Here is a 288,358-nt window from a genome sequence, read left to right as displayed (position 1 = left end):
CAGCACTAGGTAGTGTCTTACAGTCAGCAGAGACACCTCCTTATTGATAATAATTGCAATAACGAGCTCTGTTTTCAGATTTGGTGTGTGCCAGATGTGAAGAGTTCATTACTGCTTATGTAGAAGAGGAACCAAAGCAGGCTGGGACTGACAGTAATGTTTATCTGGGGACTTTTATCACTGGGATGCGCTGGGTTGCAGCCAGCCCACAGGTCCATCCTGTCCTCCAGTGGAGCTGCACAGCCAAACGCCTCCTCCACCATACCCAGATGGGCTGACCCCAGCTCCAGGGGTCTGGGGTCTGGCAGAGACCAGCATTTCTTGCATGGAGGATGACCTGGGCCCTTTGAGCAAAATACTTTTATCAAGGGAAATCCTGATGATTCTGGGGCAATCCCGTGCTTCCCAGGGTCTTCACTTCACAGGAGGGGGTAACAAGGTGGATTTGGGGTTCCCCAGCCCCTTAGCCTGGTGTGGGTGCTCAGCTGTGGTGGTTGGTCTCGCAAGCAGCTACTCTAATGATAGTAATAAAATAAATAAAATAAACCAAACCAAAACATCAGTACATTAGTAATATTTTATACCTTAATGCTACAGTATACAGTAACGGAAAAGGAGAGGCAGTACAGAAACAAAATGGATTAAGGAAGAAATGTTTTTCAGGCCAAGCTGTAAGGAGTTTGCCCTTTTTAAGACTGTCAGAAGGATGGCTGATCTGTCCAGGGAATTGATGACCATGTCTAGAGGACCTTCAGGGGCCATACTGCACCCTGAAGGCTCTTAAATCCACTGGCAAAAAGCAAGAAACGGTGCTTGGACTCAGTACATGTGATCTCATTTCCAAGTTTCTAATTCCTAAGTTACTTAAAGAAGGATTTAGGAGCCCACGTGATGAAGGCAGTTTGGACAATGGTGATGTGATCTCATGAAAGAGCAGGCCCCGAGTATTTTACTCTGTTTTGAACTATGCTAACAATCATTTGTGGGTTATTTGTGGGGCTTACTTTAATGTTAAAGGGGGTTTAGATGAGGGTTTCTCTGTCTGAAGCTGTTGTGCTTTGGAGCTGTGCATTTTCCCATGGACCTGACTGTAATACTCCTTAGGCAAATGCAATTACCCAAGTACATCTGCTACAGCCGTGTACAGGGAGATGCGCAGGCACAAAGCACAGGTTACAGTCCTTGCGGGCTTAGAAGCCACACATGCAGAAAAGTAAATGCAGTAACTAAAATACAGAAATAAACCACATCTCCTGCGCAAATCTGGCTTGTTGCAACTCCTTTGCTTTCTGAGATCAACTCCTGAAACTGAAAATAGACCCAAAAAGCTGCAGGTCTTATCAAAAGAAGGTATTTGCCATAATTTTTAAATTTTCTGGCAGGAGCTGGAGCCTAATAACCTTGTTGTACTTCTTCCCCAGACCTTCCTTGTCCCCCATCTCTGCCAGTCCCTCTGCTTTATGCAGGCTCTGGCACCATTGTGGCACCTACAGGTGGTTGCTCTGCAAGCCCAGCTCTTGAAGATCTGCACATCTGTGGCCAGTGTTCCCCAAGGACACCCCAGTGTGTGCCAGTGACAGGCATTTGTGCAAGGAGCTGCTGGGACACCATGTGTTCGCTGTTCTGATGGTGCATCTTTCTCTTTCCAGGAGTAACAACCAGGAAGGGAGGATTCAGAAGAGCTTCCAGCCAGAATTGCATCTGTTCTTGGCAAAGGCTGCACGATCCAGATGAAGACTGCAAGCAGCTTTTCTACAGAAACCCCTTTTTGAGATGATGATTGGCCACGGACCTTTCTTAATCTCTGGAACAGAAAGGAAAAAAAGGAAAAGAAAAGAAAGAAAAAAAAAAAAGGACAGGGATGCTTCTTATTGTTGTTAAGCCAGCCACCTTTTAGTACGTGCAATTTATTTAGCACTTTTCCCTTTGCTTAACTGGGAAATGTTACCCTCTCAGCTCATGTGTACAGTAATTTTTTGTTGTTGTTGTTGTTGCTGTTGTGCCAAAGATTTGATGGAGCTTCTACACTGTGTCTTATTTTTGCCTTAATGTTAAATCTTTGAGCCAAAGAAAAGTCAGAGGTGCCATTCAGATGGTGGTGAGCAGGCCAGCCAGCTGTCAGTGACAAATCCGAATTTCTGAACCCTTCTGTGAGTCGCCTCTTATTTCTCCTGCCCACACTTCTCTGCCTGCAGCCCTGGAGCCAACGTTCAGTATGGGCAAGAGCTGGGACAACACCGAATCGTGCTTCAGCATTCAGGTTTGCTTCTTTCTTTGAGCGACTCTGTATTTCTGCCTTTTGGGCAATTTCCTGATGTTCCTTCCTGTGCGACACATCCACAGGGTAGAAATACTGACACAAAGTGAGAGCTGAAACAGGAGCTATGAATTTTATTTTTTTTAATAAATAATTAAAATTAAATAAGCAAAAGCTAAGTGCCATGTAAAGCAAAAAAAAAAATATTAATAGAAAGTTCAGCTAGGCAGAATGAAATGCAGCAAAAAAATTCAGTGGGGGTTTCAGGTTTGTGAAGTCGGTTTTTTCCCTGGGGTTTTCCAAGTGGTCAGAAACCCATGTAATGCAAAAGCATTTGAATCCTATACTGTACCTTTCACTTCAAATTGAAGTAAAAAAAAAAGAAAAGATTGAGAAACATTTGCTTGGAGTAAGCAGACGTTATAGGTAATGCAGTTCATATGCAAGACATCTGCTAATGATGGGAGGACAGAGCTCTGTTCAAGTAAAAAAAAAATATGGGTTTCCAAACCAAGGAGATTGAACATATTTTGTTTCCCGCTCAAGGGGAAAGGTTATTTGTGAGGCCAGATTTGCATGCTGGGTACTTCAGCATAAATCAGGTTCCCGGGTGTCTGACTTACTTCAGTCTAAATCTGGCTGGGCATTGCCAGGCGCTGGGGAGGGCGAGGGGCTGGGGCGGGCGAGCATCAGCAGGCAGGGGAAGGGAATCATCTCTGTTCTGCTGACATGGATGCAAAACCTGAACTCCTCGGTGCCTGCTTGTTTATTTCCCAAGCTGAGCAACTGGCAGATCAACACCAAGCAGGGGAACCAGTGTGCAGAACCTGAGGTCACCAAAGCAGGGTCTGTGACTGGGGGCACCAGGCTGCACGGTGAGGGTCTGCTCACTGCCAAATCCCCTGGCCCAGGAGAGGATGGGCAAGCTCCCAGCGGGGATGCTCAAGACGTCTTCTACTTGATTTCTGGGACACACAGGGGCTGGCTGTGTCCAAGCTCCCTCCCAGGAGCTCATTCTACTGCTCACCCTCCACCCTCACTGCCGGTCATTATTAGCAGCCCAATAAAATACATTTTTAGATTGTCATTTGTATTTCTTTATTAAAGCACAGTTGTTAACCCTGACTTTCGTTACATACATTAAAGCCAGCTTTTTGGCTTGTAATGGGAGAGGGGCTGAGCTCATGGACTGCAGGAGACACTCCAGGGCTGTTTTCACCCGTGTCAAAGAGTTGGGTTTAAAGTGCATTTGCTTTCAAGAACCAGCAAGCAGTTGGACCTTGCAAATGTGGCCTAGCCACAGAAAACAGTGAGAGAAAGGGAACTGGAAGGCAGGAGAAAACCATCATTACAAGATGACCTTAAAGGGGGAACTGCAATTTTTGTATGGGGCCACACTGTAATTCTCCTGTCTGGGTTTCGAGCAAGAGCGATGGGGACAGCTTGGGGTTGTCCCCACCCTGGCACACACAGACTAGGGAAACACTGTGGGTATTTCTTTCTTTGAGCAGAGTCAAACATTCACCAAGCGTTTTCAATTTGAGAAATCCCATCATATTTTAGTCATGAGTTCTGCGGTGGCTCTCGGTTTGTGAGAGTTAATAATTAGCAGTAAGGCAAGGTCTGCAGAGAGAGTCAGTGATATGATACTGCTGATACACTATTTACCTTTTTTTTTTTTTCCTTTCAGTGCCTGTTACAGATAAGGAGTTTACTGCAAGTACATAAGTCACAAGCTGGGTGGTATCATCAGTTTGCAGCTGGGGCTTCAGGTCACTCAGTATCCTTTGTCCCCCTGATTAGGGAAACATTAACCCTTGAGATCAAGTTGCTCATTTACAAATTCCCAAATTCACTTTCCTTAAACATTCCCTGCTATTCCCAACCTTACCGCTACCTGCCAGTAAATGCAGGCAGAAAGATAGTCTCTAAAAGTTAAAAAAAAAATGAATTGGTTTGCTTGGTTTAAGTGAGCAAGGCTCTGCAAGAGGCTGTATGGATGCTTTTACATCCCAGCAGAAGGTCAGGCCAGGTGAGAGGAGCAGCAATGGCCATCCCTAACGCTGCTCCATGCTTCTCAGCCCAGATCCACCAGCCCACTCTGACAACAAGAAAGCTAAATTTTTACCAAAGGGTAGCAAGCCTGTGAGCTTGAACACGGTCAGGGAGGTGATACTCATGTTTCCTGGCTGGGCACACACCCAGTGTCAGCCGAGGTAGGAGCTGACCTTGCCTCACTCCTCCCCAACAAACACACCAAGTGATCGCTCTCCTCGGCCAATAGCAAGGTAATTATGTTTGTATCATGCTGGAAAAGCAAAACAGCCCTCATGCTGTCACCTCCCCGGGATAAGCAGTGCCAAAGCCTTTGCTCCTGGTTGGCACCGGCCCCCAGTCCACGTTTTGGATGGGAGGGCACCAGGAGCCCCTGTAGCGCAGCCCCCACGCGGGGTGATCTGCAGGAGCTCAGCTGAACATGACCCACCACAGGACAGCAGGGACATGACGTTCATTAGACAAAGGGAATGCTGAGAGGCCAGTAGGATTTATATGTGTTTTTCCCAGATGCCGAATGCCTTATTAAACTAGAAATCACACACCAAACCCATAACATCTCCTGGACATAAGGTGTTGCACCCCATTGCTCATACCGCACCTGCTGCTGGGATGCCAGCTGCAGTGGGTGATGGGCATTAGCATTTCCCTTTATTTCTGATCTAGTAACTGCCAAGGGAATTTAGCAGCCAAGGACATACCAAAGGTGAGGACCAAAGTGAGGATCATCTCATGAACAGGACACCACCACCAGCCTTGTTCAAAGTATTACACAGGATTCACAGCAGCAGTCACCAGCTACCTGCTTATTAAATATATGTCCCCACAGCTGCCAAGCCCTTCTTGCACAAGGAGCCCTGCCCTGCACAGACACCTCTAAATCCAAACATCTTCAAGCCAGGTTTTATACCAGCTTAGGCTGCCATGGGTGGGAAGGCTGCCTATGGAGTCTAAAAATACCGTGTATAATAATCTGCTCCACAAAGCCAGATTCTTCTTTCTTTCAAGGGTTTTTCTGTTGTTTGGATCAGCAGAGAAGCAGGGGAGCAGCAGGATCTTTCCTACCATTTCTACCCTTGCATGCTGAGCTCGAAGGAGCTTTCACACAACCACATCTGCAAAACATCTCACCAGGCTCAGCTGAGCACTTCCATCTCCCTCTGCCCCACACAAACAGAAATACTACCACTTAGACTGACCCATCATTATTTTCACAGCCAGGTAAAATCACTTCAGCAGTCTGGTGCTGGCCCCCATGGTTCCCGTTCATCATCCTCGCTCTAACTGAGATATTTCCATACCAAAACAGGATGGCACAGGCAAAGCAGAGACCTCTGCCCCAACCAAGGTGGCCAAGTACAAACTGTCCTGTTGATAACACCCAACCACGTGCCCCTGAGGATATTTCTCAGGCCAGACCCCAGCCTATGTGTTTTTCTCCTCATATTCTCACTTTGGAGATGTGAAAAAAATTCCCATTAACCTGGGTGAGGGTGGCTGACCCTTGTGCAGTGGAAAAAGGGGGCTCCACATTGCAAATCCAAGTTAGTGTCACCAAAGGTGCTGGTGGGCTGCTGCAGCCAGGGCCCAGAATGCAGGTTAACCTGTCAGCAGAGGAAACAAATTTCAGCCTAAACCACACAGCAGATATAAACAGCAGGTGTTGAAGCAGAAGCCACCACCTGAAATTTTTGATTGAGTAGTATAGGAAAAAAAAGTCCTTGTTGCGTCTACCCTCCACCTAGCTGCCCTCCACGCCAAGGGCTGAGATGATGCACCAGGATGGCAGTGCCTGAATCAACCCATTAACCAATGTGCATCAACCCAAATCACTCATAAACACATCCGCATCAGCCCAAACCATGCATAAAACCACATGCAATGGTCAGGACTGGCCTTACACCCCTTCTGTGTCCTTAATCCACACCCGGCACTGCCTGACGGATGCCAGAACTAACAACTTTTCCCTACAAGCTACCTACATTTGGCAGGGATCAGCAATCACCTTTCAGGGAAAGTTTAAAGTGCCTCTTACTACAAATCTTGGGCTGAGCCCAGCTCCTCCAAACTGGAAGGGGAGATACACCATTTGCACAGCTCACCTGGTGACCTGCTGGCCCAACTCTGCATGCTGCTGCAGTTACAGGATTTATTCCCTCCCTCTACAGCCCCAGAGCCTGGAGAACCATCTCTTCCCCCATAACTCACTAGGAGATCCGTCACCTAAGCAAGGCAATGTAGATCCTTCCTCCTAGATGGCTGATTTGCTGAAAACAATTGTCATATATATGCACATGCATAACACACAGAACTACGGAGAGTGCTTCCTTGGGTTTTGGATGTGGTATTTCACAGACTCAACTGTATTTCAATGGGAGTTTCCTTATTCCTGCCCTGCTATATGTCACAGTGGCACCAGTTACACTGCAGCTGTAAGATGTGTATTGTAATTATTAGTAATTGTATTCACTTACTCCATATAAAAATATCAGCACAGTAACATGAATGATTTGTGTAATGATATATTTGCTGTTATTAGGACCTAATATGTTATGCCTGTAATTACATGCTATGCCCCATATAATAGGCCTGGAATTGCTGTGTAAATTTTGGGTAATTACAGAAAACTATGCTACAAACAGGTCCCCCTAGACCCAGTGGAGTATTCACTACCAGGAAATAACCATTATTAAAGGCTCTACAACAGACAAACCGATAGACTGAAAGCCAAAAGCCATCTGAATATATAGCGGTAATGATGGGGAAAAAGAAAGAGCATGTGGGTATATTAGGGGAGAAATAACCAGTGCGGGGAAGCAAGAGAAGTACCAGTCCAGGTAGCATTATCTGTGGGGAACATTTCTTCTAATTCTCATTTCAGCAGTGCTCCAGCAAAAATCCAAGGAACTTCCAGCAGGCACAATATAAGCTCCAAGTAGCACAAGGTCATTCAGATGCAACTGTTCTGAAGGATTTAGAAGCCATGCTCTTCATTAAAAAATAAAGCTATAATGCTTGCATCTAAATTAAAACTCTGCCAGAGGTCATTACAGATTACAGCTTCATGCATAGTCAGGCTTTTCTAAATCAGCTGGAAATATTGACATTGATTAAAATTTATGCTCTTCTTTGCAGATCCAAGAGCTTTTCCAGATTTCAACACACTTTTTCTTTGGTGAACCTGATCCTTTCCCTCCTCACTGCAGCATCTGCACGACTTCCATCTAAAATCAATAGCAATAGCAGGGTCCCCCATGGTCTTCTTGCAGTTGTGAACATTTCTCCCAAGGATGGGACGTGATAGGAAGAAATGAGATCAGCCATTTTTATGGCTGAGTGAATAGTTACGGGCTTTGAGGGCTTTCTCATGGTCATGAACCTCGGAACAACTTCTGATTGTTTTAATTCCACTGCAGCCTTCCAGCTTCGTCATCTACACTGCCAGCTTCTATTAAGGTTCCATTAAAAGGCAATGAAACACAGGGCTTTTTACAATACCCTTGACAGAACAATTTCCCTTTCTCGATACAGCACAAATTTTCAGCCAAAAATACATCTTTCGGGTTAAAAAAAGGGGGGGAGGGGAGAGAGAGAGACAATTTCAAGCAGATCAAAATATTTTGTGAAATGTTGTCAAATGGTCTCAGCCAGAAAAAACAATCCAGAAAAGGCTAATTTTCAAAGCAAAACATTGATTTTTCCTTTTTGCCTATCATAATTACATTTGTTTCCACTTGCTTATGAAAAGCCTTAGCTATCAGACAGTATTTCATTTTACATAGAGCTAAGTATTTTGCACAGATCAAAACGTTTTCCACAACACTTTGTCACTGATAGATGTTCAGTAATTAAATTTTACTATTACTAGTTGTACCTTTTCCTCTGAGGATCCTAACATCTCGTCAGCAGTGTAACTAAACTTAGCCACAAAGAGAAGGACAAATCCTGTCTTCAGATATAACTGGGTGAATTCAAGCAAATCCTGATTGAAACAAAATGTGTTCTAAAAGGTAAGGGCTGGGGGGGAGTAAAAAATTTAACCCTGAGTTACACATAGAATAAGCTTGCCTAAGATACTGAAAGGTTTAACCTACAACATACCAATAACTTATAAAATCTTTGTCCTTTCTTACCAGTATTGAAATGACAAGTCTGATTTGGGGTTATCCATGCATGTGCTTGATCCTCCTGGAAGTTCATGGGATTTCTCGTAGCATTAAGCACAAGCAACCATTTTGTTGCCTGTGACTCAGTGTCAGGGATGGGTTTTGTGCAGTGAAAGATCACATAGCTTCAGATGTTGATAGATATTAAAATTAAGTTCCTATCCTCATGAGCATGTTCCTCTCATCTGGCACACTGCGCTAAAAGAGATGACTAGGGCTGGCCCCCATCCCACGTATATAAGAGAGCGTAAAACACGGGCTTAAGTATAGGTGTCTTTGCAACAAAGCAGAAGATCTCATTGCTCTATCCCTTTCCATGATATGCATTATAGTAGCATATAACTCATGAATTACACCATAAATCACTCCTGGATTTGCTGTGCAAAGAAAAGCAAGGAAGTTTTTTTGGAAGGAGCCTGAGAGGGCTGAAAGTGAGAGAAGTTGGCAAGATCCACGGACAGGCTTGAGCCCCTGATAGAGGAGCCAGCAGAGGAGAGCTGGACTGTGGGGTGGGTAGGGCCCTGAGCAGCTGAGGCTGTTGTGGGGAGAGCCGTGATGGACTGAGACCCCCACCACATCGGCAGCACACACGCTGGAGCAACCATGGGGCTGACATGAAATATTGAGCGAATGCTCCTTGTAAGAGTGATGACTCTTCTGTGAGCTGAATGGAGAGGATCCTGCACAAAAATACTGTACAGTGATCATGAGACCTTCCTGAGACATAGGCTTGTGAAAGCTAACTGAAGATGGGAGATAAAACCTTCATTCTGGAATCTTCTAAATCCTCCGTGACAGAGTCCATGGTTCCAGTGCAGTGTATAGGCAAACACTGCCTATGCGCTCCAAGACTGACCGGAGTTCTACAGACCACACGTTTGCGTGTCTACTATTCAAACCTAATTGTAATGACTTCACATAAAATAGTAATAATCAACTATCAGTAATACTTAAGGAATTGGGGGAAAAATAAAGAGAAAATGTTCATTCTTAATAAAAACTAGTGCTGACGGTCAGGAAATTGAACCTTCTGCTAGCATTAGTTACAGGAGCCAAAAACATTGCTGCTGAATGTTTCTGGGGAGCATATGCTTTATATACTTGAAAGATACTCTTCTATACCAAGCCTTTGTAATTGCAGAGACGTGGAAAATAAAGGCAGAAATAATAAAGATTTCCTTTTCCTCTGGTAGCTCATCAGCCCAGGCTGTATTTGTGTCCAAGCAGAGAGCTGTCTTCATCCCAGCCTCTCTCCTCCCTGCATCCCCAGGATGCAGTCCTATGTGCAGTTAGCTGACATTTCCCTAATGAATCAAACCATTTGCTCCACAAATACGAGATGCAGGGCCAATATTTGCAAAAGCTGCCTTTAAAACTCTGGCAGCAATTTAGTGTGGTCATGTTTCTGAGTGTGAAGTTCTTCATGTATGAATGCTTGCACTCAGGATTTATTTGCTTGGACTGCACTCACATCCGTGCAGGGAGCGTGACCATGAACCCAAAGTTTTCCATGTGCTATCTGTTAGGTGGGGGAAAATGGGTTTAAAGGATTAGAAACCAGGTAAGGACTGGAAACCTGCTATGGATTTGCAGATCCAGGGTGGTGTTTAGGGCTATAGAGTAGGGAGTGAGTGAGAGGAAAGGAAAATGAAAAGATTTTTACATTTATGTGAAGCAAACCCAGCAGTTCTGCTACATTCACTGGTATCTTTCTTTCCTTGCACTTCACTAAGCAAGGGACAAGTGCCTTTCTGTGCACATCTGGGAGCACAGCAACACAAAGGGTGGTGTACAGATCCCAGAGGTGGCCTCAGACCCGGAAATGGTCTGGCCACATCAGCACCATCTAAAATCAAGGCTAATTAATCCTTGCAGGAGCATATCAGTGCCGGTGCTGCGGTGTTAACACAAGATGAGGCTGCATCCAGGACCTGAATGGGGACCTGCCATTCGGGTGTACTCGCTGACCTGGCTTGGGGAGCCCCGACACACCCCTGCCTCACATCTCACCTGCTATTCACTGTGCTTAGACAGGAGGGGCCACAGCTCAACCTGAGCACCATGTTTGCAAGGGGTATTTCTGAAGGTTTAGTGACATGCACTGTCTCAGCTGCACAAGGCAGGACCGCACCGCATGGCGCACACAGTAGGTGCAAGCCAGGAAGACGCCCCTTGCCCCAGCCACACACAAATCTGCCTCAGTACTGTATCGCCCCCATTTTTAGCTTTTTCTTCTTTGAAAGAAATGCTAAATTCAATACAGAAAGAAAACCACCAAAAGTCTTGCAGCTTTGAGGGAGAAAACTGCTTGCTCAGAAGCGTGAAATTAAATGCTCTCGAGTGTGCATTTGCCCAGCTCCACACCATGTGTACCTCACCAGCTCTGCAACGGGCTGAGAGCTCACTAATTCGCTCTATGGCCTCATCCTGCAAACATGCACCCCTGCAAGCGAGGCTTACTCATGGAAACACTATGCCTGCATTCCCGATAGCGAGCGGCTCGGGAGGAACCTGCTCCCAGCACTGCCCGGGGGACATGGCTGGCACCATCCAAGCCGTCAGCCTGGCACCCTCGGGAGGGCTCCAGCAGTACAGCAAGCCACCAAGCCTGGCCAAGAGCATGGGATCCCACAGCAGCTCTCAACAGACTCCAGGGACGCACCCAGGAGTTTTACTACAAGCAGTTTGCCTGCCTGTCCACACCTGTGTTACCAGAGTTTGCTTTGTGGTGTATTTTCATTAGGAAAATTTGGATGTTGGTGCTCCCTAGCCCCCAGCCCCCTCCAACAGCCTTCAAGTCCTCAGGGCTGGGCATGAGGCACGCAAAACAGGCTCGTGGCAGCTGACCCCCAAATCACGACAGCGCCTGGCACATTTGCAAGGCTGCAGAATGGTCAGTCTCCCGCTCCTCAACTTCACCAGTCAGACACATTGGGGAAAACTGGCCTCTGATCCACAAACCATGTTTTCTAGGGCAAGACAGGACCATACCAGTTCTGGAAGTTACGTCACGTCCCTGGGCTCCCAGCTCAGACAGTCCCCGTGGAGGTTGCAACTGCATTCTGCGACACATGACCCTTGGTCCCTGCCTGTGCACCCTCCCGTCCCCAAGTGAGAGGCTCCATGTAAGTGATCTCACACTTTGGAAGAGAAGAAAGCTGAGGGACCTACCCTTCTTTGAGACATGAGGTAGCAAAAAGTTGCTTGCTTGCTTGCTTTTAAACCCGATGGGTTTGAAAGGGTTGTCCCTCAGGGGGACACCCTCTGGGTGTGAGGTATGTCCCCACCACGGCAGAGGCTGAGGTACTCCCCAGGACCTCAGGAGTCCCCTGAGGACCACATCGTCTTTGCACTGCGGCGGGGAGCGCCTGCTGTGACCCCCTCCCGCATGGCTACAGCTCTGTTGGTAATGGTGCACCAACGTGCACGTAACACGTTCCAGACCCCTTTGGTTTGACTGGTGCATATTTTGACAGCTCAGAGAAAACATTTTGCAAGATGCACAGTCAAAGGCTCTTTCAAGCTGAGATGTTGTGGAAAGCCGCGTGAGCTCTCCAAGGCACTATCTCTCTCTCTCTCTGCCAGCTGCTTTAATGAAAGCTCCCTGTGCAGGCCAGAAGATACAGCAGGGAATAATACATTCCTTTAAATAGCATCCTAGCTGGCTTGAGGAGGCCATGAACATTTTAACTTACTTTATAATTTTCCTGTGGTTCAACCCTCTCCCCTGCAGCAGTCTGCTCTGGGCACCAGGGCCAAGCAAAGACATGGGAAGCCTTTAAAATGGCATTAGCTAACCCATGACTGTTCAGGGAGCGCTTGTGTTCATGTCCTTTCCCAAGCAACTCTGCATGCCGCACAATACCTACCCTGTAGTGTGCTGCTCAGACGTTAATTACCCGGAGGTAATTGGCATATGAAGACAGCGCTGAGGTCAGCAGAGGAGGCTTTGTTCCGCCAGGGACTGATCTCAAAGAGATGATCGGTTCAGTAACATGTGGTGCTGGCCAGAAAATGCTCCCCTAACATCCTCCACGTGACATTTTTCTAGAGGCAAAGCCAGCTAAAGAGGTCCCTGAATGTCCTCTTCCTTCAGACCCATGCAGGACAGTGAATGAAAACACTTGGGGCCGAGAGGGGAAATAAATTAATTGAAATTTTAAAAAGTGCACAGACCCTATTTGCAGCACGACCAACAGGTAATTGTTTTGACAAAGCAGCGGGACAGCAAACTGCCAAGCAACAGCAGGAAAATGTTTGAGGCTAAGGAGCATTGGGATTCCCTTAAAGCAGCTTTGCTCAAGATGAAGCGTGCATAGGGGACTGTCTCCTGGATGACTAGGAGTAGCATGAGGACAACACTGAGAGGTTTAAAATTTCTGTATAGAAAGTTATTTAGAATCCCACCCCATTGGAAATTTTGGATAAAAACTTAATATTCAGCGGCAACAGTAGTCTCCAGCCTAAATAAAAAATAAAAAGAGGAAAAATTGTTTTGGGGAAAAATATCAAAAGGGTCATTTTTCTCTGCTGAAAGCTGAAATTCTTCCACAAAAAACTAATTTTGCCACTCCCCAGAAAAAATATCAGTGTTTTTCCATGGGTGATTTTTAACGGTTGCCTCATTGTCTTCAGCTTCAGTGTTCCTTCCACAGAGCCTCCCAGCCCTGCCCTTGCCTCACTGTGCTTATCAGCTGGCACACAACATCTCCAGGATGGGACAGGTTTTTCTGTCATGCAGCTCACAGCACACCCGGTGTTGGAGTTTTAATCAGATGATGTTACTGATGGCAGTGCTCTGATACAGCCATAGCTTTGCAATGCTGAATGTGTGTGCTACCAGAGCATGTCAAAGCTGCTGGGCTTTCTCTCTGGTTTAATTTCTCTGCAGCACCCTGTGCTTCTTGTCTTGCTCTGCCACTGTCCCAAAATACAACTACTTCTTATCCTGAAGGTTCAATATTATGGGAATAATGGGTGGCACTGTAATACTTTGCGACACTGTGAGGCAAATGGTGTCAGAACAGCCCTAAAACAAGTGTCCCATGTTTTACAAGGGCATTTTAGGGACTATCCCTAAATTTTGTCAGGTGTTTTTCTTTGTTATGCAGCTCTACAAAGGATATTTTAAACCACTCATCTTGTCATGGCTTTGTTTGCTGATCTAAATGATTTGTGCTGCAAAGGTCTACCAGTTATCCATTCAAGTTTACCACAGAATATTAGAAAAAAAAGTTGCATCCTCATGGAAGTGTCAGCAGAACCAGATCTCATAGCTGGGAAGATCTGGTTTCGCTATGAGCCTTTGCCCTGAGAAAAGTTATTTATATTTTCTTTACAATGAGGAATTTGGCCTCTTGGGGGTCAAAATCACCTTTTCTCACTTATTTCCAGTGTTTGGGAATGAGTTAATTTGCACTGAGCCAAACCACAGTCAGAGTTCCTCACACCCAAAGCAAAACTGCCTTTGCTAAAAATTCATCTCCACGCAGCATTTCCAGCACAAGGAGAGGGCATCAAAGGAGCTTTTCATGGGAGCTGAACCACTTTCACACCTCCAGCTGCAGCTGTGTGAGAAAGGACTCTCCATTTTAACCACACTGAACCATCGTGGCTCTACTGATGCCAGTGAGTACAGGTGGCTTTTCCCTGCTTCCCAAACAGCAATTGCATCAGCCTTCACTTTTCACTTTGTAAAGAAGCCAGCCCTTTGGTAAGTGCAATGAGGGTGTGCACCGTGCCCTGTCACCAGCCCTGCACAATGGGGACCGGGGCACGCTGGTAGCGTGGTGCCAGCCTCTGGGAGAGGACCAATGTCCTGCACATGCTGCCACCAAAACAATCAGCATCAGGCATGGACCTGCCGCTGCAGGGCTTGCCCTTACTTGCAGGTGTTTGCAGTGAGAGCAGCAGGGACACCTGCCTTTGCCTTTCTGCTCTGGATGTGGCCGCGTCAAAATCCAGATGCAGAGTAACTCTGTTTGAGGATTAGGAATGCTGAGGGTCTGAAGTAGGTGCTGGGGGAGATGCAGACCAGACACCAAATCTGTTCTCTTGTGAGCTTTCCCATCTCAGGTGTCTCTCACAAATGCTGACCAGAGATGGTCACCTGTCTTACTGTTCCCCGCGCGATTCCCTCAAATCACACATAGTTCCCAACACCACAGCTCCTCAACTCCACGTCTTACACAGAAAACCTCTGCTCACCCCAAATCTTGCAGTTCTTTCCTTACCTTCCACATAACTTTCACCCATTTTTTCTCCCCCACATCCTATCATCACCCATGGGGCAGTTCAGTCTCTTCTTTGTCTCCTGCCCAAGGAAGGGCATGTCTAGAGCTGATGTATTCAAGAAAAGGAGCCCATTATCCCAGCAAAGTCTGAAGCAAAGACATATCCCTGCTCTGGGCTGGGTTCATACCATGCTAGCCCATGGACAAATCTGTTGCATTCAAGCATCTCCCTATGGCACTGCATTCAGACCTGTATCAGCTGCACCCAAGCCACAGACAGCTGCAGAAACTGGGTGACAGCACCATTTTAAATGCATGAATAAGCCAAAGCCCTGCAGAAACACATGCTGACACACATTCCTTGTGTGTCAGCTTAGCACACAAGGAGGCAGCTAATTTCTGGACATGTCCTCCATGGAAAGCACATTGTAGAGTACCTAGTCTGAGCTCAGAGCTGTGGTGTGCTCTGCATCACTGTCACCATCACTGATTCTCTGCCTGAAACCCCCGCAAATTATAAATCTACTGAACACAAACACCCAGCCCCTATACACTAGCCTTCCCACCCACCCGCTGCCCTTTCCCCCAGTCCTGGCAGTGCCTCAACGAGCTTGTCCAATGTGGAGATGCCACTTTCCCTGGGACAGTGGGAGGGAGAGGAGGAGCAGTCATCCAGGACCCCAACCCTTGGATGAAGGCTGGTACCTGTGGAGGTCCCAGCCAGGGACCCTGCTGGGTTCTGCCATCCCACCAGCCAGGAAGAAACAGCCCACTAGCACGTCCATGGCTCAGCTGTGGGAGCCTGCAGCCCAGAGAATTAAGTATTCAGCAACCACTAAACTCACAAATAGACAGTAGGCGCCAGAATCCTCAGCTGTGGCTCCTTGGACTACACTGGATTTACGCTGATTTAAGCCAGCTGAGGATCCACGCCACCAGGCCAAGTCCCACTGGCCTACCTCAAGCTGATGGCTAACTGACGTGACTGATGACTAAGATTTCCATTTAGCCTAACTGGAAGCATGAGCAGTGCCTGTGTAGTGCTACCATTGTTGACTTCAGCCTTTTGTCTTGGGCTGTAACCGATAGGCCTAATAACCGAAATCATACTGCATGCATTCATTCACCCTCTTCGCAAACAGCATGTTATTGAGCTCGGTGGTGAAAAGGCATGCACAAACACAATGGGGCTGGGATTAAGCCCAGCTGCATTACCAAAGTAAATACTTTTGCTGCTGACAGTTTGTCTGTAGGGATTTGGAGAAAAGTTTTGTGCATCTACTTAAGCAACATATGGTTTTATTTTCCCTGTTAACAAAAACAGTAGTGGTCAAAAGTCAACACCCTCTGATGACTGTTCAGTGGCCAATGTGGGAAGGGTTCGGTGGTCTACGTCCAGTTCTTTACATGTCCACGTAAAAATCATCCTCTTCCTGCATTCCTCTCTCACTTGGCACTGTGGTTTACAGTCCCCACAAGGAAGCCGAGGGGGTTTCGAGGTTAATCTCATCTGTCCTCCTCCTTGACTGAAAGCAATGGGTGATGTGGTTCGGGTTAAGATACTTTGCTAGCTTCTTTAATTCCCCGTGTGATGAAAACCCCTCCACAATCTGTTTTCTTGAAGCCTGAAGAGAGTCAGAATTAATCGGCATTAGCTGGCGGACGGGGCATGTCAGCTACTCAGACTTCTAAAGCAAACACAGAGCCGATGAGGACGAGCATCATGCCAAGAACACAAATGGTCTGAATTTAGCCCTTCATCTCCACGACGAATGCATACTGTTCTCCAAAGATCTCTGCAACACTCAATCAACAGCTGGTCACCTTCACATCTGAAACCGAGAAGAAAATCCACAAGAGCCTGGCTTTATATTTGGCGATGACTTCAGTGGGGTGGTAAAGGGCAAAAAGTTGGCCGAGCTTCCACGGGTGCCCATCTCACATAGCTGCGATGAAGCAATTGGCAGATACTGGCACTCAGCATCGTTGGGAAGAAATAAACCAACTACCACCATCATCAAACCCTCCATAGCTGATCCCCCTAAAAGATTTTCAAGCTTTCAAGATGCAAACAGGTCTTGTCTGCACTGAGGTAATGAGAATTACAGCAACTAGAGCACAACTGCTAACACTTAGCATCTGCAGGGTCAGAGGCAGCTCGAGAGCTGCAAAGGGGTGTTAACTAGACCTGCCACATGAAGTAATTGTTTTTAAGGGAGTGTATCCAAGCTGGAACATAGCAATGCAGAACATGCACACTAAGACAGGTGTAATCCCAGGCACAGTGGGTGGGAAGCAAGGCTGGAAAATCATGATTAAGAAGCCAAGATGTGTTGCATAATCCAGACTTCCCTGCCAAGATGAAAGTAGTTTTATTGAGGGACAGATGCTGCATGATGCCCAGGTATTCCCACAACGTGCTTGCCGTCATCAGATGCTACTGACATCTCTGGAAGCTGAAGGTCCAAAGGATTTTGCAGAGGATGCTCAAACCTGCCCACAGCCAGCCAGTGATGGGCAGGCAGCCAGGGCTGGGGGAGTTAAGCCAGGAAGAGAAAACGCTGCAGCTCAGGCTGACGTGCAAAGGGAGCTCACAGATGGGCCATCACAGTCCCATGGTCGCATACACATCCATCCACAGGAGAAAAAGGTAAAGGCAGAAATTGTTTCTGTTCCTATGGAAGACAAACGGTAAAAAACAAAAGCTTATCTTAACATTTTTCTGCAGAAGTCCAGGGTTTTTCATTCAAAAAGCAAAAACTGAAAAATGTTTGGTTTCTGGCAATCAAAAACTGGAAACTTTTTGGCCAGAAACCAAAACAATTTGGGGTTTCTGGGTTTTGGTTTTGTTTTGGGTTTTCTCCAAACTACTTAGCTTTCTTTTGCCAAAAAACTGCACATTTTTCAAGCTTTTTCTTTCTCAATGAAAACCCTAAAATTGTTGTTGAAATTGGACATTTCCCACATAATTTTTTGACTTTTTTTTTTTTTTTAAAAGGCATTTTCGGCAAAAAGAATGTTTTGAATGAACAATTTCATCCAGCTCTGTAAGCAGATCCTTTGGAGGTTCTATCATACCCTCGCTTTTATCTCCTCTTCCCAGCTCGCTTTTCATGCCCATGGGACTCAGGGCTGTGGCCATGGTTTGGTTTTGACCGCCACATGGCCAAGCTTTACCACTGTGGAGCAGCCGTGCTGACCCTCCTGGGGACAAACAGCTCTGAGGTGGGAATGGCTTGAACTTTGTCTATGAAATACCGACTATCTCCGTGGAAATCAAGAAATGTAGCAAATAAGTATCTGGAGTCTAGATTCAGCAGTTCTTTTACTTGGACCACATTTGGGCCCGTGGTTCCAGAAGATGAAGGTGCTGGTACCCGTCCTCCAAAGTGCCCAAATGTCATTTACCCACAGGTTTGCTAGAGCTGCTGACCCTGGTGCCACCATAAACTCCACAAAGTACGTGGGTATACAGTCTGCATTAATATTCAAGGTTTGGTGCAGGAAAAGTGGACAGGAAGTATGGACAGGAGAAATCAGACCTTATGAACTTCTGACACAAACACAATACTAGTGACTACAAAGAAAACAAAAATTTTTAATACTTTTTTTATCCCAAGCATGGAACTCGGAGACAGAGCTGTAGAGCAAACTCAACACAGAACTTAGAAGGTTTTTGCACCCTGTCTCCAGGGAGAACTTTCATCTGACTCAACGCTGAAACCAGAAACTTTGGAGAAGTAAGGGAAATTTGGGCTGGAGTCTGAGTGCCAGAGTTTAAGACTGTACTTTTATGAGGCAGATCCAAACTACAATAACAAATCTTAGCTTCCTGAAGTTCTGTGAATGTGAATTCGGACTGGGTTTTGAATTTCACTTTTCCAACCAATCTCCCATTAAATGGCCATTGAAAGAGCCATTCTTTGCCCAGTTAAAATTAAGAGATCTTGGAGTCTTTATAATAAAGTAGAGCTATCTTATGGCTGCTTTTGTTCCCTGGAAATATCCTCTTTTCTTGCTTTCAAGGTCTGTTGGGATGTTTTCTTTGACTGGGACACTGAACTAGTCCCTGAACTAGGTATTTCATGACCCTGCTAGAGCTAGGACTTCTGTAAGGAAGACCAGGAGAAGGAAGGCCAACATGAGGAGAGCAACCACGCATGTCAGTGGGAAGTGGAAGAGTATGCCAGGAGGGAGGGGGGAGGTGAAGAATCTCAAACTCTGGCAAAAATGTGATTGCCATCCAGAAAAAATGCCTACTTGGAGGACTTTGGGCAGGATGTTTGGAGGGATCAGCCAAGACAAGAACTATGACAGGAACAGGTGAATTTGGTGTGTGTTGGGGAAGGGAAGGAATAAGGAATGGGTGAGTGAGGACGAGGCAGGTGAGGGGCTGGTTATGAGGACGAAGGGAGTTGGGGACAGGTCAGGGATAAGGGGGAGGGGACTGAGGGGCTGGTAGGTTCTCATGGTGCAGGTAAAGAGAAGGGGCTAATGAAGGATTAAGAGGACTGGGTGGTTGGTGAGGAAGAGGAGCAAATGAGGTTTTGCTTTGCTCCCCCCCCCGCCACTCCCCCCTTGCATGTGGATAATAATGGCCCTTGCACTACTTTTAATCTGATTTTCAGCAAAGTTTGTTTAAGCCTTGACATAGTGCAACAACGCTTGCCAGCTGAGCTGTGGTTAACAGTGCTGTCCCCTAAGCCCCAGGCAAGCAAGGCAAAAGGAATAAAGTAGTTTAAATCTCTGCAAAACATTTCCCAGTTGCAACAGGGTGAAAGCATAGGCACAGTAAATTACTGTGATTCGGCTCGCTGTTAAGACATGCATCTGAATCTTCCACATACAGGAAAGACATTCTGTCATTAACACAAACCTAGAAACAAACTGAAATACCAGCACAGGCTGGTTTGAGAGGCCCTTGACTGGAGCGGTTAGCCTGGGAGGTGAGCTGGGGCTGCTCATGATGAAAGCCTCACAAATGGAGAGGTGGGTGAAATGCCAGACAGCCCCGGGAGAGAAGGAAATATTTATATTGATTTATTCTGACATTTGAACTGTAATGTCGTTATAATAAACCGTGCCCAAGGAGTGGTGTTATTTGGATTGTCTCAACACCTGATAGTGAGAAACCCAAGAAGGGGAAACTGAGGCAGGGCCAAGATTTGACATCCAGCTGCATAAGCTCCCTTTGCCGTCCTTTACCAGGACTGTATTCACCCATCGTGGACTTACATAGTTAAGAGGATCTAGGAAGCTCTGATTCCTTTGCTTTCCAGAGCTGTTACTCAGGAAAAGACTAATTAAGTAGCAGTGTTATTACAGCAGGTCCTCAAGTCTCCGAACACAACCAGAGGCGATTAGGCAGGCGTCAGCTACTGGGCGGGATTTCCCACTGCCCAGCTGTGTAATTATCACAGCAGCTAAGCCAAAATAATTTGATAAAGAAAACCAGCTGCAGGCTGCAGGTCTGGGAGATAGCACATGTCCAGCAGAAAGAGAAACAATCACCTCTTCTCCTCTGTATTTTTTCAAAAGAAAGATCAATGAAGACAAGCACACAACATTCCTGCAGAGGAGCAGATAGGAATATTGATTTCTGGGAAGCACCTGGAATAAGAATTAGGGGTACAATATGGCTTGCTGCAGTTTTCTTGGAGAACTGAATATTTGCTGCTGCCTCCCTCGCCTAGGGACACAGAGGAGGCAGGTGAGAGCTACTGAGGAGGGAGGATCTGTTGTATTGCTTTGAAATATGGATGCCATGCTGCAGCATCATTCCTGCAGAGAGGGGCTGAGGGCTGTCTTTAATACCCCTAATAAAGCACTGAAGTGGACTTTGAGTGATGGAAAAGCTTTGGGTTTGTTTCCATAAAATCTTCTGATTTCTGTTGTCTGTCACCTTGAGTAACCTCCTGCCTCAGTTTCCCCATCTCTAAAAGGATGGCATCTGTGTTAGGTACCTCACCGGTTGTCTCAGCCACATCACATAATGCCTTCAAACTGGGCATAACTCAGCCCACAGCTCAGGAGCTTTCCTGCCTGTCTGTGCCACCAGATGCACCTTCAAGAGATGTCTTCCCTGTCTATGGTCAAGGCTTTTGATTGCATGTGAAATGGCCATTAGCATCTCCAAATCTGTTCTTGCCTCCCAGCAATGAGCTGCCTGCCAGCAGGGAAGGCTGGTGCACAGGAGCGAGCAGACAGCCAAACACAGGAGAAAGACATGGGCTGCCAGCATGTATGGGAGGGGAACTGGAGCTATTTGGAAGAGCATATGCAGCTCCTTGCCATGGATCAGCAATGCATTTAGTGGTGTAGCAGGACAAAAGCAGGCTAAGAAAATGAGGAGAGGTTGCAACTGGGGAATATACCACCACCACCAGCAGCACAGAGTTGTCTCCACCCCACAAACTAAGCGTGGGGCCCAGCTGATCTGTGTAGGTAGAGAGTCTTCCCCTGGTTGTTTCTGGTATGTAGGTGTCCCAGCACATTGCAGCATGGTGTAGTCTGGCTGTGAGGAGCTCAGCATGAGTCACACATCAAACATGTGGTGATGGCCAGGACTGGACAGACAGCCCACCTCAACCTCCTGGCACGAAGGATGGTGTGAGAGGCAAGGGCCTTGGAAAAGAAGGTCAAGGACAAAAGCCAACGTTTTCCAGAGTAGCAGCACAAAGACATCCATTTCCATTTATATGTAGTATTTTGCTACTACTATTGTAGTAGTTTGCTACCCAATTCCAATTTCATATCACCACCCAAATCTATCTCTTCACTCCTATCTGAATTTATTTGGAGGTCTTTCCCTTCCTTCAAACAGCCAGGCAGGACCTATTCAACAGGTCCTCCTTGAACACTGTTTGCTTGGTGGAATCTGTAGGCAGGGACAGATCTCCCTTGATCTGTTGCATGAAGAACTCATTGCTTTCATGAAAGTCCCATCCTCACTCAGCCTCTAGCTTCATTCTAAGTGCCTGTGCAAATCTGCCAACCATTAGCAAATGCCCTCTCAGAGGGCTTTTCAACCTGCAAATCCATTTGCACTTAAATTGCCTGACACACAGCACTTGGCCTGGATGAGTAACGAAGTGTGTGACCTTCCAGCGATCAACCATTGCTAATATCTCGGCTATTTCAAATGTTTAAGAACTTAATTTAATGCAGTGAGAACAATTTGATTGAATGCGCAATATCTGTAGCAGCTAATTAACCACAGTAGCCCAGAGAGGTCTTGGACTTCATACAACCTTTCAATATAATTACAAATTTTTAACAGCAAAATGAATTTAAATCCAGCCTGACACAGCAATCCATCTTCATCTCCAGATAAAAGGTAGCACACACGGTATTAACATTTAAACAAAAGCCATGGGCAGTGGAGAGAGACAAGGAGCATTAGCAGATGAATTGCTAACAGCGCTGTGGGAGGGGAGGGGTGGATGAGTGCATTGCATTGCACAGGTCAGACTTACAACACAGCCACTCACTTTGGTAACTTTGCCTGAAATCCATGAGTTTTGACTTCATGGCAAAGGCAGGGCCCTTTAGGTATACATGTGCCTCCTCTGGAGGACCAACCAGGTGTGTTGCTACTGACTCATCCTCCTCCTGAATGTGCAGTATGGCACATACCAGCAAGCGTGAATGATCACAGCCCTGCTTTTTTTTAGAGCTGTTTCCCAGCAAAGTGGATCTGAACACAACCACCCCCCACTCCTCTGTGCCTGGGTAGGCAAGAAATGTCCCAGTTGCCTTCTTGCTCCCATCCTGCAGTGTCTAATGTGAACGCTCTACCCTCCTGTGAGCCACACCTGGAGCTTCCTCTGGATATTTCCTGCTCTCCCATCTTCCCGGGCATGGCTTATATGCTGTGGCTTGCAGGGACATAAGGATTAGGATACAGAAGTTGCAAGGTCAAATTTTGACCACACTTGCTATAGCCATGATGGGGATTAAAGTGGACTTTAGGACATTAGGTGGGACTCATGGCCCCCTAATCAAAGAATCAGAATCATAGAATGGTTTGAGTTGGAAGGGACATGATCCTTAGATCATCTATTTCCAACCCCCTTGCCATGGGCAGGGACACCTTCCACTAGATCTGGTTGCTCAAAGCCCCATCCAGCCTGGCCTTGAACACTTGAGGTATGGGAGATCTCTGGGCAACCTGTGCCAGTGTCTCACCACCCTCACAGTAAAAAATTTCTTCCTAATATCTAACCTAAATCTACCCTCTTTCAGTTTAAAGCCATTCCCCCTTCTCCTATCACCACATGCACCTGTAAAAAGTCCCTCTCCCTCTTTCTTATAAGCCCCCTTCAGGCACTGGGAGGCTGCTATAAGGTCTCCCCAGAGCCTTCTCTTCTCCAGGCTGAACAACCCCAACTCTCTCAGCCTGCCTTCATAGGGGAGGTGCTCCAGCCCTCTGATTGTCTTTGCGGCCCTTTGGACTCTCTCCAACAGGTCCATGTCCTTCTTATGTTGAGGGTCCCAGAGCTGGACACAGTACTGCAGGGAGGGTCTCACCAGAGTGGAGCAGAGGGGCAGAATCACCTCCCTTGCCCTGCCGGCCACACTTCTTGTGATGCAGCCCAGGATATGGTTGGCTTTCTTAGCTGCGAGTATACATTGCAGGGTCTGGTTGAGCTTCTCGTCACCAATGACACCCCCAAGTCCTTCTCCTCAGGGCTGCTCTTAATCCCTTCTCCACCCAGCCTGTGTTTGTGCTTGGGATTGTCCTGACCCATATGCAGGACCTTGCACTTGGCCTTGTTGAACTTCATGAGGTTCACACAGACCCCACTCTCAAGCCTGTCAGGGTCTAATGCAGCATTTCAAGCAGTTCAGGGGAGTCGGAGATGTCTGCTCCTCTCCACTGGCTGTAAAACACATCAGACGTGATTCAGGAAAGCAGTAAGTTTGGGTTCTTCTAACATACAGAGCATCTCTGCGCACAAAACTTTTGTTGATATAAATGGATGCAAGAAGCATGGCGTGGGGTCACTCCCTTGCAAAGCCCTGACATTCAGCAGTATCTGACCTGAAAACTCAACAACCACGAGACACCTTCCCAGCCACCTCCCAGGCAATAATCACAAAAGGGGACGAATACATCTGGAGTTTAAATTTGCTTTCTTGGGTTGAGCATTCTGCATTTAGAGAGTTTCTTCTAAAAGCCATGAAAGCGAGAAGCACATTTTAAGTGGAAGGTGAGATTTCTCCTTCAGCAAGCAACCACCTGCCCTCAGTTGCTTGGATGAGGCATTTTAAGATTTTCTGGAGCCTGTACTACAGTAAAGCCAGTGCAGTTAATTTCCATGGAAGTGCTCCCAATTTACACTGGTGTAAATAAGAGCAGGACTAGACTGACAGTAAAACAGACAAAAAAACAATGAGAATAAACCACAGATGTCCTCTGATCATGATAGTGGGTAGCATTAGTGGATATTAGTAGCTCAGAATAAATAGATAGGACATAAAGGAACTATTTGTTCTTGCTGTTAAGAACCTTTCAGATTCCTACTTCGCTTGTATCTGTCAGAGACATTTTTTCCCCCAAGAGTTTGTGAAACATTACCATAAATCTGTCTGATGTGAGTTCTAATTGCCAAGTTCAAAACTAGGCTGACTCTGCCAAATGTGATAGCATCAGCTGGTGGCGTCATTTGTCATTGTTACAGGCAAATAAACCAGCGAGTTAATCAAAGGGGATGAAAAATGAAGTGGTTTCATTTTTTGGAGTCCTGAATCCGATTCCTTCTCCTTTCTTCTCACCAGTCTGCATCAAAATGCCAACACCACCAGCTGGCCAAAAGGCACTCATTCAAAAGTCCATTGTAGACAACACATAGGCATATTTTCTCAGCTGATAAAATCAAGGACAAACAAGAGGAGGTAATAGTAAGTAGGAGAGAGGAAAAAAATATTCTCTGGACAGTGCAGCTGAAGGAGATGAGCAGATAGGCAATCCCTGCTGCTCAGACGGCACTTGGGTCCAAGGCCCCTCCACATCAAACTGACATGAAGTCTCTCTGGAAGCACAGAGCAGTGAAACATATTCTTCCAAGGGCCCCTTGGACTACTGCATAAAACAGAAAAAACCCGCCAGAAATCAAAATCTGAATGAGTCCAAGCATTTGGGAATCCCATTTGTCAGCAATATGTTGCCTGGAAGCTCAGACCTGGGCTTCTGCTGTTTCTATGTGGATCCCAGCTGTGAGGTGGTGTTTGACCACATGATCACTGTCCTTCTCTTGCAGACAGAAACAGCTGCTTTTGCAAATCTTTGCTCTTAATATGCCAGTGCTGGCCTTTAGCAGATCCAAACTAGATGAGAAGATAACATTTTTTGGTCAGCAGGAACCCTGCTTATCTCCTTCTTAGATACCTTTGATGGAAAGACAAGAATTATTTACCAGATGGAGACCTAATGTATTTCGTATGGTACCTCAAACTGATAAAGCAGGCTCCCTAACGCTCAAGGGATTCAGTCAAAGCGTTCTCTTATCATCCTTCTAGCTTCCCTGAAGCACTATGAAGAAATTATGTGGCCAGCACCACACTGGAAGTCTATGGAGATGTACAGGCACTCACAAATGAACGGAGTGATGGGTTTAGCATTTGAGTGACAGCTGAGTGTATGTGCTTCTAGCCTGTTACAACTGCAAAGTAAATGTATGAGCTGAAAACTTTCATAGTGCCTAATGGTCAACCCCAGGACAGAACCAAGGTCTTCCAAGTCTACAGCCAAGACCAGCAAGAGCATCTCTCCTCATTCTGAATATCTTGAAGGTGGTTTCTCATACTTTCTTTTCCCCCTTAGTCCATCCCCCACTACCTCTCCTAGCAAACTCTACTATGAATCTGATGCAAATAATCCTGAGCTTACATGTATTTGTAAAGAAGTAGAAGACTAAGAGCAAAACAGGGTCTTCTGCACAGCTCTGTCCTCATCCTCCATCTAACTGCCCTTACCCCAGCCACAAAAGCCCCAGACTCTTGCACGTATAATAGTTATTCCTCCTGCCTTTATCTTTTTCTTGATTTTCCCTCTCTTTTACAAGAAAATCATGCTTTAGTTTCACCATTCCTTGATGTGAAGTTTGCTCAGGCAGAATCAGAGCAAATAAAAGGTGAGGACCAGATACTTCTCCACAACCAGCTGTGACTCCTTTAAACTCCATCTTCTTCACATCTTAACATCCAGAGATGAGCAGGTCTAGCCCTGCCAAGGTGCACTCCTGACTGGGGTGTCAGATGCAGCAAGGCTTGCACTTTGAGATGCCAGAAGAAAAAAGCTGTTTTCTTCATCATTATATGTGGAATAGCTTCCTCAATATATGTGGACGAAGTGGAGGGAACAGTGACATTCCCTTTGCCCAAAGTTCCCATAGCTTTTAGGACTTTTAAACTTTCTCCAGAAAGGTAAGTGGAGACTTAGCCCAGAACCCAACAACATCTGTGAAAAAAACCCAAATTAGTAATTTAAAGAAAAACAAAATCGCCTCTCAGGGGGCTTGATCTTATGTTCTCTGAATTTGACCTCCTGTGCACTAATGTGCATGAAAATACTCTCCACAATGAAACATTTCTTCATAGGTAATTATCTTAATTTTTATTACACAGGAATTCCTTTTCCTGTCAGACAGGGTTTGGGTGAGCTGAGCACTGCTCATAACACCTCTAGTTCCTCCCAACAGATATCACAGTGGATGAGCTCACAGAACGTGCATTTCCCCTCTACAAAATTTCAAAATGGGACCACATCCCTACAGATTTCCTATAGCCTACAAGCAGGGTGCATCCGATTTGTCCCTCCAACTCAACAACAGCAGTGGCTGGACATGCTGCAAGGGTTCAGGAAGCAAAGGCTGAGACAGAAAAGAGAAATGCCATTGTAATAAACAAGTGAAAAGCACATATAAGCTAGAAAGAAGAAATGAACAGCAAGAAAGAAGCAGCATGAAGAAAATTTGGAATAATAACTGATACAGTAGCAAGTTTCTGCAGGTAAGACGTGTGACCAAGGTGTCTTCTGTCTGCCTAAAATGCAGCGATCAGCACACTGGCTTAGTGCATACAATAGCAGTGGGCCTCAGAGGTCAAATCATCCTGCAAGACTCAAGATCATCTCCTTTACTATGAATGAGAGATCCTACTGCTGAGTATCTCCAGCTGAGGTCTGCTGAGGATAGTCTTGTATCCCCCACATCTGGCATCACAGAGCATTGGTCATGGTCTGAGACCCCAGTGTCCTGTGCCAATGGCTCACTACATCGGCATGTTCCCATTCTGAAAGCCGAAACCAAACCAAAAACACATGTCATCTTGCCAAAACTCACAACTCCACCCCAAATCTCATGACCTTTGAAATCTCAGATTCTAGAAGTGAGTCTTTTACCTCCACCTGGAAAGAATTCCTTGGTGGAAAGCATCCTGTCCCATACACCCATACAAAAAGAAAAATAGTGCATGTTTTCATACCAATGAGCTCTCAGCCCCACTGAAGAGAGCCATTGTGGAGCAACTGCATTATAAAAGATATTAAGATCTCTTCCAGACCATAAAATATGCAACAAAACAGAGTGCCAAATACCAGTCCTTTCCATGGCCCAAGACAAAGAGCCGCCCTGCAAAGCATTAATCCCTGCAGCTGCCTTGAACTATTCATGTCTCTCAGCTTTACGTAAGGAGCCATTCCATTCTAGCTACCACTCTCCCCAAAACAGAGATTTGCAGTCTTTAACACAATTAAAGGTCATTCTGTGAACAGAGAACCCAAAGATTTCAATGGGAGGCTGTGACTTCTTAGGAGAGAAGGCCATACTATTTCTTTTTGGTGGAGAGTAAATTCATCCAAAAATGCATTTATGGTTGTTTCTCCCTTACACACATCAACACCCCTTTCTTTTATCTAATGGCTTCATGGTTAGTATATTCACTTATTCTGTGAGGGACCCTGCTTCAATTTCCTCCTGTGCCTGGGGCCATCTGAGCATCTCTGATCTTCCTGCCCCAAACCACCAGAGCACAGGGCAGAGCTACACAACTGAGCATTACGGAAGCCCAGTGGGTTGGCTTATTGAGGTCAGCTCTGCAGGAGCAGCCAGTTGTCCCATGTGTCAGCCGGGGACCACATACCACCTCCTACTGCTGGGGATGGCAGCACCCAGCTTCGGCTGCCCCCCAGAAGGTGACCTGCAGGAGACACAAAACCACTTGCAGAATTGTGGGAAGCATCATGGTTTGCTGAGCTTTGGGCAAAATATATTCCCAGTTTAGACACAGACTGCAGCGTGCCACCTGAGCCACCCCATTATAGACCTCTGGTGGGATTTTCCGTTTTCTTTTACTGACACTATTAAACTTTTCATACATAGAGATTTGGGGTCGGTCTCTTCTCCCAGATAACAAGCCACAGGACAAGAGGAAACAGCCTCAAGTTACACCAGGAGAGGTTTAGATTGGATATTAGGAAAAATTTCTTCACCGAATGGTCAAGCATTGGCACAGGCTGCCTAGGGAGGTGATGGAGTCACCATCCCTGGAATTGTTCAAAAACATGTAGATGTGGTGCTTAAGGACATGGTTTAGTGGTGGATTTGGCAGTGCTGGGTTAATGGTTGGACTTGGTGATCTTGAAGGTCTTTTCCAACCTAAATGTTTCTATGATTCTATTCTATGATTTTATAAATATTGGGAAACCTAATCTACAGACTAGAGAGAGAAAGCCATAGTCTCTTCTGTGGCAGAAAGGATTTTTAGGGTTTAATCATACAAAGCTCTAAAAAGTAGATTTGAAGAACATCCTCTGCTAAATATCCTATAGCTTTGTGGTGGGCCTGATCGCCTCAGAGGCTGAGTTTTGAAGCTGGGCAGAGGGTCCAGTGGGGACCAGTAGGGAAGGAAATTGCATTTACGTTTCCTTCCCTGTGGGTAAACACCCAAAGAGATGGGCCTTTGGACATAAGGCAGCTACCACTTCCACATGGTTATTTGGTTCTTTGCTTTTTCTACAAAGGCCTGAAAATAAAATGTTTTGCTTCAAATCAAAAGAACATTTGGCTTAACACAAGAATGTTTTTTAATTTCTTGGGTTATTGAAAGAAAGCTAAAAATTTTAAGCTTGGCGGGAGCAAAACCTAAATTTTTTACAAATGCTTGGTTCTGTAACTAAGGCACACAAACAAACAAAAATCTGTTTCTCACAGCTCAGCTTCTCATCCCAATGAAAGGTCTTTCTCCAAACCACTAGTTTTCAGCGGGTATGAGATGCCACATTTGGTGCTTTGCTTATTTGGAGGCTAGGAGACCTCTGCTTAGCAGCAACTAGAAGAAATTCCCTCTAGTGACAAGAAGCCCATGTTTCTGGCACAAAAAGCTGTTTTGCACCTTCAGGTGGCAGTTTTTGACAAGATTTGTAATAGTGAAACTTGTTGCACCAGCAGCCAGACTGTATCTCACTTATTTTAACTGAAAAGGAGGCAAAATGAGAGGCAGTGATGCAGCACTTCAGCTGACATAGGTCGCTTGAAGGGGTCTAATAGGCAAAAGAGTCTAGAAGATAACTCCACAGCTGCCACCCAGCACAGTGCCTCTGAGGAACAAGTGACTTGACCAAACCGCTGGCCAGGATGCCCAGCTTGCATCTTTGGACAAGCACTGAAGTCTCCTGGGACCAAAAAAAAACCACCAAAACCACTAAGAGCTGGTAAGATTAAGCTAATTTGTCCTTCCCTGTGAGCCATCAAAGTATTTTTAAATGGACCTTGAGTAACAGAGCCATCCTCACTTGTACAGCCCATGCAGTAGATGAGAGGAGCTTCTGGCCCCAGGCAATATCTTCTGGGCATCATTCTCAATAGGAAACAAAAATGAAGTTGTTTCATTAGCAAAGGGACTTGTTCTCCCCAACACTCTGGTTTCTGGCTGTCCCAAAGCCCCTAATGGCTCTGGTGCCTGTACTTGCAAGTGCCCTGATGAAGTACTACTAAATCCTGTCTCCCAAGCCCATCCCACACCAGTTTTATGAGACAACAAGCACTCAGTTTAGAGGCTCCCAGAAATGTAATGTGCAGTGACTGAAATAACCTGTCTGGTGACTCAAAATGGCTCAGACAATTACATATCCATTGGGATTCTCAGAGCTGTGGGGTGCATCAAAACCAGTCTATATTGAGCTATGAAAGCGTTTTCACTCTCAAATATGTGAATGAACTGGGCAAAAAAAAACCAGATCAGTGTTTTTCCAATGATTATGGCATCTGCTATCTAAACTTTTGGGTAAGGGCAGGGACACATTTCCCTAATACTTCACTGCACCAAAATTCTAGTCTGCTCCACCTGAACTCACAGGGATGCAGGCTTGAACTATGTATGCATAGCTACAAGCCCAAACCCAAACTCTGTTAGTAAAGGCAATGGAAATCAGGACGAGGTAGCTCAGACTTCAGTTAGGCAACTTCAAGCAGAGGTGCAAACCTCCCATGGTGTCTGGAGATGCTAATTTTTTACACCTCGTGCACTCCCTTCCTCTGGCTAATTCTCAGAAATGCGTCAGCCAAAGGCATTTTTTAAGCCTCTGTGGCAAAGGGTGAAACTTCAATCTCCACAGCCCAGCTCCTCTAGCTTTTGGGGTGTGCCAGGCAGCTGAATATCTGTAAGCAAGAAACCATGCTACCAAGGGGAAAGCAGGACTTGAGCTATCCCTTGAAATACCCTCAAAATACAAATGCTGCTGCCAAGGGGAGAGCTAGTGAGGGTATAATCCCCATGGATTCTCCACCCGATCATGAAAGCAATTCCAAAGCAAAGTTCAACCCCCAAAGCTCAGAGTGGGAAATGTTTCAGCCTCTCAGGTCTCTTGGGCTCCTGGGCTGCGTTTGCCTTTCCTTGGCTTTACCTTCTTGCTGCCGCCCTTGTTCTTGCTATCTCTCCTTGTTCTCCCCCTCCCCAGTCCAATCTCTCCTCCCCAGCTGTCACATTTATCTCTTCAGTGGGTCCTTTCCATGGCCCTTCTTTGCCTGGGAGAGAAACAAAAGGCTTTACACCCAGTCTCCGGGCTCATTCCTGCACAGTGAACAGCAGCTGCTCCCACAGAACGAGCTGCTTTCCTCTCCAAAATAACAACTCAACCTCCTTCATGGATCTGTCCCGAACCACAGCTTTCAGCCCAGATGCACGCTGCAGGGTCGATGCGAGCATTGCTGGGAAAATCCCAACCCAATGCCACTCCATTAGTAAAATGTGCTTCACACTCAGCCAGCAAAGCCCTGGGTTCTGACTTAGGTGCAACCATCGCTGCTGCTGCTGCTGCTGAGCATTTTGCAAATATCTGATGATGTGGCCCCTCTCCTGAAGGCACCACGATATAATTAGGCAAAAGCATGGTGGAAGGAAAAATAAAAAGAAAACATGGGTAGATTTGGCACACAGCCTGCTGCTCTCTTCCTTTGTTTATAATACGTATGAGGGAGAAAAAGCAGAGAATGAAGGATTTTGTCTATTTGCAGTGCATGCAGGTCTTGCAGCATTATTAAAGGCTAATTTGATGATCTGCAGTTTTACATTCTGTTCTTCCCAAGATTTGTGAAAAAGTACATGGGACAGGCAAAAAAACACAGTGCGAGGGGACTCTCAATCTCTCTCCAAAGACAATTAACTGTTATGATTATTCACTAATAATGAGTTCATGTTTGCAAACTAGACTGACCACAGAATATGCTAAACACGTTATCATCGGCTCCGAGCGCAGTGAAACCTGATAGGGCTTCAAAACACGCCGGGTTCCTTGCTGCGAGGAGCATTGCTTGCTTTTTCATCTTCTGCCTCCAAATTTCAGTATTATTTTAAAACTGTAATTGAATTTCAGTCCTCTGTGTGTGTGTGTGTGAAGAAAGGAAACACTTCTCCCAAGATTTACTGCATGTCTGTTACTGTGTGGGCTGTTTTGACTCTGCAGCGTAGCAGAGACCATGCAAACCGCGCGCTATTGGAATCGGTTCAAACTTTTACAGTCCTTCAAATTGGGGCTGGAGCCGGAGAGGAAATACTAAAATCCTGTATATACAACTTCTGTCTGTGAGGGGGAGAGAAATTCCATGAAAATTAAGAACTCAATGATGTATAAATTTATATTCTGTTTAAAGAGTAGGTTGGGGTTTTTTCTTTTTTCTTTTCTTTTTGGGGTCTTTCTTTTTTTCTGTTGAAAAAACAATTGAACTCTTATATAAGGAAACCTAGGTTCTTTAAATAACACTGGGTCCTGAGAGCTGGTGGTAGAATAGGGGCTCAACCTTTTTATGCCAAGCCATCTAATTAGCATGTGAGCCAAGTTTTATGAAGGTGAGTCAGTTCAGACGTGTTGCTCCTGAAAAAGCCAAGCCAATTTCTTTTAATGGCATGTGCTGTGAGTAATTAAACCGGATTCTGCAATCAGCTTATTGTCCTTCCTGGCTGCAAACAGCCGCCAGTAGGCTACAGTCAACAGGCACATCCACAGCAGCTCCTGCCCAGCAGGGACCGGCAAGCCCCATGGCCAGGGTGGAAGGCGGAGAGGATTCAGGATGCTTTTAGCACCCTCTGATGGCTGTGCAGCTTTGCCCCAAAGACCCTTTCAGTGAAAAAAAAAAAAAAATAAATCAAATATAATAACCTCATCTTGGGGCTTCCTATCCCACCAGTGTGATGCCCAGTGCCTGGCCTCACTCTGCCAGTATGGTGCTAGCACAGCACTGGTTTTGGAAACATGGATGCCCTGACCCACCCTTGGTGGCTTTCCAAAGGGATCTCACAGCCTCCCCAGCTTCTGCACGTGGCTCTTATCCAGAAGGAAGCTGATCTAACCAGGACTATTCCCATATTGTTTCCATTATATTTTTATGACTGTCATGTGGACAGGGGAAAAGGGGAGGTGGGGGGAGACAAACAAGAGAAAAAGAAAAGCAGGACCTCAAGTTCTGCCTTTGAGGAGGGAGCTGACAAAAATGTGATGGTCAACTCCCTCCAGCACACGGAGACACTGAAAATCTGAGCAAGCACAGGCAGCCCTGCAAGGGGAAGGACGGAGCACTTCCCTCAGATGAAGTTTTACAGCCCCTCTTGTAAGCAAGAAGGCTGTAACCGCGGTCCCCCTTCCTTTTTGGGGTGGTTTTTTGGCCTGGGCAAATTGCCCCTGATCACACAGGTCAAAAGAAAGCAAGTACAACAATCTGACAAATTGCTTTCTGCCTGGAAATGCTTGTGCTGCTCCAGCAGGACACGTCGCTCAGCGCTTCCCCAGCTGATGCCACGTGTTTTTGTCCCGGCGGTGGCACTGCATGACCCGTGTGTCACAGTACCTCAGTGGGCACATTGCAGCGGACCCTGGCGCTGTGGCTGCTGGTAGCTCACATCCCCAGGGTCAAGCACACCAGTGCATGTCCCCAGACTCTTGCAGGCCAAACCGTTTTGTCCCCCCATCCCTGTGACAAACATCTGACCCTGCTGAGCCCCACCTGGAAAACGGGATAATTTTATTTCAGACTGGGCCCCTCAACTGGCTCCTGCTGGTGCTAACAAGCTGAAGTGGTGCAGCTTGTCCCTACACTGATGCCACCACGCTGGAGAAGGAGAGTTTGTCTCTCTTACCCCACATGAGTGTCCATGCCACCAGGCTTTGGCTCTCCATCGATCCCTGCCCTTCCCTCAACATGTAAAATGTTTCTGGAGTTTGTCCTGCTGCCAAAGTGAAGAAAACCAGGAATCTCACAGAATTTGTCAGTGGGAAAGAAGTTTGCTAACCTGGTCAAGGCATGGAAGGCAGAACTGAGGGCTTTTTAATTTGGCGGATAATCAGGTGCTGATATCAGGACTGGCTAGCAAAGGAAGAGAAAAGAGAGACAGATGAAAAGGAGAAATCATCTTCTCCAAATATGTATGCTTAGTAAAAGCCCTGCACTGGATGCAAGATCTTTCTATAGCTGGTCTTCACTGTGATATTTCTTAGAGTTGTGTGTGAGCGCCTCGCCTTAACTCTCCAATATCTCCTGAAGTAAAGCGTGCACAGTTACTGCCTTTGTGTTAAGGTACAGCCAAGGCTCAAAGCAGCCCATCACATGCAAAGTGGCTGTATCCAATACTCTTACAACAGGACAGCAAGAGCTGGGTGCACATAACTAGGCTGGATTATCTTCTCCATGTATGGCCACATATCCGTCAATACTGTTGTAACCTTTCCCTAGAAAATGTCATTTTTAGCATGGAAGTTTTTGACCACACAAAAGCCATCAGACCTAAAATGTGCATCACAGTGCTTTATGGGAGCTGTGGTTTTCTCCTGGGGTTTCCACTTTCTGCAGGGTCAGGAAGCTCAGCCACACTGCACCATGAGAACAGCTTGCAACCAAAGAGGAGACATCAGGATGGGCGACAAGGTGGCAGAAACAAACCGGGTCAGGGAAAGCAAATTACCCCTGCCACTTTCAGCTGCAACATTTTCAGTTCTGACAGACCCAAAAAGACTTTTGTTTTCATCAAGTTTCTGCAAAAGAAAAATCGCTTTCAGGCAAGGACTCATTGTTTCCTTCCTTTCCTCTGAGTGATGACAGATGTTGCAGAAGCCCTAAGCATAGGTGAAGTAGGAGAACCACATAAATATAAGCTAAAATGCAGCTAGACTTCCCGTGGAATACCATCAACCCTTGTAAATATTGCAACGTGAACAGGTGTCTCAGGGGCAGAGGGGAACACTAAACAACGCAGGGAAGATTGCCAGCATTGCTGGAGAAGCTCCTGGAAACCCCAAGGCCAGGGTCCCCTGCCGTGCCGTGGGCTGTATGCTGAGTTCATGTGGTCCCCAGGAGCGTTACAGGCCAAAGAGATGACAAGAAAGCGAAGAGAGGTGGAATAGCTGCTGCAGGGTCACCTCATGCATCTGTGGCAAAGCCACACTCTCCATCCCTTCATACCCTGTCCAGAGACCTGTGTGTAGACACCAGAATAAGTCAAAGATGGGCAGCAAACTCTTACTCCCACAGTTGGTGCCTTTTTCCATCTGCGTGCTCCATGGCGGCTGGACAGAGTGGGACAGGCTAGGTTGTTGGGGTTTTTTTAAAGCCATCCAGAGGTAGAGAGTGCACCACCTCTCCAGCTGAGCCATGTATGGTAGGAAGAGGCATCTCTGAATGAAAATGTCAGTTTGGTCTCATGCTTGCACCACTTCTTAAACTTCTGAGGGAAAAAGTAAAACGATTGACTCCCAGGTCTCTCACCAGTGGGTTGTGTGTGGTTCCTGAAGCATCGGCACAGCTCCCTCCTCAGTTGTTAGCAATTTCACAGCATCCTTTTGGATGTAGCGCAAAGGCAGTATGACTTCACCAGTCAATGTCATAAGGACTTGATCTCTTGGGCATCACTACACTCGTGTGCTGCCACCTAGGATGTACCAGCAGGGACATCAGCTGCCCACGTTGCCCTACGGCTCTTCGATGGGATGGCACAGCCCACTATGCCCCGACATCCCGGGGCTGTTACAGGCGCCACCACTGTCAGGCCAGCTGAGATGTGTCTACACATCTCTGCTCCCTAGGTAGTTATCTGCTAAAAAAGCTCATTTAGGCCACAGAATGAAAGCTGAGAGGAGACACGGTTGCTGTCTATAAATACATCAGGGGCAAGCACCAGGGAGGCAGTGGAGCTATTGAAGCTAAAAGACAATGATGGCACAGGAACAAACGGGTATGAAGAGGCCAGGAATAAATTAGGCGAGAAATTAGAGAGAAGACAACCCTCTGAGAAGCTCTTGCCTGTAACAGCCCTCCAATAAGGACTACGAGACACAAAGCGCTTTTCAGTCAGATGGATCTGACTAAATTAGTGAAGATGTGGGGTGGATGTGGGGTGGCTGTATGTCACTGCTGCCCGAAACACAAAGGGGCATAGATTACACCCAGGTGATCCTTCCTAGTCCCACATCCCACATTCTTATGAATGTGTAGGTACCATGCTAGACACATAGGCACATACAGAGAAATAACTATAAATGCTAATTTGACCTAAGATGCCCCAATGTCCCATCAAAGTGTCCATGTTTGGAAATGTAGCTAAGAGAAAAAAGCCCACTATAACTTTTTCTATGAGTTCGGCCATTTTTGTTACCTATTTTTTTGTGCTGGTGCCCACCAGCCTACCAGCAAGATGTGCTGGCAAGGAGCCATGGTCCCTGCTCCACAGGGCTAGCCCAGGTCTTCTCCAAAGTGCAGGTAAAATTGAAATTCAGTCCCTTGACAAGGAAGGGGCAGGACTAGACTGCTTATCCAATGGAAATAGGTAAGGAAATGGCCTGACCCCCCCAGGCAACCACATAGGGAAAACCAGTATGACTTATCCTAGTGGCTCTTGACAACAGGAAAGGTAACACATCCTGCCATCAGTGGTAACCACCACCACATCATTCCCCCAGCCCTCCATAGTCAAAGGTGCAAGTGAAACAAAGCCCTGACGTGGAACAGAGAGCTCCTTCTCCTTGCATCGGGAGTGGAAGCAAAGCCACAGCACAGCCCCAGCACAAAGCAGCACCAGGCACAACCATGGTGCTGGCAGCCCGTGCAGCCTTGCAGGCTGCTGCCCCAGTGCACCCCCAGCACAGATATTGCTAGCCAAAGGGATGCAGCCCCCCAAAACATCACTGCCCCACCCCGGGGTCTGATATTGCCTCTTGGCAGAAGCACACTAGCATCCACAGGGCTTTAAACAGGTTTATGATGTCCGTCCTGCACAGCTGGAGTCCCCCTCGATGCTGTGCCTGCTGCAGCACTCCCCAAGGAGCTTTTCCAGCCCACGTGCTGCAAAGCCAAGTGTGGGTGAGGAGGTGGGCAGGGACAGCTGCAGTTCGCTGCCTTGTTCCTGCATACAAACCGGGGATTTATGGCAGCTGAAAGGGGAGAGCCCAGCTTTTCCAAGGGGTTCTGAACACTTCCCACCAGTCCACAAAACCTACATAAGACTAAGATTTACTGGAGGAAAATTGTAGGCACTCCAAAAACATATTCTTTTTTTTTTTTTTCTCTTCTTCATGCCGTTAAGAAAGCTCTGGTTTAACAGCTGGCTATTTGCCAAAACCCAGCCCCCATTATAAGATCACACTTTCGAGAAGATTGCAGAAATAGGTTTGTGCTTAAAAGTGTATGATGCATAAACATATGATATACAGGTTCCCTGACATCCCTGAGATACCTAAACTATACCCAGGTTAAGTCGGGTACTGTAACTTGGATTTGTTCTGTAAACACTTCTAGGCTACGTTATTTTTTGTGTCTATTTTGCTCAAGCTGTATTATCCTACTCATCCCAAATGAGAGCAAATAAACCTTTACTACCACACCCCATATGATATGTTCCCTACATACTTCATATTTAACAGGCAAAGATCACTAGGAATGTTTTAATCCGATTGTTTAAAAAAAGAGAAAGCAGAGTCGGGGCAGATGGGTAGGTGAAAGGTCTGATTTCTAAACTTGTAATTCATATATAGCTCTCAATTCCTCTGTACATTTAGGTTCAAGCCTGGGAATGTTATTACCAAGCATAGCATTTATTACATATATTTTTTCAATAAAAAAATCAATGGCTGTTCTCACAGACACAGCATCATCTTACATAAAACCCCACAAGCCCTTCTTCTGGCCCACTGTCTTCAAGTATTTTTAAGATCTTTCTGACCATTGGAGACTCTAAAAATGTGAGCAATTATGTCAGGTTTAAGAGATGCTGGAAGGGGACCCTCAGGAGAGAAGCTGTTTCGTGTAACTCTCCTGATTCCCCGAGAACCACAAAAAGCTCCATCACATCTACCAATGCATCTAGAGGAAAAGATGCATTTTAATCCACTTTAAAAACAGAGAAATGCACTCTTGCGGCTGTGCAATGATCAACCATCCAATAGCCCATGTATTACAAGCTTAATATTTACTCCAAAAACACTTTGACCTCACGTGCACTTGGTTTGCAGACTTCAGGAACGTGCCCCCACTCCTCCCAAGCAAGGTGAAGGCAGGGGACACTGGAAAGTCCTCTCCATCTTATGTTGCCCAAAGACATTCTCCCCCTCGCTGCACACCCTGAAGGAGCAGAGCACGAGCCGAGGAGCTAACCCCACACTTGTGAATTGAGACCATCTTCCCATTCCAGCGCACAGCTCTTGCATATTTTTGTTTCGAAATGAAACAGTGTTAAGGAGGCCTTTGGGAAATGAAACAAAAATGGCGTTTTATTTCTTTTTTTTTTTCCTATCCATCACTTCTCCTCAAGACCTCAAGTCCCAGGACATCCTGCTTGACACAATCCAGAGCTGGGCCCTTCAGGCTCTAAATGAAGTCACAGCTTCAGGATTTCCAGGCAGAAAGTTCACTGGAAGGGCCATGGGAGGGGTTTTGTCCTTCCTAAGGAGGATGACAAGTTGCAAGAGAAACCTGGATGCTGGTTGCAAAGGTAGGAACTCAACTGTTTGAGGAGCAGGACAAACCCATGAATAGTTTTTTTTTCTTGTGCCCGTACAGATGGTGTTTTAACAAGGTATAACTTCATTTGAGAGTGTTCACAGAAGCTTATAATAGTGACAAGAATAAATGAGCTATGCCAATTCACTCCATGGACAGTAGGTGGGGAATCTGTGAAACCTATGAATTCCCTGCAGCCCCCTCCTTTCTCTGTACTCATCTGAAACACTCATTTTTCAGTTCCCTGTTATAACACAGGAACAGCCTCCCCTTACTCACCAGGGAGTCACAAGGACATGGGATGCTTAAGTATTCTTGCATGGGAACATCTCCTATGTACCCAAAAAACATCCCCCCACCTCCACACCCTCCCATAAAACAAAATGAGCCCCAGTTCTGCCTAAGTAGCAGCCTCATGAAGGAGGAAGGGAGGTGATCCCTTCATGCTTTTTGTACCCCATAAATAAAGGAGCATAGGAGGGGCACACACTGCATCTAACTGTGCTTCTATTTCTGGAGATACTTCTCTTTATGATTACATGTCACTTCACTGTCACTGTGCAGGGACCTCAGTAGATGTATCGGCTGTGCCTTCAAGCATAACTCTTTGGGAGCTACATGAAGGCTCACAGATCCCTCAATTTCAACCTCAATTTCCATGCTTTGCTTATGTTTCAGATGCAGTAAGAAAAAGTGATCCACCTCGAAATCCAGTGACAGCAGGTTAGCCCACTCTCCCCTAACACTCCAAGCAGTCAGGAACATTCAATCTGGAAATCATCATCGCCTTATGAAAGTGGCCACTTATTTTGAGGACCCAATAAAGTCAGTTTGCTTCATACATGATGCTTGGCACAGCTTTCCTCCCAGCTTTCCCATATGAAATTTTAGGCTTAACACCTTTTTTTCTGCAAAATTTTCTTTTGAGTGTTCAACTGTTTCCTGTTAAAGTTTGTCCCATGGTGAGATATGAAAAGCACAGATTTTGGCTAAAAATTAGTTACCCAAGACAGAAAGTTTCTACAGATCTCATAAACTTCATAGCCCAAAGTGATTTTTAAGGCTACAACCCTAGGGCTTCTTTTGGGCCAGCCTTTGACTGAACCTGGAATTTGGTTGAGCATCATTCAGTTCCCAGTGGAGACCATCACTTTGGGAGATATTTTACAGTTTGAGATTGATTTCAAGACGGTGGCTCTGGCAGAAGCACCTATTGTATTGCATGGACTGTTGAGACAAAGGTTGTTGCAGCAACGCAGCACTGACTGCCACCCACACAATGAACCAGTGTAAGAGGGGAGAAGGGATCCCTCTGTGGGCTCCTCAGTCTCTGGTCCTCAGCATCACAGGCTACTGGCTTCCCATGCTGTGCTCATATTGCTCCATTCCAGAGCACCGCAAGCTCATTTTTACAAACCTTTCACCATTTCCCTCTAAAACCCCCTCCTCTGCCCACTGAAAGGTGGCTTCCCCACCTCCCATGCTGGGATGCAGAGGGGTACCCACCCCAGCACAGCCACCTGGGGGCTGGCAGCCACTCAGGATGCCAGGGCTGTGGTTTCCAGCGCAACAAAAATAACATTAAGACTATCAACCTATTTCAGGACCGTTCCCTCATGCAGGGCTACCCAGCCAAACTATTCCAGGCTGCTACTGTACTTGCTGATGGATGCTGCCTGCGTGTGCCCAGCATACTGTACATTCCCTTGTAAGGGCTTGCCCCATTCCCTGCTATGCTCCGAGTTGTTATCTGGCCATTTGCCCTACACCTGCTGATGGAAAGGTCCCCACAACACCCACTCTTGAAAACCCACTCCCACAGCTCTCCTGGAAGCTCCCTGGCAGGCTACAATGGCTTCAGATTGAAGGAGGCGCTCCCAGAGCAGAGCTGAGATGGTGCATCATGGTCCTGTGGGACAAGGTCACAGTGCTCTGGTCATGCAGCAACCCACGCAGAAGACATGTGCTTCTCATTAGGAAACTGTTTAAAAAAGCATTAAACCATTCCTGTTTCCTGGACCCTCTGCAGTCAGCTACGCGTCTTGGACTGGGGTGCTGGAGAAAGAAGCCAGGGGTAAGAGCTGGGTCCCACATGGGATCTCCAGCTCAGGTCTACATTGGAGATCCTAGAGTTGGAGCTTCACTCGGGGTTTATCATCACTGACATTAACAATTTATAACAGCAAACCCAAACAAGGTCCACAGAGGCGCTCCAAAGATCACTGAGGGACAGGATGGCAGCAGGCTGTGTTGGTGTAATGCCTCCTGAAATGGGATTCTGGGCCACTCCAAGGGCTGCCGGGATGAGTAATATTAATGAAGCAATCTTGGAAGAGAAATAGTTGAAAGCCAGTGGATATGGGGGTTTCTCAGAGTCGAAACATTTCAGATCTCAACCCAGAGTGCTAAGGACTGAGGGCTGGGTTCACCCTATCCAGCTGTATTTTGAATAAGATGTCTCACTGCTCTGTGATTTCTCTGCAGCCTGTGAAGACAATTCAAACTCCATGTCTAAAGCAACTCATCTCTCTCTATTGACTCCAGAGGGAACTTAGACCAGATGCCATTTCAAAATTACCTTTGTCCAATGGTCCTTCAAAGGACCTGAGTTAGTGGGGCAACCTAACCTGAAACCTTCAGTTTACCACCAAAGCAAACAGAGGTCCTACACAAATGTCCCCATAAGACATTGAGCCTGATGTCTGCTTGCCCTGGCCTGTGGGAAACCCCTTGAGAGCAGGTAGGAGCACATGGCATCCATGGCCAACCAGCTGTTGGCCTTTTGGCTGGAATGGGTGGTCATACCTAAAACCACTGCCACGGAGGGGGTGACTTCTTGATTTTGAGAGCTCTCCACCAGCAGCTGAATTGAAAATATACAGAAAAGAGCAATTCCTTGATGGAGGTCAGCTTGCAAGTCATGAGATTGGCTCTGAACTTTCTTTGGGGAGTAGAGCAGCCCTCTCTGAAGTCACTCACTTAACCGCCATAATACAAATGTGGTTTTGTTTTCCCACCTACCTTTTTGCCCCACTGAAAACATAGTGCTCAAATAGTATTTCATCTGTCCTCCACTTCCTCACCATGTTCCCTTCAAAACCTGCCCTGAATACAAGCTAGTCTCTCCCTCTTGAGCTTTTCAAGGGAACATCTCCAGTGGTATGCATCCACCAAAGATACTGGGCACCTAAGAGACACACAGCAAGAACTTTCAGTGCTTAATTCAGAATTCACATCCCTAAAATTCACACAGCTGCCCTTTACTCCTGGAAAAACCTGATATTTGTAGGGACTGTGGTTCCCACTAGCAAGGTGCTTACCTGCCTGTTAGTGGGCACTCCCTCTCTCTGTACCATTAGTTTTTTACTCCTGTTCTAAGGCTTTTCCTTACAAGAAAATGCTTAAATATGCAATTTAAAAATGAGCATGATTCTTACCATGCAAGGGATGTCAAGCTGAAGAGCAGCATGAGCAGAGAGAGGGGCACACCAGAAATGTCTAGTTTGCCTACCTACAGTCACAGTCCTTGCAAAAGACTCAAGACACGGTTTGGCATTGCTCATTTCTCACACCATGCACAATGACAGTCACGGTGCTGTCAGATGCTTGGGTTTTGCTCTGGAAATGGATGCCTCATCAGTGCAGAGCACAGTGGCCATGACAGCTCATATCACGGGAAGCACTGAACACCTGCCAAGAGCAACAGGAGCAGATGGGGCCATGCACAGAGGCGATTACAGCAGGAGATGCTCCCTGCTGCTCAAGGAACCCACAGCCATCTTGCACTCGCATCTGAGGAGCTGACAACAGGACTGACCAGCACGAGATTTTGCATCTAAGGAGCATTATTTGCTGCAGAACCTCCTTCCCATTTGTGAGCCAAGGGGGTAAGGCCATCAGGATCATTGAGCTCTCAGAACCACCAGAAGCTCTGCAGCTTTTTGGCAGTAACATGTCCCTGCTGTCCTTGCAATACGGCTTTCAGACACACACAACCTTCAGCCGAAAGCACCGCTTGATGCTGGGCACTTTCAAAAGTTCACCCAGCAATCCCGAGCCAGCTCACTGTCCCACTGCCCCACATTTAGATGAACCACTTTGCAAAATCTGGAAGCCATTCCCTTGACCCATCAGATAAGGCAGCCACAGGAGCCAATTTCTCAGCAACACTCCTGGCCTGCAGCTGAAGCAATTCTTGCAGTAGCCCAGCCTGATAAAACTGCTGCTAGATTCCTCCCTTTTTGGCTGAAGATTTAATTTGAGATCTAGTATCCCACTGTGCACTCCCCCAGACTTCCAAAACGTTCTTCTCTAAACAGCCTTCCCGTCTCGTGCTGCCAGGCTTCGCACATCTGGAGTCCAGACCTCACTGTCACTGACCCAGGACTCACCATAGCCCTCCTCCAGCTCAAAATTAAACACATACAGTCATCCTGATCTGAGCGCAACCTTCTGCCAGGTGGTGTCAGCATCCCACAGCGCCAGGTCCAACAGCTCACGTTCACTTTTAAAACAAAACAGCCCCAGCTGGAAGCACCCATACTGAATTTCTAGGAACCCCAGAAAACCTCCACCGTGTCCTTAGTAATCACTATGGCCTCCCCACCCACATCAGTCTGAGGATGAAATCAGGGAAAATCTATTACCAGGCTTCTTATTTCCCTCTCAAGCTGGAAAAAAACCCCTGAAATATCCTGTGGAAAGGAACTCTAATGTCACCCCCGCAGAAGCATTGACAGTCACTGATTAAGTCCCCAGTGGTGGGAATCCTTGGCAGGCACTGGTGGGTATAAATTCTGTCCCCCACTATGTAAGCTCACACACCATTTGGAGTCATGGAGCAGTTAGGATCAGGCCACAGAGGCCAGGCTGTCCCCAGCTCTGAAGGAACTGCAAGAACCACCCTCTCCTCTGCTTTATTTTTTATAACGTTACCCACCTCCATACCTGCCTTGTGCGGGGTGTCTTCTGCCTGCACGTCACCCTGCCCAGAGCCATCACATAGACCTCTTGCAGCTGTACACCCTTATGATGGCACAGGACCCCAGGAAGGTAGGGGAAAAAAAGAAAAAAAAAAGAAAAAAAAAAAAAAAAGATCCACATTACATAGCTGCTTTGCTCTGACATAAAAACCTTCCCCTGCTCCATATTCTACTGTGTGACCAGTCTTGAATTTGTCTGCAGTTTCTGGTGACTTTCTGGATGTCACTGGAAATATTCAGGAGAGTAAACTCCTGGCAAATAAAACCTCCTTTTGGCTCATAAAGATGAACCTCTCTGATTATGGAGCTTGTCCTCATCCAGACATCCAGCTTAGCCAAGCAAAGATACTCTCCAGGTGCAGTTTCCCCTGCTCCTGATTGAGAACATCCTCATCTTCTCCACCTTCTGCTCTGAATCATCAGGTATAAATTAGCAGTAATGTCACCACAAGGGAGAGTGTGGAGGAAACATAGACTGGACAGATGTTCTGCTTTCAGAACACAGCAAGCAATATATATGAAAGAGCAGCAGGCACTGCGAGAAAAGTGAGACTGCAATTCAGCAACCCTTGGAAGAAAGGGTCAGGTCCAGCTGCTGTCAGCTTGATGCTATCAAGCAAAAGGGAGAAGCACAGGGAGATCCGAATATCTCCTTCAAAAACTCCTTCCTCTATCATCATCTAACCTGACCCTTGCTGTATTAAAACATAATCATTTTTCCTCAATACTTGAATGCTAAGGTCCCATCCATCACTTGACACTGTGACGGGTGGCAGGACCATGTTCTGTGCATGTGTCTCTCCCCTTTGGCAAGCACCTAGAGTACCTCGGTGCCTCTGATGTTGACAAGATGGGCTTTAACTTTGGAGAGCTCTTGGATACCAGAATGACAGCGCTGAAGAATGAGATCTGCTGCTGCTGGAATGGGCGCTTGTTCGACACTGACTCAGAAGAGGAAAATGCCACTTACCGAACCTCCAATACTTGTTTCTCAACAACCCGAAGCTCTTGGAGGTCTCCCATCTAAATACTAGCCAGGCGAGTTGCTGTGTGGCTTCTGGGACGTCACAAGGATAGGCACAGTATGAGAAGGACACTGCGCTATTTGGGGCAAACCAGGAGACAGTTGATTTACAGAAAGACCCTCCTGGATTTTTAACGGGCTAATATTGAATGTTTTATTTCAGCTGTCCTGCTTCAAGTTTCACCAGTTGGTGAGTCGGTGCATAAAACACACAGGTTTTGTTTGTGTGCATTGGTGTACGGGTGTGATGCTCTGAGCCAGGGTGTCTGTGACCAGCAGGGAAGTGGAGGAGGAGGTGGCTAGTCAAAGAAAAAAGATATTATTAGCTTTATGCAGATTTTAGGGTGGGAGTTTTCTCCTGGCATCACCTCCCACGGTCTCCATCTGCAATAAGCTCTCGTTGTACTTGTTCAGGCAAAAAATCTATGGTCAGAATATGGGCTTTCATCTGAGTTCCCCCCCCCCCAGCCCACCTTGAAACACTCCCTCAAAATAAATTACGCCAAAGAGAAATCCTCCCTAAGAACTGTGCAAGAACTAGCGTACTGCAGGGACCTCTTTAACCCACCCCCATCCTACCAAAGACCTGCACTGAGCTCAGGTTTTATGGGCCAGAGCTGCAGGCACTGTCATCAGCTGGGGAAACAGGACACGGAGCCTTGATCCTGCCAGCTTCTGAGCAGCCTGGCCTCATCCAGCAGAGCAGCTAAGTATGCGGCTTATGCGGCAGCTTTACTGGCTCGAGATCCCTGCCTGAAGGGCCCTGGAGAAGAGCAAAACACCACTTGGCCTACGTTGTGCGTCCGTCCGTCCGTCCGTCTGTCTGTCACTGCCCTCTGCCGGGGAGCGCGCGGCTCCGGGACCTGGCGTGGCCGCGCAGGGCCGCGGCGGGGTGCGCGTCAGGCAGGGCCGGGCATGGCGGGGGGGCTGCGGCCCTGCGCCCGCCTGCCCGCGCGCTCCCTCCCACACCGCGCAGCGGCGAAACCCAAACCGGAGCAACTGAGTGATGCTGCCGTGCTGATGCGGCCAAGCGTGAGAGCCCGCCTAGCCATCGCAGGCACCTATGACATCCGCCAATTATAAACACACTGACCGGTGTAAATTTAATATTAACTTGCCTTGAACCACAGTATAAGCTTACTAAAATAGTGCAGCTAGCAAGAGCGTGCAAGTGCTTTCTGACACCGATGGCACGGTCAGACACAATTTTGCGTAGGTATGTCAGCACTGTGATCACCAAAAAGGCAGACAGAGGTGGTGCAGGCACACTTAGGAGGCATCCCGGTAGCAAAAGTTGCCGGAGGGAGGCCAGGATAAACAAAAGGGGCTGCAAAAAAGCAGAGCATCCCCCCAGTACACAAGGAGGATGGCTGGCAAGACAAAGAAAGCAAGGTAAGCAGGATCTGCAATGGAGGAACACACCGCTACCACCACCCCTCCCCTTTTGGGGATTGGGCAATAGCACAACATCAGGCATAAATGAGGGGAGACGGAGGGGGAAAAAAAACCAACAAGCAGTTTGGTTCTGACTTGCTTTCTCGAGTCTGGTCACCTTGACCTGGGTGGCCAGGAGCCACCAAGACTGCAGCCACCAGCGCTCACTGCACAGCATTCATCAGTCGTGTGTTTTTACAGCTAATATATACAGGATTGCTAGAGGCTGAGTCTTGTATATGCGGTGATGCTGCTTAACACTGTGGCAGAACTGACAATCAGCAAGCAGCCCGTTGCAAATTTAGTAAGATTTAGTTCTACAGTTCAAAACTGGCCTGATGTGCCAATCTTCTAAATACCCCCATCGCAGCCATCTCTAATTCTGCCACGGCTGGTTGGATGGATGTGTGGACAGATGGACAGACTGATTTGTACGCAACGCAGGGCTCTGCTAGAGAAGGACAGCAGGCTCAGTAGTGTCTCACTCCATGCCTGCTTGTTTATTACCAGACACCACCTCCCTTCTCCCCAGGGCAAAGCAACCACCCCAGGACCCAGGCAGAAGATGGCAGCTGGGAGCTGTACTCTCATCCATTGCTTGCATTGCCTGCAGACCCCTCCTGTCCCCTTCGGTGGCTTTATTTGTACCAGAAGCCGTGAGGAGCACAGCTAGTGTCAGGGGGCCAAAACTACAGGGTGGCCATCAGCAGTAGCTGTCACTTACCTGCCTTGAGAGACAGGGAACCACAAGCCCTGCACAAGTGCCTTATTCTGCTCCTTGTTCACGAGGGGTTAGGACCCTCATCCCCCTCTTTCTTAGCCCTGTAATACAGGTTAGGGAGATGACAGCAAGAATTGCCTTCCAAATGATGTGAGAAGATACTCCACATGGTCCCAACATCCAGCCTGTGCCGGCTTCTCCTTTACTCTGAGTTGGGACAAGCATGACATTTGTCAGGAGCATCTTGCTTATGGTCCTGCAGCTGGTCTACACACACTGCAAATGAGTATCCTCAGCACAGGAGGTATGGAGCAGAGCTATGCTTCCTCCAGCACACAGTGATGGGAAGGTACCAAAAGGAGTCAAGGAGGCAGGTATTTGGGCATCTCTCAAATGTGAGGGTCTCCTCCTAAGCTCTAAGCACTAGAGAACAGCTAAGGCCTGAAAGCACTGTTCGGATCTGCTCCAAAACTTGTTAGCATAATCCCTTACAGGTCTGGACTCGTGCTGTGATCTATACAAATATCCGACCTCCTGAATTGTGCTAAGTACCGGGATTCAGCAATACGCCACAGCAACGCATTCCAGAAAAGACTGCACTTTCCGTGAGAAAACCACATTCAGATACCCCTTGAATGAGGTGTGTGACATAAAAAAAAGTACAATACAATCACATAAAACAGTGGGAGATCCTTACTTTGGAGACTGCAGCAACAGTTAGCTCATCTCAGAGAGGAAATCCTTGCTTCTGAGGCCAGGTCCTCAGCCTGGATTTTTCCTGAGCTCTGCACTTCTCTAACCACATAGCCTCGGAAGCACTGTAATTGATAAAGAAGTGAAGCCCACCACATTTAGCTCCTCATCCCTCCTTTTCATCTGGAAGGAAGCTATTTCAGCACTGCGCTCCAGGATCTAAAGGCCACAGAGTTGGGCAGTGATCAATGGAAAGTCTATCCCAGGGTGTGAAGGAAAAGAAACGCATTCACACAGGGAAATCTGGCATCAGTAGAAGCAGCAAATGAGACAGAGAAAAAGGTTTCCTCTCTCTCGTGGAGGGGGAGGGGGGAAGCACAAGAGCTATCCCAGCAACTTTTATGGACTACAGTCTTGCAGCCAAACCTGGAATCTCCTGGCTGCTGTGAAGGGCTTTATGAGATTCCCCCAACATGCACACTGAAGTAGCCTGTTTCATACGCTCCACTTGTCCCTTTTGATTTATATCCCTCAAGCTGCCCCTGCTGGAAGAAAAACAGAGCCAATGGCAAGCAAGGTACTTCAAGAAGAGTGGGACTGCAGCAGGACTGCCTTTTTGGAAGGGCTTTGGAGGAGCAACAGCACAAGCTCTATAATCACAGCAGTGAGAGCACAAGAGAGCAGGCGATCGGTTTGGCTATGGAGCAAATGCAATGTGCAAGAGAACAGGAGAGCACGGTCCTTCCATTCCCTTCCAGCCCAACCTCGTGACGAGGCTGGTTGTGTTTCCTGACCCCAACGCAATTCCCTGCTCGCTGCTAGCAAGGAAGCCATCAAATCCATCCATTCCTTCTAGTGAGGATGAAAGTCCTGCCTGCAAAGTCTCCCTCTTGTAATTTCAAGCATAATGAAAAGCACCATGGATCATGCTTCTGCATCCCGAAAGTCAGTCCTAAAATTGTACCTGCAAAAGCCGAAGTTAGAAGGTCTGTGAGCAGCAGGATTAAGCAAGCTTGGAGTCCCACCAAGTATCGCAGCCAGAGCTGGCTGGCTGAAACAGGGTGGGAAATGACCTACCTTTTCCCTCCCCTACCCAGGCACAGATTTTTACATTGTTTATGAACTTGTAATATCTTTAACAACTCTCTCCATATGTGAAGTTTGTTTAAAATTGGCCATGAGCTACTTGGGGGACCAACAGGCAGAGGTCACACTGCATAATCTTTATTTCTTCAGTAAACCTAAAGGAAAAAGAAAGTCAGTCTTGTCATCCAACATGCCCATACCAATGACTTGTTCAAGAACAAGTGAAAGCCAGATGCAGGCTACAGCAGAGACAACATGCTGAGTGGCGGCCATGTCCCCTTTTACCTGCCCTCCCTGCCTGAAGACACATCAGCAAAAAGCAAACTGCCCTCACACTGAAATTGGGACCCAACCTGAAGGGCTCACAGAGGTCACGCAAAAGCCAGATCTCTGTTAGTTTAAAACTTCTCCTAGTGCTCTCCAAAAGCAGTTGGCGGTATTCCGTGGTTGTCCTATGGGAATCCACTGCTGGACCTGCAGAACCTCCTGGAGCGACGTCCGTACGCATATGCTGGATGAGGAGCTTCAACACCCAGTTGCCTTCTTGTTTCTGTACAAAGAAGACACCTGCACGCCCTCTCTCTTTCCAGGGAGCTGGGAACACAAGGGATGGCTGCAGGCTTTGGGTGATACCCCGGGCTTAGGGTTTCAGCAAGGGTTAACCGCATGACACGGACAGCACATTATACCTCCTCTGATGTTCCCGTTCCTCTCTTTCATGCAGCCCTGTGATGAGATGATGAATTGAGCATCATGCAGTTCCTGCCTAACAGCTAGTGCAGATGAGAAGTCAGAGCCAAAATAAAACCGCTCCAGGTGTTACTTGCTTCGTTCCTGCATTTTGCAGCAGCATTTCTAGGACCACTGGTTAAGAAATAATATGTTTTTGGCTTAAGCTTTGCATGGCAGCTTTACACCGGGAAACATCTCTGTCAAAGGATTGAAAGCTGCACAGGAATGTATTTTATTTGGAGCTCTGTGTGTTGATGATTGCCAGCTGCTGGGTCAAACATCAGGATCTCTTCACAGGTACATCAGGAAGCTGTTGTACTACCAGGTGTGATCATTTTATGGCAACTCTGTCTTTTGTGGACTGCAGAGAGAAATGACAGCAAAGCTCCGATCTGGGAAGCGCTGCTGGGAAGGAAAGCAGCGGTGTCCTCTGTCTGGCCCACATACGCTCAGGAATCAGGTTAGGGTGAAAAAGGGTGAGAAGTCCAAGCAATGTCAGCTGGAGCAAGGGCCCAAACGATGGCATTGCATTGCCATAACCCGCCACAGCTATCAGCAGCAAGCAAACCAGTCCAGAATGGGGGAGGAGACCTAGCTGTCACATGTGCCAGATCAGGGACAGGCTATATCCCATAATAAGAGTCACAAAAAGCTCACAAGACTAGCTAAGGGCAAGTGTGTACGCCAAGAACAAATAATACGGGGTCACGCTTGCAAGTGTATCCCAAAACAAGAACAGGAGTGGCATGCATACAATCCCTTTATAGTCAAGGATTGGGCTGAGGGTCAGAGATAAGCAGAGCCTGGGAAAAACGCTGGAGTTTTCCAGGCCAGTGGTTTAACCAGTTTGTTTTTCTTCTATTCTCTTTCTCTTTTCACTGATACAGTGATCAGAAAACTTGGAAACAGGAAAAGCAGAGGTCCTTCAAACAGAAGGAAGAGATTCTCCAGGGGCATCAGCCGCGTCAGAAGTGGCTGCAGTCAGTCTGGGTGGGTGAGCTCGCACCCTGCTGTGGCAGCTCCCAGCCCAGCAAGTCCGTGCCCACAAAAACCCACCCCTCCCCTTGCTTTGGTGGCTCCATGTGCAATGATTTATATGTTGCATACGGTCCAAAACACATCTCCCCCACGTCACCCCACCTCATCTGTGCTGCACGTGGTAGCTCCTGCAGTTGCCAGCACTGTTGCAGGTGTGAGGAGCAGCTGAAGCAAAATGCCAGCTGAGAGTGCAATGAGCCACAGAGCAAAACCTCCCTAGACAGGCTGCAGGCGGGATTTAGCATGGAAGTGTTTTACAATGTCAGGGTCCATTGCATCCCTTGGCTCCAGCTGGCTTCCCCAGGTTTCACACGTTATTTTCACAGGAGGAGAGAGAAACTAAAGAGAAGAACAGAGTGCAAGTTGGTTTCCCGCAGTTTTTGAGCCGCCCCTTTATTTCTGCACAATGTGGAACCTCTGTTGTCCCCAGATCTCCTCTCCTAAGCTGACATTCACAATCACCACTCAAGAAGAGAGGTAAGTTCAAGCCCCGCTGCTCAAGCATAGCTGAAGACACATTTAAATTAACTACCTCTGCAAGCTGATAAGGTGCTTTTTCCAGGATTGTAAATTTTAAATCAGTCCAAGAGATGCTCTAATTTTGGCCATGGTGGTGTTCAACACGCAGCTCCTTCTGAATCAAGGACTTGCAATTCTGCCCCCAGCATCAACTTTAGCTACAGGGGAAAGTCTGTCCCCAGTTTTATGGCTGGGCTTTGCTTTTTCATGACAAGTCCTATAAGGGGAACTAAAAATGCTTCAGGAGGAAGGGTGAGTAACCACAACCCCAGCATCAGTGTCTAATATCATGCACCAAGCCGAAAGGGCAGAAAGAGAAAGGCTGGAAAGAACACTCCCGTCCTCCCTCTGGGGCAGCTAAATCCATCCCCTGCCCACGGTGGGATCAGCTGCAGCTGAAACAGTCCTGGCTGGAGCTCATCCAATGCAGTCTTCAAACTTTCCAGCACTGGAAGACCTCCCAGCACAATCCATGCCAATGCTTCTCTAATCTCATGTTAGAAAAATCTTTGTGCTGAACCTAAACCTCCCAGGATGCTATTTGTGTCCGTTACATCTTGTCCTTTCCCCGGGATGATGCAGAGGGAAGAAGGGAATCACTCTGTCTGTCACTGACCCGTTGTATCATCTTCTCTGGACTAGTTGGGCTCTGTTTGCTCATGTATCCTGGCCAGCCATGTTTCTGAAGGTCTCGGGATTTTTGTTGCTCTCCAAGGCTCTCCAGTGGCATAGAGGACTAAGCCAGCCTGGACAGACCCCCATGCAGTAGTCCAACTCCCTGGGAAACGGAGCAACCCACAATGCATGTAGCAACGCTCCCTCTAGAGCTGGAGACTGTTCCCTTCCAAAAAACTCTATACAGCAAGATGTATAGGGTATATGCACATGTCATTCAGGCTAGCAGAAGTCCTGCTTTTCCTCCAATGTACAGTTTTCCTCAAATTTGTGCTCCACACTTCTGAAAGCAAAGAGCTGGGACTGAAAAGACCATCTTGGAGTCTCCTACGTTACCAAATACAGAAAGGTTTGATTGAACTCAGCGGGCGCAAACTCCCAATACTTTCATGCTGGCAGTAACGAATCCCTAACAAGCCAGAAGGTGTACCCACTAAAGTCATGTAACCGCTTGTTTTCTGCACAGCACCTTCACTCCTACGGTGCTACACCTGTGTGGAGCTAGCACACATTGGAGTATTTTACTGCTCTGTAAAAGCTGGCTCCTCACAGACTTGGTGCAAAACCTGTGGAAGTCAATGAGCCTCTGCAGTTTAGCAGGCTTTGGATGAGGTCCTAAATGACCTCTGTGGCAATTTCACAGCAGAGAACAGATTTCAAGTCTTCTCTTGAATGGCACTCACTGAGTACTCAACACAGAGGAGGCATCTGCAACAAATCAAGACTGACTCATCGCTACAAACTCATGGGCTCAGACTGTGCCCAGGGCTCAGTCCTTATCTCCTGTAGCATCAGCAGTCTGCTGAAATCATCTTACACAGAGATGCATTAGCAGTGAGATGAGCTGCAACATCAGCCACCATCAGGCAAGCTCTGGCTCGTCAATTACATCCTCCAAAGCAAGGAACAAACCTGAGCATGATTCCTGATGTCCCGGGTTAAAGCCAGGGCTGCCAAAGATTTTACATGCATCGCTGTTGTCCTGTTCTTTACGGCTACCCAGACTTTTCCGTGCAGATAAATCTCAGCTTTTCTCAAATCCAGAAGACTCCTGCTGCCTACAAACCTCTAGAAATCATGAGCAACAGCCTGTACGCTCGTGGAGGCTGGAGCAGGAGGCACCAGTAATCCTGCACATGCGGTCTCATATCCATAGATGTGAAGATTCATCGTAAAACCTCTGTCTTAAGTACCTTCTTCCACTTTCTCGTGCTGGAATGGAATAAAATACAGGAGAAATTCCTTCAAATGCTGCCAAACCCCAGTGCAATTTTGAATCCTAGAGGACAGATTTTCTGAGCAGCCCATGGTTCTGTAGCCAGGGCTTCAGCTGGCAGTCAAAGGGATGAGATCCCTATTGAGGTCATTTTTGCAGGGCTCATGGGTGCAACCACTGAGCCAAGAGCCAGCTACGCTGCATACAGAGAAGAGCTCATTCCTGAGCCCACAGAAGGGGAAGGGCCCCATGCTGGGCTGCACCTGGGGCATCTGGCTCCCAGAAAGGCCCTGCAGGGTGGTACAGAGGCAGCTCAGTGCCACAGCATCTCTGCTGCTCTGTGACCATGCCTCATGCCACAGCTCCCAGAGTAGGCGAGAGGCACAAGCTTATGGGAGGAAGCAAGGAGACTCCTCCACATGCAGAGAAGATCCACCAGATCTGCCTGCTCAAGACCACAAGATGGTTCTTCAGAAGCTGCACAAAACAGGCTCAGGGCAGGAGGCAGCAGACACCTTGAATGTTGTCTCTAAAGTGCTGTGTTGGGTCCTCAGAGATTCAGCGTTTACAGTAAAGGCATTAGGGTTTCTTTGAACTGTTCTGAAGAAGTCTGATGAGCTTCTGCCTTGGCAGGCAAGCTCTACACTTCCGTCTTCAACCTCAAACACAAAGCAAGTTCTTCCTTCTGTACAGCTGGTGTGCAGAGCAGCAGTGTCACAGCTGAGAAGTGACCTTCCCTGTTCGTGCAACCTGCAAACACATCCCAGCCTGCCCCTTCCAGGCCCCAGGAACCTGGACTGGGCTGAGGAAGTGGGAGAAATTCCCTTTGCTCAAATGCTCTTAAACACTGGGGTGGAGTGGGGTGGTGGTGTAAAAAATAACAAACAACCTAAATCACCCGAGGAAGAAAAACAAAGAAAGAAGGGACAAACCTAAACACCTCTATGCAGAGTGTGAGGATTCACAATTATTTTTCTCCAGGTGCGGGCAGTAGATCCAAGACCAGTGCTATATTCTAGTGACCCAAGTGCCACCAGCACTGAAGGTGAGCACGTTCCTCTGCTCAAAGGGCACACACTTGTGCCTGTGAGGGTACAGAGTAGGGGCACAGTGAGTAGAACGGGGACATCAGCTCTCCTCCCTCCAGCCCATGTAGCACGTTCCACTTCTTCAGATGGCTTTGCTACAGCCATGCCCTCGGTCTGCACCTCACTTGCTCTGAGAACATGCTCCACACCGACAGCTGCCACCCACAGAAACATTTCTGCAGAGAAACAGGCTTGTTGTCGGATGAGCTGCCAAACATGACACACAAACCCACTACAAGACAGGGAGAAAGCCCTGTTATCCCATCCCTTGGCTGTCACTTTATGTCTCTCCTAAGAGCTCTACAACACATCTTGCACCTGCCCTGCATTCCTGGCTCTTCTCTGGATGCCTGATTTAGGCTGATTTGTCCCAGGCAAGGGACACACAGGTGCAGAGCCAGACACCCAGGTCCTTTAGCAGCTCTGTGATACCCCCACCTTGGTCCAGCTCTCAGACCATTGATGGAGATTTTTGACTTTGAGGAAAGGGAATTTAGGAATATTATTAAATACAGGGTTTGCTATGTTCACACCTACATAGATGAAAGAGACTGAATTTACAATCCAGGAAAACATTATCTGATTAAAAGAAACACTTGGTTCCTCCTGGAGAGTGCCAGGCCTGGGTGTAGGTTGGTATTTGCCACCTTGGGTTGCATCCTTTGCTGCACTGTGGTTGTGCCGACAGCTGACTGTATTTAATACACAGCCACGGGATAAAAGACCTTATCTTGAGCTCCACTTGTGCGTTCAGCAGTCCATTCCCATGGCCTTCAGCGCAGGCTTACCTTCCAGCACTCGGCTCGCATAATGTCACATTAGTGGTCAAAGATTTTTTTCCTGGTTTGGTCCTTCGACACCGTGCACTGCAGCTGCAGAACCTCAGCCACAGCCTGTGCACACCCCTGCTAAGCAGCACGATTCGTGCCAAAGCACTAGATGGGGCTACGCGCCCGCTTCTCGTTTCCAGTCCTACGGCTGCGAAACGCCTCCCCGAGGCTCCGCGGCAAGAAAACCCCCGCTGCACTCACCGACCCCAGCGAGCCCCCCTTGCCGCTGTTTCCGTGGACTGCTTCACCACGTTTGTTTTTCTACCACAGCGTAAATTTCAGTATCTCTTACCCGTGAACCTCCAGGTCAGCGGTTTGGCACGGGGACATCTCTTTTGGTACCCAGGTATTTAAAATCATTGTGATTTCTAAGGCAGCCTGAGCAGAAACTGTTCCAAGCGATAGCTGGGGCTGTCCCTTTGCAGTAGGAGGTTCCAGCCCAAGACAGCCCCAGGTCTCCCCAAGCTGCAGAGCTACAAACAGAGCTGCAAACATTGATCCATCCACTTCTGAGCAGTCGTCAGACCCGGGGACAAGTCGGCATGAAGTGCTGGCTGGTGACATGAGGAACAGCCCATTTAGGGGGGAAGTAGGCTTAAAAATCAAGCCCGATAAAAACAGAAGTAGTAACAGGCTTCAGACCCTCGTGACCATGCAGAAGAAAACCCCTTGGGATTTTTAGCTAAGCCATGATCTGTCCCGATCAACTGCCTCTATAAATAAGAAAGGACTTGCTTAAAAATAACCCCAGATCTCTCCACCCAGCCCTAAAACTGAAAATGCTCACAGTAATCTTGATAGTCAACTGCTAGAACAAACCAACTCTTTTTTTTTTTTTTTTTTTTTTTTTGAAGATTTTGCATTAAAAAAGCATATGAACAACTATGGTAACCTTCAAACTTCTTTCCTGGACAGAACAGCACAGAGGGGTCATAAAACTGCCCTGGACCCACATCCTGATCTTTTCCTGCAGGTACAGCAATGCCAAGCCCTGAAAAAATCACACCAGATGGTTCTCATGAGCATCCGCTCTCCTCAGCGGAGAAGTTGGGCAAAAGGGTGTGGCCATTGACCTTACACACAGTGCTACAGAGGGGGGTCCTGGAAGCTGCTGTGCTGCTACAGAGGCATTCCTAAAGGCTGCACTTGGACATGCAAATGAGATGCATATATATTCCTGCCTTCTCCAGCCCATCACCAAGGTCCTGGTTTCATTCCCCTCTAGGACTGCTTGTCCCAAACCACCTCCCCACCATATCCCTTGTTTCCCCAAGTCCTTTTTTCAGGTTTCTCAGCTGCAGCCTCTTAACCAACGCCACAGCAAATGCCGTGGCATCCCTTGGGCATAAACCATTCCCTCGAGTAGAGGCCAGAGAGAGACCACAGCCCAGTACAGCACACAGAGGTGCTCAAGGTGGCAGAGAAAAAGAGTAAAACAGCGTTAAAAAAAAAAACCACCAAAACATATCAACAGCCCAAAATAAAGGGGGCAGAACCAAAAGGGATGCAAGGAAAAAAAAAAAAAAAAAGAGCAACAATACAGCTCTCTCAGAGGAAAAAAAGTCCCTTGCACCTTCTCTATCAGCTTCACCAGGTCCTCACAGCCTCTCATCCTTAACTCAGCCTGAGATGGTAGGGAAGTAACTCTAGCTTGTGCAAAATGTGCTTTTTTCTCTTTTTTTTTTTTTTTTGTCCCCCCTTCCCCGCTGAGATTAGGTAGAAACAGGCTGGAGAAAGGGAGAAATTTGCAAGGAACCGTGTTTCTGTTTCCCTCTCAGGACTGGCGTACATACTAAAGGCCCAAGCTGGGACTCAAGACTTCTTTAAGCTACAGTATAATTATTCTAGCTACAGCAGGAAAGCAAAGATCGCTGAGAAGGAAGCATGCAATGCTTAGCATGGCAGCGCCTGCTTGTATTTCTAGTTTTCCTTTGTCAGAAAGATGGGGGGGTAAAGTTTGGTTTCCTGTGACTTGCCTATTGTGTTCCTGTTGACCCTTGGCAGCCCCTTCCAACGAGCAGCTCCAGCACCTGACTACCGCCAAAGCCGCTGGGTGTAGTTGGAAGCACCCCCTTCCAAAGGCCAGGGCTCCTCGCTGCCCACGAGGAGGGAGTAGGAGTAGCTGCACCAAACAAGGCGGCTTTGTCCTCCTCAAAGGCATATGTAGGAGCTCAGAAACAAGTCAGTTTTGGCCCAAGCACAGAAGAGACAGGCTGTGAAAACAAATGACCAGGCAGATGACTCCAAAGGGAGGTAAACCACTGATGACATTCAGCCCTGCTCAACCCTCCAAGCATGAACAGCTTTAATTCCAGTTCACAGGTTGAAAATAGCAAGTATTAACAGGTATGAGAATGTCAATCAAGATTTAATCACAGGGAATCTTTTGTTAAACCACAAAGAGGTGATGCACAAGTGCTTGGGCAAGAAGAAAAGGGTCAATCAGCTGGAACAGGCAGGTAGCTGAAAAGATTAACAAAATCTACAGGCCCTACCTCTACAGTCCCCCAGCTGAAAACCCAGCCCTGGTAATTCCTGGCCTTGTGTATCAGTATAAACTACAGAAATTCTCATAGTACAGTCGATTTAATGTCTGCCTCCTACCTCGATCATCAGAGCTGCCACTGATGGTGTCACGACCTTGTGAGAGTCAGTCACAAGCGATAAAGTTAGAACTCCAGCTTGTGATCCAGGTCCCCCCCAACAGATCCCTCGTCATGCCTCAAGGAAGGCAACCTGGAATACTTTTAATTAAAAGCATCTTGTTGCTTTCAGCATACAAGTGTAATAAGCTTTATACAGAGAGGAACAAGGAATAAAGGCAGAACCTTGAGCAGAGATTCCCTCACAGCAACATACAGGTCCGTCGCTAGCGATACACGGACCAGCACAGAGCTGAGCCACTGCAGCTCCTTCCCAGCAACGGTGGGGAGGATTACCTCTGTATAAAGGATGGGATGTTTTGGTCAAAGAGAGCGCTCACCTTGCAACGCACACCCCCTTTGGCTGGGGGCCTGCTGAAATGCAGACACTCGGGTTTGTGATTCACACCACCAGTGGTGTTGGCACACGAGTGGGTGCTTCAGCTCCTGCTCACAGGGTCACTTTAAGGGAAGATAAACCAGCCACAGAGACAGAAGATGCAGGAGACTGCTTGTAGTAAGAAAAGCATTTTTTTGTGTGCCTCAAAGGCAGTTAGACACTGAGAGTTTTAGGTGTGGCGTGACCAAGCCCCTCAATGACTCAATGAGTGGGTCACCTACCTTCCAACACCTCGTGAGACACAGGGCAAGGCTGATGCAGAACCGCTCAAACCTGTTGCAGCCAGGATGTACCTACATTTGTCTACAAACGTAACTCCTAGAGCTTCGGGAACTTTCAGGTCAAGACCTGCGGTACTGCAAGAGGGTAAAAGTTTCCAGTTAGGTGACTGCAGAACAAAGGGGGTTCATTTCATAGTAGGGCTCAGCTGTCCCTCTCACACCCCTTCATCTTTGGATCTGGTCATATGTCACTTCAGGCAATGGTTTCTTCAACAGTGCCTAGCTTTTCATCAGTGGCATTTTTAAATATCATTATATATTCCAGTTTTGCTAGAGTTGCTAATTATCTCAACCCCAACAGGCAGGATTTTGCTGGCCTTTTTGTTTTTAAAGCACAGGCAAGGTTGTTCTTTCCTGGGAAACAAAGAGCCTTCATTTTAGATGACAGCAACAAATGTCCACTTGTCAGCATGTATATCCTGGCTTTATTTAATAATAAAAGAGTTATGTGAAATACCATCACCTTAGCACGTTTGAAATTAGAAAAGACAAGAGCCCCCCCAGGCAACAGAAAATTCAGAGGGAAAGATCCAGGTGCAGGTAAAACCGAGTACTTGTACAAAGCCTAGCTGCTGGCAGGCTGGAGGAAGGCAGTCACAACATCGCACACGTGCTAGCCTTGACAGAGGTGCACAGCCTGGAGAAAAGGAGGCCGAGAGGGGACCTTATCACTCTGTACAACTACCTGAAAGGAGGTTGTAGCAAGGTGGGGTCAGTCTCTTCTCCCAGGTAACAAACAATAGCACAAGAGGAAACAGCCTCAAGTTGCACCAGAAAAGGTTATTAGATAATAGGAAAAAAATCTCTTTACCGAAAGGGTTGTCAAGCACCGGGACAGGCTGCCCGGGGAGGTGGTGGAGTCACCATCCCTGCGGGTATTTAAAAGCCGTGTAGACGTAGTGCTTAGGAACATGGCGTAGTGGTGGGCTTGGCAGTGCTAGGTTTAACAGTTGGACTCTATGACCTTGAAGGTCTTTTCCAGCCTAAATAATTCTGATTCTACGAGCTCTTCCTTCACATGCCCTTGGCAACAGGCAAAGTGATCACACTCACCCGATACAGCTGCCTCCTCTGATCCCCTCCTGTCTCCTGCTGGAGTTCCAACTGCAGCACAAGAGCTGGAGCTATCAGCACACAGCCATCTGCTGAAGAGGCTGTACTGCCCCTCAGTTCCTCATCAATCAGCATCTCAACTGACAACGCTGCAAGCTCAATATCTAGTTTCGATGTCAACTGGTCACAGACTGCCACCACCCTTTTCAGCAATTCCTCACTCTGCAGTCAAGCAGCTCTGTATCTCCTTGTGCAACTCTGGCACATGTCCGTGGTGGTGTAACAAACCGTAATCTTACCCAGGGTGCTTTTCCAAGGTGACATCAGTTTGTCTCCAGCTGAAGATAAATCGGCTGGTTGCAGAACTCTTATGAACACTTGAGAAACAGCACCACAAATTCCCACTTGGCAACTCAAAAGTTCCCATTTATTTGAACAAATCAGATGTAGCCAAAATAAGTATGCTGTTATCTTTTTTGCTATTCCCTTAGTGGCCATACAAAACTGAACATATCGTAAGAAGAAAAAAGCTTCACAAATTATCTAAAATTTCAAAACACTTTCAGAATTGTTTAGTCCTGACAGAGAATTTCTACTTATCTCACCCAAAAGACTAAAGCATAAGAGATAACACAAATACTTGACAACCACTCTAAATTCAGGGGAGGACAAAGCTGAAGCTGTGTTCCCTGCACAGAAACCATGAAAAAATTCAGCATCAGAAGAGGCCAGACACAAACCTATGATAGCTGCTACACAGAAAGGATAGTTACAAAGAGAAATTCTGATGTGGAACACAATGGCTTTATCACAGGTCCCAAATTCTTTGTCAACTTTTTAAACAAACACCATTAAGGTGTATCTACAAGGGATGATGCAGATTCTTTGCAATGCGTAAAATCCAGGACACAGCAACACAGACACACGCAGCTTCTGTTCTCATCTTGTCTCCAGCAAGACCACAGAGACCAGCACAGACCAGAAGCTCCAGTATGCCTCCATCACTGAAGGAGACACACCCTTGGTTTAAGGCCAGTGCTATAACCCAGTCTGAAATATTCTCATCTGCGTTAACTTCAAAATCCTGGAAGCCTATGATACAGTCTGTGTTGAGACGATTCTCCCTTCCAGGCATGAGAGAGATACAACTCCACTGACGGGTATTAAAAGGCCATAAATGAAAGGAGAAAGAATCATCAGCCATTAACTCCCCTCTTCTGGAGTGCCTGGGATTGCATCAAGACTTTCAATTGGACCAGTAACACATGTAAAATCCATAATAAAGGAGGCAGAACAAATTGCAGACAGAGAAATACATAAGTAGAAAGTTGTTTCATCAGTTTATTGCTTCTTGCAACATGAATACTGCTGCCATTTCATGGATGCTCGAGTCTTTGCAGGCATATTCAATGCAGTATACACTACCACAGAGAACAGTGTTTTATCACAAGCCATAAAACTGGTGGAAAAACAATCTAATCCTACGTCAACATAATTTGAGAACTTGACAGTAAATAGAGCATATCCAAAAAGCTATTGGCATTTACATTAATCAACTGATTGTTTTTATGTTACTGAATAAAGCAAACTGGTCAGGGACCGAGTACTCCGAAACACATATTGTCAGTGTATTCAGTGCACACGTTCTCAAATCTTAGAGAATTTCACTCATACCGAATGAAATTAAGGTTCTTTGCTTCCAGTTTAAATACCAGGAGAAAATAATTAGCACATTTTAATATATTAACTAAAAGACTATCTGTACAAAACTCTTCAGGTGTTTTTAAATTAAACAATATAATTATTATACTTACAAGAAAAAACGTAGACCACAAATTTATTGCTAGTACAAAAAAATCTTGTGTTTCACAGAGGAGAAGCTAGATTAGTATTATTGCTATAAAGAGTGCCAGAGACAAGAATCCGATTTTCAAATTTGCCTGTCATCCACAACTGGCTTTCCAGGACACGTAGGTACGTGGGATTTAGGAAAGATGAGGTCCACAACTTTCTTCAGAGTTATGCTTTATGATCTGATGTCATTTTATTGCCTTTTACTATTAAAGGCCAAGATCAGTCTGCTGCTCCTGCATTCTAACATCATCATTCATTAGATCTGCTTTCCATGGGGAAAAAAAGAAAAACCAACCACAAAATCAAAACCCAACAGCCCTAATCTTCCTTTCCCACATGAGTATTTTGAATATTCAAAACTACAACTACATTCATGTCCTCACCCATAACAAAAATAAGCGGGAATGTTTGCCATGTGGAGAGTCCCTGACTATGAACAATGTTTCTACACCAACTTCCATCAATTTGCTAAAAAGCTTTCAATCCCAAAGAAAGCACTTTGGTTTTTTTACATACTGTACATTAAGTAACAACACAACACAGTGCACATAGTCATACCTACTCCTCTGCTAGTAAGAAAATGAGCACAAAAACCTGCTTACAGATCTGCACAGTCCAGTTTCTTTCCAATGCACTGATTTCCAGTCACAAGAACATATACACATAGCTTTTTTAAAAAAAGTATGCCATTTTCAGCAGTTATCTAGCTGGCTACTAGTATCCTACTGCTTTCTCAAAGTGATTTTCTTCTGAACTTACACACACTAACCCAACTTCTGACTTCAAAGCTGATTCAGGAAAATTAACATCTCTACCTCTCCCTGCAATTAAATAGTCAACACTAGAGTTCATAAAGGTTATCATCATTGTAAACTATTACAGTTACGATATCTGTAATTAGTCACTTAAGGATCATAAAGTAAACCAACAGAAATTTTCACCCAGTCATAGATTCTACTCTTGCTAAACAGAAGATTCATACAAACCACCATTTTATAGAACCAGCAATTTTCAAGTCACTCAAAAAAAAAAAGTGGTGGGGGCAGATATTGTATTAATGACACTTCTTTAATTGGGGTAGCTGAACTCTGCTGCAAATCAACTTGTTAGAAACACTTATCTGGGTCTTAAGGAAACGACATACTATATGATCCAGGTGAAAGCCTCCTACTGGCTAAATCCTCTTGTAATGTACCCTGGGCCCAAATATGCCTCATGATAAAGCAGGATTCTAACCCAATACATTAATGCATCAATGATTTTAGTACCAATCATGAACACCAAAGTACTTACTACTCAGTTGTTGCCACAACAGTTTCTTTTCCCTCAGCTCCACTCCCACATTCCTCCTCCACCCCTCAAAAAAACAGTATCAGCACAAAACCAAAATATAAATATCTGAGGGAAACACAACACTCGAGTTGCAAGAAATTAAAGACTTGAGAAGCATACGCCTTTCTTTTCATGGCATGCATGAAAAGGAGTCATACACCAAGAACTCGATCAAAGACAGCAGTTCAGTGGAAAAAAAATCTTGTATGCTGTTAGACAACTCAGGCTAGCATTGTGCATACCATAGACATCTGAAAACAAAAACTCTGCTTTTCTTCAGACAACTTAAAACATTAAATATTTTAAATGGATATATTTCAACTCCAAGTTATATTCACATAGTTATTCACAAAGATGTGCAAAGTAAAATCTAACATCAAAATAAATTTAAAAGTCCAACAAACTGAACTTGACATTATAAAAAGGCAGCAGATACTCAATGTCCATTTTATATACATGTTAAAGAATTACTTTGAGACAGTGAAAAGGTTGTTCCAGCTGAACCTCTGGAAATACAACAAATCCAAACCATGCAGCACTTCAATCACTAGCTGTCTTTGTTGCAGAATTCACAATGTATCCCACCAGTGAGGTCTTTGACAACTTTTTCTTTGATCAGTTTGTGCAGGAATTTTGTTTCACTTGTCACATTGTGCATAGTTTGTCCATTCATGGCAGCCATGCAGAGGTTGTTGTAATAGTGCAAAGGTGTGCTGGGCTGATCAAGGTCATATCCAAATCCTGCTAAGCTCACTTCATCACATAAATGCGTGGCCAGAACAACTGCTGTGACCCCAATTGTAGGTACATTCTAAAAAGGGGGGAAAACGAAGCCTGCTGAATTCAAACATTCTCCTTTGTCAGTTTTTATGAACGCTTTACAAAATTTAATGTCTTTGTCTATTCCCTCTCCTCATTTAAAGCTGAAATAAATTAAACCATTAATTAAAACAAAAATCAATAACAACTAAAACTAAAAATCAAGTAAATGATCAAGTAAAATGAAAAACTTCAGGGCCAAATACTAATACAACTTGAGTATTTGTCCTCAACAAGACTTTTGGCTGTCAACATGAAGGTTTTTTTTCTGTGAAGGCATCACGCCCTATTACTGTGTAGTTAAACTACAAGTGAGCCCTTGCTCCAAACACTCAAACAACGCCTGACATGCAGTTAATGCTTGACATTTCTTGATGCAGGCTTACTTCAGTCTTGAGCAACAGGCTCTCTAACAGTAGTCTCCAGAACATGACTTTTCACTGAACCACCTGTGAAGAAGGCAAGTATACTACTATACAACTAAAAGATACGCAGCTTGGTACGTTATATTTTTTTGACAAATAAATGTGAGAAGATCCTTCAAACACCTGTGCAATAACGCTACCATTAAATGCTTTCATACAAAAAGTGAAAAGACAATGATCACTCAGTATTTTTTATAGTTCAAGAGAACTAGTGATACCCCATGGCTCAAACAAGTAACAAAACGCAGTACATAATTAAACTGGGCAATTCATCACTCCATACTACTGCTGAAGAGAAGGTCACAGAGGGAGGATACACCCATCAGTTGCTATGGAGCACAGTGGTATACATAGCAATTCCAACAGTTGGAAGGTTGCTTTACACTGGCCTGGTTTCCATACTTTCTCTGCCTTCTCTGCAGCTGGAGACACATCTGTCTATAGCTGATTGCTGGTTTGACTTAACGAGGCTGCTCTTAACACATTTAACATACATCAAATGCGTGTTCTGAATACTTAGCACCAGTCACACTGATGTTGTGAGTTAACACACTGCACTGCAATAAATTTATGTCTCACTGCATCAGAATGCTTTGTAAAACAAGCCATTTCAGGTCAGCATGCACAGGCATAATACCTCATCTAAAAAGGTGAGCTGAAATCCTAATTTGATTTTACACAACAAAATACAAGAGGCTTTTGGAAGCACATTAATTTCCCTATTACTTGAGACCAGCTTGAAACTGCACAGAGAAACTATATTGAAAGAAGAACCCGAAATTTTTTTCAATTTTTTTTTTTTTTACTTTGTATTTTAGAGTCTCCTTCTCCTAAAAGGTATCTCTTACCTTATCCCAACCCCAGAATTTTGACCGAGGTTCAGGGAACTGTAAAATGTCCAAAGCTGTCTCTTTGATGATGACTGGATTCAGAATCCGAAACTGCTTTGATGTAAAAGGAATTTTCTCAGCAACCTCCTTCCAAAAGAAGAGTCGCACCCACAGGGGCTAAGAGAAAGAAAAAACAAACAGTTCAGCAAAGGGAGACTCTGAGGCTGCAAAGTGCACGGCAGACACACTACACAAGTTACAGATTACACAAGTTACTGATTCTGAGAAATTCAGGAAACAGTTTATAGCTAAGGTGGTTCAGGAATACCAGTGTACAGCTCAAGTGACTGACCAAAAGAAGAAAAACCTTCAAAGTATTCAGAATTGCAGAGAGGACAGGGGAGGGAAAAGTTGCTTATTCTGAATATTTGACTGCACTTTGTGTTTAATCAGTCACCGTATCCATCAGCACCTCCAGGTTCTTTGGCCCTTCCCCAGCACAACTGAGCAGGCAGCAGTATATAAAGAAATGGGAAAGGGAACCACAGCTTTTCATGAACATTAACCAGGCATTCTGAAGCAAGCACTGGATTTAAACCAATTGTGCTCAGGCTTTGAAGTGAGCCGCTGCTGTTTGACAGCATCCACCTAGTGACAAATGTAGCAATTCAGAAGAGGACTTGACATAAGACTCAGAAGGCTAGATTCTGATCACATGCTGCTTGCAGTCAATTAGATGCATGCTAATGGGAAAACCAATACTACATCAGGCTCATTTTACAAGCCCTTCCGTATAATGGGTAACACTAAGGAAATGATAAAACTGACACAGCTGCGACAGACCGGTATTTTTTAAACAGGCTTTAAGTTACAACTCTACAGCAGCTTAAACTGATCAAATATAGGTTGGTATGGTCCCATCTTCCTGCTTGTGCTCTGAATCAGTTTACTGAAGTACTAATGCCTGCATAGAGAGGTGATCCAACCGAAAGCTTAGTATTTGAAAGGAGAAGTATGTTTTCAGTTCACAGAATCACAGAGCAGTTGAGGATGGAAAGGACCTCCGGAGGTCCACTGGTCCAACAACCCTGCCTAAGCAGGGTCACCTACAGCTGGTTGGACAGATCCATGTCCAGATGGCTTTTGAGTAGCTCCAAGGATGGAGACTCCACAACCTCCCTGGGGCAACCTGTGTCAGTGCTCAGTCACGTCACAGTAAAAAACCAAGTGCTTCCTGATGTGCAGAAGAACCCTGCTGTGTTTTGGTTTGTGCCCATTGCCTCTGGTCCCATCACTGGGTGCCAATGAAAAGAGCCTTGCTCCACCCTCTTTGGACCCTCCCCTCAGGTATTCATTAGTAAGATTCCCCCAAGCCTTCTCTTCTCTCTTGGCCTTTCCTCACAAGAGAGATGCTCCAGCCCCTCCAGCATCTCCATGGCCCCTCAGTGGACACCCTCCAGTATGCCCATTCCCAAATCAGTTCCCAAAACAGGCTCTCTACACCAGCAAAAACACCAGAATGAGGAAGAAAGGTGGGAATGAGCAGAACAGCTCTTAAGCCATGCAAAACAAGAAAAGGTACTATTTTCATAAAGCACATACTTCAGTCTTGTAATTCACTAACAGAGGACGCTGCATATGCCCAAAAGCAATCACTTACAATCCTCCCCCGCAACAGATTTTAATACAGAAAGCAATCCTTGTACTACCCATTCTTCAAAACCAAACTTTAAAACATAAAATAGCCAGAAAGTTGTTTTACAAATTAGGGATTCAACTCAAGTTAGAAAGCTGCTGGTCATCAAAATTACCACACTGCTGCAGGGAAGGTCATAGACCAACAGTGTTTCATCCCTGGTTAAAAAAAAAAATAATCAGGGAGCAGAAGTTCTAAAATTTGCTCAAATTCATGCATTCAATCTCCTCTCTATAAAACACACTCAAATTATTCAAAACAAGGCAATATTCTTGTACGCATTCTCTGAACTAAAGTAGTAGTAGCCAGTCACAATATAAAACACACCTTCCATATGCTTTCACCTTGTAAAAATCACAGAATTTGGAAGGGAACTTGGGAGTGCCTAAACTAGTAAGTATCAAACTCTTAAAAAACTTGACAGTCTTTCTTCTAAATCTCTCTCAATAATTTAGAGTACTTTTTTTTCAATCTGTGGTCAGAGAAACCTAGCTACTGATTTTCAACTTGCAGAAGTTATCTGCCTGCAAATTGAAAGAGGTGAAAACCACCAATTTAAAGAGAGTTTGGAAACATGGAATCCTTCTATCAGGCTCCTTAGGAATCTCTGCACTTTTTAAAATATTCAGTGAGAAATAAACAACCTCTTAATTTTGGAACCACAGGCAAATACGAACTAACAACTGCGACGCTTCAATTACACATTAACTGCATGTATGCCTATTGTAGCAGTATGGACTTCAGCTGTTAAAAAAAAATGGCCTGGCATCCAGAAATCTCATTTCTATTTCAGGCTCTGCAGACTTGAACAAGTCACTTAAACATAACATGAAATTAATTCCACTTTAGTAAACACTCGGTATGTCATGTAGCCTGGTGCAAACTATCAATATCTGTAGAAAAAAGGAATGCATTACTGTCAGCATGGGGCTTCAACATGCATGTTGGTGCCAACTGTAACTAGGAGACAGTTACAGTTAAAAACCCCACAAAGTTACATAAAAGATCCTCAGTATAATTAAACAAGAACTAACAGCTCAGTCAGTTTCTTAAGCATTAGAAAAGAAAAACCAAAAATCACAGGTACATAACACTGCCATATACATACCAAGGTTTCATTTTTTAGCATTGCTTGAAGCCAATTGAAATCAACACTTTTAAACAAAACAGCCACGAACAAGCTAGCAGGAGGATACTCATGTTCTGAAAGGGGGGCTCCTTCTGGGTAAGTCATCCGTATAGTCGTTTTGTTACCAACGTGATCTGTGTATCCTTGAACTGGTGCATCATTTAACCTAAAAAACCCAAAAAAGAAACAAAACCAAACCACAATGGAGAGAAACTGCATTTAATAAGCATAGGTTACAATCTCATTAAAACATCAGACACTAAACAGAACTTGTATTTAGTGCACAAACTTTTAACAGAGCCGAGTACAGCATTTTCTCAGTTTCTCCCTGTTCCTTACCTCACATGTTCATCTATCCCTTATCTTTGAGAGGAAGCCAATTCTATTTCTAGATTAACTGGCACAAGTGCAAAACTTCAAAAAGAAAAGCTTGAATAGAAAAGTAACTTAAAACAGTACTGCAGAATTTCATATTCATTGTCTTGTGCTAACTCAGAAGGCTTAAAAGAGGAAGGGAAAGAAACCACACAGGAAGTTGCCTGCATTATTTTTATATATATACACACACGCAAGTGCTGCACACTGAAAGGCATCCAAATTATCCCTTCAATGCAATGTAAGAAGTCCTGTGAGTTTACACCATTCCAGCTCACCGAAAATTTCAGATGTTAGCACACTGCTGACAAGAACAGCATCATCCAACTCCATCAGTTCTGCAGAGCAGCTCAGGTCCCAGAAACGTTTTATCAACAGAACAGTCACCTGCACACTGCCAGCCCTGATTTCAGAGAACCAGTTAATGCAAGTTCTCTGCCACTCCACGTGCTAACAGGTTTGTTTACCTTTGTATAAGCACTATCGACCCACTGTATCGACTTCCCTTTTTAAGAGGAGCAAGTCTTAGTTTATATTTTCCCCAAGTTGCTTTGAATTAAATTTGTAACTTGACACTATTCAAAATACACAGAAGGAACATTCAAACTGATGTTCAGAAAGCATGAATACAGAGCATGTATTCGTTTAATTCGGGCATTAGAAAACATGGGTAATCATGCACTGATCTTGCAAAGATAAGGAAAGATAAGCATGCTATACAGTGTGTAAGCAAACTGTATACTGAAACACCAATTAAATTTTGTTGTGTTTGAAATAGCAGCTATAAAAAAAAAAATCCTTCAAATAAGCATCCCAACTAGCCAAGGGGAAAAAGGCAGTGGTAAGTCCTAAAGCCTACCTCTGAAAGCTTAAAAATATGAATGGATAAAACCAGCATTGTTTACTTGTCTGTGATATCACTGGTTTCTATCTCATTTCTGCCCATGTTTTTTTGTATCTGAAGTTCACAGATTACACTGAATACCTGTCTTAGGAGCAAAATAAATTGTCATTTTCACAAGACTTCAAATTCCATCAAGTCATAAGTAAATTTCTCAAAAGCACTTTCAGACATAGCCTTATAAGTTGCATAAATGTTGGAGATACTTTCCCCTTAAAAAACAAAGTTGCCTCATAAAACTGAAGTAGTTGGAATCTTTAAATGGAGAATACATACCTTATAACAATATCAAACTGATTCAGTAAGTGACCCAGCTCTGATCCATGAAGAATTCCACCACTGCCAACAACAACACAACGCTTACAGTGTTTTGACTTCAGATCTTCTGGTAAATCATGCTCAGGTAAAAGTTCAAGGAGATTTTTAAGCTTATCAAAGAACTTGTGAAATCCAAAAGGAGGTTCATATTTAAATAAAGCTTCATCTTCATTTATATTTTTTCTTACAAAGGGAGATATGTCCATGCTATATTTCTCTGCAAATAACTTCCCCATTTCTTTCTTCACGTAAGAAGGTCGGCACTGTTCCTGCAATGCAGCACTGGCATACTGTTGTGCTCTCTAAAACAAAACATACATGCTTTCTATCAGGAAACCCAGTTTCAGGAACATACAAAGACCTCTTAATGCAAGCTACCAGCTGGCCACCAGCAGATTTAACACACACGGGGGTTTATAAAGAAAGCTTAAACATGGAAATACACGACATTTTAAAGCATTCACTCCAAAAGCAGGTACTAAATAGTGCAGGGTAAAAACCTGCAAAGGAATGCCTCTCCACCCAATCACTTAAATCCGGACAGGAGGTTTTCTGAAGAATAAGTTAGGCTAGTGAAAGTCATAAGTGAAAATGAGCCATCTGAGAACATCTGTATTATTTTAAAAAACAGATAAAAAAATGTAGATGTACCTCTACCCACCTAATTCAGCAGCCAGCAGAATTCTACTCTGCTGCTCAACTGTGTGACCTCAGTTCTGCCTGTGGTAGGTTTTTACCAGGGACACATCCACTGGGTAAAAGTTCTGTGAAATGGCAGGTTAGATTTGCTTACTAATCAAAATGAAGCAACAATTCTTCCATAATTATTGCTAAAATGGTATTGCCAATGACTAAAACACAACTTTGAAAGGAATGCAAGGTGTGGGTGTTTCAGGTCTTCTTTCAAAGACTAGTCACTAAAATAAAAGGCTAAAATAAAAAAATAAAAAGATCCATATTGCATAAAAAGATTAAGCTGTCTGATAAAAGTATACATTGAGCCATCTCATTTAAAAAACCCAAAACTATTCATGCACATTTTTTAGAAATCTGTAGTGGCATGCCAGTATGTGATGTAAAGAGGAGAAATAGCAAAGGCATTATTTTTATCAGTTAAAATCTTTTTGCATATTCTTTTCCACAATACAACTCTGCTGATGTCTCCTCCCCTGTCATTAAAAAAAAAAAACACATAAGCAAACACAGGGGTCAGACAGTCAAGATTCAAAACTAGTGCTAACTCAGTTCTCCTTCTGTAGCGTTAAGGGAAGTGTGTATCTGTCCACACAAGGAAGGAAGTTATGCTTTTTTTTGGATGTTTTTAAACAAGATTGTTCTACAGAACTGCCTCTGCCACCCTTACAAAGGTCTCTGTAAATTTGGGCATAAACACCACACCTCTCCCTGCACAAAGCATTACTGAGCAACTTCATGCTGTACTTTGCCAGACAAGAGTAAGTGCATATTTGGAAGAGCCTGACAGTTGTGTATCCTACTAGCAAAAATGAATGCCTACCACTTGACAACTGCCCCAAACAGTTTGTAATCAGCTATTACCTAACTAGATAAAAAACAATGCTATTCCCTCATCCTGCAGCTAACAGAAAATGGATCATGAGACTGCAATAAACACCGTCCATGCAGTCTAGGTTTGCTTAGCTTAAGGTATTTGTTGCTTTGAAGCAAGAATACGTTATTGAGAAAAGTAGCAAGTCAAATTAGAAAAACGGGGAGGCAGAGGCTCAGAAGGGGAAAAGCATGCACTGAAGAAGGTGGGGGGTTGGGGAGGATGCACATGCAGTGATGCTAAGATGAAGCTGTCTTAAATCAGGGCTCCTGCTATAAGGTGTGTGGTAGTGTTGAAACATTCAAAGAAAGAAAAGTAACAATCTAAATGAAAATAAGCACTGTTATAAAGAGAAATCAGGTTAAGTAGCAGAGAACTGTCATCAAGAGTTAAGTGAAACCTGGTACACCAGCTTAAAAGCTTCAAACACGCAAAACTAGTTGAAATAGCTGGTACAGTAAAGAAAGAAATGAACGAAGAGATGCACCCTCCTGCAGGTTTGCCCTGTGATTCTGAAAACATCTGAGCAACTAAAGGCAAAGGAGACTGGGGAACTTGCATAGGTAAAAATAAACCTTTGGTTTGTGTGTTGGGTTTGGGGCTTTTTTTTTTTTTCTATATGTTACTATTCATTTGCATCAATTTTCTGATCACCAGTGTTACCTGCACCGACACAACAGTAGGATGCCATGTGTATTTCAAATGTTATGTTACTTTTAACAGTCACAATTTATCTCATTTTATCTCTAAAATTCCAGTTTCTCTATGCACTTCTGTTGCCACTTAACAAGGACAAACCCCAGAAGTTCTATGGCATGAAATGAAACAAAATATATTTTCCCTCACAGATAATTTCAGCGTTCTAGTTCTGTTGCAGATACTTATTGACTCTTATACTGTCAATCAAAAACTTTTTTTCCGGCCAAGTTAAAAAAAAAAGCCAAAAAATACCAACCCTTACACGATCGAGGTCCACATACGGCATTTTTGTTCTGTCACATTCTTCAGGGCCAAAATGTAATTTGAGGATATAAAGAAAGCAGCCTCCAACCACAAACAGTGCAAGAAGTCTAGAAACAAACAGGAAGGTGTAAGAGTAGGAGACAGGAAAAAAGATAACATTTTCCAGCAATCCGTGAACTGCTAAATGAGTATTTTAAAACAAATTTAAGACAACTGAAGAACTTCAGGTCAATACTTGTACTTGATTCAAACCAAGAAAAATTATTGCTTTGTTCACTGCAAGTCTTTCACAACTCTTCAGAGCTATCAGCAGGAAAGTACAAACATAAATAGATGCTTTGATAAGGAAAACATTGCAGTTCTGTGCCTGCATCATATACTCTAAACACATCTCTGATGGGTGAACGGCTCTCTTCACATGAAGAAACCAAAAGTGTCTTCTGTTTTCCTACTTTAAAGGGCAACTATTTTGAAACATGTATTTTCATGCAAGTCAAAAAGCAGATGGGATTTCAAATTGCAAGATTTCGGGCCAATGGCCACCACTCACAAACAAAACTTCCAACTCTGTGGCAGACCACAATGCAGAATTTAATGCTCAGGTTTATATTGAGAAGCTTAATTTATTTACATCCCCAAAACATACAGAAACACACACACACCCCCAACACTAAAAGTGAGTAATACAGACTATCCATATTTTTGATCTATTCATTTTTCATTCCTAAGGAATCTCACTGTTGATCTCCAGATATTCACTTGGCTCATGTCTAAACCGATCTGCAAAAATTGCATCGTTATTTGGTTAGAGTTTTGGTTGTTGCTCAAGTATGTAGTTTGAGCTTTATTATTGACTTTCATTTCCTATGGTTTCCTAGAGACTGGACATTTCTTTAAATGTCTTTAAAAAAAATACTCAACCTACCAAAAGTTTAGCACTTCTTGAATCCTTTCTAACGAAGTTAACACAGGTTTCCAAGATAGGGGTTTTTTTGTCTGTTGGACTAGTAGACCCAATCCTGGCACTGAATTTGCAGTATATGCTGCAAACAAGGTAACCACTCGAAAAGCAGCACTGTTCTAGCATTTGATTTAACCAAATTAAATTTTGCACTGATAAGGGTCTAAAACCCTCATTAGCATGTTAGGCTGCAAGCCCTGGCAATCAGCTGACTGTCAGAAAACGGGAATCACAGCAAATGAATGAGGCTGGTTTTCCTCCACAGGGGTTTATCACGTATCTCTAGATTCAGCTGGGACTACGCCATTCAAGTGGTCAAAACACCAGTGGGTATAACAGTTTTGCTTTGCATTTTTTAAGACCTGAAAATTCATGAGGCAGAGAGGCACCACAGTAGTGAACTTTTTTGGTTTAAAATAAGATTCTTGATGTACACTAGCATACGCTTACTATGACGTTAAACTATTAAAAATGGAGTAAGATTTTGTGATGTAGTATTCCAGAAGTTTTCATAAACAAACTAACTATGAGGGGACACCTCCCCAAAATATCCACTAAACACCCACTGCATTTCAATTTCTTCAATTGCCAGACTGTACAAAAGCCTCAACGTTTTTACTTAACTGGATACAAAAAAAGATTGGAAATACTTGTGAGCAAAGTTCTGGGATCTAACATTAGCTTGGGAAAACAGATACTATTATGAGAGTGCCTAGGTTCCTCGAAGTGTTTTATATGTCCAAGGAAAGCTGTGTGCCTAACCCTCCATTCAGTTCCTGTGGTGATCTCATCCTTTGATTTTTGCATTCTTTTTGTAACTGCCCAGGCTAGAGTGACAATGACAGTTGCAGTGACAATGACACTTACTTGCGAGTACCTTTTAAAAACCAGCTTGGTCTTCTCATCTTCACAGGCAGCCACCTTATACCATTGCACAGGAGGCGAAAAATCACTTTTCAGTTTCACAAGGTTACTGTCACTCAGCATTGCTGTAAAAAAAAAAAAAAAAAATTATGTTAACTTCTGCTGAACTGAAGAAAAGATAGGACATCCAATGACTGTTAACTTACTCTGTTTCCCAGAGAAGACTTGTAATTCTTAGTTATCGTGTCAGGAATACTGAACTGCTCCTGACCTCCTTGTGATCAAGAACAACATTTCAGATGCACTGCCAGGACATGATTCTAAAAATATCTGCAGGTTGTCAGGTATAGGTCTTTGCATTCTTCGTAAGTCTGAAGTCTAATAATTGCAATTACATACTCTTATCGTTTGATCTTGGTCAAATACCATTTTGTTTGAACAATTATTAGACTCCAGACAAGAAAAAAAAACCCTACACAGTATGCCTAGAGTATTTAGGATCCCTGAATCAAAATACCCAAGCACTACGCTACCCTGCGGGCTTCAAGCATGCTCCCAGCACGCAGAACCTGTACAAACCATCCCCATTCTCATCCTCATAACAGGAGCCCATATTTCAAATCAGCTCCCTGATTTCTCTGAAGTCAAACAAAACTGTCTCATCATCGGTCTGAATCTACTGCTGACCCCTTCAGAAACCCCAACAAGGTGGTTAAGCAACTTCAACAGCAAGCACCAAAGAGGTGAATTTTTCCCTGGCACACAGCAGGGCTAGGAGGCTGCCAGCACAAGGGCAGTTTCTGTGCATAGCAGCACCTTCCCTCCAACAAACACTGTGAACCCAGCGGGAGTGCACAGTACTCCCTCACAGATCATCAGCTAACAAGAAGCAATCTTGCTGCTTACTATTTCTGAGCTCCCATGAGTTTCTACCTGCATGCTTCAATTCTGATTTTGGGAAGAAAAAAATCCAGTCTGGCACATCAGCTTCTCACAGGCTGCTGCCATTAACCAAAAGATGTGAGCAAACAAGGAAACGCCATGCAAATCCAAGCCTGCTGGTTTTGCTCTGGAAGGAGAAGAGATCCAGGCCAGGGTTTTTCCTGCCTTACTGACCTCCCAAAGCAGCACTCCCTTTGATCAGCCAACCATGGAAGGGTGCAGCCAGATTCTCCACAGTGGAGGATTTCAGCCCTACTCGAACCCTTTGATCTCAGCGCTTAACCCTCACTGCTCTCCACTGCAAAGATGTTCACACTCTTCTGTTCTCTTGCCAAAAGCTCCATCACAAGTACTTTTAAAAAAGCAGGGCTAAGGGAAGGCTTTTATCTAGGAATGATCTTCCACATTCTCTTTTCTGCTCCACCCCCCTTGATTTTATATGGCAATATGACCCATTTGAACTAGTCTGTATTGCTATTTCAAAACTGTTCCAACAAACAGCTGATACTCTTGAACACCAGGATGAAGGAGCTGACAAGACAGAAGCATCCCCTCCGGATCTCAAATCCAGCCCACTGAAATTTCAGGGATATTTAATTCAGAAGATGACTCACAGTCAGTCTCTGCAGAGTCACACATCATTCCTCAGTAACACATTTGACATACATGGTATAAACCCACAAGCCCGGGACAAGGACAGATAAAGATCAACACCAACATTTCAAGCCCTGTGAAGAGCAGGTAACAGTTAAGGGATGCTTTCTAGAGTCACCTGCAAGTGATCAAAACCCACAGAACAGAGCAAGGAAAAAAAATAAAAAAAAGCCAAATGTTTTTTGTCAGCAGAAAACTTCACCACTTACCTCAAACATGGCTAACTTGGTTATTATGATACTACTAAGATCCTCAAATTACCCACCTAGCTGTATTTATTAATTGCACAAACTCTCTGAGCTGTCACACCCACTTGTAGGTCTTTGTCACAAAGCAGCAATACCTTAAACACCACCTTTTAGCAGATCTGAAAGCACTGTTCAAACTGAGGTCACTACCACTACACTTGTCTCGGAACAGGGTAATCTGAAACCCAAGTGACACCCCAAGGTCCCCCAGAATGCTAGCAGTTAAGCTGGAAATCAAATCCAGCTCCTGACTCCCACACAACCTGTCAGGACACAAGAGAGCAGCCCACAGGGAACCTATCAAGTCTTACAAGCTCATCATATTCTCAGCGCAACACCTGGTCTTTACTGGCTGGATCTACGCTGCTGAATAAAAACAGCACTGAGGACCAGAACTGGGTGTTGACACCCCACTAATCAGCATTACAAGTTCATTTTGCTTTCAGTTAAGATTTGCAGCAAATCAAGTCCACATTGGGTAAAGGTCTAGTACGCATCAGCAAAATTTGTTACAAGGACCATACTGTACTGTCAGTTATGGATCACCAAGGTGAGCTGCTCTACCTTGAGATGTCCAGTGCCAATCAAGCAGAAACTGCACAATCACCTCATTCCACGTATGATACGCACCGTTCCTGCCACACTACACAAACAAGACAACTAAGCACCCTCATCATTACCTGGGACCTAGTACCTTCATACCCACACATCTTGGAGACTACACGTATTCAGAGAGATCATGTTGCCAGCACGCACAGGGAGCAGCCCCAGTTCACTGAGCCTGCCTACACAGTCACAGGTAGCACACAAAGTAAGCACAGATTAGAGGAGACTGCAGAGCTCCAGAGGAGAGCCAAACAAGGCCTGCAGACCATGGGGAAGCTCCAGGATTGCTCCACCTACTAGAGAGAGCACACACAGCCAGATCACCTCAGGGGGGACTGGCTCAGACCAGCACAAACAAGGGGCACCCAGTACTGTTTGGCAAAAGTGAAGGGGATCACTCGCTGACATGGATGGCTTACTGAATGGATGTGATTGCCAAATGCTGCATATGCCTACGATACAATGTACAACAAAAATAATTACATCTGTCAGTTCCACAGATTTCTGCATACAGAGCTGGGGAGAAATACAAATTGAACTTTTCTTTTTAAAAAAAGAAAAACACTGAATAAAAAGCAGGAAACAAGCTTCAGCCATTTTCACTAGAGAACAGTGCAGGTAATAATCCTCTCTTGGGTAAACAACATAAAGAGGTAACTTGATCACAGTCTACAGGAACCTAGATCAGAACAGATTCTGCACAGAAGAATCTGTCACACTAGATATCAGAGGATCCTGCTACCAAGAAATCATTGCAACAACATACCGAATGACATAGTGAGGTCTGGCCACGGTACTGGTAGCACAAGAGAACACACTCCAGATTAAGCACATATTTTCCAGCAGTTTTAATCAAATCCATAAAGTTTTACAGCTTGAATTACAAGGGTAAGGTCACAGCTTTTGCCTTGTTCAAAGAAGGTTTTTATTTCTTCGCAAATTAGTCTTTCCTATTCTAGGACCCAGGTTCTGTTGCAATGTGACAGAAAAACTTGCTTGTGAAAGACTGCTCAATGTATATAAAACTTTTTATTGCTTAATGGCACTAACATACTCCTGGAATCATCCTGCAGCACAAAACACCACAGTCAACCTCCTCTGCTGTATAAACTGTTGAAGAGTGCTCTGCAAACAGCACACTTTTAATCATTTCCAAGGGTGAGAATTGTACGAAGACATCTCACAAGATGCACTTTTTATTAAACCTTTCAAAACAAAGAAAAGGGATGGCTGCAAAAGATCTGAAAGATGGAGAAGGAACTGAGGAGGTGGAAAGTGATGAAGACAGAAGGGGATTAATGAGGAATACAAGACTGCAATAAACAAATGCTATAAGAAAGCCTTCCCTGCCTCTAAAAAATAAATTATGGTCATCCCTAAACAGTTCCTTCACCCCTCCTGGATGTGCAAAGGGGTACAAGAAAACAGAGCAAATTTAATTAATCAGTTCAGCACATCCTTTCCAAGTCCAGTTCTCAGTACTTAGCACGCTCAGTTGTTTTGTTTAATTTGTTTATATAACTGAAATAACGTTGGTTTTCATTTCATTTGCAACAGTTTACTCCAGGTTGACTTCTGTCAGTTCTGTTTACTTCAGATGATTCCTTCTTTGATAAAGGCAGATAGATAGATAGCTATACCAAGTCAAAAATATATCTGTCCAGCACAGCATTTTTTTATAATTACTCAGGGTTTGATCCTGCACTCTTATCTAAGTCAATAAGCACCTCCCACTGGCTGGAATGGTGTAAGAATGCTCAAAAGAGCAAGGTCAGCAGTAACAAGCACCTGAGAGCACACCTTTCGCACAGTCTTTCTGAGCTTCAAAAAGAAAAAAACCCCAAACCCATGAATCTACACAGAGAACCACCGCAGTTAAGAAACCAAGCACCAAAGACAAGCTGTGCCTATAGCATCCAGATTTTGTCGTTTGCATAAAAACACCACTGCCAAACACCACTAGACCCTTTCAGAAAGGGCAGTGCTATAGTTGTTTTGGGACCCGTAAATGCAAACGTCTCAATTTGCGCACAAAAGATGTCTCAGCAGTAACACTGTACTACAATCACATTTTGCATTGACATTTCCATAGCTACTCATTGTGGTGCAATTAGTGAGGACTCAAGGGACTTAAATTTGCTTTTCATCTACTGAATTTAAGTGATCTGTGTAAAGCTGCTGCAAAAGCTAAAATGTCTACCAGTAGGAACACACTCCAAAGCTTTTTGTGGTGGTGTTCTTTTCACCATAATTTACTTCTGTCACATTGTTATTCTTAAGTAGACAAAATTTCCACACTTGGAATATTTCCAAAGCAATTAATTAAAGTCTTCAGAATGTCTTTTTATATGACAATGCTAAAAGCTAAAAAGCAGCATGTGTCAAGTTGTACACCACCACTGCCACACCCTGAAAAATTGCATTTGGTCATGTACGGCACCTGGATTTACCCAAAGACAAAGCCTCTCAGCACCCATTGTTTGAGTGCCAGCAGTGTTACCAGGCATGGGGACAGGACCACACCAGCCTACCTACAAGTGCAAAATGAGGCATTATACCTATGCTCCTCACAATCCCCTCATTAAGCCTCCAGAACCGTATCCCCGTGCAGGGGATGTTTCTACTTTCCTCCTTGGCCCTACCAATTCAAGCACGTCCCCATCTCCCCATACACGGAGGGTCCAGTTAACAGCCTCCACGGCTGAGCTCAGCATTTTATGTGGGCAGGTACTATTCCAAAGTAACTGTCTATGCAGGCAGGAACCAGAACCACAGAGGAAGCACCAGCATGGATAGTTACTGTCAGTCAGTAACTCTGCAAGCAGAAGCTTATCTCCCAGATCTACACAAGTACCTGCATATGGGCTGTTATTTGCCACTTGCTCTTACTGAGCCAGTGGGGAAGCTACCCTGGGCAAACCACTGCTTGAAGCCCAGCAGGACGAGGCATCTTTTGTCCTGCTGAAGCTCCTAGAAGTTGAAAATACAAGTTAACTTTCCCTCTCACAGTACCATCAGTAGTAGAAACAGCCAGCTTTTTGAGTCATCATCTGCAAGATAGTCCATCTCAAGCTCTTGCTGTACAATGCAGCCTTCGAAGTTCACATAACAAGGTCAAGAAGCTTGCAATGTAAAGCCAGCAGCAACTAAAACCTGAAAGTCACACCTGTATAAAGGAATTATTAATCAAGAACAATTGGGTTCAAGCAGGCAGTGAAACAGAAGGTAAAACTAATGCAAAAGCACCTGCTCTTTTCATGCTCCGTTCTCTAAATCAGATATGCATGTTACTCCAAAAACAGTGACAAAATGAAAACTAGTTGGTTTTGAGCAACATTTATGTTCCAACAAAGAAAGGCAAAGTTAAAAGGCAGAAAAGGCGTTTTCACATGGAATAAGCTTGAGCAAGACACTCTTTACTGAGATGCTGTGCACGTTATCAGCAATTAATTCTGCATTAACTTCCTGTTCTGAGGCTTTTTGAAACAACAACAGAAACCCACAGACATACTGCAAACCTTTACGCAAGAAGTTAGAAGAGACTATTTAAGAAAACTTAAACCACTTACAGACTGTTTCCTGGGACACATTTGGGGAAAACAGATGACAAAAATTGTGACAACTACAACACTAATGTCTGTGTTTACTTGCAAGAGTTGTGCCCATGAAAGGATTACACATCTTTATCCTCATTATGGACCAAATAGATGAGATACTAATTTTCATTAAAGCTTTCAAAACTGGTACAATATTTGAATAAAATGTTATTAAATTATGTAACAATATGAAAAAGTCTGGTAAAATGTAGTTGTAATTAATTTTGTTTGCTTCTCCAGTACTGAAACCCACAGAGATTAAATGTAAGGGCTGACGTAAAAAAAAATAAAAGAATCGTTAAGTAGGTGGTAGGTTTTGTGCTTTTTTTAAGTAGATGTAAAAAATACTTGAGTCATCTGTTAAGCAGAGTCTCTCAGATGAAGAAACCTAACAATATGAAAAATTTAACTTTTTCTGATCTTTTGTTAAGAAAGTAATTTAAAAAATCATTTAGAAATTGGAATAAAACTCTCCCAGTTCCCTCCCACATCTTCAAAACCTGTCCACCTCTCTTTAATGGGCAAAACAGTCTCTATTCAGGAAATTTTGAAGTAATATAATTTATTTCCAATTAACAGAACTTCTAATCACCAATTCTAATATTCAGAAAAAGTAAACATGAGTAAAACGCCTTTCCTTCCTTTAGCCTTAAGGCTAAACTTAAGCCAAACAATTCTCTTCCTCACCTCCCTGTCTCTCTTTCCCTTATTTTTGCCTCAGGTTACACAGAGCCCGCCCCAACTCCTTTGGGGGGGCAACAGGCAGCGCAGGAGCTTGGGGTCATGTGTATAATGGCTTCTGCCTGCAGCTCCTCTGTGCTTCTTACCATCATACTTGTTCTGGCACAGGTGGCCCACAAGTCCCCAGGGGTGTCCCTCATCTGTGACTCTCCCTCCCACGTCTCCTGATCAACCCACGATACCTTCACACCTCCTTCCTATGCTTTCAAGTTTCATCATCTCTTCAGTGGAAACAATAAACCATAATGAAATAAATTCTGCAAATAACCTCTGTCCATTTAAAAAATATAATGGTTAACAAATTTTTTAAACCAACAGTGGATCAAGCAGCATCCCAATAATAATCAGGGAGAAAAAATTATAATACAAAGAATAAAAACCCAGAAACTAAGAACAGTTAATTGTGCAACTCATACACAGATGACTCTGCAGTTGCAAGTGTTGTGCAGTCAAACTGCTATTTTACAAATGCAATAGAGTTATTTTTAACCATCCAAAACACACAGTATTTCTTAAATACCAAAACAATTTTGAAGCATATTGTTTCACGAATTAAAGAATTTGTTATTAAAAAAACCCAATCGACCTGGAACAACATACAAACATCCTTTAGCAAGAGGCACTCCAGAAGCTGCAGAGTGAAAGACCGCCTCACTTTCAATGACTTCTGCAGAAGCAACTCCAAATTTTTAAGCCAAATTTTAAACACAGGTTTAACAGACCTAGAAAGCTAATGGAAAACCTGCCCAGATATTGAAATTGGATTTAAAACCTGTACAAGAACAGTAAAAAGCATTTTACTGGAATGAACCCATTTGCTCATAGTGACAAAATACTCAGGAAAAAGTGTAGAAAGAAAAGGAACAGACAAGGTATCCCAAAGGAACAGTTTCTGATTGGGAAATCTCTTTCTATAATACAATGAACACTGAAATACCTTCTTTAAGACTCTTCTTTAATGGTACATGACAGAAATCCCTCAAAACCAACAAGGACGAGGAAAACTTCCAGAGCCACTAAAGATCTGAGGCTGACTTCATAGGGACACACTGGGGCATGACAGACTCTTGAGTTATAAGCTGTAGCAACGTATTAACTGTTGGATATTTATCTTCAAATAATCCTCTGATCACCATTCTACCCATTCCTAGCAGAAACAGTCACAAAACATAAAGAGACAGCAGCCAAGGAGCTGTTGCAGGTTAGGGACTGACAGCTTCTTGCCAGACAAAAAACTGGGACTAAAGTTACAAACTGGAGGCTTCTGTCAATTATTTCTTTGGCTGCAACTACATAAACCCCACAGTAAAGTTGGTACTTCAACATATGTAGATATTTGATACATTTTCTTTGGATATTATCTGCTTAGCACCTATTACTATTGAATGAAAAAAGCATTTGACAGACATGTTTGTCCTGATAAACAGTAGAGTCCATTGTTTTGGTTAATGTAATAAAGTCAATAGAAGGAATACAGCCTTGATGGCAGAACAAAGTTTAGCCTATAATACAGTTATAAGCACCTACAACAGGACATTGATTACATTAGTGCATAATGCATCTTACAAAATGAACTTTTTGACTGTTAAAGCTTTTTAATCAGACAATAAAAAGTGAAAACCAATGTCATCTGCACAATCTGCAATTCACTTGGTTAAGATCTGTCTCCTCAGAAAATGTGAATATAATATTGCATCTTATAAACATGGACACAATTGGCAAAAAGTGAAACAAGGAGTAAATTAAAATTTCAGACCAGTTGACAGACATTCTCAAAGGCACCAACAGGATCATAGGTGACAATTTTTCTGCCTGGAGCCACAAATACCAGCAAAAAGCAATAGTATCTTTTAGAAGCATTACCATTTTTCTCTCCTTGCCTTATGATGCCCTACTTGTGTTTTCTTCTAATTGTGTAATGGCTTATTCCCACATCCTCTTTGCAATATCAACCACCAACTCATAAAACCATTAATAAACTTACATTATTGTGCCTATTTGCCCAGTCTTTTCCTTTAGGAAGGATACCTACAGCTAGGCTACAACTTGCTCTTAATTTTGGGTCATCTAGATTGAACACAGAAAAATTGGTTCCAGCTCAAATCCAGTCCAATTATCAGCTTAATTACAGACACTCAGAGTACAACACCATCACTTCTTTTCAGCAGCATTCACAGGAAGCTTTTTTGGATATTAATAGTGCCTGCTAAAATAACTTTATAGGCAAAGAATTCTGTTCAGAGATCACCCTCTTGATTTCACATCCACAAACCGCTGCACAGCAGCAGGCAGCTGCTACTTGGAAACCTCCCCTATGCTCCGCTCCTTTCCATAGCACATCCTCCTTCCCCCTAGACCCACAGACCCTGTACCTGGGGAAGTACTTTGACAAAGACCCAAGCCAGCCAGGAGGGGAGGAAGAGAGCACAGTGTATCCGCACTTCACCCACCACCTGCCAGGCAAGTTCATCCGGCACAAGTGGAAGATATTTCTCTGCCCCTGCAAGGAAGTGGGAACAACTCACGTCTTTCCCCATATATGGGAAGATTGAGGAATACATCTTCCCTAAAAGAAATGGTCGGAAAAGACAGGGCATAGCATTAATCTTTACTGGGCTAAGGAAATGTGCCAGCAGACTTACACAGCCAAGATGTTTCATATTACATCTGAATTATGCAGCAGAATAGCATCGAACAACTGGTAATTATGGAACAATGTTAATAGTACAGCAGCATTTTTACCACAATATCATCTAACACTCCAAGAGATCATGATTAAAATCACACTTGAGCCTACAGAAGCAAAGGAGGAGATGCCAAAAGCCTTCCATGAAGGAAAGGCTGAAAAAGAAATTACAATATAGCAAAGAACATTGCTGGAACCAATTTTAATGTTTAACATCTGAATTCAAGATTTCAAGACCTAAAGGATTGAAGAGCACGTTGGTGAGATGGAGGAGTGAAGGAAGAGCTGCTCCCAAGGAGAACAGAGAGCTTGGTTTGTCAAGCTTCACAAAACAGGTTCAGTTTGTCCTTGGACACACCAAACACGTAAACACAAAAGCCAAAAACAAACAATTCAAAAGGGACAATGTTAGTACACAAGAAAGTGATTATAAATAAACATGAACTACGAGCATAAGATTCCTGAGCAGGAAAGGAATAGCCTTGCCATAGGAGTAATGGAAAACAACAGCCTACACAAGTTTTAAGAAAGCCCTTAATTTATGAATGACCTTATGAGAGAGAGTTGCTTGCAACAAGGGAGACTTCCCCATGATCCAAAAGTCCTATGTCCAAATTAGCATCACACAGTTCTGAAGTGTTGGATAAGCCTGCAGATGCTTTAATCTGTTGTGTTTGAGCACATTTCATTGACTCACTTGTAATTTGAAAATTACTCCATGACAAGTGTGAAGCATTGGCTGGGTCTTGTTCACTAATTTAGCTACTTAAGTTTTCCAGGCTGTCTTATCTAAACAAAATAATCTGCCCTCCAAATGCTGCAGCTCTGCGGCAATCCTGGCACATTCTGCGTCCATCACCTAAACTGGCATACGTACAACAAACAAAATTAAATATTTTTTGCCAATTTCCTCAGTAAAAGAAAGTTTCTGATACTGCACTTTCTCTTCCTACATCCTGTCCCTAACCGCCTGTCAGTCATCTGACCAATTTAATCAAACTGCAGAAAGGAGGATGCTAAATCCCAAGAAGTTCCAGGAAACCGGAAGGAGAAGGAGCCCATTTCTCATCAAACCCAAGGAAGCGGCCAACACACCCAAAGTGCTTGCGCACACTAACCCTCCAGCTGCATTTTGACCTTTCAGTGAAGTTCCCTGCGTTTGCTGCCTCTTATCTGGCTAGCAGAGGGCTTGGGAGACAGCTCAAGGTTTCCTGCTGCAGGATCTAGAAGGAAGACAGTAACCTTGCTGCAGTGAAGCAGATGGAATTACACAGGAATTACGCAGGAAAACTGCACACCACTTCTAAACAGCATCTGTACAGTCCCATTGTAAGCTGCATTTAAAAATATGTATCCACTTTAAAAACACAAAGAGCATTTCTCTCAATAAGCTTTCTTTAGAAAAGAAATACACATCTTTATTTACCTTTCTTCTCAGAATGAGAAAAAAAATTAGCCATTTACCACAGGAAAGCCATTTAGCTCCAGTAATTTTATGAACATTTCCTATTCGTTTCCGTAACTAAAGAGAACTGCAAAATAAGCATGTCTCCTCTACCAGCCTTTTATTTTGCTCTTATCTACTGCGATGGGGGGGAGGGACGGGATGATGGGACACACCGTAACAGCTCAGCACAAAAAACTGCTTTCTCCCCCTCACCCCAAGTACTGCTGAAGAAAATAAAAAGGCTTTGGCAGCAATGGCAGAACTCATTTCTGTTTTGCATTCACATGGCTCCCAAGCAGGTAAAGACAAAATCTCCCACCAAAAGGCTACTGCAACCTGCAGAGAAGCAGAAACCTATAGACTCTATTTTAGAAGAACAACTGAAGGCAGCCCCAGATACACTACTCTCCCTCCCAGAAGGGGCCCGAGGCAGACCTGACTTCCATCACCCCATCTGCTCAGGAACTCACAGCCACCAACTCATCGCCCTCAGAGCTCTCGAAGCACAGGCCCTTACTGGGGCACATCCTGACCACCTCTGCCCCACATGGCAGCGGGGTGGACGGACACGGCGGCCTGGCCCGGCTGATCCCGGAGGCCTCCAGGCCCCCCCGGCCCGGGGAGGGAGCAGCGGCCCCATATGGCTTGAAATATCCCCGGGACCCATCACCCCCCTCAAATAACACCCCCAAACGTTGGTGCCTTCACGCCTCAGACGCACCTCGGACCCTTTCCAGCAGTGACAGAGGCCTCCCGGGGCGCTTCTGAGGACAAAGCCCCCTCAGCACCCCGGCTCCCCGCACCCGCAGGCCCCGCGCCGCCGCACCGGCCTGCCTCCCCCCCCACCCTCGCGGAATAAGCCACCCTTCCCGCCCCCCCTCCAAATTACCCCACAGCGGCACCTCACACCCGCGGACAGAGGGTGTCCGCCGCCATCCCCTACCTGCGCCGGGCTCGGTCCGAGCGCCTCGCCTCCGCATCGGGGCGGGGGCGGGCGGTGCGGCCCCGCCGCAGGTAACGGCCCCGCTGAGAGCCGGCGGAGGGAGGGAGGGAGGGAGGGAGGGAGCGAGGGGGGCGGTGGGGGAATGGGGCGGGGTCGCCGCAGCACGTGGCGGAGCGCAACCAATGGGAGCCGAGCGCGGCTTCTCAGCGGGGCGGGCGGGAGCGGGGCCTGCGCTGCCCGGGGCTGAGGGGAGGCAGCGCTGGGCTGGGGGCACGGGGGGCGCAACCCAGTGGGGTAGTCGGCAGCCGGCAGAAGTGCCACAACCCCTCCACTCCCTAGCTTTTTGTGGTGTTATTTTCCCAAATGAATATTTCCCAGACCTTTCTTTCCTCAAGAAATTGTGAGTTTGGGGTTTTTTTCTGCCCCTACAGGCCGTGCGGGGGGACCCGCGGCCCCTGTCCCCTAGCCGGGCCGCGCGGCTGCACCACCTCGTTTCCTCATTTCCTCGCTGCCTGTGCCGTCCCTTCACCGCCCAGCTGTCGACAAACGACATCAGTCCCAACATCACTATACATTCTAGCAGCTTTTATTGTGCCTTATACTCCCGAGAGCTTGGGTGCATGAAGGTTTTCAGGCCTTTCCGCATCTGTCTTGGAAAACTGTTGTTTTCCTGATAACACTCACCCAACGCTACTGAATAAGTGCATTAAAAAAAAAAAAAAGCCTGATATAGTGGTGGACTGGTGTAAACGGCTGCCTGACTTGCAAGAGAGGAGAAGCAACCTTGTAAATGCACCTGATCATGGGCGTAGAAGTCAACTGAACCACTGAAAAAAAAAGAGCTGAAAAACCACTGGAGCAGAGCTAGAAAGCCTGGGCGCTGGCTGCAGGAGAAAGCTGATTAAGCAAGAACACAGATTAAGCCATTACAGATTGTGCTAGCTAGGAAATTTTATTATTTTTTTAAATGCCTGGCTTATTGCTATGGTATCTAAACATTGCTCCCTAACCTAGATGATTGCTGCAAAACAGAAACAGCGCTTCCAGACATTGGCAGCTGCTAATACATGAGTGCTGGTATTACAGTGCATAACACACTGCAGCGGCCATGTCGGGAGAGCCGGGTGAGGATACGTTTACTCTTAGACGAGGTGGGATCGAACTGGCCCTGTGGTGTCATCTACAGTTCAAACTGTACTAGGGCTGGTGTACTAGAGGTCCACATCACTTTCCTGAGAACTGCTACACAGGCAGATCTGAAAGCAACCACAATTTTATGACAGGTGTATATGTTCCCTTAATGTAAGGGATGGATGAGCACATGTCCTGAAGCAGGATGTTTAGATGCTTTTAAATTTTATACAAGGTAAATGTAGGTGTGCTTTTTATCCAGATATTGCTGTTTTCTTCACAGTTCTTGCTAAACTATGCCTCTTGGTCCCTGCAAGAGATGATACATTGCTTTTGTGTTCTGTTGGTGGTTTGATTTGTAGTCAGGGCAGATTCTTGATGGCTTTTTGTATAATTCAAGAGAAAATACATATATATCAGGAATAAAATATTTCCTTCTCCATTCTTTCAACTGTTGGCATAACCAAGGACAGAAGATGTATTTGGGATTAGCTCTTAATGCCAGTCTCCATAACTGCAGCAATCATTCATCAGTTTGGACTTTCAGATGAAGCCAGAAGATGGAAATACAGACCCTGACTGTACAGCCAGGCATGCACAATGGTGTCACAGGGCCTGTCACATTGGGCTTCGGCTGGGAAACAACCAGGCTTTGCAAGCAGCCTTGAAGAAGAGCAGCTGCAACAAAGATGCATTGTATTCATCTCTGTCAAAAAAATCCAGGAGTGATCTCAGTCGGTCAGAAATAAAAACTCAATAATCTGGGAAAAAACATTACTGTAAGAGAAAAAATGACATCAGGGAGGAGGGGGCAATAGCAGAAAGGATTTCAGAACATATTCACTTCCACCGGAGTGTAAAAGTGCTAGAAATAGCAGTTGAAAACTGACTGGAATCTATATTTGCTGCTGAAAGTATGTCAGTATGGCAGCTTTGACAATGACAGTGTAATGAGCATGGCAGTAAATATGTTTGGATTTGGAATCTGGCAGAGATATGGACCATGCTGCTGCTGGCTCCTGCTCCTGCCCCTGCTGCATGGCATGGGCTCTGAAACACTGCCTGCTCTTCCATGAGGGGAGGCGGCGGATCGAAGGTCTGGAATTCAGATGCAAGAGGTACACACAGCAGTGTGCACATGGCTCACACCACTGGGCAATGCTGGAAGGGTAGATGGGCAGAGAGGCAGCACCTCATCAAACATTATACAAGAATAGTTCCCATGATCTCTCAGACTTGTGATTATGGACTTAGTGATACTCGGAGGCATTTAGATGTTTACATTTTAGGAATGGAAAGGGTTTTTTAAGTGCATCTGGGCTCTTCACTGAATCAGTGGGAGTTAGCCACCAGAACACTTCTGAAAGCCTTGTGACGTTTATCCTCAACACCTTTATTTAAGCAAGCCTGAGAACACCATCCCCTTGGCATATGCACCAGCTGCTAAAAGAAAATTACGTATTTGGGTCTGGGTTTAGATATGTGCACATCTGGGTTTTTTCCATGATGTTTCTTTAGAATTGCCTTCTTACCTGTATTATTATTTTAACTGTGAGCTTGTGTCTAGCCATTTCCACAAACTTTGCTTTTCTGTAGGGGAACTGGGACCCTGGATGCCTTCCAGTTTTTATCAGTGAATAGAAGCAAGCCACTGCTGAATCAGAGACCTCAGAGATCTCAGCTCTGAGTATTATTGGGTCCACACAAGAAAAATGTTTTCAGGTTCAATCATCAATTTTGTCTTCTAGGAAAGAGTCTGAATAATGGACTCTGCTGCTTCTCGTGTTCCAGCTGTCCTGCTTTGATGGGTGGGGTAAGGTAAGTCATCACTTTAAAAGGATGTTCCATTTAAGTAAGTGGTGCTCTTTTATTACCAGTCTTTGTAATTATTTCTGTGGCACAGCTCTAATGGTTTTATTAAGCTGTGTTATGCTTTAATGTTTATTCTGATTGATGAATGAATTACAGAATAGTGACACTGCTGTTGTACTAGAGAAGAAATTCTTAGTCCCACTGTAGTTCATAGGAGAAGCATTTTCTCAACAGAGTGCTTTTGTAACTAGGTGTTTGTTGCTAAAAATACAGGCAGTTTTCCACAGTAATTTAAAGAAGTGAAGTTTCTTCTGTAGTTAGATAAAAATTGTATACCTAGAACAGTGTATATAATGATATTAGTCATCAAATAGGTGGGACCTGCCCAATTTGCATGAAGGACAAAGACAAAACCACATGGATATTTATTGTCTTCATGTCCAATCCCACTCTCCTACCTGGAAGACAACTTCTGTTACTGGCAGTGAAAGATGCTTAGTGCCAGCACAAAGAAATTGAAATACATTCTAGAAACAGTTCAGGAGGAAGTAATGGAGATAGGACCCCACTGTAGAAATTGCTACACCCCAGCTATGCTAACAGAGGACCAGTTACTGGAATAATTATGCAGTATGCATATACCCGCTTGCTATGAACAGCATGTGAAACCATGGCCTGACTGTCTTCTTTCAAACTGAGACAGGAGCCACAACATTATTCATCTCAGTGGAAGACAGCCTCAGGTTTTGAAAGCTAATAGGAAAAGTGAACAACCAAATTTATTGTGTATTGTATTGTTGAGGTGTAAAATACAAAGGCAGGATGAGGCATGCCAGTGGATGAGTGATGCTATATCTTAAAAAACGCTTAAGAGGATCTTCCAATTACCAGTTAACTGTCTCAGTAAATAAGATAGAGGGTCAGTGAATTGAAGTCCCAGAAATAAATAGGAAAAATGCAGTACTAGAACTGCATCACCAGTCTAGCTAACAAGGTGGGGAGACCAGAGAGACTGCAGGGCAGGAAACACTCTCATAAGTGACTTCAATAACTCAAATGTAGGTTGGGTAAATGTCACAGGAGGGGGGATGCTGTATCTGCCTTTAGAAACTGTCCATGACTGCTAGTTGGGAAGCCAGAAGAGGAAAAACAATCCCTGGTTTGGTCCTAAACAGTGTCATAGTATTATTGACGAAGAACCACACTGTAGCAGTAACTGTAGCATCCTTGGATCCAACACTCTTGTAGCACCAAGAAAATCAGTAGTATTCTGCTTTCTTTTCAAAAAAGAGGAGAAATATAAAACAAGACACACCTTCCTTAAAAGGGGCTTCAAAGGAACATCTAAAAGAGTTAACTCTTCACAGGTTTCACGGAGACTGTTGGAAGCTGCTGTTCTGGAGGCAGAACAAATGCACCAGAAAAAGAGAATTTCTAAAAGGAAGACTGAGTAAAAAGCAAGTTAAGGAAGACTACTAGATGAAGAAGGCTTTCTTCAACAAGCAGAAATTGTATCCAAATTGGGAAAAGAAGGGACTATAACCACTGATGGGTTAAATACAAAACTGTGATAAGCAGCCAGAAAGAGTTTTCAGGTTCAATTTGCAATAGATACAAAAAATAATAGCGAGTCTTTCGTGGAACAAATCAGGGAGTCTGCCAGAGTTTGACTGTTCTGCAAGGCAAATAGATTGTTTAAGATGCAGAAGAAACATCTGGAGAAGATACAGCCAAAAAAGCAAAGCTAAATGGGTTTATACATTTATGAATGGGGTGGATGAGCTTGGGCAAACTCCAATACTGGGACATTTCTTTAAGGGGAGTAATTGGGAAAACATGTCTCAGATTAAAGTGTGAGTATAAAAGATGAAGGAAGACATTAACAAAATGAGCAGTAGCGAACTGCTGAGACCAGATGGTGTTCAACCAGGAGTTTTCAAGGACCTCAGAGATTAAGTATTTAAGGTACTAACTGCTGTCCCTAACCTCTCACCTAAAACTACCTCAGCATCAGGCGTGTCTGGAAGGTTGCTCACATGACACCAGATTTTTGAAAGGATTTCAGAGAAGATTTTGGAAGCTATAGACCCAGAAGCCTGACATCTTTACTGAACAAGTAAGTAGAAATTATACTAAAGAACAGAAAAGACTTAGTGGGCACATGGAGAAAGTAACACATTAGGGGAAGTCATTATGGCTTTCAGAAAGCAAATTAATGTCTTGCAAATCTATCAGCCGTCTTTAAAGAATCAACAAGCTCATGGACCACAGAAGATTCAATTAACTGTCTATGATGATTTCCAAAAACACTCAGTAAGATTCTTCCCAAAAGGAAGTAAAAAAAAAAAAGGCTGCTAATGGGTATGAAACATGGACAAATAACTGATAGAAATGGAGGTGAATAGTGATTTACAAAATATGCTGATGATAGTAAGTTATTCAGGGTGGGGCTAACTAAGAAAAACTGTGAATTTCTTTATGTCACTAATAGATTCAGTGACAAAATGGCAGGTGAAATTAAAATCAGATAAATATGAAAAGATAACATGAGAAAAAAAGTTCTAACTTTACATATATGCTGAGGAACTTTGAGTTGACTTTTACCACTGAGGAAAAAGGCCTTGAGGTTATGAGGGGTGGTTCTGTGAAAACATCAACTCAAGGCTCAGGAGTGATCAAAATGGAAATTGAAAACTTTTAGGATTATTGTTAATTTTTTTTAGGAGAGAAATAGAGACCAAAAGAGAAAGAATAATTATGCCTTGTATAAATCCCTGTTGCACCTTCATCTCGAATCCTCTGTGCAGTTCTAGTGTCCCCATCTCATATATAATTTGGCAGAACTGGAAAAGATATTAAAAAAAATAAATGATAGAATTATCAGAAATAGGAGGGGGACTTCCAGATGGGGCATGGCTAACTCAGTTGGGTCTCTTCAGCATGCAATGGAGGGGAGATAATATCACAGTCTACATAAAATCTTCAGTGGTCCCAATAAGGAACAGGAATCAAGATTGTTCACTAACTTATCAGACTTGAGAACTGAGGTACATTAAGTGAAAGTAGAACTTGGAAAGCTCAGAACAAAAAAAAGGAGATAATGCTCAATACAGAGCTAGAAGAAGTCTTTGCTTCAAGATATTGTGGATACCAAAACTTTGCATGGGCTTAAAAAGCTACTGAAGAGTCATCAAACACATTTCATCTAGCTCAGCAAGTTCCTGACTTGTAAGTTGCTGGAACTGGGAAGGCATCATGGAGAAATACAGAATGTGTTTGCCCTGTTCTTGCTCTCTTCCTACTCATATCCTATCAACCACTGTCAGAAACTGCTGGGCTAGATGGAGGTTTCATCTGGCCCAGTATCAGTTTTTATGTACTTATGATTATTTTAATGTAGTGAGCTTGATAATATTACCTCCCAACCTCAGATCATCCAACTGTTATAATTTCCCCAAACTATTTCAGATAATTAAGTAATTGTGTAGGGTTTCTGCACCTCCTTTTTGTCTTTGCCTTAATTCCTTTGCCATTTCATGTACCTTAGTATTATGTTTAAGCCTTCATGCATTTTTGGCACTTCCCACTAATTTGAAATAAATTTCTCATTAGAAGTCTTAACATGTTCTTCCCAGAAGCATTAAAAACAGATTAATGCTGGTCGGTGTACTGCCTTTCTCACTTCCAGGGGAATGCAGTTGTCAGTGCAATCTTAAATACAACCTAGATGGAAAGAGTAATCTGTAGTACGTGCTGCTGTAATGTAACGTAGTATGCTGCTCTACAGGAAAATAATACATTCTGTGGTGAAGTCACTGGTCAAAATGTTTATATTTCCCATTTTAACTGGTGCAGACAGGCTTAGGACTATTGGAGTAAAGAAGTGTCAATACAAATATGTAATTTATAACGATGATAGACCAGATATGATTTGTGTCCGTTTGAGTTTCTTTTTCCTAGAAGAAAATATTTTCATGCAGTTCATATTATTTTAAACCTATTAATAATTGTGCAAAGCCTTAACAGCAGAGAGTGTAATGTATATATTAATAATGCATTTGCAGAGAAAAATATATTAATGCTTTCCTAAATGCTCAATTAAGCAATTACCTAATGCCACAAAGCATTAGTAATGGAGAGCAAGTATAACCTTAAACCATTTCATAAGATTGTAAATGTCTAAGAGTTTTTTAAGAAATCTGAGAGAAGAGCATGTGAAGTGAAGCAGTCTTGAGAGGAGAAAAGCATCAGCCCACTCTGGCAATGCCTTGGGAGGTTGTCACAAGCTCTTTTTCCCTGGCTCAGCTGGCCAGGAGGCATACCTTGGCTACAAGACTGTGGGCTACCACTGCTGGGGATATTCGATATTGTCACCACAGCCCAAGCCAAAAGGAAGACTTTTATGACTTCCTTTTTCCCCTTCTTTCTCTTGCTCCAGCCCTTCCTGGAAATGTCTGTGTTAAAATGAGAACTGAATAATGTAAAACATAAAGCAGAAGGAGCAAGTCTGTAGATTTGTTTAGCAAGCTTTCTCTTGAACTTAGGTAAATGTTGCCTTTTTTATTCTAGAACATTACTATTTCCTGTGCAGCTGCTGTAGCAGTTATGTCTAAAATCTAATGACAATCACTGATACAATTTGTCATTTTTTTCCTGAAATTTGTTTAGGCAGTGTCGTGACCCGACAGACTAGCCGCCCACTAGTCAGAGCAGGGAATCTGCTTCACCAGTTAGGGGCCCAGGAACTAACACTGGGACTCACAGTGTGATTAATATAGTTACTTTAATAAACACCATAAATCAATGCCCACAAGCAAACCACTATACCTATTAACAGAATGGAGGCAGCGATCATATGTTGATCACCCTTGATAGTATTACAAAAAACAGTGCACAGAAAGGTAAAGAAATAGACTACAGAGTTGATCAAAACATTATAGTAAGCTACAAGCGAAAGAAAGCAAACAGACATATGACCCACCCAGAGGGAAAGTGCAGCATGACGATGGTAGGGAGTCTCAGGCCGGCTGAGAGGGAGCTCCACTGAGTGCTTTCTGAGTCAACATTTTATACCCTTGCAGTCATGTAAGGTTTTCATATGGAGAACTTCTATAAGCAAGCCTTTTTTATCGGTTTAGACACAACATGAAGGTGTGATGTGTGCTGCCCCTTAGCCGATAGATAGTTTTATCTTCTGGGCTTTGTTCCCTTTGAGATGGAGAGTGTGAGTGAGGCGTTGTTATCATATATGCACAGTAGGGATCAGGGACCTCAGAAAGGAGAAACTACCTGGCCTACACCCAGCCTTGCTCCTCTCTTATGGCTTCAATGGCAGTTTCCCTTCTTCAGCACACTTCTTTGTTGTTTTTTCCATACAGCCTGGACCTCACAGGCAAACTAAGTAGATTTCTTCAGAGTAAAATATAAGCACTTATCACCTCCTGGTTTAAATTCTGACACTGTGGTTTTGATCAGCCTGTTTACTTAGCATATCTGCTGTAACCTTTGGCATGTCTCTGAAGCAGGGACCTTAAAAAAAGAGTTGTTTAATGTGAAGTATGTACACACCACAGACCACACACTTTTTGTGGTGTTCTTTATCAGTTAAGCAAACTTTCAAGTCACCTTGTCTACCATTTTTAGATAAGCTATTTGCAGATAAACTTAAATTACATACATTAGGATCATACGGCAATTCAGGTTAGAATGAACCTCAGGGGGTGTCTCTTCTCCAATCTCCTCCTCAAAGCAGGGTCAGCTCTGAGATCAGACCAGGTTGCTCAAGATGTTATCCAGTTGGGACTTGAAAATCTCCAAGGATGAAGTTTGCACAATCTCCCTGGGCAACCTGTTCCACTGTTTGGATGTTGTCACAGTGTAAAAGATTTTCCTTATATCTAGTCAGAACCTCCAGTGTTTCAGCTGATGCCTGTTGTCTTTTCATTCTCCCACCATAGACCCCGGTTAGGAGCCTGGCTCCATCTTCTCAGTGACCTCCTCCACAGGTACTGGAGGGCTGCAATCAGATCTATGAACCTCTTCTCCAGGCTGGATGAGTTTCCAGTTTCCTCAGTCTCTCCTCACGGGGCATGTGCTCTAGCCCTCAACCATTTTGGTGGACCCCTGCAGATGTCTTATTTAAAGTGCTAGGTAGAGGGGTATTGCCTGTGATGCTGTTAATACAGCCCAGGATGCTTTTTGACCATCTTCGCTTCCAGGGAACACAGCTGGTTCATGTGCAGCTTGCTGTCTACCAAGACCCCAGGTTCTTCTCAACAGAGCTGCTCCCCACCCAGTTATTCTCCAACCTGTGTCATTCCCAGGGGTTCTTCCTTCCCTGGGCTGGGGCTTTCCATGTGTCCTCGTTGAATTTCAAAAGATGAATTTCTGTCATCCCATTCCTCCAGCCTTTGTAGGTCCTTCTGAGTGGCAGCCCTGCCCTTAAGCATGTGGACTGGTCCTCCCAACCTGGTGCCACCTGCAGGCTTGATGATGAGAGTGTACTCTATCACCTCTTCCAGACCATGGATGAAGATGTTAAACAGGACAGGTCCCAGGATAGACCCTTGCAGTACTGCACTTGTTAGCAGCCTCCAGGAAGAGTACACCCCATTAGCCACTCTCTGAGCTTGATCGTCCAGCCAGGTTTTTACCCATCTCATTGCCCACCCCTCCAGACCATAAGGTCCTAACATGGATACAAGAATATTGTTGGCAACACTGTTGAAAGCTTGCGAAAGTCAAAGTGACATCAGCTGCTCTTTTCTCACCCACAAATCTAGTCATTTTTTCAGAAAGGGAACCAGGTTATCAGGCACGATTTATCCTTGTTAAATCCAGAGCTCTTCCCTGTCACCTTCTCCTTCACATGCCCAAAAATTGCTCTGGGAGGACATGCTTCATAATTTTCCCAAGGTCCAAAGTGAGACTGTCCCACCTGTTTTCCAGAGGTTGAACTTTTGGACCTTCTGGAAAATGTGTTTGGCATTTGCCGTTTTCCAGTTGTTGGGGTCTTCTACCAATCTCCATGACCTTTCAGAGATGACAGAGGGTGGCCTCGCAAGGACATCGGCCAGTTCTCAGCACCATGGATGCAGCCTGTCAGGTTCCACAGACTTGTATGTGTCAAGTTACCTCAAGCAACCCCTTGACTTGACCTTCAGCCATTGCTGTGTAAGTTACCCCATGTGTAGCCACCACTGTAATCTTCACAGCAGCTTCGCTTGAGATAAACCACATACACAGTGATTGAAACAGTGAAAAGGAGGAGGCTAGCGAGGCTGGGATTGAGAGAAACCTCCTGTCCCTCTCTGCAGCCTCCCAGAGCACCTCTGGTACCTTGGCTATATTCAAGATGAGCCAGAGAGCCACTGCAAAAAATACTTAGTGTGAGCAACAGAACAGAAGCTTGCTATGAGTAAGGCTAAACTGCCACACATAGAAAATGGATAAAATAAAGAATTGCGCCAAGGCTACAGCTGCCAGGCACAAACTCTGTCAGGCTGATGTAGAAGGTGTAAAGCTGCTGTAGAAGGGAAAGGTGCATACTAGCTCTGCTCCAGGGCTGAGAGGGCTTCTTTTTAGGTGGTGCTAAGATCTGGGAAACTGAGCAGACATGCAAACCATCGATTGCTTTAGTGTATGCTTTCCCCAAAATGCTTTTACCTAATATAAAATCCCAAGGCAACTCTGTCTGGGCATAACATATATAACTCATAATTGGGCAGCAATGCTACAACTCTTGAGCTGCAGTCACATCTGCAGGGCAGGTCCCAGGGAGCTGCCCTGAAATCAAAGTCTGTGGTTTGCTTTGGGAGGAGGGGGATTCTTGCTTAGGGGAGACATTGAAAAGTGACTGTTGACCTCCAGCCAACCAAACACACTCAAATAGTTCTGTTTCTATTGCCATGTGTTGTATTTTCTCTGCTTTCTGTGAGCCCAAAGGAATAATGAGGAGGAGGAAAGAGCTGATCTGGTGTTGCCTGACAGATGCAAGAGCAATTACCAGAACCCATCAAGGCTTTTCTCAGCTGCAGAAAGCGTGAAGAGCATATTTTGACAATGTGCCACAGGCAGACTGGGTCCTGCTTTGTGTTACACTGTGAATAAATAGTGCCTGGCTGTGTCAGGGGTTTACGCAGGGTTTTCAGGATCTGCTGAAGATCTGTTGTTGGTAAGTTTCTTTTACTTCTCTGAACTGCATAACAAATTAAATAAAGCATGCTCTCTGCAACACACGGTTTTACTGTGCCATAATAGGAGTCAGAGCAGGGCAAAACAATTTAAAAGCTTTAAAAAGAACAGGCAAGATGGAGGCCATGAGAGACAGATCAAAACAGTCCTGTTTTCGTACTGTAGAGATGTGAGGCTGCTTGCTGGTGCCCAAAGGGGAAAGTTGCTAGCTCTGAGAGGATGGGGTTATCAACACTGCACTGGGTACTGTTGACACATCTTACAGAACAAGCATAGAAATCCCACAGCTGATCCCTCCTCTCCAGAAACAAGGCTGTTTTCTCAAAGATTTACCCTAGCAAACATCCCCATTCTGCTGCCCGTGCCAAGTCCAGCAGGGCAGCATGGTCTGGGGTCCACCACACGTGATGTCTGTGTGCTTCTGTCTGCCATCATGTGGTCAGACATGTAGCCCATGCATGACCAGAGCATCTTCTGAGTAGATACAAACCATCTTCTTCCTCTTTCTTTTCCTTCATTATCAGAATCATGTTTTCTTTTGAGGAATACTCCTTGAAAGCAGACCACTCCAAGAGGTTCTTAAATCAGATTGTTTTGGTTCAACAACTCAGGGAAAGAGCTTCCTTCCACTTTTCTCTGTATATGTGGGTAGTTATTACAACAAGGTTACGTGTTACAGCATGTCTTTCCTTAATAATAAAGAGGCAGGAGGAAGTGGCATGCATTTAGTGCTGGGGGCTCAGCAATGCTTCTAGGATCCCGCTTCAGAGGGTGGAGTTACCTGCCAGCCTTGTCACTGCAGTAAGACCACCAACACTTCCTGCATGTGGAAGATACCTTGACAGCAAAAATACGGCTGCTTTTCCTAGAAATGTACAAATGTTAAATTACGCTCACTCTCTAATATCGCTGAAGTTCTGCCAGAGAACAAAAAAGATGCCTGGGCCAAGATAAATCAACACTGAAAACAGAGAAGAGCATTATTTGCCAGGTAGCCTGGTGAACCAGTTCAAAACCAAGTGCCCTGAGCCAATACTTGCCATTTTTACCCTTTCCACTGCTGCCAAATGACTTGCTTAAGATGTGGTGTTTCAGGTTGAGAAGCAGAAATAATGTGGTTTTGACATTGTAATAGATTTATAGAGAATTCTTCCTGCAAAAGCATGTAACCTGAAAGCCCATTTGCAGGATTTCTTGGAGGCGTCTTTGGACTTTCTCCATGCTTTGAGTGCTCAGTGTGTTGTGATATGTCTTTACTTTTACTTAAATTTGCATTGTCTTTTCTTTTTATTTTTGTTTCCATTTTGATTTTATTTTTGTTGGGAATAATAATAATAAAAAAAGGCAGCTTTGGAATACATGTTGGTTTCTGAACATTCTCTTTCTGCTGAGATGTTTGTTCCTGACAGACAATGGCTAAAGCCTGCGAGCTTCTCGTTGTTCAGATGCTCTCTCAGTGAACCAGAAGTATAAATACAGCTCTGTAGCCAGACTAAGAGGAAATACTGCTGGTCTAGCCTTTGCTTTCAAGAGTTTTGAATGAGAAACCACCAAAATAATTTGTGGGAAGGATGCTGTGTTTTCAAACACAAGCAGAAACATATTTTGTTACTTTTGCAATGTTTGTTATCAAAAAAGCTATCATTCACCCTGCTTGAATATTATTCTTATTTTTAAGCCTTGCATAGTAGCGTGTGTGATCTCCATGAGCTGACACCTACAGGACACTAGTTCTACAGGAACATGGTCGATACTGAGGATGGACTGATGTACTCTGGCAGCAGTTGACATTGCCTTGCTTTTCTGAGAGCTTTCTGCCTTGTGGGAGAGAAGAGGATGTCACTGAGTCTCTTGTAATGTACCACAATGGCTGCCCATTCCTGCCTTGCATCGCAGCACCAAGCCTGAGAGAGGGACCAGGGATTTTCCTGGCTTTTCCTTTCCCCCCAGCAGTGCTGCAGTATCATCCCCTTCACCAGGATTACTGTTTCCCTGCTAGATCCCTTTTTTATCCATTATCCCTTCTATCCAAACAGCAATTTCCAATCCCTCTGGCCATGTCCACAGTGCTCCCTTCCCTGACAATCAGAGCTGAGCCAAGACATTTCCTTCTCAGGGATGCAACCCGAAGTTAACCCAAGCCTTTTTTATTTTCAGCTGAGACTAACTGGCCTGGAATCTGTGTGCTGAGAATGATAGCAGAAAGAGAGGTCTTTCCGAAATATGGGAAATATTAAGGTGGAAGAGATACTTGCTTGAAGGTGCCTTTACAGACTTTTTTGATTAGAGACCAGAAAGCCCTTTCTTAGCCCTAAAGTTAGTTTTCATAAACACTTCCTTTTTTAGGTCTAGGGCAGCATTCAAAAATTCAAGTGGAGCAGCCAACACCACAGAGCTAAAGCATGGGAGCATCACTGTGGTGGTGGTGCCAGTACCACAGCACGGCAGGCACTGGAGCAGCTGAATGACCCTGTGGTTCTTCCTCTGAAAGTGGTTCCAATTCACTTGTCAGGAGATTTTCTGGCACCACTGAAAGCAAGGCAACAGGCAGCAAGCTTTGTCAGTAGGACTTTGGGGTGTCAGTCTGGCCTTTGGTGTTGTAATCCCTTATAAAGATTATAACTTCTTTAATTAGGGGTATGAACTTTTCTGTTTGCTTGGGTTTTTTGTTCCACGGAGGCATCCTACCAGGAAAAGCCACAAATATTTTAGTATAAACATGCTCACATCATTATAGCTTATTTCCCTCCCCAAATGGAAATGCACTTATATCACTATTAAATACTTACTGCTTTGAAGTTTACTAGTTTAAAAGCATTAGAGAGAAAGCAATGCATTAAGCATGAGTATGAAGTGGCTTTAGAGGAAATACAGCATTTGCCTATTACCCTCTAGCACTAAGGACATTTACCACCTCTGTGGCCATAGGGGCCAGGCTCAGCCTTTAAGCTTGGGTAGTGAAAAGATGTTTTCTGTGATTTTTTTATTTTGGCTGAAATACTGTGGGAAAACTCTCCCACAGTGTTTGCTGGAGTATCCGCTCCCTGTGGTAACTGCACTTGCTATGGTTACATTGACAAATGTTTCTACCACAGCCTGTAATGAAAAGACCTTATAAAATTAATTGCAAATGTCCCCCCTGATACTAAGAGATGTTTGATGGAGTCATGGATGATTGTGGGGCTCCTACTTATAGCATGGGTTCTCTCACCCTGCTGCAGGCCTTGCTATGTGAAGAAGAGTGAATCCTACCTTAAATACATACACCTGTTCCTTGTGGCCGCTGCAGAAGGAAGCCCACAGTGTCTGGCTCAGATATCCACATCGCTGTGAGAGGCCTGGAGAAGGGGCAGGTGAACCTCAGGGGAAACCAGCATCAAATTTCAGATAAACAACATCAGGCAGGCAGATACACAGACCTTGCCTTAAGCAAGGTTAAACTGTATTAAAAGATGAGACTGGAAATGAAAACGGGGTGGGGGAGCTCATTTAACTAGGCATTACAGCCTCTGATGGATCTGAGGAGCTGGAAATAAAAAAATGCAATGTTTCAAATGGCTCACACATGAGTATGACTATGAGTCACCTATTTGCAGCTTTTCTCCAGCACCAACAGCAAGCAGAGGCATAAAAATTTATTTCAGTTCTTAGGGAGTAGCCTGTTTGCAAGCCACATGGAAAAGCCATAGAATACGTCTATTTAAATCAAATTAGAGTTATAAATTTTGCTGATAATGTAATTGTATTCTCTAGTAGTTATATTCGTATCTATATTCTTCTGATCACTTACCCTGTGTTGGGGAGTGTAAGTGTTTTATTGCTTCTGATGAATGATATAAAGAGTAAGGTGGATAATTATCTTGGAAAATGGGGTCTGTGGCTTTCGTTTACATCAATATTGCTATGATTTAATTAGTGGTGAGAAGGCAGAGCTCAGTTTACTTGCCTCCTCTACCTTTACTTATCACTAGCAAATAAGTGGGCTTTTAATACAGCAGAAAAGCTTCTAAAAGGTCTGCTGAAGATGTAATCTAACCCATCGTAGGTACCCTTAGTGCTTCCTGTGTTTGGAAATGACACAATTTGACATTCCTTGTGTGTGGAGATGAAGGTGGAATGAAGAGATTTTTGCCTGGAAGTCAAAGGCCTAAGAGCCATGGGTGCTTCTCAGCATCAGCTTCATAAACCTGCTGTGTGCCCACGTACAGGCAGGAGAAAAGCAGGCTGTTGTTGGTACATGTCTTGTTTTAGCACCTGAGAACAACAACTGCATTTTCTTTTTAAACCCAAATGACTACAGTTTGTTTTGCAGTAAATCTGCCATAGCGTTTCATTATAAAAAGGTCATCTAAAAAAAACCCAGACAAAACTGTATCCATTTTAAGCCCCTGTATTGTTGGTAATGCACTAAAAATGGTGTTTGCACATGTCCTTTTAAGTGACGCTTCTCCAGCCATCCTGTAGCAAGTTGTGATAGAACCAGTGTCTTGCTCCTCTAGCTGTCTGCTTGAAATAACATTGCCAAAAATATTTGAAACCACAAGACTTAGCTGTGAGGCCAGTTTGACATCTAATACCAATGATCATTTCATTGCTTTACACTTGCTTTTTACCTGATGCTCCATGTACAGCTGGCAAGATCCTTCTCTATTCCCCATTTTGAGGGCATGTGAGATTGCATCCTGAGGGACAGTGGGGCTCCTTGTGAAATACAGTTGGCTCGTTCTGACCCCCCAACAGTTATTGTGGGTTCTGTGAAAATAAAATACTAAAAATTAAAGAATCAGCCTTATCTTTGTCATTAAGGAAAGAGTTCGCTTTGTTCAGACCTGCTGGGCAGGGCAACATGCGTTTCTCTCATGTTTAATTTTTGGCTTACCTACAGCTGCCTCTTAAGACTCTGACAGCAATGGAATAATAGGTGTAGAGATTTCAGTATACAACTGAGACAAAAAAAATCTCACCTTCCTGATGCTGCTTACTTCCTCACCACAGCTTGGCAGCACCGCTCTGGTTTTACTGCCATGTTTGTGTCTCCTGCATTAATCACGCTGCTTCCCAGCCTGCACAGTGTGACTGGCTCTGCTCTGCACAGACCACCATGCAAGCCTGGTCCTGGTTCCAGTAGCTTTCTGTATGTGCCTTCTGTTGGCCTTCAGCCTGCTTTACTTGTCCTGCCATACAATGGATGCAAAACATAGGTCAAGCAGAAAGTGTTTACTTTCTCCTTTCATGCTTTGGCTGTAGATGAGGTGCATTGAGCAACTCATCTTGCAACAGCAACCTTGCTCCTTAAAACCCCATTCCCCAGGCTGCGTTTCTGGGACTATTGCAGCAGCAGAGTGACTCACTGCTGTCTCCTCATCCCCAGTTCACTTTGTTCACAGACAAGAACAACACTCCGCCAGAATCCATTTTCTCTGTACCAGTACCTTGTTCAGCTGATTGGATAGCAACCTAGCACTGCTTCTGATAGCAGAGTAAGCTGATGCTTATCCTCATCTCCCCAGTGGTGCTTTGGTCTGTAAAAGGCACTGCTTACTCTTAACCTCCATTAACACTGTCTCCCAGATCACCTCTTCCCACCTGGTTTCTATCCCGTTCACAGGGATGAGGTTTCCCTTCTGCACCTGGCAATGCTCCACCTGGCATACCACTGATTCATCACCATGGGCATGGTCTGCAGGCTTGTGCTGGCCACGGTTATCTGCCTAGGTGCTTTCCTACCAAGACCAGCAGCACAGACATGTCTGTTTGGTGTCTGTTTTGAGTGCTCCAGGGCCTGCTCCCATCTCCTCCTCACTCATCATCTGCTTCTGTTTCACCTGGAGCTTTATTTCCACATACTTGGCCTCCTAGGAAATCCTTGCTGGCTTTACCACTTCTCCTTCTCACTGGGTTTATGTTACTCTTCCTGTTTGATGGACAAGAGAGATAATACTTGGCTAGACAATGGACTGGACTGGAGGTGGTGCCTTCATGGACCAGTTGGAGGAAAATTCAGTCCATCAAAGGAGGCAATGAGTGATGGAGTTGCCATTTTCAGAGGGGTAGAGTGACACAGCAAGAATTTCCCCATCCCTTCAACTTCATCTTCCAAAACTCAGATCCATCCCTCAGAAAATGTACTCATTCCCTAATTCATGAAGTCTGAGCAGTTTGGAGAGCACTCACTTATCCAGCCCACTCATTGCCGTATACAGATAATTTTGTCTATTGATTATCTTTAACAGCAATTACTAGTCAGGGATGGCAACGTTGCTTATAATGGTAAAAGAAGCTGACATACCTTCACAGGGATAAAAAAAAAAAAAGTTAAACCTTCATTAAAGTGCTAAAAAGCACTTGGATGATAAAGAAAAGGCAGTGGAAGAGCTGGTAAGTGTGAGCTGAAGCCAGACTAATTCAGATGGGAAGCTCAGATGATATTTGCAGCTGTAGCTGTAAGTAGTTTGTACCAGTGTTCCCTGTTCCTTTGAGGTCTTCAGACTGAGATAGATACTCTCTGACAGGAGAGTTTTCATAAATTATCTAACCTGTGGCATTCTGCTGCCCTCTTCCTCTGGGGTCCAGTGGCTTCTCCTGCATCATGTGCCTTGTCATACATCTATCATGTCCTCACAGAGGGGCATTCATGTTAGATCACTCAACTGGAGGCCATGTGTGTTGTCCACATGGGATGGGAGCACATCAAATCACAAGTCATTGGCACTTCTGGCCTTAATAGCTGGAGTACATGAACTGATTAAATGTGTACTATTGGATGGCATTGGCTATATCTTGCAACATTACAACATGCACTAGATAGAGTTTAATTAGTCTAAAGTAATGCACACCTGCATTACAAGGGTACTTAACCTGTCTCAACTCTCTTAAATTGGTTTAGCTTCTGCCTGCAAATTACTGAATTCTAGTGTAATTGATTTAAGGAAGGGTTAAACTGGGTTAAGTACATCTCCATTATGTGCTTTTATTGCTTTAATTAGGTCAATTTAAAATCAATTTAGCAAACTTGCACTGACTGGTTTAGCTAATGAAGATCAGAATCTAGATATGGTGAAAGAGCAAAATAATCCATTGAGTCATCAATTCATCATTTTTTATGGCCAGATGTCAGATGCTCCCTTTGACCTAAATTTATGCTTGTGGTAAGCCCAGTTCTCCTGGAGCATACATGTATGCTGGGGATGAAATTAGCTGAATTTGAAAATAGCTTTTCCCACCCACACTACTACTTGTTTCATGCTAGCAGTGTTGCTAGTTACAATGGAGAGCAGCCTTAGTGTTGAGCTGTAACCCTCTGCACAGCTTACACCCAGCTGGTCTGCTCCAGGCCTGAGCTTTGCTCCATGGGGACACTTGTTGAAAGAAAAACCACACTGCACTGTATGCATTTTTATCGCCAGCAACCTGGCACAGTTCATGAAGGTCAGACCTGAAGCTGAAAGCACCCTTATGGCCCTAAAACGTGATGTAGAGGAAAACACTTCCAGAATCCCCTGCTTCTGCAGCTCCTCTCCTTCACTGCACTGGGACACCGCTGGATCCAGAGGCAGGGAGGACCGTCAGATAGCACTCATTCTAAAGTGAGCTCTCCACTGTCAGGGATAACCCAGTGCATGGACCGTGAGGACCTTATTGAGGAAGAATCATAGAAGATCAGGCTGAAGAACTGAGAGAGATCATCCGTTCCACCTCCTGCCTGAAGCCAGGGATGACTACAGCAGTGGCATTTCTGAAGCTAGGGTGGCTGGCTAGGCTAGACCTAAACATTCCAGGAAGGAGATGAAGCAAGGAAGGGCAAGGAGAAGGAAGACCACTGGACAGAAAATCTGGGGCTTTTGTCCCCCAGCCCAGTGGTTTGGACAAGGAAATCATGAAAATAACAGGCTGCACTGGAGTCCAGGGCAAGGTGAACCCATGATTGGCATCAAGGGGAAGGCTCAGAAAACCAGGAGAACCTCACTGCTAGCTACAAGGGTCTGTAACATGGTCGCATGACCCAGAGTCAGAGGGGAGACCAAGGCAGTGGCATCACAGCATGGAGATTTCTTTCTGAAAACTCACCTTCCTCCAGAGCTGTAGCGATCTGGGAAGGAAAACCACTGAGCAAAGACATGGTTCCTTGCATTTCAACATTGCTCATGATGTCAGCCAAAGTACTACTAAAAAAAAAATAAAAATAGTGAAACAAACCCTGGACTTAGGTTTGGATTTTTGTGGTGGGGCAAGAGGCAGGGCCTACTTTTGGTTTGGACAGGATACAGCAGGAGCAGTACAGGCACCACTGTAGTGCAGATGAGCAGTGTTGTAAACTAGAAATCCTTATTGGTTAATAAGGATAAACTAGAAATCCTGAACTGGTTAACCATGCCAGTATGAAGCAATTGTAAAACAGCACCATAAAATCAGCCTGATATCACATAACCATGGGTTCAAATAGCAACATGCAGCAGGCTGAGGCACAGGGGTTTGATCTGACAATCCTGTGAAAGCAGCTAGTCAAAAATCTCCATAGCACAATATAGCTCTCCAAAGGTGTCATTAAAAAAATGGCTTGTAGAGGGTGATCCTTTCTCTGTTATTATTTCTGAGATCCTGCCAATAAGCAACATAAGGATTTCCTGATGTTGTAAAAAAGGCCAGCATGCCCCTGAGCTGCCGAGGACCCTGTCCTCTGTGAACTGGCCTAATCTTTTCTTAAACCCCTTTAGACTTTTCATTACTAATATTATCTTGTGGCAAGGAGTCCGATGGTTTAATGACTGCTAGGTATGAAATCACGTCCTTTTATGCGGTTAAAGCTGTTTCCTGCCAACATCCTCCAAAGACGAAGTATGGACTGCCTCAGCCAGAGCTGCAGCACTGCCGCCGGGGTCGAGGGTGCTCAAAGGGCAAGGAGCGAGTCTCATACGCTCAGCAGCTATTTAAAAAAAAATTGGGGCAGAAAAGGAATGGGAATTTGGGATTTCATTCATCTGGTGCCTGGGCCAGAGGGTGAATGAGCAGGAGGGTGAGAGGCTGCAGGGGAAGGGAGAGGCTGCTGCCATGATGCACCCATCCCTCTCTGGCTGGACATTTCACACCAAAGCTGGATTGACAGGGGGAAACCAGAACTTCCCAGGCCATAGGTTGCATGATTTGTCAGGTGTGTGTTTCTCCACTGAAAACAGATACACTGGAAAAGGAGTCTTTCCTAATAGATAGTCAATAATTAATTTGTTTAACCCAGAACTGTGGTGGTTTTGAATTCTCAGCCAAATAAGTGTTTAGGAAAAATACTTCTGTGTGCTTTTTATCTCTCTTCTCTCAGTGGTTGGATCAGCTTGTTCTCCACCCTCAGCCAAACTTCCCAGCTGCAACATTTAAATGTCTTCATAAATCACACTTCCCATAGCTTTCCATCATTGGGATGTGTCTTTTCCAACTCAAGGCTCTGGTTTTCCATCCTTAGAAGAGCCAGAAAAGCTGCATCATTAGTTTCTCCACAGAAATCCCTGCTCTGCCTGTTTGTCAAGCTGGATGTAAAGACAACCACATGTGCAGTGCTGTGGGGATGTCAATCTTAACTGCTTCACAGCTGCTCATTCACAGCCTTGCAAAGGCACCACAAATATAACTGTCTCATTGCACTCAGTGTCAAAGCAATTGCATTTGCAGGCATTCAGGCAAATTTCAAGGAGATTATTTGCATGAATAGTTATTCTTGCTCTGCATAGAAATCACTGCAATTAACTTCCTCTTTACTGGGTGGACTCATTTCTATTTGTTTTTATTTAGATGTGTAATTGTATGCACACTCAGAGTTGCACAGTTTGTCTAAGGCTGGATGAATGGGTCAAACACTTCTATTCCGATTTGCTCATCAGGAATATTATTTGCAGCTCAATCTTTCATGAAAAGTTGAAGTGAAGCATCAATATATATATAAATTGCCATATACATATATCTCATTACATATATATACATAGGTATATTCAAGAGAGCGGTTTGGAGATAGTCTGTTAGGCTTTTGCTAACAAAAAGTTACCACATAGTGAATTTAAAATTAATTAATATTTTAAAAGGGAAGGATCCATAGGAAAGCAGTGTGTGTCTCTTCTCTAATAGCCATAAGGATAAAAGGATTTGTGCCTCGGCTTAGAGGCAGGGATTTTAAAAATAGCATGGTGCAATCCAAATACCACATAATTATCCTCACTGTATTTCTAAGCCTGAGAGCTGAGAGTCTCAGCTATGTGCAAACTGCCTGACGTTTCAGGACTGGCACCTGGCAGAAGCTGACCATGAACTGTCACCAGAGACATCCCCACCTGCTCCCTATCACTCCTACCTGCAACGCTGAGAAAAGCGTGAGAGCACAGCATGATGGAGAGCAAGTGAACAGATTGGAATAGGAAGGGAAAGCAAAGTCCTAGCTCTATGCAATTAGGGATCGCTTCTGAAAAGTGAGAAGAGCTCCAAATTCTGCCTGCTCATTTGTAATTTGTTGTCAGCTTTACATACAATATGTAATTGTATGTCAACTAGTTGTAGCATCCCCATTTCATAAGCCATGCTGGGAAGGGGTAGATTTTATTTAAAACTGTAAAGCCCCTCTCCAAGACATCCTGCCATGCATGGGAATGTCCCACGGCCACCGCAAGGGCAGAAGCAGCACTGGGGCACTGCTGTCCTACACACACACACGTACTCACGGAGGGGAAGAGAAAAAGCGACTTTCGTTGTGCCCTCCTACCCTTTGCTCCGCTCTGTCAGGTGCCTGCTGCCTGCAAAGCCAGGTGATGGCTCTGGGCTGGCTCTGATCACCCCCCTGCTCATCACAGCTGGGTTTAGCAGAGTGAAATGCCCAAAGCATACCTAAAAGAGTATCATTGAATAATATACATATATAATATTTATATATATATATATAAAAACCCCTATTATATATATTTTATGCATAAAAAAGTTAATGCAGCTGCTTGTGCCAGGATGCAGCCCAGCAGCAGAACAGTGGGAGCAGACAGCAGGCACCTTCTTCCTCCCTACTGAGCACCATCCATGCCATGCACTAACTTAGCACCGATGTTTAAGCCCTGCATTAAGCCAGTATCAAATCCTCATCACTACTTCGTGGTTTGTTTTTAAAGCCTGGTTCATCTTCAAAAATAGCCTATGCAAGCCCTGGCCTGGCCCCCAGCCCTGGAGTGGTTTAAGTCTAGATGATTTCAGCCAGCTCTGACAAAGGGGTGGAAAGACTTGGGTTTGCGGAGTTTTAATTCATCAAAAGCAGCTAGGGCCAAATCGGCAGTGGGTGAATCAGCTGCACTGTGAATCTGCAGCATCCTCAGCATGCGTTGACTCGCAGCCCCTAAACAAAGGAGACAGGCACCATCGGGTGTCGTGGATAAAGTGCCAAGAAGTGGTGGGAAGAATAGGGATGCATCCAGAAATATTTCAAGGTGGAGACTAAAGGAGGCACAGAGGTACCAGAGCTGAGGGACACTGGGAATTCAGGACATCTCAGCCAGGGTCCTCCAGCCTTTGTTTTCCCTTCTCTGGCTAGTGCTATGCAGAACAATGACAGAGCTTGTTGACCACCAGCCCTCTCTGATATTTCCCAAATAAATCCCATGTATCGATTTTTCCTGGACAATAAACTCTCACCTCAGCGTCTAGCATTTTGCTTCAGCAATTAATTATTAACCCTCTCACCTCGCACTGGGGTCCAAAGACCAGACCACCTCTGAGAGCTGGTTGGACCCAGTGCCCATCCAGCAAGTGCAGGGGAGGGTGGAGAGGGTGGACATTGACCCTCCCCAGATGGTGTACCTCAGAGCTCAAGTCTCAGAGCCCTGCCAGCATTTGCCATTCAAATCTACATCAGCAGATTTTCCAAGCAGAAAAACAAAAAACCCAAAACATACCTTGGAAAGGCAACTTCCTGGCAGCTCCCACCAAGCCAGAAGCCAGAAGGGTGGTGGACAGGGTGGGGTGGCTTGGGGGGGCAATGTGTAGCAAAACCTCTTGGTCAAAAATCTCAGCAGGAGGTTGGTGGGCACAAAAGATGGCCGGGACATAAAAGTGCGCCAGGACATGGTCTAGCTCTGATATACCCATGGCTATAACTCAGCTTGATGGTTTGATTTTTTTAATTTATTTTTTTAAGGCCTGTGGTACCTCAGGAATAGATTTCCTTTTTTCCATTGAAAAGAAAAGCACTGATTTGCTTATCAGAAACACACATCATTTATTCTTTCCTTCTATTCAATCACCTGTGTCTTTTTTCATCTTCCAAGCTCTTTACTACTAATTAAATGAGTTGTTTCCTTATTTTTAGTGTTAGTCATCCCAGATATTCATAATCTGAGGCTACCCAATACTGTATGATTTCTTAAAGGTAACACATTTGGAGTTTACTTTGTTTTCTGCCTTTAATGATCTGGGTTCATGTGTTGAAGTTCTTAACAGTAACCACCACAGTAAGAAACTTCCTCTTTCAAAAAGAAAACCAAGTATTTTCAAGGTATTAAACCTCCAAGAGAATCCACCTATCACCACATGACATAAACCCGTGACAGTTACCACCACTGCAGCTTTTTAAAAGCAAGCAACTGTCACAGCTGGAAAATCAAATGCAGACTGCACAGATGTAGAAAATTTCAGTTCCTTTGCCACCCCGATATTTGGGGCTAGCTGTGATTTCACAGGGCTGCCTCAGCAGCACAGATCCCCTCGGTGAAGGAAAGAGACTGTTTGGAGCTTGTGGGCCTGGGAAATTTCTCTGTTGGTGGCTAAAACCACACAGCTCACATCTGTATCCAAATTCTCCCTAGGGTAATCAAAAAGGTGCTGGAAATACACACTGGTTCACACTTGAGCATAGAATATTCCCAATAGCAAACATCAAAACCCCCACAGTCTTGTTTCTGGATGATCTCTAGCATTCAATCTTCACATCTGCAGTGTGTAAACATCCCCAAGCCCCTCATATGGAGGATGCAAAGTGGTACTGGGGCTGTCCACAACCACCCATCTCCTTAGACACAGGTGGTGAGCATAGCCTGGCAGGGCACAGGACCTGGCCATGACTTGGCAGAGGGCTGGGGACCCATGCTGTGCAGCACAAGAGCTTTTGGGGGCCTTCCAACCACAGGACAGCCAAAACCAGCATCCAGGTTGCTCCTCAAACAGCACTAGGAGAAACCACACACCTCCACGGCTTGTCCACATCTGCCCTGAAGGAACTTCTTAACATGTGCCACCATCTCAGCAAATTACCTGCTGAACCCCACTTCCCAAAATACCTCAGCAGAGAAGGAAAAATAAGGTGAATGGGGAGCTTTTAGCACTTGCTGAATGTCAAACAGCTGGCCAGCCAGCAAACACACTTTGATCCCCTTTGCATTTCAAATGCAACTTGACACTTGCATGCCCTTGCTGGAGGCACCACCACTGTGCTCAGTGCATGTCTGGCTGAAAAACCTTGAAAACCCTTTTACTAAACCACGTGCAAAAGCCTCAAGGTGGTTTGGGCCTATGGTAGCGCTTGGACCTGTTCACCAGGACATGCTTGGGCTCAGATACTGCTGCTTCTCTTAATAGTGAGAAGCTTCTGAGCTGGTGTGGGAGCAGGAACAAAATCTCCCCAAAAAGGGGAGAAAAAAAAAGCACCCTGGGTTAAAGAAGGCAGTGCCCTATGGATCAATGGCGAGTGGGATGAATTTGCTCACAGTGATCTAGCAGAGCATATGTGGTCTATCTCAGGGATCTCCCAGGCTGATGCTGGGAAACCTTCTTCCTGGGGAACAAGTTTACTATGTCCATGTGTTCACAGTCTGCGTCAGAGCCCACCCAGGAAAGCAACAGCTGTACGCAGCAGCCTGGCTCCTAATCATCATACAAGTCGTATAAACAACCCCAAAATAAGTGCCAGTTTGGTTTCTGGAGGTAGGTGCTTTCTGCCATGGGGCTTTCCACACCAAACAGGAGTCATCAGGTAAAGCTGAGAAAAAATGGAGAAGTCAGCATCTTGCAAGGCAACGCTAAGTCAAGCTTTCAGTGATGCAGTGATGGGTATAGATAGGGTTGGTGGGTCTGCTAGAAATCCAAGCTAGTGACTGAAGATACCTAGATATATTCCCCATGTCCTCTCCCTCAGGGGCTCGGTTGCTTCCTGGGTATTTTGCCTTTTGAAAGGTTTAGTGTAAGTAGTAATTGCCTGTAAAATACTAATGTAATCGATGACTGGGAATTGAGTTAAACCTCTTCAGTACATCATCACACCTCTCTCTCCCGGAAGGGGATTATCTGGCAGATGAAAACTGCATTTGGATGGACTGCTTCCTTCCCAAACACAGTTTTTCTCATCAGAGCAGAGCAGAAGATGATTGCAGTCTGCAGGATACTAATGTATGTAGTGCCAAAAAAATGCCCAGGTCCTCTACCACGCTCTCAAGGTTTGCAGAAATAACATCACACATGCTGGTGGCTTTCCGAGCTGACTGAAAATTGAATGGCAAATGCAAGCAGCAAAGAGGCAGGAGGACCCCAAGCTCTGGGTCCTCCTTGCATCCATCATTTTGGGGTCTGGATGTTTTTTGATGATTCCCTGTGGACAGAAGGTAGGAAAGTAGATTGAGAACCCTTATACTAAAAGTACAGGCTGTGCTTACAGCTGGCTGAAGAGCCTCTGAGCTAGGGAATGTTTTATGTTTCTTGAATCAGCACAGCAGAGGACTCATGCATGACAAAAACTGAAATGCTTGTGGTCTCTTCTGTCTTTAATAGGACAATATAAGTTTAGACAGGCTGCTCCCTAACCATAATTCTTTTCTTGCTGTGCTGAGAAAAAAAAAAAAGAGGATAACTGTAGTTTGAAGGGTGCTAAACAAGGACTGACTCAACCACCAGCATGCTCTCCATAGGGCTTTCTAAGTTAACAAAAATAGCATCAGCCATCTTTGAGGTGATCAGATATGAAGCAGAAATGGACAGCAAATGCAGTCAGGAAATGGCTTTATAAGCCTTTATTTAGGACCAGTGGCTTCTGCTGGTAAATCTCACAGGGTGCTGCAAGCTGCCTGTATTAAAGGAGTATCCACTGTGTTGCCAACGAGCCCCTCCCCACACATGGAGGAGTTATGTGATCTGTCTGAGATCATGAGACATCTGTATCTGAGCTGGGAACAGAGCCCAGACCTCGTGAGCGTTAAAAATATCTGCTTTAACTACGCAGCTTTTCCCTTTCACTTAGTGAAAGCTTTGAGCTGCCCCAGCTTCGTTGCATTAAATCAACTTATAACAAGACCAGAGTGGCACAGGTTGCCCAGAGAGGTGGTAAATGTCCCACCACTGGAAACATTCAACATCAGGTTGACGTTCGACAGGGCTCTGAGCAACCTGATCTGGATGAAGATGTTGCACTAAATGACCTTTAAAGGTCCCTTCCAACCCAAACTATTCTAATGAAGCGAAGGCTGAGATGGTCTGACTTGACCTGATGCTGTGGTGCTGATGGGGTGATGCCAGGTCTTAGCTAACCAGAAGCAGCGACTAAATAACGTAGCAAGAAACATTGTGATAGTTCTGCTACTGAGCCAGAAAAAAAGACAATGCAAAGGGCTTAAAGCTCCCTACTGCATTGCCCACTGTGCAGTGCAGCACAGCTGGACACTGCAAACTATTGCATTTTCAGATCACGCACCAAGGTAATTAATTACTAGTTGGCTGGCAGGTAGCTGTATCACTGCAAAGTTGCATAATTACAAAGTCATTTTCTTCCCTGCTGCACATAAGGGTCAACTGCCAATATATTTTTTCTGACATAGTGGAAAAAGCATAGTGGTAACACAGTAACCTTTATCTGACCTTAAAGATTTTAAAACCAGCAGGCTTGGCTTTAATGGGAATGACAGGACTTTACTGTTCCTTTCCCCTTCTCTCTCTCTCTCTCTCCCCTTGGTACTGCTTAACTCAATGTGTTTATCCAGGATTTCTCAGCCTGTTATCCCAAACAGCCACTGTAAATACACTCTTTAACAGATACTTATCTGAATTCACCCAACAACTTTTTTGAATTACTTGAGGTTTTGCTAGGAAACCAGAGACATACTGTAAAGCTGGTGCTTTGTGTTTGTCAGGTACATGTAAGATACAGTAGTTCTCAGATGATGCTTCCAAGTCTGGGAAGGAAAAGATGCACCAAGAGCACTTTCCACATCTCCATGTTCCGCAAACCCTTGCTCATCCATGATGGTCCCTGAATAAATACAGAGGTGATGGTTCAAATGAGGCACTAGCAAGAGGCAGGTGCCTTGGGTGAGTGCTTAGTTCTAGCATGAGATTTCTGACTGGTCTTGACAAAAATGTTTTGTGTTAATTTGCCAGGAGGGACTCAGTTCCAAGAAAAGGCAAGTTGTATTTTTCAGTGACTTCAGCCCTAGGAGCTTACACCCATCACAAGTTTTCCTTATTTAACTGTAGATGGATGTTTTTCAAATGTTTTATCAGGCAGTGAATAAATCCATTCTTATCCACAAAACTCCCTCACTAATTTAAGGAGGATTTACAAAGTAATTTTAGGACAAAAAAAAAAAAACCCAAACAAACAGAAAGAACTGCAGATGTTGAAAACTGGCTGGTTTATTTTATTCTGGCAAAAACCTTTTCACATCTAAAATCACTTCAAGAATTGTGGATATCTTAAGTAGCTCCCCTAAGCAGACACTCAGATGCAATCTTTCGCTTGACTGCAAGCAAAATGTCATAACAGGAGAACTCCTCTCTCTTGAACTACCATGCTCCTCTGTTTCTTTGGGGGTTTTATGGTGATCCAGTGAGGTGACAAGCCAAAGTCAAACCAACTTTTCAGGATGCATGTGTTCCCTGTGTTGACATTTCCACTTTCTCATCCATAAAACCATCAGTTTTTCTTGCATAGACGATGCAGTACCCAGAAGTCCAAGTCCTATTGCATACTCCTTTCACTGTGGCAAAGAAAGCTTTGCTTCCCTGGACTAACTCTGCATCTCCAGGAAGAAAATTCAATCTTATTTTAAACATTTCCTTTAAAAAATAACCACAAATCCCAGGAGAAAATGTTTGCCTCACATGGCTTTGTAGGACTGCGTGGAACGAAGCCCTAGCTGATGACTTAAATTCACGGTCAGAGAGGCCCTGAGAAACACGGATCCCTGCAGCATAGCCCCTGGGCTGTAATGTCGGGATTTAGCTGCAAAGGATGAACCCCAGCCTGGCTTTACACTCCCCCTCCCTGTAGCAACAGCCCCACCAGCAACTTGGGAAAGACAACATTAAACATGGGGAGGACAAGTGGCAACCCCATCATGGTCTTTTGGAAAGGATGACCAGCACGGAGCAAGGGGGAGGCTCTCACAAAACTGGCATGCCAGGGATGGGGACACAGCAGGGGAATGCAGTTACACTGGACACAGCTAGGTCTGGCTTTGCTACAGCTTCCACTGCAAGAGCTGTTTGTCCAAGCCAAAGTAACACCTACAAAACCTCTGTAAGCGAAGTCTAAAGCTGAGAGCCTGAAAAAGCACTGTCTGGGAAGGACTTGGCTTCAAGGGGCCAACAGAGAGACCTGCAGCCACTCAGTGGCAAACATTTGGGTCATGGGTTAAGGTAAAAGGGCTAGATCCTGTCCATGCTCCCACTACGTGCTTTGTGACACCCAGTTGCTGCTGGCCTGTCAAGTTGGGCACATGCATAGGCATTAGCTCCATCTCCAATGAAGGAAGATGAGCTCGTAGTGACCTGGCTGTACCAGAGATAACTGAGCAGCTCTGCAGCCTGGTGGGTGGAGGACCAGCTGCATCAGCACCCTAAAAGAGCTATTTCAACAACACTCTCCTGCTCAGAGCCCTGGCCCAGCCCCAAAACATGAGACAAAGCATGAGAGCTGCTGTCTGAGCTTCAGTTACTGTAAAATTACATAATGTTGTCCCCAAAGCTGTTTGTGCAAAGAGGGGATGAAACTGGCACTCCCTGCAGCTGCCCCTCATTTAGCACCTGTCTAGGTCCGGCCTCAAACTTCTGGCCAGCCTGGGCTTGGCAAGAGCAGGAATTCACACTCTGCTGCCTTTCCACTCTCATAAAAATTCACTTCTGTAGCTTTATCCAAAATTAAAGAAGATCCATTAAGTCACAACTGATTCCTGTGGGAGGCTGAGGGCACTGCCCTGATTTGTAGCATTATTTACATTCACGAGGCTATTGGGTCTAACACACATCTCAAATTCTGCATCTGCCAGAAATAATCCAGGCTCCCAGGCAGAGGAAATACAGTATAATGGAAAGCAGAAGAATCCTGCATTGAAGTGTTTTACAGAGCATCGATTTTTTCCCAAGGTACTGCCCTGGGATTTTTCTGCAGAGCTGTTGTACAGTCTGCATGCAATTTGCTCTACTTGCCCTTTCAGTTTTAATGTTCCATTAATAATGCATCTCTGTATTTATTGCAGTTTGCATTAATGTTCCACTTACTTCTTGATCACTCATTATTCTCTGTAGTGCTAGGCAAGGCTCCAAAACCCAAACAAGGGCAGCAGTGTTACTACAGACCAAGATGCAGCCCCATCAGATTCAAGGCAGCCCTGCCAAGGGGGATCATTTATCTTCCGGAAGCTGGCAGAGCATGATGCACCCAGGAAAACGGGAACGGCTCTACATCCTCTCCAGCTCTGTGATCAGACCTAAACGTTTCCAGGGCAATTTGAACAGTCAGCTCTTTCAAGGGATCTAAGCCAGAAAACTGTAAAACATCATTAATGAGCAGCTTGCTTAATCCTGGCTCTACAGCACCCGCTGAAACAGGAGCAGGAACAGGCTGTCAGGCTGGCTTTGGCAGACAGCTCACTCAGCTCAGTGGCAGAGGCCCCTGTGGAGGACGCACTGATGATGACTCCCTAGATCAACCTTGCCTTCCTGAAAACCGCTGCTTTGCTGCCCCTTGACCCTGCAGCCAGCAGAACTCTATACGTACCTTGGTTTCTCACCCCGCAGCACTCTGAGCATCCCATTATACCCCTGTACACCTCCAGCCAAGCACCCAGGCTTGAGCGTTGCACCGCCACTGTGCGCCTCCTGCCAGGAGCATCCTCCCTCACCAAACCTATACCACACTGCAGGGCAAATCAGAAACTATAAAAGAGATGCTGAAGGAGCTGGGTGGTTGCCTCACCTGGGCGTCACAGTGCTCACGCATAGCACAGGGCTTCATAACCCTCTTTTGCCTAAGGGACTTACAACCCCTATCTTTCACATCACAGGAAAATACCTTAAATCCTGAAGAAGACACAGTTGCAAAAGGATAAAAAAAAGTCCTGTTTTGAGGCAGGATTTCTCTTCACCCTCCTGGATGAAGCTGCACAAACACCAGGAAAGGTTTCTCTGGTCTTCCAAGAAAGCCCTAGTTTCTCCTCCCTTCCTCAGGAATGAAGCTGACCTCTTCCTTCCTTTATCCCTATGAACAGCACATCACTTCCAGCAGCAGCAAGGAGTTTCAGAATAGGAAAACTGAAGCTTCCCTGTCTTGAGCTGGTGGTTAGGGCACTCAGAAAGTTGGTGTGATGCTCCTCGGGGCACTGCAGAGAGCCCAAAGCAGGTCTCCTATGTCCTCAGTGCCTGCCCTCAACATTGGGCTTATGGGCACAACCAAACATGGTTCACCTTGTCTACAGTTGTATTATTATTACACACTTATCTACAAAAGAAAACTTGGGGGTCTTCAGGTGAAGCATCTTCTGTGCTGCTTAGCACGCTACATAGACAGGAAGGAAAAGCAGGGACTGAAGCACATTTCCACTGTTCCCTTCTGGCTTCGGTAGCTTTCAAGCCCACAAACTGTGCAAGGTAGATCCCATTCTCACCCACTGCACAGCAGCCATCTTCACACCCACAGACCCCGGCCTTCACATGCACCCCAAATATCAAGACTGCCACGTTCAGCACCAAAACTTTCCAAACACTTTTTGGATCTCAACCTTTACAGGCAACGTTCACAAGTTCTCCTGTCTGACCTAATCCCAGAGAAAGGTTTTTGCTTTGGCTTGATCTGCCTGCTGCCAGCCATATGTGGGAGCATAGCGTGGTCACCAAAATCTGACTTTGTGTGAAGTGTCCTTGAGGTGTCACATGCCCTCGTACCTGCCACACTCCTCAGCAGTTGAGGTAGCTTCCAGATTTCAGTACTTACTGGCAAGCTTCAAGTGGTTTGTCCAGAAAAGCTCTGAATGATTAAAGGTCTCTTCAGGCTGTGTTGCTGCCGCTGCTTGGGTACTGACCTACACCAGCGTAACAACATGGGAACCAACCATCTGGCAAAACAAATTTTTCTGCTCCCTGCCTCTAATATTTAGCTTGCTTTTGAGACTAAACCAGCACGAATTCCTCTTTGTATCCATTCTCATTGCCCAAGTAAGTTGGGGTTAACATCTACTGACAAGAGCATGCCTTCTATTACGATTTACTAAGCTTGAACATAGCTCACTTTCCAGCTGCTGTGAAAACACAAGATGATTCACTGTTACCAACACACTGAAAAGATTTGTTATCCCCATCTTACAAGTAACAAATCTAGATCAGCAAGTGGGTGCTTCATGCTGTATGAGCAGGATAAAACCCACAATATAGGCCCTGCTTGCCGAAGCACATGGGACCAGAAGACAAGGATCACTGCTTCCCTTCCTGGCTGAGTAACTCTTAAATATTCTATTACAGCTTTAAAAAAGCCTCTTCCCCCAGCTTTCATATTGGCATATACTAACCAGCCCGTTCCTGAAGTGCACACTTAGTCAAGGTTTAGCTTTCCAGACAGATCATTTGCAATCATTAACGGAGATAACACATAGAAAGCAAGCCACCTTTTCTTCTCATTCCCCTCCCATCTTGGCACCCTACAGTGCAGCAGATAGTTAAGAGAAGGAATGGTTTCCAGGGAAGAAGCATTAAAAGCGCAGCCAGTGCCAGCATCTGACTTCTAAATCACCTATAAATGAAAATGCAGCATACATACGCAGACTAGAGGAAATCACCACAAGATTTGACTGTTCAGTATTAGTTTTGCATTACATCTGATAATTGTGAAAGTAACGTCAAAAATATTTGAAGAAAGACTTGTAAATACCGTGTATTCAAAGTGATCCTGCAGAAAACAGTCAAAAATAGCATGAAGCGTTCTTGGTGCCACCTGACGTATTTCTTCACCACTTCTTATTAGCCGAGCTTGGTCTGCCACCAGAGAGAATCAGGAGGTTTCCTCAGTGGCAAAACATCACACTGACTTCCGATCCAGAGCAGTAATAGTTACTTGGAGAAAAAAAGAAAAAGGAAGTCCCAGCTCCATTCTCACACTCCAAAGGGGTTTTCTAGCCCATTCTTCTGGCCTTTTGATCACATTTCTTCCTCTCCATGAAATCACATCTTTGGGGTCCTTTAGGTCAAAGCTGACTCCATTTGTCTGGTTTACATAATTACAAAGCAGCAAGAGCCCCACCGTTACTGCAGCCTTCTCCCAGACTGTTTGGCGGTAGGTAGCTCATACTTCCTCAAAAAGTACTGTACAGCGACAGCCATCGGTGCACTGAGCAAGAAACAAACTTTAAAACATAAAAGATCTGGCTGCACAGACCTACATGTTGCATGAAGAGAAACAGGTTTCTGACCACAGGAAGCGGGACATTTCTTCCACCTTCATTTTCTGCACACATGTGAATTTTAAGCAAACTGAAACTCCTCCCATCTCAGCCGGCTCATGCTATGGATTAAGAGTAACTGCTACCACAGCTGCCTCTCTTTCAGAATATAAACTAAGCCCATTTATATGCCAAAAGAGTACTGGTCTCCAGCCTTGGAGGCACAGACTCATCTAAGGTCCTGCCACACTCCCTCCCCTACCGCTTTTGTCCATGAACAGCCACCTACTTTGTTTTCCTAAGCAGATGTTAGGCAAGTTCTAAACTGTAATGTTATGGGCTTTCCTACACCTGCAGTTCTTTCAGTACAGATCAGAACAGTTTTTCAGATCCTGGCCTGTGCCTAAATTTGACAGGCAACTCAAAACTGAAAGGGGAGGTTGGCTCATCCTGCCACAGCCAGAGCACATTTTTCAGCAGCTCTGTTTAAAGGTCATCAGTATTAGATAACCTGGGAGCGCAACTGACTAACCTACTACTGAATTCAGCATCATTTCCTGCACAACCAATTCTGCAGGGAGCAGGAAACAGCAACTGGACACACAACATGTTGTAAAGCAAAGGACAGACACCTCAGTACATCTTTTCAAAACAAAACTATGTGCTATTTATAGCTGCTTTGCTGCCCTGCCCATTTAGCATCTGCACCACTTGCTCCCTAAAGCATGTTGGCTGACTGCTGCCCCACCACCACACAGGACTACTTCTCACCACCGAAGAGATGATCTTAAAGGCCTTTTCCAACCTAAATGATTCTATGTAAGCCTACCAGAGGGACTGCCACAGCAACACTGGCCTCAGGAGCTTCAGACGGCAACAGAAAAAGCAAGGTACTGACTAGAAAAGGATATCAAGTTGCATCAGGTTCTCAGGAGACACGACCTCTTCTCAGTTGTCGCCCAGCATAATTTCACATACACACATTTCAAATACACAGAATATGTGTGTGGATGTATTATGCCAAAATACAAGACTAGTAAATTTTCTTGTATGTCATGGCTCCGTAACTCCAAGGATAATTCATTACCATGACACAATCACAGTGACCTCTTCAGCTTCATAAGAGAAGTGATACGAACACTGGGATAAATGAGTTATTTAGGTCAAACTCTTTAAAGAACTAAAGGATGCCGCATCTCCAGATAGAAAATACAGCATAAATGCTCTTCACTGCAGGACTGTGAATACCTCTTGGAGATCTTTCTTAGCAAATGGTCTGTAACACTATAGACTGCAGTCTGAAATCAAAAGTCTTTTTGCTACTACATTTGTTCTTTCCCATCCAACCATTTGCAAAATGTATCCAACTAATTCTGTCCCAGCTGTTTGCAGAATGACATGTTTTTGAGAAATGCGTAACAGGTGCTAAGATTGGAGAAAGACACAAGGAAATCTTTTCTGAAGATCTGCAAAGTGAAACTGGAGGCCTACCGAGCTAATGCATTTGTTAAGCTTCAGTGCAATCTGCAGTACATTTGACACAGTTTTAAGGGGCTGAGGCAGAATGGAGTCCATCAAGACATTCCACAGAGGCTCTTTCACAATCCCAAGTTGACATCTCCCACTATCTGATCTGATCACCTTTAGCACAGCTCCACTGGAAGCAGGAGCTCCTCTGCTGCCTAAGTGAACTCTGGTACTTTTCCACTAGCTCAGAGATTTCAACCCCATTCACTCTCAGTGGTACCTGTTAGAAAACTTGCCTAGATGGTAGTGAGCAAACTCCAAAGAATTTAAACTACTTGTGTGCATTGCATTCTGATTAAAATCACATATATAAACAAGAAAATCTGACTTCTGGAGAGTGGCTAACAGCTGTCAGCTACACAATTTTTAACAGCCATTGGAGTCAAAGTGATGGCTGTTGGCTACGTGACAAAATTCCGTCAGTGATGCAGCTACATCACAGGGCATTCAGAGTATTTCTTTACAACATCCTTTATTAAACATCCTCTTATGTTACAGAATATTTAAGCAAAAATAGTTTTAAAACTTTCAGTAATTCTTACAGGAGTCTTCTGCATAGTTGTTACAGCAGCTCATGTTGCCATTTAAGGAGTAAATCTTTATCAACTGGCATGTTTCTCACTGTGTGGAGATCTGTTCCATACAAAGAAGTTGTAACAGTAGGCATTGGAAAATGCCTGTAGAAACCACGAAACCTCTGAATTCCCATCTTTAGCTAATAAATTTAACAATTACGTCATAGACTTTAATTCTTAAAAAATGAAGTAGCAGAATAGGAAAATGCATCCTCTAAAGCTTAAAAAAGTCATGGCAGAGCCTGCAAGTACGGCAAAAGTAGAGGATACGCCTCAAGCACAGACACTTCAATATGATGGTAAAGCTTCAGTAGAGCGCTGCCCAGCTACACCTGTGACTTCTGAATGCTATTTGAAGTACCGGAAATTTGTCATGTAACAACCGTGTGGCAACTGGCACCACCCACCGAGATAGGATTCTGCCCTACAAAAAGTAGACAGCATAAACAGATTCTGCTTTGACTCCTGTGTCACAGGTGTTACACAGCCTGTTTGAGACCCAGTCTCCTTCATTTTATTCTTTTCTATGTAAACCAATAATCTCATTTTTTACGTTAATGAAAGCAAATAAATGTTTCTTTGGATCAAAGGATAACTCCTATAGTTGCAGGTATTCTCATTAAATAGATCAAGCTCATCAGGTATCCAGATTAATGAACCTATTGACACAGGGAATATGAGTGGGGACACAGTATGTGCCCTTCTTACATAGCTGTAGAGAGCATACATATCTCTTGTGATGAACATTTCAGTCAGAATCCTTAAGTTATAACCGAAACACTATGTAAGGGGCTGCTTGAGGTCAAACAACCCAGTCCCTCCTTTAACAACTTTTCCAACCACTAGGCATGCAGAAGGGGATCGCAGTTCATCACGGGCACCTGTAACAAATTCAAATGAAATTATATTAGGATGTTTCCAAAGGTTTCTCAAAGGTCAGTGCTGAAAAGAAAGCATTGTGGTTTACGCGCAACAAGTCACCTGGTTCAGCACGCACCCCCACACCCCCAGTTTCAGAAGGGCACTGCCACCTACTGTTCAGATTGAATTGGTATTTCTGAGAGCAGGAGTCCAAAACTCTTCGGGCAACTATTATCTCATCCCTATCTTTTTGTCCAAGCAAAGAATTAGGGCACACATTCCTAAACTCTCCCTATTCAGAATGAAAAGACAACACATTCGAATTCTAAGAGAACACTGACTGAACCTTCCAGGCGAACACATTTTGCTGATTAAATCGCTAAAAAATACATGTGAGGCAAAACCAGAAAGATTCCCTTTTCATCGCTGCCTTTTTTCTTTGTTAAGAGTGAATCCTTTTGATGTGAATTTTAAATCCTTCTGGCTAGATATGAAGAGAACTTTTCACTGGAGAGACATTCCATGAATTCCTTTGATTTTGTGGTTACTCACTGTAGCGAAATAGTGTCACAGAAATTTGGAAGCTCTCCAGATGACATGTCTGGCTAGAACTGTTTTGCTTTCACTGTTTTTATAAGCATTGAGGCTGGTTTTCATTCATCCTAACTACAGCAAGCTGGAATTCTGTCATTAGAGCAGTTGGAAGATTGGAAATAAAATTGTTAAACTTTTGACAAGTTTAGGTCACCTTTACTGAGCAAAATGCACGGAGCTCTCTCTCATACAAAGGGTGGGGGGAGGAGTTACACCATAGCACAGTGTACGGCATGTGCTTCCTGCTCTGTAAGCTACCACTAAATAATTAAAAAGCTGCTCCTAAATGTGTGTCAGCTGAAGAGCACAACAATCACAAGTCATCTTTTTTCCTTCTTATCGATCAGGGCCATAAGCAGGCAGCCCTGCAGTATCTCTTCAACTGAACAGTAAAGTTACCAGTTACATTAAAGCAAGTTAGATCCAGACTGCTGCAATCCATATTATAACTTTGATTTCCATTGTGGTGAAATCAGGAACTCCCTCCACTCGTGTAATCAGCGTAGCTTTCCTGCCAATTCTCCATGTTCTGCCAGTATAGACTTCATGTCTTTATTCATAATATTATCCACAAATATATTTACATTTCACTTGGAAAAAACTTTATCTTACTTCTAAGTCAGCATGTGTTATAACATAAATACAGAGAGATAGCGCAACTGTGCAAGAAACACTCTTCTATTCAATTTCATCCCGTATTTACCTTTTTCTTTCAAAGTTTCAGATTAATCTAAGTCAACTGTAACTAATACTGTTTATTAAAAACCAAATTACCTTCCCAGAAAAGGTGTAAGACAGCATTAACAAATAGGAATTCAGTGATAAAAGTATCTCTGACATCTGTGAAGACCATTTAAGACCCTAGCTGAAGAGACTGTGTTGAGAGCTTTTCCCATTTGTAGTAGGTAGCAAAGCAGCAGCACAGTAGCATCCAAGAAAGAGAGCATCTAACTGGCAAGTGACAGAAACCAAGACTGTTTGCAAAAGGGCAATGTAATTAGTATCCAAAGCATGAGATCATGCAAACTGTCTAATGACAGACTTAAAGCCTAAGGTTTTTTTCATAGAACTGATAATTGTTTTGATAAGAGATGTAAATGGCTAGTGCCATTTCAAATGTCCTAAATGATCCATGCAGCCATGTGATCTCTACACTTTCTAAAGCAGCAGTGAGGGGGCAGAGAAGATACTCTTGGGCCTCTCAACCCACCATTAGATAAATTAGTCTGGCCTTTTGTCTGTGTTTGAGGAAAAAAAAGTAAAGTGCTACAAAGCAGCAGAAAAACAGAATCAAAGTAACAGCCAGGAGGACTCTTCTCACAATAAAATGCTGAATAGCAACGTTAAGAGATGAAAACATGGAAGTTGTAACAAAGCCAGGAAAACAAAGCAGAGATGACAATTTTAACAGCAGAGACAGAAAAAGGCAAATTTTAGTAGTCTGTTATAAAGCTTTGCTATAAAAATCTCAACAATCTTAAGGTTTGTTATAAAAGTGCCTATCTAATCCTTTAAGAAAGGAGTCACAGACCCCACAAATTACATGCTGGCACTGACTTCATTTAAGCTGACAGAATTTTATTAAAAACACCTGGAAAATTTTCCTAGACAAGGGCTTAATTAAAATTTTTGCCTCTGGCATTTTTTCTAATGCAATTATGCATTACTCAAAATAGTGGAAAGTTACGATGAAAACAAAGCATATGTGAAATGCTGCAGCAATATATTTTGAACTAAACCATTTACCCATCATTGTTGCTTCCTTCAAGAACTTGTAGCTGGTTTCAAATGTCATCTGTTGCAGAGGGGAGGAGTTGGACTGAATTCCAAAACGATTTAGTGGTTTATAAAATCCTTCAAAACACATGTAATCTGCCACAAGTGAAAGGTGCCGAGGGTCTACCACAATTCCTAAGAATACAAGAAAGAGAAATAATCAGAGCATTCAAGGGCTAAGGGTTTTTGGGTTTGTTTTAATAAATCAGGTCTAAATTAAACTCCTTGAATCTAATCAACATGGAGAACATCTCTATTAATATTCATCTGGCAGCTGTACCTCTTTGTGCATAGCTGCCTTAACTGCTAAGCCTCGAATATCCAAGAGGCAGACCTCACTATAACATAAAACAGTATCTTTCCAGGGAAACTAAATTGTCAGGAATGCTGTAAGGCAGCAGTTTTTCTACATAAAATCAGTTAAGGTATGCGTCATCTTTGTTTATGCAGAAGCAGATTACACATCCATCCATTTGTGGTGGGACAGAGCTCTAGCCCCTCTCCTGGTGGCCTGCCCTAACTAGGCACTGGAGTCAGAAAGGTTCTGATATCTTGCAGAGAAAATACTAGGCATCCACAGAAAACCCCGTTTAGGCTAGAAAGAAACAGCACATATTTTTAAACAATGCTTGTGAAGTCAGTGTAATGGGGGATCACTGACAGCTCTGTCCACATTTACCTAGCAGTTCTTGAACAACTGGAAGGGCAGACCATTCTGGGCTGCCAACTGGCAAATCTATTTCACATAACTGGTTGCTAAAATTCCCACTGTGTTAATCTTCCCTCTTCTCAATAGTTTAATTCATAGCAAGACTTAGCTCACTTAAGGCAAATTCAACATGCCTAACTTTAGCAGCCTGTGAAGTCAGGCATCTTCCTTAAGTTAGTTGTCTGGACTCTGAATAACCTACATGGGGAGAACATTCAGACAATGCAGCCAGCATAGCTATTTTAGGAAAGATATAAAATACAACTACAAAGGGAGCCTAGACTCCCATCATTAAAAAGCCAGAGTAAGGCAAGATCAATCCTATTCTCAGGGCCACTATACAAGTCTAACGGTTACCTTCCTCTGACATCAGTAGTTAATTTGTCTGAACCTTCCAGCTTGCAAAAAATAAATATACCAGAATAGAAGAGCTCTGTGAAGGGGGGATAAATTCAACCTTGTCTAGTGAATTTTCTACTGATTAAATGGAAACTAACAACTAACTAATGAAGTCTTCATAGAAAGCACTGTAATGATTAAAACGATGAAAAGCTGCAACTGAAAAATATACACATAAATTAAAAGATCATGCAAAACCATGACTTTGTAAGCACTGTGGCTGGGTTTTCCCATCTTAATGTTAACAAAGACTATCTTTAAACATGTGAAGAAATCTTACCATATACAGCAAATACATCTTTTATTTCCTTTATTATCACCCTCAGGGCAGTCTCAATTCCATAATTCTTAGCCATGGCATGAATATCATTGGAATAAAGTCTGTTCAGGTCCAAAATCTGAAAGCAAAGAAACCAAGTTAGGACAGTAGTTACTCTAGAGGTATTTCCAAGTAAATCAAGCTAAGTTAAGATATCTTTTTTCTCTGTTTTTCATTAGCTTAAGCAGCACCAACAGTTACAGAACAACTAGGCAGCAGCTCAGTCAAGTACAGACAAAAACGATTCTGGGGATTTATGTTTAAGCTACTGATCACAGCATTATATACGTGAGTAACAGTACTGGAATCAAAACTCACCGGAGGAGAAAATGATCTAGAATTAGAAGCAGCAAACTAACAAACCACCCCATGCAGCAGAGGAACATGTTAAAGTCTTCCAAACAACACAATGCAATGTCCAGTCTGTCTCAGCTAGCCAGAACTTTCAGTAAAAGCATTAGAGAAGATGTAGCTTAAAACAATCCTGTGCTTGTGGAGTTATGGGCTAGATGGCATAACAGAACTATTAATCTCCAAGTACTGTAATTCATTTAGATGGAAGAACTCCCACAAGTAACATTTAGAGAGACAGTCAGAAGCATGGTGTGAAATTATCTGTCATTAAGACACTGGGCTGCTGCACAAAAACTGATTTGCAAGCTGCCCTTGAGAAAAGACTCTGCTAAGCTCTGAACACATCTGGGGGTAAAAAATAGGAGGAAGAGAGTTTATGAGCTGAAAAGGCTACACATCACCCCTGTTAAATTTAAATAGCATCCACCATCCACCATCTCTCCCTATAGCACAAAAGATCATTCAAGTTCAGTATTATAAATAGATTACATACATCAGAATATCTGAACATCTCCACAAGGTTTATCCCTTCAGTATGCAGAACAAATTCCTTCTCTCCTTGCTTATTGGTACTTTCATTCAGCAAGCATCGTGTGATCCCCTTCACTTCATGGATAACTGTGCTTCGTGTGAGAGACACAAGCAAAGAGGAGAGATCAAAGTACACCTTCATCAACGGAAGTGCCAATGAAACCTGAGGAAAAAAACACAATGCAGTGTTGTTCTGTAAGGAAGCTTGAACATTAGGCTCAATCCTACTTCTTTTTAGGCAAAATACACACAACTGGAATTGTCTGGATGCACAACACCCTAGTTGTGTGTCTAGAACAGAAATGTCTGACTAAAATTACACCTGAATGATGCTAATATGAACACTCCACCCCAGGATCATTTGCCTGACTAAAATTACACCTGAATGATGCTAATACGAACACTCCACCCCAGGATCATTCATTAACATTGTTTTCAAGATCCCCGAACTTGGGATTTTTTGGGGGTAGCATATGTGTGTGTATTTACTGGAGTTTTTGTTTTGTTTTTTCACCAGTCCAGCCATCACTTTTATTCATGAAGAGCTACACAGTGGTGTATCATGTATTTAAAGATTAAAACACAATAAACCTGTCAAGTACCTACTTTTAAAAGGAAGTTTCATCAGGCATTCTGAAAGTTAGACGTTACTAAAAATTTTGTCAAGAAGTACATTTGTACTGCCACTCTTCTGTATTAATACAGGATTCCTGAGACAAAACAGCAGCACTGCACTGAAAAGATCCATTTTTTATGTGCAGTGCTGCACTACAAAGATCCACTGTGCAGCCGTGTGCAGATATTTCCAGGCACCATCATCTTACCTCACACCAAAGTTCATTATTGGTGTCGAATGTATAATCCTTTATTGATGGGTGGCTGTCCAGAACAGCGTTTACTCGCAACTCTGCTGACTGACGTAATTGCTTTTTCTCTTTTTTAGTCTGAGACGTAAAGGAAAGATGCTGAGATTCATCACCATCTGCTCCATTCTGATCTTCATCAGCATGAGGAGACTGTTCTTTTTCCGATTCAGTGTCTTCATCTTCTAGATGCTCATCATTTTCTTCCCCATTCTCTTCTTCACTCTCATAATCAACCTGCAAATAAATAATGTTACATTTACCTGAGCCAGAACATGTACGGAAACAAAGCACACCATGAATACTTTTAATTATTAATGTTCTTGACAGCTGAGTTCCAAATATCTCGCCCATGACACAACAAAAATGCAATTCTGTTGTAAAGAAAATAATGCAACAGATTCAGTTCAGTCTCCGTTTCTTTACAATCTTGCCATTATTCCTCAATACAGACCGGGATGCTACAGGTTATTGGGTATGTAGCAGAATTTGTTTTTCTCCCCCTGAAAAAGGCTCTTCCCATAATCCAACTCTGATGATGGGATTCCCTCAGGATTTTCAATTACTCTACCCTCTTGCTGAAATGACAGCAATCCTTCTTTTAAGCAGCGATTAGAAAGTATTGAACATAGAGAATGTTTATTAAGAACCACACTAAAGGTTTAAAAACAACTAATGGCATGAAATTAGCAAGAGGTAAAGTTAAGGTGAACTGCAGCAGGGACAGTCTGACTGCCAGACACATCTACTCAATGCCTGAACAACAAGGCTTTGGAAAAATGCAGCTCTCTTCCATCTCTAACTTGCATGGCTCTGTATTACTTTTAAAAGGACAGCAGTGACCCCGCTCACCTATGATGACCAAGGTGATCACAAGTCTCAGCCAACATCTTCTGATATGGTTTTCCCCCCATCCAAATCAAAACTGATCAGTACAAAGCAGAGACCCTCCTATCTCCTTTCAAGTGGGTTTTGCCTTGTTTCAGCATCTTGTTTCAATGCAAGCTTTCCTTCCCAACTCAAACCAAGGCACAGGAAATTGGGAATTAGAAGTGCAGTGCTGAGCACCTATAAAATCATTACCTCTTCTTCCTGGTTCTTCTTCCGTTTTGCTTCTGTAGCATCGCCATCCCCTTCATCAGCTTCTGCGTCAACAATGTTCTCTTCTTCCTCTTCTGGAGCTTCCTGATTATTCTGTGTCTAGAAATCCATAACAGACCAGATAATCTAGCTGACTGCTAGGAAGCATCAACTGCATCAAAAAGCTTTAGCCAAGCATTTGGAATTCAACAATTCCTTGTCCAATGTTCTAACTTTCAGGACCAATTAATTTCTATAAGCCCACTACTATGAAGAAATAACTTTAACATTAAACAAGATGAACATCTACAAGAAAGATAAGCTATCAGCCTGCTTATATGACAGTTCTTGATGAAAGAGGAGTGACAGCAGGAACATGCAAAAGCTTTTCAATGAAAAAAGCATCCTCCCTGAAGTTTGGACAACCACTGCTACAACAGGACATTGATCTGGGAGTAAACAGAGAGTAATATGCTTTTATCTCCCTGAAACTGAAATAAACAAGTGTTTTCAGAGTACAATCTTAAGTAAATTAATTTCCTTGTTAATTTTATGAGACTACGAAGACAGTTTATGCATAAAGAAAAAATTTAACAAGTAATTTAGTATTCACACATTTCATGTTCACATGGAAACATGCTATTGCTTTTTCCATACTGTGGTTCTCAAAACCAGTTAAAGCGAGCGAGGCATTTTTCAGGTAATGTTTTTCTGTACCTTGTCTTGGTCAGCATCTATATCTTTCCGAGTTGTCCTCCGGGTGCTGACTTCAGTAAAAGATGCCATCTTTGCACTCTTCCTTTTAATTGCTTCCAGAAAAATTTTGAAGAACCTGAAAGAAACAGCAACCCACAATGTCAAAGCTCAGCAGTACCGCAGTCAGTTTCAAGTTGTCAGAAAACTAATTTGTTTAAGAAGCCATCCAACTCATGACAAGAATATTCACTGGTGGATACAAAAGTACTTCCAGGATAAGACAAATAATTCTTCTTCTTGTCCCTTTCCCATCCCTTTAGAAATCAAAAGGTTGGTATCAGCTCTCTTACAATCACAGATGTAGCCATACATCCAAAGCTTAAAATGATAAACTCATCTGGACTTAAAATCTACACATCAAATTGACCTTGAGAAGAGATGGCGTACTACTGGACTTTTTTTTCTTTTTTAAATCAACAAGCACACATGTAATTATTAAATAAAATAACCCAGCTTGAACTCACGTGGCCTGAAGGAGGAAGAAATCAATGAAGGCTTTTTGCAAAACAAAAATAGCTTCCAACAGACATTTATCATTAAATGTTCTACTTTTAAATACGCAAATTTGGCCAGACATGGCGAAGGAAGCAGGGGAAAAAAAGAAAGGGGGAAAAAAAAGCCAGCCTTTTCTGATTTATTTATTTTTAAAAAAGAATAAAAAAATTAAGGTTTAGTTCTGTTCAATGAGAACACAAAGTGCTAACTCCAGTATTCCAACATTTTTGCTGGTAATAAATGTTTAAGCATCCAAATATAAGGTATGATGTGTTGCTTATACGGCTCTTCTCAGAGTGTATCAGAAACATGTGAAAGATCTGCCTTGCTACAATTCTGCATTGTCACCACACCACAGATCCACAGTTTTATTTGACATAACAGGTAACTGTGCAGATGCTTCTGCAAGCACATCTGCAGGAAGCTGTTGCTCTGGAAGACATAGCAGCAGTAATAAACAACATACAGTGACCCCTGGAGCCCATGGAAAGGCAAAATAAGAGCAAATATTAAAAGTATCTGAAAGCAAACTCACCTTGTTTCCATGAAGTGCAAGATGTCCCTGGGCTTCACACACTTCTCTTCTCGGTAATATTCATGGGGCAAGAAATGGAATTTGATTTTGTAGAGGTGATGCTTATTCTGCTCGCATGTCACATGCAGGGATTCCTCTACCTCAACTTTCTGCAAGACCTACAAAAGCCCCAGGTAGTAACATTCCTTCTTTAATGAAGACATTTCATTATTTCCTGCAATTCCAATGCTTTCCACAGGAGACCAGAATTATATAAGGCTAACTAGCAAACTTTTCTGGAGGCTCTGTGGCAGCTCCTGGGCAAAAGGACTCTACCCTGTTGCACTCCTTTTGGCTTAAACTCCTCCCAACAATTAACTTAAGAGAATACCGGGAGAACAGCCTTACCTCCCACATGACTCCTTCACAAGAGACTAACACTTCTTAGTGGGCCAACAGCTTCATTCTACTGACCCGTGCTCATTGTGCATGACCATATTTCAGCACAATGCCGAGTCTTAACTCTATCCTTGCTGCTTTCAACTTGAAAGATTAAGACAGAAGAGGCTAGGGCATGCAGGAGAGCACAAGAAAGACTGCACTCTTAGGAAGAGAGAGAGCACAGAATACATCAGCCTTCGGTACATCAAGTCTCCACAGAGCCACACACTCTGCTTCTGTTGAGCACAGCCACTTGTAGGAGACTAGGAAGGAGTGGGGGACAAACAGAAAGGTCTCCAGTATGCAAGTCACACCAGATTAGCCTGTCTCAAAGACAAAAACTCCTCCAATTCTAGAGACTGACAAAAATGAACTTGAGAAAAACCCAACCAAGGCTATGGCAGCAAACATAAACCCTTCCAGCCATTATACTGCTGCTGTGTCTGAATTATTACCCTTCTTTTACGTTCTGTAGTTTGCAGCCTAACAATGCTCTACAGGTTAAACTGGATTTAAGTTCCATACAGCCCAGTAACTGCAATCCCTTTCAATGCTCCACTTCCCAGCAAGTATTAGAGGTTCAGTATGAGAGGGTCCTTTCTTTTCACCTCTGAATCTTGCAACCACAGATGAGCCTTCAGAAATGGAAACTGCTACAAAACCAGACCAACTGATAAGCTCAAACAGGGAATTTTGTTTTGCTGACTCCCAAAGGATACACTGAACAGGAGGCTCACCTCAGCTAAGCACACTCTTGTGAGCTGTTTCTTAAGTTGTTTCACCTTCTTGAGAGCTTTCTTGGTATTGAACACAGGAACACTCATTGTTGGTGTTTTAATATTTGCACTGGCCACCATCAAAATTTCCCGCAACCTTTAAACAAAGAACGATCTTTCAAATTAAATGATAAAAGCACTATGCAATGAAATAAATACCTAGTTCATTTATTTAGGCAGCATGCAACTGCTATTTCTACCCAAGCCACATGTATCAAGACATGTGGTTACCCACTGCCTGCTCCTCTTCACTGTTCTGGTTCCTCATCAGGCACAGCACAACAGTATTCTACTACTTCAATTAGATTATCATCCCAATTACAGGAAGAGAATAGAGATGATAATAAATTGTTCCAAGAACAGAAGAACTAATAAAGCCTGTTTCCTACAGATGCATAATGTGTGCTTCCTCATACCTTCTCACCCTTCCCTGCTTCTCTGAAGTAACACAACCATCTCCCACCCACAGCATCACACACCTACACACAAGGCCAGGGTCAGCACCTGTGTTATTCAGAACAAGCTAAGGACAGGCTGGTAAACAGGTGTGTGGTGATAAAGTCACAGTCACCAAACAGAAGATACAGGGGAAACCTGCTATAAAACAGGTCTCTTTCTACATAGGTGATAATACTACTAAACATACCAGATTTTATAATTGCAGTGAAATTTTGTGTATGAAATAACAGGTTTAAAAGTTAGTAGGGGGAAGAAGAGGTCAGCAGAGGGCAAAACCACAAAGCACCATTTCTTTAGGCTTATACTGTACTGACTATAATACAAAACCAAATAAGCCATTTAGTAAGGTAAGGTAAGAGTAAGGGGCCTTCACAGATATTTTTTTAGCAGGAAAATGAACCAAAACAACTGTAAAATTGTAAAATGTTACAACAGCTCTGAACAGGCACAATTTGCAATTAAACTGAAGGACTATTTGCTCTCAAGATGACACATATACCTGCGAGTGAAATTAAGCACTATTACCTAAGTGCCAAAAATGGCAAAGGACCCACTGAGAACACAGTTTTCTCACCTTGGAATACCCAGTGTGACATTCATTTCACCTCTACCAGCAAAGTGGAAGGTGTTCAGAGTCATCTGTGTGGAAGGCTCCCCAATACTCTGAGCTGCAAGAAGACCCACAGCTTCTCCTGGGTCACAAAGAGATCGCTGCCACTTTAAATACAACAAATCCTTCAATCTGAAAAGAGGAAATAAGAGGTTTAGCTCAACCAAAAAGAACTCTGAAAAGACTGAAACATTGCTCAGTTCAATGAAAGTTACCTCTTGCAGCCAGTTTCTCCTAGTAGCTTATGATATAAATACACTCAGAAACTGTAAAATTGTTTATCCCAATCTGATCTGGCAAATAGAGCCCATTAACACACAACTGGGTCCTTGGCAAACTATAGTTTAGTTCTGCTGCTAATTCCCAGAATGTCAGCAGAGAGACCATTTACTCTCACTCGCTAATCTTAACTGCCTTGCTAGCTCCAAGGTGTGTCAAGAACATATTTTGTTATTATTATATATTAACACAGTTACTGTGAAGTACTATATGTAGGGGGACAGCACTATGTTGCTGTTATTCCATAAAGCCTTTGCCAAAGCCCTTAGCAGCATGGAAAATTCAAGTTTGGAAGAAACAGATAGGCAGGGCCTCTCCACTGCACACTAAGCACACTTGGCTTTCAGGAACCATTCTGAAACCCACTACTTTGTTTCACAAAGGTCACAACAAAAACAAGAGTTGATAAAGACTTTTCATCTTTAGCAAACTCTGTCCAAAAATAGGTATTTTGGGTTTTGGCTCAATGCTTAGTGAAGACACAGAAGTTATTACCTATCAGAAGAAAGTGCAGGGTGCATATAACTTTGTCTGTTCTCATATTCCCATCTGTTGATATAATCTTCCACGCCCTTTTCAAAACTTTCTGAAACAGATGCAAAATAAGTATCTGGACGCCAAACACCAAGGCTTGGGTCAGGACATTTACTTGTCTTCTTCAGATACTTTCTTCGTTTCTTCTCATCTAGTTCATACCACATCTTCAGTAACTGAAAATAGGAGGAAATTTATAAGCAGACTGGTTTATCCACAGTAAGACCAAAACCAAATAACACTGCTTCCACCAGCAATCTAACAATAGTGAAGGTGGAAAAGATTACCTGTGTAAAACTTAAGGGTGTACATAACACAGCAAACAACTCGGCTACAAATACAGTATTCTCCATGTTCTGATACTTAACACTTTTGATCCCAAATGATTTCAAGATTCTTTACAAGCTTGAAATAGTCAGACTTATCTACCTGTAGTGATTATTCCAGAAATCAGTGAAATACAACCCTCTAAGAATGATTTTAACTTAAGAGTGAGCCCCCTTAACAATCATTTACAATCTTTACTCCTAGTTGACTACCACCTCGCCTGTCTAGAGCTGGCATGACAAAGGAGCTTCACTGATTTTCAGTTGTTAACTTTTAAGGCCAGCAGTCCAGCAGACACCTTAAACATAGCTTGCATCTTACACACGATGACTGTTCTATTGTTCAGTTTATTAGTCTTTCAGGTAACATTTCAAATGTTGCATTTAATAAAGGAAAAAGTTAATACCAACATTAAAAAAAAAATCAATACAGAAAATGAGCTAAACATGCCTCGCTGTTTTATGAAGGAGGAACTGGCTTGTGACATAGAAGTTTGTCCACTGAGCTCTATAATATACCGAGACAGAGATAAACATGTATCTATATCTACCCATCTACTGGAAGAAAAAAATGAACAAACAGTAAAAGAAATCCCAGGCCAAACTGCTTTGAATGTTACCAAAAGTGTCAACAGCAATACAAATTCAGCATAGCTGAATAAATGAACCAGTGATTAGGCATAACATTTGCAGACAAGCTGACATGAGTTACATTTCTCAACACCTTCAACTTGGGAGTTTCAATCTAACTGTCCGCATTCTACCAGGGTAAATTCCTTGTGAAAGCAAGGCTGTGAAGCAGCACCTGTTTGCATTTTGTGTTTATATAGAAATTTTGTATGTTTTTTTATATGTTGTGTTTGTATGTTCATTAGAAGCCACAAAATATAGATTAGTGCCCTCGTGTACAAGAGGCTTAAGCAAGAGTACTTTTTTGAAACACTAGGCAGGGCTGGCTCAGCCCTCTGATCTTCATATTTAAACAGGCTCTCATCCAGCTAGCAGGTATCTGTCCATCCAAAGACAGATCTACTTTGTGTACATAGGGAAAAAAAAATAAAAATCAAAACCACTAAAACCCAGAGAAACCCCAACAACCCATCACCAAACAAACAAAAACAATTCCCCCAAAACACCCACAAACATGGGCTGTTTTCTAAAACCCATTTTACCTCAGAGTTTCTGCCCTCTGCCCTAGCACTAGGGCCCGCAGACTTTAATAAATGAATCTCAGCTTCATCACCCACACAGCTGACATATGATTCCATCAAAAGGTAACATATATAGTAGACTGTGAAACACTTTGGGACATAAAAATCCACTTAAAAAACCAAAACACTGAATTCTACAACTTTTAAAGGGCTTGATGGATTAAACTGCTTCTGTGTCACCTGTAAAGTAGCAGGATCTCTTCCATTTTTGATTTCACCTCCTGGCATCTGTGCTTTTACACTTGCCATTTTCTTTTGGGAAAACATCAGAAAACCTCCTTCTCTTTGCACAGAGTTCTGGTGCCTGGCTCTCCACTTTTTGATGGCTTTGAACTGCTGGTTAGCTTGGTGAGACTCCATCCTTGCTAAAGCTTCATCCAGATGGTTTGTCTTCTGGATAACCTATAAGAAAGTTATCTGTATGATTTTTCTTCTCTCTATGCTTACTGTAGAAGAAAAGGCAAAGCAAACCGAAAAGGTCATCCACCACCACTCAAAATGTTCAGCTGCTGTAAGACAATTTTCAACCCAACTGAGACAAAACTCCTTATATCCTTATGGGACTATTGCCATTCTTTAATAAGCAGTGATGATACTGGTAAAAGGAAATTAATCAAACTTGACAGACTGAAGAGTAAAGTCATCTGTCTTGAATCCAAGTAAGAGTTAGAAAAGAAGAGAATAGGGAGAACAGTTGGTGCTCTGCTGAAATTGAGACAGCTTAAATCATGTCACAGACTTCAGGTTCACTTCCATATTTTGTACAACAGCAAATAAAAACGTAGGTTAGTCTGAGAGTGACTGAGAGAAATAAATAAGTTACTGGATCTCTAGCAGATATGCCAGACGTTAACCATGCATTTCAGTCTCCCCCTTTTCCCCATATAAATACTTAAAGTTTAGGTGTTCTACCTCATAGTTTTCTGCAATGAAAGGAAACTGCTCAGGTTGTAAGAACTGAGTTTTAGGAATATCAAGTCCGTCTTCTCCATATAGAAACTGCACCACACTGCCATCACTATCCCGTACAGTCAGGTCATACTGAACTACCAGTCCTTCCAAATGTTTTATGACGCACCTGTTCCACAGGAAAAAAAAACCAAAAAACAAAAAACGAACACTGCTATTAAGAGGCTACACAGCAATATGCAAGACAATACTCCAACACAAAAAATACTGTTTTCATTGGTATCTTAAGTGCACTTAAGGACTGATAAGGAATTCTGGTAGCCAAAAATTATACAGACATAAAAAAAGGTGAAAAGCGTAATGATATTGCAAATCTTTCTGCATGTTGCTCCCCCCAGCTTCCTTGGATTGGAGTGACTTAAAATTAAATAACTAATTACTCTCTACTTCTGCTGTCATTCTTAATTGCCTGAAAGAAGGGGGCATCCCTTCTTTCAAACCCCTCACTATCCTCTGAAAGAATTAAAAAGTTCAATCTTCTATATATTGGAGGTGTTGCCTGAATAAAGACAAGGGCCACACAATGTGGTCACGAAAAAACAGCGTTGCCTGGAATTTGTGCATCTTTACTTGTACCAGGAGAAATATTTTTCCAAAAGGAAACATTGATGATACTACGTGTCTGAGATAACTTAAGAGATGATGAAGTTAAGTTGCACTTGGTCTAGTCCTTTAGAAAGTTGGCCTTAGAACAAGCATTTAATACTCAGTAAACATTTTCCTAAAAAGCAAGTACACTGAAGTTAATATAATACAGGCACTCCTTCCAGCCTACAGTATTCTACAAAGTAACCAAAACCAACCCAAAACCCAGAAACCAAGAAAACAAAAGGGCCTTTTAAAGGCTCAAATTCTAAACCAAGCCTCTTACCTTTGTAGGTACCCAGAACGGCTGGTTTTGACAGCTGTATCCACAAGACCTTCCCTGCCAGCCATGCAGTGAAAGAAGAATTCCTAAACAGAAGCACAATGCCATCAGCATTCTGCTGAGAAGTATACCAAGACTGGCAATTTATGCCCTTTCTCCAAAGCTACATATGAAAGTAGAGTGAATAAAGTCAATTTATCTATAATCACAGACACTACATTAAAATACCAAGATTTAAATAAACTTCAGTATAAGCACAAGCAGTATTAAACTTACAGAAGGTTTGATCCCAGTGAGAAATCTGCCAGTCACAAATCCCCCTGAGCTAGGGGAAAAATCATAAGGCTGGAAACATGGCAGCGATTTGCCAGATGCCATTAGTGGGGGTCTTCGACCTTCCAACTCAATTTGTCCCAGCAAACAAGAAATCTAAATGCAGACAGGGGAAAAAAAGAAGCATCACTTTTCTACCCAACTATTTGCTACGTAAGTTCAACAATTTTTCTTGAAAAACACAGTAAAAAAATGAAAACATTCATTAAAAGTTCTCTAACTAAGTGTCAACATGTTCATTAAATGTTCTTGCTACTGATGGGCATAAAAGGCATGTAGGTCTCCTCTGGTCTTTTAAAGTTGTATTCAACTGCCCTGACTCATTTCCATTCTCATCCTGTATGCTCATTTTAATACAAAGAGATGTGAAACTAAAAAAATTGTAAATATATTATTGGTCCCTACATTACCCTCACCACCTCTCAGCAGTGTACTAAAATCAGCACACAAAAAACCCCAAAACAAAACCCTCTCTCTCTTGAGCTTTGGTCATTCTCTCTCATCAGAGACAGAATTTTAGATGGCCTTTTTATATAGTATTTCTTCTTGGTGTCTGTGTTTCAAAAGGCAAAATGAAAAAGCATCCTTGCCATTTCTACCAAAATCAAAGTAAGATTTAGTTGTTCCTATTCAGTAGTGGAAGATGAAAAAAGAGTCAGTCTCCAACACAGACCTGGAAAAGTTCTTTCTCCTACAGTAGGACTGTTCGTACAATCTGCAGCATTCCTTCTAAAAAGAAGGTCTGATGTTTCTATAAATCCTAATGTACTGAAAACTGATTAAAAAAAAGAGAAGGTTACAATAAATATTGACTGTCCTCCATCACCCACTGAGGTCTTTATTACATTCCTCTAAATTTTTTCCATGCCAAAGGCCTCTATTCTCCAAAAATAAAGATGTTTTTGTATTAAATATACTTCTCAATAGCTTACATTCTAGGACAAATCACATGTAGCTGCTAAATATTCTAGCAGCCATTACCTGCATTGTATTTACAGTCGATCCTTTGGCTCCTGACTGTACCATCAACTGCAAATTGTTCTCAGGAAAGCTCCTGTGCAGACCAAGGGGCATACACACCTAAAGAGTTGTGGTGGGGTGAAGGGAACAAAACCAAACCATTATTAATAAAATAATCAACCAAAGCAATTCCTGTTGAAGGCTTTAAGAAAGTGAAACAAAGAGCAATCACAATCATTCCTATTCATAATTTTTAAAGTGTCTTGGATATTAAGCCATCTTCTCATTCAGGGAGGACAAGGCTGACGTGGCCAGGCAGTATGTGAAGACTCATACTGGAGGAAGATGGAAAGCTTCAGCCTCTGAACAGTCAGGCACCCCTCATCGACATTAACTTAGTAAGAAAGTCTCCAAACAAGATTAGTATACACGGATGCCTTGATGTCAACCTTGTTAACTTCATTGTTGTAATTGTTTACTTCCTCCTTGAATTTCAGATCAACCATGTTAAAATCCCTCTGGTCTTTGCAGAGATGGGCATCCTGCCATTTCTCTTGGACCTCCTCACATGATGCTGTTTCTGGCAAATTAAGAGCAGCTCTAACAGCCTGAAATTAAAATATAGGGGGGTTAGGTGCGAAGCAGGCATGATTAAACAGGGCAGGATTTAAAAAAAAAAAAATTATGGGGGGAAAAAAAATTCTGCAAGACAGACTTACTTCAATACCATGCTGCCTTGACTTTGCAATGATTTTTTTTCTTTTGTGGTCTGCTTGAGGTTTAACCAAAATATCTTCAATCCCTGTTAAAGAAAAATAGAGCACATAACAATCTGAACCCAGAAAGAATTGTGGAAGGAACCACATTTGGCATCAGAGATTTTGAGAGCAGAGAGCTAGAAAAGAAAGTCACAATTAAATATATAGCAACTCTTAACCTGAGACTAACTCCAATTTAACAAGAAAAAAAAATTCTGAGTGGCTTTTTGAGGGAGAAGCCATTTTCTTTTTCTGATCTCTTTTTCTGATGTTTTAACTACCTTGTGATCCCAGGCTCATAATCTTTTCCTAAGTTTTTTACACCCTGGCTCTCAAGACATATTTTCCATGTCTTGGTCAATTATTTACCTTCCTCGCTTCAAAGATCTCCATTCTTTTACCTCAGCCCACCGCAGTCTGTTGGTTCCTCACTACTGCTGTCTGCCAGTTGACTGTGTCTACGTAACTTTAAGTGAACATACTATCCCTTCAGATAAGAGCCAATGTAAACCCTTCTGCTGCTATATACTGTATTTCATTAGTATAAAAACATCTTGTAAAGCTCTATATGGTAATTTGAAATATTTCAACTACTGCAAGAAGAGAGTAATATAAGGGTCAAATTTTTATTGCGTGCCAAGTGCATTTCTGTATGAGTTTGCAAAGCCATAATGGAAGTCAAACATTTACCAAAAGATTTACAGTAGAACGAAATATGCAAGACTTGATGAATAACCCCTCAAAGATCTTCCACCTCGCTTTGTCAGCTGTTCTGGTTTCTATGCAACAATTCTTTTTCAAAGAAGTAAAAATAACAGACTCCTAGGAGCTTTTGATCTAAACAAAACTTCAACACAAGACATCTAGACTGTGTATGCTTTGACTAGGCAGGGTAGAAGAGAGAACTTGATGGTCATACTCAGGATTACACTTTCTCTTTATGCTTAGAAGGCCAGCTATGCACCAACCAGAATAAAACAAGACAAAAAAATAAAATAAAAAAAAAAAAAAAGGCTGGCAAACAGCAATCCCACTCAAGGACAGTCTGGCAAAATTATATTTACAGCACACTTAGCACGTATTATGCCCAGTGTCTGTTTTATATCTTAGAAGGTGCTGCACTACAGCACTGGTGAATTACTCCTTGTGATACTCACCCATTGTAAATCCCCTGTACAGCTGCAAATAAGCAGTAAAGAGGCGTCCTAGACACGTTAACACTTTCCCACTGGTTTCACCCCCATAGATTTCATAGCAACAGTGGACCAGGCCATAGGCAGAGCTGCCAAAGTGAGCCTTGTCCAAGACTCCACACAGTAATTCCCCATTTCTAATAATAACCTGAAAAATAAAACCACAGGTATTCAGGAAAACAGAAATTTTGATCTTACTACAAACTCTACAGGTTTTTCTGTGTAACCTATATGAAAATACGTTTAAGTTTTAAAAGAGTCAAATACGGTCAGATTATCTATACTTCCAGAATTTATAGTAGAAATAAAACTTCTAACAGCATCTGTATTTTTCCACCTATGAAGTCAAACAATGAAGACACACACATGGTCTAACAAAAACAGATGGAATCTCCATCAGTCAGGATGAGAACAGAGTTTTTCCTGATCCCCAGGCCTATCCTCTCATCACCACCCTCTGGCAATAACTGTTGCACAATATCTGCTTTTAATTTTGTCACCTGCCTGCTTCCCATTCCTCTACTTTACACACAATTTTCTTAACACTACAGCCCAGCCCAATTTCCAGAGCTGCTGCCCCAGCATACCTGAGATTCACACATTGAATCAAGATTTAGACATCTGTTTGCAGGTCCCTTTACCCAGGCTCTTGGACCAATCTTAGCTTTGCCAGTCAAATTCAGTGGGACGTGGTTTTCTGGAATGATGTTTATTAACAATGTAGAAACAACCTATAGAGAAGCAGGAAGAGTGGCAGAAACTATTTCCTGTATTTCCTTCTTAACATAAAGAATCTGGCACAGAGGAGAAAAGCAACATCCCATACGTATTTTTTTCCACTGACAGCAAAGCTTTGAAAGCCTGGAAATCTGACATTTACAAAACAGGAATATCCTCTTGCTACTCTAGTCTTTGAAAGATCAATGAGCTAAGACACATAATTATTCAGAAACATATGGCACCAAAGATTTTTCCAATAATTAGACAGATATATTAATTAAGAAAAAAAAAAAAGTTGTCTAAAAACTGGCAGAGAATTTCCTTTGCTATGAGGAGACATAATACTTGGCTTGAAAGTTAAACTCTCTTAAATAGTGGAAAATGGAGCATTCGCTTGGGCTTCCTAGGTATTACATCCATCTAACAATGACCTCAACCAAAAAGTCAAACACCAAAACATTTATTTACTACAGCCTTTTAAATTCAGAGATTTAAAAGCTCTGACTGGCATAGCTTAGTTTACTATAATCAACAACAAATTCCTTCTCTGCTCCCATGCCTGTAAACTGCAGCTTTATACTTCTGTCTGCAACGCTGTTCAGCGTGCTATTCTTGTATTGTCATTTTAAATGAAAGAGGACTCTCATAGCTCAGTAACACACACCAACATCTACCTGGTGTTGATTTAGATGATGGAATCTGGCTTTTCAGCAACCCTCAGCAGCACTGGTTTTAACATTAGCATTCTGCTCACTTTGGAACCACCAGCATTCCTCAAGCTAATTAAGTTATAAACTACCTGCTTTCCTGTCCACAGTCGCTGTGGTTTCATAATGGCAGGAGGAAAGATTTTAATTCTTCCTTTTTTGTCTGTTAGTCCTCGGTAAACAAGCTCCATATATTGCTCTCTGGTGAAAAAGCAGCCCCGGATTGTCATGCTGACTCCAGAAATCATGTGATCCTGGATCAAGCCAGGAAGCGGCTTCCCATCCTAAAGAGATAACAAGAAAAAGGGTTGGGGGGCATAATGTCACATGCTAGCAGCTCCCCAAAGTATTCCAGCTGGATAAAAGCACTAAAGTAACTTGTAAAGAACTCAACATCACAGCATAACTATCTATTAAATCTCTTATGGACATACACATTAAAAGGACCACATTTTTTGGATGTACTGGGCCTTCTTTAGACAAAGAGAACTGCAAGTGGAGACAGAACAGAAACCAGGAATAAATTTAAAAAAATAAAGGGAGGGAGGGGGAATCAATCTATCTCATTTATCATTAGACAAACCAACCAAACAAGTCAAACAAACTGATTTCACATAGGAATAAATTTATCTGACAGTTTTATTCACCTTTGGGACCAGATACTGTTCATCAGTGAAGGCTAAGGTATAGGCTTCTGCTCTGCCCAGCTCGCTCTGTGGAAAATGGGCATTCATTTCATCACCATCAAAATCAGCATTGTAAGCCTTGCAGTTGGCATAGTGAAGCCTCAGCACTTTTTCTCCAGGCAGGATTCGGGCTCGGTGAGCTTGGATGGAAGGTCTATGAAGAGTGGGCTGGCGGTTCAGTAAAAGGACATCTCCATTTTTAATATGTCGACATACCTGCAAGAGAATTTTGGTTGCTGCTTATAAGGCACTTCCACGCATGCTTCTGAAAAGACTCCATCTTAAAATACGCACACATCCAAAACATTTCCTTTCCAGTACTTATGTTCTGTGCAAAACTCTGTAAGAGAGAATCAAAACTACTTGGCCCTGAACAGCCCCTGCTCTCCACCAAACCACACTCTTAAGGCTGCGTATCCTCCATTAACTCACACAGACCACAGTGATCAAACCAAGTTAACAGCATGGAAGCCACACACTACGAATCTCTCCTCTCCCTTGGCAATACAGCGATCAAAGACTGAAAAAGAAAGACAACTATGCCATTTGTAAATGAGAAAATAAATTATTAATCCAAAACCCACTGGGCTGAATTGAGAATACCTGTCACCGTACACCCAGCACAGGACACCCTACAATCAGGTAATAATATGACCCAGTAGCTGAAGCAAAGATCTCCGAGTTGTAACTTCAGGTTTGAGTAAAAGACAATATGTTCTTATCTAGAACAGTCTCTCAAAACAGTGTCATTTTAATTTCTAACACCCATATAGCTATTTAAGTGATTATCAACATGAATATGATAAGCTGTACAGTCTAAATACTGTTGTTTACCTCTGTGACAGGTTGAGAGAACTGGCATCACAGAAATAGTCTTAAATATTAAATCTCTACCATGTCTCTAACAGAGACAAGGATATACATAACAGACATCAAAAAGACTATTCATCACCAAAACTTTTGCCCTACCAGCTAAATAGTAAGTTCTCACTCTTGCAAGGGATGGAGATAGTTAAGAAGTTTCAAAGGCTGGTTAAGCTGTAGCACAGAGAACTCAAACCCTCCAGCAGCTACGAAGAAACAACTGGTGTAAGCACTAAGCATTTCTCAAGTGTTAATGCCTGTACAAACAGGTGGATATCAGTGTGGTTGTCTCTTGGTTTGTCATCTGTAAAACACGATGGTGATGGGAAGATGGACTCCGGGTTATAGCAGTCAGCACTACAACACAGCCTTCCCGGTCAGTGCCACTGCCAGCATGGCTGACACGGAATGGAGGACTCTACTTTGTACATCCTCATGGACATCCCGCTCTGGAAGACGTCACATCAACTGCTTGTGTTGTACCTACTCTACAAGTATACTGAATTTCAGCCTCCAGGACTACCACCAAAAATACAGAACCTATTTCATATTTCATAAGGAGACGAAAAAAAGATAGATTTTTCTGAGAAGGACAGGGAGGCAGGGGGATATAGAAGCATAAGATGAAAGCAGTATTTTATCTTCCATACTGCTAACATTTCCCAGGAATAGTCAGCTGTAAAATACAGACTCTGCATCTTGGCCAGATGAATGCCACACACTGCATATTAAGGAAGAGTAAAATTCAGGATGGAAAAACAGTTTATAGAATTTGAAAAAGTATCAAGCTTTGCTTCCCAAACACCCCCCAACTTTTCCTCAGCCATCTACTAAAAGACAAGATAACCCTGCCCTGGGAGTCTTTGTGAGCAGGTCTGTTGGAATCACTAGCAAGGACAGTAGTAGTAGTAGCAGTTTAAGAAAAACACTACAGATGTAGAACAGCTCCAACAATCCCTCGGTCACACTCACAATCTTCAGTCCTGATTGGGGTGCACCTGAAGAAGGAGTGAGGAGCTGCTTAGCTATGGCTTCCCTCTGGGTCAGGCTGCTCGCACTCAACACTGTGCGAGATCCATCTTCATTAATGACCATGGAGGCTCCAGGGTGAACCTTTGGGCCATTTATGACAGCCTGCCTCAGCTCTTTGACATTCCAGGGAGTGACTGGCTGTGGGTAAGTCAGTTTGGTAGCAAATACCTAGACAGGAGGGAAAGAGGAGAGATATAAAAAGCTGTTCAAATTTGGCTTAGAACAGTACTAAGTCACTGAGAAAACTGTCAAATGATAACTCATACAATATAAAGATAAATTACTTCAAGCTCTTGGATGCATCTCCCCTTCAATCCACTGTCATGCCAAATAAATACATTTCTTTTTTAAAATCCTCTACCATAAGAATAGAAACAATGTCCTTTTTACACTGTTCTACTGCAGTAGAAAAGAAAACCCCAGTTAGCAATTAAATAAAAAGGCAAGCACGATTTTAAATTCTGCAAACCAATCAACAAATACAGAGAAAAAGTGCATTATCACCAGGTCCACTATTTGCAGATAGGCAAGCAGAAAAAATGATATAATGAAAAGCTCGAATTCAGGCTTGGTGTCCTATCTGTGTAGTTAAAAATCATCAAGGATGAATGAAGTTGGTGACATTATTATGACGTTTTATTAAAGGCTTCCATAGCTGTTATAAGATACACTGTACAAAGACCACAGGAGAAACAGGTTCCACTTATAAAATTTGCATCAATTCATAACCCAGGAAGCAAGCACATATTTTTTTTTTAATCCGCTTTCCCAAAATGTGATGTTCACTATAATGGTGAATTCCTGCTCTTCAATGCTTCTTCTTTATTAACACATAGTAGTAACGCACAGCAATGACACACTGGGGAGGAAGGAGGACAGATGAGTTGGAAAATCTCTACATTTTAAACTGCTTGCTATGTAGCTGCAAGTGCTACAGTGTAGTTCAGTCCCCAGCTGCACCAAAAAGAAACACTCATTTATTCTTACCATAGGAATGCCAATCTCATTGGTACCAATGTACATATCGGGGCAAATGACTGATCGAGCAGCAAAATCCACACGCTTTCCCATCATGTGCTTGCGGAACAGTCCTTCCTTTTTCTCTAATAGCTTTGAAAACAGAAGTTAATGATTAAAACGTGAAAGCATGCAACATCAGACAGATGTCCAGACATTGTGATGAGTATCATGAAAACGCCTACATACTAACCACAAATACTTCACTTTTTCTTATTGCAACAACTTCTCTTAAATGTCTGGACACACAAAGTCCAGAGTCTCTAAGACTGCTACCCACCTGACGGATACCAGGGTATTTTTCTGTCATTAGTTTGTCCATGTCACTATCAAATACAATGTTGACATGGCTCTGAAGACGAATCCAGGCGTTGTACAGCTTATCTGCAATGGTTTGTCCTGGAATCATCGTCAGGACAGAATGGTCCAGAGGGTCATCATTGTCTCCTGTCTCCTACAGAAACAGAAATTAGCAACTTGGACTTCATAAAAAATACCTTCTATTTACTAGGCTGAAATTATAGTATTAAATAGCTGTCCCGGTTTCAGCTTTGATAGAGTTAATTTTCCTCTTAGTAGTTCACTTCTGTGTTTTGGCTGTGATGTGAGAACAATGTTGATAGGACACCGATATTCTTAGTTGTTGCTGGTGATGTTTATACTAAATCAAGGACTTTTCAGTTCCTTAGGCCCTGCCAGCCAGAGGGCTTGAGGGGCACAGGAAACTGGGAGGGGACACAGCCAGGACAGGTAACCCAAGCTGGCCGAAGAGGTATTCCATACCATATGATGTCATGCTGAGTACATAAACTGGAGGAAGAAGAAGGAAAGTGGGGACACCTGGCATTATGGCATTTGTCTTCCTGAGTAACCGTTACACGTGATGGAGCCCAGCTTCCCTGGGGATGGCTGAACACCTGCCTGCCCATGGGAAGTGGTGAATGAATTCCTTGTTTTCCTTGCTTGCATGCGAGGCTTTTGCTTTACCTATTAAATCGTTCTTAAGGCCCTTGAGTTTTACGTTCCTTTCCGATCCTCCTTCCCATCCCTCTGGGTGGGGGGGAGCGAGCAAGCCGCTTTGTGGTGCTTGGTTGCCGGCCAGGGGTTAAACCACGACAATAGCAAATGGAACATTGGCCACTATTTCACAACATGTTAAAGACACTAATTAAAAACAAACAAACAAACCATTTACATTAACAATGTAAAGTAACTTTCAAATTATTACAACCAAGTGCCTCAGACAGGTCTGGATGGGAGATCTCCAAATACCACAGCTACATATACCAGTGGGATTTTAAAGATGATTGCTAATCAATCATCTCCTCGTGACAGTCCTCTTCCCAAATTAGATGTTACTGGTTAGTCAGTCCATGCTACAAATCAGTGTGCCTCTAGGAAGTCCTATCCTTACATAAAAATGATGTAAATCCAAGAGCTTTTGTCACCCACATTACTTTGATTTCACAGTCTAAAGGTCAGTAAACCTCTTGCATCCGAAACGCATAAACCTTCTGACCCGTCAAACATTTTAAGATCATATCTCCACCTAGTGGCTCAATTCTGAGTAACTACAGATGTTTTCAAAATGTTTTACACTTAAGATGTATATCAAATTCAGCTGAAACTAACTCCAGTATCAAAGAACTCTCAATAATACAACTCATGGACAAATATGAAAAGAAGCATGGTGACATACATTATTATTTACTACTATTTGACCATGTGAACTGGTCGGTAGCAAACAGGCATTGTTACTAATTAAGGTTACTTGTGAATATTTTGATTTCATTTAGACATCAATGGCCAAAAATAACCAAGATCACAGTTGGCTCTACTAGGCTTAGAAGATAAAGTGGCTTTTATCCCCCACATCATTTTTCATTCAATGAGATGTGGGGAAAGTTTTACTGTGAACTGTTTGTGCAGTACATCTTTCACTCTCCAGTAACTGGAGTCCACCATGTCTCACATACAGTGATCTAATACAAAAACCATGACTAAAGGAGTTTGAGGAAAATGTTTTTCCCCTTTGTACCAGGCAGGTGACTGGAAAGAGGCAAATGGGGGAGGAGACAATTAACCTATGGAGAACATGTCCAACAGCGCACACACCAACAGCCCAGGCTAAAACTGTTACTGGAACAGTTTAAACAGCAGCCTACCTGAACCCAGCCCATATATCCAAAAAACAAAGAATAAGATAACCACCAACTCTTACTGTTTGGATTTCTTCTTCTGCAATTTTCATTGGCTGACATTGTTGTTTTGCCATGAAAACCAACAGCTTCCGTATCATTTTGGCATCTTTCATGACAGCCTGCAAGTTCACAGTCTGACCATTTGTAAACAGTCGGTCTCCAACACGATTTATGGGACGATACCTACAGCAGATCAAAGTAACTTTAGAAGATAAAATTCACCAAAAAGTAGCATGATAAATCTCAAACATTCTAAGCTAAGCCTTCAGCGCATGAAAAATAATCCCTATAAACTAACAGCGAGCATTTAAAAATTACTGTATCATACTCAGACAGTCATAAAAGAGGACTGATTCCTCAACAAGAAAATCTACCAGCACTATACAATTAAAATATTCTGCAGTGATTTAAAATACTAACTTTTTTTTTTTCATAATTAGTATTTCAGTCCTTTAACAAACTCATCTGGAGTTATAATAAAGCTTACCATCAGTTACTGCTGTGATATTATTTTTTTTTAAACACTCCACTGATACTTCAGCAGATCACTGTCTGTACTATAGATGCTTGCATCTCTGACTCCTGCAAAAAGTTTGTGCTAAACCCCGTGATTCCTACAAAAGTTTTTTGACGGAAATTTTACCTTGAAGGTGGAACCACAAGTAGGTCTAAAAAAAACATCTCTGGACTGAATTCCAAGCTCTCATGGGGATCCATCCCAGGGAAGAGATAACGCAAAAAGAAACCTAAAAAGATACAATAGAAAATGTAAATTCATTATCACTGCTATTGTTTGGGAATTCAAACCCCCAGATGCAGTTGGTCAATGAAGTCAAAAAAACCTGCTAAGTTAAATACCAGCAAGCTTGCTTGAAATAAAAACATTTAGACATACTTTAGAAAGAACTGCCATTGTTATTTTTGGTCACATACATGTTATTTTAGAAACAACTCTAAATAGAATTAGAGTATAGGAAAAGAAAAAAGCAAAACAGCAGGAAGAAACAGTTTCCAGCTACTAGCTGTGACTGGTCATGAAACTGCTTTGGTTTTTCCTGGCAAATGCAGTCAGATTCAGAGTACAGGGAACTTAGAAAAGATCGCTAAATACATCCTCAGTGTTTAACCAATGTAGCTGTGGGGAATATTAGGTGTAGCACCATATGAGCATCAAATTCTCTGTAAACAACAATCGTGATTTGTGGGGAACCACAGTTTAAGAAGAGCCGATCAAACTATCTACTGAACTCAACTCACTGCATTCACTAGCTACCAGTTCTCCTGTCATAAAATCTATCTTGCTGCCAGGAGCCCTCAAGGCAAAAGGCAAAGATCTGACAAGGAGTTCATACAGGAATATTTGCAGACCCTGTCCACTAAAGGATAACAGAAAGCAAAGTAATGTTGCTTTTAACAGTCATTACCTTCATTCCTCCACAAAGCCAGTATGTATTCCTTGGCAGTCATCGGCGTCAGGTATCCTCTCTTCCCTAATTGGCTTTCATCAATACCTGGCGAAAAAAAAAGTTAAAAAAAATAATCACAAGAGGTTACTTTGAAAGTTTTTTTGCTTACAATGATAAGGGATTCCAGCTCAGAGAAGAAATGGAAATACATGCAAAATACACTGGCTGACATCTACATTAAAATTATTAAAATGCCTGCTTTGGCAATACGAAATTAAAAAGAGCAAGCCTTCCCAGGATTGGAAAAACCAGCCATTTCTGTGATTAATGGATATCAATGTAACCAACTGAAACACAACTCAACTTTAACATCTAAAGCATACGCTTTGTTTGATTAATGGTGAGCTGGACTCCTTTTTCAAATGATCTCGGCCACTGACCAAAACACTAATTACAAGTCAACCTACAGCTGGGAAACACAGAAGTGGGATTCAAACATTACCAGTGAGATCAAGGTTCCCATGAAATACCCAAACGGATGAGACAACAGTGACAGTCAGCAACCCATCTATATTGTAACTTAAGAGTCTAGGTTAGCCATATTTTGGCAGGGAAAGAAAACCTATGGGTTTGCTATTTAAAAAGCCAGAGATTTTGGGTCTCAATTCCCATTTCTCTTGTAGGCCAGCTCCTTGTGTCCCAGGGAAGCCAAAGTACATGACTTGATGAAAGGCAATTATCTCATGATCTCAGAACTCTTCTTTTGACTTAAGGCCAGAAATACAGATTTTTCCACACTGAAACATCAATTCAATTCTTCACTAGCATAATAAAACATGTCCCAGAGTGTGGACACACCTAAAGGGGCTCAAATAAAAAGCTCAAAGCAGTATCATACAATTTAATGCAGTGAAATCATAGCTGTCACTCAAAAGTAGTAACACTGGGATACGCAGACTTTTCTGCCTTTGTTGAATGTATCATGAATAGGAACCTAAATGTTATGAACAGGATGTTAAAGCAGAGATCTGACCTTTCTGCTTTAAAACCCATCATCCACGTTGTGCTTCTTCAGCCACAACTCCAGAGATTTAATCTAGTACTCAAATCACAGATGAGCAAATGGAATAAGCTTGCTATATGAATTTTCTCTAAAGGATTAAATAACACACACACAAATCTACTTTAATTCTACCTGCGTGTGTAAAGGATCAAGGATACAAGAGGAAAAAAGTTTAAAGTGATTCAAACACCAGGTCAATTAAGCCTGGGAAAAGTCATCTGCTTTCTTTTCTGTCTTTTCCCCTTTACAAAAAAATTCTTCCATAAGACTCAGGATTACCTGATTTTCTTTCTGAAGTAAGGCTGGTCACCTTCTTTCTAGTTAATTTTTTATCTAGTCTATTTTACAAATCTAGCAGAAAATCATCTACCTGCCAAAAATGAAATGTCCTTCAACCACATCAGTTGACATAGATTATGCTTTTGTACTTCTTTTCCTGACATACACAGACCTCGAAGCTGCAAAAGCACAGAAGGCTTGCAAACACAGAAATTTAATGGAGTTGGGTACTCCCCTAATGCTGAACTTACTGTTTTATTTTATTTTCTTATAAATGAGTCACAAGTGCATAGTCACTGCTAGGAATCTGGTGCACCTTAAATACAGGAAAGTAAGTGCAAACATACTGAGTAGAAGACAAATATTTTACCTGCTGGCTCACTTAGAATGCTTCCCTCTCCTGACTTATGGTATACTGTAGAAGTATAGGTTACTGTCAGCTTGCTGTTATGCTCTTTTCGCACCAGTGATCTCCTAGATCTTAAAGGAAAAAGAAGGAAACCAGGAAAGGCAGTTAAAAAGTTAATACAAACGCTCACTGTATTTAACTTTATACCAGCTATTTACTTTCTTATGTAGTTAAACTTACTTGCAGTTTGGGCATTTCTTGGAAGTCGTATGTGCTTTCCAGAACTGTGCTATCAGTTTATTTCTACACTCGCATACATTTTTGACCTGACAAAGAAAAAAAAGACAAGAAAAAAAAAAAAAGACTTAAAAATAATGAAAATAAAAATAAACCAGAACATTTGATAAGGATTATTGATTAAACACTACACAATTAGTGTTAACTATCAACATGAACATTATTACTATCAATGCACACACATCCTTGTATTGATTTAATTCATGCCTTGATCTATAGTGTTCTTCCATCATCTTCCCATGTTTGCTGGAAAAATAACCCCCTCAATGCTCACCATCTTCCTTTTTAAATGTATTACATAAATAGTCTTTATTTTTCATGTCAGTACTGAATTTTAAAGCTTTTCTCTAATGACGATTTAAGAAGGTAGATCACAAAAAGTCCTTAAGGTTAGTTTTGAAACAAGGAATTAAAGAATTAAACTTGGCTTATAAACAAACCTGCTTTAAGATGCTAGACCTTTAAATATTTTCTTTACTAACATTCTCCTTTAACTAACTAAGTACATTAAAATGCATTTAAATGGAAATGAGAATTCAATTACATAACTAAAAATTTCACTGTGAAGAAATTCTGCAAATTTGCTGGATGCCTGAGTTCTCAAGAAATGTTCTGCAGCTCAAAAGAGCTAAAGCATCACACAAAGAAGCATCAACATCTGTCGGTAATGTACTGAAAGCAGTGTCAAATTATTTTTATGTATTTACACCATCAAAACATTTCCCTACACAGTGTATTTTCCAGAAACCCAGTAGCTGTACTAAGAGAAAATAAAATCTTTTTAAGCTTAATTTCAGACATTTCACCCACAAAGACCTCTAAACATAATACAGTTCAGAACTCCAGGAGAAAATCTAGAGTCTACATGGTCCAAGACAGACTTTCTTTTGCACATTACTATTTTAAGAGGACAAAACCCAAGAACTCAGGAGAAGCACTGATTATACTTACATTTGAACACTGATCTCTTATTTGATAACTCTGTAGTATTTCCTGAACATGGTGATTTAACTCTTCTTCAATTTCTGAACCTGTGGCATCTGCACATTGCTCTAAAAACTAAACGAAACAGAATAAAATAAATTGAGATAGCTCCATAGTTACAGCACTATCAACTCAAAAAGGAATGGAGAGATACATAGTACTTGCCCTGTTCAAAATGACTTCAAGATCATGGACGGCATGAAGCAACCCTTTCTCCAGAACCTTGAGCTGACTTAGCAATAAGTGAACCACAGCTCGAGTACATGTCAGCATGTGACAATTTAAACAAGAACCTCGAATTAGAAGGTATAATTTCTGGAAAGAAAAGAGGGGGAGAAGTTAGCTTAGTAGACTTACTGGCTTGCAAGTAGATAGATTTATCTGAACTTAAAGAAAGTGCTACTATAAATGAGAAATTAGACTAATCGTTAAATTTAGTCATAAAGAATTGGACTGAAAAAAAAAATTTCTTTCAGTTACAAACTCAAATGGAAAGCATGATCTGTAGACAAACTATCTGCAGGCCAATTACATTAACAGATACAGGAAAATCCTGTTGTATCTACAGCAACTCTGGTACCAAGGCTGCTCTCACATAGCACTGTGATTACAGTTCCTAACAGTTTGTCCTGTAAAGGACGATGTAGTACCCAAAACTCCAACCTAGTAAAATGAAATGTTCTGGCACAAATACATTACCAGTGTCCCTCAAGATTCTTCATGCAACCACATTCTCCTCAAGCTTCAGGAAAGTATCAGTGGTTGGTTTTTTTATTATTTTTCATCATAAAAAGGTATTCTGATATTTTATTATTCAGCATAGCTCTGCACACAACCCACACTAGCTACACACAGCACCAGGGGCCTGAAGACTAGGAGTTACTACTGCATGATTTTATTCCTCGTTCAAACACAAGCACTTTACTTGAAAGCCGAGACACTACTAGAAGTGGGATGGACCTCATCTAACTTCAGTCATCTGAAAGTGACATTTTTGTTCTCAATTAATAGGCTATGCAGGAGTCAGCTACTGTAAATAGGCTGATCAGCACCTCAGGAGGACAATTCATGCCAGCTCAGGTTCCTGCTACGGCTAGATGAATCTTCACCTGCTAATAGCCCCACTCCTCAGAGTCCAGAAAGAGCTACAAAGTACAATCAGATTACGCACCTAACTTTCAGAAGACCAAAATAAGGCAAATCCTACTCTCACAGCCAGGATTCATTTTATATTTAAAAGATGACCCTTTGAAAAAAACATCTGCATGAAACACTTAGGAGAAATGTGCAGTTTGACCACCACCACCAGTAGCTTTCGAAACAAGCTTATAACAGCTGTCCCAAAAGATGCACGCCAAATAAAATCTCTGCCCCAACTTAGGTATCCCACATACCATGTACATGCAACAGCTGTAAAGCTATGAGAAGCACGTGTGCCAGACTTCCAGATGTAGGAAATCTTGTTGACAGCCACCTTTTTTTTTTTAATTACAGAGACAGATGGATTTCTATATAGCTTAGCATTTTTCAACTGTCTGCTGCCACCAAACTTACAACGCTATATTCTTTCACTTACTTGGCACACACATGCCACTCAGCATACTACTGGATAGGTTGTTGGGTTCTATCCACACTGATCCAGTTTTCCAGAATAAATTATTCTGGAATAGGAGGACCTGCTGGCCAGAATGTACAACACAGCTATACCGAGAAAAAATAAGCACTGAATGTCCAGAAAGCACCTTGAGAACCTAGGATAAAAGTAGCTAGCTGTTCATGTAAGCCTGTGGTAGTTGTTTAAAGGCAACAATGATTTTTACTGTGTCATCCATTTAACTAAGGCATAAGACCCTACAGTAGGTCACATAGTTTAGCGATCAGCTAAGTCCTTCTCTCTTGTTAGTCAATACTGAGTAAAATAACTGTTACCACAAAGTGTATATTCTGCAAAAATCTAAGGAGTCTATTTGTATTGAACTACCATGACACAAGAAACTTTTTTTACTACATTTGCTGTTATTACACTTAAACTGACAGCAAAAGCAGACCTCGGCACCTTTAAACTGTACGACAGCTTGAGTGCCATCACCCATTTCACCAGCAAGACAATAATTAAGCATACATACATCAAAAAACAGAGGGTTGTAGACAGTCAAAGGCAGTTCTATATGGCCAAAATGACCAGGGCAGTTGCTGAAGTTCTGCATGCAAGTTGCACAAACTTCTCTGGAGTCTGGAGGTCCCAAAGCCAGATCGTACAGTCCATTAATGGCTGGATTCCCCACATTATCCAAATACTGAGGATTTGTTATGGCTTTTACACTCAGTTTCCTGAAGTTGAAAGAAAAGAACAAAAACCAGTGGCAGCAAACAACCACATGACAGGCACTTGAACAGTACAAACAGCATTGACATTTCGTATAAATACAATTTTTTTTATTGATGAGGGCACTTTGTGCATGCAGTGGGAATTTCTGTATTGTCAATGTCATTGTCCGAGTACAATCACACCACAGCAAGTACTTCTTTTACATCTTAAGTCATTTCATTCAGAAGTCAAGTAATTTTGCCTGTGTGTCCTCTCAAGCAGTGGGAGAGATTTTAAAACCAATAAAAATACCCAGACGATGACAGCTGCATCTACTTGACTATACAGTGCTAACATCACACCAACAGCTCTCTGGAACTCCAGGAGACACAACCTGCTGGAAAAAGCTGCAAAACAACCTCTGCAACAAAGGCCTCAACCCCGAGATACTTATGCTGGTGCTAAAATATCTGAGCATTTTCCCCTCGCTGAAACCAGCAAGGTCTCTTCCGTGCCAGGCACTCAGGATCAGATCCCAGGCCAGGTTTCCAGTGTGCCCACCGAGGACCAAGCCCTGCCTCACCAGCGCAGGGCTCCTGCAGGCTGGCACTGCGGGGGGGGGGAAGCCAACACACCCCCGCAGGGGAGGTCCCCCAGGAGAGGCACAGCCTTTACCCTCACAGAGTGAGTTCGTGCTGCACCCCACAGGCCCTGCCGCCGGCAGCACACGGCCACGGCCACGCTGTCCCCGTCTCCACTGCCAGCGCGGGGCTCTCCGGAGGGGCCCGGGGCCGCCGCCCCGCCTCCTCACAGACCCTCTCCCCGAGCCCGCCCCAGTCCCACACAAGGAATCCCCCCCTTCCCCGCTCCTCCAAGACCCGCAGCGGCCCCAGGCCACGCAAGGGGCCCGAGAACCCCCACAGAGGGTCCAGCAGCCCCCCAGACAGCCGGGGGATGCCGAGCCGCCGCCGTGCCAGCGGCTGCCGAGGGCCGAGGCGCAGCCGCACTACGTGTCCCAGCAGGCCGCGCGCCCACAGCCCGCCGGGGCCGGCCGGCGCCGTGCCGCAGGGCACGCCGGGAGCTGTAGTCCTCCATGGCACTCACGAGGCGGGGAAGCGGCCAGCCCGCCGCTGCGGCGGAGCCTTACCTGACCTCCTCGGCCGTGTACATCCCGAAGGAGACCCCAACCAGCCGCCGCCACGGCACCACCTTGGGTGGCTTCATGGTGAACCAGCGAGCCTCCCCCAGCCGTCCCTCCGTCCCCTTCTGCTGACAGAGACGCTGCGCCACGGGCGGCACCACGCGGTCCCGGCGGCGGGGGCGGGCGGGGCCGGGCGGTACCACGGCCGCGGAGGGGCGGCCTCACCCCCTGCGGCGGCAGTGGTGCCGCCTTGCTTCCCAGAGGGCAGTGCGCCGGTACCGGCATGGCGGGGCGGCGGCTGGGGGGCGGCTGCTGGCAGCAAGTGGTCTTGCTGAGCCGGCGGTGCTGCTTGCAGGGCGGGAGGCGGCAGCGCTACCGGTAAGGCTCCGCCGTTCCCTCAGTGGCGGAAAAGAAGGGCCCGGCGGCGGCGCAGGGGAGGAATAAGCGGGCGCGGGGGCCTGGGGAGGTGAGGCGGGGAGGGCCGTGCAGGCGCGGTAGGGGACTGCGCATGCGTGCTGGGGCTCGGGCCGCTGGCGGGCGCCTGAGGCGAGCCGGGCTGGGCCGGGCCCGAGGCGGGGGAGCGCGGTTTCCCTACTTTTGCTGAGTTCTGCAGTTCGGAGCCGTCCTGGGAGTGAGTTTGAGCTGTTAAGTGATTCCTAGAGGTAAATCTCCCAAAAAGCAGGTGAAGGGAGGGAGGTTGCTTTCAGGGTATGCCTCAAGTGAAAAGGACCCGCTCCATTGGGTGCTTTGTATAGGCAAAATATAGCTCACGTCTGGGATGGTGAAATCGTACCTAATAGGTTTATGTAACATATATGGACGGCTGGAATTATGCATTATGACTGTAAAGCACAAATGTTTGAGTGCATGTTAACAAATGCCAGAGTTACAGTAAGGCTTTAGTGTTAGATTGCTTCATGAGCAAAAAAACCTAAAAGTATTTTAATACAAACTTTTAATTTGCATTAAAAGCAATAAAGTGTGAACAATTCTAAGAAAGATTTGGAGTAGTGTCATGTGACTGCACTGAGCCCAAAGCAGCTACTTTGTGATATTCAGCAGAAGCAGGTTTATGTGGATGTGCCTTCTGCAGCTGTGGTTATATGAATGTGCTGCCTGCAGCTCTGTAGGACTGGGCATCTGGAAATAAACAGGTCTGATTCCTCTGCATCCCAATTCAGGGTCTTCTGCCTGTGTACACAGTACTCAGGTCTAGAATATTTTTCAAAATGGTACTGCTTTCAGCTGGATCTTGCCTCTAAAACACAAAATGTCTTTTCTAGACACTTTTTTTTTTGTTGTTTATGTCCAGGATTTTCTTTCTAAGGTGCAGTAATCATGCAAACTACTTTAAATCCATGATGTCCCCAAAAAATAATTACAAATTTTATGTAACATGATTTTCTGTGTATAACTTATTGTGTCTTGAAATTAGGGCTTTAAGAGAAGCATCAGATGTGAGTTTAATCATAACAATTTGGAGTTAGTGCTACATTTCCCCTCTAATGTGTTAATTAATTCTGATCTGTAATACACAATTTCATTAAGCTAATTTTGCCACGTTATTGTGACTACCATTGCAAAACTCTGATTGGTTTATAGGTGCTCTTCCAGTAGTACAGTTCTTGGGAAGACTGTGGACAATTCAGAAGGTATGATACCTTGATTACTAGTTTCTTGTTATGTTTTTTTTAATCTCTAAACAACATAGTGTGTCAGGAGATAAAGACATAAATACCCTCTCCCCCCTTCTTAGATTTTCTTTTCCCCCGTCTTCGTTGTGCAGAGATTTTCTGGCTTAACTTGATTACCCTCACCACCAACCAGCTCTGCTCTGAGACCACGAATGGAGTTTTCCAGTTCCATGAGCTGTCCAGTTGCTCTTTGAAATGTAATAAACTATAAAATAAGAATAAGGAGCTTTCCACCTTGAGCCTGACAGTTTCCCTCACGTTCTCTGTACTCCTTACCATGTTTCTATGAGGAGTTTTGGGAGAAAAGTTAGTTGGAATGCTTGGAGCTGTGCTGCATGTGGGAACAAGTTTCTGCCAGTCAGTAACAGCTCATGGAAGCATCAGCACAGAGGCAGTGGGAGAAGTGCATCTGCAGACCCTGGCTCTGGGGGTTGTAATCAGGAGATCCCACATGCTCCTCTCTGTGTCAATTTGTTAAGATGCTTTACTAACAACCTCTAGCTTCTGATTTTGGTATTGTCGTTTTTCTTTTTTCCTCTTTTGGAGAACGGGGGAAATTGATCCTTGGGGTGGAAGGAACTGAGCAGTTGGTGTCAGGCTGTCAGAGCAGAGACCTGAGAGGGCGCTTTGCTGCAGCATTCAGGCAGGCTGAACTAGAGAAGCCAGATGGGAAGAGATGGCAGACTTTAAACTGGGAGACTACAAGTAGGGAAGCAAGGGTCTGGGAAGGGTTTTGACTCAAATGAGAAGATTTAGGATAAAGATGATTGAAGAAGTTTGAATAGCTAAAAGGGTACAATCTCTTTAACATTTGTTTACCATAGGGCCCTGATCCAGTCTTCACATAAGATACTTAAGCTCCCCACCAGCTTTTTCTGTTGTCATTGCAATAAATTGTGGCCTGCGTTAGACTGTAATTTTAAAATCCTTGCTTTAGTACTTTCAACTGGATCAGCTTAAATCATCAGTTTTCACAAGGTCGCGATTTTCTTTAGGCATCTGTTTCCAATAAGAATTTCAATACTGTTTCTCATAGTTACTCGAGAAGAAATTGTGCTCCCCCGAAAGAAAACCTGGTGAGTATTTACTCCTGGAATATTTCTTGACTTGGAAGAAAATCATTGTTAGACAGCTAAATGTAGTCCTGTCTACCAAAGCTGAAAAATAGAATTCGGGCTGCTGTATTCCTAGATTTAATGTATCACTAGTGGCTTTCCTGCTGACTGGGAGCTCTGGGAATATTCTTGACTCTTACTCTCTGTGCAAAACACGTGTACTCTGTTCCCGACCTTTCTTTCAAAAACAGTTATAAGGACTGCATTTTTAGACATAGTTCTGTTCCTTTGTAAAAGATCACATTTGGTAGAAATCTGTAAAATCAAGTTAATTTGGCTGTCTGCATGTGGGTGTGATTCTTTCAGCAAAATAAACTTGACCATTGATAGCTGGCTGAATAAATCCTATTTAGAAATTGCACAGCTGAACGAAAGCTATTTTGTTGAGAACACTTAAGATGAAGTTGTATGAGTGTACAGCAAAAACTTAAGTTTATAGCCAGTTGATGTCTGCATGTAAACCTAAAATAAGGCCACCTTCACCGAAACACTTGCACTGGCCTTTTCTTGTTTGCTTCAAGCACAGCCAGAGTCTTAAGGAGCCACAGGCACAGGAGCCCTGAGAAATCTGGTTTTGTTCTGGGGCTTTATTTCTCCCAAGACTTGTCTTGGAAGGGGACTCATGTATCTGTCCCTCAGCAATGGGGGGCCCCCGAGAGAAGCATTCCAAGGAATTCTTTCTGTGTCCCTTCCCTACGTTCTTTCTTTGATAATGTATAATAAGGGCTGGAGTGGTAGCAGGAAACACGCATGCTTTTCTGGTTTTCCTCAAAGTCTTTTTCCTGTGGTTATTGCAAAACTGAGACCATTTTTGCTGTTGAGTTTTCCCTGCCTTTGCAAAAAGTGCTGTTTTCTAAGTTGAGCAAAAATGTTGTTTCCTAGAATTGAAAAGGCTTATAGGCCAGGATAATCCTGTGCTTGTTCTGCATACGATGTTATCCATAATATTCAAAGTCTGCAACCAAATATTAATCAAAAGTGCTTTATGTTTAGGGACAAGCTAGCTGTTCTTCAAACGTTGGCTTCTACCGTGAACAGGGTAAGTAGTTCTGTTGTTAGGGAAATAAGTCACGTTTTCCCTCTCACACAATAGCCTCACACCCTAGAAGCTTATAGTCCTACTTTTGCCATTCTACATCTGTTTTTTTATGGGGTTTCACTTTTGCTCAACACATTTTGCTGTGGTTTTGAAGCCTCCATTCTACTGCTAAGACAGAGCTGCAGCTACCAGTGAAAGCTGTAATACTTTGATAAGGCTTTTGCAAATATCAGGAGCCAGTTCCTTTACCAGTTTGGCTTCCCAATCCAGACTGCCTCTTCCCGATCACAGTCCAGAAAGTAAGCCTTGCAGAGAGCAATGAGTGTGTCTGCTCTTGCTAGGCAACAATTGTAAATGCTGTGATGCCATTGTTTAGTCCTGTCTGTCTTGAATTCTGGAAACTGAGTCTTACCCTGCAAGTCCCCTCAGTTCCGCCGAGAGTTACTGTTGTGGTCCTACTTGCTTTGCAGGGTGTTTACTGCTTGTCATGTTATAGTAAAGACCCTTTTGTTGTCACTGTGTTAGCCTGCGTGTGTGCGTATAGTGGAAATGCTTTTTAAGCTATTTTCAAACAGGCTAAACCCTTTTGAACAAGAGGAGCTTTTGTAAAATGGGCATCAAGTGGTCGTTAGGATGGAAGTATTCATTGTGCCTTAAAGTCTGTGAGGCAGTATGGTATGCCTGCAGCATGCCAGTGTACATAACTATAAACATTTCAATCCTGGGTTCTACTTTCTACAGGATCCTACTGCTGCTCATTATGTGTTCCAGGATGACCCTTTCCTTATGCCAAGAAATGCAGCCAATTCTGTAAGTATTGCCTTTCAAGTTCTTAATAACTTCCCCCCCCTCCTCCATCTAGGCTGTAAAAACTGTCTAATCGGAGCCTAGTTTCAATTATAAAAGAAAATGAAGTATCAGATTTTTTTCAGAATTTTCTCCTCTGTATTTCTGAATGCATAATGACTAGGATTTCTCTGGACAAATACACCCTGCACACGCAAAGTTATCTCTTCTTCCTGCCCCCATAGGGACCTTCCAGCTGTCACAGCTCTGTTAACATTCCTGCTAGTCGGTGGGTTACCTGCTGAGTTGTTCTGTCTCTCCATGTTCTTAGTCCGTTAAATAATTCCCAACAGTAATTCTTTAGGTGAGGCATTCAGCCTGTTAAAACAGTGTTTACATACTTTAGATGTAGACTGTGAATATGTGGTGTTCCAAGTGTTGAGATTTTTTGCTTACAGTTTAGTTAAATCTGAATTAAATGTGTGACTTATACACACAAGTATGTTGTGCATTTTGTTACTACCTAGACTTTGTGTTACTGGTTTACTGTCCTGGCCAAGCCCCAGGAATTTTAGTTTTACCACAGAGCAGCTATTTGGTAACTTAGGCTTATGGAAATAGTAGTATTGAGATGATAGTAGAAAGGAGTTTTCCCCTGATGTTATCTTTGCATATGATTAAAGAGCATGAAGCCAAGGCAGGAAAAAGCAGAACTGCCAATGAGAGCAAGGAGGAGCTGCTCTGTGCAATGTTAATCAGAGCGCAGTGAGAGAAGCCTGGGAGCTGAGATAGGTCGTCACAAGGCTACAAGAGAACTTCAGTTCCTGTGCATACCATGGGTGAAGCCATGTAGAAGACTGAAGGCAGCTGTTGAATGTGAAGAGTTTTAAAAGAAATGGCAGAGGAGGATCTGACTTTAGAACTCCAGGAAAAGAGGTGAACGGGAATGAGGTGATGCTCTTGGAAATGACAGAGAGAGAAGCGTCCAAGTATTGTAACTAAAAAGAGAGATACTTTTGAATTTGAGATAGTAGTGCAGCCTTTCAGGTGTCTGGTACAGAACTTTGTTGCTCGACTAAGTAACAAGGATGTAAATTATAGTCTCATTTAAAGAACAGACATTCTTATATTAGCATAAATACCAGAATGTTTATCTGGAGTGTTATCTCGTGCCTGTGTATTTAGCAAGAGTTGAAAAGAAAGGATGAGTTTAATTTGATCCCATAAGAATGCTCAGTGTTAATGGAAAATGTTTTTCCTCACTCTCAGTCTTCTAATTGTATGTTTCTTCATCTTGTTCTCTCTCATTCCTATGCAGCGTCTGTTTTTATTGTCGAAGGAGTCTGGGAGAAATGCTGCAAAATACATTATTAAGCAATTTCCTCAGTATTTTGACAAGACCTTTGCGGATCCCAACGTACTAGTAAGCTTTTTGTTTTTCATTTTCATTGTATTTGTGCTTTGTCAGGTAGTGAAATCAACTGTGAGACTGGTCCAAGACTAACATAAAAGGATAGTTTTGTTAACTCTTGCAGACAGTTATGAAAGCAATACTGTATTTCCATTATGTTTCTGAAGTGAACATTTTTCCTTTGGAAATCAATACCAGGTTTTTAAGATAAAAGTAAGAAAAGAAATGTTTAGATGTTGATTTAACTAGCATGAAAGTGAGAGATCAGGATGTGTGGTCCTTCAGTCACCAAAAGGACTGCTGCTGTTAGGCTGGGAGAGTCGGGAGATTATCAAAGCAGAGTACTGGGCGAAGAGTATTTGGTTAGTGGTTTAGTGATGGTTTAGAGAAGGTTTGAGCTTGTGTCTCACTTGTACTCTTTGCTTTTAGTGCTTGATGCCTGAGACTCTTACACCTCAGATTGAAGGAGTGAGTGAGGAAGCTCTAAAAGAGCGTATCCACCTCAGAATGGTGAAAGATTCTGTGAACATGTTCGATCAGCTCATACAAGCAGGTATGTGGGCACCTGCCAGATTCCGTGGTGGAGCTCTACTTAAATTGTGCCAGAAATACTTCAGTAGCTGGCACAGGCTGTGGATGCAGTTTCATGACTATGTTGCTGCCTTTCAGAGCTGACTCTGGTCTGGTAAAGTGGTTCTCCAGAATTACTGGGCTCTCCTTAGCCACTGCTTGTCTGACATGTCACTTTGGTGATAAGGAGAACAAATGATTTCTTGGCCAAGAAGCAGATGATACAGTGTTGAGTCTTTTCTCTTCCAAAGTGGAAGAATTGTGATGCAGTAGAGCAGGGCCTGTTACAGGTGGATGCCATGTGACTGGGTGATACCATTCTGCCTGCAAAGGCCCTTGTGCAGTAGCATCCTGGTTGGTATATGCTACATCTGTGCTGAGCACTGTGCTGCTCTGTTGGACCGGTATAGCATACCAGCCGAGTGCCCCTCCTGTGGACCTGCCCTCAATAAGTGAGTTTTTCTCAGTTCTTCCTTAATTTGGACCTTATCTCTGTTATGTGTGAATGAGGAGGAGACAGAAGAAAACTAACTGATATGAGGCTCTGAAGGAGGAGGAGTTACTGGGAAGGTGAGACCTTCTTATACCCGCTGCAAGATGGAAAGGAGACGGTTCCATCAAATAGCTCTTTTCTTTTGTTGGTTTTAAATCTGTTTCATAGAAAGCGAAACACACAAGTGGTCTTCATAGGAGGTGTATCCTAGGAGTGGTTATGAAAAGCACTAGAAATTTTGAACATTGCGTCGGGCTTGTGCTGCTTCACAGTTCTGACTGCCAGCTGCCACTTCCCCCTCTCACTTGGTCAGGAAAACTTTACCCTTTCAGCGGTTTCGATAGAAAAACAGAATCTGTAGTGCAATGTTAAAATTGTCTCCTGCTGTGAATGGGTTCATGGAAGTATTAGTGTTACACTCGGGTTTTACAGTCTTACTAGAGAACGCCTTTATGTTGAAAGAACAAAGTGGTGTAACTGGGTGTTTGAAAGTTTTCTGATACAGCTGTGGAATGATGTGTTCTTTATTCTCTTTGTGACTGTTGTACATCCTCATTTTCTATAGGCACCCCTGTATCTCTGGAGACCACAAACAGCCTTTTAGATTTGTTATGCTTCTATGGAGATGGAGAATCTACTCGAGGAAAAGAGGAGGAAGGCAAAGAGGATTTGGAAGAACCAGGGGTATGACAAAACTGTTGATCTCTATTTATTTATAGTGGGAGTGTGTCAAGATGATGTCAAGATTTTGGTACTGTGACTGCCTGCCTGAGAGATGGTGTGAAGCAGATCAGATGCAGTCAACACTCCCAAGAGATACAGCAGTCCTGTGTCTGACCTAGGCGCAAAAGTAGTTTCCATAAATCTGAACTTAGTGGCTGGAATCCCATCTTGGCTTAGTTCTGCTGAACTGTGTGTAAAGAACTGTTTCTTGCTGACAGCCTTGTTTTTAGGTGCCTGCAAAGGCAACCTCTGGTACCTCTAGTATAGATTAGGTAGTTAATTTTCTTCCACCTGAAGCACATTAACTAGATTTCAGTGAACTTGAGGGTTCCTTCTGTGAACTCATGGTATCAGGTCCCAGGGTACACTAGCAGATAGGTTGCATAGGATCTGTCCCTGGGAAGACTGTTGAGAGGGAAAAAGTTTTACAGAGTATTTGTTACAGTCTCACAGTTCCCACCAATTCCACAAATACATATAATTTGCCTTGTTAGTATGTTTAATAACATAACCAGTATCCTTAGTCTAGTTACTGCTTCCTGAACATTCTAATAGAAGTTATTTTAATATAACCCATTAAAAACACTTTTGGTAGTATATAAATTGCTGCTGAACATCTGTATTGTTACCAAATTGTGTCATTTGATGTTTAATAGTAACATCAAACTCTGAGAAACTTTATTTCTACGAAAATCTTTCTAGGTGAGCACTTCAGAGCAGAAGGCTCCAAAGAGACAATTCCAAAGAAGTTCACAGTCATCTGGCTCTAGGTGGAGGTATACAAAATGTTGCTAATAATTCCGTATTCAGTGGGTTGTGCACATGCATTGCTATAAAACAGACTTCAAGACTTTTTAGCGGCCTGTACTCGCAGGTGTTACTTGTTAAATACATCTCTGTGTACTACTCTTTAAAAGTGTCGATGGAACTCTAGTAAGTGATCGTAGAATAGCTCATAGTATCACAAGTAATATGTTTGAGTGTCAGCCCTTAGGAGTACTGCCAATTATTTTGTTCTGCACGTTGCATTCTTTTCCTGAAGGTGTCTTTTATTGAGTTCTTTAAAATTCATCTTGTTCATTGATTCTAGGGAAAACAACAATGCTGAAAGGATATTTAAAATAATGCCAGAGAGGAATGCACACTCCTATTGCACGATGATCCGTGGGATGGTGAAGGTAAAGTTATCCTTCAGTGTTGGAACGACTTTTTTCAGCTTGTGAAATCTCACAAAATAGTTGTAGAGATTGTTTTATTTTTGTTGGATTTTTGGTTTTTTGCAGCATGGGGCTTCTGCTAAAGCTTATGACATGTACATAGACTTGCTGAATGAAAGACACAAAGGTAAGTGTCTCCTGGTTTTCCTTTGCAGTCTTCCAAATAACAGAAGCCCGTTGTTAGGTACATAAATACCTGTTCCATGGCAATGATGATTGGCGCAGGGGTACGGACCTCAGCTAGATCATGGGAGCTGAGTGCAAACCGGTTATTCAGTGCAGCTGGCATGTGGCCGGCTCACTGGAAACAGGTTTGCATGAGACTTCGCCAAAAACTGAGCCATGTTACAGTAAACTGTTTTCTGTAGAATGTAATTATTAGTTAAAACAAATTATCTTTTATTTTCTAGCTGATGTGCACACCTTCAATGCACTGATTACAGCAGTCCCATATCTAAAGGAGAGGTTCATAGAAAGATGGGAATTAGCCAAGGTAAGAAGGTAGAGCAAAAGAGATGGGGAAGGGGTAAGAGTGTAGGAGCTGAGTCTGCTTTCTCAGTAGAATTTTGCAGCTGTTAAAAAAACTAAAAACAAGTGCTTTGTACGAAGATACTAATATCTGCTGCAAAGGAAGTACAGTAGTTTAAACATAACAAACTGAACTGTTGAGGAGTGGAAAAGGTACAAAATCCAACCTTGCCTTTGTGGAATGATTTGCCTTGTGAGAACATAACCTGATCCAAAAACTGGTGGGACGGGAAGCAATCGGGAAGTGCTGGGAGATAAAACCAAACAATTTTAGATAAAAACTCCTTTGAATTGTAATTCACGGTGGTGTGATGGAAATGGAATTTTGAGGGGTGACATTACAGGCTCCAATTTTAATGATGTAACATCAGTAACGAAAAAAGTATGTAAATTTAAAAATTTCCTTGATGTTCTAGACACAATTCTCCAAGATATAATCTGATGTAGTTTTGTAGTTGTGGGTTTTGTTCAGGTTAAAAATTAGGTGGTACTTCCTTAACAAATTATCAGTTGACGTAGAGTCATTCGCTTGAAGGGGGTGAGAAGGATTAGGTTGAGGAAATGCATGTATATCTACCTGAAACCTGAACTGTGTTCCATAGCATGTGAAGCACTAAGGATTTGGGGATTTTGTTTAAGGTCTTCCTGAATCACATGGCTCAGCAGGAAGTACAACCAAATCTGCTAACTTTTAATGCTTTACTGAAGACTCTGAGAAGATGTGGTGGTGTAGGCAGAAGTATGTCTTTATTGGTAATAAAGGAAATGGAAGCACTTGATATAGGTAAGAGAACCAGAATGGTTATTATATTCCAGTGCCACCTCCAGAATAGTTAACTTAAGAGTTCAGCAGCAAACAGCACAGTGATTCCTAGCTGCAGGGAGGAAGTCCAGGAGTTGTGGAAAAAAGCATTTCTCACTGTGTTCTCAACTTTATTGTTCACTTCCTTTTGCAAGAGAACTGAGAAATAAAAATGTGTAAGTACTAAATTGTGGCTACTCAGCAAGCCAGTGCCAGTGGATTTCAAATTGAATCATTTTCAGTCTTTGATCAGTGTTGATTACTAATTACAATATAGTAGGTGCACTTAACCCCTTAGGTCAAATAATGAAGCATTTTGATGCTGTAGTCTTTTAGGTTAGGAGCATGTTTATCATTATGTTTTCACCTGTAGTTGCCTCTAGCTGCTCAAGGGCAGGTGAGTGTATGCAGTGGGGGAATGTGTCCTGGCCCATAGGCTCTTTCTTAACTGGGTCCTTATTGTAGTACTGCTGTAGAAGTAGTGAATAATATGAATATATCTTTGCAGCAGTCAACTGAGTCTGTTAGCTTCTCATAGATCAAGGAGATTCACTTCACAAGCCATCAAAGCCAGTTCAGGTCTATATATATCTATATCTCACAGAAAAAAGCTTTTGATTTGGTTATGTTTTTTGATGTCAAACACTGCAAAAACAGGGAATATCTGCATAACTGATGTCATGTCTTGTGGAGTGTTCTTTGCCCCAGTAACATGCTTGTTGATATGCTAAAGATACGTTAATGAGCAAAAGGGAAACTTAACTGTGAAGTATTTTTGCTTTTAATTTAGAGCAGGGAAGCTTGGCTGCTTGCCCCATAGCAATACAACGCTTCAGCTGGTGGTCCACCCTCAGGTATATCTCTCCCAGTTGTAATGTGTATATAGGAGGTCTAGTTCAGCATTAGCATGAACAGGGAAAGAAATCTGAGTAAATGTATGCATGTCACCTGACTGGAAGGGCCAGAGACTGAATTAGAACTCGGGCATAATGTTCAGTCAAGAATGCCAAAGTAACTTCAATGTTTTTGCTTTTCAGAGCCTAGCCTTGCAACGTATGATCATCTCCTCTTTACATTTTATAGAGGCGGTATGTGCAATACCAACTTGTTCATGAATGTGTCCTGTTTAACAGCTGCTTTAAATGATATCCAGACGTGATGGGTGAAGGCAGTTGATCATAGATTAAAAGGCAACTTCTTATGTGTGCAATCCCAGTGTTCCCTGTGCAGTCTGATTGTGCTTGGGTGGAGAAAAGACCACAGAGGATCATAACCTCTTACAAAGAGGGAAGAGTCCTTGTGTTTTGAGAAAGGGCGGAACTGGAAACAAAGGGAGTTTCCTTTCCATTTGTGGCCACAAGCTGATAAATCTGAAGAGCAAATGCTACTCGGTCTCTGTGGAGTCTGGATCTGACTACAACGTGTGTGATTTCGTAGACTGTACCACTCACATGAAAGAAAGTGCACAAGGATTCTGTTTTTCTGCAACAGTTCTGTGTGTTGGAGACATCATGAAATAATAGCTGTTAGAGGGCAGGAGCCTTTAGCCAAAAATCTGTGGGCATGGGAAGAGGATAGGCACAGTAGTCATAATTGCAGCCCTTCTGTTTAACAGATGTGAAGGAACTGCTCTGAGGTCTCTGGGTTTGGGTGGGGGTTTTTTCTTGGTTATTTTTCCCTTTTAAAAATGTTTATTTGTTTATGAAATGCTCTGCTTTTCCCAGTGCAGTCTTCTAACAGACAAACTTCCAGGCCCATTGGATTCCTTGCTAGAAGGTAGTTTAATCTTTCTGAATGTGCCCTGTTGCACTGTGGAAATCTGGCAACAGTAGGACAGATTTTAGAGCAAATAAAATAGTGGCTGGTTTGGAGCACCATGAGAATCATGACACTTGTTTGAAATCATGTTGCTTGTTTCCACTTCCACATTATATCTGTAGGCTGACACTCTTTGCTAGTGAAGTGCTTAGCACAGCTGAGATGTGGTGTGGCTTGTCTCTTTATCCCACAGTTGATCTTTCCCCGTCTGGCATCATGTCTGAGGTGCTGGATGACGTTGAGAAGAGGAGTTTCACTCCCCAGGACCCTGATGATGGTAAGGGACTCCAATATCTGACAATTTGCATTGATTAAGTTTGGGTGAAAAGGTACCTATGAATTACAGGTAGTTTTACCCAGCTACAAAAAATGAATGCAGCTTGCTTATATCAGTCCCTTTGACACTTTTATGGAGACAAAGAAGGACAAATTCCAGTGCCATTAAGCTGTGCTGTGCATTGGTGCGCTGGCTTTTGTGTGGAAATAGTGTATCCCATGTGAATGAGTGTTTGAGCCCCATAACAACAAAAACCAGGAAGCTATTTACAAGACTACTTTAAGGAGGAACATCTGCTAGTAGCTTCACTAAATGATACACATCTAGTGAACAGCAGGTTTTTGTTACAGTGTGGTGTGAGTGCCTATTCTAGTTCTTCCTAATGTTTTTCAGCTCTGTGCTGCTTTGAAATGTCAGTTGCAAAAGCAAGAGTTAAAGCCTTGCCAAATGGGAAGGAGACATTTTCAGAGAGTAGTTGTATGTTCTTGGGCAGCTCTGGGGTGTGCTACTGAGGCGGGTAACCTGCCTGAACACCTGTCTGTGGCCTGTGCTCTCTTCCAGTGGAGTAAATGGAGAAGGTGAGCGATGGGGCTGCCTTTTTTTGTAGCCTGCCTGTTACACAAATAATGCAGTCTTGCATCAAACGAGAACATAGCTTTTGTAAAATTGCCTAAAGTCAAACAGATCATCTGCTTAAATCTGTTTCCAAAAGCATGGCAGCCTAGCTGCCTCCAGAGCACTGGCTAGAAAAACTCATGCCACACCAGAGTCTCTACATACAAAGTGAAGATCCCTGCTACGCTGTCAAACTGAGCTACAGATTCAGCTTTCTAATTTATCATGTCGCGTCTGTTCTCTGGGAGGCCAGTTAATGAGCTGCTGTATGTCTCCTTGAAAGTTTGAAGCTAATAAAATTCATTTTCTCCCTTTCAGCCAACTTCTTTGCTACTGCTATGCAAGTGGTAAGTGCCTCTTTTCTGCAATCAGAATTCCTTTGAGCCCTCCAGCTGTTTAAGAATTGCCTGTGAGTTTTCCAACCTGTCATACAAGGTTTATCTCCCTTTTTCACGTGTTCATAATCTCCTGTAACTTTATAATTCTGCATTTGATACCTTCTAAATTGGTAATTTGCATGCCTGTGATACATGCATCTCTTGCTAGAGATGGCTGCATGAGTCCCTGTCTGCTGTGCCTTACCTCCTGCTTTTAGTGACGCTGCAGTGGTCGGACTGTCTCCGCACCAGAAGGTGTCACTTTTGGTTAGCAAGCTCTCACTCACTGCGAGAGGCGTGCGTTTGTCTTAACCAAACAAAATGCCTAGGCAGTCACTGCACTGATTTGTGTCCTGTTAAAAATGTTTTGTCAGCTCATTGCTCTTCATACCTTTGTGAAAGTGAGTCTGAGAAGGATGTATTAAGTGTTAGATTTTGTAGTTTTAAAATTTGACTGGTTTATTGCAGTGCTGTGATCTTAAGGATATTAAGCTTGCCTATCGCTTAAATAAGGCAATGGAGAAGGGAGACAACTGGAAATTCTTGGACATGGATCGGTTAAATGTGTACTGGTGAGTGAAGTGCAGCTTACATTAAGCATCTTGGTGTATTGTTCGTTTGAATACGAGCTGGGATTCAGACGTTGCACAGAAGGATGCTTGGTTAACGCCAGCTGCTTATTGTATGTGCAGTTTGGGAATTAGGTCCCTCTTAAGAACAGTGATAGCTTAGGATGTATGCCCAGACTGAAATGGAGTGTCTTGAAGTATCAATTTAGCTTAATGCCCATTCAACAACTGTACCAACCAGCTGTATTTTCTACAGTCCTGTTGTCCACTTAGGATGGCAGCTTAGGAGGTAACACCAAAACAGTGTACAGGTCAGCAGAGCACCTAGCTCTCTGCGTGGTGTTGTAGAGAGAGGTTGCAGTGCAGCTGGTGTATTTAGGCACAAAACTCCAATGGGTTCAACCATTTGACACTGCACTCAAGGCATCTGAAACATTTTTACAGATGTCATCAAGTGCTGCAGTCACTGAATGTCATCAAGTACTTGGAGGATACTGATTTGAAGAAAAGCCTGTTTAGGCGTTGGAAGTAGAGATGCTCCAGTGAATTAATGAAAAATAATTCTCATCACAATAAGATGCTGTTTCAGGGTTGGCATGACACACACACTTTTACCTTATTCAGCCTATAAATAAATCAAAGAAAGTGAATGGAAATTAATTTCTTGGTGTAGGGACATTTTTCTTAGTGCACTGGACCAAGGTCCCAGGCTTGTATTGCCAACTTGCAGAAGTAACAGAGTTAATTTAGTTCACTTCTTTAAGTGGCTCTTAACCAGAGGTTGCATTTGAGACAGATGCAGATACCTCAAACCTGGTGTCAGGCAGGGAGATTGCATATTTTCAGTATTTTAAAATGTAGTGGTCTAACTTCTGATTAATTCTGCCAATTACCTAGTGTCAGGATAAAAATGTCTCACAAAAGACGCTGCTGCTTTTTTAATTGTATGGAGTATTGCAGTCATACAGCGAAATTTCCCTCATCTGCATTACCAGTCTGACTAGAACACCATCATTTCCTGGTGCTTCTGTATGGTTTGGTTGATGTACTCATTACTGAATTAGAACACTTTTCCCTTCCTCTAGGTCAAAATTCTTCTCATTGTTGTGTATGATGGAACAAATCGAAATTGTGTTGAAATGGTACAAAGAAATGTCCCCTTCAGTAAGTGTGCATTAGGGTAAGCAAGCTTCAAGTGTGGAGAAATGGAACAGTTACAGTTTACTGAAATGATTCTCTTCCTTCATCAGCTCTTCTATCCAACTCCTAAAAATATATTGGACCTCCTTCAAGCACTCGATGCAGCCAACCACTTGGAAGCAATCCCTTCGGTCTGGGAAGGTTAGTGATAGCCACATGGCTACATAGGCAGTTTGCTTGATGAAAGTCAGGAGCAGTGCAAAGTGGGAGGTAGTTGGTAAACTTCCCAGTACTCAGATAGCCATGATAAGGTGCTTTGGCATGAGGGATGTTACTCTGTAGTGCAGCGGTGGGACTGTTGTGTTAGAGAAAGGCAGAACCGATAGCGCAGGCTGTCGGAGCAGTCGTGTCTGTGTCATAGTTAAATGTCAATGTCTTGGAAAACTGAATGCTTACCAGAGAGTACTACCTGAACCAACAGCTCAGACTTAAATCATTTAAATTATTTGCCTGTTCATTGCTCCTTAAGAAGAGGAGACAAGCATGTAGATACAGGCTTTAGCACACAGAAAACATGCTACTGTGGCCCGACACTGAGGGGACAGACAGGTTCTTTTAGGAGTCCTTGGTAGAATGATGACCACTAATTCCTAGTTACAATTAAAGCTTTATTTTCTTAACAGTATTTTATGATTAGCGTAGCTTAGGATTTATAATCAGAATAGCACAGGATTTCTGTAAGCAGAATCAGTGTGGTTCAGTTTTATAAGTAGCGTAGTGCAGAATTTTATAGCACCACTTAGCTTATGGTTTCTAATCACCTGGACCTTGTGTAGATTCGGTCAAATCTTAATATTTGGTTTGCTGTATCAACATAAAAACCACAAGCTAGCCTTAAAAAACATACAAAAGAACATGAGTCACCACTCAGTCCTCAGGGGAAGCAGATGATGGTGGAGGTGTCTCTGGGCACCAGGGAGTCATGGGTCTCATAGTCCACCAGCAGTTCAGGTCCAGGTTCCCACTGAGGACCTGTAACTGCTTAGTTTTATAGGCAGCGCTGTTACCTGCCCTTGTCTGTGACGGCGGCGTCACTGCCGCTGGGTTGGCCGGGTGCCTGGGACCTTGAAGGCCGTTAACAAAGGGAGTAGTCAGCCTGGCGCCCAGGAATCTTGAGGCCAGCAGGGAGAGGAAGAAAAAATCAGTTTGGTTCATGTACTTGGTGTGCAGGACCTTCAGGGCCTGATAATGAGGGGAAAGGGAACTCACACATGACCTGCTTGGTCACAAAAAATGGCTGTTTGCCCTACAAAATGGTGTTAGCTATGCTGACTAGATTACCAGGAGTTGCGAGGAGGGGATACGGGTCACACTGACGAACTACTGCCTTTCTCTAAACAGATATGAAACAGCTCGGGTTTAGCAGGAAACGTGACCTGTTGGAAGAGCTCCTGGCTTTGATGAGCAGGGAGCAGCACCCTGATGAGGTAGGGAAGCTGCCGTGGTTTAACCCCGGTAAACGGTGAAGCAGTGCACAGCCGCTCGCTCGCTCCTCCCCGGTGGGATGGTGGAGCAAATCAGAATGGTAAAAGTGTAGAAACTCATGGACTAAGCTAAGGACAGTTTAATGGGCAAAGCAAAAGCTGTGTGCACAAGCAAGCAAAATCCCATCAGCAGGAGGGAGGTGTTCAGCCACCTCCAGGAAAGCAGGGCTCCATCACATTGTAACGGTCACTTGGAAGGGCAAACACCATCACTCCGAACATCCCCTCCTTCCTTCTTCCTCAGGCTGTTATTGCTGAGCATGGTGCCATATGGTATGGAACACGGAATGTCGCTGTGGTCGGTGGAGGTCTGCTGTTCCAGCTGTGTCCCTTCCCAACTTGTGCACCCCCAGCCTGCTCGCGGGTGGGTTGGGGTGAGAGGCAGAAAAGGCCTTGACAATGTATAAGCACTGCTCAGCTAAACTAAAACATCCCTGTGTTATCAACACACTTTTCATAACAAATCCAAAACATAGCACCATACAAGCTACTATGAAGAAATTTAATTCTGTCCTAGCCAAAACCAATATAGAAGCTCAGTGAAAAGAGTAGAAATGTCTCCCCGTTTCTGTGTGCAGCGCACGGACTCTGTGTAAGTGCTGCATTATTGTCCCTGGTTAGTCCTAGAGGTCCAGTTCCAGTGCATATACATGATGAATTTCCAGATCTGTGTAAGCTTATTCAGGCCTGCTGAGCCCTTCAGATTGTCTTCAGTCTATAGAGAAACCTCAGACTAACACAGGAGAGGATCACTTCCTTACTGGGGTTCGGAAGAGTAATCCAGCCCAGCTGGCCACATCTCTGGGGAAGTACATGGCAGAATTCAGGAATTTTTGCCGAAGATGTTATTGCAGTACCCGGCTTCTCAGGCTGAGGAGGATTAAAGGCTTATGCGTGCTGCAGAGGTCTCTTAGCTGCAGCTGTCCCTGCAAAGCCATCTTGGTGCTTTCCTAGGGGGGAGACTGGCCCTGACAGAAGTGAGAGCTTTTTCTGCCAGGACTAACCGCTGTTAATTCACAAATCTAAATCACATACGGGGCAGACCGGTAGGATCTGTAGGAAGAACTGTGCTGAAAAGGATATGTTGATTCTAGAGGTTTGGGGATTAATAGCACAATCTTTTCACAGATTCAGCTGGTGTTTGCCAAGTGTGCTGAAGACATCAAAGCTGTCCATGAGCAAACTGGGAGGGAGGCCCCACTGGAATGGACAGGCAGTGCCCTGTGCCATGTTGCTCTGTTGTTTTCCAGGGCTGGGAGAACCCAGGATGCTTGGTACGTGTGTGGCCTTCATGAGCTGTTGGCTTGCTGACACTAACTCAAGGCTTAATCACAAAAATCAAAAGTTAACAACTGATTGCCTTGGAATGCTGGTGCGGCAAAGGGAGGGGATAAATCCTTCTGGGAATGTGAGGGATTTTTTTCTTAATTTTATTATTCATTCTTGGCACCAGGTTACAGTTGTGAAGCTTAAAAAACGATTTGAAGTTAACGTAGCAATTGGCTTAGAGCATTGTACAGCTGCTTATGGCAAAGCGGGGTTTAATTATCACTTCAGTAAGCACTGCTGATTTCCTACAGCTTCCTATTTTCTACTTTTCAGAACTCTTTGAAATTCAAACTTCTAAAGAGATTAATTAGCGTTTTTTAATTAAACATTTAATTAGAATTAACCCTAATTAAAACTCTAAAGAGAAATTTTTTTAGAACTCTCCAGTAGTAGAATTTGCTGTCCTCAACTTGAAATACTCAACTTGAAATACTGGTTAAAATATTTCCTCTCCAATTTAAAGGTTCTGAGCTCTTTTTTGTTAAATACAGATGTTCTTTTTGCAGTGATTCATTTGAAACAAAGAAGTGGCAAGTACCCTTCTAAAAATATGTAGTATTTTAAGGTAAACTTGCCACCAGCTACAATTTTTATTTTTTCTGCATGACTTAAGACACTTCTTGTTAAACAGCTGGTAGATATTGCATCTGCAAGATGTCATAGGATCCGTTTCAGATCTTTGGAGAAGATTGTTTCATGACATGGAGCTTGCCTGTGTTTCAACAGGGGCTTATCCAAGAGATTTAGTATCTGCCTGTTACTGTTTTACTGTTTGGTGTTTGGGTTTTTTTTAATTATTGCTTTGTTTTCTTTTGAACAGGAACATGATGGAGCATTTCCAGAAAATCAATAGGATTCCCACGTAAGTACTTTTAGGTTCTGACTTCAGGTACTGCATCTCCCCTTTGGCTGACATCTTGCATTTCTGTTACGGAATTGTAGAACAGCTTGGGTTGGAAGGGACCTTCAAAGGTCATCTAGCCCAACTCCCAATTATAACTGATAATAGTGGTCAGTATCTAAGTGTGACTTCCAAAGCGTGAGTGTGTGTGTCTGTCTGTGAGCACGAGTGTTTGTTTATCCAGTGATATGTTCCAAGACCTTTCTGTCTTGAAAAATATTGAAAATGCAAAGGAAGGGTTCAAGCAGTTGGTCCTTGAGATGTCGCTGAATGAAGCTCTGGGACATGGAGAACGTGGGCTACAACAGTTAGCTTTTTCTCAGGATTTTGGGGGCAAAATTCTGTTTGAATTAGCAAAGAACTTCTAAGGAATAGCAATATGTTTTACTTGGTTTTTTTTAAAATAGAATTAAATGCTTGGAGCTCGTCTAACTGAACACTGTGAGGGTGTGTGGTACCAAAGGCCGCTGTCAGGGGCACTCCATGCTTGCCTGTTTCTGCAGACTGCCACTAGCGTGTCCCAAGGAAGGCTTGACATTGCCAAGCTGCATCAGAGAGCCTGTCCTAATTTCAGGAATAGAGAAAGGAGAATTCTTCTGAAGTTGTGGTGTACTTGACAGTTTGTGGCTGCCACAGGTCGTGAATGTAAAGAGAAAGGAAGTCTTTCCCCTGCTATTACTAAATGGATCAGAGACTTCTGTGGCTGAACTGACCCCTGCCTTCCCTTCTCTGCCAAGCAACCTGTGGCACCAGCTGCGAACACTTTTTTCCTTGCCTGCAGACAAGAGAGGTGTCTGCAGCAGCTGTCACAGGTGACAAAGGAGCAGAGCCAGCACTTCAACTTAAAATGGAGCTGGCAGGGCTGAGCCAGCAGCTCCCAGTGCCCACAGACGTCGGCGGGGCAGCCTCTGGCGGGTAGATGCCTGCCTTTGATTTAGAACGCTATTAACTGTTCGTTTGCCTCTGCCAGCCACGTGAAAGAGGGTTAGGGCCTGGTGTGGGGGCTGTAAAGAGGGCAAGGTTATTTAGGCTGCTGCTAAGGTGGCGCCCTTACCCTAAGCAGTGAGCTGCCGCCCTCTGGTTTTGTGCAAGGAGCATCATTGCTTCCTGCTAGCATAGGAGTTCCCAAGTGCACCACATCAGTGCAGGATGAAAGGTGTGGGGAAATGCTGACAGGAGCAGAACTGGGCTGGTTGAGTGATCTGAAAATCTGTTGCCTCCTCGCGCTCTCTATAGCACCTGCTGTAAGTTAATGCCCACCTCACTCTTTGCCTTTGCTTTTGCAGTGACCGGGTGATGGATGAGTTCTTGAACTGTGCTAAAAAAACCAGCTGCCCAGATGAGGCAGTTAAGTTGGTGAAGCTGGCGGCATCCCTCGGTCTTCCTTCAACTGAGAGGCTTAAAAGCAGAACGGAGAAGGAATTTGAACTCTCTGAAAAGCAGAAGTAAGTTGGGAGTACTTCGTGTTGCTGCTGAAGGGGTATAGTAGACAGGGTGTCGCGGGGGTAATTCCTGCAGAAAGGCTTCTCCTCCAGGGTGGCAGGGAACTGGTTTCAGAACGGTGTGCCTTTGTGTTGATGCGGGTCGATTCTCGCCCCTAAAATGGCCCCTCAGGTTTTGATTCCATGCTGCATCCATCCCACCTAGGAGGGAAGGTGATTTCCCGTGATGAGGTTAGCCTTACCCACTGCTCGGATCTGCTGTTGCCTTTCTTTTCCTAGCTGGGCCTGGCCACCTCAGGGACACCGGCCGCAGGCTAGCGAAAGCAGGGAAGTGGTACAGGGTGGCCCTGCATGTGGTTTGCAGGTTCTGAGGCTTACGGCAAATCTCCCTTGTGTCTTGCCAGCCGCTGTTGCTTGCTGCTGAGCTGCTGCAGCCAAGGGCAGATGCTGGGCTTAGCCTTGAGGGACCACGGTTTGGAGGCAGTGGTGTGTCTGGAGGCAGTGGGGTGGTCCGAGTGAATGAGTAACTAGAAGTCCAGCTCCCTTGGCAGCTGGCCCACAACTTCCTGGGGGACTGAACTCATCTGCTTTTCCAGAAGGAGGTGGGTCTGCTTCCACCAAATGCTGGGTGGGCCTGTCCTTTGAGGATAATAGGCATCAGACAGCCCATAATGTTCTCTTTGGAGGGGGTCTACCCTGTGTTTTGGATCTTTCTGTTCAAGTAAAAGTCACAACAGGTGACTGATTACTGGACTGTTTTATATACGCAGGAAGGCATTGGAGAGTATCAAGTCAGACAGCGACAGCAGCGATAGTGACAGCGACAGTGACCACGACTAGCTGTCCCTGTTGCCGCCGCCTTGGGAAACCTGGGAGCAGCCGCTGCCTTGCCGAAGCTGCTGTGAGAAGTGGAATTACCAGCGGGCTGGCTTCTGGGCGGTGCTGCGGGACAGCTAAGTGTGCCCGAGCGTTCTGATGGACATGGTCCTCGGAGCAAGCTACAAGCTGTCCTGTTCCATTGTCTCGGTAACTTCCAATGTGGCGTGGGCTACGCCAGCACCTGCAGGGCCTGACTCCTGCCGGGCAGCAGCGCCTGCTCCAGCAGCTTGGCCTGAGGCTCTGGAGGGCTGCAGTGAGAGCAGAGCTGCTCCCTGGAGGCTGCTCGGCCGGTACAAGACTTGGACAGCTTGAGCAAGACTTCTCTTGGACCTCCTGTGACTTAAGCCTGTGCCGGATGTAATTCCTTTCCAGCTAATTTTAGTGAACTACTTACATGCCAAGACGACTCTGAAGTAAACACTGCGAGTAATGCCATACTCATTACCTGTGCTGTTACTTCTCGTCCTTTCTGGTGTTTTGGGACGGGCTTTTTGACTGTGGATGTTAAAAAGCTACAGTTTGTCCAGCTGGTGGAGACTGCATCTAATAAATGGCTGACATTAAAGTGAGCTGTATTCTAGTAATCGCTAAGCAGGAACTGTTGATTACAAAGTGGTGCAGCTGCTCCGTGAGGCCAGAACCACAGCACTAAAATGAGGTGACGCCGCTGTCCTGCTCTGCCTTGCAGGTAACTGGCCTTCACGGCATTGTGCTGCTGTTCTCACCCTGTCTAGGAAGCTTGAAGGGGTTTTTTTTGAGGTATTTCTCTTGAACAAGCAAAAGTGGCCTTGTTCCTGAGAGAGTTAAACAAGGTGCTAGCAAAAAATCATTAACGGTTGATTCCCTTTGTGAAAAATAAAACGGTGGTATGAGTGGTGCTGCAGGGCAAGTAAGACCACTTCAGTAGCATGTTCCCTCAAGACAAGTCAGTAGCGAGTTCAGGAAACGACAGCTGCTGGAGATAGAGCAAACTACAGCTGAAAGGCTAGAAGTCAACTGTTCCTCGCATTACAGGAGTGGGCAGAGAAGCTGTTCGGAGGCAAGGTTTGCTCCAGAAAGCAAACGTGCTTCTCCCAGGACAGCCTGGTGCAGGGGGAGATCAAAGGGCTTCTGGGGGCAGTGACAGCGCTCCTTGCTGTATCGTCCTGACAGTTTCAAACTGGATCAGCAAGGAGAAAAAGCCAGTTACTCATTTCAGCAAGTGAGTGCTAAGTATGATCAATCTCTACTGGTAAGTCTTAAAGGAAAGGTAAGAGAAGGAAGGAAGGAGCTGGGTCTTTACATGAGCTCCTGTGGTTGAACCGGTCTGACTTCTAGACAGAAATACCTGCTCTTCTAAAAGTGGTCTGACAAGAACCATAGAGGGGTACAAGTCCACCAGAGTATGTGCTCTGATACCAGCTTAAGTACTCATACAGGGGTGTGGGGGTTTTCTTACAGATTACAAGAAATGTTAATTTCTTACTAATTAATGAATAGATGTATTAGATCAATGAATTCTCCCTCTGTGAAAGGAGTAACAGAGATAAGTTTTAACTTCTTCAGGTCGGTCACGGAGAAAGGCTGATTTTACGCTGCCCAGCTGTATGTGATGCTTAAATAGGAGACTGAACAGCAGGAGAAAGTGGTTGAAGTCTTGTTTTATTCAGCTGACAAAATGGCAAATCATTAATGGCAGGTTACAAACATTATTTTGGTTGGATCACAAGCCCGCTTGGTAAGATGGGGAAACAAAATTCTTACACAAATTGTAGAGAAGCTTCCTGAAATCAGTTGTCATGGTAACTCAAAACCAATAAAAATACAACAGGAAGTGAAGTTAAATACAACGCAAGGAAACAAGACGGTACCCGTGCTTTGATTTAATGTTTCCAGCCCCTGCCAACAGTGTGGTTTACAACCCTTAGAAGATCATGGGATTTCTTTCCGGCACAAAGAACTGCTGAACTGCCCCCAGACCTACCATCCTAGCTCTGCACTTGAGTTGTTCCTAACCCCACAGCACTGGCATAGGCTGTCAAGATATCCACAATTTGTTTTGTTTCTAGGGTCATTCGAGCTTCGGTCAGCCAGTCGTGTGCCACTCTCCTAGACTCTCCTCTTAACTGGTTGACAAATTTAGCCGCCAGCTCCAGATCTCCGTGTTCGATGCAATACGAAGCATAAGACAGTAATTTAAACGTATCCAGGTCGTCAGGGCTGAGCTCGGCAGGTGGCTTCAGCTGTTGAGGGTGAAACACAAGCAGCGACTGCAGGTAAGACAGGAAGTACTGATACAAGCTGTTTCTTGTTTCATCGATCATAGCCACACGTTTGGCCAGTTTTTGGACTGTGTAGAAACGTGCTCGGAGGGCCTCTTCGCTGTACACTCCCCGCGTCAGAGACTCCTGAGGGAGAGCTGCTGTTAAGGCTTCTGTAAACGCGTTATCAGAGCAGCTGGCTTTGATGGCCTTCACCGCGCTCTCCAGTGGTTCTGTGGGACTGTCCCCGGAGGCTGTTTTCATGCAGTATTTGAGCGCTTCAACGGAAAGCCACAGCTGGTGGGCCTTTCTGGCTTCCTCTTCTGCTACTGCGTGACCTGCAGAATAAACCAAGAGGACTCTCAGCTGGGGCACACGTACAGGAAGAGCGTTTTGAATACAAGCAGCAAAAGCCATCCCTCTAAACACTGCTTTCAAAAGCAGCCACCCCCTCAGCACTTGAGCTTAAAGCAAGTCTGTTCCGCAATTCAGGGCTGGAACAAGACAACGGCTTTTGGGAGAACCAGCTTTAGAGGCGCGCAGCTGGGATTTGCTGGGTGCCCTGTGGCAAACCCAGGCTGAGCCCGGGTTCAGGCACCCAGGGTTGGGTAACAGGCCTTTGGGGATCACAGCTTCAGTCGTTCAAGGAATGCGACTTCAGTGCTCACTCTCAACTGCTTGCTCAATTCCTTTCAGCCTGGCGTAGGCAGTGTTTATATCCAACGTGAAGTTGTCGAGCTGCTCCTGAGTAAGGCGTCTGAATTGCATTTCTTGTTCACTGAGTTTCTCCGATAAGTTCTGAAACAGAGCGAGATACACCTATCAGACCAGAAACAGCTGTTTAAATACATTTACCTGATTTTTAAGATGTTTCTATAAGTCTGTTGTTCTTGCTTGGGACAATGCATATAGTAAATACAATATACCAGTAAGAAACCTTATTAGGGTGAATTTAACAGTTACTACACTGTCAAAAATTTCTCACCTATAGCAAAAGCTTAAGGCGAGTCTGAATAAAACCTGTGTGTTCAGGCACTTTATGTCATCTCTTCAAAGAGCAGGCCTCCCTCCCCAGCCCACATTTCAGTCTCCCAGAAGACAGTTCAGGACTCCTGCCTTGTGAAGCGTGCACTTTGCAAGGGTTCAAATAATATCCCCTTATTTCCTTGGGGAGTCTTCTCCCTCACCTGCTCAAACTCCACCTTTAGTTCCTGCTCCTGGATCTTAAGAACATCTCTCAGATGGTCTGTGTGGGCAGCAGCCTGCCGCCGGAGCTGAGTCCTCATTTCGCTCTCCATCACCTCTCGGACTTCTTCAACCTGTACACACATGAGCCGTTGTTATTACACTGCTATTTTTCAACAGCTTGTCACACGCTATGATTATATCATACATCAGTACATGGTACATCTTACAGATTTTGTAGAAGTGGCATTGGCAGAGCCCATATTTCAACTTAAAAAGCTGCTGAGGTGCATTTTTATAGCTGAGCCTTTGTTAAAGAGGAGCTTCATGATCCATAATGGCAGTAACTGGTGGCTACCCACTAGTGCAGTTATCACAGTAGTATATATATAAAAAATACAGTAACGTGTCAAACTAAACACACAAGTGTTTATAACCCAGCTTCCAAACCAGACTTCACCTGTTCCCTACGCTCTGTAATGCTGTCCGAGACAGTCTAACAAAATGGTAAAAATGGTCATACCCCTTTTACCTGATCTGGTATACAACAGCGAGTTTAGCAGAAGGAGCATGGTGCAGGTTCATTTAGGAGCAGTTGAACAGTTTTCTGGTTTCCTGTTTCTTTTTTTTTTTTAGAAAGGATTGTGTCACTTCCAAACTTCCATTAAATGCAAAGATGACAGTTCAAGCAACTTTCAAAAAGAGCTCTAAATTAATGCCTCTTACTGCGATGCTCTGAACTAACAGGCTATAGGTGACATTCTTAGTTGCCCTCATTTGTGCAAATATTTCAGCTAGCAGCCGGTGTTGAATCCCATTTTCATAAACAGCAGGAGCATGTGGCACATGTGTCTGCTGCAATCCGGTATCTCAAAAGATAAAACCTCCAATGCCCAAATTCCTACATTTGTGCGTTGCATTTGGTTCGCATCGGAAGTGGCATTAAAATTCATGAGTTTTCATAGTCCTTTTGAAAGAAATCAAATCCCAAACCACTGGCAAAGAGAACAGGATGGAGATGCCTCCTGGAGGCAGGACAGAAGGACAACACAGCCCTAAGGTGGCCACGCTGGGTCAGGTCAAGTATCTATTTTGACCCAGTAGTCCTATCTCCAACAGCAGACAGGAAACATGGAAAAGTCATTCCCTGTTTCGCCACATGGTGTTTCCATTAGAATTCTGGAGGAGTTCCCTTGCTCAACATCTCCTTTCCATGCTCAGCCTGGGGGTCACCCTACCGGCAGTCTCCCAACACTCAGAACATCCCGGCTGCTCTTCTGTGCCCTCCCATTTAGCTCTTCTACATCCTTTATAAGCCAGAGATTCACCCGGGTGTGTGACGCCACTTTACCTTTTTCTCCTGTTCTATTTCAATCTCACTTTTGTGATGCTCCAGTGCTTTAGCCACAGCTGCCTCAAACGCCTTTTTATCTTCAAGTTTCTGCTTCTCCAGGGCTGACTCGATGTGCTGCTGTTCCCTCACTCGCTGCTCTGCCAGCTCCTTGTTTAGCTGGTCAATGCGACGATGGGCGTGTGCAATAAGAGAATTCAAGTCGTCCGTCGATAACTGGCCAGCTAAAGGAAACACGGAGCGTTAGGAAGGTCTGCAGGGAAACTGCCACCAGGTGCTTGTCCGCCTCCCACTCCAGCACTCCGAGGCTGCACACGGCTGAGCAGCGAGCAGGTTTTATGACAAGTTTTTCTGAGCACCTCAAGCCCTGGAGTTGTGCTAATGCCCACCCAATACCACCTTCTGAACCCCACCTACAAGCAAGTAGTTTCTATCCAGGAAAGAAATTATCTTTGTTTCTCTGAAATTACTCACAGCCATTATTTACACTCCCATATCCAGATCACGCTCAATTAGAGGAGACTGTTGACCACTCTGTCCGTTTCTTGGTCTTTACACCACCGTGTATCTTCCCCTGTGACAGCACTCAGGGCAGCAGGATATCTAAACCCCCCTGAGCATCAGCTGGGTACAAGCTTACGGAAATTTGATCCTGAGAACACCGAACTCACTGTGAGAGACAGCCAGAATTACACTCTCTCTTCAACCATCCTCCAGACCAACTGCTCCCCATCAGATTTCTTGCCCCAGTTTGTACCTTTCAGGTTTGTCTACTCGGAGTGCAGCAGGGGTCACAACCACACTATATTGGCTAAGAAGTTTGCCATTTCTCTGCTGAGAGAGGAGGTCGACACAAGTTACACCTGCAGCATTTGGTGAGCTGAGATTTGATGGCCTGAGAATGGCATAGGCTCTGTAAAGTGCCGCAGCTCGTTTGGCACTGGCTACCAGCTACATTGCCTGTATGGAAAACTAGGCACTACTCGGGAAAACGTTCCTGCAGGATCTGAAGGAAGTGAAATTCCACAGTCCTTCAGCCATCCTGCTGTGGAGTGCTGGGGAAAGGAATGGCACAGGAGGGCTCAGCGCAATGGTGCTCGCGTGTCCAGTGGGGAAGCTGATCAGCAGCACTAAGCTCAGCTGTTGAACTTTGCTACAGACAGAACGAGGTTTTACTGCACTCCGGTTTTAAATTACATTTCTTTAATCAAAAGGGGGGAAAACAGAATCAACGAGTTAACCAACACATCTAAAAATCGGTCGTGAAGATTAGATTTGGAGAATCAAGCCAACTTCAGGTTAAATGCACCTGGTTTTGGTGACGCAGCTCAGAGCGGCCCTGCGTGGCTTTTCAGGCATACAAAGTACCCAGACATTTCAGTGGCCTCAGCAGAAGCTGGTGCCTCCAGCACCTCTCTCAGGCCAGGACTGCTGCCAGGTGGGCCTCCTTGAGGACAAACGCCACCACACAGCCTAACCAGCATTAGCCAGCACTTCTGTTCCTCATTGGAATCTCAGCAGCACGCATCGACTGGCTTAAATTCACAAAGAGAAGTTAAACCTGGCTTTCACGAACCAGCAATCACACCGACCTGCAAAGTGCTGCCAAAGTCTGTGGTTTAAGCTAGACATGCAAAATTAGTGGAAAGGATCCCAAAGCATACCTCAGCCTGCAATGTTTCAGGAATGCCACATTTCACCCCTTTGTTGATACTGGCTGTAATTTAAAGCCACATACCACACAAACACGAAAAAGGACAAAGAGAAGGGAGGACATTCACAAGACCAGAACAAGTTACCGTAACTCACCTAAGTCAGTTATCTCTGCAACAGAAAGAGGAGAGGTTGGAAGAGTTAATGCACATTCACTACAGCAAGTCAGTCACCCAAAAGTAAAATAGAAAATGAAAAGCCTCTTATCTACAGTGACAAACATGAGTCCAAGTTTTTAGGAATTCAGGAAGAACAGTACGTCGAGTATGAAAGTTTGTATTACAGGCAAGATGTAGCCCAAAACATCCCAACCACTAAAATCACTTGTGGAAACCCACAGATTGACGCTGAAGTTTAGCCAAAGCAAGGAATACAAGTCTGAAGTAGAGAAGTGCAACAGGACACTGGAAATTTTAGTCCGACATTTCTAGGTTCTTATAAATCAGAAGCGGTTGGTTAAGAAACAAATTCCCAAGCACCAGTGAGTCACAGACCCAAACAGGTCAGTCCCATATACTTCAGTAGGTCTCATCGGTATGAAACTGAGTGCATGGAAGCTATCAGACTCCCCTTCCTCCCTCAAAAGGGCAGTGATCACAAAAGTCAAGAGATTGTCCCTTCATCCTGTGCATGGAAAAGCAGCTGCATCTCCAGGGTGCCCAAGTAAATTTTTTTCTTCAAAACTAATTCCCCAAAAGCAAACTCTGCAAATGACTTGTTAATTTAAAATGTTTTCACCACATGTAGTGGGTGGGTGGTTGGTTGTTGTTTTTTAAACAAAAACTGATCATTCCAGAGATCTGTATTCATTTAGCTAGGAAAATTACTTTGTGGACTAAGGTCCACCTTTCTAAAGCATAAAGCAGCATTAAGAAAGAGCACGTTGTAATTCTTCATAGTATACTTCAAGAAAACTACAAAGGCAGTATTAACACCACTTCCAAACAGTAGTTATCACATCTTGTGACTCAGAAATAAAGTCATGACAGCTCCCTCTGAAAGCTGAGGCTACAAAAGTCTGGAGATCACAATTTATGTAAAAACCCTGACTGGAAGTATCTGGGAAATGTTTTTTAGGGAATTAATTTTTTTTAACTACAACAGGCGATAACCACTCCATGGACCTACGACACTTGAGTTCTTGCAGTAGCTTACCCACAGTAATGGCATATGCGCACGGCTCCTTCTGCACCTTTGCTTATCTTTAAAACAGAAATACAGGGAAGTAACGGTACCTGTGGGCACGGAACGTGCCAAGGGGATTACTGTGGGTGAGCTAGTTGTTAAACCATAACAATTTCATCGTAAGACCAACTCCTTTTCTGCAGCGCTACGGTGTATGAACATTTCCAGCAGCTGAAGGTAATACATTTATTCCTCTAGTAAGAGAGAAACGAGAAACTGTCTAACTATGCTTTTGAATCACATTTCACCCTTTTTTCTGTTATAAGGAAAGCAGAAGACAGCTCAAGTTGGAAAACCCAAGCACCTCAAATAAATACAAGCTCATAAGATCATCTCAGGCAAAGCACTGTAGTAGCAGTAATAGCATCAAAACCCCTGATGCCTATTCCCTCCCTGCTTTTGTGCAGCACTGGCTATTGTTCAAGCTAAGTTACCATGTCAGTAGAAGTAATAGTAGTTACTTTAGAAGTAATATATACTGGGGTAGGTAGGGTATGAACAACGTCCTCTCTCTTTCAGTATATCTCTCATTTCAGTGATGATCTAGAGAAATTCAAGGAGTTCTTTTATCACCCTGTAATAGTGGTGTGTTGTAACCTATAATCCCAGGGAGAGGTGATGGAGCAACACTGATTTGATCCAGATCTGGAGTGACCTGGCTCTCTTCCTGGAATACCAGGAGGGAAGAGATGTTGAAACAACTACATGATATTTATCATACAAGAGCTACATTTTGTGAAACTTTCAGTACAGCACAGGTTGTTTCGAGAATTAATTAAAATAAGCTCAAGCAGGTGTTATGAAGAGCCTTGTGGACTGATTTTCACTTCAAACCAACCAAACAACATGGAAATCAGGACGCTGGACATTCAATTCAGTGGCTGTAGTTCCATAAACAACAGAAACCAAAGAGACTGGCATGTTACGAGCCTGAAGTAACCCTGCCATCAGAGACTTACTTAGCCCCTTCCAGCCAGGCTGCACGTCAGGGGTGATACTGTCAAGCTCTCGCTGAAACTCTTCCCTAGCTGTAGCCACAAGCTCATGATATTGAGCTACTATCTTGGCCTCAGACTGTGCTGCCTGAACCTGTAACAAACAAAAACGAGATTATTTTTCAAGGCAAGTATTGAAATCGGAGGCATACATAATTTAAAGCCAGGCCCTGGGTTTGTGGCAGATTTCATTACCCTCCAGCCCAACCAAAGCAAACTCACTTGGAAGAGAAAAAACCCCACCCTGCGATATCAAATTTCTCACGTACAGTAATTATAGCACACTGGAACTAGACGGCCAGTCTGCAGCCCAGACAGGACCAAGAGTACCTTAAATTCAGTTTATATATTTAAAGATCTCTAGCTCTTTATCTCTGCGTACAGCTGTCGTATAGGCCTAGTAAGCTAATCCTGTGACAGCTGCCCTCATCAGCAAGTTCTGGTGCTTCCACTATTAGGTTAAATTCACTCAAAACCACACCTGATAAATTATCAGCTGTCCTGCAAAGGGAGATAAATTTCACATTTCTTCCCTGGTCTTCTGAGCTTTCAAGTGATTTATCCACCGAGTCATTAGCGCACATTGCTCCTGCTCCTCCCTAACCTCGTACTCTCAGTTCCTCTCAGAATCAAATGAAGAGAGTTACGGGTTGCCCACAGAAAGGGCTGACACCATTCAAGCTGGCTGGAGACTTTTTCAGGACAGAGTTCCAGGTTCTCACAAAGATCTTGTCATGCCTGACTAATGGTAGTACAATCAGCTCAAAGACCGAGTGTAGCTAAAACGCAATGGAATTTACACTTTTGAAATATTTAACCTGCTATAGAGAATTTGGGAACGGGAGGTCTGTGCAAGCTGCCAATTAGCCTTTACTCTAATGGCAATTACAGACAGTCTGTGGAAGCATTACCTTTTTCACTACATTGTCCAAATCAACTATCATATGATGAAGATTTTCTTCTGCAGCAATAATATGAGATTTGGCTCCTGCAATCTGAGACTTCTTGGCATTCTCGATGACGCCTTTCATCTTCTCTAACTCTTCTCTGGAAAGAGAAGAAGGTGCTAATTATAATGCATGCAGGTGTCATGCCATAACCCCAAAGAAATGTTTACTTTATGCTGTCTGTATTTACAGGAAAAACTACTGGATAACTCTACTGGTGTTTCCCCATCTACCAGCTCTATGGCTAAGAGGCTGTGATTAAAGATTATTTTTTTCCCCACAGCCTGAAACCTAAAGATGTCAATGTGTCTATTCCACATAAAATGAGAAATACTTCTACTGCAATTAGTACTGAAGACTCAGCTGGAGGGGGAAGATGAAAGAAAGTTAACTGAAAGGAGTTAACGTTAGTAAAACTAAGTTAGTATTAGAAGGCAGACATTTCCATCACATAACAGACTATCAAGGAAACATTTTTAATATAGACTGCTTACTCTTGCAGAAGTGTTTTGGACATGGTGACTGGTGGAGATAAATGAGGATGGGAGAAAATTTATAGAGCTCTGTAAAGATAGATTATTTTTTTGTAATTAAGAAAGAACCACTTTCTTCTAGCATAACTGGAAATAAAGGAAGAAGTGAAAAAGCGTTCCTTTTCCAAATCCATTCAAACCAAGGGAGGTTTCTAACGACCTCACTGGAACAAGGAACAAGTTTTAAAATAAATTAATAAGTAAACAAAAGCAAAGGCATCCAGTAGAGCAATAGAGAATGAAAGCTGGCACATCTGGGGTTTGCACTGACCTCCTAATGGGTTTTAGTCAGCACAGCAACTTCAAAGATAAGTTTATAACTTTAATAGCAACTGCACAGCTTCAATGATGATGCTGCCCTATTAGCCTCAGATGCATCAAAGGGTTTCCACATTTATTTCTATCCTCATTACAAGGGCAACTTGGAGAGATCTGTCATCTCATTTTTGCTGCTATGATCTCTACGCAATGAGTCCATGCACCAAACTGAACGCACATCAATGTGGTTCACACAGAACCTCAGCTTACCAGCAGCGCTCCACTGCAGAATTCAAGTTTTTCTTAGCCACGGGCTTAGTAAAAATCTAACCTCCAAAGCAACTCTGCTGACAGATGGAACTGCCAAATGACGCTGTAAGGTTTCATTTTTCTTTACAACTAAAATCAGCTAGTCATGTTACTGACTCAATACCCAAAGAGTGCAGTCATGGAGTTCTTACAATAGATTTTATATATGACAAAATTATCCAAAAATAATACTAGAAGGATTATGGATTTTTTTGAATTTTACTTGATTTACCAACCAACACTATAGGTAAGTAATAAGGAGATAAAGTTTTTAAAAAGAATAAAAGGACTGTACCAGACTCTTTGGTACACTGAGGACTATGTGCGCAGGCACCCAAGATGTACGTGTTGCAAATTAAAATATTCATTAGTGCATTAAACCCTTTTTTTTTTTTTGGCACAACTGTCAGTTTAATATGAACACAGGTGACTGCATACTTGTCTGCCAGCCCTTGCACGGGCAACGCACACTTACCACTCAATAAGGCTTAAAACCCAAGGAACTTACTTGGCTTTCAGAAGAGCATCAGCAGCTTCATCCACTGCTCTCCTCCGATCCTTCAGCGCTTCTTCCAGAGTGCGCCACTGAGATGATTTCTTCTCCCCAGCAGCCTAAGCACAGATTCCCAATCAGGGTCATTACAATCATTAAATAAAGAGAGTTATCAGAAAGGAAAGCCTGTAGAGATTCATATGTCACCACACATTTCACTGAGATTGAGCAACACTCTTCTGTTTTACCAACAGAACAGCACAGCAGTCGGTAAAAGCGTTTACAAATTATTTTTCTCTTCCAACATTTTGTTTTGGTTTTGTTTGATTCTTAATAGTTTTTTTCCCACCTGAGCAACAGCCATTTGTCCACACAGAAGAGTCTGCGTGAGGATCACTATGGTGCCACAATGGTTTCAGGGGAAACCTCTATGTGTACTGAAGTACTGCAATACATTTAAACTGCTTTTAAGCTTAATACTTAAGAGTTGCTTAATTTTAAAGCTTAATACTTAAGCTTAAAAGCAAACGCTTACACTTTTTTTACTAACTACTAGATTAAATCTCAACTGCTTGTTTAGTTGCCCACATACCCCAGCTCAATTAACTGAATTATATCCTGTACTCCAGAACTGAATAGGCAGTACCAATTCCACACAAACCCTGTCATTAGCACACCAGAACCATGAGTGGGATCACTCATACATCCCCTACTCATTTCCAGACGAGAAACAAACAGTCCAGCAAGAAGATTTTGGCAAAGGGAATAGTTCAATGGAATTATCAGAGTGGACAGCATGATAACCCAACTATACCTAGGTAAAAAAGGGGCTTGGGAATTAAAATACAATGAATTAAAATGTAACGTGAAGACTATGAATGCATTAACTTGAACTTTTCTTTTTGCAAAAGAGAAAGAAAGGAACTTGGGGAAAAAAACAACTAAAATTCAAAAGCAAAACCACTGTATTATTCAACCACACCACATTTCACAAGTGGAAAGATTAGTTAAAACTGTGATAAAAGGCACTGCAAGAAAAGCTTCCAAATTCATTTTTAATTGTGAGATTAAAAGTTTTTCTGAACACAATAAAAAAAAAAAAAAAAATTGCCCCGGTTTGTGCAGTCTACCTCAGAATCGTCCATAGCCTCCTTCAGTATTTGTGAATGGGCATTCACTGCTTGCACAGCAGACTCCTGGGCAGTAATGGCCTGAAGGGTTACACGAGCAGTTGTGTTTAGGGCTCCTTCTAGAGTTGCTGCAAGGGCTGGGAAAAAAAAAAAAAAGTCAATAAAACTATAAGGAAAAGAGCTTTATATTTAGTAAAATAATGCTACATCCTCTGCATCTCCTTACATTTTCTATGATCTGAAAGAGTTGGTCAGTTTGGGAACTACATCGCAGCCTACAGAAGAAGAAAGGTCACCAAAACTCGCCCCTTACTTAGAAAAGGGGCATTGAGGCGCACGTCTGGACTTACAGCAATAAAACTACTCAACAGAAAACCTTTGCCATGTTTCTGCAGCAGGGTGCATTTAGTCCAGTAGGTAGATCTCATCTTCACTTGTTATAATGGTCATTAAGAGAAAACAAGTTAATTTTCCTATCTTCCACAAGGAAAATATATTCCAAATAGAGTTAACCTTCCTAGCCAAGAAGGCGGTGGCCCCTGCTACCTGTTCCTATTGGTACAGAAGCACAAATGGGCTATTAATTATTCAAGCTGCAACCAAACCAGAATGGTTGATTGGAGTGAGCAATGTCTGCCTTCCTGGAACCAGACACATTTCTAAGTAGTGGGGTAAGTAAATCCACCTTTCCAGTAAATAATCCTCCAGATTTTTTCAGTGTAACGTCTCAACTTCTTCACTTGCAGAAGCAAGTCCTTGTACGAAGCAGACAGCTAATGACAAGCCTCTTGTTTCTGTTCAAGCTGCTCTTCTACACCACACAAAGCTCTGAACATGAGCAAGCAGCAGCAGACCACAACAAGTCTACTCCAAGGCCATTTAAGTCCAGGCTTGTGGATCCTCCTCATCCCTCCTGTGCAACAGCTAGAGGCTCAGACTCTGGCTGAGGACCAAAGCACTCTGAGGGAAGGCTGAGTGTGGTCGACACATCTGCCAACACCCCGTCTATGTGCACAGTGGTCAGACAGGTCAGGTCAGACACAGCACACTGCGCCAGCACCTCTGCCACCATCAGCCCTTTCCAAGCAGGAAGAGTTACAGAATGAAACAGGCCGTAGCTCCCACAGCAAGCTGAAGCAGGTCCAGTAAGTGGCCTCAGTACTGTTAAACTCCCTTTCAAGCCTATTTTCGTTGGCTACACCTATGTTAACAGTAAACTTTCACTTACTTTAAATGCAGCTTCTGTTCAGCATCCTTGTAGTCAATGCCTCTAGCCCAACCACCCCAAAGACTCCTTCCCTCACCGCAGAAGGTCTGCAGAACCACTGCAGTCAGCAGTCCCTGCACTGCCAAGTCAGAAGTCATCCTTCAATACCCATCCATTTCTCCAAGAGGACAGTCTCCCTCGTCCTCATCATCACCAGCTGAAGGAGGACACGGAAGCTTTCTCACACTGCAAGCAATCCACAGCTTGAGCTGGGTTTGCTTTCAGAAGGAAAGTATCAAGGTAGCTGGCTACAGATTGCCCAGGCATGCTAGACAGCAAAACACCATCTACCAAAAAAATGTCTCTATTTTTCTGGCTTCCCCTCAGACAAACCAGGCAAGGACCCAAAAATCTTGATTAAACAATCATGCTGCAGCCAAACCAAGACCAAACAGCCCAGAAGTATTTAAAATCTAACAAACCAAGTGGGGAGCGAGGGGGGGGATGCAAAACTCATTGTTTTGAGCAAGACACACAAGGAGAACGTTGAGTTTTGGGACACAGGAAAAGCCAGACCACCTCTCAGTAATACAGCTGGATTAATAGGTCTGAGTCAGGACCCAGGCAAGGAACTGTCATAGTTCCCAACCCAGAACCTACAGGCAACTCTTCCCAGAGCCTTGAAACACCGTCCCTGAACCACTACCGAACAGGTCTGCAGCAGCTCAGTAGACAAGGACCTGAGGACCCCAGAACATGGGTCTACAGCGTGCTCTGCAGCAATGAGTCCTGTGAACAGGGCTGCATCAAACAAACACACACCCTACAGATCAAGCAAAGGACTGATTTTCCTCTAATTGGCACTTACAAGACCACAACTGGGCTACAGTGTCGCATTTGTGAGCCTTAGTATAAGAAAGACGCAAACAAACTGGGGAAGAACAGCGGAGAGGCACTGTGGTGGTTAGGGGATGGGAGCACATGACAGATGACAGGCTGAGGGATTTAGGCTGCTTCTGGCCTAAAGAACAGAAGCTGAAGGGGTATCTTAAGTGATGCCTTCCACACCTAAAGGGGTGTTACAGAAGACATTGAACCAGATTTCTCAGAGGTGCCCAGAGAAAGGGCAAGAGGCAACAGATCCGAGTGCAGCAAGAAAAATTAATTGGATGTTACCAAGTTCTGCATTGTAAGAAGTGCTGGCAAACCTGCTCAGAGAAGTGGAAAAATCTCTATCCTTGCAGAGCTTCACACATCCAGAGGAGAAGCCTTGAGCAACCTTCCTCCAGAAGGATCATTATACTTTTAGAGGGTGGTTGAACACTGGAGCAGGCTTCCTAAAGAGGCAGTCGATGCCCCAGGCCTGTCCCTTAACACCATGCTTTAACTTGGGCAGCCCTGAACTGGCAGTTGGACTGGATGATCATTATAGGTCCCTTCCAACCAAAACAGTCCACCCTACTGTAACCTGCCCCAACTCTCCAAGCAGGGGGATAAAACTACAGACCTTGGAGGTCCATTCCAATCCAAAATTTTCCGTAATTGTTTACCTCTTAGTTACCTGTTAGTGAGTGGAAGAAGCTTCAACACCACTCATTCTGCCAACACAACACAGGGACAACAACAAAGAGGTGCATGACTAACTTCGAACTCTAAACTTAATACAGTCCAACAAATCTACTGTCACATACAACGCCTACAGGAAAACTAACAGTATGGACTTACCTGCTATCTTCTCTTGCTCTTCTTTGTCTTGCTGGGCAAGCCGGGCTGCAACTTCTTCTGGTGACCGTTCTTTTATAGCATGGGAACCTTCATGTTCTTTACCTATTCAGAAGTTAAAAAAAAAGTTAAACTGTTTAAGTGGAGAGTCCAAATTAGAATGTGGATTACTTGTAGGGAAGTAATTTTCTTTTGAAAACTAATTTTTATAGTCTGTATCACTTTATAAATCTTCTGCATGAAGCCATGATGAAACTACTTCAAGCGGTTTTTATACCCATAATTACAAAGGCCGGTCTCACATCTTAAAGGTAGTAATATGGATACCTCGCATGCATCTGTAGATTTTATGTTGTCGAATTACAAAAATACACAAGATTCAGAAGTGAAAGGCAAAGCAAGAAGCAAAATACACTTATGGAGCCAAGTCTAAGTTTTAAGTGAACATCTGTTCTGATTTTTTTTTCAGTTCTCCTCTGGCATGCTTAGAGTCCAGACAAAATAAAGATTAGTGAATCACAATTATACTCTATTGCCTAGCCTAAGGCTACTCAAAATGCCTGTAAGAGTGAGCACTAACCTAAGTTTACATTTGCACTGAGGAGAGACTCCAGACCTCTCAGCCTCAAGCTGCAACAAAACCTATCAGGTTACCCTTTAATAACGCTGATGCTAACTCTGAGGAACATCTTCACTTACTGCTGGCATACATTTTTAGGAGATGTGTTCATACATAAAGAAATCAATATAATCTCATCCGGAAGACACTACTGTATAGAAAGAGACTATCACATAGAAGCTAGTGTTTCTTGCTGAGCTAAACAATAAATGCAGTGCCTTTGCTTGGCTCTGGGCAGACACACTTTTCTGAACAGCAATCAGAAAGCCACAAAGAGCAGAGGCAAACTGGACCGCACAAGTTCCAGTTCAGCATGAAGGCAGGCTTTCCTCTTGCATTCACACCTATACCTGTCCCAGCATCAATCTCAGCTTCTTAGCGTGTTTAAAAAAAAAAAAAAATCTATTAATAGATGATGGAAGTTTTCTTCTGTGAAAGACACAAAGAATCACACCTTTAAAACTGACAAATACCAACACACAAGTAAGAATTTATGCACTTGAAGCTACAGGATTTTGCTTTTCTTCATCGTGTTCATATGATCTTTTTCACCTTCTTGGGTCTGTATCCCCGGAGCTGGCATCGACACGGCTACACCTGTTGCAGAGATGATCTGTGCTGCAGCCTTGCCTGCTGTTCGATACAGTTACAGAAGAAAACCAGTCAGTATACACGCGCTACAATGTAAGAACAGAGATGTAAGACTTTTCCCCCCCCTGTAGAAACATATGGTTTGGAGACTGATATTATTATTCCCAGAAAAAGAGAATTTCCTGGACAAACTGCAACCAGATATTACACATACACACACACGTGGCCAGGAGAGATAAACGTAAAAAGATGACATAAGTGCTCCTCTCTAAACGAGTTCCATTTGATCTGCCTTTAGAGTAGCTCAGTAATTGTGTAAAATTAAGCTTCTTGCGCTTGCAAGAAGAGGTAAATGGCCTCAGAGTCCAACACCCACAGTGCTCTTCCTTCTGAGTCTCAAATCTAAAATATGCAGGATAGTAATTGTTTACCTTCGATACCAAATATTCTATGAAGTAAGTAAATTTCATAAAAAATAGCCAAAAAAAGCCAATGGCATTTTAGGAGAAAAAAAAACAACAACAACAACAAAAAACCAAACCCAAACACCAACTTATGACTGGAAAGAAAATAACATTAATTCTAAGAAATAACAATTTACTCATCTTCAATAATTCCAAAGGACTACTTTAACCTACCCTAGCCAGTATGAAATAGGAGATCGTTGGGTCCTTTGCTTCTCACTACATGACATTCTATACATTTACCTTCTTTTTCTTCTGAAGGAGCAACAGCTTCTGTTTTGCTTATCTGGGATTTGGTAGCAGGTTGTTTAGACTCTTTCATTACTTCTGCTACAGATGAGATCTTCAGTGGACCTTGCTGTATCTTGAAAAGTCAAGAACAAGAAACATCATCAGTTTTCCAAACAGCTTGTGTCTCATCGATCCCATTATAACAGAAAAGAACATCTCACGTCCAGACAACTGTATTAGAAATTTAAACTTCAAGGTACACGTGAAAACAGTAGCAAGGCCATTATCATTTATTGCTTTGATTTTTAGTTTAGAAGGAATCTACAGTTTTCACCTCTCCAAAACGGAAGGTGTAGTAGTGCAGTTTTCATGACAAACAAATACTAAGGTACGCATAAAAAACAAGTAATTCCATGTCCCAAATACTCCAAACACTTCTGAGTGCGCTGGACACTACAGATAATGCAGAAACTGTAACAATCACATGCACATGAAGGTCTGAAACAGCTCCAGAAAGCATATTTTGATTATTTCCCCTTGGACATTATTTAGTCTATACAGGTATATCTTAAATCAGTTCAGTTGATTATGGGAATCACCCCTCCCAGCCTGTCCAGTTTCTAGGCAGTTTCTTTTGAAGTTGAGTGGAAAAAAATACATAATTTTTTTAAAGATATGTGACTACATAATTAGAGATATGTTTTTAAAAAAGAACAAACATGATGATTTTGCCTGGATATCACTGAACAGAAGATGCTACAGGCATGGTGTGGGGTTGACAGGCATGCATGACTTCACTGATTTCCCTTTGAAAGGATCCAGATGCTAGTGTTCGGGGCAGACAAACACTTACTCAAATATTTTGCGAGGTTTTATGATATTAATCCTTTAATATTCACCATGCAAAGCCACCAGGCAAAAATGAAAGCATGTGAGTCAGGACCATGACTGGGCAGGTGGTAACTTTGTCAACTGACAAGTCCATTTTACAAAATTTACTAGTGCCTGGGAGACATTAAGAGCTTGGATGATCGCATGTCAAGTGAGCTAAAACCAGAATAGATACAGTCTTGGTTAATTGATATTCTCCCATTCATTAAGAACAGCTTTCTTAAACTCCAGTTTAAAATACTTCAGGTTTCTTGAAGGTCAAATGGCTCCTGAAAGCTCAGGACAATTACAACCAGAGCAGCTTTCTGGCATTCTTGGATAATTAGAAAGTGTTTGTTTTCAGACGCAGGAACACAGAAACTTCCAAATTCAATTTCCAGAGCTGTGCTGAAGGCAGTATCAGGTCGGCCTTTCTGCAGGGTCATGTCACCAAGATTTCAAAGTATGATGCTTATGCATGGCTCTATACCATTCAAAAATGTTCTCAGTCCTCTTTAAAATAAATTTCAGCTTACAGTAAGTTTTCTAATCCTGCTACATCACAAGTAAAAATAAGTTTCACAACCCAAAGACCACAATCGCAAGATGATGATGGCAAATGTACAAGCATCACTGTTACGCAGCATGAAATAGTGCCTCAGTTCATAATTCTTAAAACTTCTTAATTTAAGATTTCTTAAAAATTCTTAAATTCTTATCACACAGCAAAATGAATCAGAATTTGAGAACTAAGAGCAGGTGCTCTCTTCAAAAAATAAGGAAACTGAAAGGGTGGGGGTGAATGGGAAACACTTACCGGTTTCTTTGGCATCGGTGCACTATAAGATGCAGGACCAAGTGCCATCTCAAAGAGTTTATCAGAGTAGGGAACAGCCTTCTCTACGCTCTCCCGGAACTGCGTGTCATAGCTGGCATACAGGACGGTTCCACCTACTCCTCCACCCACAAACAGGACACCTGCACCAATGACTTTGCCTACAGAGACACTGAGGGGGAAAGAAGAGTGAAAGTTAGGATAAACATCAAACTGTGAGTCTTAAGCTTACGGCTGGGGACAACCACTCCGTTCCAGAAGTTTGCCAACAAACCCAGCGCCTACTGGGTTTTGAAGTGGTTTTTTAAAACCACTTTCAGCATCAGCAAAACCCTGGTACCGTACTGGTTCATGACTAATGAAAAGATAAGACAGCAACCCACAACCTTCCTAGTAAATACTGATCATGTTGATTAGCTTCCTTCAAACCCAACTGAATCAAACAAGGAACACACAACACCATGAGAATAAGAGTTACTCAACACAAAAAAAAACCATCCCACTGCTACCAATACGCTCTCGTTTGACACTAAGGAGCAGATTCCCTCTTGCTCAACACAACAGAAGAACCAATTCCACCCTTCAAAACCTTCTACGTACCCAGACTCTCCCGAGGGGGTAGCATATCCACGGTACAGTTGTAATGGACGGAGTGACGCTCTCCCACACCGGCTATTCTGCAAGGGGTAAAGGAGGCAAGAGTTAAGCAGTGAGCACATTTAAACATCCCTTCACCTCAACAGCAGTATCGGATCGTTTGCTCCATCACCCCATCTTGCACACCCTCTGAAGGAAAGCAGCAGCTGGCACTAGGGCAGTGATGCTGGGGTTTGTTTTCCCTGAACAAAGATGATGAGCTTTATCACATGCAGCTCATAGGTTAAGATTTAAGTAGTAATCAGGCATTTTGAAAAACAAGCCAAAAAAAACCCCCCACAACTAAACCAAACCTAAAACCTACCCCAGCTTATGCATTTATTTTGCCTATTTATGTTCCCCACCTCCCGTCTGGGCAGGACAACTGCATTAGTTCAGATGTTCAGATTCTCTTCAACAATCACGTGCTAGAACAGCTTGGCTGCGAGCAGTGCAGAAGACAACAGCAGTTACTGAAATACTTAAAACTATGAAAACCTATATTTAATACTTAAAACTATTTCTATTTCTGAAGACATATAAGCGGTTCTCTTTAAGCTTGCAAACCAAGACTTCCTCTTTAAAAGAATTAACAACGCATACACTTTCCAGATAGACTTCGGATTATAATATAAATTAAATCACTATATGAAGAGTGATATTTCATTATATTCTACTTAACAGAAATAAGATTACCCAAGATTTTTATCTTCTTTATATTTTAGCTGAGAATTAAGATTTACCAGAAAGACCGGTTAAGCTGCTGTAGCCTACAGAAGGAAAAATGCTGTCCTTCTCAGGTCTTTTTTTCGCCCCCCACAAGAATCGCTAAAAGAGAAATACAGGACTCACAGAAAATCAGTGTACACGGCACAAAAAGAAATTTTCCCATACTGGAGATATTTTTGCTAGGAAATTTTTCTTTAAAAACAAAAAGAAAACTTGGAGATGCTTCAATATAACAGAACCCTAGAAGATAAGTTTCTCTATTTCCTTCTGCATACGGCAATATGTAAAAATTACAGTTCTTGTGGTTTAGGTTCCATCCTTGTCCAACAGCATAGAGAGGATAGGCAGGAACACTGAATTCTTATTCTTTCCAGAAAGGCAGCCAAACCATTTTTAATTAGTAACAGAAGCATGTGTACAGCAACAGGAAACGTGCTCTTCTTACCCTTGAGACCTTCACAAGCCCTAGCTGTGCTCTGTGGTTGATTTTCTCATTACAATGGATAGAACAGGCAACCAAATAATAAATTCTGTAATATTTTCAATTATTAGACTTGATCGCCGCAGAAGCACACACTGAGGCTTCACTGCTTCTTTCAAGGGGAACTTCACTAATAAAAGCCTCTTAAATCATTTTGTAATTGCCTGCTCAGTGTGCTCCTGACTCTCAACAGGTCCCTATTACACCATGAAGCACAGAATGAGCAAATTATTTCAGCACTACGCATACAGTTCAATCCAATAAAATAATAAGAAAAAAAGTTATCTTCTGTGGATCAGGTCAGACTGAACTTTCAGTCCCTTCCAACACTTTGGCTGTATGTTATTTTGCCTAAAGCTCAACTGGATATAAGCTGTCACTCCCAAGCCCCTCACCAGGCTTTCTGGAGGTTATCTCACCCTGTCCCCACCAGCCGCAGCAAGAGGGTGCTTACAGCAACTCACTCCCACATCTTGCTTGGGCTGGACTTGCCTTCTAGGCGATCCTGGAGGCTGCCACAGCTGTAACCTTGATGCCTGGGCCAGTTCACCCATTTTCACATTGGCTAAAACCCCTACTCACACCTAGTGATGGCAAACACCACCATACCCATTTAGTTCTCCCACCTTCAGTAAACACATCTGTTCCCACAATTAGGAACAGGCTACGCTTAGGGAGCTAGCAGGACAGGGGAGAAAACCTGTTTCTCCTAGTTCAGCACTTAAACTTTGTACACCAGGAGGGCCTTTTTTGGGTGGAATTACTGGTTTTTAGTTCAGATATTCTTTGGACCAGATGATCTTTTGAGGTCCCTTCCAAAAGCAGGGCTGTTTTACAACTAGTCAAATCTTCATTTTTATTTATCATTCATCAAGATAAGAGGAACGAAAATGCAGGTGCTAAATCTACGATGTTGGTTTCTCCCACTAGTGTACACGTATGGGGGGTGATAACTAAACCCCAGTGAAGTCCCCACCAGCTCTTTCTTTCAAGATACTGCAACAAACAGAAATTACTGGAGCTGATCAGGGAACAGCAACCTGAAACCTTTAGGTATCAATGTTTTATGAACAGAAGCCCAAGTCTAATTTTCCTCCCTCACATCCAAATATACAACTACTACCTCCAAAAATCACTGATTTTTATTAAAAATAAGGTTTTTAAAAGCAGCATTTTTTGCTCTCTTTTGGCCATCATAATGATATTGCTTATATTTGCTTTATCACCGTAGTTTGGAAACTTACAGATAGTTTCTAACCTACCCTTTGCATAATTCCCATGCATTTGTCATATTTTAGACCCCTGTTATTTATTTGTAATAATGCCTCAAAGGATTTGGAAGAAATACATTGCATATGCTTTTCTATGCCCTGTAAAAGTAGAAATAAACCGCTTGCTGTCCTGCAGAAGAGAAGATAGAGAAAACCTTTTGGATAAGGCAACACACAGACAGCACAGATCCCTCTAGCAAGGGCACTACAAAACAACAACAGCTGTTGCCATTTTGTTCTCCTCTTCAAGCAGTTCTACATGCTGTTCCACCTACTTCTTAAATGCTTATTATTTTACATTAATTACCTGCTAATTTATCACCATGAGAATCACTTTGCAGGGTACATCATACCTTCACCCTGGTTAATATCAAGAGCCCCAATGAGTCTAGCATTTCAGGTTATCCACACCAAGCTCACCCTGGCAAAGCACTCAGGACAGGCACAGCAGAACATCGTTAAATACCATACTCTGCCTTGCAGGCTTGTACTTCACATGTCACTTCAAATAACCAGATACAGACACACCATCCTCTGCATTCATCCAGTCGCAGCTAAACATCTCCTCGTCAGCAGGCTCAAGCATCTTGCCTCAGAATTTGCAAAGAATAAGCCCGCAAGACACATACAGTTTTCTGCTACATGGGGTTTGTGTACTTACAACAGAAAAAGCAAACCAGAAACTTCAGAGGAAATTCATCTTCGTAATGACAGAGGTTAGGTGTAACAGGGACATCTGACCACAGAACTCCTTAATTTTTTATTTCCCATCATTCAAGACTTCTGCCAAATAGCATTCCTTTTTACAAAAAGCTGTTTGGTTTTTTTTTTTTTTTCAAAGAAAACTACAGAAATACTCCAAGTAAGGGAAGAAGAGTCTCTCTGCAGCACTGTACATGCAGCTGAAAACATTTATGAAATCACTGTGATGAAGACCTGCTTCTCACAAAGCCACAACTTCAATTCACCTGTTAACAAGCTTACCAATCCTCCACGCACACAGCTCACAGAGAAGAGGATAGCATTTTTCCCAGTCTCACTACAAGACCTCTACTGAGATTTTTCCATACTTAAACCTTCACACTGCTCTGGCTTTGGGAACCAAGCAGCTGCTTTGCTGTCCCCATCCAGCCACACTCTGTTTCTCAGCTCTCTGTCTGCTCATGCAACCGAGCATCATCAAGGACCTGTTACCCCACAGTACTGACCATGTCCAGCTCTCCTTAGACAACTGGAGTCTCTTAATATCACAAAACAGAAGCAGACTTGCCTCACTGTCAGCTTCCATATAACAGATATGTAAAAAGGGTTTATTTCCATTTGTAAAACATTGTTACTCCCAATGTTAAAAAAAAAAACCAAACCAAAAAAAAACACAAAAAACAACCACAACAAAAAACCACACATTTCTTTGTGGGCTGTATCAAAGCAAAACAATTAAGTTTTACTAGCTGAATAGTAAGGTACCAGTAAGGTACCAGTCACTCACAACAATGCCACCGTCAGGTCTGCAGGCAGATGACAAGGCTCTGGCCTGAGCTTTAGCTAACAAGAGAAACTCCTGACCATGACATGAGACACAGCAAGTCTCATATCAAAAAAAAAAGAGCGACAAGAGTGCTGAAGGGGTAGGAAAGCCAAGAAAATGGAAGATGGATAATAAAATACAAAAACTGTGTAATTGCGGCTGCCTGGGGATCACCAGAGCTGGAATGGTGAATAAACCAATGCTGCTGCTACAGCAAGAATGCGTCTGTTGAATGCGGTCTCTCAGGCAGGAGGATGCAGGCAGCAAGGATGCCTTCCCTTATTAGCCAGGCAACAGGCAGCACAGCCAGATGGAGCATCCTGCTGTCACCACGCTAGTGCCCCTTTCAAGACTGACATCAGCATCTGCCCAAAACACTCTCAGCAGCCAGAGGGTCTTACTTCCATGACGGGAGTTTTCACTACTTGTGGAAAAGCTACCTAGTATCATCTCAGATCAGGTTAGCGCTTCTTGATTGGAGTCCACAGTTGTGCACCTCTTGCAAAACAAGTACTACAAAACATTAGTGTCTTATTTCCAGTTTCTGGCTCTTTCGTTAGCCAAAAAGAAACAAGTTTTAGCTGCAGAAAGTCCATGGGCTCAGCCACAGCCTTCAGGTGTATACACCACAGTGTGCCACAAAACTTCCTCTCAATATCAATAAAAATGAAGGAAAACATATAAGAAATTATTGTGGCTGAAACCTGGACACATTGCATGCCCACTTTTGCTGTTCAAACTAAATCTTTGTGTATTCAGTCTCATCAGAAAACATGAATAGGGATAAAGGAAAAAAAATAAGTTCTTTCTGGAAGTAAGGAAACAGCAAGGATACTGACACCAAACTTCACAGTGTGCTGTGGCATCTGTTTGCACAGTTATTCCATCAATGTTTACAGACCGAAGACACGCTTCCAAGCTGCAAAGTGCATCAGTGGCTTTTCCAGTGCTGTACAGTCATTCCAGACACATTCTTTTGAAGGCTAAATATATGCAAATAGTCCTAAATAATAAACATCCACGAAAGGCTGTTTTCTGGCTTCTCAACTCCCAGCTAAAACCTTCCACAGGCTTGTAAACCCAGAGCCTTATTTTAGCGGGCATCAGATGATCTGGCCCAGAGAACTCTCCCGACTTAAAAAGCAGCAGAGGAAACGCCAGCTGATGTGGTGAAAAAGGTTGCTAGCTTTAAAGTGGTTTCCCCTCAACTACAAAGTCACTGGGGGATGAACACACAGCTTTTCCTTTGCTGAACTGTGTGAACAGAGTAACGAACAATGGAATTTAGAGCAGAGGATAAAAGCGATCTAATCAGATTATTTTTTGTTACTGTTAAGCAGACACCTGAAACACAAGTTGGGGCCTTAGCGGAGGAGTCACCCTCACCTATAAGCCCTTGTAGCTCCTTAAAGTTGGCCAACCACTTTAAAAATGCTCTGTAGCATATCATCACCCTCATCTCTGCTGAGGTCTGCAAAGGTCCCCAAAATAGGTCCAACGGGCACTAGTCATAGCATTGCATATTCTCTCCTTTTACTGTGAGGACTAAAGGACTCCCATAAGGGCCACTCAGTACTGCAAGCCCCCTCGCACCCGCAAGCTGACGTTACCCCGAGCACCGGGACCCCCCACGTTAACGACAGGGCCGGCCGGGCACACCCGCTGGGGTCAAAGCGGGGCAGGGCTGTGAGGTACCGGGTGCCGCAGGCCGGGGAGGCGCAAGGGAGGCCGCAGCAGGGAAGGCAAGGTCACGTCCTTCTCCACCAGCGAGCGGGCCCGGCCGCCCCACCACCGAGAAGCCGGCCGGCCGTGTGCCCCCGCCGAGCCCTGCAGCTCCTCCGGGCAGCGGCCGCTGCTGCCCAGCACTGCCCCGGGGGCAGCACCGGCGGGAGAGGCGGTGGCGGGCCCGGCCCGGCTGAGGAGACTACGGCCTCCAGCATGCACCGCGGCACGCCCCGCCCCTCAGGGGACGCCGGCCCGTTGGACGCCCGCAGCGGACTACAAGGACCGGCGTGCCTTGCGGGCGGCGCGCCCCTCCGAGCGCACCGGGCTGCCGCGCCGCACGCCGGGACTCGTAGTACAACCCGCCTTACCAGCGCCCAGCCCCCGCCCGCCCCGGCGCCCTGTTGGCACTCGCGGCCGCCCCTCAAACGCCGAGCAGCCAATCGCGGCCCGCGCGTGCCGAGTCATTCAGAGAAGACCGAGCCGCGATTAGAAGGCGCGCGGCGCCTCATGCCCCGCCTCATGGCTCCGCGCTGTCCCCACTCGCCCCCGCCAGCGGGCTCGGCACAGCCCGGGCCAGCCCGGGCCCTGAGAAGGCGGGCGGCCAGGCCTCGCCGGCCGGAGGGCGAACAACAGCGCAGGTGGCTCCCTCAGGGCTGCGCGCCGCCCGCCGCCCCGCTCACCTGCGCGGCCACAGCGACCCCCGCTCGGTGACACGCCCGCAGCATGGCCTCGGAGCCGGCGGCGGCCGGGGGCAGGCTGCGGGAAGGCGCCGTGCGCGGTAACTGCCAGCGCCGCCTGCCTCCGCCCCCCCCACCGCCCGTAACGGCGCGGCGCGCGTGCGCGGCGCCCGCCCGCCCTTCCGTTCCGCCAGGGGTGCGGCCGCTCGCCGCTGAGAGTGACGCGCGGCGTGTCCAATCAGAGGGGAAGGAGGCGGCGGTATGCAAATGTCCCGGCCCGCCGCCAGCGGCCGGCTGTCCCTGACGCGGGGCGCGCCGCGGTGGGAGGCGGTTACCCCGGCCCTGCGGGGCGGGGGCACGAGGCAGGCCTGGGCCGCAGCGCCTCTGGCAGCGAGGGCAGGGCGGTCAGCAGCCGCGCGGGAGCGCTCCGCCCCCGGCGCAGCGTGACCCTCGCGGGCTGCCGTACGGGGCATGGCGGCGGCGCGCGGGGCCGTGGCGGGTGGGTGGCTGCGCGGGGCTGAGGGGAGGCGGGCGGCCATCTCGGGGTGGGGGTGGGGGAGCGCCGTGAAATGGCGGCGTGGCGCGGCCTCGCCTAAGGGGTCTGGCTCTCCGCAGGGATCCTGGGCCGCTGGGCCGGCCGCTGGGCCGCCGTGGGCCGCGCTCTCCCCGGCCTCTCGGCCTGGCGCTTCGCGCAGGTGTGGGCACCGACGGCGGCCCCGCTGTGGAGACCGCGGCTGCCCGGGAGGGCCCTGTCCGCGGGAGGCACCCCCTCGCTCCTCGGCAGGTACGGTCGGCTTCTCCTTTGCAGAAAAAAAAAAAAAAAAAGTTGAAAAGGAGGTTTATGGAGCCTCTGCTTCATGCGGTAGCCAGCCGGTCTGTGAGCCCCGCTGGCAGTGCTCGAAGCAGGGCACAGCATGGAGCGCGCCGTGCAGGCGTGGGCCCCCCCCCCCCCCCGTAACCGTGTCATAATCGGTGCCGTCCTTCGCTGATGATTAATATCCTAAAAGCAATTTGTGAATGCACATAACAGCCGAGTGCTTGCTCTTGAGCTTGAGCCGCTTTTTGTTGGTGGAAAAGAGCCATTCTGTGTGGAATATAACTTGGAAATGTATTTTGACTAGTGTGTGGCGCCGCGGTTAGCATTGGTACCTACACACTCGTTCAGTGGTGTGCTGTAATGTTACATGAGCTCTCGTTAACCTCCAAACAAGTCTCAGCCACTTGTGATTTCTCTTTATGTGAGAAAAATAGTGATAACTTGAGGAAAATGTTTCATTACTGTTCTGTGTTTTTCCATGCTTTGGGGGTGTTTTTTAGTGTCACATCTCTGCTTCCGAGTATCCTTCAACAGCCAGCGAGGACTCTCACTTACTGTAGCTTACGGAATGGAAAGAGGAAAAGCGTGAAATCTGTCGTCAAGAGGTTTCTCCGGCTGCACAATGGCCTTTGGGTTAGGAGAAAGGTAAGACACTTTAGCGATAGCTTTACAGTCAGTGAGCTAATTGTTTTACTTCCATTAGAGGGCAGTAGCTGGTGTGGAAGTTTAAAAAAAAAAGCTCTGTAGGGACAGTCATGCCTTCCTGAAAGTAGGGAGCTTGTCCTGGTTTGCTTATCAGTGAACATTACAATGAAGGGACAGAGTGTACCGTCAGCAAGTTGGCTGGTGACACAGAGCCGGGAGGAGCGGCCGATGCCCCGGAGGCTGCGCTGCCGCTCAGCGAGGCCTGGGCAGGCTGGAGAGTTGGCGGAGAGGAACCTCATGGAGTTCAGCCAAGGCCAGTGCCAGGCCCTGCCCTGGGGAGGGACAGCCCCACGCACCAGCACGGGCTGGGGCTGCCCTGAGGGGATCCTGCCCCTGCCCTGCCCCAGTTCCAGAGACAGGGAACTGCTGGGCAGGGGCCAGCACAGGGCTACAAAGATGATGGGGGCACCTCCCTTGTGAGGAAAGGCTGTGAGAGCTGGGCTTGTTTGGCCTGGAGAAGACTGAGAAGGGATCTTATCCATGTCTATAAATATCTTATGGGTGAATGTCAGAAGGATGGGGCCAGGCTCTTTTCAGCGGAGCCCAGTGACAGGACAAGGGGTAAGGGGCACAAAGTGAAACACAGGAAGTTTCTTCTGACTATGAGGAAAAACATCTTTACTTTGAGGGTGACCAGAGCTCTGGCAGAGGCTGCCCAGAGAGGCTGTGGAGTCTCCTCGGGGGACATTCCAAACCTGCCTGGACACAATTCTGTGCAACCTGCTTTAGCAGGCACTTGGACTAGGTGATCTCCAGAGGTCCCTTCCCACCCTGACCATTCTATGATTGCTGTATATATATATTTACAGCAACCCACTTAAAAGTCTTTTGTGTATTTTCTGACAGTCTGGTTATAAGAAGAAACTGTGGAAGAAGTCAGCATCTCAGAGGAAGCGTTTGAGAGAGCTGATGTTGTGCACTAGAACACAATGTAAGCTCCTTGATAAAATGACCACTTCTTTCTGGAAAAGAAGAAATTGGTATGTTGATGATCCCTACCAGAAGTATCACGATCGCACAAATCTTCGTATGTAGAAATCTTGGTTTCATTTTTGCATCTCTCTAGGAAAGAGGTGGTGGTCGTGGTGTGTGGGGCATGGTCTTAATTCTACAACATAAATCTGTAATGCCTGTTAGTTTTCTAAATAAACATATGCATATCATCTTATCAGAATTACGGGTATCAATGCCCAAAATAAAGGAATATTCAAGATTATCTTCAGCTGCAATTTGTATTTCACTTGGCGGAGGTCAAGCCGGTCACCTACATGTTCTGATGTCTGTTGGTTTCCTGTGATTGTGTGTAACTTGGATGAATACAGTCTAAACATCACTAAAAGTGAATAATTCAACATATTTAATCTTAAATTTTTTAAAAGGAACATGTTCAGATAATCCCGGGATATATTTTCCTGTGTCCATACTTACTGGTAGCTCCCTCCTTGGGGAAGGGGAAAAAAAGAGAGCAGGGTCAGCTTCAGTATTGTTGCCTGTCACAGTACCAGATAAACTGTTGCCATGTCTCCATGCCAGAGACCATAGAAAAAACCCCCACCACCCAGTGTTTCATGGCTACATGCAGTTTTTATAAGTGATGTAAAAATGTATTAGCCACCAAATCACCGAATTTCACTACAGGACTCACATTTTATATCCTGTGTTGATTTTTTTAGAAGTAGAATATATTCTTTGGGTCTTACAGTACATCCTTAAGCAGTCAATTCTGAGTATTTTCTTGTTTATTCTTTAAGCCTAACTATACCTCACACTGCTTATCTCTGATCACACATACATATGGAACACCAAGTATTTATTTCAGGGTCCTTTTGGAGTGTACAGGCCAACTGGTCTCTGGTTTCACTAAGGGCTAGATCGGAGGTTTGCTCTAGAAGCTGGTAACTTCACAAGTGTGTGACAAGCAGTTGCTTCCAGCAGTAACTTCAAAACATTCACTAATAATTAATCCATTATTAAGCAGATAGTCCCTGGTTATCGGCTCCAGAGCCACATGTATAGTGAGAGATGGTTTGCTGTCCAAGGCCGTAGCATTCCAATGAATTCACCAGTTACTCAGAGTGTTCAGTAGCTGTATTTTTTTTCCAGTTCATAATACAGAAAGAAGTTATGAAGGACATGCAGCACTTGGTGAATACATCTATGTACAGTCAGCCAGAATTGAGATAAAAATAATACAGTGATCAAAGTAATTATTCTGGCCTGCCAGATACATTGAACAGACTAAAGATGTTTTCTTCTTTTTTTTTTTTCCTTTTTTTTTTTTTTTTTTAAAGAAAAGATTAAGACTTTATTCAAGCAGTATAACAAAACCAGCAAAACATCAACCTTTGGAATACTGTTGTAATGGCCATCCTTGTGAGTCATTAAGTGTACCATTCCAGCACAGATCTTTTCTACCGAGCACAGGAAAGAAATCACACAAAGTGCACAATTATGATCCTTAAATAGTTTGTCTAAACGCAAATCCCAATGTAGTGTTCTCTGCTATTTCAAATATGGTGCTAGATGCAAAATGGGTACCCGAAACGAACAGCAAAAAGGAAACTGTGATTAACGAGCATTCAGTCACAAGTACAAGGGTTTCATCACGACATGAGAACACTTCAGAGAGCAGTCAAAGGCAGCAGGTTGTTTACATGAGGCCAAGGAGCGTTGCATCTCTCCAAGCAGCTTTCTCCCTCTTTAATAGGAATAAATAACCCAATTCTTCTTTCCTTCCGTGCTGGGTTTGCACTTACACAATTTAGATCAGTGTGGGATTAATTCCGAGGTGACAGTGATACACATGAAGTCTGTCTTGCCTGTATTTGATGTGATCCTGATTCAGCAATTGGCGACTGCTGTAACTGCGCTGACGCTGGCCCCTGCAACAAGAAACGAGGCACGGAGGGCTGCACTGCGCTGCTTTAAGCTTATTCTTTTCATAATTTAGGTGAATTTACGGTAAATTGGTGAGGTAATCGCAGGCCTGTTTACCATGGAGCATCTTCAGCTGCATTTTCCTTCCCCTCAGCCTCAATTTTACTTGCTCAAAGTAACACAAGTCTCATTTGAGCCTCGTGCTGGGTAGAGGCTGTATTTTCTACAGCTGGCCTGTTTCTTTCAGCACCGCTCTCCAGCCCACCTCTGCGGAGTCAGGAGGTGCCTGCCTGCCCTACAAGATTGATCATCGAGACCAGCAGCCCACAAGGCACCAAAACTGGGCTTTTCTTACTTAGGCCATATCTGTTGCTATTTTAAACCATCAGCTGAAAGATTTCTTGCTTTTCAGAGGAGTATCTGCAAGCGGTTAGCGAGCTTGCCCCCTCGGCCGGAGCCGGGAGGAAGCTGAGCATCGCTCCCCATCAACGCATTCCCAAGAATCCACCATCCACCCGTGCGCCCTCCCCTTGCTCCGGTCCTGCGAACCCCCGTTTGCCAGGAGGGGTCAGCAGCAGCGCAGGATGGCGAGTCGCTGAGTCGGGCTTGTTCCTTGCCGGAGGCTCAAGGGAGAAACAAACAAAAGCCTTCCTGCCTGGGGGTTATTCTGAACGAACCCAAGTGCCAAAGAGTGAAGTGACGGACTTGGGGCAACACCTGTAAACAACCTGTGTGTGGAAGATGAGGAATCAAAAGCAAATGACCGGTCTCTTTGTATACAGAACACTACAGCACTAAGTGTACGTGGTTAGGCATTCACATTTCTTGTCTATCTATACACAAATATACAGCTCAGTTGATAAATTAATACATTTTTGCCAGATATGAAAAGGTTTATTTTTCTCATTTATACAGTGAATGTTTTGAGAGATATAAGGCAACTCCCTTGTCAACAATTTCACGTCAGCACTTAAGAAATGCTAAACAGTCAAGTTTACAGTAAAACAGCAGATTAGACGCACATTTAATAATTTTAGTGAGAATCAATGTTAATACAGCATGTCTGAGAATTTGTCAGATGTTATGTAGCTCTATGTTGGGGTTTTTGGCATTATTGAGTGCAAACTTGTCAGCTTCTTTTTTATCTTATGGCAGCCCATTGCATAGCAGGGAAACAGAGCTTGCTTGCAACAGGATTTTATTTTCTGCTAACACTGCAGGCAGTTTTTCTATTTCTTTTTAACGTTTGCCAAAAGAAATCAAATAAACTCTAAAGCTGCTTAAAAGTAAAACACACAAGCTTAGCTCCTCAAAGCTTTTGCTGAGTATCTTCCAAGGACTGACTCTTCTTTAACTGCTATTTAGACAGGTTTGGTGGTTGGGGTTGGTTTTTTTAATTTATTTTCTGAAGACTTTTTCCTTCTTACCCATTGCAAAATATGATTGAATTAGCACATGTGAAGGAAATAAAATTCTCAGGTAATGAGGCCAAATACTGTGGCAGACACAGGAAATACCTGCTTGCTTTTTCCACTTCCTAGCCAGGTCAGATAAACATTTGTGCGTGCGCATCATTTGTTTCTCTCTTCCCCACATATGTAAGAAGCTCTGGGGGAAAACCTCAGGGATCCAATCAGACAGGGACGGCTGGGATATCGATGCATACCCGGCAGAGAAAAGGTTTCAAAGGCCACTTCAGATTTATCTCTGAGCCTGATACACTCCAGCCAGCTGTTGGCATCCTGGACTGCTGCACCTGGATTAGCAGTACCCTTCACCATCAAGCCCATGTACTGATCCGTTAGTGACGGCATGTTCTACGTAATGCTAAACGTTTTTCTAGTCTATGTGACAGGTCTAAGAGCAAACACAAAGGGCCACGTAATTAACTTATGTGTGAATCTCACATGCTCAACACTTACAAGGGACACCAACTTGAAGCACAAATACACAAACCCTACCACATCTTCCTCTTCTTTTATGTTTCTCGTTTATATATGGATACGAATACACCACTCCATCTGGTTCTTGTGGCTCTAACCAAACTCCATGCTACAGGTGAAACTTCAGGCTTCAAATAGCGGCTGAGACCCAGCACCCTGTTCTGCTCGTGCAAGTAGAACAGCAGCACCTCGCCAGGAAAGCAGGGCACTGGGACTGACACTTGCAGGCAGGGGAGAAAGGTGCGTTTTCCCCTGGAAATGCATCACTAAAGCAGTTCTAATTTCTGTTGCTGCAGCTAGTACAAGCCTGGCTTGCTCACACTTTAAAACTGGCAGTAGAACATTTGCCACAAGTGCTACGATTTAGTTCTAGCCACCATAATTTTCCACACAATACTCTTCTGGCTCAGGCTGATCAAAATTAAGACTCCCCCTTCATTACATCATTGAAACCATTTATTTTCTCTCGCACGTCTCTTCCTCGTCCTCTGTAAGTGGCTCTGTCTCTATGGTTTTTGGCATAATGATTCTCTCAGAACACGTGACTTACTTGCAGAAAGAGCAATGGAGTTGCAGCTCAGCTTTCACTATTGAATCTTGGACATTTTGTACAGTCAAAGTACTTTGACATTTGTTACATCATTCACAGTCTTGAAGAGGAAGGGAAGAAAGAGAAATCCATGGGTTCTGCAAATCCACTTCATTAATGATAAAGCCATAAATAAATACACTGTCAATGTATCATCATGAGTAACTGATTATTTTTGTTTCTGCTGTGCATTCACAGAGCTAGAGCTATGCAGACACAAATGAGAATTGGCAATGTACAGCCTTACAGGATTGGCGTTGAGTGGGTGTACCCTCTGCAAACAAAACAAGGACTCTTCACCTGCAGGTGTCTGCCAGACTGTCCTACCCATGTCACGGACAAACGCGAGAAGCATGTAACAGAAGGATACAGAGAGAGGAGAGAGAAAGGCCATGTCTACAATGCTGTACATCAAAGCACATCCATCCCACTGCTGTTTCCTACATTATTAACGAGTAGCTCTTTAAGGCAGAAGAGAGACATTCTGTGGATCTTGGTGCTATTGGCTCATTGCACTCACATTGTTTCAGTGGCAGAGGACGAGGTACTTTTCTTCCTGAAGCGAGGTCTAAGGGTCCTAGGCGGTGCCTGCAGAAAAGCAAGAGAAAACTTCAGTGGCATAATAGGAAACATTTTTTCTTTCCTTAAAACTCACCCACCTTTGTGGCACCAATCCCATTTCAGGCACGAAGTTAGGGAGAAGCAGATCTTAGCCCTGAAGATCGTTAATCAATGGCCAGGTGAGGAATAAAGCCTTTAAGAAACCTGTTGTAGTCCTTTAGTCAGGTTACACCAACACCTTTGCCTCTGGTGCTTGGTTAGAAGTGTGGCTAAAAATTGCTAATAACTAATGGTCAAAGGAGCCAGGGCCAATTGGTGCCATTTACAGCAGCTCATGGATCAAGAGAGCAAACCAGTGGCTGAAAGCCAGCTCAGGTGTCTCCCAGCCCATCCTGCACTGTCCAACCCAGACGCAGCCCCTCTGAGGGTACAGCTCATTGGGGCATTGCAAATCTGAGGGGGTCCCCGAGGTGAAACACACTGGGCCTGTAATTCTTACAAAGCAGAACTCTTAAAAGATCAGCTTCTTGCTTGGGAGACAGGCCAGACACAATCCATTGAAATTATTTTAGAAGCCAACTATCGCAATTCTTTGCAGTCAGCTGATGCAGAGAGCTTTAAAAAGAAGCCCTGAATGCCCAGGAAGGGCCAGACCAACTCCATGAAACTGGTTTACTGTGATTAACACCGTTCTCCAGATTGAGACAGACTAGCAAACAAACAAACAAACAAACAAACAAAGCCCCCTAATCTGCAGCATATACTTCTCTCAGAAAACCTTTGGCATGGCATTGTGCCTTTCGAGCTTCACAAAAAGAAATGGTTAGCAGATGTTGCGGAGGAGCACAAATTCTCAGTGTGGAGGCCTGTCATAGCATCATGTAACACTGCAGGGCCTGGTAAGCTGTTCTGCTCCATTTAAATAAATATCCAAAGCCTTGTTTTCTCTAACAGCATCAACCTATTCACCTGTAAGACCCTGACAGGATCTTACCATTTATAAGTGAGGACTTTGTAATTTCTATTTTATAGGACATTCAAACCCAAGGTCATGCTGTGTTTCCACATTCCTGTGATGCAGCAAGGTATAAATATTCACACAAATAAGGGACTACAGCATGGCGAGGTTTTGTTTAGATTCCATCCAAATCTCCACCTCTTTTAGCTTGCCCATGGACCAAAGTAGTTTCTCGCAAAGATGGGATTCATCCGACATCTCACTCCATCTTCCAAGCCTGAAATTTTGCCCCAAGTGTCCACTGTGAATTCCCAAAAGCACAACACAGCCGGATGGGACTTTTGCACCCAGAAACGCACAGCTGGAGGAGAAGAGCTGAGGAAGAAAGCTGCTATGCATGGCAGTCAGGGATCCTGCACCACGCCAGACTCCATAGCTGCTGGCTCAGAATCACTATCTGTAAACCAGGAGCCCTGGGATGCAGCTGGACAACCAGAGCAGTACCTCCTGCAGCTTGGGAGAAGGCTGCTCTTTGAGAAGCCAGGTGGCTTTTAAACCAAAGCAGCCATTAACTGCACAGCAAAGACTCTTAAATTAGGAATGAATAACTCAGCCTCCTTTGGGAGGCCACTAGATAGCTCTGAGAGTAGCTAGAGAGGCTGCACCTTTGTAAGTTAAGAACAGAGCAGCCCAGCTTCTGGTGAGAGCCCCCAGTTGTAGGACAACCCACCAGAAGGACATAAAACTGCTAAGCAAACCACACCGCTCCTGCTCCCTCACACTGAGCCACGGGGAGGGTAGGAGATCACCCAGCTCAGATCTGAGAGCTCCTGGCTGTGGCTCCATCCCCCCAGCCCAGATCTGGAAGGAGTCTTTGCCTACAGCATCTCCCATGGAGGTTTTATTTCCTCCACAACAAAATGTTGCTAAAATATCTTTTTGGTAAACCACAGTGTGAGATCTGTGTCTCCTTTAGTTCTTTTCTTTCCATGAAGCAGCTTAAAGCATACTTGTTCATACAGTGCCTGATTCAAAAACCTATCGAAGTCATGAAGAACTGCCACTGGTCTCGGTGGGGTTTGTGTAGGTGTGAACTCAAGCGAAAGGAACTGGGCTCTGAACTGTGGCTGCTGGCTGCTCTCACCTTAACTACCCTGCCTTGGGGGTGAGAATGTATTTTCCTCTACAGACATGAAAAATCATGCTATCAAAAGCAGTTGATAGCCAAATCTTGTCACGCAAATACCTCCAAATTAGCACATGATTTAGAGCTCGATCCAAGTTTTGCAATTCAGATCCAACTCTGAAGCCCTGTGTAACTATTATCTCCACAGGCACTAATTCAGACTTCTTTCAGGAAATGCACGCATGCAGGAAAGTGAGCAAACCCATATCAAGACCCACTCTTGAAAGACCAGAAATGTATTGTTTGGACTCGGTGTTTTTAGACCAAAGAGAGATGTTCATTCAGTTGAAGAGTCAAGTAATATCGGAAGGAGGAGCCTTGACAGTATGGAAGTACCTCAAGGGGTTGATCCTTCTTTTTGGGCCTTTTGTTCATGAATGCACAATCCATTGAATCGTTCTCTTCATCATCTGAGAATACAGAGCCTTTTGTTTCACAGTTTGCCTCAGGTGTTTTTTCATACTTACTGTCCACACCTATTTAACACGGCCATTTACAGTCTAAACGTGAAGACAAAGGATGAGGAAATCAGTGATGGTTTGATTCACACTCTGCCAAATGCCACCTCACTGCAAAGCCATGCATCTTCCAGGGATTAATAGTCAGAAGGTTCACACATCACACTCCAGTAATAGTAGCTGTGGGGTTAGAAATCAAAAAGCTCTTGTTTATGAAGCCATTATAAGCTCTACTTAGACTATTTTACATGGAATTGTGACTAAATTCACAGCCTCTGACATTCTGGAGGTTGACTCTGAAAAGGTGGGGGGTTTTTTGTTTGGCTCAGCAATAAATAAAATAGCTGATTTCTTGAATTGCTGATTCTGTCTATACTTCCTGCATCTACTGCTTCCAGGAGTGTCTTTGAGAAGTCACCAAATCAATGTTGAAGCCCTCTGGTCAGTATAGAGAGCTGCCTAGGATGCAGAAATATGAAGCACAGCAGCACTAATAAACTTGAAGCTGAGAGAGCTCAAGCCAAGCACAGCCTGAGATCCACTGAAGTTAACCAAAAGCCTCACGAACCATTGAATGGACCCTGAGCAAGGTGTGTTGCTTGAAGACCAGAGCAGGGAAAAAGTCTCTTTTCTGTCATCTGGAGTAAATCTTACGGAGCATTAACTCCACTGATGGATCTGAAGGCAGATTATGGCCCCATGACTACAGACCACTAACGCCTGCTTGGTGGTTCTTACCCTTGTAACTGACAGCATCATCTTTGTGGGGCTGGTCATGTTGCACAACACAACCCATTTGCTGCCTTCAATCCAGACAGTGAAGCAAGATGGTATTTTTAATGGACAGTCCAAAGCAAGAGGTACAGAAGAAGACACCCAGCTTGACCAAGCTTCCTGCATCTCCACAGACAGTTTCTTACCAGCAGGGCTGGAGCTTTCTCTGTTTCACTGATAGTTAGGCTCTTTTCATTCTGAAACATGTCAGGAGTGGAAGTGCTTGCTGTTTAGATAGCATTAATCACAATTATTTGGCTCTATATTTAGACTGTTGTATGAACATACATAGAAATAATGCTCCATGCCTCTTGTCTCAGTCTGACTGTAAGACTGCTGGACCAAAGACTAAAACCCAAAGTCTAAAGCCAAAGAGGATTCTTAAACATCTAATACTTATTAATCCATTTAGATTCTTAAAGCACAAAAGAACTGAATTCTCCAACAGCTCTTTCAGATGGGTAAGAGAGACAAAGGGGAAGTGCTTTGGCCACAGCAACACCACGAGTCATGAGCAGGTCACCGGGGCTCTCTCCAGTGCCAAATTAAAGTCAGCAGCTGAACGCTCTCAGCCCACAGGATATGGCTGCTGCTCAAGAGAGCGGTGAGCACCATCCCCGGGCCACTGACCCCCTGTTTCTACCCCTTTATCATCATTTGCGTGGGCAGGCTGGAAGACACCATCGCAGGTTTCCAGGAAGAGCTGGAAGTTGACTTTTTTCCCAGCTGTATGGAAAATGCTGACAGTTACGTTGCAGAAAGGCCCAGGATAATGCTGAATTGGGTTTTTTCTATGTATGACCACAGCATTAAGACTACACTGTGGGGAGAACTGAATGTTCTCTAGACCACATGGCAAAACACTACAGGAACATTTTATTTTAATTACTATCTTAACCTTCCACTTGGGAAGTGAGCTACCCAGGAGGAGCCTAGCTTAGGTCATCTTGGATGTGGAAGCCGGCCCTTGGTGCCACTCTAAGCCAAGAAATAATGGAGTCAAGTTTGTTTTAAATGCTGTTTGTTCAGCAAAGCCTGAACCAAGCACGCCCAAATCTGCAGCCTGGAGGCCAAGTACTGCCCCCAACACCAATTCAAATGACTGCTCCCAGCTGTCCTCTTCTCCAGAGGTCCCTCAGATGTGGACTGCAGGTTGGACTTCAGGGAGTTTGTTTCCAGACAGTAAAAATAGGTCAGGTCTACTTTCAACTGCCTCACTGAGGTTTGCATAGCAGCCCAACACACCTCCAGCCATGTGCTGCTGCAAGGAGACAAGGGCTTTCCCCAGGGAAAAGAGGACCTTGAATGGGACAGGATGGAGGGGTGTTGGAGAACCAGAATTAGAGTACTCAGTGACCAGAGTGCAGAGACACTGCTGAAGCCGAGAGCATACAGGATCAGGTAAATGTGCCCTGCTCCCGTTCATCTACAGCCAGCAGCTATTCTGCTGCAAAAGGAGACAGAAGGAACTCTCAGCCCTGATAACAGAGTACATTGCTTTTTGCATTCTTCTTCTCTCTCTGAAACTGGGTACTGGGAGAAAGACAGGCAGCTCTGCCACCCGTGTCGTCTGTCTCCGTGGCAGGCACAGCAGAGGCACAGCCTCCTGCAGCCTCTTTCATTCTTTCCACCAGCCTGAGCGCCACATCCATGTCCTGGAGCTGCTTCCATGAAGATAAAGAGAGCTCAGCCTCCAAGCTAACGCATACTGCTTTGAAACCCACGGCAGAAAGATCTAAACTCCACCGGAAGTTGGGCTGACACCCTCTTCTCCCCTGCCTCATCTCATTGTGAACGAAGCACTGAAAACCAGCCAAATGGGAACCACTTTTGCTTCAGCCTCACTGAACTGGAAAAGGGGAAGAAGTGGATTTATCCCAGGCCTCTCCACTACATTTCTGACCATTGATGACAGCAGATCTTGAATACACAGGGCCCTTTCTTTAAGAGCAGGAGCAAGAAGGGAGGACTCCCTGCCCATCCTGCCTCAGGGAGGACATCTGTATTGTGGGCAATCCCAACCTTGTGCTGATCTAGAGTGCCAGACTTTGTCCCATGTTTGTGGAAGCATCACACTGTTGTGGGACTGGAGGCAACTCATCTCCAAGGGCTGGCTGCTGCGTGAGCACCAACTCTGAAGTTTGTTGGTTTTTTCTGAATAGGGTGATGACAGGATAAAAACCTACTTTTCCTCCACCAAGGGAGTGATTCCTCTGCAGGAGAAAATGTAAAACAAGGGACTAACCAGAATAATAAGCACACATGTGAGGAATTAGTGAGAATGGATGGGTTCTGGGACACCAAGGTTTGTTTCTGGTGAAGGTAAAGACTGAGGAGCAAAACATGTCACAACTGGCACATGCTTCTTGAGGACAGCACTTGGCCTCAGGTGACCTCCTGTGTGTTTCTAACAGCCATCTTTAGGGTATGAGGCTGTGGGGCCCTCAGGCCACTATCAGATGTCCCCAGAGTGGCAGAGCCAGCAGTGTGTGCTGCTCCAGGGAAGCAGCTGACAGCCCCAGAGACTGTCACAGCCAGGAGGTAGCACGGACCACATACCAGACAACTCTCCTGGCTCTCTCATCTTTGGGAGACTCTCACTCCTCATCTCAGAGCAAGCTGTGTTTCGAAGGTCTCCACCTGTTATGGTTATGGTTCCACACTTCTGCATGGAGGGGCAGAATCGCTGCAGAAGCGGGAAATCCACTGGTGTGCCAGGATGAAAGCTGCAGCTGCCTCCTGCAAACGTCTTTTCAGCATCCAGACCAGATTACACTCCTCTCTTCACTAAGGCAAGACAGAATCTGACTGTAAACAGTCTAAGGAAATGGACCCCTTAACTCCAGTTCCTATAATTCTATTCTAATTCATTCAAAGGGAAACAATATAACACATTGCGTGGGAAGCCCTGAAGCTGGGCTTATTTCAAGTTAAAGTAGACATCCAAGTGTTCTGCAGAGTTGGGATCTAAGCTATTAAATACACAACAGGAAAAAAACCAGGATAGACAAGGGAATATAGGGCCAGACTGTCATCGTCTTTAATCTCTATGATTCAACAAGGGCTAAGAAATCTCACTTGCAAAACTCTTTCTACAGCAACAAATGGGATTCAGTAGCATGCTGGGTTTTTTTAGCAATTGCTTTGATTCAGACTCTGGTCTATGCTGCTGTGTAAATCTGGAGTAATTCCTACGGATTTTCATGAGTACAACAGGGTCAGGACCTGGCCCACTCTAAATACAGATGAGCAAATGACTTTGATCTAGATTCTCTGAAAAATGTGGGCACTTAGGTACAGTTACAGTGAGAATCAGGCACCCCAATACCTTTGAGAGAAGCTGGGCTCCCCTTATTTTGCTGGGCACAATACTTCTTCCTCCCACCACTGTAATTCCTTGGGAGCAATGGGGAAAACCACAGTCACAGACTGCACAAGCCAGGAACAAAGTATTGTATTATTGTAAAGGAAGATAAAGTCACTCCAAAGCTAAGCCTTTCCAGGGGATAATTCACATAAAGAGGTTTGCACACAACTTAATAGGAGAACGAGAAAATATATTTATTATACGATGGTGATCAGCTTCTTGTCCCTGCAACAAAGATAAATTTGCCATCATTTCCAAAAGACATTGACCAAAGTCATGTACTTCCCCAACAGTTTTCATTGCCAAACCAAGAAGTTAGGAGCAGCCAACTCCACCAGCACACACTGCCTGGAGCCACAAAACAGAGGCAGACAGCCTTTCCAAAGCTGGAGTCAAGTGCAACCAAAGCAAACAAGTCTAATCATATCAACAAAGTCATCCGTTAATGAAAACACATCCCACAAATGATTAAGTTGTTAAGTGCCAGTCTATTCCAAACACCTCAGAACAAAACTCATGCAATCTGTAACACTTACATCAGCATCCCATAATATTTACATAGAGAAAAGGAAAGAATAAACTGTTAGGGGAAAACATTTGGGTGTAGAGGGGGAAGGAACATTGTTTCAGAACACAGAAATCTTCATCTTTGCTTTCATAATATCTGTGGTTCAACTGGAATTTATTAAACAACAATTAATGTTTTAACTTTCTGTTGTTAAAATGCAAATATACTTAAAGAACCTACTGATCTTCTATGAAAATATTTCCTTCCCTGAAATAACGAAAATAAGTATGAAAGTATTTTTAAATACCCAGACAAACTCCCAAACTGCCACTGAGAGGTACCACTGCAAAGTGATGCAAATCATCCCTGTAAAAATTTGATTCAACATTTAGTAAAGGGAAGTTTTAAGGAACAAAATGCCTAGAGCAACAGAAAGTTGTCATTTGTTCTTTAAGTTCAATGAAAAAAATGTAAAAAAAAAATCCCCAGAACAAGAGCTGGAAGTGAAACTGGCTAAGAACAAAAATGAAACAACCTACACCACTTAACTGAATTAGTTTCAGAGATATGTGAACAGCCTCCTTGATGCAAAGTCAATTAGTTTTTTAGGAGAACTTTCCACTGTAATAATCTCATGTGCAATTAGTAACATACCACAAAGAAGGAGCTGAATACATCTAATATATCAATAAGGTGATTTGTTTAAAACACAATTAGGTGAATGTCCCATTAAGGTCCTTGCTGAGCCATACTGCTGATTGTGTGTGACCTGTCACCTTCTGTTCAGGGTGCCAATCACATGTAGCAAGAGATCTAACGTTTTTTTATTGGGAAAACTCCAGGGGCTGGCTTTATGCTGCAACACCTTGCGGACGGCTGACTGAACATGTCAGCTAGGTTGACCATCAGCCACTGCCGACCTGCAGTTTTTAAGGCACAGGTTACTCTACCAGTCACCACTATGGAGTGCACACTCAAAAACCAGTCCCATTCGTCGCTATTTTCCTTGCACATTTCTTATATTGCCTAAGGCTCCCGATCAGTATTTTAGTATTAAATTCTCCCTCAAGTACATGCAGCCACAATAGTTCTCCTGATATACAAATGATTCTTCAGTGTCTGCTAGATATATTTATTCTATGCAAGGATTAAAATTGTTTACACCTCTCAACCCTGCCACAGGTCTTTGCAACAGCACCTAAGAGACGTTAGTTGAGAGAATACCACCAAACATAATATTTGTTACTTCTTAAAAGCCAGTTCCAAGCAAGATTGTTTAATATTGCCCAGAGTTTAAGCATCTACCAGACAGTGCCAAAAGACAAACAGAGATCTCTGGAGATTTTCACTCTGTCCTTCCTGAAGGGAAAAAAGAGCTCTTACGTAATTGTATCATTGTTCCTTAATGCTGCAGCTTGACTTTCAACAGGACGTGAACATAGAAGAGATAAATCAGAAACTTGTATAAAGACTTGGAAGGAGCTTTGCCAGTGAAGGCCTGCCACTGAACAAGAGTAAGAAGAGCTGGCACAGAAAAGATGACATGCTAGAGTATATATAGTGGGACACACTTGTAGTTAGTGAAGCTGCCCAGAGCCAAGGAGGAGGAATGTCCTGAATTGTGTCAATGCTTTGTCATGTGCAGACTGTAAGGCTGGCTGGAGTGAGCCAACTGGGCAAGAAAGAGCTCTTCTGTGAAACAAACAGCTTCAGCAGCAGAGGAGCCCACCACCGCTGACAGTGACAGATCCGCTGCAGTGCAGGGGGAGCTCATGCTGCACCCAGCCTGGCCTTCAGTCTCTGCCTAAATGCACACTCCACGGCACCAGCAGGCCACATCCTTGTGAAACCTTCTCTCAGGGTATCATCTAGGGAGCAAGATGGGCAGACTTCCGCTCCCACCAGCCTGTGCTCTCCTAAGAGCTGTGGGGCTTTCTGTGAGTCAGCCTGTGAAAGAAACAATTTTCACCTGCAAGAGCATTAAGCCAACTGCTCCTGCCAAAAAGGCTGCACCGTGGCTCTAAACCAGCCTTTAATACTCCTGCTGGAGGTAAGGCTTGACTATCTGCCCATCGAGATTATTACTCTTTGGAAATGGGTACTGTTAATAATTGTACTCTGAAACTGGCTATGCAAAAGTCTGCAGCAAGGGAAGATGAGTGCCAATAGTTGAGGACAACTCAGTCCTAGCTAAACAAACTTAGCTTCTTTCTTGCCCCTGCTTTTTTTGGCATTGGAAAAAAAAAAAAGTGTTCACATTACGTAGTCAGCTCTCTAAGCTACCAAATCTGGACTTACAAAGGAGCATTTTAAACGGGAGGCCATTGTCTGAGAGTGCATTAATGCATCTATTGCCTTGGAGACAGAGAAAGGGCAGCCTGTGGAGACAGAATGAACCGTCTATGAGATAAAGCCTCAGCATAACCCTATTGACATGGTCTAAGGGACTGGATTATGTCAGGGAAAAAAGTAAGACAAGCCAACCTGAAAGACAGGGAACGCAATTTAAACCAGATCAACATGACTTTGGGCCCAATTTGTAAACATATTGGATTGATTACTGCTTTAGCATCATTAAATGACTTTCCAAAGATTAACTCATGACTATTAAGCTCTCAAGGATTTAGTGATTCTTTTTATAAATAACACTTTGAAGTCAAATCCATAAAATTGATTAGGCTAAAATTAGAAGGGTGCTAATAAAATGCACTGAGAATGCACGTGTTTCATGACTGCTTAAACAGATAGCACCTTAAACAGGCTTCATTCTCCTGCACAGCAGCACACTCATCCCAAATGTGCCAGTGCAAAGAACCAGAAAAGGACAACAGGAAGAGTGACAAACCCAATATGGGGCTTGGTTTGCCACCTACGCAGTGTGCAAGGAGCCTGTGTGAGGCTGGGATCATCAGCCTCCAAGCACTAATGCTGCTCAGGGCTGCATGGCACATCAGGTGCAAGGCAGCAGGATGGCACGGATCATTGCAGCATGGTGGCAGCACTGTGATCTTTCATCCCTTTGCTGCTGTCCCCAGGTTGATTACAGTGGGCAAAACAAACAAGAAGCACATGAGATGAGAAGGAATTCTGAAGGTCTTTTGCATCCACTAACATGAGATGCTGCCAGTCTGGATTTATTCTTTCTCCCCAGACAAGCTGCTTGGCAGCCTCATCCTCTGGCATGCCCAAATCAGAGGTCTCCCCCTCCTCTCGTCTGCCACTGGGACAAAATGCAGTACAGCTCAGATCTTAGCAACCAAGCTAACTGGTGCAGCACTGAAAAGACCACTGGCAGCTAAACTGTTGACTACACTCCTAAGTTTGTAAACACAGTAAATGCTGGGAACAGCGGGGACATATTTCAAAAACAGCTCTAGCGCAGACTGCAGCAGGCAAGAGTCTGTTCAAACCTATTTTGTCATACCAGGGTCTGCTACCAGGCTTTGCTATACGCTCTGCTCATCCCAAACACAAATGCCTCTCCACTAACAGAGAAACATGTGCCAGTCCTTAGGGAACAGAACAAAACCGGGCTGGGACTGAGGAAGGCTTGCTCTTGCTGTGTTCCCAGTGGTTTTACACTAGCACTGGGGGATATGGGGTAGAGGAGTTAGACTGGTGCAGCAAGGACCGTGGCACATCCTCTAGAACACAAAGGACTTAGGTTTTTCTCCAGAGAAACGCTCCCCAGCCTTGGGTAACATATGTCAGTAAGGTGAGAAGCACCACAACACTTGCCATCAGCACACACACAGCTCACAAACTCACTCACAGCCTGGCTTTCCCCTGTTTTGTTCCCCTGGTGTTAGGAAACCCAGTGAGCAAGAAGAGCAGCAGGAGCAAGCCAGGCTGGGGAACACAGCCATGCCTGAAAGGGATGCGTGGGTATCAGGGCACAGGAAATCCAACACTCACCTCTGAGGAGTCGGCATACTGAGCAACACGTGCACACTGAAAGAGGAGCTGAGCATTAGGAACTCATCAGGCTAAGCTATTAACTCTCAAAAAAAACCACTTGGCATCAATTTGAGGTGGACTTCAAGGCCCTCGTGTGCACAGAGAGATGATTGTCTCTATTCACCAGCACAGAGTAGACTCCAGAACGTGCCTCACCCCAGGCTATGTGCCTAATGAGTGTTAAGGCTGGGATTACGTACAGCTCCCTGACTCTGTTCTCAGATCACTAAACAGAAATAACTCCTGACCAGAGGGACCCGAGAGTGTGGATAAGCAACACAGTGCAAAAGGCTGTATGATAATAAACACGGGGTGCAATACTGGGGCTTGTATTGCTACATGCCTGGGGTTTTTTCAGTAGATTTTGACTTCTACAACCACTGGCGCAGCCATTCACACAGCTTCTGAAGGAAAACTATCCACAGATTCCTGATCTTCCTAAATCAGGAATGTGCTTAGAAGTCCCACAGGAATGTGCTTAGAAATCCCACAGGAATTATATTTTGGTGGAATTACTGTAAGAACGAAAGCAACCAAGGGAACTGCTTTGCATCCTCCAATGCAAATGCAGGTGATACACAGCTGTTCATAAAAGTGTGACCTTTACAGCTTCATCTTGTGGATAACTTGTGTTCCAGGAAAGAGCCTTCCAATAATTTCCAGTTTAAGCCTTCTAATTTAACCCCTCAAGTGGCATCAATGGCTCCAGATAAAAAAAGCTTTTGAACAAAAAAAAGATTTGAGGTTTGTGTGATATCTTTAGTCATAATTAATCTGCAGTGTAGACACTGAAAGTTCTTCCATAGTTTCACAGTCATTTTAAAAAAGCATAAACTAGTTCTGCTGCTGAAAGCTGATGTCCCATTGCCCCTCACACTCTGGCCTCCACCTTCCTTGTCCCACCGCTGATCTCTGTGCTGCTGCTCTCTACTGGCTTGAGGGTCTGACCCAGGTCAAGAGCAACCTGGAAGCAAGGAACCACATTTAACTTGAACCTGTTCCCTGACTGGGATCAGCATATGTAAGTAAGATTTAAACATGTCCAAGGGAAAGAACGGTATGGGGCAGAAGCAAGCAGTTGGGTCATACCCTTTCAAGAGGAGTGCTGGTTCACATCAGCTGGATGCTGCCATGAAACTATGGCCTTCGTATAAAAGAGATGAGTCTCAACCAGTGTCAAGAGGACTGCTGTAGGCTGAGCCTCTGATTTTACACAGATGGTAGCTGATCACAGATTTATGACAGTTTATTTTCTGAGAGCTCATACAACATATCCATACATGTTGTTCTCACGCATCTTTCTGGAGTTTTTCTGCTTGGTGGGGACTGAACTACGCAGATATATTCCGAATGCTGATATTCCCCTACCTTTGTTCTGTCCTACAAAGCCTTCAGCACTTGAGCGCGAAACCAAGAAACGGCCTTGACTCGCTCCTGCATATAACAGTGGAGAATATCAGAAAGCACACTGGGCATTTCTGCTTTGAAATCATTCCATCTGAGAATGTTCTCTGCCTGGGATAAGCTTAAGCAGAAAGGGCACTGGGTCTGGGCATTACGGAGGGTGGTTCTGTAATATGTGATTCTCTATCCCAGACAGCGTCAGCTCTGGACATTGACCATTCTGTGATGCAACACAAATCTCCTGCTGCTGAAATATGTCCCACTGACTTACACAAAAGCAAGGCTGCCCTCCAGTACCCAGCCCACGCTGGAGGCTTCTACTGACATCAACAACTGTGAGACATGTTTGCATCAGCTATGGGATTGAGCTATGTGACACAGTGGTCAATATCGCACTCCTCAAGTCACATGTGTCACTCACCAGCCATCACAAAGTGAACAAGTTTTATCTGCACAGTCCAGGATGTTTTTAAGGCAATACTGTAAGGTTAAGAAGTGCAAAAGCCACACACACCCCCACACACTCCATTGATAGTCACATCTGTATGTAGATTGTTACTGGACATTTGCCAGAACAACAGGATTGCCTTGAAAAATATTTGGAAATGTTGCTCTGGAGCCTCCAGTTTTCCATAACTATGAGTAGCACATGACATTTACAGTTCCCAAAGGAAAGAGACAGTTCTGCCTATGGAAGAAGCACAGGTTGGAACAGGCATTGAAGCTAAAATATCACAGGCTATCATCAGGGTGCCAGGACACTAAAATGAGAAATGCTGAACTAAGACCAAAGCAAGAGATCAGATAAAGAAGACAGGTGGTGGGCCTGCTACATGGAGGAAGGCTGATCATCATGTTTCCTCAGTGTGTGTCAAAGGAAGGTGTGCACATGCTTCACTGGAGCGGTGGCAATGCCTCATGTAATGGAGAGAGGGGTGGTGGTGTTAGCAGCCACACACAAATCATGGCAAAAGCAGCCTTTGCCCCTTCGTGTTGTCTGCATGTAGCTTTTGACTGGGTGTGAGGAAGAGGAGAAGGGTCTTTCTGTGGTATGGGCATGAATATAACTGGAGCCCCATTACACACTCAGCAGTCCGGCTCCTGTGGAAGGCCATCCACATAAGCGAGACTGCTCAATGTGTAGTAGACACCACTGAAAGGCAGCAAAGACAGCAAAAGGTAGAGGTAAAAAAATAAGCAGCAAAAGGTCAAGGAAAAGAAGGAATAATTCCCTTGTCTCAAAGGCAGCTCTTGCATATTCTATTTCTTGGCCTCATAAGACACTCTTCAGCAGGCAAAAATAAACCTTTGCTGTGTCTGCATGCAGTCGTTACTAAGTAAATGCCAAGCACTTCACACGGTGCTTTGTGTCAAGAGGAGATTCAGAGAGTCACAAATCCATCTACCCAGCATCAGTCACATAAAAATAACAACAATGGAAACGAAACAAGCTGAGCAGTCATTCAATGTAGCCTGAGTACAGCGTGGTCCTGCAGCTAGCTTTTGGCCACAGCCAAAGCCCACCAGTGTCAGGAGAGTCTTTTCATGGGTTTCAGTGGGCTTGGAAACATACCTGAGAGATGTGAAACCAGAAGCTGAACCACTCCTGGTGCTCACAGAAGGAGTGGGGGGGTTTCAGCAGTGTCATCTGTGCAGGGAAGACAACAAACCTCTCTCCATCCCCCTGTCTTTCCAAATCACTTTCTTTCAGATGTCATATCTGCTCACAGTCACACAACAGGACTGGAACTAACAACACCAAGTTCCACGCCAGAACTGGTTGTGTTTTCATTGTTCAGGGAATGGGACCCACCTAAACTCCTGTAACCTTAACCTAAAGAGCCATCTCTTGTCTTTGCCTCACTGTTGTAAGCTAGGGTGTGCTTTCATGTACCATTTGTTCAGTAGCAAAGCTGGCTTGAAGAGCTTCCCATTCCTGGCCTCTTGATCTCATAACATATCTCCACAAAGGTCTTCCAAAACAGTTATTTTGGAGGCTTCCAGGAACGCAGATCAACAAATTGGTCTGAGTTAAAAATAATCCCTCAAAAACAGTACAGGAAATATTTTTAATCTGGATCAAACTCAGATTTCTTCCCGAGTACACAGCTCATTACTAGTAGACAGCCTGAGTGACCATAGCTAGGTTGTTTCATCACCTGAGGGTAGCATTTGACATCGTGTTATCACAAGGCTGCTATTCTCTCTTCCATGTGGCTATCTCTCCTGTTGAGAAAATGAAGAGCCTGTGCTAGACACAAAACTAATTCTTCGGCCTTTGTACATCCCCGACAGCCATACCAGAGAAATAAAGGAAGCTATAAAAGCACTCCCTTTGGCAATCTGTGTATGTACTCTTCCATCAAAGACTGTGACCCCCATATGACTGAGCGATGCTCACACACGCTCCCAGGCACAGGGATGCCAGTCCCAAAGTGAAAAGGGTTACAGTTGCTACAGCAGCACTTGGCTTTTCCGCTTGTAAGGCTGGCTGTGGCCTAGCGATGCCCCCTTCCTCAGGAAAACCCCACTTGCAGCAGCACTCCTCAACACATCCAGTCAGTAACGCTTCAGGTTCTTGTCCCTGCCACAGTCACTGATCAGTTGTAAATTCAGGCAGTGACTCCGAGAGCTGCACTTGCAGAGAACTGTAATAGACTGGTATGGATCGAGGATGCAGGGAAATGGGTGGGGGTGGAAGCACCTGAATGAACAAATGGCAGAAGGGCTGTAAGACTGGTACCCAGATCAGCAAGTCATCAAGATCCCAGCACTCCCACATGCAACTTCTCAGATGCCAGGGTTGGGAAACAAAGGACTGAGTAAAAGAAAGGAAAATGTAAAAAAGGACATTTCATTGTCCAGAAAGTTCTCAGAGGTAGTGGCAAGATAGAGCACTGTTACTACACGCAGAGAAGCCTTCTTGCAAAACTGGGATCAATCCATAGACATGACTTTTCCACAGATATTTTGCATATTATAATCACTGAAGTAAGGTGTACAGGAAAGCCACAGAAGAAATCTTCTAAGGTATTGACCTTAAAGTACACATGCATCTTCTACCACATATGGCTTTCACAACCTGGGCATGGGAGGTACAATTTGTTCAGTTTTACAGACACACTGAGGACCAAAGGTATGCTCCAGGTCATAACAGTATTTTGCAATAAAGTAGGGTATGAATTCATGTGTCCTAACTCATAGCCTTGCCTCCTAACCACCACACTGCTTGTTCTGCAGACACAGGACCTGTTCCTTCAAGCTCTCCCTAAAAGTCTCTGTAAACGTTTGCAGCCCCAGCCAGGCTCTCTACTAATATTCTGAAGTTGTTTCATGTATCCCAGCTACTGCTGTCGGGCTTTCTAACAGCTGGTTAGGAAGACCTTTACAAGAAAGGTGAGGTCTTTGGCCGAGTCATCCTCATGTCAAACAGTCTGGGGTATTTTTGCTGACTCCATCTGGTGTCAGACCAACTATGTCCCGTTATCTCTAAAGCAGGAATATAAAGAGAAGTTTGATGTTTCTGTGAGGCAGTGGGGACTGCTGACATGGACATTTGTGTTATCTGAGGGCTTTGGGACAGGAAAAAAAGCTGTGTGTCAGCTGTTCTGTAGTGATCGCTCATGCACATACTCATATATGTATGTATTACGTGTATATACAGCATAAGAATAGACAGCAAATTCTGTCTGCCCCTTGCTTATGTGCAACACTGCAACTAAACAAATACAGAAGGTGGAGTGATGGCACCATGTCTGGGCTTGGTGTGCCTAGAGCAGTGTTGCCTCACCCCGAATACGGCCCTCAAGATGTGATACATCCTGGCTGATAGATCACACTCTTCCATACATACACACACAAACACATGATACTTACGACTTTGATCAATTTGCCCTTCTAGAGATTCTGATGACATATATAATTGTGCCCGCACAAAAAAAGCACAAGGACTGGAAAGACCAGGACCATATCTTTCACCTAATCTGATTAAAGTGAGAGCAAAACTGTGGCCATAGTTTTCCTCACAACATGATGCCACCACCTGTGAGTGAAATCACCCTCTGGAGGTGCCTCTCCATACTGTCTTCAGGGGAAGAAGGGGCTAGATTAGGGACCTTAGTGATTAGAAAATCACTAAGTGAGATAGGACAGATAAAGATCTTGGAAGCTTTTGCAAATTTGTGTTATTCTCATTAAAAGAAGAACTAAAAACAAGATCTCAAATTACTCAGATCCAAAATTTTGTGATAAACTCTAGGCTCAGTTTGAAAAGTTTATGAACAAATCAATTTTCCAGAGATTCATTCTGAGAGATCCTTATACAGTATTGATACAAAACCAGATCTAAATCAAAAACTTCTGTGTGCTAAGATAGGGGTTTGTGGCCAGGTAAGCTGAGTTCACTGCCTTAAGTAAAAAACTACAAAGGCTGCTCTACATAACATAGAATTAAGATAACTGAATTAAACTTTATTTGTGCCACTGGTTATTTTGGTCTAAAAATTTAATTATTTTTTTTTTAGTAAGAGTGTTATATTTTGTGTTTGAACACTTAACTTTCAGATTAATTACTTCAAGAGAAGTGTATACAAGACCTTACATAAACATCAGAATAAAACCACTGTGCACCAACATTAGCTATTTCAGTTTACCTGTAAAGAAAATTTATTCAACAGATGATATTAAAAAAACCCAAACAACAGAGAAGTCTGTGAGCTATAATTCTCAGAATTTGTAAAGGGCTTGAAGGATACTCCTTAGAAAGGACAACACGTTTCCAGTACATTCCAAAGGTACAGCAAACTAGAAGGAGTAGCAATCTACATGGGCTTGAAACATAGTGAATGTTTGCACAGACCTCAACACAAACCACCTGAAACTGCTAAATTTCAATCTTGCCAGCATATGTTTCACAAGCTACCAAGTGCAACGTGCCTGGAACTCTCTGTGGCTTCTCGTCACAGCAGTAGAATTGCATGATCTTTGGTAGTGTTCAGGAATCCTGGAAGCCATCTGGAACCCCCTGCTTGGGATATCCTTCCATGTCTCAATTTTTGAGATCTAATCTGCAAAGCTACCTCAAATTAAATGTTTTAGATCTGGGCTCACTAAGATTTTTTTAACGAAGGTAGAAATAAATTTTTGTAACTAAATCCTCAGAAATGGATCTTATTCCCACCATGGTGTTTCTTCCCTTTGTTCTTTCAGAATTTGAAAACAAACCATTGCCCTTCAGAGAGACTTGTTTTCTGTAACACTGCTTATGCAGACATCCCTCATATCATAAACAGCTGTCAGATCTGGGTCTTTGCTTCCAGGACTGCTTTATATGGGTTTTATTTCTCAGTAGGCTTCATCAGTGATAAAGTTCTGGAACTAAAACTGTCAAATGTTGTAACAGCTACTGTACAGTTTATAAGAAACACAAGTGGACTTAATTCAAACCAGATACCCATTAGAACTCACATTTATGTTTAGTTGGCATAAGAGAGAGAGACTGTATCACCATACCAGGGCTTTGATCATAATAATGAGCCTTGCCCACTATTGTGCATTCTTATCCCCTCTTTTCACACTTCCATTAGCTCCTCTCATTGAAAACCCACCATGGCTTGCAGCTCTCATGCCAGAACCTAACTTTTCAGCTCAAGTTGCAAGGATTGATGCTGGCTCCCTCATACACTCAAGTCCCGTTCTTAGTACCAGCCAGGAATAGTAACCATCAAACGATGATACGTTTTCTCTCTTAAGTGCCAAGAGACTCAACAGCATGTCTGTGTCCTGTGAATTCTGGTATGTGCTGCCTGCAGTGTCTGTTTCTATATATTCCTGCCGACTGCATGACTTCATTCAACTGTGTGATATTCCAGACAACACAACACTGCAAATAATGCTGGCACTTACCTGAGCTGCCAGTGCCTTCCGATGCACTTCTGGATGTTTTTGGCTGGCTCTGTTTGCTACTTGTTCGTACAGTGACTGAAGGAGGAACAGTGCTGCTGCTGTCTCCACGAATCGTCGAGAGATCCTGCATGCTAAAGCTCCTCAATCTTTCAGACAGGGCCCCCTGTCCCTAGTTAAACAAGCAAGCAAATAACACACATAAAAGTTAGATTCAACAGTGTATTTTATGACTTTTGTCTCCCTTGCTCATTGAAATCCATCAGGACAACAGGAAGAGACAAAATTGCCTGGTCCAGTAACCTAGAGAGGACAAAAAATGAGTTGTTAAAAGCATCATTTCCCTCTCTTTACTCTTTCTTTTGGAGTGGTTCTATATACAAAGTCATTCAAACTTTTGACAACAAGCATCTCTGATTCTTCAATGCAGTCATTTGGGCTTAGGGCAGCCTTGGCCACATCTAAAGTCGCAGGATGTTGTATCTTTCTGGTAGGTACTTTTCTTCACTAGGATCTGAGTCAAATAGGTGCTTGGTTTCAGAAACACAATTAAATGGTCTGCATCAAAATAACTCCCTTTTAAAGTTAATTATCTATGATGATATTTACCTTGCTGTTCTCAGTCATACACAGAATTTCCAGAGCACAGAAAATTTGAAAATTTAAATAAAAAGTTATTACTAAATGCAAAGAAATATTCCAGTGCTTTTTTTTTCTTGCAGCTTAAGGAAGAAATAAAGTAACACAACATTTTTCTTTCTTTTTAGACTAGTTCTCAATCAGGCAACAAACGTATTCCTTGGTGAAAAGAATGTTGCTGTTCTTTGTAAAGGATGGGTTGGTTAAAAGACATCTTTCGTCAAAACTATATCCCACCAAAAAGTTGACTATAATTATACCTCTTTCTGAATTCTGTAACCTCATACTACACCACCATTGCCATGACGTAAGAATGCCAGAAAATACAGTCAATACAGAACCTAGCTATCCTTCTCTGTTGGTTACGTTAAGTGACATTCAGAATATAAATAGCATAGCTGATAAAAAGTGCATTTAGGTTTTAATATTTTGTTGGGGGGAGGGTCTGAAAGACACTTCATAGCATTCACAGTCTTGAAAAAAATACTGAAATAAATACATAGAGCCTGATTATAAAATTATTTCTGCTAGTATAAATTGGGAAAAATTCAATGGAAGTTTCGACTGAGGTAAAATCAGAAAGATGGCACACAACAATAAATATTGCCCTGTTTAACAAAACAGAGAAGGCACATCCTAGTAATTCACACACCAGTTTCATTTAGATGTGTAAAGTACATAAGTGGAAGCATAGCCTGAATGCTGCCAGAGTGCTCTAGGCTGGGGCTGGACCAGCATACGTCGTGCTCCCTTCCGGGCTGCAGATTTGAGTATCCTGCGCACAAAACCAGGGTGCAGGTGAGGGGCCAGTGGAGAGTGCTCTGGTGCTGGCCTGGCACAGAGAAAGGACTCATCCTGACCATCTATGATCAAAGGCAAGACTGCACCACTCCTTGCTAAAGCAATTTGGCAACACTACCTGTCCCCCTAGTGCATTGGCATTGATACATTGTGAAGACAATGCATTAATTTACCCGCAAGTATTGATTTACCAACACCACTTCAGAAATTTTGCATGCAGAGTCATGGAAAATCACTGCTTCTACCCCATCTAAATGCCTTATCACTTTACTTTTAGGGACTGTAAGTAGACAAGGCAGCAGGTGCTTATAACTACAGCCACTGTGACGGTCTGCACTTTCTACATTGAAGAGAACTGCTAGATCAGTAATCTCGCAACTTTTCATCCTGAAGCTTTTTATACGTATATAACGAGTTCAGATTTCCTTCTCAGCTCCAGAGCATATCAGTTTAACCATGGGCAAGCTATCCATCCTGGACTACAGCACTTTTTTGCATCAGCAAGAAGCAAACAGCACACGACGATAAAGTCTTCAATGCTGCGTCCCTGAGCATCATCAGTAGAAGTATGCATCATCTGAGAAAAATAAAATTGAACTGTCCTTGGTAGGACAGAGTCATCTGGTAGAGCTAGCCAGGAAGATGCACTGGAATTTTTTTATTAATTTTACTGAACATGTGGTTTCTTAAGATCTTTCTACGTCTGCTGTGTTTGACAGCATTTTGCTTTTCTGCAGACTGCTACACAGAAGTGTCCACACACCCACCATGTTCTTCTTACAGACTTACTTTGCTCTTTTCCATTACCCTGTTCCACCTTCTGAAGTATTTTAAATGGATGGGGCTTTTTTTCTTGTATACCAAGACATTTTATTTTGCTGATTTTATATATTTGGCAGTGGAGTCCTAGGAGTTCTGTAAAAATCTCACCTATGCTATTGCATTCTCCAACCTGCCACAAGAGTTGATGTCTGAATTTTGGGTACTCCTGTGGCTGAGCCACTCCTGGGAGACGTTCTCACTTCAAGTGGCATCTCAAGTTGTTCCTCTTTGGCCAGTCTAATGTACATTTATTCTGCAGTTCATGGCTCCAGCTGTTACTGGGCTGGTATACTGAAATCTCCTTGCATGGCTGGTTAGCTGGGGGTGATCTCAGCTGCCCAGAGCTCAGAGCAGCAGAGTTCTGGATGGGTTTTGTAGCTTGCACTGAATTCCTGCACCACTATCCTATTCTCAGCAGCTGATTTAAAGCTAACACAGGACACCCTACCCTGCAGCCTGACTACAACAGACAGACCCCTAGCGAGAGCAATCAGACTAAACAGTATTTTGCTGTTGCAGAATGCCTGGACCAGCAAAGCTGGAGGGTTAGCAATCGACAAGCTGCTGTAACCTGAGTCCTGTATTGCTCCCACACCACCAGCTCAAGTGTCAGCAGTGCTCAAGCTTTTAACCTCCTCCCAGCAGCTCTGCTCAGCAGCTACCCAAATACCATTTCATTCCACCAAGCGATTTATGTATGCGAACATGAGTCAGATTAGAGACAAGATTCATGTGTCAGACCAACTTGGCAGGGATGATGACACTAATGCGCCCTTTTGCATTGAAAATGAAGAAGATATGTTAATATTCTTGCATTGCAACTTGTGATATAGTGGCATATAATGATCAAAGGCCTCAGAGAAAGCTATAAAACAACAAGGGCCTGGTATGTGCTTGTCATCTTGTGGGTCTGTAACATCAGCATATAGTACACAACCACAGCCTTAAACAGCCACAGCAGCTGTGCTAAAACAACTTTGATTTTCTCCAGGAAAGAAATTTTAAAATTGCCTTTTCTTGATTTTTGCTTTAATTTAACCTGAATTTATAACATCAAAGATAAAGGCTGCTTATCACATAGATAACAGCAAAATATTACTGTTCCTACCATTCCAGCAGTTTGTCCAAACCTCAGAAATGGCAGGAATAGCAAAGGTTTAGGCCAAGTGAGGAAACTGAACACGCAGGAAAGCCTGCGGACTTCCCTCCCATTTACTTTCCTTCAAAGTTTTGCACCTTCAGTCTGTGTAGAGATAGACTTGATGAAATTGCTCGTAGGATACAACATAACACAATTCTTTCCCAGTTGCCACATTTCTACCTGACCCCAGATAGAAACATGACAGAAAGTGTGATAATCAAAGATGATTACAACAGAATCAGGATGGTTTCAGAGTAAAACGGCAAATGTTGCTACCAACCTTAATTTCCCTGTCAGATAAGCAGCTGCTGTATATGAAATTACAAACATTTGCAAAGCCAGCACTGTGAGGGTCTGCACTGCTGTAGCTATCTGTTTTAGCAATAAAGATTTTATCCAGCTGTAATGCTTATTATTCCACAATAAGACTTATCACATATTAACAAAAGAAAAAACAAGTTAATAGCTTTATTTCACAACAGAATATATTTAGCACAGCACACATCTTGGGCAGTGTTTGGTTGAAACAGTTATATGGAAGATGAAGAGCAGCTGTTTCGGGGATAGTTGTTTACTGTCTTGGCCGTGAGCACACAGATGCTCTTCCAACTGCTACAGACATGGGAGATGTCCCAGGAATTTCAGCACAGAGTGTGTCTGCACAGAGAGAAGATCCAGGTCCCGAAGCTATCTATGTCCACGCTGCAGGCCAGAGGCACGTTTGCAGCATGTCCACACAGATCTGGGCTAGTTTTATCCTAGAGAATGCGACAGCAGTAATATCACGACAGTAGCTGGGGTGATATTTGACTGTGTCAACAGCAAAACAGCATTATGTTATTATACAAGCTTTTGAAAATGGGGACTGGGAGGGCTGTGGGACTATGGATGACATCACCTCTCCCTCTCCCATCACTGAACACCAAGTGACCTGTCAGGATGATTGTGCTGGCAGCGTGGGACCTGTATTTTGGGGACTTCATCCCCTGGTAGAGGACACAAGCATTAAGTGGTGCTGGAAGACTGCACCTTACTCTCCCTAGGCACAAGACTACCTGCCCAGACTTGACTTCTACCTCATCCAGCTTCTCCTAGGACACAGACTGTCCCCATAAGCATAGCACTTCTGATCCCATAGACAGTGGTTTCACTAGATGGTGAGGTTTCGGTGGCAACAACTAGGAGCAGGTGTCTCTCTGTTCCCTGCTCCCTGTAAGTGTACCTGCTCCCAAATTCATCTGATCTTCTTGCCTGTAGGAAAGTTCACCACATAGGTGAAGGTATGGCACAAGCTGAAAGCAGACTTCTTCAGGTACCTTCCTCTAAACGTTGCAGACATCGTCATCTCCAGAAATGAACATAACTGTGGGCCCAGAGCACAAACACTGATGCAACCAGTATTTGCTTGGAAGGATCAAATCTTTCCAAAAACTGAAGTCAGTATTGTGACAGGCACTGTCAAAGGCATTCCTTCAGAAATAGCTGGAATATCTGGAATTGTCTTACTTTACCTCTCTATAATTAATCTCTGCATTCACATTTGAAGTAAAACTTTCTAGAGGGAGATGATTCAGGAGTCTGGAAAAACTGGGTCTACATCCAATTGAATTATTCATTAAAAATACTCCACATATGTAGGTAGCTTTACATAGGGTCTGGGTAAAAAAAAAAACAACAACCTAGGAACATAATGTAAAAATCTGCAATTTATATAACAGTTCCACTAAATAGGATCAGAATATAAACAAATAACAGTGTCTAGATTTTCTCATACCTTCAGTCTGACAATCCAAAATAATTCTGTAGACATTATTCAGGCTTCAAAACATGTCTAATATGTACAAACCCCATTTTACAGCTGTGGAAACTATAACACAGCATGGTGAAGTGACATAAATCAGGAACCAATAAACGTCAAGTCATAAAAGAGAAGCTTTTAATATGATCAGTGTTAATACAGGATGGCATCTTCTGGCCTTATGCATCCTAAGATCAGTAGTTAAAGGCCAGGCAAGAGAACATTAAGTCACGCTCACCACACTTCCAGCACAATACTAAACCTGTTAATGTTCTCCTATCTTTTTGCTGTAACTTTAGTTAGCAGCTCCCCTCCACGCTAGCAGACATGTCTGCATGCATGTTACAGCCTCCATCCTTCAGATACTCACTACAAGGTGTAGTGCATGTTCCTAGGATGTCAGTTATCACTATGGTGTCCACAGGACTTCCCCAACCACACCTATCAGAAAGTGCTTGCAGAAGTGCATCTTCACTTCTGAGCCAAGGCCCGGCCTCACTAGCTCAACTGCAACCCCAACCACCCTAATGGGATTACAGCGGTGGGAGAGAGGCTCCCTTTACCCGTTAGCGAGAAAACAACAGCAAACACAGCAGCTTGGCTAATGCAGTAGCAACAACCTGAGTTAAGTGGGTTTTCCACATACAAAGCTCCCTGCCTGGTTGCTGGAGTCTCTCTGATTGCCAGAGGAGGACTTGGAAGGCATTCTGCTGATGAGATCAAAGACAGGCTTTTAAAGCTCAGCACGCAGGATCTACCCACTGGAAATAGAGCAGACAGCGTCTGGCCTCAGCCCAATCTCAGCTGAAAACAGTTCAAACTAGTCTAATGTAGAGGCAGATGTTAGTTAGGCATTAGTATAAGCACTCAGCAGATTACCTGCCCTTTTTCCTGGTCCAAATACAAGTGTAAATGAAGTAGCTGAGAGACCTAGCAAGGGAAAAAAGAGAGCCATTGTGGCAACGCACATAAAAGCTTTGCAAATAAGATCTATGTGAAGCATAAGTAATCGAGGCGAGACACTAGCACCATGTGCAGGGACTCACACACACATAAAAAGCAGGGACACCCACCTGTGGGCTACACCTTTGAATGTAGGTTGTCCCTTCCTCAGCTTTCCCAGAGAGGTGGGGAAACCACTCCAAAACCCCAGCTGACAGGGTGTTACCTAGCAAGTGTGTTTAAAGAGTACAGCAAATTATAAACACAACAGGCTGCCATTCCACTCCTTGCACTTGACCGATGCTCCCCACTGGAGAAACCCCCAGTGTCTGGCCACCTCGGTAATCCACTTAAGATCATTAAGAACAGAGTGCATTTATGACTAATTTAGGCACAGGATTAGGTGGGGGACACGTGGCAGTCATTTAGGACTGACCTCCTGGTGACTGACAGGTCTTCTGAGAAGTAGAGTAACACTGGGGAATTACTCATGGCAACAAGCGGGTGTTTGCACGCAGGTGCAGTATCACGCCTGGCTGCAGGCAGGCCCTGCTAAGAGCAAAAACATTTGCTTTGTGCTTTGAGCACAGGCCTCAGTGAAGGAGGAAATTGCTTCTGCCACCACATGAACACAAATATCCTAAAAGCAATATCCTTACAGCCAGGGCCTGCGTGCCATGCCTAGCCTGAAACAGCCACCCAGTTTGGAGGTGTCAGACAGTATTAAAGACTCAAAGGGAAACCAGCTGACGTTAATGTTGATGGTGGAAACTTAATTTCATCCACCCTTTTTGTTTGTGCAGTTCATTTCCTCTCCTGGGAACTGTTTGTTATTGTCTCTCCCAGCCTAGTCTCTCTGTATAAATTTATTGTTTGGTTCTGCTGCCTTGGGTGTTCACTGGCTATTGTCTGCTTCTTGGAGACACCAATGAAAGAGCCAACAAGAGAGATAAACTAGAAACAGCTATCTGGATGGTAGCTCAAACAGCACTGGGTTTTTCATGATTTGGGAAAAACAGATTCTCAAAGACTTAAGAATGAAAGATACATCACACCATGACAGAACAGTTCACAAAATACTGTGATCAGTGGCACTCTATCATATGGTTTAAGAAAGCCATTTGTTGTTCCTTTTTATTGATGTAACATAGCTCAGCCGTGAGATCTTTGATTTTGGATCCCAAATGGAAATCCTTTAAAGGAAGCTACTTTCAAAAGTAGCATGCTCAGTCAGCCCTTCTGAGACAACGCTAATGGGTCCCCAAAGGTTTCTCAAACTGTGTACTCTAAATCACTTCTGACTTCTGCAGCTCTTGATCATGTTACAGACCAGGACACACAATGTGGCCATTACAGATATGGTAGCTAGCAGATTGGTCAGAACTGCCCTCCGATACATTTCGTACATGAAGAAACACTCTCCTGTCAAGCAGTGGGATCTAATAATTACAAAGAGGCTTTATCCAGCATCTTAAAGGAAAGGATGCTCCCCACCCTCTGCTTCCCTCTTTCCCAATTAAGTAAAAGTGCAGTTCTCCACTGTCATGTCACAAAAGGTAATATCTCTCCCATAAAAGTTTTTGCTCCAAACTCCCACAGAAACTAGGTCTCAATTCTCATGGAAAATCAGGGATCTAAATATTGACTTTCAGGCAGTTGCACCGGCTATACCAGCCAGATACTAGAAATAAATGAAAAGATGCTGTTTGATTACAGAGGATAAAATCTAAATCATCACTAGCACTTCCCTTCAAGTGCCTGGCTTTAAAAATGAGCAAATGCACTGGGAAACTTCCCAATACATTTATTGCGCTAAGGGACCCTCAAGTAGGGGAGCTGCAACCCCCTAGGGGATGGGTGAGACCAAAGGTGAAAATGGAAGTGACAATGCCAGACCAGACTGGTGGTGGCAAGCTAAAGCAGTTTGGAAACTGCTGACACTGCACTCCTGAGAGTTAGAGGTGGATGCACATACTGAAACCCTCCTGACTTTGTCTGCATGCCTGGTCCTTTTAACCGATAACCAGAGTGATTGCTAGCTCTGGCAGCACCGCAAGCCATGTTTCTCCATGCATGAAAGGCTCCTGGACTGTTTCTCAGACTTATTAGGCACAAACAGGCTTTTCATCAACACCAATCATGCATGCCTGCTCCCTCCACCTCATTTATCATCTCCTGCCAAGACACTGCACCCACTGCCAGCAACACGCTGTGCCCCACTCCCCTTCTTAAAGGCAGGCTGTACCAAGGGGCACGCAATGGGCCATAGCACCAGCTGCTGTGCAAATAGTCCGTGCCCTACAGACGGGAGCGTAGAAGGACAGAGGAAGGTACGTTATCAGAAACCTCTGGGTTATGATGATCTGTTGGCTGTGAGATGTTTTCTGCAGCTCTCCTTTGAAGAACAAAGTTGAGGCTGCAGCTCCGGAATGGGTAAGTGGTTGGGAGCAGGATTTGTCTTGAGGGTAGGGAAAGATGTTGGCCTGTTTGGCAGAATTGGTTTGTTCAGGGTGAGGAATAAGGATACATGCAAACAGGATCTGGGAAACCCTGATGATGGGCAGGTCATAGAGACAGAGGAGGCAATGGCAGGGCTGGGCAGCATCTTGAGAAGGCAAGCAGGGAGAAGAGTTAGGGATTGGGGACAGGGCAAGGCAGCAAGTGGTAGGAGCCTCAGGGTGACAGACAGAGCATGAAAAAGTGCTGGGAGCATGGTGACAGCAAGGGAGTACATATGAGTGTGCTGGAGAAGGCTGGTGCTGCCTCCTAGCCATTGGTACCCCTCCTCACTGCAGCCACATAAGTGTCCCAGCCGCTTACATTGGAAAAGCTGACTGGTGCCAAGGAAAAGCCCACTTATGTCCAGGCCTCCATCTGTCAGCTCCATTGCCTGGCCAAGGTCTTGCACCTGCCCCACTACTGGGGCTGTAACAGCCTTGCTGCTTCTTCCCTTCTGCTGTGACCCAAAAGCAGGCTCTTTTCTGCCTCTCTTCTCCCTCGAGGTGAGCTGGAAAGAAGGTGGTGGTCAGTGCCCAGGGCTCTTTGGGAACAGGAATGGCTGAACTAGTTGGAACTAACTGAAAACACACAAAAAGCAGCAGGATTTACTGCTCGGTCATCTAATCCTGCCACTTAGGACTGATCTACTTGAAGTCACAGCATGTGACAGAATGACCAAGCAATGAGGACAGGATTACAGAGTCCCAAATGAGATTATGCTCCTTGGTGGGGATGCAGGCTGCTGGTGGCAGGGAAAAGATCTGTGTTGAGCACCTAGTACGGGTAATAAGAGCAGATCTCCAATGCTCTGTCTGCTTAGAGCTTCAAAAATAGACTCTGTGGAGAGAGAAAACACCCAAGCGAGCCAGCTGGGCAGACTCAGGGTACTTGGGACACTGACAGCTCCTCAGCCTGTAAAATGAATTGGCACAGGTTTGTGCCAGTGTTAGCACAACTGTGGCTTCAAAACAAAACAGAGCAGGGGAAGGGAGCAGGAGGAAGGGGAAGGCAGACAAGCCTGCAGTTGGCTAACTAAAACTGTACGCTGCTTAAGATAGAAAGGGGAAAGGGCCAGAGGATCAGAGATAAGGAAGGCGTGGCTCTGCACAGCTTGCATCACCTCAGCATGTGGCAAACATGTAAGCAGCAGCCTGTTACACACAAATGTAATCAGCCAGCTGCATTGTGCTGCATAAATAAAAAGGTGATGGATTTAAAAAAAAAAAAAAAAGATAACAGATAAAAAGAACAAAGAGATGGGCTTTACCCAAAGATGTTAACATGAAAGACAAAAGAACATGATGGATCCTGTGGGTACACAGGATCAGTTACCACAGCTCAGAGAGGAAGAAGACAGCTATGCACAGTGGAAGACATGTCTCCAAGTACAGGAGCCTTTGGATTTAAGCTAATTTGCTGAAAACAGGTCTGTACAGAGTACACTTTCAGCCCAGCAGCTCAATCTGTATTTGCTACTAGAAGATACTGATCTGCAAAGCCTGAGGGTCCATTTCTTAATAACAAAAGTATCTTTTTCTCACCCATTAATCCAAGCAAAGCAGGAAATAAAACAGATCCTCACACTGACTTGCTGCTAAAAGACACATTTTCTGTGGCAGCTGCAGGAGCTCAGTGCTTCTGAATAGATGGTCATCTCTATAAGTTCCAATTCTAACATGTTCCATTTAAAGGCTGAAACCCAATGAACCTGTTCAGGGCTCACTAACCCATCAACACTCAACACTTATCACAGGGTAGCTGGATACCCTTAAACCTTGGCATTGGGAAAGCCAGTATAAGCCTTAGAAATAGTATGCTCTTTCCTCTCCCCCTGGAAACTTCCCCTGAAGGACAGCACTGCAGTCTTGTGTGGCATCTGTCTCCTCAAAGTGTTTTCCAGATAATTTGCCATTTAAACTTCTCTCATGCAGAATAATCTAGCTCTGTTATACCTCCTTCTCAAGTGAGCAATTAAGGGCATTGACATACATTTAAGAGCAGCTGAAAACCTGTTTTCAGGCAAGAGAAAGCCGTTACCACCCATACCTGCTTGTATCACTCCTCTCTTTTCATAGCAGCAGGAACAGCTAAAAGGAGACACATCCACACCCGACCACTCACATCTCACATCCTGAGTACCTGAGGAACCCCAGGTCAGCACTTCTGTACTTCAACACATCAGGCTGTAAATCACAGCCATTCAGCTCCCCCTGCCCGAAAGACAACAATTTCAGTGTGAGAAAGGCAAGGGACAGAAGCTGCTTTAACCATTCTTGACTATTATACCATGAAGAGTAAATGTATTAAGGTGTGGTTCCATAAGCAGCAAAGCTAATCTGCTTCCCACAACCAAGAAGGGATGATCTTGCTTTCCTCCCCTCTGGTCATACTCCTCATAATGCAGTTTCATCCCTTCCCTTGTGCTGGCTCAGGTACTCGAGACACATTTGTGATCTCAAAAAACAGTATTCCCTTTCTTTCTCTTTCTGGATTAGCTTTCTGATAAATCAGAGATAACCTGCGGAGGTCCAAAGAGCTGGTGCACAGTAACTCACTGGGAGCAGGAGCATTATCCCATTCTGGAGGAAAGCTGTTAGATCAGCTCACCCTGTCTCTTGGATCTGCACCCTGAGGCATACAGAAGCCAGGAACTTGCTGGAGGCCACGTACTGAAGTGCCGAAGGAAGCCAAGAGGCCTATTTTTCCTCACATATTCAGAGTAATTTAAATGTCAAGGCTGAAGCAAAGACATGAAAGTCCTTGCTTTGCTCTAAAAATCAATCAATCCATCCATCCATCAACAACCTCTCAGTCTTATCAACAGATCATTCCCCTCCCTGAAGTAGTGTGCAGGAAAGACTCTTCTGGTCCATTCACAGGCTACAGTATCTTAACTGTTTTCTCTCAAATTAGGCTGGCAGATGTGCCATACAACAATACCACACAAGTCACAGTGTTTCTTTTTTCCACCACTGAATGGGGAGCTTCATTAACTCATGCAAAACAATAGCTTCCTTGTACTCCGGAGACTTTTCTCCCTTCTACCCAGCTTCCCATTGCCACTAGAGCCACATTTCAAGACAGTGAGATTCTTAAGAAAAACAAGAGAAAAGCGTAACAGTGGGAAGAAAAACTGTGGTACTGACTGCTCATTCACGTTGAAGAGCTAATGAAGACACAGTTACAGTCCTGAGATGAACAGGTTGGCACTGTGCATCTGGGCTACTGTTGAGCTTCTCATACTCAGGAGCTACCCAAACAGGAACTAGAGTTCCTTTGGGATTCACACATAGTTTCTCACTGTGTCCTAAAAAGGGCTCTAGCACAGAGTCTGCAGCACCTTGTAAGGAGGGGCTCAGAGCAAAGGCAGTGCTGCAAAACAGGCACTCCCAGAGCCTATTTATGTCTATGGTGTGACTTCTTCAGGTTTACACAGCAGCAGCGAAAGTGTTAAGTGCCATGGAGGTGCCATACGAATGTTGTTTTGTTGGGCATATAATAAACAGCTTTGCCTTAGCTCCACATTTATCCCAGGCTTCAGTGCAGGTCTGGATTAGCTAGCAGTGCCTGGGTTAGCAGAGCCTCCCCCCTGAAGAACAGTTAGAAGAACTAAGCCAGGCCTGACAGCCTGCACCATGCTTGGCAGGGAAAAGGAAGGCAATTTTTGGTTTTTCTTTGGAATGGGATATAGCTTTTACATATTCTTGTGATCCTACATGTGCATGGCACACCCCAGGGGCTCTCCACTTCTATAACACCATGTATTCAACATGCTTTACAGACTTTATGGTATTTGGCCTCCTAAGGATGTATTATGCATTTTTACAGAAGGTAAGGCCAAGACATACTAAAATGATGTGCCTTAGGTCATATGAAAACCATTTCACAAAGGAAAATAATTTCCTCCAACTCCCATTCACATGCTTTTCCTAATACCAGTACCTACCTTACCCATATGTTTCTACTATCCTTTTGCAAGAAGCATTGTATCTGACTGCATGAAAGTCGTATCTTTTGTACAAGCCTTGCCCCCAAAACACAAGGGGATAGTCACTGCACACATCTACCCTGAGCCATGATAATCCACCACCAGAGAGGAGGACCACAAAATGCAGTTATCAAGTCCTTGCAGCTTTTACACAAACAAAGAAACAGAGATAACAGCTATTTTCTGATTTTGGCTCTAAGCCAGGAACAGAATACAGGATACACCTCCTCAAGTAAGACCATTCAACCAGTGTCTACTCATTCTCCAGAAGTGACTATTGCCACTTCCCATTCACTCTTACATAAATATGTCACCAAAGAGTTATACACCAGATATGTCATGCGTAAGCCTTGCAGACAACCTTTTAGCCTTCATGAGCTTCAAATCACATCTGTTTTCTGTCTGTACCCAAACTGTAAGTCACTAGATCCTCCAGACTTCTCAACAACTCAGCATAACAAATGAAAAAAATGGGGTGCAGATGGCTTTTCCCTTCACTGCAGAAGGTGCTGACCAAAAAAAATAAAAATTTCCCTGCTAGGGTGTTAACTTGTTCACCTAACATCAGCATCTTTCATGGAAGTATGCTCCTATTTTGACAGTGAAAATGAGGAGCACAGGCTGTGATGAAAGAATTGCTAATGCTACTGATGGAAAACACAAAATTCAATAGAGACCTGAAGCAGATCCCAGCCTTAACCCTGTATTTCCAACCTCCTATAGGTTCACTAGGCACCACACTTCCTGTCTTCATCCCAAGAGGCACCTGTGTGGCTGGTGAATGGGAAATTGGGAGGCGTGATCAAAATCACCGTGAGAATCCCTACCCTCACCATCTCTCCCCCTCCTCACTGTAGCTGCTGTTGGCAATGGATGAAGATAAGATGCTAATCCTGACCCGCACCTTTACCTTTGAAGCTGCCATGACGGCTGCCGTGGCTGCGACGTTCAGCCCCCGCTTCCCAAAGTGCACAAGGGCATCATAGCTCCGGTCTTTTGCCTGGACGAGGCAGTCATCGATCTCCTGTCACAGCAGACAACAAAACAAACACACACAAACAAAAAACACAACACAAGAAGTTCAGAGTGTTCCTAGCCTCAGATTCTCGGCACGGCCAGGTCACCTTTCATGGAGGTAGATAGATATCCTCCATTTCCTCCACCTCAGCTGGAGAGAAGTTCACAGCCAATGTTTGCAAAGAGGAAAGGTTTGCAGGGGAACAGTAATTCCCGTTGCAGGCTTTGGGAACCCTTTATACTGTGAATGGAAGATTGGGACCCGAAGTTCAGATACACTTGCATAGTGCAACCACCACCAATAGGTCCTGGAAGCAAGACAGATAGATCCACCTGGGCAGAATGGACCAGGAGCCATTTGCAATGTGCGGAGTCTAAAGACAAATAGATTGCCCCATTGTTAAAAAGAATCATATTACGACACCAGGCAGCTGGAGCTGTACTGCCCTGCATCCAGGACTGCTGGTCTCAGAAGTATCTGAGATCTCTCTTGCACATCACTGCAGGGGCCACCTTCAACATGCCTATGGAACTGGTAGGTCCAGAGCTTCTGGACTTTGATGCCGCTCAATATACAGTGAAATAGTTATGAAAGTACCTGCCCTCACCCTGCCCTCCCTCAAGACACATGGGTCTGGATGATAATGGATGACAATGACTTCTAGTACTCAGCTACTGGATGTTCTGGGTTAGTAGGGACTGGAGGCTGTTCAGCGATTCCCTTCTTATTCCAAGCAGGTAAGAGGTGGCAACCCAAAATGCATGAGTACTACTTGTGAGAAGCATAAGCAGAAGTTCCCAGGAAGCAGAGAGACAGGGGATTGATCCCTACAGTCCTTCTTGGACAGGACTGAGATACAACTGTTCATGCACTGCCTGTGGCCAAACAGAGATCTTACATTTCCATAGTTGCCAATGTAGGAAACAATTATTCGTTTCTTAGTAGTCTGCATGTTGATATATGACCAATAGCTATTCTTGGCCCATGTATTCACATGAACCAAATGGATCTGCCTAACAATGTCTCATTCACAGCCACAGGAATCTTCTAGGCAGGCAAATGATCCAAGCTGTAATGAACCCCGCCCCAAAATTAGCATTAATTTCAGCAAAACATTTCTTAACCCAGGACCTAACATGCTACATGCCTTACTTAGCATGCTATACATCTCCCAGGCAGGCAAGTGCTTGCTAAGCCCATTTTATAGACTGGCTGGACTGTTTCTGTCTCATTGCTGTACAGTGTTTTAGGCAGAGCTGGGAACAAAGTTAAGGAGCCCTGGCTGCCAGCGCCTGTTTCTCTATTTGTTATATCCAGTCACAACATCGCACTCCAGGTATATTCAGCCAGTACATGCAAAGCAGCTTAGGAGGTATTTTTATCCCACTCCCTCCCAACTTCCCAAGTGCACAAAGATGAGTTAATATGTGTGAGTGTGCTGAACAGATGGCCAGTATTTAAAAACACAACAACTACAAAGAACGAAAACACCAGCCAAAAGGAGATGATAAAATGACAGAGGACAAGAATCGGCAGCTCCCAGTCCTTCAATGAAAATGAGTGATACAAAGACTGGAATAAACACACTCTAGATCTGCTCCACCCAGAGAGGACCTGGGCACCTGTGATTACCTTTTCTTTTGAAGACAGTGTTGGATGAACAAATTTCCTGTACAGGAGGCTGGAACCTTTTGTGTATGGAGACAGCAGCCAAGCTACAAAAGCTATTTTGAGTTCATAGTAGAATGGAAACCTAGAAGAAAAAAAGCTGTTAATGTCTGCCCCCAATTTAACCACTGCCCTTAATTAGAGATGCTCAGCATGGGAAGGAACTGGCTGGTCTAGCTTAGGGTAGCTTTTGCTTACTAAAGAATCCCAAGACCAAAACACATCCACTCACCTTTGCATACATCTCAACTAGGCATGCAGGTAAATCTTTACTTGGGTATCAGGGCCATTATTTAATGGTCTGGAAGAGACTGCTGTGTGATAAAAGGAGCTTTCTATATGCAAATAGCACAGGTGCTGTATTCATAGCGTCCTCAGTCACTATGAGGGAGCAAAGAGCAAACCAGCAAACCAATATGTCATTGATATATTTATGCACTTTTCATCTCTCTGCCTTTCTGCTTTTAAGATAACACTTACCTGACTGAAACTGAAATTTAAGAAGCTTTTGTCCAAGCAACATGTATCATAAAGGTGCAGAGTCATACTGGGGCTTTCAGGTAGCACTGCAAAATATGCAGTGGACTTAACTAAGAACAGGACATGCTTTAGCTGTAACAAGCCAGGGACTTCTTGAGATTAGATTATCCTGACTCTTTTCTGGAGGACAAAGCCTAGAGCTCAAGGCTGGCCAGCCAGCAGCATCCTCATATGGTCAGACATGTTGCTGCCAGCAGTGTGACAAACCAGTACCTTTTATAGGCAGGGGCAAGCAAGAGCAGTGCAGAGACCCTGTGATAGCTGTGCACCAGCCCAGCTGGACTCAGACAGACTCCTGCTGTACTAGCACAGAACTGTCACCAAGCCAACTGGGCCATACAGTGTCCAGGTCTGACCTAATGGGCCTCTGCAATGCTCGACTCTGAGATGGATTTTCCAGGTTGGTCTTCCACCTCACTGAGGATCTCTAGAACATATTTGATTTCATAGGCTGGACACCGAGAGGCCCACATAATACATTCTCCAAAAAAACCCAAAGCTCCAGATGAACACAGTGGAGACAGATCCGCATCCAAATTAGATAGAGAGACAGTAACATCTTTTATCTCCTTTCCAACAGATCTGACATGTTGCCAAGTACTCCCAAATCCTCTTTGTTTGGAGGACTCACTAGAGGAATGCAGTGCTATGCAGGAACAGGCTTTAGGTGAGGGCCATGCACTACAGTTAGATTTTCATTGTGAAGTCTACTGATCTCACTGGTTTCCCCTAGAAAGGCCTTACTAAAAAGGGCAACCAAGCAACAAACATTTCCAAACTTGAGCATCCGTATTTAAGGAACTGAATCTGATAACCGGGCATTTATGTGTTGTCGACCTGACAGACATCACCAGGAATCCTTCCACTGACATCAGAAAGCCCACATCAGTATGGACTATCACTGTCCTCCATCATACTGTAAACCCAACCTAACCAGGAACGGACCTGGCAAAACATCCCAGGAACAACCACACACACAGCAACTTACAAAGTCCTGTGCTGCAGGGCTGCTGCTGCCTGATCCCTAGTCTGTGTATTTACTGTAGGACACAGCTAGCAAATCTAGAACTATGCCTGTAGTTAAAGCTGCTGTTGTCTATGTGATGATCTCTGCAAGCATCCAACTTGGCAATCAGCTGTGCTTCTCTCTGACAGGCAGGGGACTGAGACTCCTGTAATGATTTCTTCACTAATGAGATACCACTGAGCAGTTCCATCTTCTTTCTTGCTTTTCCTATGACAGCACTGAGAAAGGAAGCATGGCTCCTCCAGACAAAACACCTCTATGTACCTGAAGCTGCTAACCCCATGTTTAGGTGGCAGTGCAACTTTGTGTCCCTTTTTTCCCCTTGTAAACATTTCTATTTTCTTTCCATCTCATGCCGAAGATCCTCTCCCATCTGGTGCTCACCAGCAAAGAAAGATATCCGTGAAAGTCTCTGCTGTCGTGAAGAGCGCAAATATGATCCAGTACATCATCCATTTGACCTGGTAATCAAAAACAGTAGCTGGTTCATTTGTCCACAAGAGCCTCAAACTATCTCTTAGAGGCACAAATGCACAGAATAATTTTCACAGAAAAAAAGGTTCTTCCCCTCCCCTCTGTGTATTTAACAATTACTGTGGATTTGAAGATGCCAGAGCTCCTCCCACCTCAGCACGTAACACATCAGATTTCCACAGACACCCTTGGGAAGGAAGATTGTGGCCTTTAGGACTGGTCTCATGAAAAGAGAAGCAGCCTGACTCTGTCCTTACAGAGGAAGCTCCACCAGCCAGCGGAGGACCACAGCCCTATCACAGGGCATTAAAAATATCACTTGGCTCATCTTAATAGCAAAGGTTAATACTAGGGTGTTGGCAAAACTTCAGTTAAGGCAAAATGTAATTACATAATATTTACAGGCAGGGGAAACTAGCCAGGAAGAGATAAAGAGGTAACTGCCCATCCCATGACTCAGGGCTCAGGAGCACAATCAACTCAGCACAAATTATTGAATTAGTGTGCATCACTTGAGTGGTGGTGCCTCCTCACATCCACACCCTGAACATATTGCAGTGACAAGGGCAAGTGCATTAGCTTAAATCCCTTACCTGGGCCTTAGGTGAGAGTATTTTACTTCACATTGGTAGTGAAAGCACGTGCTGTGCTGTCACTGTGTTCAGATATAGTGGGTGGACTGTTTGGTCGGTGATTTATGGACCATCTCCTTTGCGGTCAGAAAAGTCTTTGGGCCCTGTGACTTGGTCAGGGAAACTATAGTATCTTGAGTATTTCAGGAATCTGGGGATTTTTGTCACTGAGCACTAAATGGCATTAAAAAGCACAGATAAACTGTTCTGATGTACGCAGTATCAGTTCTTCTTGGGCTGCAAAGGAACAGTGTATTTGTTATATGCCATCAGCACTTCCAGTGATTTTTATCAAGTGATGTGGTGCGCCTCTTCTGCAGCACTGTCACCGCAGAGATGATGTGAGGAATAATATCCAAACACTGGAGATGAGAGAGAAACCTTTTATTCCCCCTCAATATTTTTTTTCCCCATTGCAAAATTGTAAAACTTAAAGAACAAACAGCTTTAAGAATCTGTCTTTCCAAAGGAAAGGAGATGGTAAGACAAAAGTTGTTAATTTAACTGAAAATTGTTGTCTGATCAGCTATATTTAAAAATGGAGATCCCTTAGCAACTTTGCTGGAATGTTAGAAAGCTTAAGGAAGTAAAATACATGAAAATCCATGAATTAAGAGAATTGGACTGTGTTACCTAAGGTTAGGATAATTGCAACAGAGTGAAGGAAGGCTGGAAAGAAGGCAGTACTAGAGGGATACCTACACCAGGTACTGCTCTGGGGAAGGGAGGATGGAGGTGGCAATAAATGTGGATCTCACCAGCTCTGAAACGGCCCCAACACAGTGGGGACAGTACCTGTAGTTTCCCTCCATCTCCCTGCAGGTACTGAAATTATTCCCTGAGCACCTGTCACTCAGCTATATAACTGCTCTCCTGGGATTTACATGTATATTCATATTTAGTGTTATAGCAGTAGAATGGCACTGCCAAATGCCTGAGAGCAGTATCTTCCCAGGGCAGCTTCTGCCAGACTTTTTACATAACTGCAACTCCCTCAAAGCCTCACTGCCAGCACAGTTCTCAGACATTACTGCCAGCAAAACTTTAAAACACACACCAAGATCTGCTGTGGGTGGGCTTGGATCAGCTTAAAACACCATTTATCCAAATTACTATTACCAAGCGGAATAAAAGTAAACTACAGTGATAAAAGTTTTGACTAATAAATGAAAGTTTGTATTGTGTCAGGGTAAATTACTACTATTTTTTTTTTCAATCAGACCTTAATGGACGCACTGCCACAACTGGTGTGTTAAACTGAAAAACAATTCTAAGCTCAAACCAGGTCTTAGATCAGCTGTTCTCACATTTGGGTCATGACTCCACATGTCTGATACAAGTTCCTCTTTTGCAATTGAATTTCCAACAGGAACTGGACCCTTCAACAAAATACTTTCCAAAAACAGACTATGGAAACATTAAGTATCAGTGGCAGACACTGATTGGGGATGCTAGCATATGTCTTCAGCATTTCCAAGCAAAGGGTGTACAAACTTTGAGAAGCACAGCTGTGCAAGGCCTGCAAGGACATTTTGCCTTAAGTATCTGATGTGTTCTGTAATGCTTAAGATTCTCAGCATATCCAAAACCATTATCTGAAGGAGGGGACTGAGAGAAAGAAAAAAAATCTCAGCAGCCACAGTGGGTCCCAGTTTGAGCTTGCACTAAGGACTTAATGGGATAGCCATCTATGCTGTTACCCAGAGGAGAAAATGGACTTGTTATCCCTGGGATCTTGAGAGGATTGAAAGGTCAAAATCTGGAGGCTGAGCCAGGTTCAGTGAAGTTAACAGAGCTCAGGTTGTGAAAGGCACTACAAATCCTACAAGACACCAATAGCATCCAAGAGGTTTTGATTCTCACACATTTCACTTTCCCTGATGGTCCCATATGCATTTAGAAACTGCAGCCCAGGGAAGATTTTTCAGCAAAAGGACAAGACAGAAAACCCAGTTGCCAGAACTGTCTGTAAACAGGTTGCTCCACAAGGAAGGATGTTTCTGTCTGAAGATTCAGTCATCTGTGCTTCAAGTTGCCTCCTCTGATCCTTGTTTTGAATGAGCAGCTACAGCTTCAAGGCTTTTTGGAAAGGCTTTGATTTATGCTGCTCTTCAGAAACAAAGGAAAACACACAAAGCTCTAGATGCCAAACACCTTTTAAGTTGGCTGTATATAGTTCGTACCACCAGAGAAAAAGCATACATTTGTCAAAGAGCACATCAACTCACCAGAGGAGCCAGAAGCACACACCCAAGCCTCCTTATTTAAGACTTGTGCCTAGCAATCAGCCAGTCCACCTTCAGGCTGGTCTTCCCCTTGTACTGGTTTACAAGCTTTCCCAGAACACAGGCAACACCTTACAATGTGGTGAGCAGCAATCTTAGAAAACAAACCCTGCAGCACAGCCACAAACCTCGTTACTCACATATTCTTTGATGTCCTTTGATTTCACGGCTTTGTAAGAATAATATGCGGGGTAAAGAGTGCCAAATATAAGCCTGGAAAAAAACAAACAACGAATGGATTAAATTGATTTCCTGTCACAGAGAAAGATTTCTGGTGGGTTTTTTTTCCTGTCTGTTAAATCTGTTTCTTGCACTAGTAAAAAGTGTTAGGATTTGATTTAAGCTTGAGTGCACTAAGTACAGGAGTGATTTTGCATCACTGAATTCAGAGATACTATTGCCAGTGACATGAATGAAGACCAGGGATTCAGGCTGAATTTCCTTTTGCAATGGTTTCCATAGTCGTACCTTAGGAGTTACATGCAAAACCAAAACAAAACAAAAAAGGCCACCACACTTTTAAAAGGAAATTAAAAATCTGATTTCAAAACAATCTACTGTGACACCAGGGATATAGGAGTATTGCTTTCAGAGGCAGCATAAAATGAGAAGCATTTAGCTAAACCCCCTTCCACATCTATTGAATATTCTGAAACGCTAGCAGGTGGTAAAGCAGGACCCAAGTTCTACTGGTACAAGAGTTTGAATGCTGGGGCCTTATCCTACATTAAATCTGCCAAAGGGAAGAGCCCTGCACTGTTTAGTAAAGTCATTTCAGCTCATCAAAGGAGGAGGAATTTGCCCACCAAGATATGCCAAGAGGATCAGGCCTAAAAATCCCAGCTCTACTGTTCTTTCATACAGTTTCCCCTGGAAGAGGATGCTGTCAGCTTCAACATTTCATGCAAGAAATAAATAAAGATCCATAAGTTAAAAATAGCACTACTGAGAAAAAAAGTTGAGCATTTTTTATACTAACTCCTCTCTGCCTCACTGCCTAACTGCTTATTCATTTCAATTATTCTGGACATAAGCATAGGCTTGTCAAAACCACTTTACCCTACCCAGGTTTCAGTCAATTTTATTCAATGCGGTAGGATGATGCTGCAAAGTCTAAATTTAATAGATTGCAGGGAAACGTTTAATGGCTTGCAACTACTTGTCTTTCCATTGAAGCTTTTGCTTTAAATTCATACAGCTGTTTCTGCTGCTCTTGGGAATGGAAACGATCAATGTTTCAGTCCCTAACTGTAGAGCAATATGGACTGGCAGTCATCTTTTCCATCCTGCCAGTAGCAATTGTGTGCCATGGGACTCATAATTACAGTTGAGTCCATTACATGCATAAGACATTAAAAATTAACACCCTGGGATATGGTGTACCATCATACTTCCCGTAGCATAAGAAGGTATTTGCGAAAGAATGGGGTGAGCCAGCACACATCTTGATTTCCAAAGCAGTGACCAAAGACAATTTACCTGCTATTCATCATGCTTACTGTAGCATGGCTTAGCAAAACCTGAAGCACAATGCAGACTTCAGAAAAGCAGCTACTGACTGAGGAGATTCAGTATTTTACAGAGGCTTCACACTGCCTTCAAAAAGCTTTGATGGAAACAGTCAGCTCTGAATTTATTTCACCCACAGGGGCTGTGCTATATGCAAGGATCAGACAAATGCTCAGAAAGATTCTGGGAAACCAAATGCATTTTCGTCCCTTGCAGTGTCTTAACAAACAGCAGCACCAGTTAAGGCAAGGAAGAACACACAGACAATAGCTTGATCTTATTCTCACTGAAGCTAATAGCAAATATCCCCTCTGCATTCAATAGCAGCAGGACCTAATCCAAGGAAAGTAAAGCTCACAAAAGCAAGAAAGCTCCACAATATTCAGAAACTAACATCTGAGCACATGAACAGCATTTTTGGTTCTGCTTATAAAAAATACCGCATTTTTGTCCTTCCTTCTTGTCCCAGGCCAGCTGCTATCTCACGCTTTTATTTCCTGCAAATAATCGCTGAATGATTGATATTCATTTCCTCAGTTTGTGCTGGTAACAGAAAGTAACTGGATCCTGAAGAAGCAAAGCATTTACAGGATCACTAGAAAAGAATTAGTTGCAGACAATAAACATTTGAAAAAAACTTCTGTGAGGGAAGGAAACTGTACAATAATTTTGCATATCCAGAGCCATGGACAGTTAATAAGGTGATATGCTCTCCCTAAATTGGAGACTGAGAGTTTCACTGATTTGTCTTGTATGCATATATGGACATTTATTACTGCTATGGTTTACCAGACTGAAAACTATTTTAAGGAATGTTGGATCCCAGCCTTGCCACTTCTGTGGCTTACTATGTGGCTTGGAGTCATTTAACCTCTGGGTACACCCTACAAATGGAAGACAAAAGATGTTCAGGCATTTCTGTAAAGCATCTTAAGAGTTTTCAAGACAAATACCTGCACATAGGCATGTTCCAACAAGTCTCTTGAAGTTACTGTCTTCAATGAGCTTTGGATCAGGCTTGAGTACAATTGATTTAATTAAAACATACATGTCAATCCCCTCTCTCTTCCCTCAGTTCCTCTCCCTCACTGAAGACAATACTTCTCTCTTCCCCCTCATCCAAGCTTCCTTCAATATATAAATTATCGATTCCTGCCTTCCTTTATGCCCATGCTCAGACTACTGCCAAATCACTCCTTCTACACAATATACCCAAAACCAAGGCTGACTGATTGTCCCTCTGCTCAAGCCACTAAGTCATTCCTTGTCTAAGTCTCCTTACCAGCCTCCTTTGCGTGGTCTCTACCACACCTAGACACAACACTGTTTAAACCTCTCTTCCCTGCCTCTGCCCCATCATCCCTCACCTCCCTTCCCTACCAAGCTGAAGTAACTTACTGCTTTCCATGTCTGAGCAATGTTGCTCCTAACTACTGTTGGTTTGGTCTTTTACCACATCCCACCTCAGTCCCTTCTCTACTTTAACAACTGTAGTGCCACCAGCTTCTGACTCTGCCATTCCTTGTATGTCTTCTCCCACACCCTGGAGCTCCTGTGCTTCTTGCTCACTCACTGTGTATCAGCCCATCGCCTGTAAAACAAGCTGTGCCCTGACAGTTATCCTGACAGCTGACAGTCTGAGAGGTAGCAGCCCAAGCCACACAAATTCCAGTCATGTCATTCCCCAGTTCCTCTTCATCTCTCTAATCTTCTTCTGCAACACTCCAGTTCTACCTGATGTTCTGTGAACCACACCACAGAACCTTCAGCTTTCCTCACACATGCCCAGAATCGCAGCACAGACCCTCAGGCTCCCTCGCACAACGGCCAGCTGACCTGGGAACCACATGCGCTATGACTGCTGTGGTACGCACATTGACTGCCTAGCTGGTGCCTGCCAGCTGGCAAACCAAAGTAGTGACCTTCCTATAGAGTTAACACTGCAGCTTTTACCTCCTGGCAGACACTGCTATGATACAATCTCCTATCCAGCAGCTAATTCTTATGAATACTGTAGAAAATTAATATTTGAGACTTCTCTGACCCATTTGTTTTGGCCACAATCACTTTGCGGATCCAAAAGTTGGCTGCAGTGGAAAAACAGACTGCTTAAGCCTTATTTCCTTTATGAAACTAGGCTACAGAGTCAACCCACTCTCCCCACCCATTTCCATCTTTCAAAGCTCCTCTGAATGAGCTATGTACCCTGGAAAGCCTTGGCTCTCTCACCCTCTGTGCAAAAGCAGAAGCAGACATCCTGATCAGCAAACCTCCCAGAGCTTCATGTAGTAGTTGCTATGTTTAAAAGCGACAGAGATGTGTTCCTACAGTCTGGGCTAAAACAAACACGTACCCCCAGGGTACAGGGAAGGGCAAGGAAGTAGTGAGATTCATCAGTGAGTTTGGAAAAGCTCACTTGCAGCACTAAACAAATAGCCACAACAGTCTAACAATCCTTACATTGCTCCATGCTGGAGGTCTACATCAATTACAACCACCTTGAAAAAAGGACACAACAGCAGCTGTAAAGAAATCATTGAGAAGTCAACTAATTGTGCAACAGAAGCCAAAAATCTAAGTAAAAGGTTAGTCTGCCTAAAGAATAGGATAAGGATTAATGCTGAAAATCTTATAATCCTATTAGGCATAGCAGCAGCAGCAATCCCCAATCTGGACCTCTACATGCGCTTCCGGTCATCCTTTGTCAAAGGGACACAGTGGAGGCAGAGGAGGAAAGGAGAAGGGCAAAGAAAGCATGTGGAAACACACCGGGGAAGATCCTTAAGAGCGATTGTAAATGCTGCAATTGTTTCTTTTGCAGCAAAGGCAAATGACCGAAGGTATTTGCTCCTACTCCTGATATAGTGTAAGGGGATATTCAACTGATTCAAGAGGACAAAGTCAAAAAGGAGGGCAGAAACCCTCTTTATCACCAAGAATTAATCTGTGGAATTAACTGTATTTATTTATATAAATGATATAGGATTTTGGGTTTGGTTTTCATTATTCTAGTTTACCACTAAATGAGACAGGAAAGGATGAAACTTCCCATGTTGTGGGGTTTCCCGATTATCAGGGGAATAGTAATGCAACTGAACTGTTGGCTCCTCTTTAGCAATCTCTGTCATACTCGAGGGGAGCAGCCGCATTGTCACCAAACCTCCTTCTGTCTCCACTTACCAGTACAACCACAGCCACCCCTGGCTATTTTATCCTCTATTTCTTCTCCAGATCTGCTGGCACAGTGATCTAACCATCAGAGAGCACAGGCTAACCCAGATGTGACAATACTCTTAATAGTATCTAAGTTATAGCCTGGGGATCAGCATCAGAGCTGCCACCAGGACCTGGGAGGGCCCAAATGACATCTTGAGTTCTGATGATTTGGTAATGTGTTTTCCTTGTGAGGCGCCTGGTCCTAAAGCCATTTACCTGCTAAATTAACTCTCACATTCTGTACAGCAGCCACTGAAATAAATTGACAGATTCTCAGTAATTCTCAGGATTACTGGCCAGGACTCAGGTTACCTCCAGAAATGCCTGCAGATCCATGTTCTTGAGTATTTTTAACCACACAGGTATTTTCTGTAACCTACTGTTATGAATACACCATCACAGTGCTGTTCACAATCCAAGACATCCAAGTTTTGCTCATCTAGTTACCATGCCACCAGCGCTGTTTGGGCTGCCCAAACATTTAGAACACTGCACTACCGCAACACAAATAGAACAGCCCTTATTTTGCCCATAAATAACTAATGTTTCCATATCATCGACGCACAGCAGCCAAGATAGCAAACTTCTGCTCAAACACAGGAGTGGACACATTTAGGAATCACTGAAATATTTCCTCTTTCCTCAATGTGTTCACTGGCTAGTGTGTGCTTCTTATGCATGGAGCAGCAGCTGAGCTGTTACCACACCAGCATTCCTTGCTGAAACCAAGGGTGCCAATAGGTTTGCATTCCTTATCATCAGTCCTAATTAATGTTTTCACAGTGCCACAGATTAAAAATAAACGGCTGCCACAGATTAAAAATAAACGGCACTGTCTTTGTACCAAAGGTTCTCAGTTTAAATGCAACAGCTGGGGATGTGAAAATAAGCAGTGACCCTTTCTCTGACATTGTGCAATGTCAGCCCCTTGACAGGCCAAATGCCTGATATCCAAGAAGAGACTGGAGTGGAGGAAGCACCACAGCTGCAGAGGAGGCTCCAGGCTGATATTCCCTGGGAGATGGCTCCTGCAGATTCTTTGTGGTCATTTTGCAGCAGAATAGGTCCTGCGCAGTGGCTCCAGGTCAGTCAGGAACTTCCCTGTTCACCTTCAGGGTGATAGCTGTCACCATGCCCACCCTGGGCCCCAGGAGACACTGATACATGGCCATGCCAGCCTGACACTCCAATACACCTGGAGAATACCAAAGGCGCAAGGTGCCTCAGTGACAAAGACATCCACCCAAAGAAAGCACCGGGCCCTGACACCCCTGAGACAGATCAGGCTCATTTCAAACTCCATTTGCAACTCAAATCAAACATCCTCATGGGGACGGTTCAATGCTGCTGAGGACAACTGCACAGCTGCACCCCTGTCACTTGGCCAGTCATGCACCACCTCCACAGGTATTAACAAGGTGTAAAGCTCCACTTGAACAGTCACCCAGCACATGCTTCTGCTTTAGGAAACATTCCTCCCCACCTCCTCGGTGGGTGATCTGCTTAGCTCTTCTCAGCTGCTGAGAAGTTGCCCTCATGAGCACTTCCGAAGCACCCTGCACACCCACAGTGCCAAGGAAGAGAAGGCAGGCCCAGAAGAACTCAGTGTCTAACACAAAGACGTTTTGCCTTCCATCCAGATCCACCTCTAATTTCTCAGCCAGGCTACTACAGAAGCAAACTGCAAACTTCGTCTTGGTTAATGTAGCGTAACAGCTGATGAAACCTAATAATTGCTCCTCTTGGTGTAACTGCAGGGTAGACACCCAACTGTCCTTCCAGCAGAAATAGCGAGAGCTAGGGCTGTCCTTGATGCTTCTAATTTAAGCAGTCTTGATCTTCCCAAAGCAGCACATACTCCTGTACAGTTGACACCACCTTTTATTTTCTCCTCCTCAGCCAGGGCATTCCTCACATGGGAGCTGGAAGATGGCCAGGCACAAACAGGTGAAGAGACATAGCAAGGGGCATGGGTGGGGGAAGAGGCCTTGGCCAGCCTGGAGCTATCACACAACTATTACATTTACTCACGTTGAGATCCTACATCCAGACTTATCTAAAGAAAGTAAATACGATTTCATTTTCCCTGCTTCTTGTTACAGGCAGAAGACAAAAGCACTAAAGTAACAATACTACTGATGGAGACACTCTGTAAAATACTGGGATTGTTAAGATAATGGACATGATGACTACTAAAACCTGATATTCCTACTAATACTACCAGCGGTCAAGGGTCTCGCAGGGTTGATATTTACACTGACACCCTTTAGGATCATATTTAAAGCCCAACCAAGATTAAGCAGTACTTCACCCTTCCCAGGGCTATTGTTCCAGGATGTCTTCAAACTCAGGTGGAGTTGCACCAGTTTACAGACAAGCTAATGCCTCAGTTTTCTTTACAGTCCTTCAGAACAGAAAAGGCCTGTGTAGCTGCTATAAAAATACCCCACGGCTTTCCAGCTATTTTAGGAAGCAAATTTACTGCAGGTAGATGGCTTACTAAGCTGGTGCATTCTACTTGCAGTGCCTTCAGTGGAGCTGCCTGGCCCAGTGTTGGTGGGCTGCTGATGAGCAGGGAAGGGGAAATTGTCTGCCCCTGAAGCAATGTTCTAAAGGAATAGTCTGCATGGAGAGTGCGTAGGGCTGGTGTGGGGCCCCGAGCCATGGGTGAAAAAGCTGCGGGTTGATAGGAACGCTGCGCCTGGCACATGCACAAGGCTCCAAGCAGCTGCCTGCAAGAGATAGTGTTTCGTGGGCCTCATTGGAGGCAATTTCCCTGTCGCTGCTCCTCCCCGCTCCCTGCTTCGGCTCGGCAGGATCGCAGGAGAAAGCAGTCCGCGGCACTGAGCTTTCTCCCAGTACTGGCACAGCCCACCACTTCATTCAGACCCTTTCGGGGGAAAAGAAATAGTTCATCAAAGCGTGATACTGAGGCAAATAAAACCTATGCCTTTTAGAAAAGAAAACATTCTGTGCTATGTGACCGGGTCAGATCTTCACCCAACTTTACCGCTCCAAAAACGCAGGGCTTAGCATCTGTGTGCCCCTGATGTTTTCCCTTATCCAGCACTGACCGTATAGTTCCTGCTTTGAGAGCCCTGTCTTTTTCCAAGCCAAATAAATGGCAATTTGAAAAGTAAATGGTATGTTTTAGATAGGAAGGGCTGCTTTTCCTGACTCTGGAGAGGGGATGTTTATGTGGAAAAAGGCTTTTTTAGAAGCACTGACATTATAATCCAGAGATGACAGATGGTCTAAAAATCTGTATTGTGAGTTAGCCTACACATTTATGGTAGGCTCGTGATACAAAACAGAACAGAAAGAGATGTATAACCTAACCAAACTAATTTCTAGGCTAAAAAAGGTACAAAATATGGATTGCATATCAACAAAGAAACTCTGCATTATTTTCATCCAAAACTACAAAGATCATGCTGCAAGTATTGTTTTGGAGTTATTTTAATTGATGTTATGTGAATCGACTTCTAGGAAGCATAAAGACATACAGAAAGGCCAATATAAAGCATAATCCTACATCCTGTGTACCTGAAAACTCAGTTCAGGTTATGGAAGACCTTCACCATCACCCCTAACTGTCTGAGGACGTGGTGAGAAACACAAGAGCTCCTGCTTGTCTACTCCTCACTGAACAACAGCTTTAGATGTCTAGTGTAGTACTCATGAGACAGAAAACAAGAATAAAAAATTAAATGAAATTATAACTCATTCAAATAAATTGCAACAGGATGTCCTTACAGAAACATTACTTAGGCTTCCCAGGGACAGAATATTACTAGAAGTGCTTAACTAAGTGCCAGAAATATTTTAGCTCACTGATGTAATTGAAAAGCCAAATCCAAAGACCTCTTTGGCCCAAACATTCAGCTAAAGCCATGAAAAATGTTGACTTCCCATGGGTTACCAATGGTTTAATCCACTGAAACAAACCAAGCAGTCTCAAGGCTGCTCTGAGTAGCACCAGGTCTCAGAGATCTCCAGAATCCCTTGGGAGGAGGACAGAACCCCCAGTTAGATCTCTACACTAGCTAAAGAAGTAGTTTGGCATAGGAACAGGTATCAAGCACAATCATGGCCCGCGTGGTACAAATCAGCCTGAGGAGAAAATCTTACTACTGTCTGGACATTTCTATAAATATGTTAGTAAATTAACAACAAACAGCATAACTACTTCTGTCAGTAGCTGACCTCAACTTCTGTCTTTGAGGACCCTAGGAACATTAACTGGAAAAACTAGAAGACCAAACATTTGGAGGGACCGGCCACACTGAAAACACATGGGACCCAACTCAATTGCAAGCTCTGTGTTCCAGAGCTGGTGTCTAATTCTTAGTTACGTAAAAAAAACAAACAAAAAATAACCTCACCCACCTTTAAAGCATGTCTTCTCATTTTGCTAACATATTTCAAAGAAGCATTTCGAAGTGCAGCATAAACACTAGTGACTTGAATGTTAAAGCTGATTGCATATCCATTGAATTCTGATTATTCCTGTCTCATTTGTGTTTTACATCTATTTTAAATGGTAAGAACAGTGAGACCCAGTTGAAATTATACAGGAAGCTCATGTCAGAGGCATGGACAGTACCGAGTTTTTAACTCCAGTTTTAAAGCAAGAGTGTAGGAAAACTAAGCAAGATGATTCTACAGGTAATTTCAGAATATTCAGGCCATCTTAACAGTTTCGTTAGTATGGGTATCAGAATGCCACATGCTATATATAACAGCTGTGACATTGCAGGGAGTTCACAGGCCATGCAAACCGCATTTCCATCATGGCCCACAGAAACATATCAGCATTTCTTCTGGGTACTACAACATTTTAGGGAGGGGCGGGACACCTGCTTTTTTTACGAGGACCTGCCTTTTTTCTTTTTTTGTCTTTTTTTTTTCTAAGTAAAGAAAGGAAAATGAGACACTGTCATACAGCTTGAAAAAAACAGACTTCTAGTCTTTTCTCACATGCACTTCACCAAGATTTCTAGTGTGAATTTAATAGAGTTCTTTCCTCCAGGGTCTTTTCTCATGTCATTCATGCTTTTTAATCCCTCCATTTTATACGGCTAATAACAGCTTCTTAATGAAATGCATCGTACAACTGAGATAAACAAGCAGAAAGGGATCTCCAGCTGGAGCTAAACTGATATAGACCAGCCTCCAGTCTAACCTAGACATAAAGGAGAGGAAATCTGAGGGAAACAAGCCTCTGTACTGAAGCCATGGACCACTAATGTATAATCAATCAGAGCTTCCGGCTACACCTCTGAATGCAGTTTCAACTACCAGTGAAATTATTTGTCTCTAATTAAAAGAAATTTGAAGAAACATGACCATTTAGTGCTTAATCTTAAAACACAGTGTTAGGATAAGTGACAAAAAACAGCAGGTAGGGGAGCCTAAATAATACCTTAACCCAGCAACTCTTAGGGCTGTCCCAGGCTGTCATCAGCCCCATGAGTGGCAGCCATCAAGATGAGCTAATAGGAGAGGCTTTCCAGACCATCGTACAGACTGGGGGTGGTTAGTACCTATAGGGGTAAGAAACTTATTATGGGATGCATGGGTGGATGGTGGACTAGGGCTCACACATGAAATGAAAAGCACACCAACATGACAGTAGTGGCACCCTGTGTAGTCTTGTTTCACATCTTGCTCTTTCATATCTTAGTCTACAATGGTCAGGAAGTGAAATACCTACTGAATCTGCTGAAGTTCTCGTGAAGAACGCAGGGGTCAGAAATGCTTTGGCTTCTGTGCTACCAAGGAGCTTCGTCAATAGCGCTTATTGGAGAGTAAGAGAATTTTTTCTAGTGTTGACTCTGGAGGAACCAGACTCACCCAGCACCTAAAGAGCAGCACAGGTCCCTTGCAAGATGTAAATCATCAGGCCATTTTCTCCTGTATCAACAAATAGCAACTTAGATATTTAAAAAGCCCATCAACACTAAACCAAACCATTGGAAACACCTTTCTTGCCTGCACTCTCCCATCTAAGAAAAAGAGCAAAACCCATGCGGTGGATATCATGTAGTGTGCAACTGAAAACCATTCAAGTCAAAGAATGGCAAACGTAATATAAGAAATAGAAATGTGTCCTTTAGACTAGAATCACAGAGTAATTTAGGTAGGAAGAGATCTCTACAAGTCTTTAATCCAAAACACGACCAGCTTCGAGTTTACATCAGGTTGCTCCAGGCCCTGTCCAGTCAGATGTTCAGTATCTCCATCCCTGGACCCCTGTTCCAGTGTTTGCTTAACCTCGCTTTGAAGAATTTTTTCTTTATAACCAAACAGAATTTTCTTTGCTGTTACTTCTTTCCATTGTCTCTCACCTTTTCACTGTGCACCTCCACAAAAAGCCTGGTTCTATCTTCTCTGTAACAACCTGTCACATTTTTGAAGACAGCAATAAGACCTTCTCCTCAACATCTTTTGTTTGGGCTGAACAAACTCAGCCCACTTACCTCTCCTGGTGCACCATGTGCTCCAGTTCCTTTCCTCTGGACTCACCACACTCTGCTGGTGCCCTCCTTACTCTACGGAGATTCAAATGAAACACACTACTCCAGCCAGACACTCTCACACTTGCTACATAGAGAGGAACAACCATTTTCCTCTATCTGCTGACTAACCCTCTTACTAAACCAGTCCTGTATTAATATCTGGAAGAGAACAGCACTGCACCTTTCCTATCACCAGAGGTGCAGAAGAGCCAGGCACCCGCTCCCTGAATGATGCGGAGACTTTTCCTTGCTGCTTGGAGAACCTTCTTGCTCAGCCACACCACACCCTTCCCTTTGCAAGTGGTCCTGTCTGTCCCCAAGGAGCTAAGCTGGGTTCGTGGTATGACAATAGATGTCATGCTACAGCAGGATTCTGAAAATGCTGGGTTTAGCCTACTCCAAATGAGCTGTTGCAGTAGTACAAACCCTATTTAGCTACCTGTAAAACAAAACTTGACTGCCAAGGGACGTATGTGAAGAATAGTACCACGCTATCTTAGCTCTGGGACTTAACATGGACAGGGCTGCTGTTAGCAAACAGCTTTAGCAAAGTGGGTTAGGGAGATAAAATTAATATTATTCATAATAATAATAAAACACTTATTGCTTAGTTTCTCTGGCTCAGCCATTTTTGGTAAGCTACAAGGAGAACAGCTAGATTCCCCTTATCTCTACTGCCACATATTCACAGTCTAAGGCTTCATGTCATTAACTGCACAGTGTCACTGTAAAATATAATGGCTTTATGGTAATGCTGTTGCATGATCTATTCTTACATGAAGCCACCAGTAGGGAGGTCATTATCATTACTTCTGTGCCAAACACCATAGCCCGTGGTATATATCTGAAGGTAAAATGACACATCCTTTCTTTTGCTGGAGCTGGGAACCTCGTGGAGAAAGTAAATTACCATACACATGGCTAACAGTCATGCTGTGATCATTTTTAAAAGGATCATAGGCTGCAAAGTCCAGCAAAGCCTTGATTAAACTAAAAATTATTTAAAGGGCTTCCTTAAATGACAATCTCCACCACAGTCCTCAAATTCATCCTTTAGAAGTTGTATTTGCAGGTTAAATGAAGAAAGATTAAATCATAAAATCATAGAATTGGTTAGGCTGGAAAAGACTTTTAAGATCACTGAGTCAACCCATTAACCCAGCACTGCCAAGCCCACCACTAAACCATGTCCCTGAGCACCACATCTACACATCTTTTAAATATCTCCAGGGATGGCAACTCAACCACTTCTCTGAGCAGCCTGTTCCAATGCTTGACAATCTAAAAAGAACTATATTCAGCACTTTCAAAGGGTTCACCTATGTTAGTAACAGAACAAATACATACCCCAGGATTCCAGAAGCTTTAATTTCTCCAACCTACTAATTCTAAGAGGCTTTCCAGGACTGTAACTGAGTGCATAGCAGGACTTTAGGCAAAGTAATATCAGCACCTCTGTAAGTCTTACCATCCTCAATTAGTTCTCTCCAAGCCTTTGGGAAACAGTTAAGTTCTTGTATCCCCATTTAACAGATTGGTTTCTCATAGGCCCAGCTGAGTATTCCCCTGGTTGGGCATCCATCACCCAGTGCTGACATGCAAAAGCTGCATCTGTTGTGCCTTTAACTTGCCGGGGTTGGGCAGGATATTGCCAGTGTTTCTGGCTTGGAGCATACCAGCATACAGTGTGGGTGTACTAATACACTCTTAGGAGGAGATGCAGTTACGTAGCCTCTAAAATTCATGCCATTCCCTCAGTAACACTTGCTTGTTGCCCAGAACCACAGCCCAAGTTAAAAATTTCTGATTTGCAATTCACTTTGCTGGTGCATGTGACAGATATAACTCATGCAGTCAGCATACAGGGTTCTAAAATATCTTGGGTTTGCTCAACAAAGAGTATATATGCACAAATGTATACACCAAGAAAGAAATACTGGAATTTAGACACATTTCCTCAGCACTCTGGGATGTTTCTTAAAATGCAAGGCTTCTCTTCTGAACTTTGGAATGTCTGCATCTGTTTAACTTTCCTACATCACAATTCATCCCACAACTGAACACACAGTTGTGTAAAAAAAGACAATTTTTCCCTGCTCTTCCCAAATAATTTTATCTCATTAAGTATCTCCAGGTTTTGTATTTTTTGACCAACATCTGATGTATTTTTTAATTTCTGATGCTGTCCTATCTTACCATAGCTCCTCCCTAAAGCTTAAAGGTTAAATGTCTTCCTGGTACAACAAGGACTCTAGATTTGAGTCCCTGTAGTGTTTCAGGAAGTGCACTTTGGGTCTTTAACTAAAGATAAGACAGAGGAAGGGGTTTCTTTTAGCTTCCACCAATTTACATAGCGCTATTACTATTAATCTGCATCACACTTTTGAACAACCAGCTATGACCTAAAGTGCAGGAGAGACTTAATAGCAAGGACAGGTATCTACTGAAGCAGCTCACGGTATAGCACTTCATACGGAGAGCTTCACAACACAAATTGGAAATGATAGATTTTTAACAGAGAGATTCCTAGGGTAAAAAACTTTAGAGAAGCCTGAGACAACAGGCAGTTTTCAGAGATTATGAATACCTACAGGTTCCATTGACCATGCTGGAAATTAAATGGTTGCCGTCACAGGTGACAAAAGGTCACAGCCCTGGTAGAGCCAATGTGAGATCTGGGAACAGAAGTTGCAATTTCCAGGCTATGCTTCTGTACTAGCCTTCCTCACCTTCATCATTACACTTAGATGATCTTACTGTGCGAGCACAGCTTAGTATCGCAGTACTGCCAATTCTCACTTTTGTTCATTTAATCTCATCAGGTGATTTCTCGGAAGTGATTGTAGAAACATCTCAATTCAAAATAAATTCTCAGAATTAACGGTTCCCCAGAAAAGAGCACACAGGTTCAGAGTACACATCAAAGGATCTGATGCACATATAAATAAATATATATATGCACATATTATAAAAGTTGGGATTTTAAATCCAGCCTTACAACTTAGTAAAGAGGTGAACGGGTTTGACTCAGGGTTTTTTAATGCCTCCAGACAACAGTATTGCTACCCAGATACTCAATCTTTGTGCTGACAGAAGATGTCATGTTCCCATTTGCATTCAATTTTGGTGTCTTCCAGACTTCTCATATCTTTCTGAATTTCAGGCTTTGGCTGAGAGCATTAGAGAGTAAAAGGATAAGCCATGCCACTCTCTTCTATTCTGTATTTGCCCAAACACAAATGTGTTCAGATCAAAGCCTATGACACAGGCATAGCTCCATTCTTACACCGTAAGGAATACCTCTTTGTTTCAGGCTCGGATAAAAAGCCAGTGCCTTGTACAATTCAGAGTGGTAAAGGCTTTGCCTCTTCTCTTTCTTTTGGCTTACTGACTTCACCTCTTTTCCCTTCTCACCTCTCTTACACATATATACCTTGCAGCTGGCATCTACTCAAAATATAAAAAGAAATACAAACTGAGGCTTAGGGGAGCCAGATGGAGACTTCACAGAAATAACTTTAGAAGAAAGCAAAAGGAAAGACAGCCAATGCTTCCAAGTCCGTTAGAGATTTCTAAGTAAGCAGCTTGAGAAGGCAGCTTGTACTTTTTGTGGGAACGCCCACACTGCCTGCTATCTTATGTATGCTTTTCCATCACTTCTTATTCATTGTAATACTGCTGGTTGAAATGCCACAGTCCAGTGTTTGTTCTCCTTCTCAGGCAAGAAGATTCACACAGAAGGATGACGGTGTGGTAAGTGCCACTCTCCAGAAACAAAGCATTGCTATTTTGAAATGAAATGGTTGTTTCAAACAAAACATGCAGCTGTAATAAAATGTGCCTCGAGAACTGGATCTTCACAGACTGGGCCCATTTATGAACTGACTGCCCAGAGTGAGGTTTCTTGGTTTCAAGAATATACCTAAAACACAATAGTTTTTGAATAGGGATCTGATTTGTTACACCCAAGTATCTGCAAACTTCAGCAGAATATTAATTGAAAAAGAACACTGCGCTGTTCCAGTGGCTGTATAGCATATCTGAGTACAAAAACCTGAGGACACACACTACAGCAAAGAGGGGAAAAATATCTAATCTGTTAGTAAATCTGGGGAGGGGGGCAGGGCGGAGAAGACAGATATTTTACAGAGTGAATTTACATGAGATTAACTAGGAATCATACAGAAACTACAAGGAAAGCAGACTGGTTTGGTTTCAAGTACCATGCAAAATCTGGCATAGTATTTTTGTAATTAAAATGCATGTCCTGCCCCATGGACATCTGGCAAGATCTTTCACTCTGGCTGTACACAGTCTCTTAACCAGCTCTGCTCTTTCTGTAGTGATCTAGGAATACTCTGTAGAAATATGCATAGGGTCTGTATCATCAGCCATGTGCCACACCCCCTTGGGCTCTGGAAATGGCTGTCAGTGAGCCCCTGGGATTCCCAATTCTGGAAAGTCTGCAAAGCAACACTGATTTAAGATAGTCAGGATCAGGGATGCAACCAAAGAGCTAATGGCAGCAGGCCATGGTTAGCTAGCATGCTGCAATGTGCTGCACCAGATCTGTAACAGATCTTCACGTAAGGGTACAGGGATGAAGCATGAGAGATGACAGAGTTTCTCCCTGTCTGACACTGTTAAAGTAGCTTTTAAAATATATGTGCTTGGGTGGTCTGCTGTAAGGCATTAGGATTCTTTAGACTGAATCTGAAGAGAAATCTTCAGCTTTCAGTGGGTATTAACAATAGTGAAGCTCAACAGAGTGCTCCAGATCTGATGTCAGAGATATCTTGATAAAGGGCTTTGGGGTGGCCCATTTGATTGGTTTTGGTTGTTGAAGTGCAGGCAAAGCCATATTCCAAATCTAGTGATGAAATTCCCAACACTATAATGAAAGAAAGAATAAAATAACTGTCCTGACAGAATCATATCTTTGGGAGCCCTCTGTCCTCAATTTGTCACCATTCAAAGGGCAGTTTAACATGAGGCTTGTAAGGAACCAAAGTCCTCTGTTATCTCGAACTGGCCAGTTCCTGTCCCATAATATTCAATTTTCTAGGATCTAGCTGGCACGCTCTACAAAGCCCTCACCGTTCTGAGCCACAAACACAACTTCAGTTTCGATTCTGACCTGGGTAGATTTATCCATTCACTGACTTGAGCAGAGCTGCACCAGTTAACACAGCTTGAAGCTCTGGTATTGCCTTAGGGATGAGAAATGACTGAGGTTTGCATTCAGTCAGCATTTTCCAGCTATTTATTCTGCCTGCAGAACATCCACCCTTGACCCTTCAGGTTTACCATAAGCCAGGACTAGGAATTTTTGTGGCCGTTCTTGTTAAAATTTGGTGATGCACCACTTAGCCTACTTCCACTGACAAACAAAGAAGCTGCAATTATTCCAGATATGAACAATTTTACCCCACTCATATACTGTGGCTTTTTTGTTAGAAGGTTACATCATGAACTTTTCTATTAAATTCCATCTTTTCTGTTTGGATGACCACTTTTCATTTCACAAGGATTCTGTAACTCTGCCCATGTCTCTGTAAGGCTTTTTTAAGTGTCTAAAATGATGATCACTTATTTGATTGCTAGATTAGAGAAAAAGTGCTGGTGCAATTCCTGTTAGATCAGGGGTCCTCAAACTTTTTAACCAGGGGGCCGGCGCGCGGATGCAGTGGCAGGCAGTCATCTGCGGCTGCTTGGTTTCCCCCCCCAACCCCTGGCGGGGGGGTGTGTAAATACCCCGTATCCGGCCCGTGGGCCGTAGTTTGAGGACCCCTGTGTTAGATCTAAGGATCTCCAAAACTTCTAAGTGGATGTGTGATTACTCAATTATCTTCAAGTGTTCAGGTGCTAGACCACCATTACAAATTCCTGACTAACAATCAGCTGTAACAGAACACACCATATACAAAAATCTCAAAATGCTATCCAAATAGATGAAACAAGCTTTATCTAATGCTGTGAGATGGGAGACTAATATCACAAACACAGGTCTAGGCAACACAGAGATTCTAGTAGGCCTGTTCAAAATTACCACAGTAGTCTATGTTACAGATTCAAGACAGTTACAGCAATATATATACACAGATACGGATGTATTTGTGAGAGAGAGAGCCTATGTTCTGAAAAAGGATCATTAGATCACCATTTTCCCCCTAAATCATTAGAGTCAGCAGGGGATTGGTTTGACTGATTGCATTCTGACAGCTATGAAAAAAGGCTAGTACAATATAACAAGCATGAGAAAATTCCTACAACATTTATGCAGGTAACTATTCCATTTTCTGTGTTAAGGTATCTCTTTTAAGTAACAGCTTCCTTTCTGCTTTAGATCCTACAGGGAAGACCCCTTCTGTATATAGGACAGCAGTACGTTGCCATGGAAATTATTATGATCTACTTAAATTCAACAAACCCAGCCTTATGGGGTGTATTCCTTGGAGTATCTCAATTTAATTATTAATGTTCTTTCTAAATAGCAACATCCTTCTGTTTTGACCGAAATCCTTATGAGCAGAGTGAAAACAATAAACCTGGAAAATGGAATCTTTTGTTCAGCTGCAAAACAGGTGCAATTAACCAGGGAAGATGCAAACTGCTTCCAAGCTGCTCTGCCAACGTGCTTCAGCTGAGACCTACATGGATCATCTGGAAGGGAGAAAGTCTCATTCAGCGCCTGAGTCCATTATGTCCCTGACCTCTCCCTCTGCTGTGACTTCCAGAAAAAATACTGACTAGGATAGTGGGGATTTTTGCAGAGGGACATGCTCAGTGAAATCTAAACACTGACCATCAATTAATTTCCATATAGCCACCAGTTTTGCTCTCATTCTCCAGCCGTGCAACCGCATTGAAACCACTCAATGTTTTCCCCTGAAATATATCACTAAACCCAAAGCCTTTTAGCCTCAGGGCAGCTCCAGCATCCATCTTTCTCTTTCAAGTGTCACCATGAATTCTGCAGGTAGATTTTAGGAGCCAGATGGTGTTATTCAGGCTGATCTAACACTTCGGATAGTTTCTTGTGGGTCACATAATATAGGTGGCTCATAGGTACAAGTTTAGACATGCACAGACACATGTCCTCCCAAGTGCCCAGCAGAAGAGGCAGCAGGACAGGCAGAACCCTTCCATGAGCTGGATGAGGCTCAAGAGCCTTGAACTGCTCATCCACAAAAGGGCCCAAGACAGAGCACAGCCCAGAGCAGCCCTGAAGCAACTGCCTGAGGCAGAATGGCAACCTTATCACTATGGCTGTTTAATGGGACCTGCAGCCCAGGTAAGCTGCTCTCCCCACATGCCCACAGCAAGTGTTAGAGCATTTGTGCTGAAGACATTGAGACAAAGGTAGCCATGAAATGTGATGACAGGAGAAGGTCGTCTTCCTGTGATTGCTCTGCTTTTAATCTTGACCAGGTGTTTCCCATCTGTCTCCCCAGAAGTGCAGTTCTCATGAAATGCCATCTAAGATTCTTGGTTTCACTCCTCCATGAGTGCTTCTCAGCAACTGATAATCAGGAGAGCTTTGCCACAGAAGAGGCCAATCTACACAAAACATCCTGAAGCACCCCTGAACTTTTGACCGCTGACTTGGAAATTTCAGCTCAAAATGCATATTTAATTTGCCCCTCCAATTCAACTGGAGAGAGTGTGTCTCATGCCCACATCAGGATCTATCACATGTAAAGCAGAACTGACAGTTTAGATGGACAGAATTTACCACTAAGCCTATGTTATAGGTACCAAATTAAGAATAAATAACTTGCCCTCTTCCCGCAGGGAGTTTGCCATATTGCTGAATCCAGACTCTTGGTGTTCTCATACAAAATGTGCAGTGCAGGCCCTTTCCTCCCTTGTAAAAGGCTGGTTATTGGTCATAAGCCTCCCTCCAAAACATGAGGGAAGAAATGTCTGTCAGTTTTTGGCTTTCCTCTAAAAACACTTATTTAAAGGCTGGAAACAAGAAATAGAATAAATGAGCTCAACTGAGCTGAATGAAAGGAAGCAATAGTATGAACTCAACAGAACAGAAATGCTTCTTGAGCAGGAGCTTCAACTGTTTGTTGATACTGATAGCATTGAATTGCTCAGTAGACTCAAAAGCAGGCTACGCACGTTGCCCTGGCATCCCTGGGACCCGTCCAAAAAGACACAAAATTCCAGACATGAGGGGCATTCTTCCTAGCTCCTCACAAATAGGTTCTTCAATACTGGTTTTGTTGTCCTGTAAAATTTGCCATTTTGGAAAGCAAAAGACTGCTGTTGGCTCTGTGAGAGAGAAGGGGGAAAGATGGACTGCAGCTTTACTGACCAGTTGATTGATTCCTGCTTTGGAATTGGTTGGTCGGTTATTTATTAGCAATTAATGCATTAGCAGTAAGGGACACGGCAAGCAAGCAGGCAGCATGTGAAGAAGCAAACCTTTACTAAAGTACGACACCAAGCCAATGTTCCCAGCTGTCCTGCTGTTGCTCCCAAAAGTCAATCTCCAACTTGATACCTAATCCTCTGCCTCCATATAAATGTGTGTCCCTTCTGAAACATAATTCTTGCTCGTCATTTGTACTTACTGTACAACCAGCTTCTCTCCTTCTTCTGTACCATCCTTGCCCGTCTTATGGCTATGTGGCAGCTTTACCAGCCTGCAGGTCACTGCTTTACCACCCACATCAAATTAAAACCCCTTGTCCTCCTCTTCTAGATCCTGCAAAATGTGTCTACAAGAAACAAAAAGCAGAGCACCCTACTAAGGAGATATGCCTACTCTGAGGTTCGTATCAAAAGATGAAGTGATTCTGTGTACAAAGCTTGGGAAAGTACCACCCGTGCTTCTAGTTCTGGCATGCTGCTCCAGGTCTGGAGTGCCTTCCTGAGGCCTGCCTGCAGAATGAGCAGGCATGTCCCATTATCTCATTCCTTCTCTTCAGAAGCAGACAAGTCATGGAAAGGTAAAACACAGTTTTCATTTTGTCACTTCTTCTAGTTCATTCTCACCACTCTGCTCACCATCTGTTTTGCCTATATTTCATCAGTTTAAATTAAGAGCTCCTCAGAGCACGAATCTTGTCTTACTACATGCATGGGAAATACCAAAACAGAACATGAATGCTGTACCAGTAATAGTGCCACAAAGAAATTACCAAGGAGCACAGCATCAATCCATAAATGATTCACCTAGAAGGCAGAGTTGCATTTATTCATACAGTATTTACTTTTATATTACTACCGAACTTAAGGGAACCAGCCAACTAGAGACTAAACCCCATTGTCTAGAGTGCTGTAAAATCAAAAATACTAAATAAGACTTTCTGCCCCAAAAAAGTTTACAATCCAAATAGCATACAAGTGATAACAAAAGCACGTGACACCTTCCTCTGCAAAAAGCAGCATATGATTAAGATGAACAACACGGATGATTTAAATGATTTTTTGCCATACATGCTTTGCTTGCAAAGAGCCCAATTACAGGGATCATCCTTCTATAAAGCCATTTCATCTCACAAGACCTAGGTGAAATCTGCTGAGTGGCCCTGAGCAAGTCAAGTGGACAACTCAACAAAATGAAATCTAGACTCAGCTCCTAGCTGCCTAATGAGGACATAGAAAAAATTTTGCTATATAAAGGTTCTATGGCAGTCCAAACCAGACAACATTCCTGCAGTGCTCACCTACCTTTATGATTAACCTGAAAGTTTCCAAGATACCACCTCTGTCTGCTGAAAGCATGGAAGCAGAAAGGCAAACACAGTGCTCAGTACTTAGAAGTAACTGCTCAAGAAGTGGGCGACATGATTATATGCCCTCCTTTGTCCTCTTTCTACCAAGCATTTCCTCTTGACCAAACAGCTTTCCATGCTACACGCTATCTTTATGGAAGCTCCTCAGAGATGTCGGTCTCCTCTATTAACTGCAATAAGAGCATGGAAGAGTGTTTCTCAACTTTTCCTCATCACTGGACTACCTGCCCCTTTGAAAGAAACATACAACTCATTTTATATCCCATTGTCGTTGAAGGATAGCTGGCAAATAATGAGTCACATGGAATTGGTAAAATGCTGAAACATTAAACTTCTACAAAATTGTAATTCGGTAGAATTACAAAGCTTGTAACTAAAAAAATGTAGTAAAAAATTGTATCACCTGATTAAATCGGTTCATATATAACTGATAACTGCCTGTATGAGGGTTACTGTTTTAGACCTGAAACATTTCTATGGACTGCCTGATTTGTGGACTACCAGCCATCTGTGGACCACAAGTTGAGTACCTTGGATCTAAATCTACCAGCTGGGACTAAGTAACCAACATTAGGTAGTGTAATGCCTGACTTTTTAGCCTGAATTAGGCAGTCTGGCTATTACATTCTGCTGTCTGTGACACTGACAACAGCACTGAGGATCTGAAAGGGAATGGGTCATTATTCATAATATTTAAGCCTTTGGTTGTTTGACTGCTTCAGGTAGTACCTATTTAAGTCTGTAGGTTTTTTCTACCCCTCTCATACCCATCACAAGTCCATCACATTGCCTAATTCCCTTGATTAGATCCCTATCGTTAATTTATTCATCAAGGAGCCTGAAGGAAATATACTACCAGTTACTACAGGTTTCCCATGGAATACTGGACATGCCACTTGATCTCCCTGTGCCTCAGTACTTACCAGTACAATGGCAGTAAAAATCAGTCCAGTGACACAATACTAAATTAATGCTTCAATATAGTGAAATGAAGAGGGTCCCACAAAGGCAAAAATACTGTATTAAGGCAGCTTCAAAGGCCAAGCCCCTTAGATATAACTCATAATTTCTTTGTAAGTTTGGTAAAACATCCTTAATTACCAAACCAGGACTAGTAACATCTGTAACGTGCATGCAAGAAAACCTTCCCCACCAGGGCTAAGAGCATTTCCAACACATCTGTGCTTGTGCAGGAAAATCTGGGTCACGGTTGACAAAGCAGTAGGCAGCATTATCCCCTGCAGCATGATCAGCACAGTCACATCTCATGTGAAGGGCAAAGCAAATGTCGCACCTGCGCTGGATGCTCCTCTGTCAGTTACTGTCACCAACAGGTTCTGCCCCCTCAGCAGAGCTGTAAAAGCTGCAGTAGAGATGCACATGGTGGAAACTGAGCTGAGCTGGGAGCTGCAAAGACCCCCTTGCTTGTCAGGCAAAGGGGAGCAGCAGTGCAAGACTGCATGATCATTTTCAGAGGGATTGCACCACCTTATTATAACATTTCTTAGCAAACTCTGCAGGTGGTTTGCCCTTCCCACTTCCCAGCCTCAGAGCATGTAAAAAAAAGTCTACTGCAAACTCATCCCATAGCCTTAGCTGAGAGCTCAAGGCACACTAGGCCCATCACTGTGTTTTCAGGAAATTTTGCATCACTGGTGTTGAGGCCTGAACAAAGCAATAAATACCATAATCCTTCACATCACCCTCTCAGCACTAAATAAAAAACATAGACTGTGAAGAAGGACCTTCACATATGTGGAATATATCAACTGAAACACTAATGCTGATATATCAATAACCAAAAGCACAGAGCTGTGCTATGCCTTCATGAGAACAACCCTCACCCAACTGAGGAGATCCTGTCTGCCTGCCTCTGGTGAAAAGGATACAAGTTAACGCTTTCTATCATCATATAGTATCTATTATATGGCTTAAGGTTTTTTTCATTCATAAATCTCTTCAGGCTTCCACAAAAAACAGGAGGAAGAAGGATTTTGTAAGTTTCTCTAAAATGGAAATTCTTTACTGATGTAAGCAGTGTCTTTTGATTAAATTGACATCTGACTCAGTAGCACTATGGATTTACACCAGCTGAGGATGGGGGTGGTTAATCTCACGTACCCTTGCTAAAACGGCATCACAGTAACCAAGAAAGAAAAAACTGACAAACTGTGACAGGGAAGGAAATTTTACTCATCAGTTTGAAGAATTCTTTGATTCCTCTTCAGTTTTGTTCAGACCTACCTACTTCCAGTGACAGCTTGAAGAAAGGATGCCTCTGATAAATCCCCAAATCCCTGTTTACTTCCACACAGGGCCAGGAATTCCCAGTGAACACATCTGAGGCTGCCACCCTATTTCACATCAAACCGTAAGAGATCAGACAAGCCATTGCTGATATTTTGATTAAAAAAAACCAAATACTGGCAAAAAAGCATGATTAGGCTGCAGTTTTTCACCATGAAGAACATATCTAACCATTTGCAATGTACTTCTAAGCTTCTCACAGCAGGAATTCAAATGCCTAAGTCACACAGTAACTTCTCAACTATCGATGACCTGTCTGATCCAGCCTCTTTCCTACTGACAACTTCTTCTGCCACGTGTTCCATACTGAAAGGCTTTCAACAGGCAGTATGATGTGCCTAACTTCCAGAGTCAGAGGAAAAACTTGTATTTCTGTTCTGCGTGATCCCAAGCACAAAAAGCAAATTCCACGTTTCTGGGAAAAGAATAGGATTTCCATGCAAATACAATAGGCCTCATTTAGAAATATCACTTTTAACTTCAAAATACTTTTAGACAACAGGCAAAAGGTATAGCAGATCAGTAACCACCTAGGACTGCCAGTGGTGTGCATTGTAGCTGAACTGGACTGCAATAATGAAGACTGATCCTGATCCCAAGTCTTTCTGCCAGAGTGGTCTTTACCACCTGAAGCAAAAAGAACCTCCTTTGAAGTGAATAGTAATAAGCTGTAGATGGTAGGACATGCCACTGATCCCTTCTGGTCTGTCTCAAGCAAGATAAATTCAGCACAGTTCATTACACTTCACAGATGAGGAAACTGAGATACAGGTGTTCCAGGATGTCCTTTGAGATGTACTCAGAGATGATGAATAAAAAAGGATTGTAATTAACGCAAACATAACGGTGCTATCCCATTCCAGTCACTGCAAGAGACAAAGTAACAAATAACTCCAAGATGCAACAATTGCTATTACAGCAATCACAGACATCCCCTGGTGGAAAAGTCACCTGTAATCTACTGCCAGAAAAAGAACATCCTGATTTTGTTTCATTGAGCTTTGTGAAAAAACTACCTGGACAACAGGAGGATGAGAATTGAGCTTTTAACGGAAACAGATATCCAGGCACACCCCTGTCTTTTTGCTTTGCATTTGTACAGTACCTAGTGCAGATCCTGACATAATAAAGTCTTAGACTTTAATGCACAGCTATGGCAGTATAAGATGCTGCTCTTAAGTTTTTGTCCTCTCTTTTCTGGGTGTTACCTACACATAGCTCTGCAGGCAGAACAGAACAAGCAAGCCAGCACTCCAAAACAGCACTAACACAAAGTCCAAAGACTACACTGAAATGATGTAAGAGCAGGTTTGCAATAAGCTGCCTGGCTTCCCACTGAAGTGGGTGAGGAATGCTCACAGACCCTTCTTCTTCAGCAACATTTTGGAAATCGAAACATCCAGGACAGAGATAGTAACAAGCAAATCGGAGACAGTGGAAGCAACAGAGCACCCAAGAGCCAAAGCGAAGGTTTGCTTTTTGTTTTAAAGCCCTTTCTGTTAGCTGAGTCATATCAGACATAACCCCCACAGAGATCAGCTGAAGTCATAAGAGCACAAAGCAATACTCACAGTGTGTCTAAAACACACCACACCACTTTCCTCATAATCCTTATGAGTAAGATTTGATGGGAAAAAAACCTAAATAGGCATGAACAGGGGAGGGAAAAGCCCAGCCAGGTGACCATTCTACTTAGAGCACAGCTATCTGTACTGATGGATCAACTAGTGATTCGTAATGAGATGAAGAAACCAGATTAGACAGGTTAAATCTTTGCCATGATCCTAATCTGAAGACCACTGTACACCATAGAGTCAGTGATCCACCCAACAGTTAACCTGAATAGGCGCAGGTCTGTGCGATGCTGCACATATCTTGCCCTTCTGGCCAACACTGTACTGCACATTTCCCTTGGATGCAGTGCCAACTCAGCTGGTTAACTGCAACAAAGAAGCCTGTAGGAAGCTCACCAGTCACCAGTCTGCCTGTACCTGTTTGTCTTCCTCTAAAAGTGTGGCCACAAGTTCTTTCATGAACGTCCTTTTCATTTGACAGTAGAAATGATGAATAGGATTGCCTTTTCTTCTTTTTCTTCTTCTTCTTTTTTTTTAATAAAATAAAAAGCGAAAATACTATAAGGCTCAAAAAACCAAAATGTAAGGTAATCTTTTCACAGACGGACCTGCATGGTGGGTGTGCTGCACCCAGACTGGAGGGCTGTTCCAGTTTCATTAGTAACACTCGGCAGTTCAGGGTTTCCAGCATCTGATGGGATGTAAGATTATTTATACTCTCCTCTTCTTCTTTATGATGTTAGCTCTGGTAAATGGTATTTTAAGCAGTAGTCTACAGAGTTTGAGTTTCTTGCTGGGATCCTAACAAACCAGCACTTCCTGGTGCAAAGCATTCTTAAAAGATAGATGTATACTAAGTAGCAGTGCAAAGAAAGTGGTGATCAAGCTTAGCTTGCCCTAGTTTTCCTTGCAAAATTATTTTAAAATTATTACTATGATTACTAAATTATTAATATTTACACTGCATATTCAAATTGTTATTTGATGTTGAAATTCTAGTATAATAAATAATTGGTACCATAATCTACACAGCTGATTTCATACTGTGACGTGCTATTCAGATAAATAAAGCTGAAGAGAACAGGAAGGTTTATATGTTCAGCTAATTAGCTGACTGTAGATGTCAACTGCTCCATATCGTACCCCTATCAGATTTTCACCCAGTCTATATGTCTTAGATAAAATCACCCATGTCTATGTGTGTGTGCTGAGGTAAGTAAGTTAAACTACCACCTCTCCATAGACATTCTTTGTTCTTGAGGGTTAGCTGGGTTACACGATGACAGGTTTTTTCAAAGTGGAAATTAGTAGAGAAGAAAAGCAGCCTTGGACAATATATGTTACGTCACATTAACTGTGCAGATATTTCTGACAGCATACTGTACAAATTAAATCATTTACATATTTAACACGCTTTACCAGAATGAAGTGCAAACCCAATAACAGCTAGCAACAACTGCAGCTGAATCCACATGATATACCTCAAAAGGCTAAATTCAACTTTGGAATCCCCCAAAATTTTCATATCTGACAGCCGCCCAATGTCTTAGTGATACAGAGAGAGAGCTAAGATCAAGGCGAGTTTCCCTTCTGATGTTTCATCTCATACGGCAAAAGAGGAGACCTTGAAAATGCCTTTCTGGAACTATGCTGATGGTGCAACATCATGGCACGTTTCTTGCAGACAAAGAAAGTGACAGGCCCTTGCAGACCCTTTACAATAACTTAAAAAGCACAACAGATGTTCTCCTGAGTCTGCAGCTGTATGCATCAGACAGAGAAAACTGGCAAATGATTCATCTGATTTAGTGTACTACCCCTGACCAGCCACATTTCCAGAAGGGAGACAAATCAGCCATCCTTGCTGCCCCACCTTAAGCCTAAACTCCCTCCCCAGGAATTTTCCTAGTGGTATCAAAAATGACCTTTTCTCACTGAATCTCTTATCAAGTGGGGCAGATGAATATATACCTCGAGGCTGCTCCATTTTACCCTGTTGCCGGGAAGAATTTCCAGGGAATTTCTACATGTATTCCCACCTACAGCATTTCGAGCCATGGAAAAGCTGTAGGACAAGTGCAAAGATCCACATGCTTCTCCTCCCAGGCTGACAGGTTAAAGGGAAATCGAGAACATCTTTTGAGAGGGTGGGCGGCAAGTGACAAAGAGGAAAGAAATATTTGATATTTCTTAAAAAAAAAAAAAAAAAAAAAAAAAAAAAAGAGAGAGAGAGAAGAAAGCCGGGGGAGCGGCTGGGAGACCCCGCCGCTGCCTCTCCCACGCCCCCTCGCGAGTCCCGGCCGGCCGCGCCGAGCCCCGCTAACAAAGCCCCTCTGCCCAAATCCACGTCCATTTTCCCACCCGCTGAGGCTCGATTCCCCCTCCTGACCCCCAGGACCCTTCATCGCCGAGCACCGGGAGATGCCAGCCGCCCTCCTCCTCCCCTGCCACCTTGCGCTGTACAGCACGGCAGCGTTTTGCCCTCCATCCCCTGGTAATTTTCCCACGCTGGAAAATACCGTTTGACACACCTTATCTTCTCCCTCACCCACCAAGCAGCCGAGCTGCCCATCCCTACCAACAACCCGCTAAATTTAGCCGACTCGCCGCCACCGCGTCTCCATAGCGGGGGCGAGCGGCAGAGGCGGCACGGCCCCCGCACACCCCCCGACATGCAGCCACACGCGTGCCCACGGCCGGGCGCGGGCGTGCAGGTGCCGGCCGGCAGCTACTCACACCACTAGCCTGGAGATGATCCATGAGACCATGGCGCTAGGTGCCGCAGGGCTGGCTCTCCCGGCAGGGAGGGCTCGCCCCGTCTCCTCGCCCGCCGCCGGCCGCCGCCCGAGTGAGCGGGGCGGGCGGCTCGGCCATCCGGCCCCGCAGCCTCAGCGCAGCCTCACTGGCGGCGCCGCCGGCAGCCAACGCGCGGCGGGCCCGGCCGCCCACATTGGGCAGGGCCCGCGGCCGCCCCCCGCGGTGCTCGGCGCTGCGGGAGGAGGAGGGGGAGGGGGAGGAGCCCCCGACGCTTCCCCTCTCCCACCGGCCTCCCCAGCCGGAGACCCCCGGCCGTACGGGGGGTCTTCGGGGACGCAGGGGGCGGTGGCCGCGCCAGCCGGGCTGGGTCCCTTCCCCGCGCTGCGGCAGCGGGCACACGCGTGTCGCTCCTGGACCACCGCGGCCCAGCAGGACACAAAGCAAAGCTTAGCTTGACTGTTCGTACCAACCTAAGGACAAAGTACAGCATGGTGTTGATGGGCTTCTTGAATATATAGGAAGAGACAGAGTCCCCCCCGTGCCCCAAAGTTTCCAGGCACAACCAAGAAGGGTACTGGCCACACGATCCAGGTGGATTCCCATCACGATGCATGATGACAGCCAGTAATCTGTCCTCCACGTTAGTTTTCATTAGGGGCTCTCACAGCCGTGAAGCCCAAGTTCCACAAGGAACATTTGCCCACACAGAAAACAACAGATGTTGGCTTGACCTGCAGGTTGCTCTTCCCCAAGTTTCCTTCGGATTCTTCTTTTCCTTCGCTACATTGGCACGTGCTGGACGTGATTAGAACACTAGTAATCATCTTCTACTGCTTTGCTTTTTTTCTTCTACCAGAAGCATACATGCCCATGGGAATTCATGATGTGTTTTAGTCTTCAGCAATCCTTAGATCTCAAGCTTGCCACCAGGAGACCAGCCCCAAGCTTCACTTAGAGGGTGCTCCATGGAGCAGCTGGCCTGGTTTCAGGCACCAGGGCCAGGGTTCCAGCCACCCTGGCTGCACTGCAGGATCCCTGCCTCCATGCCCAACACATTGTTCTTCTCTAGGACTGTGCATCTGCAGCAAATTTTCCATCATTCTGAGACAGCATAAGCTGAAAGAGGCTGAAATTCACTAATGTATTGTGAGTAACCCGTGAGGAACTCTTCTGGGGAGAGACTGAATGTTTCAAACCAGAGGCAGCAGAGCTAGAAGCTGATCACAGATCTCTCCAGTCCCAGGTGGCCACAGACATCCTCACACTCCTGCCCTTTTCCACAGGGAGATGATCATCACACAATATCCAGCCTTTACCTAACACCGTTCTTCCACAACGGGATCAACTTCTATTACACAGGCTCACTGGAGCTGGTCCCCAGGAAACCAGTAGCACCCATAGGCTTCAGCTAAAGCCGCAGGGATGGACATACACGTAGTTAATGTTCAGCTCCTCTAAAAACCACCTCCGAAGGGGAGGACCCGCATTGCTGCTCTCGCTGCAGTGGGCCTGTTCCTCCACCAGGGGGAACTTCCACGCCACGCCGTGCGCGGTACCCGGCTGCCACCTCCTCACCCCGCTCCCCGCCTTACAGCGGCATCGCCGCCACAAACGCCGCTGGTTTTTTGCTTACAGACAGGCTGGGAACCACGGCTGAAGGTACGGGGCCACCATCAAACGTCCCCACCTCCGCGACTGCAAGGGCCTACAGCGGCAGCATCGCTACAGCCATCTGCTTTGCTTTTTTTCTTCTATCAGAAGCATACATGCCCATGGGAATTCATGATGTGTTTTAGTCTTCAGCAATCCTTAGATCTCAAGCTTGCCACCAGGTTACCAGGTACCAGGTTAGGTACCAGGACTGCGGTACAAGCACCACAAAGCCAGGAGTGGGTGGTCTGTTGCAATAAGCAAGTGGTCTCCTCAGGACAAGGATCGCTCTCTGGAAGAGCTGCCTTCTCACCAAAAGAAGCCACTAGGTCATCTAGCCCAAACTCTTAGGCAGGAATCATCCAGTGGCTGTCTTGCTTGTGCATTGTAGCCAAGCAAGTACTTGAAAATCTGTTACCCAAGATTTTTCATGTATTGGGATTATTTAGTGTGAAATTTTAGACTGCACGTTGGCAGACACTCCACAACATCATTACAGTTAATGGTCTGACACTATCAAGTATAAGGCACAGTTCTCTCTGCACAAGTATTTGTGTAGTCACTGCAGTACACAGAACTTGCCATGTAGTACTTGTAATACACTCGTACTTAGTAATACACTTAGTATTCAAGCATAGAAAAACAGACCAACAGGAGAAGATACTGGATCATAAAGAGACATAACAGACAGCACAACACCACCCAAAGCTGCAGCAAAACATTTCAGTATCAAAAGCATAACTCAGCCTCATGCTCTGATGGCTCTTTCCAGCCCACCATGCTCCCTGAAACTCCTGCTAGTTGCCATCACTGCTGACCCGCAGGTCCCTTTTCTGGGCAGCGACCATCAGAAAGGCTTGGAGAAATTTTTCTTCTGTTTGGTAGCTCTCTCTGACAGGGGTAAGCAAGACTTCGACCCCTCTTAGTGCTGCTGGTTTGTACACAACGACACAATCACCACCTGATGACTGTTGACTGATCTTAAGCCTCAAAGGTACACAGCTAGTTAACAAAGTAGTCCAGTGATCGAAAGCCTAATGAGCCTGTCAATGTGAAAGCAGGAAGCTTTACTTAAGTACATACTTGGCAAACAGAGGGTGAAGGAGAGAAATTCAGCTCAACTGAGTCATCAGTGTAAGGGTGACAATGCCCCCTATCTACCCTTTATGGACTGTGTCTTAGGATAAGTCACAGAGCCCTGCGACTGTAAGCTCCACACATGACATCCCAAGCATCCCGGAAAGACACTTTGCTTGAAGAAAGCCTTTCCTTTGCGATTAAACCTCCTGATCCAGTATATAAAGAAATAATGGAGAGACACATTAAGAGCTAAAGCTTAGGGACAGGTATGAATTAATTTACACAGCCAGCTCAGCAGAGAGGCCACCCAATGCTAGTGGAACATTTCAGAAGAGCTTTAGCAGTGGAAAAAAGTCAGGCAGTGAAAAAACCTACACAGACTGCACTATTAGATGGTTTGTTCCCTGTTCCCCAAATAACAAAACAAATCAGCTTTGTTAACGGAGGCAATGCCACCACTCTTGCCCTAAATACTATGCAGCCTTCTCCTAGCAACTACTTTTCCGAGCAGCTCACAGCTATGGAAAATTCAGACCCCCCAACAAACACCTCTATCATAACCAGACTCATTCCTCTTTGGCTCTAGGGAGAGGGGATGTCAGCCTCAGAGCTGCACAACAACTGTCAAGCCAAGTCTTCTTAGAACAAGAAGAGTGATATATATGCACAAGGCACTCTGCTGCTGAATCCAGAAAAGGTCAGGAAGTAGCAAGTGCAGACAACTCTTATCAAGAAGGAATGTCCTCCAATGGATGAAGCCTACATGAGAGGCATTTCAAACCAGCTTGAGAAAAACAGAGAACTTAGCTAGGGAATGTCCCCAGGTATAGAGAAAAATATCAGACAGGAAACCTGTGGTGATGTTTGGGTGCTGAAGTTCATGTAAAGAAAAACAATAACAAAAAAAATATTAAAATATTAAAAAATACACACACAATAGAAACAGTGCACAGATATATAGTATTGTTACAGTAGCTAAAAAGTATCAGAAGAAATATAGTTTGATCAGGAAATAGATATTCTTCAGGCACATGCATGCGTGCACACACATACACACGCTCAGCCTCTTGGAGGAGAAATGTTTGGTCTTCCACCCACTGGAAGAGAATGGGTGATCTCTTGCATTTATCTCCTGACTTCTACTTGGGAAGCAAAAGAAAAAAACAAATAGACAAAACCTGAAAAAGATAATGTGGACATTTAGAGAAAAAATCCAAGAAGGATGCAGCTGCTGAATACAGTATGGAGAAATGCCCATTTCTAAAACTTCAACTTTACTAACAGATATGGACTAGATAGGAAAAGGTTAATGCTACTCTATGTGGAGTATTGTTAAAGCATGTGGAGACAGTCAGCATTCTCTGGCTGCCATTTCCATCTTTATTATTGAATTACTTGCTTCAGAGCTATGGCCATTAGCAAAGAGAGATTAAGAAATGCCTATTTTGTCTCAAAAGTGTGGTCTGGCACTTGAGCTGGGAACTGTGATTGCTGCGAAGCACTCTTCATTCTCAATGACTCACTACAAGATCTTGGGGAAAATACCAGTGCGCTTAATGTATCACTTGGCTTTAGGTAACCAAAATGGGACAGCTTACCCCCAAATATTCTAATATGAAACTTTGCAGCACAGAGATCAGTCACTGGTACTCGGCATCCCCAAATACTAAGCTCTGAATACCTCAAGTCATGCATCAAACATATGTTCTAAGAAGTCTGTTCTTTGCTTCCCATACCTCCTTCTTTAACTTACATGACGCAAGATGCCTCTGCCTTGGAATACATCCATGTGTCTTAGATTAATTCACCGGTGGCTGTGAGGCACTTGCAGAACCTTCAGCTCCATGGCAAATTATTCCAGTTCAGCATGTTTTCGATTCTACCATTGCAGAACAAAGAAAATGCTTGGATAAGAGTCTTTTTTAAGTTGATGAAAAAAGGACTGTATCTTAGAGTAGAACTTAATTTTTCAGCCTTAAAAGCCAATAAAGACATTAACGAATTGTCACTATTACTACAGTATTTCTGACACTTAGATTAGTTTTCTTGTCCCTTGTTACCTGCTACCATCTTTCCAGTTCAGCCTTGCCATGCACAACCATCAGGTCTATTTCATGTCTCCAAATGATCTGCCTGTCATTATTTATGTTCTAAACACCCTGCTATGGACAGCTCACAACAGAAATGTAAAATGAAAGGGAACAGTTCAATAAAAAAACATATGTATGAGCAAAAAAATTGGTGATCAGAAAATAGATTGTTGGAAGAGAGATCTTCTGGATCAAATTGTATAGCCTCCTGGTACAGCAGGTAAGAAGAGACATTGCCTCCTCTTAGGGACGTGATGTACAGTTTCCTTATATTTATGAAGCACTTCTCCCCATGTCCCTGCCAGAAAAGAACCCACTCACATATTTGATAAAGACTGCAAAAAAAGGGGAAGACATGCTGCTCAGATATCTTGGTTGGATGCTGGGAGAATGTCAGCTTGGGATTTCCCTATAGCAGGTTCAGATTCTCACCGTCTTCCTTCTGAGGCTTTTCTTTTTCATGAACACTAGCCGTCTGAATGTCTGCTGGAGTGAGATGGCAAGCATGACAGAGATGTTCCCTCTGTTAAGGAAAGGAAACTTCTAAAAGAAGAACTGCAAGAGTGACTTCTAATAATAAGGCATACTCTCAAGCCTGGAAACCACGAGCAAGACCAAGCCTGTTCTAGCTTTAAAACAGGACATTTCATCATTCTGAAAAAGGAAAGGGCTGCTTCCTGGGCAAACTGCTGTGGACAGTGCATACCGAGTGAAGACCAGGGGAGGGTTACTCTTTCAATTTGCTGGTGTGTGCCTCTCTGGGCCCTAATTATCAGCTATCACCAGGCAGAAGATACTAAGGTGCACAAAGCTTTGGTCTGATCTAGTGTATCAGTTCTCATATTCTTGCCTTGGAAGGATGGGCTTTTTTAAATTTTATTACTGTATACTGTCTAACAGTGACTACAATACAATAGTAAATGTACTGAAGGATGACTTGACCATGTTCTTGCCCTTAAAGCAGACACAGAGAGAAAGGAGGAAGGTAATTAAGTGCTAGAGTGAACATGACATTTGTTAAAGAGGGATGTTGAGAGAAATATGGTCAGTGCATGGCCTTGAGGTTTCACTGAGGCGCCATGCAGATGGGAATGCTAAAGATAACAAGAAACTAAATAATGAGTGAAAGGGGCCTCTCATGAGCAGAACAGAGAAGATTTCCTTCAAACAGAGGAGGAATGTTGGGGAGGCTATTGATAGCCTTAATTATGTTAGGGGAAAGCTACAGGACTGTTGCAGACTGGTCTTAGCAGTTTCTAGTGACAGGCTGTCTTCAGACTGATGTAATAAAAAAATCAAAGGCAGTAAGAGAGGAAAGCAAAGTGGGCTTCTTTGCTGTCCCTTGCCTTTAACCAACCGATCTGGTATCACAGGCATTGCTCTGTTTAGCAGTATCCTATACATAGGTGAAATTACTAAGCAATTACTAGACTACTATGGCTTTGTAAAAACATGCTTTAATAAACTGTATAAATGCTACTTCATGGTAAGCGTTAATAAAAAGCTGCTAATGACCTTCAGGATCAATTTAAATCCCAGCACAAACCAGGATGTGGCAACTACAGATTTCAATTTTGTGCTGAGCCCCAAGGGAGACAGAAGGAATCTAACTGCACTGGCACACCTGGCAAAGATGCCTTCCCATAGGAGCTGCTCAGAAGTACTTGCAGGTGAGCAGCAACCTTGCTGTGAGCGCACTCATTTCTCCAGGGGCTCTCCCATACATCTACCAGGGCTTTCCTCCTCCTCCCATACACAGCAATACACTTGCCTCTCCCATGTGTGTCCTGTTCTGTTCCTCTTAAGCCGTGTAAACCACCCACTACTTTATAACTGGTTTCTCCTCAGTTCTAAATGCAAAGAGAAATGCTGAGTGTCAAAGCACAGAGCTTATTAAAGACACTGACTCTCATAGTCATGAACATGAATTTCCACCACAGTAAACTAGTTCCAGTTCTATTTAATTCTAGGAAAAATAAAAAGGATGTCAGAGAAATATGCCTCTCTACATAGACAAGTTATATAACTATATTTTCTCTCTGCAGTCAGGGTATACGAAAAACCTGCAGTATCATCCTGCTTCTTTCTCTCATTATGTGGCAGTAAGAACAAGTATTAATTGCCTTCCCAGGGACAAAAAAGGCTAAGCTCCAAACCTTAAATGGAAAAAAAGCAGGATCCAAACAAACAACTTAGAGACTTCAGAAAAAAGACAAAGGAAAAATACATCCATTGTGATAAGAGTTTTCAAGTTACCTTCTATAGGTTATTTATAGAGGACCCATCCCTACAAATGTTGCTCCCTTTCAAAGACTTAGAATATCTGACTTCAATGCCACTATTAATGAGACCAGATAACAGTTTCTTGGCTAGTAGCTACTTTCAACTTACAAAGGTCAGAGTGGTGTGGGAGTACCACATAGAGCACTCCCAACATTTGGTACTGTGAAGTGATAACATTCTAATACATTTCTGAATGATGCATGTCTGACTAAGGACAGCAGCAGTAGTTTTTCCCCACAAATAGTGATCCCATCTGACTCCTAACTCAAGATTTGAAAAGGCTCCAGCTGAAAATGAAAATTTGGACTCCTAGAAGTCTATGCTACAATACCACAAACTACTCTATAAATACAATCAAGAGAAAAAAGACAACAGCCAACTGCTAAAAAAAAAATAAATAAAAAAGCTATCTACATATCAGTCTCCAGCCAGAAAACTGAAAGTTTCAATCTCTCTAGCTGCTAAGAGAAACATTTGCAAGCACCTGTTCTCCCTCCCTCTCCCTCCAGGCTCCAATAAGACACTCTAAGTTGCAGAGTATGCAGGTGACAGAATGTTTCTGTACTCTCTTCTCCCTCAGACCCCATTTCAGGCATCCTCTGTTGAAAATACTTCATGTCTAGTACAGCTCAGAGATTCTCCAAGTGCCACTGAAATGAAATGGACGAAATAAAGCCAGTTGAATAGCACTGCCAACAGCAGGATTGTGAAGGTATATCTATATCCCATGAGAAGTGTGCCAGCGAATCATATGGTCTTCCCAGAACTACCCTGAAACCAGTTAGGGCACTGATAAAGGTGTTGCTGTAACAACACAGAGCTTACTCTGAGACAGCTACACAAGTATGTCCTCAGTAGCCAGGGGATGATATTCAATTCATGCTGAGCTCCATACCGCTGCAGCTACACCTGACTTAGTAGAATAACTGAATAATTTAGGTTGCAAGTAGCCTGTGGAGGTCATTGTGTCCAACCTCCACTTCAAAGCAGGGCCAGCTTTGAAGTTGCATCATACAGGGGAGAGCCTTGTCTCCAGCTAATATTTCATAAAGTAGTCTAGACATGACTTTGTGAGTTGTGACTGTTAACAGCATAATGGGACATGAGATAGTTTTAACCTTACAACAGCTCTGCAGAACTGGTGTGGTAGGCAGAGACCTGAAGCTGTTTTAGCACTAAAGTTGTCTTCCCTGGTGCCAGCAGCATAGCAGCTACCAGAGTGCTGTGCAACAGGTTGTGCTACAAATCTCTTACTGGTAACAACTAGGTCAAGACATTGCTCTTTTGAAAGGAAAACTGGTTCTGCAGAAGTCAAGTGCATTCCTTCTATTCACTATAGGCAAGAGGATTTCAAACCCTGGTTTTGGGCTATAGTAAACACATGTGGTGGGCAGCTGCAGCTATTACTTAAGAGCTAATCCCTGTAATATCCTTTGTTAATCTAACTACAATGATAGAGTGAAATGGAACATATTCAACATAAACACAGGGTGCATGTTAGATTAACAGGATTACCTGCTGCTGATGGTAATACTACACTATATTTATTCAGCACTTCTTCAAATAACAGAAGGTACTTTTTAAAGGTGGATAAATATTGGTTAATCCAAGAGAGGAAAATGTAAATGCAAAGAGGTTAAGTAATAATGCCAGTTCCATACAGTGAACTAGTAGTAATAACCCTAGACACATGCTCTAACACAGCATTTCTTAAGCCATTGGTTGCTATGACCTGCTCATGAAGTCCTAACAATTACAGCACATCCTGTTTTCTCATGCTAACAGTCTGCTTATAAAGCAATGTTTCTATTGCTAGTTAAGTCTCCAATTTCACTGCTCGCTTTTGGCTAACTTTGAAAGAGTCTACACAAAATCTATTTGGGGAGCAAGCATATAGTTTACAATGGTAAACCTAGAAAAGGGATCATTCTTTCCTTTGCACTGTAGTGTGTCTAACACACTGTGCTATGGAATAGTCAAATGTAAGCAACCTGAACCCTTTATAACTTATCTGGTGTTTTCTATAGTCTTTGTTCATAAATTATTATTTTGCATTCTTCCTGTACAAACAATAGATGTGTTTAAAGCAGTCTGATAAAATAATGAACTTCAAGAATAAAACTTTCATTTTTTCACCTCTTTAAAAAATCCTTTATGGCCACAACCAATTCCTGTGATTCCCCTCTTTAGACATCATTCTTCTAATGTTCATAAGGTCATTTGTACCATGGGAAAACTGTGAACCCTGAACATACACTGTACTGCTTATTAGCTCATTAGTACCTTGTACAAGCATTCACTCACAGTAGCTCTTAATAAAGAAAAAATTTAAATGCCTACCTAATTTGGGCAACAATGTGTAAACCAAAGAGTAGCACAGACATCATCCCACCTTATGTTTGCATCTAGTTTAGCATTTACTCTTAACAGAAAAGGTGGAACCCAAGTCAATAATCAAGGACCTCTACAGCAAATGAGGAAGATTGTAGAGGAATGAAGGCGGTGGGTTGATTAGCATTGATAATGTGCAGCTGTGGCCTTGCCGCAGAGGCAGTGGGTTGACTGACATGGGTGATGTGCAGCTGTAGCTCATTCCTGATAAGTAGTTAAATAGCCCTGAGGAGTGTGGGGGTGTGTGTTGGGTGTGGTCTGCTCTCTGGTGGAGGGAGATAGGGCACAGACAGTAGAATTTGACCAATGGTAAAGCCTGGTTGCAGCCTACTGGTTTGTTTGTGCTGCAACAATTGGTGCCCTGTGTGAGGCTGATTGAGTTGGTCTCTGACTACAACAACTGGTGCCCAACATAGCTGGGACAAGTGGGAGAACCTGCAACCCATAACAGACACCACGCGAGATGAGCTGTTACAACCAGTCGATATGGGTGTATTGCAGTATTTGTTGTCCATCTTAACTCAAATTGAAAATTTTGGTACCCAATGTAGATGGGACTAATTGATATGGGTACAGAAGAATAAAATTCCACTTTAACAATGCTTATAGATATATTTCAAAAAAGAAGTGTAAAGTATAATAAGAAGGCAACAAGAACTTTGCTAGGATGGTGCAAAGTAAATGATGTGCTAGTTATGCTGAAAAATTTCTTCAGTGTTCAGATGTGGCAGAATGCTGGAAAATTTCTTTTTGAGGCTGCCTTGAGGGGCGATAAAATTGCAACAACATTGCTAACAACATGGAGATTAGTCTCAGACTTACTAGAACAATTAAATGTGGACAGGGAGACAAATTCTATATTTGCAATGCTTATGGATATATTTGAAAAAAGAGGTGTAAAATATGGCAAAATGGCAATAAGAATTCTGCTAGTGTGGTGTAAAAAGTATGATTTGCCAGTTACAGTGAAAATGGTTTTCAGCATTCAGACATGGCAAAGCATTGGAAAGGTACTTTTTGAGGCAGCCTTGAGGGGAGACAAAATTGCCACAGCTTCGTTAACAACATGGAGATTGATCATAGATTCACTAGAACAATCAGATGTGGACAGAGAAATAAACCCTATATTAACAATGCTAATAGACATATTTGAAAATAAAGGCATAAAGTATGAGATGGCAATAAGAACTCTGCTAGGGTGGTATAAAAGGAATAATTTGCCTCTTATGGTAAAAGATGTCTCCAGCATTCAGAGATTGCAAAGTGCTGGATTGTTACTTTTTGGGGGCTGCCATGAGAGGGGACAAAATTGCTACAACGTCATTGACAACCTGGAGATTGGTCTTAGGTTTACTAGAACAATCAGAAGCAGACAAGGAGACAAAGGCTGCAGTTGAAATAGCCACATCCCTGGTTGCAGAGATGATGCCCAATAAGGTACCTTTGGCACCATTGGATTCTCTGCCACCACCTGATTCACGCAGTCAAGGCTGGCAGGAGGAGCAGAATGGTGCCAGGTCAAGTGGGCAGAGTCAGTTCCCTTTGGGGCAGCAGGGAGATCCGGTCATTGTCCTGTTGCCTGTCTGTGATCCCAAGCCATCTGTGATAGGTTTATCGGAGGAGACCTCAGGTCATGTTCAACAACCAGTCCAAATGACAGCATCGGGACCAGATCCTGCCAAATTCTGGAAAAAGATGCAGGAGCAAGCACCCACGGAAGAGGATATCAATGCTGCAACTGCCATGGGGGCAGGGTGTTAGCTTGCTCAGTGCTTCGAAAGGATGGTAATGCTCCCCCTGAGTGGGAACCTTTCAACTGGGGAGTGATAGAAGAGTTAAGATCAACCTGTATACAGTACGGAATAGGCTCACCCTATGCTCAATCATTGTTACATAGTATTTTCACAGCAAAGCTTACTGCTTATGATTGACGTTCAATTGTGCAAATTATATTGACCCCTATGCGAATGTTAATGTTTGAGTCAAATTGGAGGTGCTTGGCAAATGAGCAATCATTGATGAATTTAGAATACCCCCAGGATGATCCACGTTTTGGGGCAGGGATTCCACAATTGATGGGGTAGGCTCCAGTTAACTCTCCTCAGTTACAAGCTCGCTTACATCCTTTAGTCCTGCAGCAGGGAAAAGAATTAGCTCTCCAAGCTTTATTGCAAGTTCCGAATCATGGCATTCCACAACAGTCATGGACCACAATAAAACAAGGCCCAAATGAGGGATACGTGTCATTCCTGGATAGGTCGAGAGACGCCTTGGACAAGCAAATACAGAATGGGGCAGCTAAGGAAGCATTGTTACTTCAGTTAGCTAAGGACAATGCAAATGAGGATTGCAGAAAGGCGATTGCAGGCATGGTGAATTGTAATCTCACTTTAATAGAATTAATGGATGTAGGTGGGAAGGTAGGAACCACTGACTTCCAAATGGAGCGTCTGGCAAAGATCTTTGCTGATACAGTCAGGGTTGTCCACCATTGTTACACATGTGGGCAAGAAGGTCGCCTAAAGAAGGACTGTCCAAAGCAATTGAGGCCGGGAAGGACTGATGGCTCTGGTTTGGTATGTCGTCGATGTAACAAACCAGGGCATTTTGCAAAATACTGTAGACCTAGATTTAACACTCAAGGACAGTTACTTGTAGGTGGCAACAGAAAGCAGGGAAACGGGGAGGAACTGTAGGATGATACAAATGAATCTTCCACAACAATTCCAGGCTTATGCAGCCAACTCACAACCCAAACTTCAGGGAGCGCCAGATTGGATGTTACCCCAGCAGCCGCCATCACAATAGAGGATGATAAAGTACATAAGGTCCCACTGAATGCTGAGGGACCCATCGGCAATAAAATGAGTGCACTGTTGCTTGGACGTTCTATTGTAACATTACAAGGTTTGTTTGTCTTACCAGGAGTCATTGATGCTGATTATATGGGTCAGATTCAAGCAATCGTGTGGCCCCCCATTTCCCCTGTGTCAATTCCTGAAGGTAGCCAGATTGCACAATTAATTCCTTTCCAGGCGCAAGTTCATTATGCCCATGACGAAGTCCGGGGCAATGAAGGGTTTGGTTTGACAGGAACATCACAAATTTTCTGGACTCAAAGTGTACAAAAGGCTCAACCAGCTCTAACCTGTAAAATCACCTTTGCCAAAGGGACTCCTGTAACACAGGTGACCAGAATGATTGACATGGGAGCAGATGTAACTATTATATCTGTGCACATCTGGCCTTGCTCTTGGCCTGTCTGTTCTGCAGGTTCCATATTGGTGGGAGTGGGTGGTGTGACACAGTTTCCAAAGTCAGCGTATGGTGCAAGCTCAAAACCCTCAGGGCCAGACGGCAACAATCCATCCCTATGAATTTGTGGGGAGGGATGGGACTTTTTGGGACAATGAGGAGTTATTATTGGTACCCAGAATGATTTTTAATAGGGGCCACTGATGGAGCGAATACGAAGACCTACTCTGCCTTTGACTTGGAAGACAGATACCCCTGTTTGGGTGGAACAGTGGCCCCTTCCTGAGGAAAAATGTGTAGCCCTCCAACAATTAGTCAAAGAACAATTAGCACAAGGATACCTAGAACCTTCCCATAGTCCTTGGAATACCCCTGTGTTTGTGATAAAAAAGAAATCAGGCAAATGGTGTTTGTTACAAGATTTAAGGAAAGTTAATGATGTAATGGAGGGAATGGTAGCCCTGCAATCGGGCATGCCTTCCCCAGTGATGATCCCGCGAAACTGGGACATTTTGGTAATTGATTTAAAAGATTACTTTTTTAGTATTCCTTTATATGAAGCTGATAAATGTAAATTTGCTTTTTCAATACCTAGCAGAAACAATATGACTCCTTGTAAGCGATACCAATGGACGGTGTTGCTGCAGGGTATGAAAAATAGTCCTACTATATGTCAATGGTATGTAGAAAAGGCATTGTCACCTGTACAGGAACAATTTCCACAAGTATATTGTTATCATTATATGGATGATATTCTTGTACCAGCTGCAAATAAGGCTGAACTTCAGCAATTGTATCCAGTTTTGCAGCAGTTGTTGGCCACCTTTGAGCTATGTATAGCACCAGAAAAGATTCAACAAGCCCCGTGGAATTACTTGGGAGTTAAAGTCCTAGATCGGATGCTCGAGCCATAGTCTATCCAGCTCTGAGTAAATGTCAGAACCCTAAATGATTTGCAAAAATTATTAGGGACCATAAATTGGGTAAGGCCATACTTGGGCCTTACAACAGAACAATTGAAACCACTCTTTGATCTATTAAGGGTGACACTGATTTAATGTCTCCCTGATCACTAAGGAAGCCAGCTTAGCCCTAGAGAG

The 288,358-nt window shown here is 43.7% G+C and overlaps 7 protein-coding genes, 1 long non-coding RNA gene and 1 other non-coding gene across 34 annotated transcripts in view; 4 read left to right on the top strand and 5 right to left on the bottom strand.

The window, feature by feature from the left end:
• Positions 1-3,344, top strand: part of ATOH8 (atonal bHLH transcription factor 8) — a 25,802-nt gene extending 22,458 nt beyond the window's left edge. Inside the window, exon 3 of the mRNA XM_055720782.1 lies at positions 1,650-3,344. Within this exon, the coding sequence (XP_055576757.1) occupies positions 1,650-1,655 (6 nt within the window). The 3' untranslated portion in view covers positions 1,656-3,344. The remainder of the gene's footprint in view (positions 1-1,649) is intronic.
• Positions 3,345-15,988: 12,644 nt separating this feature from the next.
• On the bottom strand, positions 15,989-45,016 carry LOC129734708 (uncharacterized). 2 transcript variants are annotated; one of them, XR_008730224.1, is made up of 4 exons: positions 44,141-45,016; positions 43,128-43,213; positions 34,164-34,233; positions 15,989-17,386 (listed from the first exon to the last, which is right to left on the bottom strand). It is a non-coding gene; the product is annotated as an uncharacterized LOC129734708 (long non-coding RNA). The 2 variants fall into 2 exon arrangements; XR_008730225.1 differs by having other exon boundaries at positions 43,136-43,213.
• A 14,903-nt stretch (positions 45,017-59,919) lies between these two features.
• Positions 59,920-118,988, bottom strand: ST3GAL5 (ST3 beta-galactoside alpha-2,3-sialyltransferase 5). Of its 7 annotated transcripts, none has more exons than XM_055705812.1 (7): positions 116,769-118,988; positions 72,650-72,761; positions 70,804-70,918; positions 68,240-68,583; positions 66,667-66,853; positions 63,881-64,039; positions 59,920-62,599 (listed from the first exon to the last, which is right to left on the bottom strand). In XM_055705812.1, the coding sequence occupies exons 2-7, from the start codon at positions 72,757-72,759 to the stop codon at positions 62,336-62,338; spliced, it is 1,179 nt and encodes a 392-aa protein (XP_055561787.1). In that variant the 5' UTR covers positions 72,760-72,761; positions 116,769-118,988; the 3' UTR covers positions 59,920-62,335. The 7 variants fall into 7 exon arrangements, with proteins under 7 accessions (XP_055561787.1, XP_055561793.1, XP_055561799.1 ...); XM_055705818.1 differs by lacking the exon at positions 116,769-118,988 and adding an exon at positions 84,500-84,636 and having other exon boundaries at positions 72,640-72,761; XM_055705824.1 differs by lacking the exon at positions 116,769-118,988 and adding an exon at positions 84,500-84,636 and having other exon boundaries at positions 70,810-70,918; positions 72,640-72,761.
• A 270-nt stretch (positions 118,989-119,258) lies between these two features.
• On the bottom strand, positions 119,259-153,599 carry POLR1A (RNA polymerase I subunit A). Of its 2 annotated transcripts, none has more exons than XM_055710924.1 (34): positions 153,407-153,599; positions 152,078-152,282; positions 150,117-150,266; positions 149,919-150,026; positions 148,911-148,996; positions 148,692-148,801; positions 146,998-147,084; positions 146,217-146,319; positions 145,594-145,756; positions 143,653-143,826; positions 143,343-143,465; positions 142,296-142,523; positions 140,421-140,675; positions 139,866-140,057; positions 138,934-139,077; positions 138,311-138,494; positions 137,115-137,197; positions 136,845-137,003; positions 136,417-136,515; positions 135,379-135,531; positions 135,106-135,188; positions 134,178-134,343; positions 133,446-133,667; positions 131,690-131,904; positions 130,880-131,047; positions 129,808-129,943; positions 128,651-128,808; positions 127,582-127,696; positions 126,868-126,984; positions 125,746-126,021; positions 124,884-125,084; positions 123,998-124,115; positions 122,580-122,744; positions 119,259-120,259 (listed from the first exon to the last, which is right to left on the bottom strand). In XM_055710924.1, exons 1-34 carry the CDS (start codon positions 153,481-153,483, stop codon positions 120,159-120,161), a joined length of 5,124 nt encoding a protein of 1,707 aa, XP_055566899.1. In that variant the 5' UTR covers positions 153,484-153,599; the 3' UTR covers positions 119,259-120,158. The 2 variants fall into 2 exon arrangements, with proteins under 2 accessions (XP_055566899.1, XP_055566904.1); XM_055710929.1 differs by having other exon boundaries at positions 126,868-126,978.
• Positions 153,600-153,628: 29 nt separating this feature from the next.
• PTCD3 (pentatricopeptide repeat domain 3) lies at positions 153,629-175,238 on the top strand. Of its 3 annotated transcripts, none has more exons than XR_008732336.1 (25): positions 153,629-153,778; positions 155,003-155,052; positions 156,131-156,170; positions 157,203-157,248; positions 157,990-158,058; positions 159,353-159,457; positions 159,875-159,998; positions 161,074-161,192; positions 161,934-162,007; positions 162,322-162,409; positions 162,515-162,575; positions 162,859-162,941; positions 163,616-163,760; positions 164,816-164,866; positions 165,790-165,873; positions 166,807-166,835; positions 167,334-167,437; positions 168,520-168,598; positions 168,685-168,775; positions 169,976-170,061; positions 171,247-171,392; positions 172,268-172,309; positions 173,635-173,793; positions 174,195-174,392; positions 174,561-175,238. XR_008732336.1 is itself a non-coding variant. In XM_055710970.1 (24 exons), exons 1-24 carry the CDS (start codon positions 153,684-153,686, stop codon positions 174,628-174,630), a joined length of 2,040 nt encoding a protein of 679 aa, XP_055566945.1. In that variant the 5' UTR covers positions 153,629-153,683; the 3' UTR covers positions 174,631-175,238. The 3 variants fall into 3 exon arrangements, 1 of the variants encoding a protein (XP_055566945.1); XR_008732338.1 differs by lacking the exon at positions 153,629-153,778 and adding an exon at positions 153,971-154,062; XM_055710970.1 differs by lacking the exon at positions 174,195-174,392.
• On the top strand, positions 162,652-162,792 carry LOC114017884 (small nucleolar RNA SNORD94). Its single transcript, XR_003563187.1, has one exon. It is a non-coding gene; the product is annotated as a small nucleolar RNA SNORD94 (small nucleolar RNA).
• Positions 175,239-176,290: 1,052 nt separating the features above from the next.
• Positions 176,291-200,755, bottom strand: IMMT (inner membrane mitochondrial protein). Of its 4 annotated transcripts, none has more exons than XM_055710939.1 (15): positions 200,598-200,755; positions 194,148-194,224; positions 193,530-193,719; positions 191,855-191,975; positions 191,109-191,189; positions 189,941-190,042; positions 187,009-187,145; positions 185,894-185,997; positions 184,250-184,385; positions 183,303-183,432; positions 181,255-181,269; positions 179,446-179,669; positions 178,097-178,228; positions 177,578-177,707; positions 176,291-177,247 (listed from the first exon to the last, which is right to left on the bottom strand). In XM_055710939.1, the coding sequence occupies exons 1-15, from the start codon at positions 200,640-200,642 to the stop codon at positions 176,637-176,639; spliced, it is 2,235 nt and encodes a 744-aa protein (XP_055566914.1). In that variant the 5' UTR covers positions 200,643-200,755; the 3' UTR covers positions 176,291-176,636. The 4 variants fall into 4 exon arrangements, with proteins under 4 accessions (XP_055566914.1, XP_055566920.1, XP_055566928.1 ...); XM_055710945.1 differs by having other exon boundaries at positions 191,109-191,186; XM_055710953.1 differs by lacking the exon at positions 181,255-181,269.
• A 182-nt stretch (positions 200,756-200,937) lies between these two features.
• On the top strand, positions 200,938-203,332 carry MRPL35 (mitochondrial ribosomal protein L35). Its single transcript, XM_055711044.1, has 4 exons — positions 200,938-201,093; positions 201,210-201,378; positions 201,912-202,056; positions 202,963-203,332. The coding sequence occupies exons 1-4, from the start codon at positions 201,066-201,068 to the stop codon at positions 203,149-203,151; spliced, it is 531 nt and encodes a 176-aa protein (XP_055567019.1). The 5' UTR covers positions 200,938-201,065; the 3' UTR covers positions 203,152-203,332.
• Positions 203,333-204,186: 854 nt separating this feature from the next.
• REEP1 (receptor accessory protein 1) lies at positions 204,187-274,697 on the bottom strand. 13 transcript variants are annotated; one of them, XM_055710999.1, is made up of 9 exons: positions 274,489-274,693; positions 247,014-247,086; positions 243,867-243,943; positions 241,880-242,000; positions 240,140-240,253; positions 232,680-232,730; positions 226,603-226,771; positions 219,253-219,288; positions 204,187-208,113 (listed from the first exon to the last, which is right to left on the bottom strand). In XM_055710999.1, exons 1-9 carry the CDS (start codon positions 274,518-274,520, stop codon positions 208,103-208,105), a joined length of 684 nt encoding a protein of 227 aa, XP_055566974.1. In that variant the 5' UTR covers positions 274,521-274,693; the 3' UTR covers positions 204,187-208,102. The 13 variants fall into 13 exon arrangements, with proteins under 13 accessions (XP_055566974.1, XP_055566985.1, XP_055566997.1 ...); XM_055711010.1 differs by lacking the exon at positions 219,253-219,288 and adding an exon at positions 210,698-210,730 and having other exon boundaries at positions 274,489-274,692; XM_055710992.1 differs by lacking the exon at positions 204,187-208,113 and adding an exon at positions 215,003-215,054 and having other exon boundaries at positions 274,489-274,694.
• Between the last annotated feature and the right edge of the window lie 13,661 nt (positions 274,698-288,358).

Source organism: Falco cherrug, chromosome 1 (assembly GCF_023634085.1).
Source record: "Falco cherrug isolate bFalChe1 chromosome 1, bFalChe1.pri, whole genome shotgun sequence".
Lineage (NCBI taxonomy): Eukaryota > Metazoa > Chordata > Aves > Falconiformes > Falconidae > Falco > Falco cherrug.
The sequence above is the reverse complement of the archived record's forward strand: the minus strand, read 5'-3'. Positions and strand labels throughout refer to the sequence as shown.

Bases quoted from the DNA above. Each gene is read 5' to 3' on its own strand.
- ST3GAL5 (XM_055705799.1), bottom strand. From the start codon at position 84,536: ATGCGGAGGCGAGGCGCTCGGACCGAGCCCGGCGCAG. The intron at 70,919-72,649 runs GTACTCGCAAGT...GTTTGTTTCTAG, and splicing joins ACCAAGCTGGTTTTTAAAAG to ACTTCTTGCACTGTTTGTGG. The intron at 66,854-68,239 runs GTATGTATTCTC...TGGGTTTTTTAG, and splicing joins CAGTTTGATATTGTTATAAG to GTTAAATGATGCACCAGTTC.
- POLR1A (XM_055710924.1), bottom strand. From the start codon at position 153,483: ATGAAGCCACCCAAGGTGGTGCCGTGGCGGCGGCTGGTTGGGGTCTCC. The intron at 147,085-148,691 runs GTAAAATATTTG...TTTTTTCGCCAG, and splicing joins CATTCTAAGTGAGCCAGCAG to GTATTGATGAAAGCCAATTA. The intron at 126,985-127,581 runs GTACAGAAAAAC...ATGGATTTCTAG, and splicing joins TAGATGCTGACCAAGACAAG to ACACAGAATAATCAGGAAGC.
- PTCD3 (XM_055710970.1), top strand. From the start codon at position 153,684: ATGGCGGGGCGGCGGCTGGGGGGCGGCTGCTGGCAGCAAGTGGTCTTG. The intron at 162,410-162,514 runs GTAAAGTTATCC...GGTTTTTTGCAG, and splicing joins TGATCCGTGGGATGGTGAAG to CATGGGGCTTCTGCTAAAGC. The intron at 162,576-162,858 runs GTAAGTGTCTCC...TTTATTTTCTAG, and splicing joins GCTGAATGAAAGACACAAAG to CTGATGTGCACACCTTCAAT.
- IMMT (XM_055710939.1), bottom strand. From the start codon at position 200,642: ATGCTGCGGGCGTGTCACCGAGCGGGGGTCGCTGTGGCCGCGCAG. The intron at 193,720-194,147 runs GTACGTAGAAGG...TTTCCCCCTCAG, and splicing joins ACCCCCTCGGGAGAGTCTGG to TGTCTCTGTAGGCAAAGTCA. The intron at 177,248-177,577 runs GTGAGCACTGAA...TTTATTCTGCAG, and splicing joins AATTGAGCAAGCAGTTGAGA to GTCACGCAGTAGCAGAAGAG.
- MRPL35 (XM_055711044.1), top strand. From the start codon at position 201,066: ATGGCGGCGGCGCGCGGGGCCGTGGCGG. The intron at 201,094-201,209 runs GTGGGTGGCTGC...GGCTCTCCGCAG, and splicing joins GGCGCGCGGGGCCGTGGCGG to GGATCCTGGGCCGCTGGGCC. The intron at 202,057-202,962 runs GTAAGACACTTT...ATTTTCTGACAG, and splicing joins GCCTTTGGGTTAGGAGAAAG to TCTGGTTATAAGAAGAAACT.
- REEP1 (XM_055710981.1), bottom strand. From the start codon at position 274,520: ATGGTCTCATGGATCATCTCCAGGCTAGTGGT. The intron at 240,254-241,879 runs GTAATCACAGGT...CTGCTGTGACAG, and splicing joins CACTGTCTTCAAAAGAAAAG to GAGATCGATGACTGCCTCGT. The intron at 226,772-232,679 runs GTAATCTGCTGA...TTGTTTAACTAG, and splicing joins TGGACCAGGAAAAAGGGCAG to GGACAGGGGGCCCTGTCTGA.